General features: G+C 41.6%; 14 protein-coding genes across 29 annotated transcripts; 11 read left to right on the forward strand and 3 right to left on the reverse strand.

The window, feature by feature from the left end:
• Window positions 1-10,979: 10,979 nt before the first annotated feature.
• On the forward strand, window positions 10,980-22,714 carry LOC129179375 (gastrula zinc finger protein XlCGF57.1-like). 2 transcript variants are annotated; one of them, XM_054772569.1, is made up of 4 exons: window positions 10,980-11,224; window positions 12,142-12,363; window positions 16,282-16,824; window positions 22,353-22,714. In XM_054772569.1, the coding sequence occupies exons 1-4, from the start codon at window positions 11,125-11,127 to the stop codon at window positions 22,358-22,360; spliced, it is 873 nt and encodes a 290-aa protein (XP_054628544.1). In that variant the 5' UTR covers window positions 10,980-11,124; the 3' UTR covers window positions 22,361-22,714. The 2 variants fall into 2 exon arrangements, with proteins under 2 accessions (XP_054628544.1, XP_054628543.1); XM_054772568.1 differs by lacking the exon at window positions 22,353-22,714 and having other exon boundaries at window positions 16,282-19,687.
• On the forward strand, window positions 22,429-32,273 carry LOC129179450 (zinc finger protein 37-like). Its single transcript, XM_054772685.1, has 5 exons — window positions 22,429-22,434; window positions 22,499-22,644; window positions 24,447-24,670; window positions 28,725-28,982; window positions 30,257-32,273. The coding sequence occupies exons 1-5, from the start codon at window positions 22,429-22,431 to the stop codon at window positions 31,498-31,500; spliced, it is 1,878 nt and encodes a 625-aa protein (XP_054628660.1). The 3' UTR covers window positions 31,501-32,273.
• A 1,916-nt stretch (window positions 32,274-34,189) lies between these two features.
• On the forward strand, window positions 34,190-50,911 carry LOC129179451 (zinc finger and BTB domain-containing protein 17-like). The gene is made up of 5 exons (XM_054772686.1): window positions 34,190-34,437; window positions 35,601-36,101; window positions 47,112-47,369; window positions 49,954-50,590; window positions 50,899-50,911. The coding sequence occupies exons 1-5, from the start codon at window positions 34,338-34,340 to the stop codon at window positions 50,909-50,911; spliced, it is 1,509 nt and encodes a 502-aa protein (XP_054628661.1). The 5' UTR covers window positions 34,190-34,337.
• A 2,428-nt stretch (window positions 50,912-53,339) lies between these two features.
• LOC129179377 (gastrula zinc finger protein XlCGF57.1-like) lies at window positions 53,340-60,554 on the forward strand. Its single transcript, XM_054772571.1, has 2 exons — window positions 53,340-53,582; window positions 56,533-60,554. Exons 1-2 carry the CDS (start codon window positions 53,405-53,407, stop codon window positions 57,876-57,878), a joined length of 1,524 nt encoding a protein of 507 aa, XP_054628546.1. The 5' UTR covers window positions 53,340-53,404; the 3' UTR covers window positions 57,879-60,554.
• Window positions 60,555-69,376: 8,822 nt separating this feature from the next.
• LOC129179378 (zinc finger protein 771-like) lies at window positions 69,377-74,571 on the forward strand. Its single transcript, XM_054772572.1, has 2 exons — window positions 69,377-69,706; window positions 71,352-74,571. The coding sequence occupies exons 1-2, from the start codon at window positions 69,529-69,531 to the stop codon at window positions 72,668-72,670; spliced, it is 1,497 nt and encodes a 498-aa protein (XP_054628547.1). The 5' UTR covers window positions 69,377-69,528; the 3' UTR covers window positions 72,671-74,571.
• Window positions 74,572-82,632: 8,061 nt separating this feature from the next.
• Window positions 82,633-88,542, forward strand: LOC129179376 (gastrula zinc finger protein XlCGF57.1-like). The gene is made up of 2 exons (XM_054772570.1): window positions 82,633-83,038; window positions 85,710-88,542. Exons 1-2 carry the CDS (start codon window positions 82,921-82,923, stop codon window positions 87,224-87,226), a joined length of 1,635 nt encoding a protein of 544 aa, XP_054628545.1. The 5' UTR covers window positions 82,633-82,920; the 3' UTR covers window positions 87,227-88,542.
• Window positions 88,543-92,806: 4,264 nt separating this feature from the next.
• On the forward strand, window positions 92,807-131,765 carry LOC129179374 (zinc finger protein 135-like). 7 transcript variants are annotated; one of them, XR_008569954.1, is made up of 5 exons: window positions 92,807-93,291; window positions 95,855-96,022; window positions 98,310-99,008; window positions 118,350-125,880; window positions 126,726-126,870. XR_008569954.1 is itself a non-coding variant. In XM_054772561.1 (5 exons), exons 1-5 carry the CDS (start codon window positions 93,165-93,167, stop codon window positions 128,420-128,422), a joined length of 3,291 nt encoding a protein of 1,096 aa, XP_054628536.1. In that variant the 5' UTR covers window positions 92,815-93,164; the 3' UTR covers window positions 128,423-131,765. The 7 variants fall into 7 exon arrangements, 6 of the variants coding, with proteins under 6 accessions (XP_054628536.1, XP_054628537.1, XP_054628539.1 ...); XM_054772561.1 differs by having other exon boundaries at window positions 92,815-93,291; window positions 118,350-118,949; window positions 126,726-131,765; XM_054772562.1 differs by having other exon boundaries at window positions 92,815-93,291; window positions 118,350-118,907; window positions 126,726-131,765.
• A 3,209-nt stretch (window positions 131,766-134,974) lies between these two features.
• On the forward strand, window positions 134,975-147,020 carry LOC129180450 (zinc finger protein 260-like). Of its 3 annotated transcripts, none has more exons than XM_054774942.1 (3): window positions 134,975-135,279; window positions 136,129-136,848; window positions 146,593-147,020. In XM_054774942.1, the coding sequence occupies exons 1-3, from the start codon at window positions 135,192-135,194 to the stop codon at window positions 146,811-146,813; spliced, it is 1,029 nt and encodes a 342-aa protein (XP_054630917.1). In that variant the 5' UTR covers window positions 134,975-135,191; the 3' UTR covers window positions 146,814-147,020. The 3 variants fall into 3 exon arrangements, with proteins under 3 accessions (XP_054630917.1, XP_054630918.1, XP_054630916.1); XM_054774943.1 differs by lacking the exon at window positions 146,593-147,020 and adding an exon at window positions 146,342-146,562; XM_054774941.1 differs by lacking the exon at window positions 146,593-147,020 and having other exon boundaries at window positions 136,129-141,182.
• A 4,175-nt stretch (window positions 147,021-151,195) lies between these two features.
• On the forward strand, window positions 151,196-156,907 carry LOC129179894 (zinc finger protein 135-like). 2 transcript variants are annotated; one of them, XM_054773717.1, is made up of 3 exons: window positions 151,196-151,395; window positions 151,468-151,663; window positions 154,966-156,907. In XM_054773717.1, the coding sequence occupies exons 2-3, from the start codon at window positions 151,552-151,554 to the stop codon at window positions 156,420-156,422; spliced, it is 1,569 nt and encodes a 522-aa protein (XP_054629692.1). In that variant the 5' UTR covers window positions 151,196-151,395; window positions 151,468-151,551; the 3' UTR covers window positions 156,423-156,907. The 2 variants fall into 2 exon arrangements, with proteins under 2 accessions (XP_054629692.1, XP_054629693.1); XM_054773718.1 differs by having other exon boundaries at window positions 151,196-151,663.
• A 519-nt stretch (window positions 156,908-157,426) lies between these two features.
• LOC129180057 (zinc finger and SCAN domain-containing protein 12-like) lies at window positions 157,427-191,471 on the forward strand. 2 transcript variants are annotated; one of them, XM_054774087.1, is made up of 4 exons: window positions 157,427-157,740; window positions 162,116-162,808; window positions 165,435-165,549; window positions 191,455-191,471. In XM_054774087.1, the coding sequence occupies exons 1-3, from the start codon at window positions 157,623-157,625 to the stop codon at window positions 165,536-165,538; spliced, it is 915 nt and encodes a 304-aa protein (XP_054630062.1). In that variant the 5' UTR covers window positions 157,427-157,622; the 3' UTR covers window positions 165,539-165,549; window positions 191,455-191,471. The 2 variants fall into 2 exon arrangements, with proteins under 2 accessions (XP_054630062.1, XP_054630061.1); XM_054774086.1 differs by lacking the exons at window positions 165,435-165,549; window positions 191,455-191,471 and having other exon boundaries at window positions 162,116-165,359.
• Window positions 169,280-179,344, forward strand: LOC129180056 (zinc finger protein OZF-like). Of its 3 annotated transcripts, none has more exons than XM_054774083.1 (2): window positions 169,280-169,653; window positions 176,627-179,344. In XM_054774083.1, the coding sequence occupies exons 1-2, from the start codon at window positions 169,527-169,529 to the stop codon at window positions 178,033-178,035; spliced, it is 1,536 nt and encodes a 511-aa protein (XP_054630058.1). In that variant the 5' UTR covers window positions 169,280-169,526; the 3' UTR covers window positions 178,036-179,344. The 3 variants fall into 3 exon arrangements, with proteins under 3 accessions (XP_054630058.1, XP_054630060.1, XP_054630059.1); XM_054774085.1 differs by having other exon boundaries at window positions 169,285-169,644; XM_054774084.1 differs by lacking the exon at window positions 169,280-169,653 and adding an exon at window positions 169,663-169,889.
• Window positions 188,975-207,026, reverse strand: LOC129180055 (oocyte zinc finger protein XlCOF22-like). Its single transcript, XM_054774082.1, has 3 exons — window positions 206,719-207,026; window positions 200,746-201,558; window positions 188,975-193,348 (listed from the first exon to the last, which is right to left on the reverse strand). Exons 1-3 carry the CDS (start codon window positions 206,834-206,836, stop codon window positions 191,871-191,873), a joined length of 2,409 nt encoding a protein of 802 aa, XP_054630057.1. The 5' UTR covers window positions 206,837-207,026; the 3' UTR covers window positions 188,975-191,870.
• Window positions 207,027-211,599: 4,573 nt separating this feature from the next.
• LOC129179796 (gastrula zinc finger protein XlCGF57.1-like) lies at window positions 211,600-220,186 on the reverse strand. Of its 2 annotated transcripts, XM_054773507.1 has the most exons (3): window positions 219,882-220,186; window positions 213,528-214,308; window positions 211,600-213,443 (listed from the first exon to the last, which is right to left on the reverse strand). In XM_054773507.1, the coding sequence occupies exons 1-3, from the start codon at window positions 219,997-219,999 to the stop codon at window positions 212,435-212,437; spliced, it is 1,908 nt and encodes a 635-aa protein (XP_054629482.1). In that variant the 5' UTR covers window positions 220,000-220,186; the 3' UTR covers window positions 211,600-212,434. The 2 variants fall into 2 exon arrangements, with proteins under 2 accessions (XP_054629482.1, XP_054629481.1); XM_054773506.1 differs by having other exon boundaries at window positions 211,600-214,308.
• Window positions 220,187-220,708: 522 nt separating this feature from the next.
• LOC129180444 (gastrula zinc finger protein XlCGF57.1-like) lies at window positions 220,709-230,284 on the reverse strand. 2 transcript variants are annotated; one of them, XM_054774932.1, is made up of 2 exons: window positions 229,930-230,284; window positions 220,709-225,586 (listed from the first exon to the last, which is right to left on the reverse strand). In XM_054774932.1, the coding sequence occupies exons 1-2, from the start codon at window positions 230,051-230,053 to the stop codon at window positions 223,467-223,469; spliced, it is 2,244 nt and encodes a 747-aa protein (XP_054630907.1). In that variant the 5' UTR covers window positions 230,054-230,284; the 3' UTR covers window positions 220,709-223,466. The 2 variants fall into 2 exon arrangements, with proteins under 2 accessions (XP_054630907.1, XP_054630908.1); XM_054774933.1 differs by lacking the exon at window positions 229,930-230,284 and adding an exon at window positions 229,756-229,855.
• Window positions 230,285-243,775: the final 13,491 nt, after the last annotated feature.

A 243,775-nucleotide genomic window follows, 5' to 3' on the forward strand; every position in this document is an offset into this window, starting at 1 on the left:
TTATGGCGTAAATGAATCTACAGTGCGGTACATCAAGAAAGAAGAACCAAAATGCTTCAATAACCTTCAATACGGAAGCGAAACGTTGGGTAACTCTGCGTAATAAGAGAATTGTGAAAATGGAAGCTGCATTGGCATTGTAGATTGCTGATTGGAGGAAAAAGTCAGTGAGTTTGGACACTAATATGAGCACAAAGGCAAAGGCTCGCTACGACCAAATCTTGCCCGATGATGACAATGGAGAGGCTGAAGAAGGTGCTGACGGACCTGACGAACCTCAAGCCAGTACTAGTGCTGCCAGGAGTGATTCGTCTCCTCGAGTATCCGAGTGAACCTAAAGCCTCTAAGAGTGAAGTGAGAGCCTCTCTACTACGCCACCAACACAAGCCTGTTCGCCTCTCCAGAAGGCAATGTTGATGAATATTAATTACTGTATAAGGTTTTATAGTTAAAGATTTAAGTAAATACATGTACTGTTGTAATCTTTGTCTCAAATATGTAAAGTATAAATACTGTTTACATAATTTAAACATTCTGGTACCCATATACACATATATGAAAATTCCTGGGGTGGGGGCAAATCTTACTTCGCGGTTTTTCATCTTTGCGGGAGGTTCTGGTCCCGAACTAACCGCGAAAAATGAGGGATTACTGTAATACACAAAACAGACTGGAAATATATGACTTATTTCATTTCATTATGACAACATTCAGTCTTCATAATGCAATAAAACTTAAGACTGTATTTCACAAACCTGAAAGTCCTCTGGAATTTGTGTTGGATAGCGGGCTTCCCGACCAAACATTAAACAGTAGGGGGAGAACTTTGTTGTTGTCTGTTTTTTGGTCCGCAAACCAAACATGACAGCATCCAAATATTCATCCCACTCTTGTGGTTTGGACCCAACCAGTTTACAAAGAGCCCTAAAAGGGAAAAAAATGATATTGCAAATGTCTTCTACGATATCATTTGTGAAGGACAACTTGGCTGACAAAGTGGTTTTCCTTACTTCTGTATGGTTGCGTTCATGCGCTCCCCCAGACCATTGGTTTGAGGGTGGTATGGAGCACATAAGCTTCTTTTTATCCCCAGTCTTTTACAGACGTTCTTGTTTATCTGTTAACACATACACAGACTGGTTATTTTAAAAACATATATTATAATAGTAATAGATTACAATAAGGACATAAGTTCAGTGCTTACCGCATTTACAAACTCACTCCCCTGGTCTGTGAGAATGCGCTTTGGTGCCTCAAACTGATGAACAAATTTTATAATTTGTTCAGTAACCTCCTCTGCCCTTTTTGTTTTTAGAGGATAGGCTTGTGGCCATTTGGTGAAGTAGTCCACCATCACACACACATATGTATGACCGCTGTTTGTGGTGGTCAGTTTCCCAATAAGGTCCATACCCAGAAGCTCAAATGGTTGAGTAACCTAAAGAAATAAAACAGTGAAAGAATTATGTAAGGGTCTCAAAATATTTCTTGACTTATCACTTTAACTAACATGAATCTACTTTGACCGAGTTTTTGTTTTGTTTTCCTTTCTTAAACAGTTGTATGCCAAAACAACTATCTAGTGAGTATCAAAGTATCCTGCATGATGATGTCAGGGAAGAAAAAGGTGAGGACGTAAATTCAAACTTTTACAAAGTGGGTCAGACAACCCAGGAGCAGACAGGGGAGGAAAAACTGTTAGACAAAATGGAATTTATTGAAACAAAACCTTGTAATACAACTTAGGGAAAACCCGAGTAAACCAGACAAAACCAAAGCTACAGTAACTCGTACAACCCCATGGACTAATGTAACCTTCACTAAAAGGCAGAATATTGGAGCAATAACACATGGAGGAGACAGAATGGCAAACTCACAAAATAAATAATACCTTTATGGGAGTGTGTTGGACCTTCTGCTTTATTGTCTGCTGGGCCGACTGGCAGACAGTACATTCTGACACCTGTGGAAAGAATACAAGACAGATATAAATGACACAAGTTGGATTAAGAAGAAATTTATTAGAAATATTTTTTTTCTAACAGTCAATTACAACGCTGAAGTTAGCTTTCGATTCGGCAGCTTCTGATTCAGCACTTAAATGTAAACTTAATGTGGAATTTAAGGTGACGTAATGAGCAATGTGAGTGTTTGTCCTGATGTTTTTTTTTCTGACACTTCCTCATGTGAAAATATTGTAGACATTTTAGTTAAGACATTGCCTTTTCCTGACACTCACTATTGGATTTGTGAAAGTTTTGATGTGTGAAAATGCATGTGGACATTTTTAGGACCTAGTCCATATTAGACCAGGTCCACTTTGAAAACCATTAGACCTAGACTTCTCAAAAATCACAAATCAAAACTTTCACAAATCCAATAGTGAGTGTCAGGAAAAGGCAATGTCTTAACTAAAATGTCTTCAATATTTTCACATTAAGAAGAGTAACAAAAAAAAGACCATCAGTAAAAAAAAACTTGCATTGCTCATAACGTCACCTTAAATTCCACAAGCCGAATCAGAATCTGGTGAATCGGAAGCCAACTTCAGCATCGTCAGTATGTTCTACAAGAGCCAAACTGGTTGTGAGGCCAAACACAAAATACAATTATAAATTAGTGTGTTCTTACCCATGTATCTATGTCCTTGGTCATTCCAGGCCAGAAAAAACGTATGCAAATAGCATCCCGTGTTTTTTTCTGGCCAGTGTGAGCTCCTGTGGGGCTAGCATGAAACTCAACAAAAATTGTGTTTGCTTCTTCTGTACCACAAACCACTTTTGTTTTTATTTCTCTGCCAGATCCCTTGGTGTAATACAGTGCTCCACCTACAGGATAAATGACGACATGAATTTATTTATAGCATACCAGACCTTGAATTTATTTAAAACACTAACACTATGAAAAAGTCTGCTGACTGATACGATATCAATCAATGACATTAAGTAGCCTGTTAATGTTTAAAGCTATACATATATGAGGATATAGTGGTTGGTGTCATGCACGACTAAACCTTACATCACCGTTTAACCTACTTAGTAAAGTTGAGAAAAACTTAAACTATGTCAATTTCTTGTGACATCCTGTATTTCTTAAAGCAGAGCATTTTATTTTCACGATAGTTTGACAAACTAAGGGATTCACAAATGATCTCATAAGTCCTGACACAAGTTGACGTTTGCCAGTGAACCTTAATTAGCCTACTTACCTTCAACATAATACTTCGACGCTTTTCTGCGAAGTTCGGACTTCTGTGGTCTTGTCAGCCCATCTGTGTACTTTCCTTGTGTTTTGTACAACAACAAAGTTTCGTACAATGCAGGGTCCATGTTAACTAATCGATAATTACAAAAACTACCGCAGCTACTGTAAAGCACTTGCTAGTAAGTGATGTAGGAATCGATACGGAAATATCGCAACTTCCGATACCAAATGTTTATGTTGTAAAATCGATTCTAAACCAAAATATCAATAATTTTGATCCTTAAGTCAGATTTACTGGTAATGTATATCATTATCATGAACACAATGGAAGGTAAGGTAATGATTGAGATGTTGCTGAAATGATCGGTAATTGGTGGGAGCTAATTGTTCTTTTTCTTCCAGGGTAAGTGTGGAATGCGTAAAAACAACACTGCTCAGTCAGTCTCTCTCAGCCTGTTGAAACTATGCCTGATCATTAATGGAATTGTGATGATTGTGAATTACCGACGTCAAAATCATTCTGATGTCTTGTATTATTTATGCAGTGGGATTATCATGCAGTGTGATTTGAAATACTGTACTTTGTTAAAATTATCAGAAACACTAAGTGTATTTGCACAAAATATTGGTATGGTATTGGTATAGCCAATACCAGCTTGAATTTTACTTAGTATCGAATCGGAGATGAAATCAGTAGTATCGCACATCACTAATTCAACCTCTCCAGACCAACACCAAAATGCAACATGCCACAACATGCCACACCAACCAATAAAACAGGGTTTAGACACCTTTAAAATTACAACAAAATGCAAAAATAACACAGGAATTACAAATAATCATGTTATTTAAATATATGTATATGTATACAGACTGTATTTTTATATGAGTAACATGTCATTATGCATGCTTTTACTTGTCTGCACTTTAAATAAATTATGTCGGAATTGGTGGTGGGTGTCTTTGAAACACATCGTGTGAATTACACACATTTAGGAGTCGTATTTGACCAACGAGGGGTGCATGCAATTTTCGGCAGGTTCAAAATCCGTCCTGCCGAGAATTGCATATACCCCCTATTTCTTGTTTGGGACATTTTTAGAAGAAATGACGCCAACTACGTGAGAGGTGGGTGTCTTTGAAGCACATTGTGTGAATTACACACATTTAGGAGTCGTATTTGACCAACCAGGGGTGGATGCAATTTTCGGCAGCTCCAAAATCCGTCCTGCCGAGAATTGCATGCACCCCCTACTTCTTGTTTGGGACATTTTTAGAAGAAATGACGCCAACTACGTGAGAGATGTGTGTCTTTGAAGCACATTGTGTGAATTACACACATTTAGGAGTCGTATTTGACCAACCAGGGGTGGATGCAATTTTCGGCAGCTCCAAAATCCGTCCTGCCGAGAATTGCATGCACCCCCTATTTCTTGTTTGGGACATTTTTAGATGAAATGATGCAGTCCATGTGAGAGATGGGTGTCTTTGAAGCACATCGTGTGAATTACACACATTTAGGAGTCGTATTTGACCAACCAGGGGTGCATGCAATTTTCGGCAGCTCCAAAATCCGTCCTGCCGAGAATTGCATGCACCCCCTATTTCTTGTTTGGGACATTTTTAGATGAAATGACGCCAACTACGTGAGAGATGTGTGTCTTTGAAGCACATTGTGTGAATTACACACATTTAGGAGTCGTATTTGACCAACGAGGGGTGCATGCAATTTTCGGCAGCTCCAAAATCCGTTCTGCCGAGAATTGCATGCACCCCCTACTTCTTGTTTGGGACATTTTTAGAAGAAATGACGCCAACTACGTGAGAGGTGGGTGTCTTTGAAGCACATTGTGTGAATTACACACATTTAGGAGTCGTATTTGACCAACGAGGGGTGCATGCAATTTTCGGCAGCTCCAAAATCCGTCCTGCCGAGAATTGCATGCACCCTCTACTTCTTGTTTGGGACATTTTTAGATGAAATGATGCAGTCCATGTGAGAGATGGGTGTCTTTGAAGCACATTGTGTGAATTACACACATTTAGGAGTCGTATTTGACCAACGAGGGGTGGATGCAATTTTCGGCAGCTCCAAAATCCGTCCTGCCAAGAATTGCATGCACCCCCTATTTCTTGTTTGGGACATTTTTAGATGAAATGACGCCAACTACGTGAGAGATGTGTGTCTTTGAAGCACATTGTGTGAATTACACACATTTAGGAGTCGTATTTGACCAACGAGGGGTGGATGCAATTTTCGGCAGCTCCAAAATCCGTCCTGCCGAGAATTGCATGCACCCCCTATTTCTTGTTTGGGACATTTTTAGATGAAATGACGCCAACTACGTGAGAGATGTGTGTCTTTGAAGCACATTGTGTGAATTACACACATTTAGGAGTCGTATTTGACCAACGAGGGGTGCATGCAATTTTCGGCAGCTCCAAAATCCGTCCTGCCGAGAATTGCATGCACCCCCTATTTCTTGTTTGGGACATTTTTAGATGAAATGATGCAGTCCATGTGAGAGATGGGTGTCTTTGAAGCACATCGTGTGAATTACACACATTTAGGAGTCGTATTTGACCAACGAGGGGTGCATGCAATTTTCGGCAGCTCCAAAATCCGTTCTGCCGAGAATTGCATGCACCCCCTACTTCTTGTTTGGGACATTTTTAGAAGAAATGACGCCAACTACGTGAGAGGTGGGTGTCTTTGAAGCACATTGTGTGAATTACACACATTTAGGAGTCGTATTTGACCAACGAGGGGTGCATGCAATTTTCGGCAGCTCCAAAATCCGTCCTGCCGAGAATTGCATGCACCCTCTACTTCTTGTTTGGGACATTTTTAGATGAAATGATGCAGTCCATGTGAGAGATGGGTGTCTTTGAAGCACATCGTGTGAATTACACACATTTAGGAGTCGTATTTGACCAACCAGGGGTGCATGCAATTTTCGGCAGCTCCAAAATCCGTCCTGCCGAGAATTGCATGCACCCCCTATTTCTTGTTTGGGACATTTTTAGATGAAATGACGCCAACTACGTGAGAGATGTGTGTCTTTGAAGCACATTGTGTGAATTACACACATTTAGGAGTCGTATTTGACCAACGAGGGGTGCATGCAATTTTCGGCAGCTCCAAAATCCGTTCTGCCGAGAATTGCATGCACCCCCTACTTCTTGTTTGGGACATTTTTAGAAGAAATGACGCCAACTACGTGAGAGGTGGGTGTCTTTGAAGCACATTGTGTGAATTACACACATTTAGGAGTCGTATTTGACCAACGAGGGGTGCATGCAATTTTCGGCAGCTCCAAAATCCGTCCTGCCGAGAATTGCATGCACCCTCTACTTCTTGTTTGGGACATTTTTAGATGAAATGATGCAGTCCATGTGAGAGATGGGTGTCTTTGAAGCACATTGTGTGAATTACACACATTTAGGAGTCGTATTTGACCAACGAGGGGTGGATGCAATTTTCGGCAGCTCCAAAATCCGTCCTGCCAAGAATTGCATGCACCCCCTATTTCTTGTTTGGGACATTTTTAGATGAAATGACGCCAACTACGTGAGAGATGTGTGTCTTTGAAGCACATTGTGTGAATTACACACATTTAGGAGTCGTATTTGACCAACGAGGGGTGGATGCAATTTTCGGCAGCTCCAAAATCCGTCCTGCCGAGAATTGCATGCACCCCCTATTTCTTGTTTGGGACATTTTTAGATGAAATGACGCCAACTACGTGAGAGATGTGTGTCTTTGAAGCACATTGTGTGAATTACACACATTTAGGAGTCGTATTTGACCAACGAGGGGTGCATGCAATTTTCGGCAGCTCCAAAATCCGTCCTGCCGAGAATTGCATGCACCCCCTATTTCTTGTTTGGGACATTTTTAGATGAAATGATGCAGTCCATGTGAGAGATGGGTGTCTTTGAAGCACATCGTGTGAATTACACACATTTAGGAGTCGTATTTGACCAACGAGGGGTGCATGCAATTTTCGGCAGCTCCAAAATCCGTTCTGCCGAGAATTGCATGCACCCCCTACTTCTTGTTTGGGACATTTTTAGAAGAAATGACGCCAACTACGTGAGAGGTGGGTGTCTTTGAAGCACATTGTGTGAATTACACACATTTAGGAGTCGTATTTGACCAACGAGGGGTGCATGCAATTTTCGGCAGCTCCAAAATCCGTCCTGCCGAGAATTGCATGCACCCTCTACTTCTTGTTTGGGACATTTTTAGATGAAATGATGCAGTCCATGTGAGAGATGGGTGTCTTTGAAGCACATTGTGTGAATTACACACATTTAGGAGTCGTATTTGACCAACGAGGGGTGGATGCAATTTTCGGCAGCTCCAAAATCCGTCCTGCCAAGAATTGCATGCACCCCCTATTTCTTGTTTGGGACATTTTTAGATGAAATGACGCCAACTACGTGAGAGATGTGTGTCTTTGAAGCACATTGTGTGAATTACACACATTTAGGAGTCGTATTTGACCAACGAGGGGTGGATGCAATTTTCGGCAGCTCCAAAATCCGTCCTGCCGAGAATTGCATGCACCCCCTATTTCTTGTTTGGGACATTTTTAGATGAAATGACGCCAACTACGTGAGAGATGTGTGTCTTTGAAGCACATTGTGTGAATTACACACATTTAGGAGTCGTATTTGACCAACGAGGGGTGCATGCAATTTTCGGCAGCTCCAAAATCCGTTCTGCCGAGAATTGCATGCACCCCCTACTTCTTGTTTGGGACATTTTTAGAAGAAATGACGCCAACTACGTGAGAGGTGGGTGTCTTTGAAGCACATTGTGTGAATTACACACATTTAGGAGTCGTATTTGACCAACGAGGGGTGCATGCAATTTTCGGCAGCTCCAAAATCCGTCCTGCCGAGAATTGCATGCACCCTCTACTTCTTGTTTGGGACATTTTTAGATGAAATGATGCAGTCCATGTGAGAGATGGGTGTCTTTGAAGCACATTGTGTGAATTACACACATTTAGGAGTCGTATTTGACCAACGAGGGGTGGATGCAATTTTCGGCAGCTCCAAAATCCGTCCTGCCAAGAATTGCATGCACCCCCTATTTCTTGTTTGGGACATTTTTAGATGAAATGACGCCAACTACGTGAGAGATGTGTGTCTTTGAAGCACATTGTGTGAATTACACACATTTAGGAGTCGTATTTGACCAACGAGGGGTGGATGCAATTTTCGGCAGCTCCAAAATCCGTCCTGCCGAGAATTGCATGCACCCCCTATTTCTTGTTTGGGACATTTTTAGATGAAATGACGCCAACTACGTGAGAGATGTGTGTCTTTGAAGCACATTGTGTGAATTACACACATTTAGGAGTCGTATTTGACCAACGAGGGGTGCATGCAATTTTCGGCAGCTCCAAAATCCGTTCTGCCGAGAATTGCATGCACCCCCTATTTCTTGTTTGGGACATTTTTAGAAGAAATGACGCCAACTACGTGAGAGGTGGGTGTCTTTGAAGCACATTGTGTGAATTACACACATTTAGGAGTCGTATTTGACCAACCAGGGGTGCATGCAATTTTCGGCAGCTCCAAAATCCGTCCTGCCGAGAATTGCATGCACCCTCTACTTCTTGTTTGGGACATTTTTAGATGAAATGATGCAGTCCATGTGAGAGATGGGTGTCTTTGAAGCACATCGTGTGAATTACGCACATTTAGGAGTCGTATTTGACCAACCAGGGGTGCATGCAATTTTCGGCAGCTCCAAAATCCGTCCTGCCGAGAATTGCATGCACCCCCTACTTCTTGTTTGAGACATTTTTAGAAGAAATGACGCCAACTACGTGAGAGATGGATGTCTTTGAAGCACATCGTGTGAATTACACACATTTAGGAGTCGTATATGACCAACCAGGGGTGGATGCAATTTTCGGCAGGTTCAAAATCCGTCCTGCCGAGAATTGCATGCACCCCCTATTTCTTGTTTGGGACATTTTTAGATGAAATGACGCCAACTACGTGAGAGGTGGGTGTCTTTGAAGCACATTGTGTGAATTACACACATTTAGGAGTCGTATTTGACCAACCAGGGGTGGATGCAATTTTCGGCAGCTCCAAAATCCGTTCTGCCGAGAATTGCATGCACCCCCTACTTCTTGTTTGGGACATTTTTAGAAGAAATGACGCCAACTACGTGAGAGGTGGGTGTCTTTGAAGCACATCGTGTGAATTACACACATTTAGGAGTCGTATTTGACCAACCAGGGGTGCATGCAATTTTCGGCAGCTCCAAAATCCGTCCTGCCGAGAATTGCATGCACCCTCTACTTCTTGTTTGGGACATTTTTAGATGAAATGATGCAGTCCATGTGAGAGATGGGTGTCTTTGAAGCACATCGTGTGAATTACGCACATTTAGGAGTCGTATTTGACCAACCAGGGGTGCATGCAATTTTCGGCAGCTCCAAAATCCGTCCTGCCGAGAATTGCATGCACCCCCTACTTCTTGTTTGAGACATTTTTAGAAGAAATGACGCCAACTACGTGAGAGATGGATGTCTTTGAAGCACATCGTGTGAATTACACACATTTAGGAGTCGTATATGACCAACCAGGGGTGGATGCAATTTTCGGCAGGTTCAAAATCCGTCCTGCCGAGAATTGCATGCACCCCCTATTTCTTGTTTGGGACATTTTTAGATGAAATGACGCCAACTACGTGAGAGATGTGTGTCTTTGAAGCACATTGTGTGAATTACACACATTTAGGAGTCGTATTTGACCAACGAGGGGTGCATGCAATTTTCGGCAGCTCCAAAATCCGTCCTGCCGAGAATTGCATGCACCCTCTACTTCTTGTTTGGGACATTTTTAGATGAAATGATGCAGTCCATGTGAGAGATGGGTGTCTTTGAAGCACATCGTGTGAATTACACACATTTAGGAGTCGTATTTGACCAACCAGGGGTGCATGCAATTTTCGGCAGCTCCAAAATCCTCCCTACCGAATACTGCATGCATGCCCCTCTTTTCTATAAATGAATGAGCTTGGTAATTTGTCATTTGTTATGCAGAAACAAATAAATCGAGGGACAACTGTGTAACAAAGTGCCACAGTTACATTGTGAATGTCTAACCTGCTCCTCCCACCGCGTTTCTAGATATGCTTGAATCAAATGCTTCCACATATCTAACAAATATAAAGCCAAGAAATTCGTGCTTTGGGTGCTGTATAGTTACCCATAAAGCTGACAAAACGTACCATCGCTTCGTTATCATGAAGTACTGTGCCTTTAAGAATAGCACGGTGTGGTTTTCAGCTGAGCGTGCGCGCTCCCGCGACCTGCATGCAGATCTCGGCATGGATGCCAAACTCGGCACAACACCTGTGACACAGTGACGTCACTTAGCCCAACACGGGCATGCTTGCCTCAGCTGAGGATACAACCACAAAGCTTGTAACCTTTACTTGAAAGGTTTTTAAATTCATGAAGCATTTATCTGCACCGAATAAGCCCATTTTAGTACCAAAACATGTTGTAATTGTTTGCAGTAATTGTTTGTTCAACTCTGCTTCTAGCTCTTACATGCTAGCAATGGTAGAAATTGTGCGAATGTAGTCTGCTACGTACGAGATGAGTGGTAAGATGGCCTCTCTGGCTTTAGCGGCTTGCACGGGCGCTTGCGACGTCTGGCGCATCCAGATTCTTTAAGTACAGATCAGTGGGGTCGACGAGCAGCCGACCGGATGTAGACGCGTTGTGCACATGCGCAGTACGGATCGTATTTTCTGTGCGAGTCGGTTTGGGTCACGAGGCGAATGGCGAAGGAATGGGGAAAACGTGAAACGCATGAGATAATTCATAAAAGAGACAAATTGCGACTGTTGGCAACATTTCTGGGCTGTTTGAAAGAAGGATGGCGTCGGGCGAGGAGGAAGTTTCTCGAGCAAGAGAGAAGAACGAGCGACAGCAACAACCGGAGCTTTGCACGACTTACATTGTGCTACACGCTCAAGGTATGTTTACATGTTGTATTTCATCATTCAAACACGTCCTGTGTTTAATATAAGCAGTCGATGAGACCGCATGCACGAGTTTTGATTTTTTTTTTACTTGCGCCCGAGCAGCGCCGTAGTTTGGGTTCAACTGGCTCCCGAGTCAGCTCCTCTTTTTGTTGTCTTCCTCATCCCACGTCATCTAAATGCTCCAACTGTACAAGTGCCCAATTGTTTAAGTCACATAATTATTGCCAAAGTAGATGTGTCCCATGACGTGCATTGTGCGTCCTCGTGTTTACTGTTTTTCTCTCTGTAGAACGCACAGAAAAGGGGAAGACCAAAGGAAAATGCACTTTTTTGCAATGGTGCCCATCATCCACAATCCGTACGTGAGACATGAACACATTTCTTTCCCTTTTCTGTGCGTTCTGACCAGAGAAAAAGAGTTAGCATGAACCAGCTAGCGCTACTTCCGTTAACAGAAACAGCCACGGCACTTCCAATGTGCGCTCTCATTGGGAAGACTTGTGCTCCGTTTCCTCGGGGAAAAAAATGCTGGCAGCAAACAAGCATCTTGTTCGGTCTTCGTAGCCAAATTGAGAGTCGTATTTGTCCAAACGTAGCATTTAGTCGCAGCAGGCTAAGAAACAGGAGTGGTCTAATCATTTGCAAATAGAGATGCAATAAACCAAACAAAAATGTTGTGATATTTGAATGCAAACTGACTACAGGATGGATTTGTCGGCGTACCAGCAGCTACAGTTTTATGCTAATCACAGAAATGCCTTCCATCCCAACACGTCTTGCTAGCAGTCTGTTTTCCCTTAAAATGGTTTCTGCTCTACGCGTGTACGTCGGTCGACGTCTGCTTCCAAGATGATGTAGCTTGCAGATGATGTAGCTCAACATTGCCGTGAATATTTTGTGTCCTGCAGACGTCCGGCAACCGATTGGTCGTCGAGAAGAAAGTCCCCCTCAGCCGCTGGGTGGGGCGCCCACTTGGAGGCGGGAGGATCCCCAGCCCCCCCATATTAAAGGGGAAGATGAGGAACTCTGCATCACTCATGAGGGTCTTCAAAGGCGGGAGGAGGCTGATCTCAGCAAGTTGCCGCTGACCGGTGTCTCCGTGAAGACAGAAGAGCACGACGACAAACCAGGTGAGTCCTCACAGAGCCGGATAACCCGTACCTCTACTCTGGTTTTATATCGCTGGGTTGCACGTGACGTCACGTCCGGTTGCCGTTGTCACGGGCTCAAACGGATGGGGGGGGCTAGCAAGCGTTATTTGTGGCTAAAAGACGTGTCAAGTCGGAGCGAAAATGTGGCAGGCGTGTGCTGTTCAGGCACGCACATCAAAATAGGGATTTTTGAAAAGGTTGTTGCTAAGGGCCCTGTCACACCTTGACGATTTAGCCAGCGCATGCCTGACGTGATCATTTTGATGGCATACGTTGAACTGCCGACTTTTTTTTTTGGTTAAATTTTGGGCGTATACATAGCGTATTCATAACAACGTCGACGTAAACATGACGTATTAGTAACTTATATAGAACGTTTCTATAACTTATAGGCAACTTATATCAACGAATGCGTAGCGTGTTGCCGGTGTTCACAATTTATGCCCAACGCCTGTCACACCTTGACGATTTAGCCAGCTTACGCCAACGTATGAAAAAATTGGCCAATAGGCTGGCGTATGTCCAATAAGTTATGGGTAAGTTTTGTATAAGTTAAGAGCACGCCGGCATACGTCATAGTACGTCCAAGTCGTCCAAAAATTTTGTGCATGCACAAAACATTTAGACATATGTCAACGTATGATTAATACGCCCGCATCCGCGGGCAATAAGTTATGCGATCTTTGACGCCCGTTCACACACGTTATTTGTAAGTTACGTACAAGTCAAAATACGTCAACATACGGTGAGACAGAACTGTCTTCTTGGCGAATGAAGATGGAGGCTGTTATTGTATTTGCAGGTAAGTTTGCAGCTCTACCAGTAGAGGGCACTGTGACACTGGGAATGGAACCAACTTTTTTTGATTTTCTATCAACTTTATTAATGCATTAGCAAGTCACAAATCCATGAGTGGTAGCGTATGCAGCCTACGCCAGGGGTCTCAGACTCGCGGCCCCCGGGACGATAGTTTGCGGCCCCCGTCTTAATATGAAAAATTAATATTCGTGTGGCACGCAACTTTGATATGAATGACACTTGTCGTGTGCGGAGATGAACGAACCAATCACGGTGAGGTATATGGTCTCAAGGGCGGGACCGTATTATTAACATATGCTAGCATGCATACACGCTAAAACATACTGTGTCGCTCAGGAGTCCGTTAGGAAGCGAGAGTGCTTTATTTCTTTGGACAGATTACGACCAGAACTCTCATTCGGTTTATCAAACCCGCTTCAAATCAGGACGGTCATCACTCAACACAACAGTCTCAGTCGTGGTGCACAACTAAAAACATCACAGCAATGCAAAATCAGACAAGACACTACCGCTATTTTTGCAGAACAATAACTAACAACTATGTAGCTCAAACATGTGACTTTAAGAGCGTTTGCACCAAAACAGTACCGCAAAGCACGCTGGGGAACAGGAAGTGCTCCCAGCGATGCTACAATATGCTAGCATGCATGCTATCGTATGTTTTTATGAAGGCAGCGGGAGCAAAACTGAGTTTGGTTGTACTTTATTGAAGTATTTAACAATGTACTCATGTTATTTTTGACCAATCCTCATCCACAAATCCATCAAAGTCCTCATCTTCTGTATCCCAAATGAACAGCGGGGCAAGTTCTCCATCAAACACACCAGGTTCCCTCTCGTCATTGTCAAGAGTCATTCTTGTTGCCATGCGGCTCCTCAGAAATGATGCCGGCTTTTGCGAAAACACGAAAAACAGTGCAAGCACACACATTAGCCCAAGCATCCACAATCCATTCACAAATTGTGGCATAACTCGCACGGCGCTGCCTCCCAGTCTTAGTGAAGCTGTGTTCGCCATCTGTCATCCATCACTCCCACGCCGCTCGCAACTTGACTTTAAACGCCCTGTTTACACCGATGTCCAGCGGTTGGCGTTCCTTCGTCAAGCCTCCGGGAATGATGGCAAGCTCTGAGTTCATTTGCTGCACTTGGTTTTTCACAGCGGCTGTGAGATGGGCGCGCATGGAGTCACAGATCAACAGGGACGGTGACGCATGGAAAAAAACATCCGGTCTCTTTCCGTACACGTCTCTCAGCCATTTTCTCCTCGTCCTTCCAGCCCTTTTAATTGGTCTTAACGATGATTCCGGCTGGAAACTTTTCTTTAGCAAGCGTCTTCCTCTTAAAAATCACCCTAGGTGGCAGTTTCTGTCCATTACCATGGCAACCAAGCACAACAGTAAAGCCGACTTCTCGTGCCCCGTTGTGTGTATCGCTACCGTGCTGGTCCCCTTCTTCTCTACAGTGTGGTTCACCGTGATGTCGAAAGTGAGCGGCACATCGTCCATGTTGGCGATGTAGTTGGGCTGGATGTGTTTGTCGGCAATGTTTTTACTGCAGTAGGAGCGGAAGATGGCCAGCTTTTCCTTGTAATCCGCTGGATGTTGCTGCGCCAGATGGATAGATGGCGCCGTTTCATAAAATATACTTATATACCTACCATGGCCGTGCCTTTGGTGTCCTCTTTCACATCCGCATGCTGTCCTCAGTCATGTCCACATTTCCTCTACATAAGCAGCGTGTCGGCAGGAGACACTCCCAGTCAGACGAGCGGAGCGCTCATCAAAGTCACACAGCAACACTTACAGATTTTGGAACTCGGTGCACACATAAGGCATGCCGCATGATAAGACACCCCGTCCATTTTGGACAAAATTTAAGACTTTTAAGTGCGCCTTATGGTCGTGAAAATACGGTAATACAAAAAAATGCTACATGCACTGTTTTTTGCAGCTCCCAGTGTTTTCACTTCTTTGATCAAAACGTCCCTTCGGTTGGTAAAGGTTGCCGACCCCTGTCTTAGCCCTTACCCCGAGGTTTTGCGCATTCACAAGAATCAAGTGGTGTCCCGGCTCCCCTCAAATGGAGGGCTGAGGGGCAGGTGCTAAGAAGCGTGCAGCCCCGGAACCGAGTGCGGTCGGGGACCAGACTTGAAATGAAAGAGTTGGCGGAGTTTACTCGGATACGCCAGTCCAGCGGCAGAGCGGAGATGGAATGAAGCATATCAATGGAAGTAACCAAGATAATTATTGATTTTTGCAGTCACATCACTCATGTTTGATTGGACATTCAACCCTTTGCTGCTCCACATCAATATTGGCCATATTGTGAATTTTTTTTTTTTTTTTTTTTTTTTTACTTCTGCTGTGTTTTCCTAAATGATGAGATAGCGACCACATCAGCCTGTTGATGGTAAGTTGTATTTTTAAAACCAGTCTCCAGCCTGCTGAACTGTACAGTGAACTTTTTTGTCCGCTACCTCGTCACTCGTGTAACGCAACACATCGCTGTGAACGACAGTCACGCTGGTCCGCCGAAAGTCCTCACGGTGAGATTTATTGGATTGTATGGATGATCAGGAGGTGAGCTAAATAAAAGATGTCAACATCATGGCCACATGTGGACAGCACGGAATGTTTTAAAAAAAGGTTTTGAAATAATGTATGCGCCTTACTTGATGGTAGGAAAGATTTATTATGAAACATTTCATGATCTCATCTGCCAATGTCACAGCCAGAAAGCGGTGAAGGGTGATGACGTCATGAGAATCAAGAGGCATCCCATTTCTTAGTGGCTTCTTCCCCTTTGCCCTGTTGGTTTCATCCATACTGCAACAGCCAATCAGCAGGGGTGCTTAAAGCCTGCTGACTGATGTCACGTGGCATCTACGTGGCTAACGCCAGCGATCAAGCCACACTACCTTCAGTCGCCATCGACGTAATGGGCAGGCCTAACCAAGAGGCTGCACTTGTGTTTCCATCTCGCGTGTGTGCTAATTGACTTGAGCTTAGCTAACTTGAATACAGACGATCCTATTACAGTGATCCTATTCCACAATCATTCCTCCTTGTCCTGCAGACGCCTGGCAGCTGATTGATCCTCAGGAGGAGCATCCCCATCAGTCGCAGAGTGGGAGCTCCACTTTGAAGCAGGAGGATCCACAGCCCCCCCACATTAAAAAGGAAGAGGAGGAGCCACAGTCCCACAACATGAAAGAGGAGGAGGAGGAACTCTGGGTCACTCGGGAGGGAGAGCGTTTTCTAGGACGGGAGGAGGCTGATCTCGCCAATCTGCCACTGACCGTTATCACCGTGAAGACCGAAGATCGTGAAGACCAACCACCCGAGTCCTCACAGCTTCATCACAGTCCAAGTGAGGAGAACACAGGGGCGGAGCCTCCAAGCAGCAGCTCACCACAGCGCATGACAACAGAAGCTGATGGAGACCACTGTGGAGGATCACCAGCACGCAGCCTCTTAGCTCCGCTATCAGATAGTGACGACATTACGTCACACTCTCCTGAGGATGAAGATGGGGACGACACCCGAGAAGCTTTGAGCAGCGATCCAGACTGTGAAGGTGATATGGGGACTGACGACAAACACTCGAAAAAGAAGGCAGGTAGAAACCATTTTACCTGCTCAGTTTGTGCTAAAAGTTTTTTTTATAAGAGCTATTTGACACAACACATGAGAACACACACGGGAGAAAAACCTTTTAGTTGCACTGTTTGCGCTCAAGGATTCTCTCAGAAGTCAAATATGGTAACGCACATGAGAACGCACACAGGAGAAAAACCTTTCAGTTGCTCATTCTGTGGTAAACGCTTCACTAGGACAGTAACTATGGTCATTCATATGAGAAAACACGCAGGAGACAGACCTTTCAGTTGTGCAGTTTGTGGTGATGCGTTTTCACATGCATCGTCTTTCAAAAAACACATGAGAACACACGAGGCAGAAAAACCTTTTAGTTGTCCAGACTGTGATAAAAGCTTCTCGAAAAAAGTAAACATGGTATCACACAGGAGGACACACACGGGAGAAAAACCTTTTACTTGCTCAGTTTGTGGTCAAGGATTTGCTCAGAAGTCAAATATGCGCTCGCACATGAAAACGCACAGAGGGGAAAAACCATTCAGTTGCTCCGTTTGTGGTCAAGGATTCTCTCAGAAGTCCAACAGGCTTTCTCACATGAGAACACATACTGGAGAAAAACCCTTTAGTTGCCCACACTGTGATAAAAGCTTCACTAAAAAAGTAGACATGGTGAATCATGTGAGAACACACACAGGAGAAAGACCTTTCAGTTGTGCCATTTGTGGCGATGCGTTTTCTCGGGTCTCATATTTAAACACACATATGAGAAGCCACACAGGAGAAAAACCATTCAGCTGCTCACATTGCGATAAAAGCTTCGCTCAAAAGGCACACCTGCGGTCCCACATGAGAACACACTCGGGAGAAACCCATTTTAGTTGTTCAGACTGCGGCCAAATCTTCACCAAAAAAGTACATTTAATATCCCACATGAGGACACACGCAGAAGACAAACCCATTAGCTGCTCAGTGTGTGGCCATACGTTTGCTCTGACTTCCTCTTTGTACAGACACATGAGAACACACAGGATGTCCTCTGTGAATCGTGGCGAGCGGTCCGGGGTGTTGTCTTCTATCGACTGATATTATATGTCGTCCAGGGAGGGCGGAGAGCAGCCAGTGATTTTCTGAGCAGTGTTGATAACTCTCTGCACCTCCTCCTGCTCTGGGCAGTTCAGCCTTGAGGTTTTTGAAATGTACTCTCACTGAATTTATGAAAGTGTGTACAATTAATTAGATTTTTTTGAATGACATATTTAACAGCTGTCGGTGTCTCTTCCTTTGTGTATGTGTTGATCAACTGTCAAAGTTCTTGAGCAGTGAAATCTTGCAGTACGTCATTCCAGGTAACTGTGACACAGTGACGTCATTCAAGCCAAAATGTAATTTCATCTTACATCAGTTGAGGATACTGTAGCATGTCAGAGACTTTCCTTTTCGCTTTTTGGCACCTAATGAGCCAGGGGTGTCAAACTCGTGCCGTGGACGGCCGAGACACTGCAGGTCACTGAAGCGGGTGATTTTAACCATCAACACTTGCTTGAATGTAAGGGAAGGAGCTCATGAGTAGTCATTGTTTGTTGAAGTCTAACATTGGATATCTTTTAACTTGTACATCCTAGCAATGGTAAGAAATTTGAATCCGTTGCCGTTGTTGTGGGAAAAAAAATGGTTTCTTGGGAAAAGAGTGCCTGAAATAAAGAATTAATTTCTTTTGCAAAAGAGGCCAGACATCAAAGAGAAACAGAGCGTGCACAGCATACATGTTGTATTTCATCCTTTCATTTACAGGGATGGCAGAAACGGAACATTGAAACGGTAGACTCATTCGGAACAATTGATTCAGAAAAGGAGTCGATTTTTTGGAACGTGGCAACATCTCCCCACAGCGACACCTGGTGGCCAATTGTAAAATACCACATCAAGCAAGCATGCATGGTTATTGGTGACAGCGTTGGCCATTTACACTTGCTCTTTGGTCTCAGTGTGTCTGGATTTCAACATTGTTTTCAATGTATGCCTGGATGGAAGGATGTATTTGGGGTCACGTTTCTTGACAAAAATTGACAAAGACAGCATTAAGCAAACGGCTAATTGACCATAGCCGCAACCACGGTCGGCGTGACCCATTGAATGGCCCTATTTTTCGAAACGGCCCTGTCAAGAAAGTTGATATCACGGCCGAACAGGTGGCCTAAAGACGTAGTATTAAGATAACCTTTTGTTTGTTAGTTTCTCCTATTTCCTGGTGCTTTATGTTATGTTACTTTTTCCCCTTTTTTTCACCTCATATTTGGTGTCAAATGCTGATACTGCATGGGAATCCATAAAGGTAAGTTTGGATGACTTAATGAGTGCTAATGTGCACATTTGTCTCCAGTTAATTCATGCTAGTGCTCTGCCTTTTAGCACACATGTCAAACAGCCATGTAATAATCTCTCTGGAAAAGAAACCCCAGGCTTGTACTGGTGGACAGTGGGCCTGCATTCCTTTTGTGCCTTTAATTTGATGTTGTTCGTGTCTTAGTTTTACACATCATAAATAAGATTCATGAGATGGCTATCAGGTACGAACTCCCCCCTGGTCCGCGGGAGATTTGTGGGAACACATGCCGGTCCGTGGGTCGAAAAAGGTTGGGGACCACTGATTTAGACAACAACAACAAAATCGAAGGAGCCGGGTCTTTTAGTGAGCTGAGTCAAAAGAAGCACCTCTCTATAAAGAGCCGAAAATTCCATCGATGCTTGATGTCGACAAGTTCCATCACAAAATGCTTTCAAGGAATTGATTTCAAGGAATGTCTGTAAAATGACTTTGTGAAGTGCAGTCATTGAACCCCTGTTCTGTTTTTGAAATTATATATTTTTTAGGACATATTTAACAGTCAGTGTCTCTTCCTTTGTTTGTGTGTGTGTGTGTGTGTGTGTGTGTGTGTGTGTGTGTGTGTTGAAAGGTTCTTCAGTGGTGAAATACTTTGAAATCCATCCATTTTCTACACCGCTTCTCCTCATTAGGGTGGAGCCTGTCCCAGCTGAACTCAGGCGACTGGCGGGGTACACCCTGGACTGGTCGCCAGCCAATGGCAGGGCACATATAGACCCTTTCCAAGGGCCCACAATTTAAACGATTTCAAGTGTTTATTTGTTTATTTTTATGTAATTTGGGCTTCCAGCTCATTAAACCCACGAAAACAGGAATTCAAATAATTTGAATACTGTGAAGAAATCACCATTTACTTCTCAGTTTTTGCAGGAAAAAAAAAGAAAGAAATTAGGATCACATCAAATCAGTAAAAATATGGTACTTTCAAAACGATATGTCAGTCTTCAATACTTGGTTGGGAATCCCTTTGCCTTAATCACTGCCTCGATGCCACGTGGCATTGACGCAATCAGCCTGTGGCATTGCCTGGGAGTTATGGAAGCCCAGATTTCCTTGATGCTTGCTGTCAGCTCTTCTTTGTTGTTGGGTCTGGTGCCCCTCATTTTCCTCTGGAGAATACCCCATAGATTCTCAATGCGGTTTAGATCCAGTGAGTTGGCTGGCCAGTCAAGCACTGTGATGGCATGGGCATCAAACCAGGTTTTGGTGCTTCTGGCGGTATGGGCAGGGGCCAGGTCCTGCTGGAAGATGAAATCTGCATCTCCATACAGATCCTCAGCAGAAGGAGTCATGAAGTCCTCTAAAACACTCTGGTAGACTGTTGCGGTGACCTTGGATTTAAGAAAGCAGAGTTTACCAACACCTGCACCGGACATTGCACCCCAAATCATGACGGACTGTGGATATTTCACACTGGACCTCAGGCAGCTTGGGTTCTGTTCCTCCCCCGTCTTCCTCCAAACCCTTGGACCTTGATTCCCAAATAAAAGGCACACTTTACTTTCATCGGAAAAGAGGACCTTGGACCACTGGCCAACAGTCCAGTCCTTCTTCTCCTTGGTCCAGTGGAGACGCTTCCTACGTTGGCTCAGGTTCAGAAGTGGCTTGACCCGAGGAACCCGACAGTGGTAGCCCATCTCCCGGATGCGTCTGAATGTAGTGGTTTTTGAAGCTGTGACTCCCGCCTCATTCCACTCTTTCTGGATCTCTGCCAGATTCTTGAATCTTCCCTGTTTGATAATCCGCTGAAGCCCACGGTCATCTCTTTTGCTGTGCATCTTCTCCTGCCACATTTTGCCCTTCCTCTAGACTTTCCATTGATATGCTTGGACACAGCACTCTGTGAACAACCAGCCTCCTTAGCTATGAACTTTTGTGGCTTACCCAACCTATGGAGGGTATCAATGATGGTCTTCTGACCAGTTGGCATGTCTGCAGTCTTCCCCATATTGAACCAAACTGAAGCAATTTAATGACACCTGGGGAAGCCTGTGCAGGTGATTTGAGGTTAGTAGATGATTAGTGTGTGACACTCAGTTTAAAACATTCATGCCCTGCACAATTTGGGCTGATTTCTTCACAGTATTCTAATTTTTTGAATTACTGTTTTTGTGGGTTTACGTCATGAGTTGGAAGCCCAAATTATGTAAAAATAAACAAATAAATACTTGAAATCGTTTAAATTGTGGGCCCTGAATCTATAATCTATGAAAGTTTAACTTTTTGAATGGAATTATGGAAATTAAACAACTTTTCCATGATATTCTAATTTTTTGGAAAGGGTCTGTATAGACAATCATTCACACTCACATTCATACCTATGGACAATTTAGAGTCACCAATGAACCTAACATCCATGTTTTTGGAATGTGGGAGGAAACCGGAGTACCCGGAGAAAATCCCCACACACAAGGGGAGAACATGCAAACTCCACTCAGAAATGCCCAACGGAGAATCGAATCCTGGTTACTTTGAAATCATTCCTGGATAACATTCCGGGTAACAGAGTGATTTGAGTCCATCCATCCATCCATCCATTTTCTATACCGCTTCTTCCTCATTAGGGTCGCGGGGGCATGCTGGAGCCTATCCCAGCTGACTTTGGGCGAGTGATTTGAGTCCTTTCAGCCAAAATGTAATCTATTACACAATCGTGTTTTCTTCAGTTGAGGATCCAGCAACAAAGGTTTTTACCTTTCAAGTGTTTTAAAACATAATCCATTTTTGCCCTCTCTTTGGCATGAACGTCTGATCAAGGGGAACCCGATAAGCCAAATCAGCAAATATATCTGAAACATTTTGCTGTTTGTTGAACTCTAACATTGGATATTTATTGACTTTTACATTCTAGTGTAACGGAGGCTATGCAAGTGTACGTTAATAAAAATAATAATAATAATAATAAAATAACTTAAAAAGAGCTGGCTGAACGCGCGGTCGACAGTACGGGCTTTTGGCCGTGCGGTCAGCGCTCTCGTGTCTCACTACGAACTCGAGTACGGGAGCGGGCAGTGTGAACGTGCGGGTTCCACCAGCAATGGGAAGGGTGACCATATTTTAACCTCTTGTAGTTGAGTTGTACTGTATACAGAACATTCTGGTGAACCTTAAATTGGCATTTTTAGACACTTTGTAATACATTTGCATTTTTCCGTTCCATGCTCCAGTCCAATAGGCGGCGGTAATGCACCGAGTAGCTGCTGAAAAACCAAAGAAGAAGAGCGGACAGACGACCCGAAGCAGATGGCGGTGACGACAAAGTAGTCTTATTGAAAAACAGTCAAACGCTTGAAATTGTCGATTTAAAAAACAGACAATTTGCGACCGCGGACGAAATTTCTGGGCTGTTAGAAAGAAGGATGGCGTCGGGCGAGGAGGAAGTTTCTCGAACAAGAGAGAAGAACGAGCGACAGCAACAACCGGAGCTTTGCACGACTTCCACTGTGCTACACGCTCAAGGTATGTTTACATGTTGTATTTTACAATTCAACACACTTTCTGTGTTTAATATAAACAATGAGATCACATGAACGAGTTTTGACCTTTTTTTAACTCGCGCCCAAGACAGCCGCTGTGTGTGCTTTCCTGATTCCAGGTGTGGCAGCTCCGCCAACTTCTCCAGATAGTACCGCTTGGCTTCCCCAATTACGCACTCACGCGCATTTAGGCGGAAGGAAAAGTACTTCTCAAGCCTTTATCTCAATCATTTAGTTCCTTTCGCTTGGAGATAATAAAGTATTGTAGCACTTCCTGTTTCCCAGCGTGCTTTGCGGCACTGTTTTGGTGCAAACGCTCTTTACATGTTTGAGCTACATAGTTGTTGGTTATTGTCCTGCACAAATAGCGGTAGTGTCTTGTCTGTTCTAGTCTATCTGCTGCGTTGCTGCGTGATGGTTTTAGTAGTGCACCATGACTGAGACTGTTGTGGTGACTGATGACCTACCGCGATTTCCGTCGTCTGTGCTCTTATACATGCTGGAATAAAAGTACGATATGTGACTCATGAGAGCCACTCTGTGTGTGTATGTCTTCCTGCTCGTGGCGTCCTGTCTGTCTCTCCAACCTTTAAAGCAGGCAGACAAGCAGGTCGAGTGTGTGCGCGATGCAAATATGGTGCCGAAGCTTCAGCTCTCTCACACAGGCAACCATATTGGGAACCCCATCAGTGACCACACATGTCACCTTATTAGTGACAGCTTGGATCCAATTTGGACACGAATGTCCTGAATCCAACATCATCTTCAATACTGGAGGGCAGACGAGGGCTTCATCCAGCTCTTGTTTTCTGCTGGCTGGTTAAAAGAGAATGAATGAAGTTCATGTTAGGCATCTTTATTTACACGATAAACAACAGTCAATATGGAAAAATGCTGATAGCCTGGAATGATTTACCTTGGCTGGGTGAAGCTCCAGTTCTTCTCATGCAAGGCACAGTAGTGCCTCAGCATGGATGAGGTGTTGTGATTGGACCCCAACTGCTTTGAACGCAAACATTTCACCTTTGAAAAAATATAAAACAGATAGAAAATACTGCTGTCCGTAAACAAACCTCGTGTGTCAGGAATAATGTTACATTTAGCTTCCCTTTTTAGGAGTTATCAAATCCAGGTGTTCCCACACAGGGGAACTCCTCCTCTTCCTCACTGGCTCCATCCTCTGACCTAGTCTCTCCTGACTCTCCTAAATCTTCAAACTATCTCTCTCCAAACTATCTCCAAAGTAGATAAATGCTATCCAAACTCTATGACCTCTAAATGACTGCAACTCCTCATCGAAAAGCCACATTTTGAACGGAGCCTGAGGGGTTTGTGTTGCCTTCAAACCTCGCACCGAAATCTGAACCGCTGCCCGAAGCAGTCACGTGGTACAGCCGGGCAGCGAAGCTTCAGACGTCATCATTTTCAGCTCCTCCCCTAAATGAAGCGGGCCGAGATACGCGCTTTGCGGAAACGCCCCCTCCATTACTCGACACCCGCTTCGAAGCCTCGGCACATCTCGTAACATCGCTAATCGGTATTTTGACCTGGGAATTGGTTTTCGAGCATATTTCAGTATTGATCTGCACATCGCGATCGGTAGCCGCTAGCCTACAGCTAGTTGGTTTACCTTTTTGCTACTTTCAGGTGTTCATGTGGACAGCACTCCGATTTGTAGTACACACATTTCGGATCGTAAACGTCAGACAACACGATGTGCGATATACAGTCACCCTCCCCCCACCCCCACTATTAATCTCTCAATTTTTTTCTATCTCTTGACAGCTCGACTAAAAGTACTTTGTCCCGCAGACGTCCAGCAGCTAATCGGTCATCAAGAAGAACGTCCTCTACGGGGGGGAGCGCCGCTTTGAAGCTGGAAGACCCCCAGGAAGAGGAGGAGCTCTGGATCATTCATGAGGGTCTTCAAAGGCGGGAGGAGGCTGATCGCAGCAAGTTGCCGCTGACCGGTGTCTCTGTGAAGACCGAAGAGCGTGAAGAGAAAGCACGTGAGTCCTCACAGCTTCATCACAGTCCACGTGAGCGGACGAGCGATAACCTGTACCTCTACTACAATGTTTTTATACCGCTGGCTTGCTTCTATGTGACGCCCGGTTGCAGATGGGGGGCGCTGTTCTCCCATGTGCAAATTGTTCAAGTAGGGATTTCAGAAAAGGTTGCTACTAAGAGAGTCCACAATAAAGGAAGAAGGGTTCAGGAAACAACAAAAACACGCAGAGGAAGGTGGAGCTGGGACTAAACACTCTCCAGTCTGGAGTGAGCAACAAAAAGGACAACTGACACAAAACCAAAGTTAAAATATTCTTGGAACTCAGAAATGCTCATGTGGGCGCGAGGATCCGCCTGTAGAGGGCGCCCGTCTGCCACCCGCCAATAAACAACAGGGTGTCCTGGCAGAAACGGTGGGATTCCGGAAGGAAAGGGAGACACTTATACAACATCAGCTAAGGTGGAGGACTATCAAGGGAAATGTCAGAGAGAGGAGGAGGTGTATTCACGGCCTGGGGCACACTGTATTTAGTAGGTAACACGTGAGGTAGCAGAGAATGTGATGAGAAACAATATCGGTAGGGGCTGGAATTTAAAGGGACTCTTAGGAAAAACAGACAACACGAAAGAATGGAAGCAGGTTCTAATGCGATAGTGTGTTAATACTTGAGGTTTTTCTTTTCTCCCCTCAGTAAGTCAGAGACCAACCGGAAGTACTAAGCTCTAAGGATACGCACTCCGGTGCACTAGGTGGCGGTATGCACCTAAACGTTGGTTGCGACCCGCCATAAACAAAAGAAGAAAGAATTAACAGAAGAAGGAGGAGGAGGCCGTCTGTGGCTTTCCGATAGAAGTTTAAACTGCACGATACAACAGTTACATAGATTAACAGCAAATACAGCAACGAATACCTCAACGATTCGTCTTTTGTAAAAGACCGCCAAGCGGGGGTTGAGTGAGGAGCATCGGAGTGCTATCTGACGTGAAGACTGAGGACGTGATAGAAGATGGACCACTGCTAAGCTAACATGGCGACGTCCAGTCCAAGAGAAGGTGGAAGACCAGCGCCACCGACTCCCAGCAATTCATCAACGAAAAAAAACCCAACTGCAGATGGCGGTGAGCGAGCTGACGTTTGCAACGACGTCTTTTTTCTTAAACCCTGAAAAGGGAGTTGATGAGAAGTTAGCCGACCATGCCGAGCAAGTCCAACAAAGACCCGCCAGGATCGTTAGCTTGGCGAAGGCAGCTGAGTTCAAGTCGAAAGAGTCCATTTTGTAATTTGTAGTTATTTTTGCATCGTTTTCTGCATGTAAAACCATGATTATTGTCGATAAAATGAGATCCAAACATGCAAAAACGGGAAGAGCAAAACAACGTATTGCGTAAAGAGAATAATGATTCGGGGGCTCTGCGGTGTGTAAAGAGAACGTTCGGCTTGCTGACATCTTTCCACTGAAGGATTTGGAGGCCAGTATCAGACTGCTGCTCGTTGCCAAGACGCAATACGTACCCGGAACGAAATCAGTGCCGCGCACGCGCGCGGACGACTTTCCTCCTTTTGCAAATTGTTACGACACAGCTTATGCGACGTCACGTGCTGTGGCTTTTATGTTTTTTAATATATGAACATAAATGGTCAAGAACCACACTTAATATATGTAATATGTTGGGAGGCTATTTTATGAGTGACTCTTATTAAAAGACTTGGTTAGCAAGCGGATGTTTCTGTCGTCGCATGACGTCCACCAAGACTGAGCTGCGTAATAACTTACGCAACACACGCAGCGCAGACGTCAACGTCATATCCGGTTATCTGTAACGCTTAAATAAATAGAATAAAACGCGTAAGGTGCAGTGATATTTCAGTGGAAACAACATTAACCCGAATTTAAATTTTTGAATTGAATTTGAATTTAAAAAATTTATATATTTAAGTTTTTTTGTTAGTAATATTAATTTTGTTTTTACTTTAATATATAATTTTATTATTTATAGTAAACATAACGGTAAAAATATGTTTTAAATATTGATTTTTTTATATTATTGTAAAAATATTTTTATATATTCAAATTTGTACTTGGGCCGCACGGTGGTCTAGTGGTTAGCACGTTGGCCAATACAGGAACAGCCTGGAGATCGGGAAGACCTGGGTCGATTCTCCCCTGGGCATTTCTGTGTGGAGTTTGCATGTTCTCCTCGTGTGCGCGTGGGTTTTCTCCGGGTACTCCGGCTTCCTCCCACATTCCAAAAACATGCATGTTAGGTTAAGTGGTGACTCTAAATTGTCCATAGGTGTGAATGTGAGTGTGAATGGTTGTTTGTCTACATGTGCCCTGCGATTGGCTGGCGACCATTCCAGGGTGTACCCCGCCTGTCGCCCAAAGTCAGCTGGGATAGGCTCCAGCATGCCCCCGCGACCCTAATGAGGATGAAGCGGTATAGAAAATGGATGGATGGATGGAAATTTGTACTTATTTAAATATATTTATATAAAGTTCATAAAAAATTATATTTTTTTATATTTTTTCATAAAAAATATAGCATACATATAAAAATACAATAATGTAAATATAATTTTACAATAGTATAAAAGTATAGTCATGAAAAATAAAGCTTAACAAAGTAAAGACAAAAGTAATATTAATAACAAAATAATAATATATATTCAAATATTTTTTAAATATTATTAAAAGAAGTGTCCTTTTCACATGCATTATTTCAAGGCTTTCGTGAGCCACATAAAATGATATGGCGGGCCAAATCCGGCCCCCGGGCCTTGAGTTTGACACCTGGAGCTGGAGTTTTTTTTCCTAAATGTAGAACCACCATCCATCCAAACATATCTTCCCGGCTGATGCTGATGTGTGTGTTTTGTGTGTTTCAGTGGCAAACAAAAATGTAACATCATTTATGGAACAAAGAAAAGAGGCCTTATAAATTGTCCACTTGGATATGATTTAATAAAAAACATTTATATCTATTTGAATCACGTTTTTGGGAGTGGAGGTGGGAGGCGTACGTTGTTTGCTGCGGTGAAATAGATGGACGGATGGCGTAGATTACGCATGCCGAAAAATGGGCCGACCGGATGCGGACGCGTTCTGCACTTGCGTTGAACCGATTGCATCTACAAAGTGACGTTTACCCGATCGAACCAAGCTACGCTGGCGGTCTACCGGTAGCTCGCGATCGACGTAATGTTCGCCCCTGTTAGAAGGCATCCTTGCCAGCACACTTGGTGCAACGAAAATGCCGCCAGCATCGTTTTTTTTTTCCATTTTCTATATGAAACGGTAAGGTACACGTTTATTGGTCGATGTTTAGTTTGATATATTTTTTGTTTTAGCAAATTGTGGTTGCAGCAGGATGGGTTTATACTGTGTTACTTTGTTAATTGATGGTTTTTGTGGGTTTTTTCCACACACAACTGGATAAAAGTATTGTTCAATGTTCACTTGTCCATTTTTCATTTGTAGTTATTTTTGCATCGTTTTCTGCATGTAAAACCATGATTATTGTCGATAAAATGTCTTTTGTGTTTACATTTTTGGGTGCCTGGAATGGATTAATTGTATTTACTTTAGTTTCTACGAGAAAATTAGCTTTGGTTAGAGTCTGTTTTGGTTTGAGTTGGACCTTCTGGAACAGATGAATGACGTTAACCAAGGCACCGCTGTATTTGGAGACAAAAGAACACAGCAATATTTCCCCCCCCCCCCCCCCCCCCCAATCCGGGGTTCGAAACTAAAGATTGCAGGCAGCACTTGGGACTTGTGTGAAATACAGCAGAGTGTAAATGTCTCGGACTTCCTCTGTTGAAGTTTTATTCAAAACAATAAATGACGTTATAAAGCCACTTTTACGATCAATCTGTTGAGCTGCCTCCGGAATAGAAATGAAAATACCTCAAGGTGAAGGCTTTTTTAGCAATTTTTAGGTGAGATTAAAACCCCCCCACTAATTAGATCAATTAATTACAGATCACACAATTAATCTCTGTTTTTTTCCAATCTCTTGGCAGCACGACTAAAAGTACTTTGTGTCCCGCAGATGTCCAGCAGCTAATCGGTCATCAAGAAGAACGTCCCCCCCAGCCACAGGGGGGGAGCTCCACGTTGAAGCTGGAAGATCCACAGCCCCCCCACATTAAAGAGGAAGAGGAGGAACTATGGACCACTCAAGAGGGTCGGTGTCTTCTCGCGCCGGAGGAGGCTGATCTCGCCAAGTTGCCACTGACTGGTGTCTCTGTGAAGACCGAAGACCATGAAGACAAACCACCTGAGTCCTCGGAGCTTCATCACAGTCCAAGTGAGACTAGCCAGATCACTGCTAATACAATGTTTGATAAATAGGTAAATAAATAATAGAAATAAAATAGATATAAAGCTCTAAAGCGGCAGTCACCCACCTTTTGGAGCCCAAGGTCTGGACGGTGCACCTGTGGTTATGGTAACGGTTTCTTTGTTCTCCATCACGGATGATCCCAACTGGTCTTTTTTTGTAGCACATTTAGCGAGTGAAGTGTACTTTTCTTGTTATTTCCCCGTATCTCCACACAATAAGTTAGATGTGGCGACACCACAGAACAACAGAGTGATGTTTGGACCAGCACCAATGTAGCTTTATTCAGTGCTGAGGTATTCCTTAACACTTCACGTTGTACATTATAAATGTGAGGTTTCCTGCCCGTATTATCATCTACTATGAATCCCCGGAAATGAGCTTTCGTTCACCCCGTCAACGTCCACGCCGTCAATTTGTATTTGCGCAGAAATGTCCTTTCTGCTGTCGCCAAATAAGATTATTTAATTTTACTAGGCGACCTTGCAAGCTCTACCTCCAACCTGGCCTGCAAGGAGCCTGGCGTTAAAACAAATATGAAGTCCGCCCTGAACAGTGCCTTGACTGAACGTAAATGTTTAAGTAGGGAATTTACACCAGCGATTGACTGTTGAAGTCCCAGAGATGAACTGGTCGATCACGATGGATGGGTTGGCGACCTCTGCTAAAATGATTACAAGGAATGAAGAATAAATAGTAACTACAGGAGTAAATGTGACATAAGCATGATAGTATGTTGAATATAATAAGTTGCGTGTTAAACAGATGAACATGAAATAGGTGATAGGTACTGTAGGTAAATGCCTTATTTATTGAAGTAACCAGCTTCCGTTTGTGTTGTGTGTATTTTCCTAGTTGTGGAGATGATATGCTCTTTAATAGTTATCCAGATCCTTGATGTCTTTGACAACAGTTACTCTTGCTGCTGGTCCTCCATTTAACTTGAAGGTGCTTCAGGTGCCCTCAATTTTCCCCTGCTTCCTCAAGTCGTGTGCTTTCTTGGCAGTGTCAGAGTTGTTTTGTCAGATGCTCATTCAGGATGAAGCTGGTGTCTTTTGTTTCTAATGGTCTTCTTTGAGACAACATGAGTGATCCATACAAAGTTAGACATTCTGCAAGAGGTTACACTTCTGCTCCCGTGTCTGTTGCTAGTTGACTTGAGCTAGTTAGCTTAGCTAACTTGAATACAAACGTGTTAAACCAATGATCATTTTCCACAATCATTCGTCCTTGTCCCGCAGATGTCTATCAGCTGATTGGTTGTCAAGAAGAACGTCCCCATCAGCCACAGGGAGTGATCTCCACTTTGAAGCAGGAGGATCCACAGCCCCCCCATGTTAAAGAGGAAGAGGAGCCACAATCCCCCAACGTGAAAGAAGAAGAGGAGGAACTCTGGATCGCTCAGGAGGGAGAGCGTCTTCTAAGGAAGGAGGAGGCTGATCTCACCAAGTTGCCACTGACTGGTGTCTCTGGGAAGTGTGAAGACTCACAGCTTCATCACAGTCCAAGTGAGGAGAACAGAGGGGCGGAGCCTCCGAGCGGCAGCTCACAACAACACATGCTAACAGAAGCTGATGGAGACCACCGTGGAGGATCACGAGCAGTCCAGCTCTTAGCTCCGCTATCAGATAGTGACGACACTACGTCACACTCTCCTGAGGATGAAGACAGGGACGACACCCAACAAGGTTGGAGCAGCAAAACGGGCTGTGAAGGTGACACGAGGGCTAACAGACACTCTGCATGCTCTGAAAAGAAGACGGGTAGAAAACGTTTCACCTGCTCAGTTTGTGCTAAAAGCTTTTTAAAGTGTTACATGACGCAACACATGAGAACACACACAGGAGAAAGACCTTTCAGTTGCTCAGTTTGTGGCGATGCATTTTCGCAGCCATCGTCTTTAAAGACACACATGAGAACGCACACGGGAGAAAAACCTTTTAGTTGCTCATTCTGCGATAAAAGCTTCACTATAAAAGACAATATGGTACGTCATATGAGAACACACACAGGAGAAAGACCATACAGTTGCACACTTTGTGGCAATGCATTTTCTTGTGTCTATATTTTAAAATTGCATATGAGAACCCACACGGGAGAAAGACCTTTTAGTTGCTCATGTTGCGATAAAAGCTTCTCTCATAAGGCAACCTTGCGGGTACACATGAGAACACACTCAGTAGACGGACCTTTTAGTTGCTCATGTTGTGATAAAACTTTCTCTAAGCAGACATCAATGGCGAGACACATGAGGACACACTCACGAGGAACCTATTTCAGTTGCTCAGACTGCGGCCAAATGTTCACCAAAAAAGAAAAGCTGGTATCCCATATGAGGACACACGCAGAAGACAAACCCATGAGCTGCTCAGTGTGTGGCCACACGTTTGCTCTGACTTCCTCTTTGCACAGACACATGAGAACACACAGGATGTCCTCTGTGAATCATGGTGAGCAGTCCAGGGTGTTGTCGTCTATGGACTGATATGCACCATACTTTTGTAGGCACCGACCCGATTCCGCCGGTACTGCCGAGCACCTGCTCACGTAAAATGAAAAGGAACCGTGTTTTGCTCCCAACGTGCCAGTCTGGAAGTGGGGTAGAGTGTTGGCGTTGCTCCTCACAACATTCAGTTCGCAAGCAAAGAAGACGAAACCAGAGGGAGGGGGCGATGTTTACACCAACACTGAAGGCACTCAATACGTGACATGCCGCCTGGACGCATCCCGGTGTGTAGAAATCTTTCAAACAGCCATATTTTACCAGAAAAATGTCATTTTTGTCTTCACAAATGAATTAAAATGGACTGAAAAGCATAGGTGTGTATTTGGTTAGCATATCCAACAATAACACATCGGTAGAGTGCATACAAATATGGGAGAAACAACATCTTTAGGAATACTTTATGTCGTAGTGTAAGACTGGGACGTCCATGTAGGGCAATTTACACGTGATCAACATGTGATCCAGCCATTCAAAGTGAGTCACCACGTAGCAGAAGGTTTGTATCGTGTGAGTCATCTACTACAATACAGATTGTTTTCCCTGTGCCTCCGATGAGAACCAAAGCAGGTGTCATTCAAACACACACTGAAACATTACAGGCGACACGCAAGCTACATTATCCGTTAGACCAGGGGTCAGCAACCCGCAGCCCCGGAGCTGCACGTGGCTCTTTAGTGTCCTTGTTGCGGCCCTTCACCGACCGCTGCGGAAGTAGACTAAATGTGCATTTTTGAAAAGAATGTGAAATATCTGACTCACTGCAAGTCCGTGAATGCATCGAGACGTACCGACTGCTGATTGGATGAGCAAGTTAGGCTAGCGTACGCAGTGCGTCTCACCCGGGAGCATAAAGGTGAGTTGAGTCTGAAAGGACTGTGCAGTGAAATAAAACATGTGGAAAGAGTCGTTCATAAAAATATCAGAGCATCTATTTTCCAAGTCAAACATAAAGAAGAAATGATTCAAAGAGTTGATGCGAGAACACGCCTGTTGCAGATCTCCCTCTTTTTACCTCAGTTAATGAAATAATAAGTGAGTGCCAGCCTGGTGGCAAATGATAAAAATCACTCATTCATCAATAACTGTGTGAATACACACCCATGTGGCACCAAAAGGGAATCACTCACCTTCTCCACTTGTCTGAAAAGAACACATTGATATCGTTTCACACATCGATCCAGGAGCACCGGGTTGGGAGAGATGAATTCCTCCACCATCAACAAATCAAACACATCATTCGGTATAAAATCACATCTACACGACAATCCTCATTTTGAAGAGCAACATCCAAACTTGATCAGATCCAACCAACTTCAGATGACACTACCGTCCGCCAAATGGGGAAACGATGAACAAGCAGGAAGCCAATTATACGGATGGAGCTTTTTTATTTAAAAAGAGTGTGACTGTTTCTAAGATTGACTTCATTTAGGAAAGCCTACTGTCACACTACACTACACTACACTATCGGAATTCTTTTTTGGCATGATTTGCATGTAAGCTCACTAGTTTTTACATTTATGAACTACATAAAAAGAGTCGTATTTTCTTCAATCAAGTTGAATAATTTTACACGTTTACACAAATTTCATGACTGGATTTAATGGAATAAATCTTGGTACGCTCTCTGAACTTTGCTGCACATCCTTCACATTGCTCCGAAATCAGCAAATGTTTACATTTATTTCCGTTGTGTGAGTTCGTTCTTAAATTTAGAAGGTTTAGAAACCAGTTTTATTCTTAATTTGCTGTCGAATAATAATCAAAATAAGGTTTAACCTAATAAGGTAAACCTAATTTCTGGCAAAAAAAAAAGAAATGGCTAGCTATGCTTTCTTAATATAAGATGATTTTTCTCAAGTGAAAATTGCTATTCTTTTTCGGAAAAAATAAGAATTGTTTGCTTAAAAAGGGACCTTTGGACTTTCTTGAAATGTAGTTTTTGCAGTGTGACAATAAACACAAAGCTCCAACTAACAAAACATAAAACTCTTCGCAGATTTCATCTCCCACAAAGCCGGAACCAGACACCTGTTTGGGTTGCACAGATAAATATTTGCGTGCCACGTGGGTGTGCACACCGCTGCACTCCTTCCGGTGACCAGTAACTGACAACCTATCAACCGTCTCGGGCCGTGGGGTCCCATCCAATCCATGGCTGTGTCTTCTAGGAGACGCCACACACGGAGACCTCCCTGATAGATATCGTAGCCCCCTCCCCATCTCTCTATCGCCAAGAAAAGAATTGTTCAAAGCTGCCTTCTCTGCGTCTCAGTAAACATACAGTACATACTGTAATAGTACTGTAGTAATAGTACAGTACATACTGTAATAGTACTGTAGTAATAGTACAGTACATACTGTAATAGTACTGTAGTAATAGTACAGTACATACTGTAATAGTCCTTGTATTTATTATGACTTAGAGTGAATTTTTATATTTTTATTTTTGTTGAATTTAATCCTGTTTTTATTCTCCTTATTTTATTTTAATTTACCCGTTTTTATTATTCTACATACATACGTGTAATTTCAAAACTTTTTTTTTTTTTTTACCGGAGGAGGAAGCAAAATGGCTCTTTTTTATAATCTCCAGTCCAACGGGGGGCGGTACTGCACCCAATTGAAGTTTAGCAACCGTCAATAAAAAATACGGAAGAAGAGCAAAAGGCGGAAGTTAACACAGCAGACAGACCACAGACAGGAGGCAAATGACGAAGGCGACAAAGTAACAACATGAAAACGCTTGAAATAGTCCATAAAGAAGACGACATATTGCGACTGTTGACGACATTTCTGGGCTGTTAGAAAGAAGGATGGCGTCGGGCGAGGAGGAAGTTTGTCGAACAAGAGAGGAGAAGGAGCGACAGCAACAACCGGAGCTTTGCACGGCTTGCATTGTGCTCCACGCTCAAGGTATGTTTACATGTTGTATTTCATCCTTCAACACACCTTCTATGTTTCATATAAACAGTCAATGAGACTAAATGAACGAGTTTTGACTTTTTCTTGGTGACTCCCGTCCCAGACGGTCCTACTGTTGTTTCGGTCTGTCTGTGGCAGCTACAGTAGGTCAACTTCTCCTTTTGTTCACGTCTGCAGATTCGTCATTTCCTCACACCAGCGTCTGAGTGCACCAAGAGTATAAGTGCCCAAGCAGTCAACGTAAACACGATGAACAAACCTCGTCTGTTTGCAAAAGAATAAAATGGATGCGTTTCTGAAAATAAGTGGGTCGCAACCACGTGACCCGTGGGGAAGGCGCTTCACTTCCGGTTATTTTAGTGACGGAAATTTCTGGTCTTTTGGAGGGGCTCGCTAAAAAGAGCCCACTCTTGTTGTGTTAATTTCCTTTATTACCAAAGTTTGTGACGTTTGTGTCTTTTAGCTTCTTTCCGTGTTTCAGCAGTGCGGTTTTGCACTTAACAGTGATATCGTGGCTGTGGTGGTGTTTCCTCCATACAGTATCGCTACTGTTGATACCGACCTCCACGCCATTTCATCATAGAATGTTGGCAACATGTTGCTCCGTTGAGGAACCATCAAGTTCTTCTCTTCTGTTCTCAACCGCCGTGGCATAAGACCTGAGTGTAATGCGGAGCCCCGTCACAATCACATTGTTCATTAGTGTGACATTTGTTCGGCAAATGCTTTGAATTTCAGCAGTTAGCAAACGTCAGCTCAGCTTTTGTAGCGGTGACGGCACTTGTAAGTGGTTTATTTCAACGACTCTGTTCCTCACCACAGTGTCAGCCAGCTATCCTGTTCTTGGGATTATGGTGTGCGGTCAGGAAAGCCTCCAAATAGTTCAAAACTCCGGTAGGGAGAGCAGAGCTGTTTTCTGGAACATCCTTTCCGGTTACCAAGACGTGACTCGACATTCTTTGTAGACAAATGATCAATACATTGCTTTTGAGACAACATGAGTGATCCATATAAAGTTAGACATTCTCCAAGAGGTTGTACTTCTGCTCCCGTGTCTGTTGCTAGTTGACTTGAGCTAGTTAGCTTAGCTAACTTGAATACAAACGTGTTAAACCAATGATCATATTTCACAATCATTCATCCTTGTCCTGCAGACGTCCATCAGCTGATTGGTCATCAAGAAGAACGTCCCCGTCAGCCACAGGGGGGGATCTCCACTTTGAAGCAGGAGGATCCACAGCCCCCCCACGTTAAAGTGGAAGAGGAGGAGCCACAATCCCCCAACGTGAAAGAAGAAGAGGAGGAACTCTGGATCGCTCAGGAGGGAGAGCGTCTTCTAAGGAAGGAGGAGGCTGATCTCACCAAGTTGCCACTGACTGGTGTCTCTATGAAGACTGGAGACCATGAAGACAAACCACCCGAGTGCTCACAGCTTCATCACAGTCCGAGTGAGGAGAACAGAGGGGCGGAGCCTCCAAACGGCAGCTCACCACAACACATGACAACAGAAGCTGATGGAGACCACTGTGGAGGATCACAAGCAGACAACCTCTTAGCTCCACTATCAGATAGTGATGACACAACGTCATACTTTCCTGAGGATGAAGATAGGGGCGACACCCAAGAACCTTTGAGCAGCGATACAGACTGGGAAGGTGATATGAGGACTCACACTGACAACAAACACTCTGAATGCTCTCAAAAAGATTCCACCTGTTCAGTTTGTGGTAAAAGCTTTTCTTATAAGAGCCATTTAACGCAACACATGAGAACACACACAGGAGAAAGACCCTTTAGTTGCTCAGTGTGTGGTCAAGGATTTTCTCAGAAGGCAAATATGCTTTCACACATGAGAACGCACACAGGAGAACAACCTTTTAGCTGCTCATACTGTGGCAAGCGTTTCACCAGAGCAGTAGCATTGGTACATCACGTGAGGAACCACCCAGGAAAAAAAAGTTTTGCTTGTGCTGTTTGTGGTGATGCGTTTGCTGGTCCATCGTCGTTAAATAGACACATGAGAGTGCACAGAGGAGAAAAACATTTTAATTGCCCAGACTGTGATAAAAGCTTCACTAAAAAAGATAATATGGTAACGCACAGGAGAACGCACACAGGAGAAAAACCTTTTAGTTGCCCCGACTGTGCTAAAAGCTTCACTTTAAAAGATAATATGGTAACGCACAGAAGAACGCACACAGGAGAAAGACCATTCAGTTGCACAGTTTGTGGCAAAGCATTTTCTCAGGTCTCAGCTTTGAAGTTGCACATGAGAACCCACACAGGAGAAAAACCGTTTAGTTGCTCATGTTGCAATAAACGCTTTACTCAGAAGGCAAGCTTGCAGTCACACATGAGAACGCACTCGGGAGAGAAACCTTTTAGTTGCTCACGTTGCGATAGAAAATTCTCTCACCAGGCATCAATGCGGTGACACATGAGGACACACTCGGGAGGAACCTACTTTAGTTACTCAGACTGCGGTCACATGTTCACCAAAAGAGTCAATCTGATATCACATATGAGGACACACACTGGAGGAAGACCTTTTAGTTGCACAGTTTGTGGCAAGGCATTGTCGCAGGTCTCAACTTTAATGTTGCATAAGAGAACCCACACAGGAGAAAAACCTTTTAGTTGCTCAAGTTGCAATAAGCGCTTCACTCAGAAGGCAAGCTTGCGGTCACACATGAGAACGCACACAGGAGAGAAACCTTTTCGTTGCTCATGTTGCGATAGAAAATTCTCTAGTCAGTCATCAGTGGCGAGGCACATGAGGACACACTCAGGAGGAACCTACTTTAGTTGCTCAGACTGCGGTCACATGTTTGCCAAAAAAGAAAACCTGGTGTCTCATATGAGGACACACGCAGCAGACAAACCCGTTAGCTGCTCAGAGTGTGGCCATACGTTTGCTCTGAGTTCCTCTTTGTGTCGACACATGAGAACACACAGGATGTCCTCTGTGAATCGTGGTGAGCAGTCTTCTACGGACTGATATGCACCATCCCAGCATACATTTATAACGGGCGTAAAATACAAATACGGAACTTAATTTATTTGATGACAGTTGTAACTAATGTCAGACTAGTTGGAAATAAAAACATGAATACTACTTAGCTTGGAAATGTACGTTAAAGTCCCGCTGTGTTGGCAGTGGTCCAGTGAATGCAAACAGTTGGTCCTCACCGAGCCTGACTTCCATAAAGACACACTGACCGCAGCTGCGCACTTTCATCATTTTCGTCAGATGCACATATTTTCCACATATTGTTGATAGTAAAGAGGGTCAGCGTGTTTACATTAGCCACATCACGCTAGTTGAAGACTTCTCACTGTCAACATCTGACTGACACCTCAATGGACCCAAACTGTCTACCACGTCTGCTGTGGCCAATCCATTTCTGTTATAATTCTATATAAAAGTACCAGCCCCCCTTCTGACGTGCGTAGTTTGGGCCAATTACATCCTATGTTAATGATGGCTGATGCGTTGAATATCCAGTTAAGTTGTGAGCTCAGATCACATGTTATTTACAATGTCATACTGTATATGTGCTGTGAGTCTTGCATTTCCAAATGGTTTGTAGTACCATTAAAATGCACTCGAGTCCAAGCAGGGGATTGAGTGCCATGAATGTGACAAACAATTACCTGTTCAGGCTTTTTCCTCAGATCCTGTCCTGTAGCTGGGGGCCCTGGAGCCGAGCATTTGCATTTCATTGTCAAAGAGCGCATCTCCCTTTTGATGTAACTTTTTTCACAAGTTGGCTTCTTTTGCGGTGGTTCCTGATGTCCATCATTTGTATGTGAAGCCGTATAAGAGTTTGAATTGGAAGGCCACTCTTGGCGAGACATCTGCAGACCGCTTTGCACTCTGTATGTTATCTGACCCATATATATATAGTAGGGTTGGCCAAATGAGTGCATTAATTGTTATTCACTATTTTCTCATATTTAGTGCATTCTTTTTAAAAATCGCATTCAGCTAATTTATAACCTCTCAACAGTTTCTGCCTGCAAGTTGCCTTTTTATGAAAATCAGTTGTTATGCATTGGGCTCCTTGTACGGGTGCGGCTGGAAAACAACGCTCGGTCACACCCTGAAGTGGACATTGATTGGCCGTCGTTGTGTTTGGGCCTGTTTTTGCATTGCAGTTGGGCGGGCAAGGTGAGTAGCGCAGAGGAGACTTGAAAATGGAGGAGCATGTGAGAGCAGTCGGTCCAATCGCGCTTAATCGCATTTTGTCAATAGTTAAGTCATAATTAATCGCAGATAGAAGTTTTTATCTATAATCAGTAGTGATGTTCATCTCTTTGTGGTAAATGATTTGATACATGGGTTTCTGTTTCTCTTGTAGGATTTCTGCTGATGCGTTGAAAATCTTTCGGTTACAGCCATCCTCCTCTCCAGCCGTGGTGACCTACGGAGCGTGCGCGATATTTGTTTCGCCAGCATCCCCAGTTTAAGAGACACGCGGCCGATTGCTGGTCTCGCGATACCCGGTGCTTTTCTCTACATTTCATTCATCTAAAGCAGGGGTGTCCAAACTGCAGTCAGGGAGCCGTTTGCGGCCCGCGGCACATTCTATAAAATATTATTAAAAAGTAAAAAACAACAGCAAAAGTGGGAAAATCAGCAGTCATTTCACGAGAATGACATCAAAATATGAAGTGGAAAATAGTTTTAATCGAGCAAGGAAAAAGTTATTGAGGAAAAATAATGTAATCTTGTTAGCATAGAGTGGAAAGAAAGAAAACATGAAGTCGTAATATATTGAAAAAGAAAGGAAAGAAAAAGTTCCAGGTTGCAGATGTTAAAATAAAAATCAAATATGATGGCAATAAAGTCATTTTTAGGAAGAGAAAATGTTCAACAAAAAGGTTGAAGTCCTTCTCAAAAAATGTCATAAACAAAATAACAGCAGAAATTTGAATTTTATGAGTCGCAGTTTTACAAGAATAAACGTATAAAATAATGTCTTTTTTGCAGCATATAGTGTTTTTGAAAAAAAAAAACAACTTATTTTTTAAAAAGTTGTGATAATATGAGAAACAAAACCAAATATCCATCCGTTTTATGGAAATGTTGTCATTTTTGGAAAATTAGCTTGGCGACAAAGTTATCATGTTAAGGAAGTAAAGTCATTGTATTACCAAAAGAAGACGTACCAAGATTATCTAAGAAGAAAGTTGACATTTCTGGAAAATTAAAAAAAAATTTACAGCAAAAATTGAACAATTAGCAGCAATTTTACAAGCATAAGGTCAAAATATTAAAATCAAAAAGTTGTAATCTAGAATAACGTATAATTACGAGTAGAAATAACATTATTTTAAAGAATAAAGACTTTTTTAAAAAGTGATAATATTGTGAGAAACAAAATAAAGTTGTAATTTTCTGGAAAATTAAGTAAAATGGGCAAAAGTTAGTTGGGAATAAGCTCAAAATATGTGAGTGCAATTCTAATTACAAGAAGAAAGTTGAAATAGTTGGACAATAAAAATGACAAAACGTGTCATTTTATGAGAGTAAAGTAAAAATATGAATATAACAAGAATAAACTTATTGAGTAAAAATAATGTTATGAGAAACAGAGAAAACAAAGCTGTCATTTTTGGATCAGCTGGGATAGGCTCCAGCGTACCCTTGCAACCCTCGTGAGGATAAGCGGCATAGAAGACGCATGAATGGACGTACAGCATATCACAAAGCTGAGATGCATTTTTTGTTGACTTCTTAGCATATTTTACAGAATATCAAAGTGAGCCTTGCATCTTTTCAGAATGTGGACACCCCCCTGATCTAAGGCTCTTTGCAACCAGGAGGCTGCCACCGATGCAGTCGTCTAACCGGATATCCGGTTGCATCAGTTTGTCGTTCACAAACTAGTGGCTTCCTTTATTTCCAGCCTCAGACAAAAGAAGCCTTTAGCATTTAGCTCTCATAACGCCGCTGCACCAGCAGCTATATGCTAGCCTGCATGTGCTACGTCACGCACTGTTAAACATGTACCAACAGGATCTTATCATTGGCTGGACAGTTAGTCATTGCGTCGTTGTCGCCTGTCACTCACGGAGTCGCATTGCAAAATGGTGCAGAATCAATGGTGGGTTTTTTTGTTGACGGTTCAGGTCGGATTTGATTTTGTGCACTGCATAGATTAGCTGTGCTCTGAGAATGCCGGAGCAGTATCTCCGACTCACAAACACGTCAGAACAACACTTCTTCGTTGTCGAGGCGCATTCACAGACCCTCCAAATTCCAACATCTTCATGATGCGTGCGTGTGTGGCCTAAATGAACACAGAGCTCCAATGCATGTGTGGAAAATGATGGAATTTGATTTTATACATTTCCAGGTATGGAAAAGTATGGAAAATGGAAACAAGTATGAGCTACATTACCTTGCTATAATATCCTGGAAATGATATGGCCACATAAGAGCATACCTATTCAGTATAATGAAAACAAATGATTCATTCCATAAGTTATTTACATGACACACATTTATTTACTACGTCTGGAAATAGTAGCACATTTGCAAATAATGTGATTTCAACTTAAATTACTGTGGCGTCTTTGAACGCAACCCCTCGTTGCTCGTAATAATACTATTAAAGTGTGATTGAAATGCTCTGCTACTATTGGGGACTAGTGTTAGCGCACATTCCATTTGCCTGTTTTTCAACGCATACAGGTATATGTAATCCTGCCTGCCTTGCATCTACCTTTCTTTTCATCAAATCCAGTGAAAACAGGCATATTTTAGACAGTTGCAAATGATTAATCACGATTAAACAATTAACACACATATATACATTCACATACACGTGTGTGTATATATAGTATATATACTGTATATATGTACAGTGGTGTGAAAAAGGGTTTGCCTTCTCCCTGTTTTCTTTATCTTTTGCATGTTTGAATGTTTCAGATCATCAAACAAATGGAAATATTAATGACAACACAACTCAACACCTTTTTCAATGAAACATCCAATGCTGCATGGCCCTGTGTGAAAAAGCGGTCGCCCTCTAAAGTTAATAAGGACCTGAAGACCATCACACTACCACCACCATATTTTACTGTTCAACTTTTGAGTATTTTCCCAAAGGTCTTGGGGATCATCAGATGTTTTCTGGCAAAATTGAGATGAGCCATAATGTTGTTTTTGTTCAGCAGTGGTTTTGGTCTTGGAACTCTGCCATGCAGGCTGTTTTTGCCCAGTGTCTCTCTTATGGTGGAGTCATGAACACTGACCTTAACTGAGGCAAGTGAGGCCTGCAGTTCTTTGGATGTTGTTGTGGCCTCTATTGTGACCTCTGGGATGAGTGGTGGCTGCCCTCTTGGGGTCATTTTGGTTGGCCAGCCACTCCTGGGAAGGTTCACCACTGTTCCATGTTTTGGCCATTTGTGGATAATGGCTCTCACTGTGGTTTGCTGAAGTCCCAAAGCTTTTGAAATGGTTTTGTCACCTTTTCCACACTGACAGATCTCAATTCATCTCACTTCTTCTTCTTCTTTTCCTTTGGGCTTTTCCCTTCAGGGGTCGCCACAGCGAATCAATTGCCTCCATCTAACCCTGTCTTCTGCATCCTCTTCTCTCACACCAACTACCTTCATGTCCTCTTTCACTACATCCATAAACCTCCTCTTTGGTCTTCCTCTAGGCCTCCTACCTGGCAGTTCCAAACTCAGCATCCTTCTACCTATATATTCCCTATCTCTCCTCTGGACATGTCCAAACCATCTCAGTCTGGCCTCTCTGACTTTAATCTCCAAAACCTCTAACATGTGCTGTCCCTCTGATGTACTCATTCCTGATCCTATCCTTCCTGGTCACTCCCAGAGAGAACCTCAGCATCTTCATCTCTGCTACCTCCAGCTCTGTCTCCTGTCTTTTCCTCATTGACACTGTCTCTAGACCAAACAACACCACAGTTTTGTACACCTTTCCTTTCATTTTAGCTGAAACGCTTCTATCACACATCACACCTGACACTTTTCTCCACCCGTACCATCCTGCCTGTACACGCTTCTTCACCTCTTTTCCACACTCTCCATTGCTCTGGACTGTTGACCCTAAGTACTTCAAATCATCCACCTTCTTGATCTCTTCTCCCTGTAAGCTCACTCTTCCACTTGGGTCTCTCTCATTCACACACATGTACGCTGTCTTACTGCGGCTAACCTTCATTCCTCTCCTTTCCAGGGCAAACCTCCACCTCTCTAGCGTCTCCTCCACCTGTTCCCTGCTCTCACTGCAGATCACAATGTCTTCTGCAAACATCATAGTCCATGGAGATTCCTGTCTAACCTCGTCTGTCAGCCTGTCCATCACCATAGCGAACAAGAAGGGGCTCAGAGTTGATCCCTGATGCAGTCCCACCTCCACCTTGAACTCCTCTGTCACACCTACAGCACACCTCACCACTGTCTTCCAGTCCTCATACATGTCCTGCACCGCTCTAACATACTTCTCTGCCACTCCAGACTTCCTCATACAATACCACAGTTCCTCCCCGGACACCCTGTCATAAGCTTTCTCCAGATCTACAAAAACACAATGCAGCTCTGTCTGGCCTTCTCCGTACTTCTCTATCAACATCCTCAAAGCAAATACTGCCTCTGTAGTACTCTTTTTTTTGGCATAAAACCATACTGCTGCTCACAAATGCTCACTTCTGTCCTTAGTCTACCTTCAACTAGTCTTTCCCATAACTTCATTGTATGGCTCATCAGCTTTATTCATCTGTGGTTGCCACAGCTCTGCACATCTCCCTTGTTCTTCAAAATGGGCACCAGCACGCTTCTCCTCCATTCCTCAAAGCATCTTTTCATGATCTAAGATCCTGTTGAACAACCCAGTCAGAAACTCTACTTCCACCTGTCCTAGACACTTCCAAACCTCTACAGGTATATCATCAGCATAGTTGATAGAAGATGGCTGAGGCCACCACAGAGTCATAAAAGGTCCGTAAGAGCGTCCTGCACACACCAAAGGACCTCAGTCTCCTCAGCAGGTGGAGGCGACCCTGGCCCTTCTTGTAGAGGGCGTGGGTGTTGACGGACCAGTCCAGTTTGTTGTTAAGGTGAACACCCAGGAATTTGTAGCTGTCTACCAACTCTATGTCCGCACCCTGTGGGATGTTTTGTGAGATGTGAGATGTGAGATGTTACACTTCTGCTCCTGGTCTTATCCTGTGATGTTAGAAAAGTGATTTAAACACATGCATGATAACAACACACACACGCACACACACGCACACACATAGCCAAACAAAGACACAGAGTCCAGCTGTAGTAGGCCCCTTCTTTGAGAAGCTGAACTCTCCTGTAACTAGGGAACGCCCAATAGAAAATAAAGAGAGAGGTTTTCGGAGAGCGTATTCAGAGCGGTTTGGGAAGGCAACTCTGGTGCGTCCCTTCCGTTCTCCTCGCGAGTAAAAAGATACGCTTGTTGTCTTGTCTCTTCTGTAATTTTGCTGTGTTTTAAAAGTGTCACAGGAGTTTGAACCTGACATTTACTTGGTCTTCGAGCCGGATCCCAAGACACCTGAGGAGTCCAGTTGGAGAGTGGACGAGGCAGAAAGACCGTAGCCACGGCAGACCAGACCTTTTCATGGGCTGCCTTCTCGTCTCAACAACTGGAAGCCAAAGGTTGACGGGATACCAACAGGAGAGAAGACAACAACAGTCGGTCATTTATGTTTCATGTGCGTGTGCTTAAAGTCAGATTAAGTATTGTCTATACAAATACTGTGTGAGATTTCCTGTAATCTATAAGTACGGGTACTGCAGTAAAGACAGTTGGAGTCTACAACCTAACGGGGAATACTGGTAAAAAAAAACCTTCAAGGATACTAGTCAATGTTGAAGTAAAAGGCAGATAGTGGCCCGGAAACGACTATCAAGGAGGACGGCGGAGTCCTATGTGCATTTAAAGTCCGTGTTGTATGCTTGTGAGTGTGAGTGGAGACTAAGTTTCACTAGAAACTTATCTCATCCCAAAGCGGTGAGACTGCAAAAGGTGACTTGTTGAAGAAGGAGAAGCAAGAATTCTCCGCCCCCACCGGGTAGAAGCTTGAGAATTACATCCACAAGTTGTTCATCACCTTCTCACTGGTAGAATCATCCTGTCATTAGATTCCCTAGGAATACCTTCATAACAGGATCCAACTTATTCAAAATGGGGAACAAAAATGAACAAAAAAAAAAATAAAACGAGATTGGCAATATGTTCAACAACAAGACCCGACAAAAGTAAAACAATTAGAGAGATGGATAAACAAATATGGGTTTGACGGACAACTGAACATGACTAAATTGACAACTACGGACTGACATTGAGACTAAGAATAAACAGAGACTGACTAAAATGTGGACTGACGGATATGACGACGGACCATTTTGGACTGTTTTAGCAGAAAGAAGGCAGAAGGGAGAGAATAAAAGTAGAGGCGATAAAAAAGAGACTAAAACAGGAAGTAGAAAAAGTTAAGAAAGAAGAACTACAAAACTTGATAAAAGGAGTGTTGTTCCAGCAAAACTAAGGATACAGTAGGTGATAAAAAGGAAAAGGAAAGTTGGATGTTAGAACCGAGGATGATGACATGCGCCCCCAGCCACGTTTGAGCCAGAGCACGGGGCTGCTGTATTAATTAGGCAGCGTCTAATCAAATGTAACCACAGAAAAAATAAATTGTCACACACAAACTATGTATTTTTGACTTTATTTTCCATCATGATTGTGTAAATATTTTGTAGAGTTTCCGAAATGGTTTGGAGTGTAGTGGCAATTGGAGAAAGTGAGTGTGCTATTTGTTGTTGATTGTCCAGTACAGCATCAGAGATGATTCTGGGGTGACGGGAGGAAGCAGACACTTGTGTCGGAGTCCTGGCTCGTGTCGGGGTTCGGGCCTGAATCGGGATTTGTTCTTCTGTTATCGCCTGCGTTTTCTGTCCTACTAGGTCCTCTGAAATCAAATGAAAGAGATACAGGGGTTAAGATAGAAATAAATAAAACCGAATTAAAAGTCTAAATTTGAAGTGTGGAATTATAAGAGAAACACAAAGGCCCCAAAGTTTGGTAACAAAGACAGGACAGCATCAATTTGAAAGGCATTTCCAATGTTAAAATAGCAAAATGTGACTCACCCGCTTCGGAATCAGATATGAAAAATGAAAAGTCCACATCCGTATGCAGGGCCTGGGTGTTTGGAACCCCACTGACGGATGTCTCCCCGATGATGGCGATGGTTCTCTCATCCACCTGTGAGGGGCCTGCACTGATTGATGGCCCCCCTCCCGTTTCCTCCAGATCCCTCCGGTGCAGTGCAATCTTTTTTTTTTACTCTGATTTTAAGTCAAACCACTTCTTTTTAACCTCTGCGGTGGCGCGTTTTTTTCCTGCAATGGTCCTCCATGCCCACTCTTTTTGGATGGCCTGATGACCGGTGGGTACACGTGAAAATAAGGTGGTCTTGTGTTTGGTCACTCCTTGTAAAAGCACCTCTATTTCTGTAGAATTGAAGTTTTTCTTTCGTTTGTTGTCCAGCTGCTTCTCAGTCTTGCCCTTGCGTGTTGCCATCTCCGCCTCCAGCTGCCTGTTGCGCACGGCACATTTTTGCCCTAATATAGGAAATAATAGGCAGTGACCTATGCAAATTAGGCCTCACATGCACGTGCATCGCAGTTGGCATTCATCAACCTAAGAACACCGGTGCCAACGATTATCCCTACTTAAGAACGTGTCGTGAATGTGGTGCAGTTTCCAACCCGCGCCTTCTTAAGTACACTTCTTAAGAAGACTTTTAAGAAGATGTGCTTCTGGCATGTCTGCCTGCGTTCTTACACCAAATCACTCTGCATGAATACATTCATGTACATTCAAGTAGTTCATCCATCAGCGGTGCTTTCACTCCATGGGACTCCTATGCTTCAGTGTTCATTTGCAGGTTACGTGTTAAGTTCACACGGGCCACCAATATTTGCTACTGCAGTCGTCCCTTGTCACCGCGCGGCTTCACTCTGTCAAGTTTTTTCACAAATATATATACTAGTTATTAAATCATGCTTTTTGGTGGTACAACACGGCCTGTTATTAGTAAAAAAAAAAAAAGGCACATTTAAGCAAATGGTATGTATTTTTTGCCCAGTTGAGAATTTTCAAGCACTAACTGAGCTAAAATACATACTGTACTGTATATAAGGCATTCAAAGACGCTGTGAATGATGTGTAGTATTCCACACTGGTCACTAGGTGTCAGCAATGTTACTGTCATGTTGGGTGAGACACACAAACCCCACAGGCTTTTACCAAAAGTGGCCTCTTTTGTGTGTTACTTTTCCATGATGTTTTCCGTCAGCAGAGCCGTAGTAGTCTTGGCAGTAAATGTGTGGTGGTTATTGAATAATTGGGCACTGTTACAGTTGGGGGATTAGATGGAGTGCTACGAGGAAATGACGCACCTGCGGAAAAGAATAAAAAGTAGAATAAAGAGTAGACCTCGTTGCCACAGTTGGCCCAGTTCAACCGAACCAGTGTCAATTTCGAATCCAAGATGGCAGGCAGTGTACACCATTGGCCTGTAGCAAACGTTTGACTGGTATTGTAAATGTAAACACAATTTTTAATACTAAAAATCCTCTCTGTCCTGCAGACGCCCAGCAGCTTATTGGTCATCAAGGAGAACGTCCCCGTCGCCCACAGGGGGGGATCTCCGCTTTGAAGCAGAAGGAGCCCCAGCCCCCGCACGTGAAAGAGGAAGAGGAGGAGCTCTGGATCACTCAGGAGGGAGAGTGTCTTCTCGGGTCGGAGGAGGCTGATCTCACCACGTTGCCAACGACCGGTGTCTCTGTGAAGACCGAAGACCACGAAGACAAACCGCCTGAGTCCTCACAGCTTCATCACAGTCCACGTGAGCAGAGCAGCCAGATAACCTCTAATACGATGTTTTTACATAGACGTTCATAAATATAGAAGGGAATTTCCGCGAAGTAGGATTCCTTATTTGTAAATGGGGTATTTTCGTAGTTAGAGTGTATAAAACCTCTTTACAACCGTCTAAATGCACTTTTTAAAGGCAAACTTTTGCCCATCATCCACAGTCCTTATGTGAGACATGAACACACGTGTTTTCCTTTTGAAAGCGTCTGAAAAAACCTTCGAAAAGCTGCCACCAACGCTCCATTTACAAGACGTGACCCGCATTTTAACCCGGCAACAGCGACATTGCTGCTGCGTGTGTGTCATTCATTTTTCAACCCATCGACGCCATTCAAGCGTCAAATCGTTCAGCTCGTTCGGGAATCCAGTGCGACCGTTTCAGTTTTTTCCAAAAGTTCCAAAATTTTTTGAAAATACAAAAATTCCACAAAATTTTTTCCTGTTGAAAATGAACGGGCCAACTTCCACCATTCGCACATTTCCCAGCCGATTACAAACCAGTCCACCGTGAAAACATTCCACACACCCGGGGCATCAAACTAACATTCCAATAATTCCAGCTTTTCCTGACATTCCGCACTTTTCCTTTGATCTTAATTACTGTAACGTCCTTTTGATTAAGATCAAAGGATATTCCTTTGATCTTAATTACTCGAGTCGTTGTCAAATCGTTGAGCGCAATGCAGACATTAAGGCTGCCTGTAACATTTAACATACATCATGCATGCTTTGTCTTCCATGATGTCATAGTCTTCAGTACTCGTATATGTCACATATAATTTGTATTCCTTTTATTCTTTTTATCGTTCCTTTTTTTCTCCTTGTTGTTTTTCTCCCACCTCATTAGGCTGGGGCGCCACTGCTGCTGTGTTTTGGTTTTTGAGTTTGGCCAAGTGAAGGCTAGGTGTAGCACTCCGTTCTGTGCTGTATGTGAGTTATCAATGCACCCAAGAAGGACGTTTGGGTAAAGCTTGAAAGTGACCAAAATATGGCAAAATACTACAAAGTATTACAAGTTATCATGAATGTAGCGATTACTGGTCACGGCTTGTTGGAGGTGTTTTAATAGTGGGCTTTCTAGGAGCAATAGGTGCATCTCATTATATGCATATATGCATCTTTTTAGCTGTTTTTGTATTTAGAACGCACAGAAAAGAGAGACGTGAGTTCATGTCTCACATAAGCATTGTGGAGGATTGGAAATTGTTTTTTTAAAAAGTGCAGTTTTTCTAACACAATTAGAGCCCTCTAGGCATGAAATAACATCCCTATAGTCACCTTTACACTCCTATTATCCAATACAGTAGACATAATAAGCCTAAATAAGGCATTTAAGACATAAATAAGACTCGTGTGTGTTGCTGGAAATGTCGGGGGTTCAGAGTTGAGTTTTAGCTTGGCGTGTGCTACGGCTGCAACAGTAGCCCGTGTTTTTCTTAGGGTTTATTGTGCCTGTTCTCAGATTGTTCAAACAGGCAATAAAAGCCTGTTGTTGATCAAGTCTAGCATTTCTGTGTCTCACAGTACATTTACTGACGCCAAGTGATATGATCATTACAACGTCTTCACATACGTCTTCCGAATGCCTTATTTGTATTTTACTTCACTTTGCCATTTTTATGCTTGAAAATGCTCAATTCAGGCTTCAATGTGCATGTTGTTGAACTTATGATGACCGGTGCGGTGCGGTGGTCTTCCATACAGTGCATGTATGGATGGTGTTGATATCGCCATTCAACCCATTTCATTGTATCAAGTTGGCAACTTGTTGCATCCAGTAAATCTGGTTCTTCTCTTCTGTTCTCGAATGCCCTGGCTTAATCCATCCATCAGTCCCTGTCATGGAACCTTAACACCAGTCTCATTATTTCAAAAGCTCACCAAAGATTAACTTTCTCCGACAGCTGAGGAAATTTGGGGTCAGTCAAACAAGCATGATCCATTTCTACCGCGCCACAATAGAAAGCGTACTCACCTTCTCCATCCTGATCTGGTATGGCAACACCACCAGCCAAGATAGGCAGCAGCTGGAGAGGGTGGTACGCAGGGCCTCTAAAATCATTGGCCACAATCTTCCCACATTAGCCTCACACTACAACACCAGAATTGCCAGGAAAGCCAAGAACATCACCTCCGACCCCACTCACCCAGCACACCATCTATTCACACTCCTACCATCAGGTAGAAGGTACCGGAGCATCACATGCAAAACCACACGTTGTAGGGACAGCACCTACCCACAAACCATCTGCCACTTGAATATGCGCTAACACTTACTGGACTCCACCACCGACCTGCTACCTCTTCTGCCTATTTTGCACGCTGTTACTCCAGCAGCCCTGTACAACCATGCACTTTTACCAATGCACTTTTTTAATGTTCGTACGCTGTTATTCCTGTCTTCTATGTGCTGTTTTTGACCCCTCCTTAGTTTTGTCTCTCGAGTTGTATTGTCATGATTGTATTGTCAACTGCGAGCACACAAAATACATTCCTAGCAACTGTATACCTACATCGTTGATATGGCTCCACTGTAATGCCTTCTTGTCCTGCAGACATCCAGCAGTTGATTGATCGTCAAGAAGAACATTCCCGTCAGCCGGAAGATGGGATCTCCACTTTGAAGCGGGAGCATCCACAGCCCCCCCACGTTAAAGAGGAAGAGGAGGAACTCTGGACCACTCCGGAGGGAAAGTGTCTTCATGGGCCGGAGGAGGCTGAGCTCACCAGGTTGCTGCTGACTGGTGTCTCTGTGAAGACTGAAGACCATGAAGAAAAACCACCCGAATCCTCACAGCTTCATCACAGTCCAAGTGAGGAAAACAGAAGGGTGGAGCCTCCAAGCAGCGGCAGCTCACCACAACACATGACAACAGAAGCTGATGGAGATCAGATATCAGATAGTGAGCACACGTCACGCTCCTCTGACGATGAAGACGGGGACGACACCCGAGAAGATTCGAGCAGCGATACAGACGGTGAAGGTGACATGAGGACTCACGCTGACAACAAACACTCTGGATGCTCTAAAAAGAAGACCGGTAAACTTTTCACCTGCTCGGTTTGTGCTAAAATATTTGTGAAAAAGGGTGATTTCACTCGACACACACACACAGGAGAAAAACCTTATTGTTGCTCAATTTGCGGTAAAGGACTGTCTGACAAGCGGACAATGCTGTCACACATGAGAAGGCACACAGGAGAAAGACCTTTTAGTTGTTCAATGTGTGACAAAAGTTTTAATGACAAGCGGATTTTTGGTGAAACACATGAGAACCCCCACCGGAGAAAAACCCTTTAGTTGCTCAGTTAGTGGCGATGCATTTTCTCAGCTGTCGTCTTTAAATTCGCACATGAGAACGCACACCGGAGAAAAACCTTTCAGTTGTTCAAACTGTGTGAAAACCTTTGCAAAAAAGGTAAACATGGTACCACATATGAGAACGCACACAGGAGAAAAACCTTTCAGTTGCTCAGTTTGTGGCGATGCGTTTTCTCAGGTATCGTCGTTAAACACACACAGGAGAACGCACACTGGAGAGAAACCTTTTAGTTGCTCATTTTGTGATACAAAATTCTCTCACAAGATAACAATGCTGACACACATGAGAATACACACCGGGGAAAAACCTTTTAGTTGCCCAGACTGCAAAAAAAAAAGCTTCACTCAAAAGGCACACGTGCTGTCGCACATGAGAACGCACACAGGGGAGAAACCTTTTAGTTGTGCACACTGTGGTAAAAGCTTTGCTAAAAAAGTAAATATGGTGTCACATATGAGAAAGCACACAGGAGAAAAACCTTTTAGTTGCTCAATTTGTGGCGAGGCATTTTCTTGTAAGTCCTCTTTGAATGGTCACCTGCAGACTCATTGATGATCTACAGTTTGTTTTTGCCTGACTTGTTCGCTGGCAGGCTGGGTGTCACATGAGATATTCAGCGTTGTAACAGCGGTGTGCAGTCATGGCCAGCAAAGCCTTCTCTGCTGGCCTCAACAGAAACACTGACCTACATTTACAACATTGTTTCAATACAACGGTTTATTTTACTATTAATTTTCTACTTTAAAAAACACTCAGTCTAATTTATTTGAAATATCGCCCAAATGTGTTGATTTTATTGACTTTAAAAAAAATTCTGTTTGCATTTTTTTCAAGTGAAAACATTTGAAGTCGTTTTTTTCTGCCTTTTTTTGTACCGAAAATTAACCGAACCGAGCACTTCAAGAAACTGAACCGCACCAAAATTTCATTTTAGTGTACCGTCACACCCCTTTGTGGAAAAGGGGTCGTGGTTCTTTGAGAGTTGGGACACCATGGAAAGATTGCGGTCAGAGAATCATTGAATCATCTTTATTATGGAGGTGGATGGGCTTGTTAGGAATGTGTGTTAGTGCAGATGAAATTGGGTTTGTCCAAAGGAGTATGAGTGGTCGAAACAATAGGAACACATGCAATGACAAACAATGCCAAGTAAAGCATTGAAAGAACGACATTCTCGTGGAATTAAAAATTGTTTTCATGTTAGGTTAACATTTTTATCTTAATATTTTGACTTCATTCTGGTAAAATTACTGCAGATTTTTCAATTTTTGCTAGGTTTTTTTTTAGTTATTAAATTACATTTTTAGAATGTGCGCTGGGCCGCAAATGGCCCCCGGGCCATACTTTGGACACCCCATTGAACAAAACAGAAGTTGTAGCTGTACTCTATCCTGCTACAATGTCCACATCATTCTTACGGTTGTAAACAAAGACGCTGTTGTGTTTTTATGCCGTTTCACTGCAAACCTTCTGACAGGAAGAAAAGAGAGCAGTCACCTGTGTTGCTGTCATGCTTTTTCATTGGCTTGGAATTTTACGATATGAACAAAAGCATCAAGCTAAGAGAAAAATTCACCATGTTTCACCCCCCACCCCCAAAAAACAACTGATTCAGACGAAAGCCAGCAAACTATAGTTGACATTTATTTACTGACTACAAAATAAAATTAAATACTGCATGTCAAGGTTTTTTTTCACAATATTACAAATAATTTAAATAACATTAATAATACAAGTAAAATGTATGTACAAACATGTTTTCAATTAAAATAATCAATTAAAACAAGTGTGTCTTTGTGACCTGTATTATTTCCAGGCTTTCGTGGACCACAGGCCCAATTCAGCCCCTGGTTCTTGAGTTTAGGAAACCATCACCGGGGACTGTTATGAGACAAATATTGATTCAGATTTCATTTGGCTTGTGCTGTTATTGTAAACATCCCTGAAGGTGGTGCCATATCCCCATGCTTTGACTGTGAGGCCGCTATTTGGAATTTTCTCTCACCCGGGAATCTTTGTGGCACAATAAAAAGTAGGCATGGCTACAGATAACTTCCAAACGCAACAACTTTACTGTCAAATTTTCACATTGTATCAAAATAATAAATAAGAATACAGCGTATGTCTGGACTAATAACACCTGAGCGAGTTCAACTATGCTTCGCTTGGTGGAGGGTTTTCAGTCGCTAATATCTCCTCCTCCTTCGTTGATGGTACGCGGCTAATTTTCACGAATAAACGTCTCGTCACTGAATCGGTTCTATTTTTTCACTGAGAGGAGCCGTTCAAAAGACTCAAGTCATTCGCGAACGTCACATCAGTGCAACCGGGCGGCATGAACCATTTTGCATTTTTGCCAGGGAGTCTTAATTTGATGAAATCAACCTTTTTGAGTGAAATTTTAGTTTTTATCTTAATATGTCATCGCTTTTTTATATCTGACATTTTATACTTTTTAACAAGTGTGCGGAGGATATTCTGCGTGTTTTTGTTTACTTTGCGACGCTCATCTTGTGCAGGCTTCAATACGGCCACCAGATGGCAGCATCTTAAAGTCACGGAGGTTTGACTCGGTGAAGCTGACTGCCGTAAAAGCTATCGAAGAAGAGAAAGGCGGAAGTCAGCCAGATGACAAAGCGTCTGGTTGCGGGGTTTAATTACAGTAAAAAAACAAACATTTAAAATGTTGAAAGAGTTGGTGAAGGAGCGGTTGATGTCTGCAGCTGATGAAATAATGGCGCTGTTTGAAAGAACGATAGCGTTGTACGAGGAGGAATTTTCTCGAACGAGAGAGGAGAAGGAGCGACAACGGCGACAACTGGAAGCTGTTTGCAAGACTCAAATTGTGTCACAGATTGAAGGTACGTGTATTGTTCTACGTAATCATTTAGCACGTTCTATGGCTAATTTAAGAAGAGTCCCGCGAGACAACATGTAGTTTTTAAATGACCTTAAATGTATCATCCAAGATGGCGGCCATTATTTGTACAACATTGACGTGCAGCAGATTGTGTCACACGTACGTTGTACTACTTTGTGTTGGTGGTTACCTTTCAGAGTTAAACGTTGCTCAGTTGGCAACAATTAAATCTGCTGTATTGTACATTTGGTTCCGTTCCAGAAGGTCCGACTCTATCAGAAACGTACCAAACCGAGACAGTTTCTTCCGCAGGAAATAATGCAAATCCAATTCACCCCTTCCAGGAAGAAAAACATGTTCACGCAAAACACAAAATGCATGTAAATGATGCATGAACGGGATACGTCAACATTTAAGAGCTTTTTCTTGAATTTCCCAACGTCTTGATTAAAATGCTGTCACGTGCGACTTTCTTCGGCGGCATCGTGGGTCGTTTTGCAGCCGCGATCAAGACAAAAGCAGAGACTTGTGGCCTAACTGTGCTTTTTTTTCTTCTTTTTTTTGTTAACTGTGCTAGTTAGCCAAGAATGACGGTGATGACTTCCGGTTCCTGTTTGCATGCATGAGCAAGCGAACGTATTAGCGTTTTAGAATCAAAATCGCCATTTCCGGCAATTGATTTGGCACAACACGACCCTGCCAACATTCTCACCCCTTCTCTTTGTCAACTAGTACAATATTCATATATGATGGACCATACACGTGGCCCTTAGGTTGGAGGAGCTGTAATCCTGCAATGTGTTGTAAATAAATGTACAAATCCACTTTATGTGGAGTCTTGAAGAGTTCTGTGATTTCCGTCGGCCGTGAACGCTCGAACATCCTGACATACATACATACATACACATATATATTCATATATATTCAGTACATATATATACATATCAATGGCCTTTTATTGTGGGCAGTCTAAGGCACACCTGTGCACTAATCATGGTGTCTAATCAGCATCTTGATATGGCACACCTGTGAGGTGGGATGGATCGTCTCAGCAAAGGAGAAGTGCTCACTATCACAGATTTAGACAGATTTGTCAACAATATTCGAGAGCAATGGTGATATTGTGTATGTGGAAAAAGTTTTAGATCTTTGAGTTCATCTCGTAAAAAATGGGAGAAAAAACACAAAAGTTTTGCTTTTATATTTTTGCTGAGTGTATATATACACTCCTGATGAAAATCTTAAGACCAGTTGAAAAATTGCTAGAATTAGTTAGCATTTTCCACATTTGGATCTTCATGAGGTTTTAAGTAGAGCTACAATATTTAAAAACAAGAAGGGGGAGTGAGACAAAAAACATTTTTTAATTTATTGAAAACAACTATTAAACTGAAATAGGCTGTTTATCAGCTGATCAAAAGTTTAAGACCACAGGCTGTAAAAGCCAAAATCTGCTCAAAATTTAAATTTTCTGTCAGGCATTCACACTGTCATGCCCTCATGATGGCTAAAGCTAAGAAGCTTCCTTTTTTTGAACGTGGTCGGATTGCGGAGCTGCATAAGCAAGGCCTCTCACAGCGTGCCATTGCTGCTGAGGTTGGGTGCAGTAAATCAGTCTTTCTACATTTTGTGAAAGATCCTGAGCATTATGGAACAAAAAAGTCAAGTGATAGACCCCAAAAAAATCACGCCTGCGCTGAGCTGGAGGATCCGATTGGCTGTCCATCAAGACACAGGGCGGTCTTCGACCCACATTAAGGCCTTACTGGTGCCGACTACAGTGCAATAACCAGACGGCATCTGTGGGAAAAGGGTTTAAAAAAACAAAAAAGTAATTCAAAGACCTTGTCTCCTTCAACGCCACAAAAGTGCCCGTTTAGACTTTGCCAGGGAGCATCAAACATGGGACATTGAAAGGAGGAAAAAAGTTTTATTCTCTGATGGGAAAAAATGTAACCTTGATGGTCCAGATGGCTTCCAACGTTGCTGGCATGACAAGGAGATCCCACCTGAGATGTTTTCTACCCGGTACAGTGGAGGGGGGTCCATCATGGTCTGGGGTGCTTTTTCATTCAGTGGAACACTGGAGCTTCAGGTGGTGCAGGGTCGTCAAACGACGGCCGCTTACGTGCAGATGTTGCAGCGGGCATCCCTCATGACTGAGGGCCCTCGTCTGTGTGGTAACAGCTGGGTTCTTCAACAGGACAACGCTGCAGTTCACAATGCTGGCTTGACCAAGGACTTCTTCAGGGAGAATAACATCACTCTTTTGGACCATCCTGCATGTTCCCTTATTTAAATCCCATAGAGAACATTTGGGAATGGATAGCAAGGGAAGTTTATAAAAATGGCCATCAGTTCCAGACAGTTGATGCCCTTGGTGAAGCCATCTTCACCACTTGGAGCAATGTTCCCACTAGCCTCTTGGAAACACTCACATCAAGCATGCCCAAAGCCATCTTGGAAGTGATGAACAAGAACGGTGGAGCTACTCATTACTGAGTCCTACTGAGAACATTTTTTGTTCTGGTTGGGTGAGTTTTTTGTTATTTTTTGAGTGATGGTGTTAAACCTTTAATCAGCTGATAATCAGCCTATTTCAGTTCAATTGTTTAAACATGATGGAGCACCTTGCCATGAGGCAAACGTGACACCGTGCCTGGCTGGGGGAACCAAAACATCAACATTTTGGGTCCTTGGCCAGGAAACTTGTCAGAGTTTATCTCTTCGAGGGCTTGAGGCCAATCCTCAAGTGGCGAGTGGACAAACAAAACAAACCCAATACTTTTGGCCGTGACTGTCGTGTCCACGCTGACAGGTTCTCGAGCGAGCCTCTTGTTTCCGGAGCAAAATTCCATTCTTTATAAATGTTTTAATTATTTTAACAATGGAACACGCAATGCCGTAAGCCGAGCACTAACTGAAATGTTTGACGTGTGCTTGTGTTGCAGACAGCCAACAGCTCATTGGTCATCAAGAAGAACGCCGCCCTCAGCCGCCCCCCCATGTTAAAGAGGAACAAGAAGAACTCTGCATGGCTCAGGAGGGAGAGTGTCTTTCCGGGCTGGAGGAGGTTGATCTCACCAAGTTGCCCCTGACCGTTGTCTCTGTGAAGGTCGAAGACCATGAAGCAGACAAACTCTTAGCTCCGCTCTCCAACACAAAATCAGACGCTCCTAAAGCCGAAGACACGGACACCCAAAAACCTCTGAACAGCGATGCAGACTGCGAAGGTGATGTGAGGACTCAGGCTGACACCAAACACCCCGAATGCTTTGAAAAGCAGACAAGGAAACAATATTTGACCTGCTCAGTTTGTGCGAAAAGGTTTACTCAAAAGGGCGACCTGACTCGACATAGGAGAACGCACACTGGAGAAAAACCCTTTCAGTGTGCAGTTTGTGGCGAAAGATTCTCTCAAAAGGCACACATGTTATCACACACGAGAACGCACACCGGAGAAAAACCCTTTAGGTGCTCAGTTTGCGGGGCAAGATTCACACAAAAGGTAAACATGGTGTCTCACATGAGAACGCACACAGGAGAAAAACCATACACTTGCTCAGTTTGTGGAGACACCTTTGCTCAGAGGTGCAATTTGAACAGACACATGAGAACGCATGTCGAGGAAAAACCTTTCAGTTGCCCAATTTGTGGTAAAAAATTTGCTGACAAGCAAGTTCTGGTATCGCACGTAAGAACGCACACAGGAGAAAAACCTTTCAGTTGCTCAGTTTGTGGCAAAAGATTCTCTCGAAAGATACTCATGGCATCACACATGCAGACGCACACAGGAGAAAAACCTTTTATCTGTTCAGTTTGTGGCGCAAGGTTCACTCAAAAGGTAAATATGGTCTCGCACTTGAGAACGCACACCGGGGAAAAACCGTTCAGTTGCTCAGTTTGCGGCGCTGCCTTCTCACAGGCATCCACTTTAAACAGTCACATGAGAACGCACACGGGAGAAAAACCTTTTAGTTGCTCAGTGTGTGGCTATACATCCACTTCCAAGTGTAACTTGAACGCGCACATGAGAACGCACACGGGAGAAAAGCCTTTCGCTTGCTCGGTTTGTGGTGGAAAGTTTGCGCACAAGGTCTCGTTGAACGTCCACATGCAGACGCACACGGGAGAAAAACCCTTCAGTTGCTCAGCCTGCGATAAGGGATTTTCCGACAAAACAAATATGTTATCGCACATGAGGACGCACACGGGAGAAAAACCTTTTAGTTGCTCAGTGTGCGGCGAGGCCTTTTCTTTTAAATCGTCTCTGAACAGGCACATGCAGAGTCACTGATGGTCTGCTGTTGGACTCGGCTGATTTCCTCGCAGGCAGTGTGGGCGTCACACCAGACATTGACGGATAATTCTGCAGTAAGTAGTAAGAAACTAGAAATATTGGTTTGGTTTGGTTTAGTTTATTTGAACATGAAGGTTCCAATGGAATACATCTCATGAATCATTCTTTCACAGTTCCACATGTCCAAAAGGAGTAGGAAGAAGCAAAGCTTATTTAATCCTACCCCCCCCCCACCATCCATTCCACATCTTGTATAACACCTGTTGTTCACTTCCTGCATTCCATCTCATATTTTCTATGATAATCAGAATAATAATACATAATAAATAACAGTAAGAAGACAAAAAAGTGTATATATATATATATATATATATAATATAAATTTAAAAAATAACTAACCTGACAGAACAATCATTGTAATGATCAAGACTCTTCTGCCTTGTATTTAGCAAACACCAACTGCTTGTATTGTTTTTTGAATTTGCTCATCTCTGTACTTTGTTTGAGTTCTTTACTCAATCCGTTCCATAATTTAATTCCACACACGGAAATGCTGTGGGTTTTCAGCGTAGTTCTCCCATATAAATGTTTTAAGTTAAATTTTCCTCTAAGATCATATTTCTCCTCTCTGGTAGAAAAATACTGTATGAGGTTTTTAGGTAACAAATTATGATTAACTTTATGCATTATTCTAGCGGTTTGAAAGTGTACTAAATTTGCTAATTTTAATATCTGTGATTTTAAAAATAAAGGGTTTGTATGTTCTCACCACCTTTTGTTATATATATTTAATATGAGATTTTTGTTGTCTATTATGATCCCCAGGAATTTATATTCTTCCACTTTTTCAATATCCACTCTGTTTATTTGTATTTGATCGTACGTATCCCTTCTGCTATTACCAAATAGCATTATTTTAGTTTTACTCAAGTTCAATGATAATCTGTTCCTGTCAAACCATGACTTTAATATTACCTTTTAATCCTTGACCTTTTTTATGAGTTCTTGTGTGCTTTCACCACAACAAAAGGCGGTGGTATCATCGGCAAATAATACCAACTTTAAATCCTTTGTTACTTTACAAATGTCGTTGATATACAAATTAAACAGTTTTGGTCCCAGTATGGACCCCTGGGGTACTCCACACGTGGTGTGTAAACTCCCAGATGTATATTCTCCTAGCTTTACAAATTGTTTCCTCTTTGCTAGGTAGCTTTTAACCCAATTCAAAACTAATCCTCTAATTCCGTACCTTTCTAATTTTGATGTTAAAATATTGTGATTAATTGTATCAAAGGCTTTTGTCAGATCCATGAATACTGCAGCTGCACATCTTCTATTGTCTATAGCAGTAGTGATTTCCTCCGTGATTTCCATCAGTGCCATAGAAGTTGAAATGTTAGCTCTGTAACCATATTGACTGCCTGCTAGTAATTAATTGTTGTTAATAAATTTGTCCAACCTGTTATTAAATAGGTTCTCCATAATTTTAGAGAATTGAGCTAACAAGGAAACTGGTCGATAATTTGTAAATTGATGTTTGTCTCCTTTTTTAAAAATTGGAACCACCTTGGCTGTTTTCATTTTTCTTGGAAATATTCCAGTCTGAAATGATAAGTTACTAATATATGTTAACCAGTCTATGATCTCATTGATGACCCTTTTTCATTGTTTCCATTTCAATTCCATAACAATCAGTTGATGTTTTAGCCTTAAAATGTTTAACAATATCAGTGATCTCCTTTTTGGTTACAGCAGTGAGAAACATAGAATTGAGATTCCTATCAATAATATCAATCCCTTCATCAATTGTGTCTTGTTTTGGAATTTCTTCTTCCAGTTTTGGTCCAATATTTACAAAATAATTGTTGAACATTTCAGCTACCACATTCATGTCATTCCTGTAAGTGTTTCCAACCATGAAATAGGGAGGATAGACTGCTTTCTTAAAGTTGTTCTTTATAATACTATTTAAGATGCCCCAAGTTGCTCTCATGTTATTTTTGTTCTTATTTAGTACGTGACTATAATATTCCCTCTTACATGCTCTCCAGATAGTTGTCAACTTATTTTTGTAAGTCTTATACTTTGTTCTGCTTCTTTAGTTTGTTGAATGATGAATGTCCTGTATAATGTCTTCTTCTTCTTACAGGCGTTTTTTAGTCCTTTTGTCATCCATGGCTGGTTGTTTTTCTTTTGCTTCTTGGACTTTTCTTGCCAGGGACAGTTCTTATCGTAGAGCTCCATATAAGTACATAGAAAGTGACTTAAAGTTATCAATACCGATAGTATTGTTGTCAAAGTCATTGGTGAATATATTATCGATGAGGGTGGCACAGTGGTCTGGTATTCTGCTTGGTCTAATGATTTTAGGATATAAACTCAAACTATACATTGTGTCTGTGAAGTCATCTATTTCCTTGTACTTATGTGAGTTCAAAAGGTCAATATTGAAGTCTCCACATATAAAAATAGTTTTTTGACCTATGTCTGTCAACGTTGTCTTAATCCAATCCTCAAGCATTCCAATCTTTGACTTTGGAGTTCTGTACACACAACTTATTAACACATTTTTGCTTTTGTAATTATATTGAAACAGCGTACAGAAAAAGTGAAAGGAAGGGTTGCCAATTTGATGTGTACATTAATGATATTAAAAGCATTTCACTGTCAGATCAGTGTCATTTATTGTAAGCTACATAGGCTTTGTGTTATAGGTGACAAAGCAAATGAGCCTAATATAGATATACAGTATATAGATATACTGTATATCTCTTTAAGAACATGTTTGCGTTTTAGAATAAGCCAATAAAGAACCAGCTGCATGCAGACTTTGGGCCCTGCACCACACCTTGGACACCACTAGTTTACAGCATGTCTTTTTAGGGAGGTGCAAGTCCAACAGCGCTGATGACGTTGACATGTTGAAGGGTGAAGTGTTCCAAAGCAGCCGCACAAGCGCTCCTGTATTTGAGCGTGTGCTGCAGCATCCCTATAACTGCAGAGTGAGATCGGCCGATACCGATTGCGTGGATTAACTGTGCAGTTTTCAATTTATTTGTGATGAGTGCATTTGGCCAGGGCTGTATTTTTTTCTGTCAGGTTGCAGGGGTGTCCAACGTTCGTCGCCGTCAACTATTCGTGTTTTATTTACGACTGGCAACATTTCAACTGAACGACGAAAGCTCTCTGCTCAGACATTGTGGCTTTATGCTATTTTGTGGTGATTTGTCATTATGTGAAGTCTGAATTGAATTGTTATAATAAAAAACTACTTTCTTTGATCCTTTGGTGAGCTCCTCAAAAGGAGACCCCTGTGACGGTATCGCCATCGCTGCACACTGTGTGTTTGTGTTCATGAACCGCACACAGAGTGTTTTGAGGACATAATTAAATAAATAAAAAGACATAATTAGTATGATAACAAGAGAGTAAAGTACCCCATGAACGTGATATCCACTTGTGGTGTTGTTCCCGTGGGACAAAAACAAGCTCCCAACTAACTGCGTTTTCTGAAATGCACAGGAGAAAAAAATTTTTAGAAAGTGCCTTCGGCCAATTTAAAAAAATTGGCCGAAGGCACTTTCTAAAAATATAATTTAACCAGAATCAAATAAAAACACTGATAGGAAAAATTGAAAAATCAGCAGTAATTTGACCAGAATCAAGTCAAAATATCAAGACAAAAAAATGTAATCTAACAAGAAAAAAAGAGGTAATTTTACAAGAATAACGTTAATGTTGCGAGTAGCATAAAGGTGAACTATTATAGAAAAAAAGATGTTTGTTTTTAAAGCTGTAACATGAGAGAAACAAAGAAACAAAGTTACAATGTTACAAAAGTAAAATATTAAGAGAAAAAAATGAATGGGGGGAAAACAAATGAGCAGAAGAGGCGAAGAACCGCGTGTTAATACGTACAAAAATGTCAAAAGAGTGGTACTATGCCAGTATTATCATGCTAGCACTAACATGCTAACACCTGACAGGATAGCGTGTCTGTATAGGTTTTTGCTCACAAAAACAGCTACTACGCTAATGCTAACATTAGCATGCTAAACCTAGTACAAATGGTGAAGGTTCTCACCTTTAACAGTAAAAAAGAAGAGGAAAAACGGATCAAACTAACGAGCTGGCTCTTGTCGTTCATTTCAAAGAGCCGGCTCACAGAGTAGATTAGCAGAATTCTGAAAAATTCCCCCATTCATTTTCAATTGGAAACATTTTCAGAAAATGAGGAATTGTGCACCCTGAAGGACCCTGCTGAGAGTGTAGAGCTGGTCCACAGTTCCACGACCAGGACGAAAACCACACTGCTCCTCATGAATCCGAGATTCAACTATTCAGCGGATCCTCCTCTCCAGAACCCCTGAATAGACCTTACCAGGGAGGCTGAGGAGTGTGATTCCACGATAGTTTGAACACACCCTCAGGTCCCCCTTCTTGAAAAGGGGGACCACCACCCCGGTCTGCCAATCCAGAGGTACTTCCCCCGATGTCCGCGCGATGCTGCAGAGTCGTGTCAACCAAGACATGCCTACAGCATCCATGGTCTTAAGGAACTCTGGGCGGATATCATCCACCCACGGGGCCCTGCCACCGAGGAGGTTTTTGACAACGTCAGCAACCTCAGCCCCAGAGATAGGAGAGCCCCCCGTGGAGTCCCCAGGCTCTGCTTCCTCATAGGAAGATGTGTCAGTGGGATTGAGGAGGTCTTCGAAGTATTCTTTCCACCGATCCACAACATCCCGAGTCGAGGTCAGCAGCACACCATCCCGACCATACACGGTGTTGGCTGTGCACTGCTTCCCCCTCCTGAGATGCCAAATGGTGGTCCAGAATCTCTTCGAAGCCGTCTGGAAGTCGTTCTCCATGGCTTCTCCGAACTCCTTCCATGTCTGAGTTTTTGCCTCAGCGACTGCCAGAGCCGCAGTCCGCTTGGCCTGCCGATACCTGTCAGCTGCTTCCGGAGTCCCATGAGCCAAAAAGGCATCCCTCACCACTGGTGTCCACCAACGGGTTCTGGGATTACCGCCACAACAGGCACCAACCACCTTACGCCACAGCTCCGATCAGCTGTGTCAACGAGAGAGGCACAAACTTAGCACAAATGGTGGAGGTTCTCGCCTTTAACAGTAAAAAAAGACGAGGAAAACGGATGATGCGCCACAGTTTGGATGCAACTTTTTATACAAGTGTTTTTATACAAGAGTTTATACAAGTGTCTACTTATGAAAATGGCTAAAAATGTTAATACGCTAATGTTAGCATGTTCGCAATGCTAAAATACAAACTGCTAGCATGATAGCATCCTATACGAGAACCCTAACTCTAAACCAAATAAACAAACGGTGTAAGTCACATTAACAACAGCGATGTAAACATTTACAAAAGTTAACATTTGCCAATAAAATAAAATGTACATGATGTCCACTAAGAACCGATTCATTCATGAACTACCCATCACTACGTGCAGGTTAGCAGCGAGAGACAGCTCGGGAGGGGCACCTGAGGGAATCCTCAAAAAAAAGGCCCACACCGTATGGCGTACACCAGAAAAATAAATTCTCCAATGATTTGAACATTCTGTCTTGGGGGTGCTCCGAATTGGTTGAGAAATGTGGAACTTTGAAAAACTCCATTCATTTTCAATGGGAAAAATGGGGAATTGTGGGAAATCTGCAACTTTTTTGAAAAAACAGAAATGGTACCATACTATTCCCGAATGAACCGAACAATTTGATGCTTGAATGGTGTGAATCGGATGAAAAATGAAGGAGGAGTTGGGCATCAAAAATCAGCGGATTAAGAATGATATTAAAGAAAAAGGTGGTGAATTTTAATGGTGTGACTGCGATACGCTTTCACACCAAATAACATCATTTTAGTAGCAAAAAGTTGAAATATTAAAGAAAACATGTTTTTTCTCATCTTGAGCGGTCTTCAATGCCGCCGTCAGGTGGCAGCAGTGTGACGTCACTGATACTTGTCTCGTGTAAAACCTCCGTCGAAGAAGAAAAAAGCGGAAGGAAACGGGGAAGTGACTGTCGAATGCTCGAGGCGCCAAAATTGAAGCGTGAAAAGTGCGAGATAAGGAATACAATAAGTATTGAATATACAGTTGAGAGATTTGATATCTGGACTGGAGGTGGGTTGTGGGAAGTGGACTGCATAGGTCTCGGCCGACGGCCTATATGGGCCCGGTACGACGAGACCGGTGCGCCACGACCTGCAACAAACCAAAAGAGATACGAAGAGCTGGTGGCGGTGGAGCGGAGGGAGCTGAAGTGCGAGTGCAACCAAACTGTACCGTGAGTGTAACAATGGGCTGTAGCTCAGATGATGTTAGCGACGAAGGGGCAGAGGAGATGGAGTACACACAGGTTAAAATAGCAAGGAAACAGTCATGGTCAGAAGCAAGCAGCGGGAAAGATCATGATGGAAGACAAACAAAGAAAAAAATACGAGCTAAAACAAATGGCAAAGAAGAATCAGATGAAGAATACAAAGTTATTATTACAATGAGCAAAGATAAAGGACATTTTCACCCAGTTCATCTGACTAAAGCAATTGAAAAAGAAATAGGGAAAGTTAAATACGCCAAAATGCTCAATAACAGAAGAATACTAATTTCGACAGCAAATAAAAGACAGCAAGAAAACATTATGAGATTGAAGTACCTTGATGGAGGAGAAATAAAAGTACACATACCAGGAGAGGCAGCAGTAATAAGAGGAGTTATATCAAACGTACCGTTGGAAATGTCCATGGATGAGGTGAAGAGAGAAATAAGAGGTGGCAAAATAACAGAAGCTAGACGACTCCAAACCAGCAGAGGAGGAGTAAAAAGTGACAGTTTGTCTGTATTACTTGTATTTGAAAAGACAATACCGACAGACATACGTATAGGATGTATGAATTTTAGGGTGAGGGAGTACATTCCTCAACCACTAAGATGTTACAAATGTCAGAGAATGGGACACACGGCACAGCAATGTCAGTGGAGGCAAAGGTGTGCAAAGTGTGGTGGAGAACATGACTATGGGAAGTGTGCTAGCGATGCTAAACTAAGATGTTGCAATTGTGGAGGAGAACATAGTGCCGCATATGGCGGCTGTGAAGTGCAAAGACATGCCAAAGAAGTGCAAAAATACAAAAGAGAAAATAAGGTATCATATGCTGAAGCAGTAAAGAATATAGGCATGTGTGTAATTAAGCAAAATAAACCAGTAGAGAATCAGGAAACTCATATAGACCAGACAGGACAAGTAGTAGGACTTCCTCAGGGAACAGACCATAGAAGATCTCAATCAGAATGGAATGCTCCCCAACAGAAATGTAATCATAAGTGTGCAATTGAAGAAGACACATTAGTAGTAAATAAAAAGAACTTTGTAGCTTTTATATGTAAAGTCATCAATGTGGCCATGAGGCAGGAAAGGAAAAGTGACAGGATCAAAACGGTTGTGGAAGCGGCAGAACAATATTTAAACATCAAAGACGTGAAAGCAGAAGAAATACATAGCATGTTGACTATACATAATGATGCAGGACCTCAGAACGGTAATTAAAATCACAATGGTACTCCACATCCTACAATGGAATGCAAGAAGTTTAATAGCAAATGGACAAGAACTTAAGAAATATATAACAGAAAGTAGGAAAAGACCTGATATTATATGTGTGCAAGAAACGTGGCTTAGACCACAGCTGGATTATGTGTTGAATGGCTATGAATCAGTGCGATTCGATCGAAAAGAAAACCAAGGGGGAGGGTGTGCAACATTTGTGAGGGATGGAATAATATATAATAGAATAACAACAGCAAATGAAATAGAATGTGTGATTGTTGAAATACATCAAGCAAATAGAAATATAATCATTATTAATATATATAACCCCTGTAAACTACTAGATGTTGAAACAATGGAGAAGATAATAAGGAGGCATGGTGGTAGAGAGATCTGGTGTGGGGACTTTAATGCACATAATAGTTTATGGGGAAGTAAGCAAACAGATCACAATGGAATAGTAGTAGAAGAACTCATGGATATCAGACAGTTAGTATGCTTAAACAAGGGAAATGGAACAAGAATAGATATACGCTCAAATACAATGTCATGCATTGATTTAACTCTGGTCTCACATAGCTTGGCAAGTTCCTGTGAATGGTATGTACATGAAACCACAAGTATAGGAAGTGACCATTTTCCGATAAGTTGTACAATAAACGCAGAAGTAGATATCAAAGAAAGACACAGACATAAAAAGTGGTGCTTTTCAAAAGCGGATTGGGGAAAATTCAGGGAGGAATGTAGCAAAGCAGCAAATTCAATATCAATGGAAGGTGGCATAGAGGAATGCACAGTTAAGATCACAAATAAGATAATAGAGGCAGCAATGAAAAGTATACCGTGTAAGTCAATTGGAGGGGAAAGGAAAATGGTTCCATGGTGGAATGAAAAGTGCACAACAGCTGTAAAAGAAAGAAATTGCGCATTAAGAAGGTTAAGGAAGAACCTCAGCCAAGAAAATGTAATAAATTATCAGAGGAAAAAAGCTATAGCCCGAAGAGTAATTAAAAACAGTAAACAAAACGCATGGAGGGATTATTGCTCTGCCATAGGAAGGGAAATTAAGATAGGAGATGTATGGTCAATGTTGAAGAAGATGAGTGGGAAAAACGTGTTTACTAAAATACCTATATTAGAAGACAAGGGAACAATGTATGTGACTGATAAAGAAAAAGCAAATGTGCTGGGGAAAAAGTTTGCAGGGGTGCATAGTGGAGACCATCTGGATGCTAATCATAGACGAGGGAAGGAGAGGATAATTAAAAAGAATAGGGATGTGTTACTAAAACAGGATAGTGAGGAGAGTGTGATGGATGTTGAAATTAATATCAATGAATTGCTAATAGTATTAAATAAAAGTAAAGATACTGCAACAGGAGAAGACCAATTGAGTTATATTATGTTCCAGAATCTACCAGAAAATATGTTGGGAAAAATATTATATTTATTTAACAAAATATGGGAAGAAGGGAAAATACCAAAGCAATGGAAAAGTGCATTAATTTGACCATTTAATAAACCCGGTAAGGATCCAAAACACCCTGTGAATTATCGACCTATTGCTCTTACATCACATCTATGCAAATGGATGGAGAAAGTTCTAGTCAGAAGACTTAACTATTTCCTTGAAAGTCGAGAGTTACTTACAACTTATCAGTGTGGGTTTAGAAAAGGACGATCAACAATGGATGCTGTAGTTAGAGTAAGTAATGAAATAGAGAAAACCTTTAAAATGAAAGAGTTGATGAATATTGTATTCTTTGATATTGAAAAGGCTTATGATTCCATGTGGTGGGAGGGTTTATTGATTAAGATGAATAGGATGGGAATTAGAGGTAGGTTCTATAACTGGGTCCTTGATTTCATATCGGACAGAAAGTTCAAAGTTAAAGTAGGATCAGAGATGTCAGAAGAATACAGTATAGCAAATGGTATACCACAGGGGAGTGTAATTAGCCCAGTTTTGTTTAACATAATGATAAATGATATATTCATGAATCTGGATAGAAGGATTGGGTCGGCCCTATATGCAGATGATGGAGTGATTTGGGCAAGGGGACGAGATTCTATAAATGTGACAAGTAAAATGAAGGAAGCAATAAAGAAGATAGAACAATGGTCATATGACTGGGGATTTAAGCTATCACCCAATAAAACATGTTACATGACGATTACCAGGAAAAAAGGCATAAAAAATCAGAACCTGATGCTATATGGACAAAACATGATAAAAGTAGATCATTTTAAATATCTTGGTATGTGGCTAGATCAGAAAGGCACATGGAAGACCCATGTGGAAAAGGTAGAAGAGAAATGTAAGAGGATAATAAACTTAATGAGAGCTGTTACAGGTAAGGAGTGGGGAGCAGATAAACAGTCACTAATATATATATATAGAGCTTTGATGAGAGCAAATATAGATTATGGAAGTTTTGTATATGGAGCTGCAGCTAAAACACATTTAATGAAAATAGAAAGAAATATTCACAAAGCATTTAGGACATGTACAGGTGCAATCACATCAACACCAATTAAAGCAATGCAGGTGGAGTTAGGAGAAGTAGCGTATGACCTGAGAAGAGATCAACTTATGTTGACATACTGGAGTAGACTTAAAGGATGTAGGCATGGACATCTGGCCAAGAATGTGATAGAGGAATGTTGGGAGTATAATACAACTAAAAGTAATAGCTTTGGGTGGGTAATTAAAGATAAAATAGATAAATATAACATCAAAAATATACATATTAATAATTCTACACCCATAAGCAATATTCCTATCTGGCTATTTCCGAAACCTGAAGTTGATATACATATAACAGAGTTAAAAAATAAATGGAAAGATAATAAAAAAGGACATAAGGCAAGTCAATATATTAAAAACAAATATTATGGTTACTTAGATATGTATACAGATGGATCAAAAAGCGAAGAAGGGAAGGTGGGGATTGGAATCTATGTACCATCAATGAATTATAGCATCATTAAAAGATTACCTGACCAGCTCTCGGTTTATACAGCAGAAATGATGGCAATTATTATAGGCTTGCAATGGATAGAGGAAATAAAACCAGATAGAGTGGTATGCTGTGTGGACTCTCTGGCAGCATTATATAGTATTAAAAATATGGAATCAAGTCGAGAGGATTTATTATTAGAAATACATCAAAACTTATTCCAACTACACATGTTAAAAATAGACATAAGATTTTGCTGGGTGCCTGCACATGTAGGGGTGGAGGGGAATGAGCTGGCAGATAAAATGGGAATTAGAAGGAATGAAATGATAGATATACCTGCTGGTAAAGGTGAAGTAAAGGCAATAATCAAAAAACAAATGATGGAGAAATGGCAAAATAGGTGGGATGAGGGTAGTAGCGGGAGAAAGTATTATAAAGTACAAAAATCTATCAGCGCACAAGGGGTGAAGAGGAAAAACAGAAAAGAGGAAATAGTGTTAACTAGGATGGGATTCAATCACACCGGGTTAAATGACAAGATGTTTTTGATAGGGAAATGTAAATCAAAAGTATGTATGGAATGCAAAAGTATAGAGAACGTAGAACACATATTACTACACTGCAAGAGATATAGGGAAGAACGTGTAACGTTAAGGAAAAGAATTAAGAAGATAGGAAGGGAATGGAGCATTGAGGGTATTTTAGGAACAGGTGGGGAGGGGGTAAGAGATATACAGAGGGCAGTGATAGAATATTTGAAGGACACAGGATTATATAATAGAATATAGATAAGTATTAGAATATTTTAGTATTATATTATATAGTATTATATAGTAATATATAGTATTATATAAGTATTATTATTAGGATTATTAGTAGTAGTAGTAGTATAAGTAGTCTCCTCACTATCTAAGATAGCATAAAGTAAGATACTGTATATGGCCCATGTTACATACTCCGGTACAGTAGGTGGCGGTATGCACCTTTTCAAGCCATGGTTGCAACCCGCCATTAAACTAAAAGAAGAAGAAGAAGAAAAAAAAGCGGAAGTTAGCAACGCTTCGAGACAAAGGGCGAAGACGACGAAGCGTAATCCAGTGAAAAACGTTCAAAATGCTGAAAGAGTTGGTGAAGGAGCGACTCATGGCGGCGGCTGATGAAATATTGGCGCTGTTTGAAGGAACTATAGCGTCCTACGAGGAGGAACTTTTCCGAACGAGAGAGGAGAACGAGCGACATCGGCGACATCTGGAAGCTGCTAGCAAGAATCAAATTGTGCTACAACCCAAAGGTATGTTCACTATCATTTTACGTTTACCACATATTCGTTTACTAAAAGGTTTTCCCAAAATGTCAGTTTTTAGCTAGCGTGAGACCAAAAGACATGTGATCACATGAGCAAACATCTACACAGTCAGAAGGTTTCATGTTTTCATTTGGAAATGTTTCATTAAAGCGTAGGACGAGACTAACTTCTAAATATCAAAGAAACACTTTTCTCGTCGCATTTGCGACCTGCCAGCAACACGGATGTCAGCCGTGTCGATTTTCCAATCAACCAATGGGAAGACGACTCGGAGATCTTCGTTTCCGCTCTGGAGTTCTCGCGTGTGTTGCGCATTATGCACAAGCTTTCACTTTATTTGTCCAAAATGCGGCCCAGGGGCCATTCACATTCTAAATATGTAATTGAACAAGAAAACAACAAGAATGGATACTCGGCGGTAATTTTACAAGCGTGAAGTCAAAATATGAAGAGAAGAAAGTTCAAATCTAATGAGAAAATGTCGTAATTTCAGGAAAAATAACGTCATTTTAGAAGCATGAAGTTGAAATATTAAAGAAGTTGTTTTTTCCCTAAAGTTCTAATATTATGAAAAACAACAAACTTTTGGGGAAAATAGGTTGTGAAAAATGATAATTTTACAAGAACAAAGTCATAATAATGAGATGAAAATTGACAAAAGGAAAGTTAGTTGGAAAATTGAAAAAAAAACAGCAAAATGGAAAAAAAGAGGTGTAATTTTATGAGAATAAAATCAAAAAGTATTAAGAGAAAAAAAGCTGTATTCTAACAAGATAAAGTGGCAGTTTAACAAGTGTAACATTATGAGGGAAAACCATGTCCTTGTAGTAGCATAGAGCTGAAATATTACAGAAAAAACATTTTTAAGTCGGAATATCATGAGAAACAAACAAAATTAAATCAAGTTGTCATTTTGGGAAAAGGTTGGGAACAATTTGTAATGGGAATAAAGTCATAATATTACAAGATGAAAATGAGCAAATATCATTTGAGAAGAAAGCTGACATTTTTGTAAAACAACATTACGATGAACAGACGGAAATGAGAGGCAGTTAGCGCCACACGCCCTGTAAGAAATGCCTCTGCAGGTGACGGCCAACGCCCATAGGAGGACATCAACCCAGCAGCGGGACCGATGTCTGCTCCTTTGTGCAAGGAGGACCAGGAACAGCGCTGCCAGCGCCCTTCAAAAAGACCCCCAGCAGACGGCTAATGTGCAAGAACACCGGGATCGCTACATTCGCCCTCGGCCGCCTGTCCTTCATACTGAACATGTCTGGAGACACCACGGAGAACGTTTTGTTGGTTTTGTTGGCTATCTGGTCCGGGGAGGCCTATCCTCGCAGGGCCGCAGTGTGCTCGCCAGATGCACCCTGACCGCCATTTAGTTCCACATGGTCAGACCACATGCTGGTGCATGACAATGCTTCAGCAGTTCCTGCATGATGAAGGCATCGGTGCTATGGACTAGCCTGTGTAGATGTGTCACATCTTGGCGCCACATCGCACCCCAGACTGTCCAGGAGTTGGCTGAGCTTGTGATCTGATTTTTCACGATGATTCTGAATTCAGATCTCGATGGGTTGATGATGTATTTCTGACATGTGTTTGTGTTGTTTGTGTCCTGCAGACGTCCAGCAGCTGATCAGTGGTCAAAACGAAGGTCAGCCTCAAGGGGGAAGCTCCACGTCAAAGCAGGAGGAGCCGCAGCGCCCCCACGTTAAAGAGGAAGAAGAGCAACTCTGGACCACTCGGGAGGGAGAGTGTCTCCGACGGACGCAAGAGGCTGATCTCACCACGTTTCCTCTGACTGTTGTGTCTGTGATGATTCAAGACCATGAAGACAAACCGCCCGAGTCCTCACATTGGTTTTGCCCTTCAGACGTCCAGCAACCGATCGGTCGTCAAGAAAAAGGTCTCCCTCAGCCGCAGGCTCCACAGTCCCCGTGCGTTAAAGAGGAAGAGGAGGAACTCTGGATCACTCAGGAGGGGGAGTGTCTTCTTGTGTCGGATGAGGCTGATCTCACCAAGTCGCCACTGACTGTTGTCACTCTGAAGATCGAAGACCGTGAAGACAAACCACCCGAGTCCTCACAGCTTCATCACAAGCCAAGTGAGGAGGACAGAGGGGCGGAGCTTCCAAACTACATGACCGCAGAAATCGATGGAGACCACCGTGGAGGACCACGAGCAGACAAGCTCTTCGCTCCGCTGTCAGATGGTGACGACGTAACGTCACACTCCCCCGAGGATGAAGACGGGGACGGCACCCGAGAAGCTTTGAGCAGCGATACAGACTGTGAAGGTGACATGAGGACTCGCGCTGACGACAAACACTCTGAATGCTCTAAAAGGAAGACAGGCGACAAACGTTTCATCTGCCCGGTTTGTGCTAAAAGCTTTTCTGTTAAGAGTGATTTTTCTCGGCACATGAGAACGCACACGGGTGAAAAACCTTTCAGTTGCTCCGTTTGTGGCGATAAATTTGCTCTGAGGTCCACTTTGAAGAGGCACATGACGACACACACAGGAGAAAAATCCTTCAGTTGCTCCGTTTGTGGCGATAAATTTGCTCTCGGGTCCACGTTGAAGAGACACATGACGACGCACACGGGAGAAAAACCTTTTAGTTGCTCAGTTTGCGGGGATAAATTTGCTCAGAGCTCCACTTTGAAGACGCACATGACGACGCACACGGGAGAAAAACCCTTTCGTTGTTCAGTCTGCGGCGAGAGATTTTCTCGAAAGCCGTATTTTATGAGACACATGAGAACACACACTGGAGATAAACCCTTCAGCTGCTCAGTTTGTGAGAAAAGATTCTCCGAGAAAAGTAATATGGTATCGCACATGAGAACGCACACAGGAGAAAAACCTTTTAGCTGCTCAATATGTGGTGATACCTTTTCTTGGAAGTCCTCTTTGAATAGTCACCTGCAGAGTCACTGATGGTTTACTGTGGACGTTAAAGCAGAGCTACAGAGGAGGACCAGCAGGGATCTTCAATCCAATCCAATCCACTTTATTTATATAGCACATTTTATAAACACTGTTTCCAAAGTGCTGCACAGACTAGCAAAACCATAAATAATAAGTAAATAAAGGAATGTAAATATAAATAATAAGTAAAAATTACGACAATAGAAATTAAAAGATCAAATAAAAACAAAGAAACGTACTACAATAAAATATTTAAAACAAGAAATCGAAACAATAAAAGCCAAAAGTCCAAGAAGTAGGTAAAAAATAAATAATTTAATTTAATTTAAAAAAACTCAAATAAATAGAACCAATAAAAACTTAAAAAAGAATAAAAGACACAGAGGACCACACGACTCACGCCAAGTTAAAAGCCACAGAATAAAAGTGGGTTTTAAGACGAGACTTAAAGCTTTCAATTGTGGGGGCCGTTTTTACATGAGGGGGGAGAGTGTTCCACAGCCTTCGGCCAACTACAGAAAAGGCCCGGTCTCCCCTGGTCTTAAGTCTGGTCTTAGGCACCACCAGTTGGAGCTGGCCTTCGGACCTCAATGTGCGCGCTGGATTGTAAATTTGGATGAGGTCCGAGATGTACTGCAGGGCCAGTACATCTAAAACGCACAGACAACCAGTGCAGGGAAGCTAAAATTGGGTTAATATGCTCCCTCTTTTTGGTTGCTGTTAAAAGCCGTGCTGCAGAGTTCTGGACAAACTGTAAGCGAGAGAGTCATTTATGGCTTATTCCAGAGTAAAGTGCATTACAGTAGTCCAGATGTGACGAGATAAAAGCGTGCATGGCTTGTTCAAAATGTCGCAATGATAAAAATGGTTTGACTTTGGATAAAAGCCGAAGATGATAAAAACAAGATTTTACAACGGCGTTGATTTGTTTATTAAGTTTAAAATCACTATCAATGATGACGCCAAGGCTGGTGGCTGTGGGACTGACTTGGTTCTTCATGGGGCCCAAGTCCAAGAGGGGGTCATTATTATTAAGGACGATGACTTCTGTCTTCCCCTCATTGAGCTTTAAAAAATTTTGAGCCAACCAGACCTTGACGTCACTAAAGCACTCAAGAAGGGGTGTCAGGGGGGCATGGTCATTTCTTGTAATTGGTAAGTAGATCTGGCAGTCATCTGCATAAAAGTGATAGGAGATGCCATGCTTTCTAAAAATTGTGATAAGTGGGATTAGGTACAGAACAAATAGGATGGGCCCCAGGATTGATCCCTGGGGGACTCCACATTCAAGGGGGGCAGTAGATGAGGTGGAGTCACCAAGTCCCACAGTAAGGCATCTCCCTGACAAGTAAGACCTAAACCAATCAAGGGCAGTCCCCCTGACACCCACACAGTTTTCCAAGCGAGATAAAAGAATAGTGTGGTCCACTGTGTCAAAGGCAGCAGTCAGGTCTAAAAGCACTAAAATGGATGAACCACCAGTGTCAGTCATTAAAAACAGGTCATTAAAAACCTTTAAAAGTGCAGACTCACTGCTATGAAAAGCCCTCTAACTTGACTGGAAGGTGTCTAAAATCCCATTTTCATCTAAAAAAGGCTGCATCTGTGCAAGAACACTTCTTTCTAAAATCTTTGAGATAAAAGGTAGTTTAGAAATGGGCCGATAATTTGATAAAAATCGAAGGATCAAGACCTGTTTTTTTAAGCAAAGGTTCAACAGCAGCCTTTTTACAAAAGGAAGGAACAATACCAGAGGACAGGCTGCTGTTGATGATATTGCACACATAGGGGCCAATAGTTGCCCACACCTTCCTTCAGTTTTATGTACGTTTTGTAATTGTTAGTCGGTGAAGTGAAAATTCCATGGTTGTAATTGTTACATTATTGAGGAGTAGTGTTATAAAATGACTCTTGGGTAACATTTGGTCTTTTCTTGATTGATGATTTCATCCTGGATAATGTGTGTGTTGGGGGGGGGGGGGGGGGGTGTCACAAAAATCTGACATGAATATGATGGATCCTTTAAAAAGACTAGCAGTGTGTGTGTAAAATACACACAATTTCTGTCACGCAGATAATATTAATGAAGTACGGGAGTAAGAAAACTGATCTTCCCTGGCCGCCGCCATCGCGCATGCTATTCAGCATGCTAATCTGTTAAACAGAATTTATTTGACTTTGATTTGGAGCGGCTGGACCGGAGCAGGAGGGGATGGAGAAGAAGAGAAAATAAAACACGGAGGGTGCGGGGATAAGGGGGGGACAAAAAGACAGAGACGAGGACAACAGCAGCAACAACAATAACAGAACAACAGAAACAAACAGGACTACATCAGCAAATATCTGTGACGACTATAAAGACCCTGACGGAAAGGACAAAACAATATCAACAACCACAATGACAATACCGCCCCACATAGCCAGGCCGAGTCCCCACCCATCTTTGTGCAGGCAGCCAACGGCAGGATGCTACCAGCAAGGCAGACAGAGGAGCAAGCGATTAGGAAAATAAGCAAGTGGGTGGGCAAACGGGCGAGCAGCCGGGCGAACCACCACAGCGCCGACACCCATGGGGCAGCAAATCCCTGGAGAGGGAGTGGGAGTGCTGCACCCCCAAGCCGCAAGGAGGCCGAGCACCAGAGCCGAGAAGGCGAGACCAGCAGCAGACCAGCCGCCAGACCCCACCAGCCACCGGAAACCAGACCACCCACACGCTACCAGAACCGACGGCACACCACCCGCGCACCGGAGCACGACCCCCGACAAGCCTGCAGACAGACCGGAGGAGGCAAGGACGCAGACAGCGGCCCAGCAGAGCACAAAGACCAGCGGTGACAGACGCCCAAGCGCTCGGCAGAGCACCACCCCCCGGCAGGCCCGGCCCCAGGGCACACTCCCTCCGCCCCCGCCCGACACTCAGGCCCACAGTCCCCACGAGCAAGACCAAGCCCCACCCCACCAGACAGCCCAACGCCCGAGCAGCCACCACGGCGGTGCCCCCCAGAGACTGCCGAATCCGCCCCAAGCGCGCAGAGGTCCCCACGGCCCAGGTCAGTCCAAGGGAAGCACCACAAGCCGCCCCCATGATATTGTTCATGTAATTTTTTGATGTGTTTTTTTTTAATGACGTGCCGGTGATTGAACACTTGGATGTGGGAGGAGTTGGAGGAAGCTGTGGAGAACGACTCCTGGGCCGCCATTCTCTGTCTCGGGAGGGGCAGAAGTGCACTGTCACTACTAGGAAGTGGACTGCATAGGTCTATAGGCCTATACGGGACCACCTACAGTACAACTAACCAAACAGCAAAAGGATCAAAACGGTTGTGGAAGCTGCGGAACAATATTTAAACATCAAGGACCTGAAAGTGGGCCGCACGGTGGTTTAGTGGTTAGCATGTTGGCCAACACAATAACAGTCTGGAGATCAGGAAGTTCGATTCTCCCTTGGGCATTTCTGTGTGGAGTTTGCATGTTCTCCCCGTGTGTGTGTGGGTTTTCTCCAGGCACTCCGGTTTCCTCCCACATTCCAAAAACATGCATGTTAGGTTAATTGGTGACTCTAAATTGTCCATAGGTATGAATGTGAGTGTGAATGGTTGTTTGTCTATATGTGCCCTGCGATTGGCTGGCGACCAGTCCAGGGTGTACCCCGCCTGTCGCCTGAAGTCAGCTGGAAACCCGGGGGGGCCCCCCCAAAACTATTGGATTCTGCCCACAGTGCCTCATTAGACTTTGTTTTGCCTCATTTGGAGTTGAATTTTTCAGTCATGCATGTTCTTGTGCAAAATAACGAAATTAGCAAAATAGTGTCTCTTAACAATGTTGCTGTCTTGTTATCATTCATAATAACTTATGCCTTGTCTTAAAAGTAGGGCTGTCAAAGTTAATGCGTGAAAGGATGTTTCCTTTAATGGCACTTTGTTTTTGACGAGCGATGAGCATGCGCACGTCCTGTTTAACCCTCGGCTGACGCCGTACTTGTCATGGCGTAGCTTGGGGGCAAATAATGAACATAAATGGAGAAGGAAAGGGGTATTTTGGTTGATAAATTTAGCCTCAGAGTCCTGACAGATGGCTCTCGTAAAAAGACCAAAGTTATTTGTATCTACTTTTTTTTTCAATCAACTTTATTAATGCCTTACAAATTACAATAACAAAGCATCAAACCATGGGCATTAACAAATAACAATTGGATAACAAAAACACAAAATAAATCATACAGAAATCGAGATTGAAGAAATAAAAACGTAACAAAAAAGTGATAAATACATTTAAAAATAATAATAAGTTATTTGTATCTACTGTCATCGTCACATCGTCTACAATCGTAGTCACTTTGCCAGAGAGGAGCGGGAAAGTGATGAAGCACCGCCGGTATTTTAAAACTGACATTTATACAGTGGTACCTAGACATACGAGGGTCCCAACTAACGAATGTGGTTTGAAGAAACTAGCTGTCTATGGACTGATTTTTTTGCTTGGAACTGCGAGCTAAAATTTGGGTACGAGCTGCAGTTAATGGCAGGCGTAGCCGAGGACAGCTATGTTGGGGCTTCTGTCGAGTCCTAGCTAGAATGAACCACTGATCTCTATAATATAACAGGATAGCTCATACGTCGCACCCGCCCGTGCAAGCCGCTGAAGCCAAAGAGACGCCATCTTACCACTCAAATGTCGACTACATTGGCACAGCGTACATAGTGTACAAAGCAGATGAAGAGGCTCGCAGAACATCTATATTTTACATTAAAAAGCGGGGAGATTCTCCCATTCCTTCAAGTAACGCAACCTTCGTCCCTTAAAAACCATTTGATACGTTATTCTCTATCTTTTGGCTATATTAAATGTACTTTTCCCCTTCCAGTTCTCATTGCCTTTGGGACAAAATTCTACTGTGCACCCTGGCTCAGCACTCCCCTATAGCAATGATAGTTTTACTCCTCTAGAAAGAAATTTTCATTTGAACTGCATATCCCATCCCTTTTTTCCACTAAAATCCATGGTCATGGCCATGGTCCTTTACTTTTTATTCTTACTTTCATACAATTCACTATGCTCTCGTCTGTACAAAATATGAATCATAAAAGAGAGTGACTTTGGACAAGTTTTAAAATCATTTAACATTTTGATGATTTTTTTTGTTTGTGTTATGAAATAGAAATAAGCTCTTTTCTGATATAGAAATATATTTTAACAAAAACCACAGGAATAATATGTGATAACCATAATGTGTAATAACCATAAACACACACACACACACAGAAAAAAACAACACTGAAACAAAACCATATGCTTTGGGTAAGACAATATGTTGTTTGTAATCTCAAACATACGGTATGCATGTTCAGTAATATTATTTTCCAGAACATATCATATGAATGAATCCTTTTACGTCAGTCATTCAGCAGCAAAACAAAAAAATGTTGTTTATCCAAATGAAGGGTCATCCTGGGTCAATTGTATGCAAACTGGCTTGCTAACTGCACTGTATACAATGCCTGGTAAGAATGCGTCTGTGTAGGCTCTCAGTCGTACAGGAGTTGTCCATCGAGGGAAAGGCTTCTTGAGACGTCATCTGTACTTCTGTGAAGAAGGTGTCGGATGTTTCGCTCCTCATCCGAAGAGCTTCGTCAGCGAACTAACAAGTGCTGGTAGCCTAGGCCTTAAATACAGTAAGAGTGGGCGGAATTGGTGTGCCGACGCCCTCCTCCTATTGGTTCCTTACACTAAGACTGGGCGGAGTTGTGGTCTAATCCTCTCCTGCCATTAGCACCTCCGATCAAAGGGAAGTGTAGCTCCCTGTAGTTGGGTATGAACGACTCTGATACTGGCTCGTTAGCATCTATTGTTTTGGCTCGGCCCTGGCTTCACCTCATTTGCAAAACTAAGAGCTGTGGGTTTTGGTCTCAGTAACCTGCTGAACACAGGGTCCAAATTAAACCTCAAACCACCATTCCGATTCAATGATGGGTTCTGTTGTTTGACAAAAATAGCTTCCTTTACTCCTCTTTCAAAACATCTGTTTTCTTTGGCCAAAATCTTTACCTCGCTGTCCTCAAAAGAGTGATTGGTTGAATTAAGGTGTAGATGTACTGCTGATTGAGGACCACTAGAATTGTCCCTGCGATGTTGATAAAGCCTTTTTTGGAGCATTTGCTTAGTTTCCCCAATGTAGTGCTCTTTGCATTCCTCATCTTTACAGTGGATGGAATAGACCACATTGCTCTGTTTTTGGTTTGGAGCCTTGTCTTTAGGATGCACTCATTTTTGTCTCAGAGTGTTTACTGGTTTGAAATAGGTAGGAATTTTGTGTTGCCATAAGATCCTCTGCAGTTTTTCGGAGACCCCAGCTACATAAGTAGGGGACGAAGCTCTTCGGATGAGGAGCGAAAGTCCGACACTTTCTTCACAGAAGTACAGATGACATCTCAAGAAGCCTTTCCCTCGATGGACAACTCCTGTACGACTGAGAGCCTACACAGACATACTGTACGTGATCAAATATACATTTCAAGCTAAGCACAGATCTAAGAAAACAGCTGTCATTGAGAAAAGTGCAGCTCGATATTTGGCCATTAAGGGCATCACCTGGGAGCAAGTGCAGGCAGAGCTTAAAAACCGAGAAAGGGAAGAGAAGGAGGCAGGATCTCGTCACAAACCTAAAAAATGCATTTTCTGCAGTGGAACACTAAAAGCCTGATAGCCAGTGGTCAAGATTTGAAACAATACATATTTCAGAGCGAAACACTAAACCTGATGTCCTATGCGTGGTAGAAACGTGGTTAAAACCACATTTGAATTTTGTCACTAATGGTTATATTTGTCAGAGAAGTGACACAAGTGGGGAAGGTGAGCTGTCTTTGTGAAGTTAATCAAGTTAATTGAAGGACAAGAAAATACTATGGCTTGGAGACTTTAACGCCCATAGCACGATGTGGGGGCAGATAAAACTGATCATGAAGGCACAGTTTTGGAGGGACTTATGGACAGGAAGAATTTAGTGTGTTTAAATGGTGGCTCAGCTACAAAAGCAATCATTACCCTGTTTCATTTTCAATTGGTAACAGAAATTGTAATACTTCAAAAAAAAAGGAACAGAGTGATGGGTAGATAGACAAAGCTGACGGGGAATGTTTGCTTTCTTGAGTGGTAGGAGTATGAGTACAATTGAGACCAATGAGGATTATTGAAACAACATATAAAATGTCAGTGTGGCTAGAATGAAAGCTGCAAAAACCAGAGAGGTCTGGAAGTAAAAGGAAGAGGTCAGTCTCTTGGTGGACGGAGGATTGTGCACATGCAGTAAAGAGTAGAAACAAAGCTTTGAAAGAGTTGAACAAATGTGTGAATTATGATGAGTTTATGGAGTATAAAAGAGAACAACAGGCAAGTGTAAAGAACATAATAAGGAAATGTAAAAATAATTATTGTAGAGGTATTTTGGGACTATAGGGGGAAGCACTTTCATAAATAGAATATGGGGAGAAACATGAGTGGTGTGCAACCGTCCTGCAATTATGCAGTTCTAAAGAATGGAGAGACAGTGGAAATAAAGGATGAGGACAAAGCAAAGATGATGGAAAGGATATTAGCCAAAGTGCATAGCTGTGAAAACTTAACACATGAGCACAGGGAAAAAGGAGAGGAAGCAAAGACGTAATAGAAGAAAACTATGATTCTTTGAATGTCCCATTTACATTAAGTGAAATGAAAAAGGCAATAAATAAAACAAAAGTAACTTCGCCAGGTAAGGATAGGATGGGTTATGCTACATAAAACATCTCAGTAAAGAAGCTCCTAAAACTGTTAGACATGTTCAATAAAATTTGTGAAGAAAGGAAAAAAAAATCCAAAGAGTTGGAAGTTGACAGTGATTGTTCCAATTAGGAAACCAGGAAAAGACTCTAGAGCAGCAACCAATTATATAACTTCTGATCTTGGAACAATTATGGAATAAAATGACAGTCAACAGTGAATCCAATAATCCAATTAGGGCTTGACATCAGGAATGCGCAAGCCAACAAAGAAACTGTAGCAGCCGTCTTTGATGTGGAAAAAGCCTATGGTATGCTATGGTGAGATGGTGTGCTAATAAAAATGTGGAGGTTGGAATAGTAGGAAATACTGTATGTATAAGTGGATTACGACTTCCTCAGCCACAGGGAAATTCGAGTGGGAATTAATGGATGTTTCTCAGATTGCCTGACTGGAGAAAATGGGCTGCCCCCCAGGATGTGTGATTTGTCCTTTTTGCTTTCCATTATGACAAATGATAAATACGACTCTGGTGACCACAGAATACAGTAGGTAAGTCATTGTATGCTGATGACGGTGCACTCTGGAAGAAAGGCAAGAATACTCAACACACAGGAGTTTACAGAGCTCTATTAATGCGGTAGAGGCAAGGGATGGGAAATGGGGATTTCCATTTTCTGTGGAAAAAAAACAATATTCTTTTCATACAAGAAAGAGGACGATGTGTTTAAGTTGACACTGTAAAGTGTGGTAAAGTGTTAGAAAAGGTCAATTGTGTCAGATTTGTGTCAGATTTTTAGGAATGTGGTTTGACTCCAAACTCACATGGCAAATACATGTGGAAAAACGTTATGAATATAATGAGATGTTTGAGCAGCAGGGAATGGGGAGCTGACATGGTATCTATGAAAAGACTGGATGTCAGGTTGATGAGATCGATAGTTGACTATGGGTGCTGGGGCCATAAGAACTGCCCCAGTGTGCACTCCAGGCTGAAGTTGGTGAGTTACCTCTTGAGTTGAAAACACTACAAATCACATGATCATATTACATGCATACAGGATCTGGGGAGGATCATCCAACAAAAAGTGTTCTCTTCCCAACTTTGGAACAGTTAAACAGTAAAAGAGACCATTTTGCTAGAACTGAGTAGGGAAAAGCGAAGAAATGTGGCTTTGCAAACCTTGCATGTTGTCCTTTTGTGCTCTATCCACCACACCTGCCATGCTTGCTATCACAGACAGATACCACCTTGTATGAAAAGCTGAAGAAGCAGGAGGGAGATAGTGGACAACTGGCTACGATGCATGGAGATATTATGGATGTATTCCGAATTTTACTGATTGATCAAACCACCACAAACAGGAAAAGTATCGGTGGCATTTGTGGTGCGAGAATTTAGTATCAAATTTGCAGCAAAAGTAACATATTTCCGTATTTTCTGCAGCGCTTGTGGCAGTTATGATGGCACTGCAGTGGGTGGAACAAATCAAACCAAGAAGAGTAGTAATATGTACAGACTCACTTTCAGCCTTAGGAAGCACGAAATCAGGTAACATGAGTGAAAGAAATGATCTTGTGCGTGAAATAAAAGTTATGACTTTCAGAATTCAAAGTGTGGGAACCCATGTTAGATTTGTGTGGGTTCCAGGCCACGTGAGAATGGTGGGAAGAACACAAACAATATTAGTTCAGTGTCAAGTTGGTAAATCAGAGGCTAAGTCTGTAATTAGGAAAGAAATCACGAGACTACGGCAAGAGAAGTGGAGTCATGAAAGGAGAGAACTGTTTTATATCAACCCTTAAGTTGGGTCCAGCTGCCGGGGTGGCAGGTGCAGAAAAGAGGAAACATTAATCACAAGGCTTCGATGAGGACACACTGGTTTAAAAAACACACTTTTTTTTGTAGGTAAAGATGAAACTGGTGAATGTAAAGTTCTCGAGACAGTAGATCTCTAGATGTTCTTATAAATTGCACTAAGTACGACAGAGAAAGAAATAACATAAAGAGGAACATCATGGACCTGGGAGAGACATTCAGCATAAAAGATATCCTAAGTCAACAATCAGAGCACAAGGTCACAATGTATTTGTGAGAATTTGTAAAAGCCACCAAATTTAGCAACAGAGTATAATAATAAGCACAATATATATGAAATAAATACAGTGTATATAAATGTATATATACTGTATATATTATAGATATACAGTATTGCCATAGCGACCATTCACATCCGGAAGGTGGCGGTATAGTCTGCATCCGCCATTAAACGACAAAGAACAAGAAGAAGAACAACAAGAAGGAGAAGGAGAAGGAGCAGGAGAAGAAGAGCTTGGCACATGCACGGACGCGTCGATGTTTCCGAACCCATCACTAATATAGATTCACAGAAAATATAGCAACGAGTACCTCAGGAATTTGTTTTTGTAAAGCCCACGAAACGGAAGTTGAGTTTGTAGCATTGTAGTGCTATCTGAAGAGAAGACTGAAGACGTGATAGCAGATGGATCACAGCTACGCTAAGATGGCGACGTCCTGTCAAAGAGAAGGCGGAAGAGAATCAGCGCCACCAACTCCCAGCAAATCATCAACGGAGAAAAAGCCCCAAACTGCAGATAACGGTGAGCGAGTTGAAGTTTATAACAACCCTGAAAATAGAGATTATTTAAGTTGGACGTTAGCCGACCATCCTGAGCTAGTTAAACAAAGAGCCGCCATGATTGTTAGCTTGACGGAGGCAGCGGAGTTCAAGTCAGAGTAGAACCAGAACATTCACAACATCTTCAGTCCATATACAACATTTTAGATGTCTTAGGCATGTAATTCAGCAATCAAAGTAATGGCGATTTTTTTTTTCTGTGCCTCTGATGAGCACTACAACCACAAGAACTAAAGCAGATGCCATTTAAACACACATTAAAACAGGGGAAACTCGAGTTGTAGAAAGGCATATTATCCGTTAGACCGACGGCTTCTGCAAGGACAGCTACACAGCTAATAGCATCTAGCTTCGTCTTCTTTTACACACAAAGCCATTCAATGACCACGAGCGCCCCCTAGTGTGTGTGTGTGTTCTTTTTACGGAACAGTAAACGTAATTCACAGCAAAGAAGTTTGCTTCACTCTCATTTGCACTTTGTCGGCCTGTCACGAAAACAAATTTTGCAGGACAATAATTGTCCTACAAATTACAAACGATATTGTCAACTTTATTTGGATACCCTGTTTTCATTAATGTAATTCAAGAGTTTTATTGTCATATGCGCAGTAAAACTGGTGGTTCTGCTATGCAATGAAATTCTTAATGTAATGATAATATGGGAATAATAATGCGAGCACACCGTATCAAAAGCAATCAACAATTTCTCTAGAGTATTTAACATTGTAATGGAATGTCAAGAGCTTTTAAATAGAATAAATCAAACAACATAATTAAACAAAAAAGTGAAACAACAAAAATAACATAGACTCTGTTTATTTTAGCACACAATTGCACCCTAAAGCCCAATCAATCACAGTATTTGTTATTTGAAATCACTTTTGTTAACACACGTCTTTCTCTTTTCTGTGCATTCTGAAGACATAAAAACAGCTGGGACACACCCATTCCGCCTACAAAGCCTGCTATTAAAACACCCTCCAAAAACCTCCAACAAGGTTTTATGGTTTTATGTACATGATGTAACCATGTAGTAACAGGTACAGTCATGATAACATGTAATACTTACAGTATTTTGACATATTTTGGTCCTTTTAATCATTAGGGGAACTTCCTTCCTGGGTGCATTGACTTCACATGGCAACATAGAAACGAATGCTACATGCATTACGTTTTCTAAACTCAAAAATAAAACAGCAGCAGCTCCGATATGTACCATTAGCTTTTCGTAGGGGCCTGATGCACTGTGAGTTTGGCGACGACGTGCTGTGAGCAAATGTGTCGTGAAGCTAGTTGCTAGACGGCTGGTAGTTAGCCGGTGTGGTGTGGCAAGGTGTCACTATGGCAATAATGTAGTTCTTTGGCGTAAAATTGTAATAACAATAATAATAACAATGTTGCTGTAGCTTGGTTAATATGCAGGTTACATTAAATGTAAATGGGGCGTTGTTGGCACTTTTTTGAGTTTTTTTTTCTTTTTCCGAAGGCTTTATTGGTGGAATAGGTGTGTCCAATAATGTGCATTCTTGGCTCACATAAGGATGATTGTGGATGATGAGTAAAATTTATTTTAAAAAAGTGCTGCTTCCTTTCAAGTTTATATATTGAGAGACAAATATCTTAAATTGTAAAAAAACAAATAAATTAAATTAAATTAGTAAATTAGCATTAATTCTCACATAAACACCCAAAATTACCAACAATTGGTATTAAGTACTGGTACCGATTCTCAGGTACAAGGTATCGGTTCAAATGGGAAAAAATAGAGTAAAAGGAAAAATGTAACGAGGAAAGGCTAAGGCTGACACTTAAAACACAAAGCTGTGTATCTAAATATAAATAAAATATATATTAAAATTAAAGTACATGAATCCCTCGCAACTTTGCGCTTTGAATTTTGCAGCTTCACTATCACATTTAAAAAAAAAACAATAAATCATGCTGTTTTGTAGTTGAATACAGCCTATTATTAGCAAAACATATGCAGGTTTAAAATAATGTTACATATGTGTCGCCTAAATTTAGCATTTTCAAGCATGAAAATACAAATACAGGATAAGAAGATGCAAAGAGGTGTCAGTAGTGTTACTGTCATGTTCCGTGAGACACACAACCACCAGATTTGATTGCCGGAACAACAGGCTTTTGTGGTTGGTTTGCATTATCTCGTAACAGGCACAATAATCCATAATAAAAATCCCCGATAAAAACACAGGTCAATGTTGCGTCCATAACTCAAACCCACCTGAAACCCCGATGTCACGTTCTGTCCACCCACTACTCAAATCCCAGAGGGAACACTTGTACAGCAACACACACGCTCATGAGTCTTATTTGTGTCTTAAATGGCATATTTACACTTCATATCTCCACTTAATTGGGTAATAAGAGTGTAAAGGTGACTATAGGGTTGTTATTTCATATCTAGAGGACTCTAATAATGTAAAAAAAACATATTGTAACCTGATTTTCTATGCTCCAACGAAGAAAATATACCATTTATAAATCAGGAATCCTACTTTGCGTTAATTCACTTGCGGGTCTGGAACCAATAAATTGTAAAAAACAAGGATTTGCTGTACTCAAAGTATTTCTAATAGTTTGGCAGGTTGAAAAGTGTTTGTGTCCTGCAGACATCCAGAAACTGATTGCTCGTCAAGAAGAATGTCCTACTTTGAAGCAAGAAGATGCCCAGGCCCCCCACGTTAAAGAGGAAGAGGAGGAACTCTGGACCACTCAGGTCGTGGGACAGCATCTTCAAGGGCCGGAAGAGGCTGATCTCACCAAGTTGCCACTGAATGGTGTCTCTGTGAAGACAGAAGACCATGAAGACAAACCACCTGAGTCCTCATGTTGGTCGTGTCCTTCAGATGTTCAGCAGCTGATAGGTCATCAAGAAGAACATCCCACTCAACTGCAGCGGGAGAGCTCCACTTTGAAGCGAGAAGATCCACAGCTCCCCCACATTAAAGAGGAAAAAGAGGAACTCTGGATCACTCAGGAGAGAGAGTGTCTTCTAAGACCAAAGGAGGCTGAGTTCACTAAGTTGCCACTGACTGTTGTCTCTGTGAAGACTGAAGATCATGAAGACAAACCACCTGAGTCCTCACAGCTTCATCACAGTCCAAGTGAGGAAAACAGAGGGGCAGAGCCTCCAAGCAGCAGCTCACCACAACACATGACAACAGAAGCTGGTGGAGACCACTGTGGAGGATCACAAGCAGACAATGTCTTAGCGCCACTTTCAGATAGTGATGACACAACGTCAGACTCTCCTGAGGATGAAGGCAGGGAAGACAGTAGTGACACAGACTGGGAAGTTGATATGAGGACTCACACTGACAACAAACACTCTAAATGCTCCAAAAGGAAGACGGGTAAAAGAAATGTCACCTGCTCAGTTTGTGATAAGAGTTTTGTATGTAAGAGTGAACTGACCAAACACATGAGAAGGCACACGGGAGAAAAACCTTTTGGTTGCTCAAGTTGTGCAAAAAGTTTTTTTTCTAAGAGCGATTTGACTCGACACATGGTAACGCACACAGGAGAAAAACCTTTTGGTTGCTCAGTTTGCGCAAAAACCTTTTCTCGGAAGAGCAGTCTGACTCAACACATGCTGACACACACAGGAGAAAAACCCTTTTGTTGCTCGGTTTGCGGGAAAAGCTTTCTTTTTCAGAGAGATGTGACTCAACACATGAGAACGCACACAGGAGAAAAACCTTATAGTTGCTCAGTCTGTGGTAAACTATTGTCTCAAAGGTCAAGTGTGGTATCACACATGAGAACCCACACAGGAGAAAAACCCTTCTGTTGCTCAGTTTGTGCGCACAGATTCTCTCAAAAGGCAAATTTGGTATCACACATGAGAATGCACACAGGACAAAAACCTTTTTTGTGCTCAGTTTGTGGTAAAAGTTATTATTCCCAATCCAGTTTTACTTACCACATGCTGAAACACACAGGGGAAAAAGTCTTTAGTTGTCCTGTATGTGGTAAAAGGTTCCTTCAGAAAGACGCGTTGCCAAGACACATGAGAACGCACACGGGAGAAAAACCATTTAGTTGCTCAGTTTGTGGCAAACAATTTGTCAACAAATCCAGTATTATGTCACACATGAAAACACACAACGGAGAAAAACCCATTTGAGGCTCAGTTTATAGTAAAAGTTATTCACATAAGAAAGGTTTGACAGTTCACATGCACACACATAAAGGAGCATAAACATTTTCCCATCCAATTTGTGCTAAAAGATTGTCAGGTTATAGAAGTGTAATGTCACACGTGAGAAGCCATGTCGGACGTGATGAGCTGCTGAGTGTATGATACCAGAGTCCCTCATGAGTTAGGGGGGTATACGGTGAAAGTGGCTCCAAAAACCCAGGCTATGTGCTCAAGATGCAACTCGACAAAACCTAACATCTGCAATCAGACTTAATTTATCCTGCGACGGTGATTATCAACTTACTTTGTCAAGTTCGGTTTTCGGCTTTGTGTAAGTGTGCGTTCACATGAAAGGCCTTTGACATTTTAACACTTACCCATTTAAAAAAAAAAATCTAAAGTACGTCTTTTTGTTGTGTCTAGATGTGACGATGGCGGTTGTTGGCCTAATTAATATTTCACATTACATTTTATTACCGGTGCTTGTGTGAGCATATACAGCGTATTCCCTCATCTGAAAATCTATCTCGCTTGTAGATCAATAATACAATCAGGGAATGCTCTTCTTTTTTTTCTTCTTCTCCATTTTGTCTCGGGAACCTCGTAGGTTCTCAATAAATGGTGACGCCATCTCCAAATAAGGTAGTTTAACAGTGGCACTTTCAAAGCCGATTTTAACATGAAAGCCTGGGCATAACCTGAGTTATAACCTGAGCTATGAGTTTATCCTAAGTTAACATGGTGCTTTAAACAGCTGCTTTAAAAGAGTGCTACCTTCGCTGACTGACTTTCAAGCAAATATAACATTATAGAGACAATGGCTGTTGTGTGCATTTTTGGGACCAAGAGGTTATTATTATTTGTATTATATATTTTTTGTAGATATTTGTACTGTGATTTCCTGCTGTAACCTTATAAAATATACTTTATAAAAACTTCAGGGAAAGTGTAGTAGATGTAGTTGGGGGTTCTGTTGTGTAAGGGAACAGATACAGTATGTAATCCATGTAGGCATGGACCTGTATGACATTCTCACGGAATGATAACCTTGGGCAAAAATATCACGGTTTCGGAAAAAAGTTAAGTCAAAACAGTCATTTTTAAACTATTATAATAGAACATGATGAAAGTGGAACATGCATTTAAAATAACAAACATTTTACTGTATTTTTTCTAAATAAATAAAACTGTTCTCAATGCAGTCTACTGTGGTTAATCCTGCAATTCAAGTGACAATTTCTACAATTTCCCTTGGAGATGAATAAAATATCTTATCTATCTACAACAGTGGTCACCAACCTTTTTTAGAAAAAAAAAATGCCTGGTCTCACTAAAAGCGCTATACAAGTGAAAGTCCATGTACCATAACATAATTAACTTGAGTCTATTAACTGACTCACAGCTCTTACTGTATGGCAGCTACAAGGAAGATTTAAATTAAATAATTACTGAATAATTACTCAACTTTGCATAAGTGATCAATGAATGTGCAAACATTTAAACTTTGAACTAGGAAGGAGAGGTTATCAGCACATCACTTCCATAGGTGTCTTTACCGCACCCAATACTAAATATTCAGTCTATCAGGAGGCTTCCCAACTCTACCTCTCCAGGTTGCGTAATGTCCAGAAGAACTGCACTGGCTGGTGACCTCTTGACCCTTGGGCCGTGGCAGTTCAGATGAAACCGGAACAGGGTTCTGCAGCTCCTTGTCTGCTGGCACATCAGCATACTCAGTCCGGTCTTCATCACAAATCCTGTGTCGGTGTAAGTTGGCGGCTGCCGTGCTGAAGCAAAGATGTTGGATGTTGCGACGATAGTTCTTCCCTCCACCGTTGACGATGTAGGACCGAGGGGTACAATGGGTTCTGACGACAACTGCTGGGGACCACTCACTGCATCCACGATGTGGCTGCATTCGCACTTCATCACCAGGTTGGAGAGTGACTCGGGGTTTGGCTGCTCTTTTGACGTCGTGGTAGAACTTCTGTCTGTCTTTGGTCCGGTCCAATATGCTTTTGACTGAGTGGGGTCATAAGGCCTTCGGTATGAGCAACAAACGTGCAGCCGGTAATTTGTTGCGTGGCCTTCTTCCCAGAAGCAGCTGGGCTGGTGAGGGGCCTACTGCTTCCAATGGAGTAGTCCTGTAGTCCAACAGGGCAAGGTATTTGTCCGATGCTTTACTCCACAGCCTCTTCACCGTCTGGACTGCTCGCTTCGCTTCACCATTAGAGTGAGGTGTGTGTGGTGACGATGTTTTATGTGCGATGCCGTAACACTGGCAGAACTCTTTGAATTCCGCTGAGGAGTATTGCGGGCCGTTGTCTGTTCGAAGAGTGGCGGGAATGCCGTGCCTGCTGAACTGCGCCTTCGGGGTGTCTGTAGTCGTGCGGCTTGGCTGATCTTTGAGCTCATCTACTTCAATGTATATCGAAAAGTAGTCCACCACTAGAATGTACTGCTTGCCCTGAAACTCAAACAGGTCTGACGCAACTTCCTCAAATGGGAGATCTGGTGTTTCTGTCGGCTTGCGTGGGTGTCTTGGTAGCTTATTTTGAAAATCAGCACACTTGCTGCAGTTCCTGATCATCTCTTCAATTTGTGTGCTCATACCTGGCCAGTATAACACTTCTCGGGCTCTCTGTTTGCTCTTCACCATCTCTAGATGAGACTTATGTACCAGCTTGAGCATGTGATCTTGCATGGTGGGGGGCACGACTATGCGGAGTCCCTTGGAGATGATTCCATCGCTCACCACTAGTTGGCTACGTGAGTCACAGTATGGCTGTCCTGGACTGGGCACTTCACGCCTGTGATCTGGCCAACCGCGCTCGATTACTTGGCGAAGACAGTCTAGCTCCTCCCTCGTGCACTTCTGCAGCTCTGCGCACTTCTGGTTGCTGACTGCAATGAATCTGTGCACGGACAGTCCCTCCATTTCTGGTGAGCTCTCTGGAAGCTGCGCTCTGGACAGTGTATCTGGGAGTTCCATATGTTTTCCTTTCCTGTACCTGTTAGATCATACCACTGTAGACGCAAACGCATCCTCTGGATACGCATGGGGGTCGCCAGAAGCGGTTTCTTGGAGATGTCTTCAAGTGGCTTCTGGTCGTTGTGAACTGTGACATGTGTACCAGATATGTAGGTGTGGAATTTGATACAAACATGAACAATACTGAGCATTTCCTTTTCAATTTGCGCATAGCGCATTTCAGCATCAGTCAGTGATCTTGAGGAGTACGCTACATGTTGGCCTTCCTGCGTTACAGAATATTTCCCCAGGTTTGCCAGGGTTTAAATATTGGTGGTGCGTGCAGAGTTCCTTTAAGGTGTTGAAGGCCTGCTGTTGTTCTGGATTCCATGCAAACTCCACATCACTTTTTAGAAGCTGCCGCAAAGGTGCATCCACTTGACTCATGTTTGGAATGAATTTTGACAGGTAGGTCACAAATCCAAGGAAGCAACTAACACCATCCTTGCCTGACGGGGGTGACATGTGGCGCACAGCTTCCACTTTTCCGGGGTCTGGCTTTAAGCCGTCTGCTGTTATTAGGTGCCCTACATACTGTATGGCACTGAAGCTTGTCTGACATGACACTTGTTGAAGTTGCGCTTCACATTGTAGCTCGTAGCTTTCTCAACCACTTTGTGCAGGATAGCATCATGTTCTTCTACAATTGGGGCCGCAATGAGTATGTCATGCATCACACTGATGTCATCCATGATGTGCCGGAATATTTCTGGTGCACACTTTAGGCCAAAAGGTAGCCTCAGCCATCTGTATCGCCCATTTGGAGTGTTGAATGTCGTGAGGTAAGATGATGCTTCATCCAGCATGATCTGTAGAAAACCTGACTTTGCATCCAGTACAGTGAAGCTTTTGGCACCAGGGATCATACAGATGACTTCTTCTATGGTGCGCATGGGTGGTGTTCTCTTTTATAGCTTTATTCAGGTCGCTTGGATCAATGCAGATTCTTATTTTGCCATTGCACACTGCAGCAACCATGGAACTCACCCATTGTGTCGGACACTCAACTTTCGTGATGGAACCGTTTGGTTTGGTTTAGTTTATTTGAACATGAAGGTTCCAATGGAATACATCTCATGAATCATTCTTTCACAGTTCCACATGTCCAAAAGGAGTAGGAAGAAGCAAAGCTTATTTAATCCTACCCCCCATCCATTCTACATCTAGTACAACACCTGTTGTTCACTTCCTGCATTCCATGTCATATTTTCTATGATAATCAGAATAATAATACATAAGAAATAACAGTAAGAAGACAAAAAAGTGTGTGTATATATATATATATATATAATAAATATAAATAAAATAGCAAAACTTAAAAAAAAAAAACGAACCTGACAGAACAATCATTGTTCAATCACCAAACAATCAACAATCACCGTCGTTCTCCATTTCCTTTAACTTGTCTATTATCTGCTCTCTTACTGCCTCTGGCTGTCGGCGGACAGGATGGACCACGCCCTCGGCATCTGGATCAATTTTTATTGTGTAGGTGCCTGGAAGGGTTCCGGTGGTGCGAGTTAGCTCTGGAAACTCACTCAGGCCAGCTGGAACAACATGAGAGGATGTGACACTGTTATTCTTGTTAGCCTTGGTTGGAGCAGCTTGTAGCTTGCCAGTTCGGACAATTAGCCCTAACTCTTCAGCCGTGGTACCACTTAGCACATTTCCTTGCACAATATCTACAATCTCATACTCCATTTACTTGACGTGATTTATGCTTTGTCGGCAGGTTAACTGCAGCAACAGGTTTAACCTTGTGGTTGGAGGAGTACTTTAGGAGTACTTTACTAGAGCGTTTTAACTCCCCTTGATGCTCAAGCCGCTCATACCCGTCCAAAGTCAGCGTGTTGCACCTGGCACCAGTGTATTCTGAACACGACTTCTTTTGACAATACATCCACTGCAGCTGTCCATTTATCACCTGGATCATCCTCAGTCTGCGTCACATTTATATTTAGTACTTCCTCCTCTTCATAGTGCTCTGGCTCAACACTCACTGCATTTATTACACGCTTCCGACATACGGTCATCCAGTGTTTTGGCTTGTGGCAGTAAGAACACATCGAGCCTTTCGCAGGACGTTTTCCTTGGTTGCACCTGTGCACGGGGTCCTTTCCACAACTTGTGCAGGTTTTAGCATGCTTGACTGGCACTTGTGTTTGCTGCGTGGTGTGGCCGTTTCTTTTGCTGTGCATTGTCTTGGTGGGAAAAAAAGTGCTTTGGCTTTGTTGACACAATTGACACATGTGTGTCCTCCTCCCTGACAATCGTCATCTTGTTTTGGGAGAGCTCACACTGTTGAGCAATTTCAATGGCTTTAAGCAGCGTTAAGTCTTCTCCTTTATGAAGCAGTCTCTCTTGCACACGCTTCTCTTTCACTCCCATGTCATCAGGGTCTAGGTATTCACAGTCCATTAGAATAAGTTTCACTTGTCGAACTGTGAAGACGCCATTACTTTCTCTGCTTCTTTTTTGTTGTTCGGTCGTTTCTTAGACTTCTGACACTATGTAAAATAATGTGACGGTACTGACAACACGACTTGCGCGAGTTCAGGTAGTAGCCATCTTTCTTTATTGCTTCATCGCGTGCGCTTGTTCAACATTACGCAACTGTACTGCGCACACTACGGCAGCTGAGAAGGGACATTACGGAATCACCACTTCCTGCACACAACACACAGTAAATTACAGTATCGACATCTCAGTATCCATCCGCATATCACCAGTGGCTTTCTGGAGATCCCGAGAGACGTTTCAACTTACGATAAAACTATTATATCGATTCACAGCAAATATAGCAACGAGTACCTCAGTCATCTGTTTTTCTAAGGCCCAAAAACGGAAGTTGAGTTTGCAGCATTGAAGTGCTATCTAAAGAGAACACTGAAAATGGTGAAGATGGACCACTGCTATGCTAAGATGGCGACGTCCAGTCAAAGAGAAGGTGGAAGAGAATCAGCGCCACAAACTCCCAGCACATCATCAACGGAGAAAAAGCCCCGAGCTGCAGATAACGGTGAGGCAGTTGAAGTTTATAACAACTCTGAAAATAGAGATTATTTGAGTTGGAAGTTAGCCGACCATACTGAGCAAGTTAAACAAAGAGCCGCCATGATTGTTAGCTTGACGGAGGCAGCGGCGTTCAAGTCAGAGTAGAACCAGAACATTCACAACAAACATCTTTAGTCCATATACAACATTTTAGATGTCTTAGGCATGGAATTCAGCAATCAAAAGGAATTTAATTTTTTTCCCCTTGTGCCTCTGATGAGCACTACAACCACAAGAACTAAAGCAGATGTCATTTAAACACACATTAAAACAGGGAAACTCGAAAGAGCTGTAGAAAGTCATATTATCCGTTAGACCGACGCCTTCTGCAAGGACAGCTACACAGCTAATAGCATCTAGCTTCGTCTTCTTTTACACACAAAGCCATTCAATGACCACGAGCGCCCTCTAGTGTTGCATTTTTTTTACAGAACAACCTAGATTAACAGTAAACGTAATTCACAGCAAAGAAGTTTGCTTCATTCTCATTTGCACTTTGTCGGCCTGTCACATAAACACGTTCTGCTGGACCATAATTCTCCTACAAATTATTGCCGATAAATGATCTTCTTCTTTCTTCTTTTCCTTTGGGCTTTTCCCTTCAGGGGTCGCCACAGCGAATCAATTGCCTCCATCTAACCCTGTCTTCTGCATCCTCCTCTCTCACACCAACTACCTTCATGTCCTCTTTCACTACATCCATAAACCTCCTCTTTGGTCTTCCTCTAGGCCTCCTGCCCGGCAGTTCCAAACTCAGCATCCTCCTACCTATATATTCCCTATCTCTTCTCTGGACATGTCCAAACCATCTCAGTCTGGCCTCTCTGACTTTATCTCCAAAACCTCTAACATGTGCTGTCCCTCTGATGTACTCATTCCTGATCCTCAAAAGCTCACTTCTGCCCTTAGTCTAGCTTCAACTACTCTTTCCCATAACTTCATTGTATGGCTCATCAGCTTTATTCCTCTGTAGCTGCCACAGCTCTGCACATCTCCCTTGTTCTTCAAAATGGGCACCAGCACGCTTCTCCTCCATTCCTCAGGCATGTTTTCATCATCTAAGATCCTGTTGAACAACCCAGTCAGAAACTCTACTGCCACCTCTCCTAGACACTTCCAAACCTCTACAGGTATATCATCAGGACCAACAGCCTTTCCACTCTTCATCCTCTTCAATGCCCTCCTCACTTCATCCTGAATAATCTTTGCTACTTCCTGGTCCACAAAAGTCACCTCTTCTAGTCTTTGTTCTCTCTCATTTTCCACGTTCATCAGCTCTTCAAAGTATTCTTTCCATCTTCCCATCACACTACTGTCACTTGTCAATAGACTTCCATCACTATCCTTAATCACCCTAACCTGCTGCACGTCCTTCCCTTCTCTGTCTCTCTGTCTTGCCAACCTGTATAGATCAGTCTCTCCCTCCTTACTATCCAACCTAGCATACAAGTCATCATAAGCGCCTTGTTTGGCCTTTGCTACCTCTACTTTCACCTTACGCTGCATCTCCCTGTACTCCTGTCTACTCTCCTCAGTCCTCTCAGTGTCCCACTTTTTCTTAGCTAACCTCTTTCTCTGTATACACTCCTGTACCTCCTCATTCCACCACCAAGTCTCCTTGTCTACTTTCCTTCCAGATGCCACACCAAGTACTCTCCTGCCTGTCTCCCTGATCACATTAGCTGTAGTTGTTCAGTCATCTGGAAGCACCTCCTGACCACTCAGAGCCTGTCTTAACTCCTTCCTAAAAGTCATGCAACACTCTTCCTTTTTCAGCTTCCACCATTTTGTCCTCTGCTCTGTCTTTGTCCTCTTCATCTTCCTCACCACCAGAGTCATCCTCCACACCACCATCCTATGCCGTTTGGCTACACTATCACCTACCACTACTTTACAGTCACTGATGTCCTTCAGATGACACCAGCTACACAAGATGTAGTCTACCTGTGTGGTCCTACCTCCACTCCTGTAGGTCACCCTATGTTCCTGCCTCTTCTGGAAGAAAGTATTCACTATAGCCATTTCCATCCTTTTTGCAAAGTCAACCACCATCTGTCCTTCTGCATTCCTCTCCTGGATACCAAACCTGCCCATGGCCTCCTCATCACCTCTGTTTCCTGCACCAACATGTCCATTGAAGTCTGCACCAATGACAACTCTCTCTCTTCTATTTATGCTCTGCATCACTTCATCCAGGTCCAACCAGAATTTCTCCTTCTCCTCCAGCTCACATCCTACCTGTGGAGCATACCCACTAACAACATTGACCATCACACCTTCGATTTCTAGCTTCAGACTCATCACTCTATCTAACAATCTTTTTACCTCCAGGACATTCCTAACAAACTCCTCCTTCAAGATAACTCCTACTCCGTTTCGCTTCCTATCTACACCATGATAGAACAACTTGAACCCTGCTCCTAAACTTCTAGCCTTGCTACCTTTCCACCTGGTCTCCTGGACACAAAGTATGTCTACTTTCCTTCTCTGCATCATGTCGACCAACTCTCTACCTTTTCCTGTCATAGCTCCAACATTCAACGTCCCGACTCTCAGTCCCATACTCTTGGTGTTCCTCTTCTCTCTCTTCCTACGGACACACTTTGCTCCTCTCCTTCTTCGACCAACAGTAGTCCAATTTAGTAGGTCGACAGCACCGATGGCGATGGTTGTTAACCCGGGCCTCGACCGATCCGGTATGGAAGTCATAGGTTTGATTCGCATGTTTTATTGCCGATAAATGATATTGTCAAGATTATTTTGAGGTCCGAGGTGTTATACTTTGGGAATTACTGAAAAACAAGTTCCACCGTTTTGTATTATCTATTTCATTGTCTTTGTCACAAACTTTTTCATGCCATAAAATGCGCAAACCAGCTGAAATTTACATCAGAAGAAAGTATTCACTCGTGTAGCACACGACACACATAGCTAGCAAGTAGTGCACCCGCTAACGTGTAGTGCGCCTCTACGCACAGTGACAAAGAGACTGAATGACTGACAGGAGGATTCAGTCACTCACTCAACTCTCTTGTCCTCCAGCCTTTTTGGTAGAGAGGAGGTAAACAAACACGCATGCACATGTCAATATATCGAGGCTGGCAAAATTATCGAGGAAGGGTTTTCATGTTGAACTGCGATGTTACAATACAAACAGTTGGTTGATGTTTTGAGATATTTGTTACAGTAAAACTGCACTTTTTTTGCAATTTTGCCCATCATCCACAGTCCTTATGTGAGACATGAATACACGTCCTCCTCTTATTAATGCACGTAATGGAACACACCTATTCTGCCAACAAACACTGCTGTTAAAAGGTACATTTGTGATAACATATAATACTTTGTGTTTTGCCGCACTTTGGTCCATTTAAGTTTTAACAGAACTTCCTTCCTGGGCGCATTGATTTGACATAGCAACATAAAAACAAACTACATCTAGCACTAAAAACGCAAAAAATACATAAATAAATAAAAACACAATATGTCACGTTAGCTTTTGGTAGTAGACTGATGGCTCGCTGTGAGCAATGTGTGGTGAAGCTAGTCGCTAGCCAGCTAGTAGCTAGCCGGTGTGGTGTGGCAAGGTGTCACTACGCCATTAATGTACTGTAGTTCTTTGGTGTTACAATGTCAATAACAATGATGACAATGATAAAAACAATGTCGCTGTAGCTTGGTAAATGGATTATTTTATTACATTACGTAAATGGAGCGTTGTTGGCAGTTTTTGGAGTTTTTTTCGGATGGCCTTATAGGCGGAATAGGTGCGTCCCATTACGTGCATTCGTAGCTCTTTTTGAAATCTGTTTTTATGTCATGTCTCATGTCTCACGTAAGGATTGTGGCTGATGGGCAAAATCTTTAAAAAAAAAAAGTGCTGTTTTCCTTTGAAGTTTATAAATTGAGAGACAAATATCTTAAATGGAAAAAAAAATTAATTAACATCAATTACCATCTAAACACACACACAAAAGTAAATAAAACAAAAATTGGTATTGTTAAGTACCGGTACCGATTCCCAGGTACCTGTTCAAATGTGAAAGGTACCCGTCCTTACTCCATTTGTGGCCCGTGCCACGTGGGAATGGAAAAAATTGAGTAAAAGGAAATATGTAATGAGAAAAGGCTAAGGTTGACACTAATAGCACAAAGCTTTGTATGTAAGAAAATATTAAAATTAAAGTGGCTCAAACCGGGGAGATGGGGGTTGGGTACATTAATCATTTGCCACGTTGCGCTTTGAAATTTGCAGCTTCACTATCGTGCTTTTAAAAAAATTTTATGAATCAATAAATCATGCTGTTTTATAGTTGAATACAACCTATTATTAGCAAAACATATGCATGTAAATTAAGCATTTTCAAGCATGAAAATACAAATATAAGAAGATGCAAAGATATGTAGTATTCTACACTGGCCACTAGGTGTCAGTAGTGTTACTGTAATGTTCGGTGAGACACACAAGCAGCAGACTAGATCGCCGGAACAACAGGCTTGGTTTGCATTATCTCATAACAGGCACAATAATCCATAATAAAAATCCCTAATGAAAACAAGTGTTACTGTTGCGGCCATAGCCCTGGCCCGCCTCAAACAGATGTTACGTTCTGTCCACCCGCCACTCAAATCCCAGAGGGGACACATTTACAGCAACACACACGACCATGAGTCTTATTTATGTCTTAAACGGCATATTTACACTTCATATCTCCACTTAATCGGGTAATAAGAATGTAAAGGTGACTATAGGGTTGTTATTTCATATCTAGAGTGCTCTAATGCTAAAAAAAAACATATTACAAGGTTGTAAACTGTTTTTCTATGTTCTAACTAAAAAAATTTACCATTTATAAATCAGGAATCCTACTTTGTGTGAATTCACTTGCGGGTCTGGAAGCAATAAATTGCGAAAAACAAGGGATTACTGTACTTATATTTCTTAAAGGTTGGCGGGTCTGAAAGTGCGTTTGTGTTCTGCAGACATCCAGAAACGCGCCACTCAGCTTCAGAGAGGGAGCTCCGCTTTGAAGCAGGGGTACTCCCAGCGTCCCCGCATTAAAGAGGAAGAGAAGGAACTCTGGAACACTCAGGATATGGGAGATCTTCTAAGGCCGGAAGAGACTGAAGACCATGAAGACAAACCACCCGAGTCATCATGTTGGTTGTGTCCTTCAGATGACCAGCAGCTGATTGGTCATCAAGAAGAACGTCCCACTCTGCTGCAGGGGGGGAGCTCCACTTTGAAGCGAGAAGATCCACAGCTCCCTCATGTTAAAGAGGAAGAGGAGGAACTCTGGATCACTCAGGAGGGAGAGTGTCTCCCAGGGCCAAAGTTGCCACTGATCGTTGTCTCTGTGAAGACTGAAGATCATGAAGACAAACCACTTGACTTCTCACAGCTTCATCACTGTCCAAGTGAGGAGAACAGAGAGGTGGAGCCTCCAAGCAGCAGATCACCACAACACATGACAACAGAAGCTGATGGAGACCACTGTGGAGGATCACAAGCAGACAAGCGCTTCGCTCCACTATCAGATAGTGATGACACAACATCACACTCTCCTGAAGATGAAGACGGGGACGACACCCAAGAATCTTTGAGCAGTGATACAGACTGTGAAGTTGATAGGAGGACTCACACTGACAACAAACACTCTGAATGCTCTCAAAAGAAGACAGGTAAAAAACATTTTACCTGCTCAGGTTGTGCTAAGAGCTTTTTATATAAGAGCGATTTGACTAGACACATGAGAAGGCACACGGGAGAAAAACCCTTTGGTTGCTCAGTTTGTGCTAAAAGCTTTATTTTTAAGAGCGATTTGACTCGACACATGATAACACACACAGGAGAAAAACCTTTTGTTTGCTCAGTTTGTACAAAAAGCTTTTCTCTTAAGGGCACTCTGACTCAACACATGCTGACACACACAGGAGAAAAACCCTTTACTTGCTCGGTTTGTGGGAAAAGCTTTATTTATCAGAGAGATGTGACTAAACACATGAGAACGCACACAGGAGAGAAACCTTTTAGTTGCTCAGTTTGTGGTAAGCTATTCTCTCAAAGGACAAGTGTGGTATCACACATGAGAACCCACACTGGAGAAAAACCTTTCTGTTGCTCAGTTTGTGGTCACAGATTCTCTCAGAGGACAAATTTGGTATCACACATGAGAATGCACACAGGACAAAAACCTTTTTCTTGTTCAATTTGTGGTGAAAGTTATTATTCCAGATCCAGTTTTACTTACCACATGCTGAAACACACAGGGGAAAAAGTCTTTAGTTGTCCTGTATGTGGTAAAAGGTTCCTTCAGAAAGAAGGGTTGCCAAGACACATGAGAACGCACACAGGAGAAAAACCCTTTAGTTGCTCAGTTTGTGGTAAACGATTCGCCAACAAATCAAGTATTAAGTCACACATGAAATCACACAAAGAAGAAAAACCTTTTAGAGGCTCAGTTTATAGTAAAAGTTATTCACATAAGAAAAGCTTGACAGTTCAAATGCACACACAGGATGGAGAATAAACACTTTCTTGTCCAGTTTGTGCTCAAAGATTGTCAGATCATAGAAGTGTGATGTCACACGTGAGAAGTCACAAAAAAGTGATGAGCTGCTTAGTGTATGATACCAGTCCCTCATGGGTTAGTGTGCCGCTTATAACAGCAGCAACACAACCTTCATAGGTTGTAGACAACATGGGGTTTTTCTTGTCATTCTTCTTTTGGACTACCTAAGTGTCCATCAATGATCATGAAATTGTGTTTGTGTCGAGTCGAGTAGATATAGTTGGGGGTTCTGTTGTGTAACAGAACAGTTTTGTAATGTGTGTAGGCATGAGTATGAGATTTTGACGGTATAATAACCTTGGGCAAAAATTTCACAGTATTATAATTCCAGGTCTAAACATGTCTTTATTGCAAAGAGGGAAAAAAATCAAGTCAAAACAGTCATTTTTAGGTCTGCAGCTATTGAATATTTTAGTAATTGAGTATTCTACTGATTTTTTTTTTTTATTAACCAGCATTTTCTCGCCCCTTCATTCTTCTCGTCTTCCCATCCGCTTCCTTTTTCGTCCTCTGCGTGGGTGACATAAGCGATTCGTCGAGGCAGAAAAAAATCCTTGATTATTTGCAGTCACAATTTCAACAATGTCTCTTGGAGACAAATAAAATATCTATCTACAGCAGTATAAATATTTTCTGAAAAAAAAAAAAAGCTAAATGCAATCAAGTGGCTCAAGAAGGTCTCCACAAAAAAACGCTTACTGTTACAATATTTCATAGTATGAATGTGCAGGTCGCACTTTTTCCACAAACTTTTGTTTCCGGGTGATGTGATTGCTGTTCTCAACTGAGATGTTACTAACTCGTTGTTGCTTGTTGTTCAGGGGAGAATAAATGGTTTATCCCACTTATCCTCGACTCCTGTGTCCTTCTGAATCGCATCTCCACATGATGAGCCTCGACGTGCGTAATATGTTGACTGACAACGGCGACAACTATGGATATCCTGGTCCACATTTTTTGGTTTCAGATCCATTTTTTTTTATAGTCTTGCCGATCCCATACCAATCTTTTAAAACATTTTTTTATTAATAATAATAAGCTTTTGTTACAAACATGAATTTGTGGGATTACACAGCATGATCAACAATGTTTTTCGGCTTTTGTAACAATCCTCTTTGAGTCAGGTCCCTCATCCAATAAAAGGTCAAATTGGACAAAATGGGCGTGCACAATACTTCTAGGGTAGGACTAACCATTTGACATGGTTATAGATCAATTTGCGTTGTGATTTAGAATAAGATTTTTTTTTTAACAAAATCTCTTCAGTTTTTTAGTTTTTTCAAGTTTTTTTTTCAGCTGTGATTCCAATCGCGTTACTAATGTAAGATATTTTAATTAGACAATTAGACAAATGTGACAACGAGCGCTTATTTGAAGGCCGGAATGTGTTGTGTGTGTGTTGAGAATGGCAATTGACGGTTGATACGCGCTGAGTGCAAGAATAAACGTGCCTCGTCTTTTTTTCACTCAAAACCTGCACGTCAGTGGGCATTGTAAAATGGTCCTTACATTAAAGCAAAAAAACACAACACTGTGAAAATATACTTATCCAGCTCAAGTCGCACACACAGCTGCACTAGCTAAATAAGCAAACCCCGCTAGCTTCCATTCACTGCTCCGTAACAGAGGAGTTTCTATGTTTTTTTGCCGCCGTTTCCACATGTTTAGTAGTGTTTGTGCTGTCCCTATTATCAACCAGCGGTTAGAGCAGCACTTCCAGTGAGAGGGAACTACCGCTGCAGCTACGGAGCCGAACATCCAACGTGAAATTAACTTTGCCACGGTACACCGCGGACATGTCTGCATGGTGGTGTTGTGTTTTCTTGTTGCGGGTGGCACGAGTCGAGTGGCAATAAGCTTTGAGGTGCATTACCGCACCTACCATGTTGGAGTGTGGCTCAGAGTTACAAACGTGATACGGCAACTGGATCAGCCCGATCTCGTGGCGAAAGCTGATATTTTCCAATCTTCACAAATACAACGGATCGGCAGCCGATCCCGATCCGATCTTCAGGATCGGCTCGGATCGGGATCGGCTAGCGACAGCAGCGCAGCTGTACCGGTGCTGCTCAATGCTAAAGAGGCAGCTAACCCACTTTTGGCAACAAACCCCAGGCTTGTGGTTTCAACACATCAAAGCCCAGTTCCTTCTATGAGGAGTAACACAGAGCGTGAAAAAGAATTTCCATGTAGTGGCCGCGTAGGATCTCTACTTTTTCTCATACCGCAGGGACGGTATGACGGGCAATCTTTCATACCGTGCTTTAACTTGAAACTGGCAACTGACCAGGGTTGTGAATGATGAACCGATATGACTGGATATCCGGTTTGGAAATCAAGAGATACGGCTGCATGGATAGCAGCCTCCTGGATCAATAAGAATCAACCATAAATCCTTAGATCAATCAATTGTAGAGACATGTACCGGGTATTGCAAGACTAGGACCGGTTGAGCCTGGCGCATGCTCCGTAGTTTACCATGACTGAAGACATGAATGGATGTAAATAATAGCAGTGCGCACATTATAGAGATCTAATTTATCTTAATTATTTTGTATTGTGTAAAACTAAGACTGGAACAAGCATCAAATTAAAATCACAAGATAAATACAGAGCCACCATCCACCAGTACGAGCCTGGAGTTTGTTTTGCAGAGAGAAGATTATACATCTCTGTTGGCTAGAATGAAATTAACTTGAGGCCGCGCACTAATCCAACAACGAATATGCACATTAACACGCAATAACGTAATTTTACTATGTGGGAATGCATAAAGGTATCAGCTTTTGTGACCAAATGTGAGCTGAAAGAAACGGGGGAAATACAGGTATAGTAGTCTGTGCAACATGGGAGTAAGCAATCTATAGTAAGGACCGTCTAACAAAGTGGAATATGTTGCTGCTCGCAACACACATAAACATGCAAAACTGTATATTATTTTTTAAATAAAATATTGGCCCATATTTCCAAAATTGATACAGTCAAACTTGTCTATAGCGGCCACTAGAGGGAGTCTGCAAAAGTGGCCGCTATAGACAGGTGGCCTCTATAGACAGGTTGGTGTCCAGTTTGAATGTTGACCAGTAGAGGAAAAAAAAGAAAAAAAGGGGGGAAAATAATGTTGACCAGTAGAGGGCACTGTGGGACTGTAGATAAAAGTTGTACAGCACTACTAGGCTTGTTATTATCCACCACCCACAGAACAAAGGTGTGCTAGTAATGTCTTACGCTTGTTTTTAATATTTTACTTTTTATACGGCAGAGTGTCATTACAGCTTTAGTTCATCAGGAAGTGACGGGAAGTGACGGTGGGCGTCCCGGTCAGGAGAGCTAAGCTCAGTGCAAGCTGTGAGTTTGGAGAGAGTTGGGAAGTGTGTTTATGTTGGCGTGGATGTAAAGTCCTGCAGTGTTCTCCACTGTTAATAAAGCGATTAAAGTGCATCGCCGACGTGAGTCTCTCCTTCCCCACAACAAGCGGCATTACAGTATTGACCAGTGCACATTGTCTCACACCAGGAAATAAATGGTGTCACTTGTTACAGGCATTGGCTGGACAGCTATGTAGTGGGGCTTGTTTAACCTTTGCCTTGTGGGCAAGCAGGAAGGAGAGACGATGCTGAGAGATGTGTGTGTGTTCTGAGCTGCTGTCTGGTGGTCGCGTTCAGTAAATAAAGTTGGCAGAAGCAACAGGAGAAATTTCCTTCTTTGCTTCGCAGCTGAATAACACTGACAAGTTAACAGACTAGTAGCGATGGAAAAGAAGACGGCTTTTTTTGTGTCGAATACAGAAGATGAGGACTTTGATGGATTTGTGGATGAGGATTGATGAAAAATAATGTGAGTACATTCTAAAATACTTCAATTAAGTACAACCGAACTCAGTTTTGCTCCCGCTGCCGCATGCATGATAGCGTTTTTTTTTTTTTAATGTAGCGTCGCTGGGAGCACGTCCTGTTCCCAGCCTACTTTGCGGTAATGTTTTGGTGCAAATGCTCTTAAAGTTACATGTTTGACCAGGAAATAGCAAGCTCAAAAGAAGACGGCTTTTTTATGTGGAACAACTGACAGTTTGTGTGGATCTTGTGAATGATTGTGACTGAGCTAGGACTCAGTAATTAAAGTCTACACACGACGGCTTCATTGGTTGAAAAACGAAACTTTTTCGTGCATGAAGCTTCTACTTGAGTCGGTAATTTGGCCGCTATATGCGGTCAGATATTAACCCAGGGAGACAAAATGGGCGGCCGCTGGCCGCGTTGGACAGGTGACTGCTATACACAGGGTCTATAACATGTAAATTTGCTGGGGGGGGATTTTTCAGTGGCCGCTATAGGCAGGTGGCCGTTCTATAAAGGTGGCCGCTAAGACAGGTTTGACTGTACCTATTTACTGTACATAAAATTGGATGTGGTTATTTATAAATTATTGTTTTGTTTTTTTTAAAGTTGCACCTGAAAGTTTGCCCGGGGGGTTGGCCTTACAGCATGCTTGAGGCATGATGTGCTTTTTTTGTACATTTACACAAAATACTGTAAGAATGCCACTTTTTTTAGAATTGGCTTCTTTATCATGTAATATTAATGTCTACATCAACAATTGCATTATTTGTACACTGTATCGAATCATTCTGTTTTTAAAATATATTGTTTTTGAATCCTATCGTAACCCACGTATCTGCTGTAGATGCGTATTGAATGGACTATCACAAAGACGTTTACAACCTATAGCCGACCCATGCCTAATTGCATGACAATGGGATAGCTGGGATAGGCTCCGGCATACCCCCGACCCTAATTAGGATAAATGGCATAGAAGATGGATGGATATATGGATGGGGATGGATATGTGTTGTAGAAGCAATGTGATACCAACGTGGTATCGGTGTAATTAGACCAATTTACAGTAAATCGCAAAAGAAGGTCACCTTCATTTGTGCGCATCCCATGCCATGTCCACTTCAAATGGTATAAAAATTCATGTTCAGCTCGAGATAGTCACTTCTACCCGGTGTAGTGGGATACATGATTCTTCTTGCCAACATTTACATTATGTCTTTTTTCCTTTTTATGAAAACAAATGACTGTTGTTTTCGCACCAAACACCAATTTATTTCTCACAGTATTGAGACAACAATCAGTGCAACAACTTCACCTGAGAAAATACGCAAGCTTCTTGCCGGGTCGAGACAAGCAAAGTTCCATTTCTCACACACAGGAAAAAAGGTGCCTTCCCAAAAGCACTTAAATATCCGGTGGCAGGATGATGTGGTCTTCAAAATAAATCAGTGAAAAAAACAAGGGCCCTTTGCACAAAACTAGGATAATGGATTAAACAAGGATATCATGGGCCCGGTTTTTCACAAGGTTCAATCCCGATAAAATGTATCCGGATTTAGTAATCCTTTTTTTTTTGCTATCCACGATCACGTAATCCATCTTGAGCCGGTTTTTAAAGCGACATCGGATTGGATCAATCTGATCCGGATAGAAACTTTTCAGGATCACCAAATGTGGACGAGCAGCGCTCAAATAGGATTGGAAATCACAATGTAGAACTACTGATATGTAAAGAACAACAAGTAGAATAGCGGTGTCGGGTCAATACAACTTATTTTTATTTGAAACGAAAACACACACAAAAAAAACACCCTCCTCCAGCAGTCCGCTCATCTGAGACCCACAACAAATAAATAAAATGCCATTCCCATTACTTTGTTATTCTCTTTTATCATTGCACGCATCTCTTACAAATACTCTAAAAACTAAACTAAACTACTTTTAATTGTGATGAATACATGAATTTGTGACAGAAATAAATATATTATTTGTGCTCAATATTGACAGCTGTTTGGGGGGTTATTTTATGAGGCCAAAGTCGTACTGGCTGAATAGGTTATAGCCTCCCTAATCACTGTAGCCTGACAGATGAACCTTATGAATACGTAGGATATCTTGTAGGCTTTACTGCATGATCCAATTATAGTATTATTTGATACAATTTTAAAGTTTCATTACATTTGAAATCCACGCTGAATCCACCCTTCTGATGGGATCTGTTTAATCCAGATTTTTTGGATCAAAGTGATCCCAATCCTACTAAAAAGTTATGAAAAACCCAAACTGGAGGATCGATCCGGATCAAAACCAAGATTGGATTACGTGATCTAATCTGATTACATAATCTGTTTTTGATTGGATCCAATCTGTTATCCAAAATCAGAGTGGATTAGTTATGAAAAATCGGGTCTTGGTTATCCTGGCTCAACTTATCCGTGATCCGGTTGCACAAAAGTGGAATAGTGGAAAGTGGGATATGTTCTGACATAAATTACCATGGAGATTTATTCTGTGGTGTTAGCCTGCTCCAGACCAGGCTAAGGTCAAGGATCCATTTCATCTCATCCCTTATGTCAATCAGTAGTCACCATAAATGGAAACCAATGATGAATCCACTGCCCACTACACATTGTTATCACATTCAAATACACCCACTGTCATTATTTCAACATGTGTCATCATTCATTTTACATAAAGGGTTTTAGATACTGTTGCAATCATTAGATCATTTATTACACGTGTCAGTGGAGGGCCGAGACACTGCAGGTTTTCTCTCCAACCAGTTTCTCCAGCAGGTGATTTCATTGATGAGTGTTAAAATCGCCTGCTTTAGTGACCGCCTGGAAAGAAATCCTGCAGTGTCTCGGCCCTCAATGGCACAAGTTTGACACCCCTGATCTGAATCCTACTTTTGTGCAACCGGCCCCAAGTGTCATTACGCGTCCACGCCGAGCATAAAAGAACGTAAACAGTTAAGCGTCCGTAGCTGCCTTGCTAAGGGCCTGGTGAAAAAGTAAGAAAAATAATATAAACGTATAAATAAGGAATTTACAGCACATATATTATTGCAAGCAAATAAAACATGTAGAACACATATTCATTTATTGTTGGGAATATAATAATGAAAACGAGCACATGAAGAAGTTCAGTTTAGTTTAGTTTATTAACAGTGTGCAGTTTCATTAAAAAGATGTCTGCACCAGATTTAGCTCAGAGCTCATTTCCATCTGCAGTCCTCACATCATAAAATACAATACAAAAATACAATAAAGTGCAATACAAATACAAGAGAGTACATATAAATACCAGGTACAAAAATGCAATAAAGTGAAATACAAGAAACCACATATAAATACAATCATTAAAAAGCTAGTGCAGGATAGAATCATAAAATATAAGCACTTCTGAAATAAACAATCTCAAAACAATTCTTTAAACCAACAGTTAAAGTGCGTGCATATTCATAAGTGTATACAGGTAGTAAACACCCCATATTTAGCAGCAAAGTCATGGAAACAAGTTGAACGCTGATGATAATAAACCTCTTTCATGACTTACTGTACATAAAGAGCAGCCACATACCTAACCGGTACTATTGTTTTAAGGTGAAGCTTTACAAATAGGGCTTTTGCCAACAGAAGGTACCCACGAGGGTAACGTCTGTTGGCCAACTACCGTCTGGTATTAGTGAGAGCAGGACTGACTGTCCAGGAGCCAGTTTTTAACGGCTCGAGAGAATGTTTGAAAGTCTGCCATGTCCTTTATATGACTCGGGAGTCTGTTCCACTCCTTCACCACTTTGTAGGAGAAGGCTGATTTGGAGAAGGCAGTTCTCCTTTTTGGGACGTCGCAGTCTCCCCTCGAAACAGACCTTAGCACTCGGCTGGTGAGCCGAGCGCGTGGCTGGACATAGGTCTGTAGAGGGGGCGGGGCAGCGTCATGCAAGATTTTATGAACCAGACGAATATTGGAGAAGCTGATCAAATTGTCAAAGCTAAGCAATTTGTATTTTTTAAGTATGTAACAATGATGGTACCTTTGGGGCTTTTTATCCAGAATTTTTAGGGCCCGATTATGCGAGGATCTGAGAGGTTTAAGAAGTGTCTGTTTGGCCTGAGACCATGAGGATATACAGTAAGAAATATGAGATATGATCATTGCGTTAAAATATGTTTTTGCAGCCTCCAAGGATAAAGAACTCCTAAATTGTTGAAAATTATACATAATCAATTGTAAAACATCAGACTTTTTTTATATGTTGTTTAAAATTAAGTGTAGAATCCAGGATGACCCCGAGGTATTTTACCTCCTCCACATTCCTGATCATATGGCCCGCCATAAAAATATTGGGGGGTATATTTTGAGTCTTTTTATTTGAAAAGTACATTGTTACCGTTTTATCAGTTTTTATTGTAAGACATGACTTAGCCAGCCAATCAGAGGCTTTTGTCATTACTGCTGGAAGTTTAGCTGCGACTGAAGATGCATCCTTACCATGCGCACACACCACCGTGTCATCAGCGTACATCACGACCCCCCCCTCATCTTTAAAGATGGAAGGCAGATCGTTGATGTATAAACTGAATAGCAACGGCCCCAGAATCGAACCTTGTGGCACTCCTGTAGTGCACGCTGTAAGCGGAGATGTTTTTTCATTAATTTTAACGCATTGGTTGCGATCCGATAATTATGAATGAATCCAACTCATAGTTTTGGGTGAAAGATGGAATTGATGTAGTTTCTCCAGTAGAACATCGTGATTAACAGTGCCAAATGCCCTTCGAAGATCTAAGAAAATGGCGCCTACCATCCCTCCCTTGTCTAAGCTGGATTTAATTTCCTCAATAAAATAACAGCATGCCGTGTGAGTGGAATGTTTTTTTCTAAAGCCAAATTGCGTGGCGTTCATCAGATTTAATCTGTTAAGACGTTCGATCAGTTGTTCAGCTACGGTTTTTTCTAAGACATCCTTAAATCTTTTTAAAAGATGCATATCCAGTCCCCATGAGTCTTTAGCCCTTGAATCTGAGAGTGATGACATTATATTACATTATAAGAAACATTATATAATGGTTTCTTCATTCACGGATTGAAGGTGCAACTCATTGTCTTGGGTTGAAACTGGTCTTGTCACAGGGAACCCAGCCGCTGCACATGTGGTTGGTGGTCCACATAGCTCTCTGATGGAGGTTACAAAGTAGTTGTTGAACATGTTTGCAATTGTTTGGCTGTCTTTGACAGTGGCTTCTGTCCCAGATGAGAGTCCATGGCTGCGGCTAGAATTGATGTCAAGTTCTATCGGTTAGTTTCCTGCTCGCTCCTTTCCAGATAAAGTGTCTATGCATTTCCAAATTAATTTACTGTTCCCTTTTGCTTGGGTAATTACTTCTAGGAAATAGTTTGCCTTTGCTTTTCTTAGTTGTCCTACCACCTTATTTCTGACACCGTTAAATAAAAGTCTGTCTGTTGTCAACTTTGTTTTTAGATACTTTTTTAAAGCAGCATCCCTTTGCTTTGTTAATTGCCGGAGTTGATCGCTAAACCAGGGAAGATTCATCCTTCTTGACCTTTGTTGCTGTGTTTTTGTAAATTTTGTTAAAATAATCTAGATAGTGTTTTTAAGAATTATACTTGCCTGCTCTGTGTCCTGGCCGCTAACTAATTCATTCTGAATAGCATTTTTAATTTCCCTGTCAACAAGCTCCATATCGCGCTTTGGAATGGAAGAAACAACAGTATTTCGTGCATTTTGATTTCTGTAACGGGCCTTAGAGAGTTTCCTTGTGACCAGTGATCTGTGATCTGATAGTCCCGTGATGAGATTATATGTTTTTGTGATGCGTTCCGATTTATTGGTGAAAAGCAGATCAATTAAGGTCTTTGAGGTTTTTGTTTTTGACTTCTAATATTAATATGACCTCCAAAGATCCCTTTTGGTTTTACCTTCGGCTCCCAGAGAACCTTTGCGTGGTTAACCGTCCGGAAAAGTTTAGGGTATCCAGGACTTGCTAATCCCGGGCCGGCTAATGATCGTAGAGGCTCCGTTGCTAACCCAGGGCCTGCTGATGCTAACCCAGGGGCTGCCGATGGTCGCGCAGGCTCCGGTGTCCGCTCCAGCACCAGAAATTGAAGAAGAAATTGGGTACAGAGTATATTAGTATGCTACTCAAGGATATCTTACACTTGTGGCGTAGAGCATATGACCTAACATAACATAATTTAAATAAAATAATTTTTAATGCTTTAACATCTCGAACCACACTACGCTTTACAAGGTGACTTATGCACCCGGGTATTGCTTGCCAACCGCCAATAAACAACAGAAGAAGTGGCTGAGTGGCTCAGGCTTTCCGGAGCTCCCGTTAGAAGTTTCAAATTTACAATAAAACTGTTATATGGATTCACAGCAAATAGAGCAACGAATTCCTCAAAGATTCGCTTTTTGTAAAACCTAGAGATGGGTGAAGCCTCATGAAGCCTCATGAAGTTTTGAGGCTTTCCTTCAAATTACGCGGAACAGATTTGGAGCTTTGGTGCTTCATTGAAAAGCAACATACAGCAACAAGAATGAAGTCAACGCAATCTATGTCAGTAAACGGAGTGAAACAGAGGTCGCACAAACAAACTCGCGAATGCTCTCATTACAAGCCAACATCGTTAATTAGCTTGGTGCTTATTGTATACACAAGTTAGCGCCAAAGTGACCTATCAAACCAATGACAACTACCAAGCCGTTTCGAAGCGTCAATGCGTGCTGTGACGTATGACGCTTCCAATGCAATCGGTCACGTGATATTTGCAGAAAGACACAAGCTCCGAGCACTATTTCGAAGCAGTGTGATTCAGGAAGTCTGACAAGCTTCGAGGGTTCGGGATCATTTTACCATCTCAAGTAAAACCCCCTAATCGGAGCATAAGCATTGGAGTGCTATCTGATGTGAAGATTGAAGACGTGATAGCAGATGTGACCACTGCTATGCTAAGATGGCGACGTCCAGTCAAAGAGAAGGCGGAAGAGAATCAGCGCCACCAACTCCCAGCACATCATCAACGGAGAAAAAGCCCCAAACTGCAAATAACGGTGAGCGATGTGAAGTTGCCAACAACGGCCTTTGGGGGCCATCTCAGAGAGAGTTGATATAGAGTTAATTTGAGTCTGTCCAAGTTAAACAAAGAGCCGCTATGATTGTTAGCTTGACGAAGGCAGCGGAGCTCAAATCAGAGCAGAAAAAGAATGTGAAAGACAAATGGAGAACCCTGAAGTTGTTGTTATGTTACAAAGCAAAAATATTGTTTGGATGGTTGAATGTTAGGAACTTGAAAGATATTGTTAAAAGAAAAGAACTCGTTGAACTCAAGAACTGTCATTGTATATTTGTACAAGAAACCTATGTGGACACCTCTTTCTGGATGACTCAGTGGGGACACAAAATCCTGTTCGGCCATGGATCTGATGGCTCTGGTGGGGGGTCTATTTGCTTTAACACAGTTCAGGGTCTACCCTGCCTCTCGCCCGAAGACAGCTGGGATAGGCTCCAGCATACCCATAACCCTAGTGAGGACAGGTGGTATAGAAAATGGATGGATGGGCATTCCACGAGAGATTGTAACTAACAGAACCGATAAACACGGTCACTGGTTGATTGTAGTTGTTAAAAGTGAAAGTCAGTTCCTCACAGCAAACATTTATCAGGACTTTTCTATCAAGCTTGTTTCTTACCTACTTCAACTAAGATAATTAACATGGTAAATGATAGCAATCTTAAATTTATTAGGAAAATAAATGCCATTATACAAATAAAGAGCATCTGGTTAAAGGTCAGTGGTGTGCAGCCAGTAGGCAGGGGTGTATTTAGTCATTTGGGGTCCCAAGGCAAACCCAGTAATTGGGGCCCTCCACATCCTGGTACTGCACTGAAAACGTTTTATTTTATGACTTAGTATTATTTTTTGTAACCTCAATACAAGCTCTTCAAGTGGGCAGCAGCTACTTACATAGCCGTGTTTATATGCCCTCCCAAAAAACATTTTAATTATGTTTATCATCTACTAAATTAGTAGATGATAAACATTAATATTTCAGTTTTTTCATATTCACACAACTAAAATGTGTGAATATGAAAAATATTCACACGTTAGTAGCACAAACAAATGTGATTATTATTATGTGAAAATATGATCCTATTTCCTGAGCAAGATAAAGTCCTTAACATCCTCCCGGGGATTATTATTACCAAATAAGTGAATCCTCCCACTGCTTTACTGTAATTGATAAAAACATTGAGCAACATTTCATGTAGTTTACCGCTTTAATACTCATGTCTTTGTGATGAGAAACATCCCTCGCAGGCTCAGCTTCAGCCCAAGAACTCCCTCTGCAGCTGACACTGACAGCAGTGCTGCTGTCAAGAGCGTCTGGCTCGTGTTACGTGTCAACGTTTGCATGTGGGACTATTAAAAACGTTGAAACCGTAGGTAGTTTTGATAAAAACGGTGTACTTTTTTCTTGCCTCCTCTGCTTCACTCGGGTAACTCCGCTTCATCTTCCTACACACCGCGCCAAGCTGCCGCCACGCGCAGTCACATGGAATTAGTCCATTGCCTGAGAAGGGGGGGGGGCAGCAGTCGAAATGATCATGACAGATTACGCATTTTGAGGTAGTTTGAAGCAGGTGAATTAGGGCTGGGCGATATGGACCAAAAGTCATATCCCGACATATTTCTGTTGAATATCAATACACTATTTGTATCCCGATATTTTTTAAGCAAAGTGAGTTTAGACAAAATCAAAGCCAAATATGCGTGTCAAGTTTATTAAAATAAATACTTAAAATGAGTTTTTTTGACATTTTTAAGCTTCATGCAAGATGCACATAAAAATTGTAGCTAAAAATAGCCTCTAAAATAAGGTAGGCTATTCTCTTTTTGAAATAAATATAGAAAAAGTCAAATATTACCTTTTTTTTTTTTTTAATAACAAACCTTTAGCTATGGTCAGATCCTCAGCTAATAACCAAAGAACAAAATATGCCTGGTTTAAGAGGAAATTTTAAAATATCAACAACTCAAAAATACTTTAAATTAAACAGTATTATTTTTGAGATAGACATTTTTAGAATACACAAGCATGTACAGTACAGACATTTTTAGAAGACACAAGCATGTACAGTAGACGCCCCTACAACGTAAATAATCTGTTCCGAGAACCTTTATGTTATAGGGATTTTATGTCATACGAAGTGTAAAATACATGTAAATAGCCTAATCTGTTCCAAGATCTTTCCAAACTCACCCCTTTGGCACTTCAAAATATTCAAAGTCCACCAAATATGGTGGGAAAATATAAGAAAATAGAAACATAAAATAGAAAATAGAAACATTGCCAACATCTAAGGTTAGCTAGCTAGCTAGTTTATGTTAGCAGCATGCCGTACATGTCTCTCTGCTGGAAGAAAACACTATGGCAGCCGTTACCTGACAAACGGTACACACAGTGAGCGAGCATGACTATGGCTTGAAAAATGTATTTTGAAAGAATGATACTTGAACGTTTTCAGATTCAGAATTGTAATGAATAAGAATTGTGATTCAGACGTGAATTGATTTCGGCACCCCTTTTATGCCCCGATAATCAGCCAATGAGAGCGTGAAGCTTCAGAAGGCGTTACCAAGCGCTAAACAAATCAAATTTCTGAACTTGCACCGACTTGACGCTTTACGTTATATGGAATTTCTTACGTAATACGATGCAAAAACTTTACATAAATTCTTTACGTTCAGTGGAATTTACGTAAAAGGAGGTTTACGTTATGCGAGGTACTTCTGTACTTAATTTGTGCCAGGAACACCAACCTGTCAAGTGCATCAGGCTTAGCAACTGTCTGTCTAACTTCCTGGTACATTTGTGGTAGAGCTTGTCGTGCTAAATATTAGTGACTGAGAATCTCGGACATCACGAGTCCATTGTTTTCAGCTGGTTTTTAAAGCTGTTTTTTTCCACTGTTGCAACAGGGACCATATCTTAGCAATGTGACAGGACACCTCTTTAGGATAGCACACCACTTTGCTTTTCCTTTCATGAGGAACGCAACAGGAGCGCCCGGCTTCACACATTCCTCATATTGGGGTTTGTGCCAAGCTTTAAGGTGGTGAAAAATATTTTTTTATGCGCTGTATTCAAAGTACTTCCACATCACTGAACTACCACCTAGTCCTTGCTGACTCGTTTTTCCACCTCCCTCCTCCTGCATGCAGGGATGAGGGAGATACAGTGCAAATCCAGTCTATATTGATATCAATGATATTTGATATCGTGCTTAAAGTAAATAGTTTTAAATAATACTTTTAAAATATTTATATATAGTCCAGACTCGGCCCATATATAAAATAAGAGCATTGATATACACAGGATATATACTGTACATGAGCATAGTACATTCTTATAATACTCAAAATACGATTCAACACAAAGAAGCAGAAGACTACTAAATGAAAATAAGGATGTTTAATTAGTAACACTGTCAACATTAGGACATGCCTCTTTGTGATTTTCTTTTGTGTTGCCACAGATTTGCAGTGTTGTTTGCGTTGCTGGTGCTGGAGCCCTGGCTGACTTGCACACTGCACATGTTGCATCTAACGTAACGCCTGTTGAGTCTTCTGTGAAGTGGCTCCAGAGCTTATTCTTCCCTTCTGCCATTAAAATGCAAATATATACAGTACCTTTTGTGCATTTTGGTCATTAACCGAGAATTTGATACTATAGTTGACAATTTTATATAACAAGAAGTGGCTGCATTGGGCTGAACGTGCGAATACAGAGGCTAACGTGAGGTGTTTTTATACTAATACATTATGTGTTTGTAAAAGGTTTAGTCACAAAAACATCTTACCAATATCATTGATCCATCCATCCATTTGCTACACCACTTCTCCTCATTAGGGTCGCGGGGGTATGCTATCTCAGCTGACTTCGGGCGACTGGCGGGGTACACCCTGGATTGGTCGCCAGCCAATGGCAGGACAACCATTCACACTCACATTCATACCTATGGACAATTTAGATTCACCAATTAACCTAACATGCATGTTTTTGGAATGTGGGAGGAAACCGGAGTACCCGGAGAAAACCCACACGCACACGGGGAGAACATGCAAACTCCACACAGAAATGCCCAAAGAGAATCGAACCCAGGTCTTCCCCATCTCCAGACTGTGGCTGTGTGGCCAATGTGCTAACCACTAGACCACCATGCGGCCCCTTACCAATATCAATTTGTCATATTTACTATCATTTCAAAATGCTATCAAGCAAAACGTTGACTACAAATAAAATAATCAAAACATGCATCACGTTACGAGACTTAATACAAGGGACCAAACTACATTTTATGTGACAACGTAGCTGCTTTGAAAACATGCAATATATCAAATCACAAAGTACATGACTATGAACATTTTCAAAATGATTTTAATGAAGACATTAACTTGTGAATGTATGAACCCATGGAAATCCGGCATGGAAGTGTGAAGTGAAGTGGGACACTGTGTAGTCTTATATTTAATGATGGACATGTGGATTAACACAAAGATAATTTACAGCCGTTTAAAACGCTGTATTATAGTATTTGATAATGGTGGACATACAGTATGGTTTAACCGTTGCATCTATCTTTGTTTATCTCAGAGATGCAACTTACATGACGTTAAAACGCTGTAGTACGCTCGCTAAAACATGCGTGAAAAAACTAGAATGTTCTCCTTGACGGGCCCTGACAGCGTGGCACTACAAAGTCACAGCTTAACATGGTGTAAAAAAAAAAAAAAGGTAAAATGGGTTTGTGTGTGAGGGGGAGGGGCCAGATATTCGGCAGGGACGTATTTACGGTAGTCATTTGGGGGGCCCAAGGCAAGCCTGGTCATTGGGGCCCTCCACTTGCTTTTTTCACTTTTTTACAAAATGTGTGTATGTAATTTAGGCCACTTTTTTTCCTGCTTTTGAAATCTGTTGCAGTTATTTGTCATCTTAAGTTGCTAGTTACACAGCCATGTTTATATACCCCCCCAAACACACTTTGAAATATTAATGTTTATCATCTTCTGACAAGCATGAATATGAGAAAATTCTCCTATTTCCTGAACTAGATAAAGTCCTTACTTTACTCCTGGAAGATTATTATTACCTAAGAAGTGAATAATCGCAACGTTTTTTCTGTAATCGATGAGAACATTAACATTTAATACAGTTTCCCACTTTAATACTCACATCTTTGTGATGAAAAGCGCCACTCTCAGCTTCATCTCAATGCATTCTTCTCGGTTGACACTGACAGGAGCGGTGCTGATGTCTTCCACTCGCCTTCGCCTCTTCTCCGCTACACTGGGGTAACTCCACGGCAACAAGTTTGTTTGCTTCGCTCCCGTCTTCCGGACGTGCGTTAACATGGAATAGTCCATTGCATGAGAAGGGAGGGGCAGCAGCCGAAACACTTATGAAATGGCCTAATTGCCTAATGGTAGGTCCGTCCCTGGTACTCGGGCAGGGAGCAGCACAGAGAGACACACGGGAGCGGAGTGACAGAATCTCTGCGCAGCAAAAAAAGTTGATATATATTGGTTACATATTCACCGATGTTGATTAATCGCTGGTTCGTCATTATCGGCCCAATGATAAATTGGTCAGACTCTATTAGGTATATTTAAAGGTATATGAGTATGTATAGCTGGGTTTTGATTTGTGCATTATTAAGAAAAAACATCACGGAGCTGTAGTTAACGGTTTGCACGTAGAAGAATTTTGTGAAATAACTGCAATGTTACGATACAAATCGTTGGAATTTTTAATATATTTGTGAAAGTTTATATATGTGTGGTAAATATCTTATATTGAAAAATAAATAAAATAGCACATTAACATTTGTTACCACATAAGCACACAATAGCGTTAGTAATTTCCTCCGTGATTTCGGTCATGGAGGTCATCGAAATCATGGAGGAAATTACTAATGCTATAAACCACAGAAGGTGTGCAGTTGCAGTATTTATGGATCTTACAAAAGCCTTCGATACAATTAATCACAATATTTTAACAACAAAATTAGAACGGTACGGAATCAGAGGATTAGTCTTGAAGTGGGTTAAAAGCTACCAGGAAGCCATTTGTAAAGCTAGGAGAATATACATCTGCGAGTTGAAATATTACATGTGGAGTACCCCAGTGGTCAATATTGGGACCAAAACTGTTCAATTTGTATATCAATGACATTTGTAAAGTGACAAAGGATTTAAATTGGTATTATTTGCGGATGATACCACTGCTTTTTGTTCTGGGGAAAGCACACAAGAACTCATTAAAAAGGTCAAGGATGAAATGGTCATATTAAAGACATGGTTTGATTAAAAACAGATATGCTTAAGTAAAACTAAAATAATGCTATTTGGAAATAGCAGAAAGCATGCGTACGACCAAATACTAAGATATAAAAGCAATCTTCTCTCACTGTACTGCAAAAAAGATTGGTGAGTATAATTCATAATGCCAAGTATAGAGAACATACAGACCCTTTATTTTTCAAATCACAGATATAAAATTTTGCTGATTTTGTACATTTTCAAACTGCTAAAATAATGCATCAAGTTAACAATAACTTGTTACCCAAAAACCTCATACAGTATTTCTCTACAAAAGAGGAGAAATATGATCTTAGAGGAAAGTTAAACTTAAAACACAATAATGTGACGTGCATATTAACAAAGCTACAGCGACATTGTTATTATTAATATTATTATTATTATTATTATTATAAACATTGTTACGTCGATCAAACTACATTTCCGGCGCATTGACACTTCGCCATACCACACTGAGTAGCTACTAGCCGGCTAGCTTCACCACAGACTCGCCCGCAGTGTGTCAGTGCCGCGCTCACAACGCTACCAAAAGGTAAGGATACATATTCGAGATGCCGCCAGTGCTGTTCTTTTTATTTTTGAGTTTAAGTTCATGCTGGCGTAGGTGTTCATATCTATGCTGCTATGTGAAATCAATGCACCGTGAAAGGAGGTTCCAGTAATGAACAAAATACGCAAAATACTCTTAAGCATTACGTGCTATCATGAATGTTACTACGTGGTCACAGCATGTATATAAATCCATAAAACGTTGTTGGAGGTTATTGAGGGTGTTTTTAATAGCGTTTTTTATAGGCGGCATAGGTGGAGACCATTATGTCCAGCAAAAGAGACAGCTCCAGCTGTCTCTTTTTGTCTGTTTTTATATCGTTAGAACGCACAGAAAAGAGAGACATATGTGTTCATGTCTCACATAAGGATTGTGGGTGATGGGCAAAATATTCTTTTTAAAAAAGTGCAGTTTTTTTGCAGTTATTTACACTTGTTACATTTGGCTGAGTGCCAGCGCCGTGATCCCCAAAGTCATTTTTCTTTTTTTCCCCCAAATCCATTAAAATTTTTTACAAGTCCGTTTTTTTTTTTTTTTTACCTTTTACACTTTTACACCACGACTCAATGAATATCCATGAAACTACACACACACACACACAGCACATAGAAGAAAGTGTTTAAGAAAGTGTGTTTGTGTTATTTGTGTCCTGCAGACATCCAGCAGCACCCCCATGTTAAAGAGGAAGAGGAGGAGTCACAGCCCCCCCATGTTAAAGAGGAAGAGGAGGAACTCTGGTCCCCTCAGGAGGAGTGTTTTCTAGGGCCGGAGGGGGCTGATCTCACCAAGTTGCCACTGACTGTTGTCTCTGTGAAAATTGAAGACCATAAAGTCCAACCACCTGAGTCCTTACCTTCTTTGTGTCCTTCAGACGTACAGCAGCTGATTGGTCATGAAGAAGAGAGTCTCCCTAAGCCGCAAGGGGGGAGCTCCACTTTGATGGAAGAGGATCCACAGCCTCACCGCTTTAAAGAGGAACAGGAAGAACTCTGGACCACTCAGGAGGGAAAGTGTTTTCTAGGCCTGGAGGAGGCTGACCTCACCCAGTTGCCCCTGACTGTTGTCTCTGTGAAGACTGAAGATGAAGAGCAGAGGCAAGCAGACAAGCTCTTAGCTCCACTATCAGATAGTGACCACACAACATCAGGCTCTCATGGGGACGAAGACAGGGACAACACCCAAGAGCCTTTGTGCAGAGATACAGATTGGGAAGGTGATATAAGGACTCACACTGACAACAAACACTCTGAAACAGGTAAAAATGTGTCGCTAAAAGATTTTAAATGTAGTGACTCGACAGACGTCCAGAAGCTGATTGGTCGTGAAGAAGAGTGTCCCCTTCAGCAGAAGGATGGGTGCTCCACTTTAATGCAGGAGGATCCACAGCTCCCCCATGTTAAAGTGGAACTGGAGGAGCTCTGGACCAGTCAGGAGGCAGTGTGTCATCTAGGTGTGACCTGCTCAGTTTGTGCCAAAAGGTTTTCTGATGATTATAATTTGACTGAACACATGCAGACACACACAGGAAAAAAATCTTTTGATTGTCCAGTTTGTGGTCAAAGATGCTCTCACAAGGCAACTTTGAAGGTACACACAAGAACGCACACAGGAGAAAAACCTTTCAGTTGTTCAGTTTGTGATAAAAAATTCCATCGAAGTACAAATCTGGCATCACACATGAGAATGCACACCGGAGAAAAACGTTTTAATTGCTCAGTTTGTGGGGAAAGCTTTACCAGCAAGAACAGTTTGACATATCACATGCCGAAACACACAGGAGAAAAACCCTTTGGTTGTTCAGTTTGTGCTAAAAGATTCTCTCTAAGTGCACACATGGTCTCACATATGAGGATACATACAGGAGAAAAACCTTTTAGTTGTTCTGTTTGTTGTAAAAAATTTGCTCGAAACACGGCTGTGGTATTACACATGAGAACGCACACAGGTGAAAAACCTTTCAGTTGTTCTGTTTGTGATAAAAGATTCTCTGAGAAAGGACATATGTTAAGACACATGAGAAGGCACACGGGTGAAAAACCATTTTGTTGTTCGGTGTGTAGTGAAAGCTTTTCCAACGGGTCTAGTTTAAAGTATCACACGGCGAAACACACAGGAGAGAAACCCTTTAGTTGTTCAATTTGTCGTAAAGCATTTGCTATTAAGGGGCATATGATTAAACACGAAAGGACACACAATCGTGAAAAACCTTTTAGATGTTCAGTGTGTGGTAAAAGCTATTCTCACAAGTCATCTTTGGTAAAACACAGGAGAACACACACAGGAGAAAAACCTTTCAGTTGCTCAGTTTGTGAGAAAAGATTCCTTGTCAGTACAGGTCTGGCATTACACATGCGAAGGCATACTGGAGAAAAACCTTTTACTTGCTCTGTTTGTAGCGAAAGCTTTTCCTACAAGTACAGTTTGACGTATCACATGCGGAAACACACGGGAGAAAAACCTTTTAGATGCTCAGTTTGTGAGGAAAGTTTTTCTCATAAGACAAGTTTGAAAGTTCACATGCGGACACACAATGGAGAATAATCTGGCCTGTATGTGATAAAGGATTGCCAAATCATACAGGTGCAATGACAAAGGTGAAAAAACACATAGAAAAGTATATCCCTCATGTGCTAGAGTGCTAAAATGGCAACAAAACAACCTTAACTGGTTCAAAACTACATTGTTTTTCTTATCTTCTTTAATTTAGTGCGCTGCTAAAAAGTGGAACTGCACAACTTTGGTTGAGGGCAATATGCATAGTGGCGTCCGTTTTCCTGACTTTCCTTCTTTTGGTTCACATAAGTGTACATGATCGGGCTGCCGTTGTTGTGGAGGGATTATCCACAACATAGCAATGTGCGTGTATGATTTTTTTTTTTTTCCCCATGGGGCCTACAATTCTGGCCACATCCCTGTCAATGATAATGAAATTGTGTTTGCGTCCTGACAATGGCCGACCATACAGTGTAAGTCACATGGTCTCCTCTAACATAACAATGCTTCCATCTACTTTAATACAGAGACATGAACTGCCTTGTGACGCAAATGAGATTATGGAGACAATGACTGCTCTTTTTTGGGACAATACTAATTTTAGTATATCCATCTATTTTTATTATATTTCTTTGTAAATACGTGTGCATGTGTGTGTGTATATATACTATACTATCACCTTCTGCTGTAACCTTTTTAAAGACATTTTTTCTGACTCCACTAGCAACTAACAACTGGATAACAGGAAATGGAATGAATTTTTATGTCCCTGGCATAAAGTACAGTATGTTTAGTATAAAGATGCCTCAGTCACTACTGGTGATAGTACAGTCGGAGTCTATATTGTATCACGAATCAGTTTTGTAATGCATGACGATATATGCACATGGATAGGCCTGTCACGATCATCGATAAATTGAACCATCAATAAAATTGATGATGTGGCAGCCAGAAATTCCACCAACTGGGAACCGGATTTGGATTTGAAAAACGTGACCTGATCAACTCTCAGTCTATACAACAGAAATGGCATCCATGCACAGTGGATGGGAGAAGTAACACCAGATACTGTATGTTGTGTACAGTGGCGGTTGTGGCTTTAATGGTGCGCTGTGCGAGACCCCCCCTTTTGGCATCCCTCAAATGTAACGTTTGTGGGATCTTGTCCCTTTGCCCAAATGGTTCCATCATCTGCATATAGAACCCAAATATAAAGGAAGAAGATGATGTGAATGGATGTGCATGGCATTACCTCTATCCATGTAGAGCATTAATATGGTTTATTTTTATGATGGCCTGAACAATATACTGGATGTGCTGAGCTTAAAAAACTGGTATATCTGTTGTTAGGAGTGCAATATTTTTCACTCTGTTTTAGATAAGCACTAACATGTTGCCGTACTTATCTACCACAGAGATATGAAACACGATCGCAAGCCCTTTCACTTGGAAAAAACACACTGGTATATCGCACACACACACACACACACACACACAGAGTTTCTAGATAAGCCACCTTTTTATCTCTGTCTGAGGAGAGCTTAGCTGTCCAAACCAAGACTGGCTGGAACCAGTTTAAAATAAAAAAAATTGAAGTTTTCACTCATTCCACCACCTCTCTGATAGTAGTCATAAAAGAAAGAGGAACACGGTTCCTCTTTGGACTGCGCTAAACCTTTGTTGGCAGTAGGGATGAAGATCTTGTGAGATTAAAATGTGACAAGATTTCTCGTTCACAAAAAAAATGTCTCATGGTCGCTAGGCCTGGGACAGTAATAAATGAATTAATTAATCACACAATAAATGAAAATGGACTTGATAATTTTGCCGGCCTTAATATATTGCTATGAACATGCGTGTCTCTTTTCCCTGGTCTCTCTTTTCCAAACAGGTAGGAGGGGGATTCACTCAGTGCATTGGTTTTAGCACCTTGGCGCGTTTGTTCCATAGAACAACGGCATGAATGGAGTGAGCCCTTTTATCAGTCATACAGTTTCTTTGCCTTGGTAGGTGGAGGCGGGGCTTCTAGCATACACATAGAGTGCAGAAAAGTGTAAAATAGTAGAAATTAAATTAATAGATTGCAATATATTGTCATATTTTTATATTTTATCATTGTGCATTTATGAAAATCTCGTCTTGTCCTTATACACCCAATCTTGTGTGTCGTCTCATCTCATGAACTGAGTGTCTCTTGACACCCCGAATTGGCAGGTAAACTCTCTGTCCATCTTTGCCATTGTAATTGTTTCTATCTACCCCTTTTTGAATTTAATTGTAAACTGTCCTGGAGACTCATAGATTTATTTCACAGCTGTTAGAATAAAAGAGCTTGAGTCCAGTAAAAAGGCTGTTCCAAACACTTAAAATCATTTGTTAATATAACAGCTTGACTATTAGGCCATACCTGTCCGTCTATTTGAACAAAGGGGCAACATTCTTACATACTGTACCAGGATATGTGGTAGCCTAAGTTTAAATTCGAGGGAAAGGTTTGTAGGGTTGTTGAAGGCATTTCCAACATGTGATGGTATGTAAAAACCACCATGGATGTGCATTTTTACCACTTCAGTTAACATTACTTGAAAATCACCTACAAAAGGCTTAAAATAAGCTCATATGCAAAAAGACAAATATTACAACACCCATTTATTACAACACCCATTCAGACAGTCACACACACAGGCACGATTGAAAAACTGTGTGGCTTGCCCTGGCCCAAAACCCTGCTACTGATCGATCAACTGTGTCTTGCTTATCAAACCTGTACCTGGCTGATTTCTACCTACAGTATGCCAGCGCATTTTTGGGTAACCCTAGCAAGTGCCTCACCAGAGATGTACACACACACACAGTGGTGGGAAAAAGTGTTTCACCCTTCCTGATTTCTAATTGTATTGCCTGTCACACTTAAATGTTTCAGATCATTAAAAATTTTAAATACTAATCAATGGCAACACAACTGAACACAAAATGCAGTTTTTAAATGAAACGTTTTATTAAGGGAGAAAAAATCCAAACCTGCATGGCCCTGTGTGAAAAAGTGATTGCCCCCTAAACCAAATAACTGGTTGGGCCCCCCTTAGCAGCAACAACTGCAATCAAGCATTTGGGATAACTTGCAATGAGTCTCTTACAGCGCTGTGGAGGAATTTTGGCCCACTCATCTTTGCAGAATTGTTGTCATTCAGCCACATTGGAGGGTTTTCCAGCATGAAGCGCCTTTTTAAGGTCATGCCACAGCATCTCAATAGGATTCAGGTCAGGATTTTGACTAGGCCTCTCCAAAGTCTTCATTTTCTTTTTCTTCAGCCACTCAGAGTTGGACTTGCTGGTGTGTTTTGGGTCATTGTCCTGCTGCAGAACCCAAATTGGTTTCAGCTTGAGGTCACCAACAGATGGACATTCTCCTTCAGGATTTTTTGGTTGACAGCAGAATTCATGGTTCTATTTATCAAGGCAAGTCTTTCAGGTCTTGAAGCAGCAAAACAGCCCCAGACCATCACACTACCGCCACCATATTTTACTGTTGGTATTATGTTCTTTTTCAGAAATGCACTGTTGTTTTTACACCAGATGTAATGGGACACACACCTTCCAAATAGTTTAACTTTTGTCTCGTCAGACCACAGAGTATTTTCCCAAAGGTCTTGGGGATCATCAAGATGTTTTCTGGCAAAATTGAGACGAGTGCTAATGTTCTTTTTGTTCAGCAGTGGTTTTCATCTTGGAACTCTGCCATGCAGGCTGTTTTTGCCCAGTGTCTTTCGCATTGTGGAGTGATGAACACGGACCATAACTGAGGCAAGTGAGGCCTGCAGTTCTTAGGCTGTTGTTGTGGGGTCTTTTTTTCAACTCACCTCTTGGATGAGTTGTTGCTGCACTCATGGGGGTAATTTTGGTTGGCCGGCCACTCCTGGGAAGGTTCACCATTGTTGCATGTTTTTGCCATTTGTGGATAATGGCTCTCACTGTGGTTTGCTGGAGTCCCAAAGCTTTAGAAATGGCTTTATAACCTTTTCCAGACCGATGGATCTCAATTAATCATCGACCAATACGTAAATTTGTTTGATGATCTGAAACACTTAAGTGTGACAAACATGCAAAAAAAAAAAAGAAAATCAGAAACGGGGCACACACTTTTTCACACCACTGTACATATAAAATACATATGTATTTTATATACACAGCATAAATCTAAATTAGCTACAATAGACTGCAAAAGCAACTTCTCCTCGACTACTTCTTGGAGTTGGATCTACACTTGCAGAAAGGAGAGGTGCAATTTTGTACTTGTAGTGGCTGTTGTTGTGACTGGCTGTCTTTCCAATCTATACAAACTGAATGGTCTTTCTTTGCACATGAATTTGCTCCAACATCTAGAAAAGCTGTGCGTATATGCGCCCTGCTAACAGTTATGTCATGTGTGTTAAAAAAAAAAAAAAAACGTCTCGAGGGACCGTCAGAGGCCATTTATGTCCACAAGAAGACAAATGAAAGATGCAGAAGATTAAATAAATGTCAGGTTCAAACTCCTGTGACACTTGTAAAACACAGCAAAATTACAGAAGAGACAAGACAACAAATATAGATTTTTATTCGCGAGGAGAACGGAGGAACGTACTAGAGTTACTTTCCCACACCGTTCTGAATACGCTCTCCGAAAACCTCTCTTTATTTTCTATTGGGCGTTCCCTAGTTACAGGAGAGTTCAGCTTCTCAAGGAAGGGGCCTACTACAGCTGGACTCTGTGTCTTTGTTTGGCTATGTGTGTGTGTGTGTGTGTGTGTGTGTGTGTGTGTGTTGTTATCATGCATGTGTTTAAATCACTTTTCTAACATCACAGGGCATGAACAGGAGTAGAAGAGTAGCATGGCCTTGTGCAACTAAAAACTCCCCCACTTCTCTGAAACACACAAGACTGGTCTTTTGTTCTTCTCACGGGGCCTGCTTGCGCCTTTCTGTGCACAAGGGTACAGTAATACAACAAGCAATAGTATTTCTATAAAATGGGTGATAACTTATATACACGAATATACATTTCTCTAACAATAAGACAATATGTTTAAGTATGTGGGTACAATAAAAACCCACCAGTTTAATTAGTGTCAGAATGTTCTTGAAGAAGACACTTTTAATATGTGACATGATCCCTGGACAAGGACACCTCCTGGTGGACAATAAAAAAACATAATTTTTGAATTCACAATTGGACACAGGTTTATCTAATACAACTTGGGTTGTTATTTATTTCATGTTATTTCGTTAATGGAAAGTAAGTTAGACAGTATGGCCCTATTTTTTTATGTACTCCGATACATTAGGTGGCGTTATGCACCTTTACAGTCATGGCTGCAACCATTATCCAAAAGAAGAAGAATTAAAAGCGGAAGAAGAAGGCGGGCTGAACGACTGTAGCTGCCGACAGAATTTTCAAAAATACGACAAAGCAGTGATATATACTCACAGCAAATATATCAATAATAACCTAAGAGGCTCGTCTTTTGTAAAGCCCACGAAACGGAAGTTGAATGTGGAGCATTGGAGTGCTATTTGAAGTGAAGATTTGAAGACGTGACAGCAGACGAACCACTGCTATGCTAAGATGGCGACGTCCAGTCAAAGAGAAGGCGGAAGACAATCAGCGCCACCAACTCCCATCAAATCATCAAAGGAAAAGCCTGCAGATCACGGTGAGTTTACAACAACGTCAGTTTGGAGGCTAACTTAAACCCCGAAAAGAGAGTTGTGAGAGGTTAGCCGACCGTGCTGAACAAGTTAAAGCCGCCATGATTGCTAGCCTAACGAAGGCATCGGAGTTAAAGTCAGAGTAGAACAAACAATGTGAACGACGAATGAAGAAACTGGAAGAGCAAAACAACCGCTTATGTAAAGACAAGGATCACAGCTCATACGGTAAAAGGAAGTTACCAAAGTAAATTTAAAAGGTTTGCGTTCGAATGTTAGGGGCTTAAAATATAGTGTTAAAATAAAAGCAATCTTTTTCTATTGCAAAGGGCAAACGTGTCATTGTAGATAACTCCAAGAAACGTATTATTCAGATGTGGACACTTCTTGACTCTATCAATGTGGAGACAAAATCCTGTTCAGAGCTGGCAAAAATGGTCACTGGTTGATTGTAGTTGTTAAAATTGAAAGTCAGTTCCTCCATAATGACAAACATTTATCCAGTGGTGTGCGGTCTGGGAACACCTTCTCTGCTGGCCTAACCACTATCAGAAGCACTGATTTCCATTTACAGCTTTTAGTATTTGTTGTGGGAAGTGCATGAATTAATTCCCAACAGATTATTGTCTTCATTTAGTACCGTGTTTCTTGGTTGCAGTGCTTCCAGTAGTGTTAGATTTATTTGTCCAAGCAGATTGCAGCATCAATGTGTTGCCATATTAATGTAATCTTCCCAGGGCCTTCAGAATCAGGAGTGCTGGCCCCTGTCACATACACAATGGGGAGCTATAACGAGAAACATCTCAAGGATCATTTTTGATCTAAAGTGTGGATTGTTTGTGTCCTGCAGACTTCCAACAGCTGATTGGTCATCATAAACAACGTCCCAAAGAGCCGCAGGGGGGAAGCACCAGATTGAAGCAGGAGGCTCCACAGCCCCCTCATGTTAAAGAGGAAGAGGGGGAACTCAAAGTCACACATGAGGGAGAGTGTCTTCTATGGCCGGAGACAGATTATCTCAGCAAGTTGCCACTCACTGTTGTCTCTGTGAAGACTGAAGACCATGAAGACAAACCACATGAGTCCTTACGTTGGTTGTGTCCTTCCGACGTCCAGCAGCTGATTGGTCATCAAAAAGAACATCCCGCTCAGCCACAAGTGGGGGGCTCCACTTTGAAGCAGGAAGATCCACAGCCGCCCCACGTTAAAAAGGAAGAGGAGGAACTTTGGATCACTCAGGAGGGAGAGTGTTTTCTAGGGCCAAAGGAGGCTAATCTCACCAAATTGCCACTGACTGGTGTCTCCGTGAAGACTGAAGACGATGAAGACAAACCACCTGAGTCCTCACAGCTTCATCACAGTCCAAGTGAGGAGCACAGAGGGGCGAAGCCTCCAAGCAGCAGATCACCACAACACATGACAACAGAAGCTGATGGAGACCACTGTGGAGGATCACAAGCAGACAAGCTCTTAGCTCCACTATCAGATAGTGATGACACAACATCACACTCTTCTGAGGATGAAGACAGGGATGGCACCCAAGAACCTTTGAGCAGCGATACAGACTGTGAAGGTGATATGAGGACTCACACTCAGAACAAACACTCTGAATGTTCTAAAAAGAAGAAAGGTAAAAAATGTGTTACCTGCTCAGTTTGTGCTAAAAGCCATTTGACTCGACACATGCCGAAACACACAAGTGAAAGACCTTTTGCTTGCTCACTTTGTGGCAAAAGCTATTCTTACAGACGCGGCTTGACTTACCACATGCTGACACACACAGGAGAAAAACCTTTTGGTTGTTCTGTTTGTGGTCACAGATTCTTTCAAAAGTCACGTATGGTAACACACATGAGAAAGCACACAGGTGAAAAACCTTATAGTTGCTCAGTTTGTGCTAAGAACTTTTCTTCCAAACCTAATTTAACTCATCACATGCTGAAAAAACACACAGGAGTAAAACACTTTGATTGTTCGGTTTGTGGCAAAAGATTCCAAAGTAAGTCAAGTATGGTATCACACATGACAACACATACAAGAGAAAAACGCTTTAGTTGCTCAATTTGTGGTAAGATCTATTCCTACAAACGTAGTTTGACTTATCACATGGCCACGCACAGAGAAAAACCTTTTGGTTGTTCTATTTGTGGTCAAAGATTCTTTTATAAGTCAGTTATGGTATCACACGTGAGAAAGCACACAGGAGAAAAACCCTTTGGATGTTCTGTTTGTGGTCAAAGATTCCCTAGAAAGTCAAGTATGGTATCTCACATGGCAAAACATACAGGACAAAAACCCTTTGGTTGCACAGTTTGTGGTAAGGGCTATTCTTACAAACACCTTTTGAATGTTCACATGGTGACACACAAAGGCGAAAAACTTTTTGATTGTTCCGTTTGTGGCGAAAGACACTCGCAAAAGTCACATATGGTATCACTCAGGAGAACACACTCAAGGGAAAAAGTTTGTCCAATAGGGTCTGGGTCAACCTCAGATAGTCAGCCAAAACATTATTGGAACCAAAAAGGCTTTGAATGGTCTTTCTGACATTCATCCATGCCCACTCCAAAAGTTATAAAAAGTGATGTTAATCCCAAGAAAGTCAGATCTTCCACAGAATAACTTTTTTCTTCGGAATGAAAACTTACTGGGATTCAGCCTGACCTGCCTGCAGTGCCTTATCTGACTTTTTTGTTGTTTTTGCCGCATTTGGACTTAGATTTTTTCTGACTTGCTCGACAGTTTCTAGAGAGAGCAAGGGCCAGCTCCACACTTAGCTCTCTCTCTCTCTGTGGAAACTGACATCAATTTAAATTCTTCTTAGGTGACTTTAATTTGGATTTAATTTCATATTGGAGACATATCAACACTTTTCAGTACGTTACCATGAGAAACTTGTTTGATGGTGTGCACCTCTTCGGGCAGCCTGATATTCCAGCAGCTGGACCCCGGATTTGGAGTAGCAAAAGGTGACCTGATCAATTGTCAGTCAGTTCAACAGAAATGACATCGTAGGTGTACAGTGGGTAAGGGAAGTAAAACCAGATACTGTATGTTGTGTACAGTCAGTGGCGTTTCTAGCTTCAATGGCGCCCTGTGCGAGACCTCCCTTTTGGCATCCAATACGTGTCAGGTTTGTGGGATCTTGTCCCCTTGATCAAATGGTTCCATCATCCACAAATAGAACCCAAATATAAAAGAGGAAGATGGTGTGAAGTTATGTGCGTGGCTTTGTACCTCTCTGTCCATAGAGAACATTAACACTAACATGTTAACACAGAAACATGAGACATTCGGGGTGTAACGATTACTTTTAATAACAATTCAATTCATATCACGATTCATGGTTGCCGATACCATTCAAGGACGATATTGGTTTATTCATAACGATACAATCCGAAACGATTTAATAACTTTTTACCCAAAAATTCAACCCGTGTGACTGTGAAACGAATACCTGGATACTGGACAGTGCAGGTAAAGTTTCCGAGATTCCTGTTGTACCTCATTCACTTCTCTACCCCAAGTATTAAAGAAGTTAGAGCAAATTTCATAGAGGGTAATAGTGCCTTTGGTGCCCATTGCTTTAACATTGAGTCAAGACAAGAGCTGTGATCGACCCGCGGACCTTGGCAAGTACAACCGTACTACAAAATATATAATAACTTAGGCTGTGACATTTGTTTGAAAAGTTAACAAAGTAGCCATTTACATTTTTTCGATCATCAAAAAGTTCAGGGAAGAAAATCAAGTGTCATTTCATGTAGGCCTCACTACACACGCCACACTACTAATTGCATGTACACAGTAATTCCAAGGCAAAAATTTAAATTATTATTATATTATTATTATTATTACATTATTATTATATAGCCTGTCGTGCTTTATTTCCTAGTTTCCGATTCAATCGATTGATTACCTTTTAAACGATGTTAGATTGATATGTCATCCTGAATGGAAACTTTGCTGGACACAGATCGATGTAGTTGTATCATAGAAATATAAATGGATGAATCCCCACACACCCCTATGAGACATGACCCCAAGATCTTTCATTCAAACAAACACACTGTCCTTGTAGATATCTCGCACACACACACACACACACACAGATTCTAGATAAGCCGCCTCTTTATTTCTGTCTTAGGAGCATTTCATCATAAAAGAGGACTTTGCACAACCTTTGTTGGCAGTTAATTGCTATCTCCAGCGCTGGCATTGGAATTGTTTGTATTTGCTCCAGTTTGAAATAAATTGTAAACTGTCCTTCAGACTCCTAGACTCATTTCAAAGCTGTTAGAATAAAAGAGCCCAGGTGGACTTGAGCCCTCTAAAAGGGCTGATCTGAACTCTATTCCATTCCATTTTCCTCCGCTTATCCGGGTCCGGGTCGCGGGGGCAGCAGTCTTAGTAGGGAAGCCCAGACTTCCCGGTCCCCGACCACCTCCTCCAGCTCCGCCGGGAGGACACCAAGGCGTTCCCAGGTCAGCTGTGAGACATAATCCCTCCAGCGTGTCCTAGGTCTTCCCCGGGGCCTTCTCCCGGCTGGGCATGCTCGAAACACCTCACCAGGGAGGCGTCCGGGAGGCATCCGGACTAGATGCCCGAGCCACCTCAGCTGGCTCCTCTCGATGTGAAGGAGCAGCGGCTCTACTCTGAGCTCCTCCCGGATAACCGAGCTCCTCACCCTGTCTCTTAGGGTGAGTCCCGCTAACCTACGAAGAAAACTCATTTCACCTGCTTGTATCCGCGATCTCGTTCTTTCGGTCATGACCCAAAGCTCATGACCATAGGTGAGGGTGGGAACATTGATCAAACGGTAAATTGAGAGCTTTGCCTTCCGGCTCAGCTCTCTTCACCACGACGGTCCGGTACAGCGACCGCATTACTGCAGACGCTGCGCCGATCCGCCTATCGACCTCACGCTCCAACCTTCCCTCACTCGTGAACAAGACCCTGAGATACTTAAACTCCTCCATCTGGGGCAGGACCTCATTCCCAACCCGGAGGGAGCAATCCACCCTTTTCCGACTGACAACCATGGTCTCAGATTTGGAGGCGCTGAGTCTCATCCCAGAAGCTTCACACTCAGATGCAAACCGTCCCAGTAAACGCTGCAGGTCACAGCCCGATGAGGCCATCAGGACCACGTCGTCTGCAAATAGCAGAGATGAGATCCTAGTGCCCCCGAACTGGACTCCCTTGACACCTTGGCTGCGCCTAGAAATTCTGTCCATGAAAATTATAAACAGAATCGGTGACAAAGGGCAGCCTTGGCGGAGGCCACCGTTCACCGGAAACAGGCTTGACTTACTACTGGCAATGCGAACCAGGCTCCTGCTCCGGTTGTACAAGGACTGAATGGCATGTAGTAGCGCGCCACCAATCCCATACTCCCGGAGCACCCCCCACAGGACACTGCGAGGGACACGGTCGAATGCCTTTTCCAGGTCTACAAAGCACATGTAGACCGGTTGGGCAAACTCCCAAGTACCCTCAGTACCTTTACAAGGGTGTAGGGCTGGTCCAGTGTTTCGCGACCAGGACGAAAACCACATTGCACCTCCTGTAGCCGAGGTTTGATTAACGGTCGTACCCTTCTCTCCAGCACCCTGGAATAGACCCAGGGAGGCTAAGGAGTGTGATCCCCCTATAGTTGGAACACACCCTCTGGTCACCCTTCTTGAAAAGGGGGACCACCACCCCAGTCTGCCAGTCCAGAGGTACTGTTCCCGACTTCCACGCAATGTTGAAGAGACGTGTCAGCCAAGACAGTCCCGCAACATCCAGAGCCTTGAGGAATTCAGGGCGAAACTCGTCCACCCCCGGAGCTTTGCCACTGGGGAGCATTTTGACTACCCCAGATACCTCAGCCACGGTGATGGAACTGTCCGCGTTTGTGTCCTCAGTCTCTGCTTCCTCTATGGAAGTTATGTCAGTGGGATTGAGAAGGGCCTGAAAGTATTCCTTCCACCGGCCACTATGTCCTCAGTCGAGGTCAGCAGGCCCCCGTCCCCACTGTAAACAGTGTGGACCGGGCACTGCTTCCCCTTTCTGAGGCACCAGATGGTTTGCCAGAACCTCTTCGAGGCCGACCGAAAGTTGTGTTCCAGGGCCTCACCGAACTCCTCCCACACCCAAGTTTTTGCCTCGACCACCGCCGAAGCCGCATGCCGCTTGGCCTGCCGGTACCTGTCAGCTGCTTCAGGAGTCCCACAAGCCATCCATGCTCGATAGGACTCCTTCTTCAGCTTGACGGCAGCCCTGACCTCTGGTGTCCACCATCGGGTTCAGGGCTTGCCGCCACGACTGGCACGGACCACCTTGCGGCTGCAGCTCCGATCGGCTGCCTCAGCAATGGAGGCACGGAATAGAGCCCATTCGGACTCGATATCCTCGTCCTCCCCCGGGATGCAGGAGAAGCTCTGCCGCAGGTGAGAGCTGAAGACTCGACGAACAGGAGACTCTGCCAAATGTTCCCAGCACACCCTCACTACCCATTTGGGTCTCCCGGGTCTGTCCGGCATCCTCCCCCGCCATCTAATCCAACTCATCACCAGGTGGTGATCAGTTGACAGCTCAGCCCCTCTCTATACCCTCGTGTCCAGAACATGCGGACGCAGGTCTGATGATACGACTACAAAGTCTATCATAGACCTGCGGCCTATGGTGTCCTGGTGCCATGTGCACTTATGGACATCCTTATGTTGGAACATGGTGTTTGTGATGGACAAACTGTGGTTCGCACAGAAGTCCAACAACATCACACCGCACGGGTTCAGATCGGGGAGGCCGTTCCTCCCAATCACGTCACACTGTCATTGCCCACATGGGCGTTGAAGTCTCCCAGCAAAACGACGAAGTCACCAGTTGGGGTGCTCTCCAGCACCCCGCTGATGGACTCCAGGAAGGCTGGGTTCTCTGAACTGCCGTTTGGCGCGTATGCACAAACGACAGTCAGGACCCTTTCCCCAACCCGAAGGCATAGGGAAATGACCCTCTCGTTCACCGGGGATGACTCCAACACAGAGGCACCGAGCCGGGGGGCTATTAATAAGCCCACACCAGCTCGCCGCCTCTCCCCTGCAGCAACTCCAGAGTAGAACAAGGTCCAGCCCCTCTCGAGGAGCTTGGATCCAGAACCCAAACTGTGGGTCAAGGTGAGTCCGACTATATCTAGTCGGAATGTCTCAACCTCCCCCACAAGTTTGGGCTCCTTCCCCGCCAGAGAAGTGACGTTCCATTTCCCAAGAACCAGATTTGTTCGCCGAAGACCAGGTCGCCTAGGTGCCCACCCTCGACCGCCACCCAAAACGCAATGCACCGGACCCTTATGCTTGCCCCCGCAGTTGGTGGGTCTACGGGGGGGAGATCCCATGTGGCTTGTTCGGGCTGAGCCCGGCCGGGTCCCATGGGTGAGAGCCCAACTACCAGATGCTCGCCTGCGAGCCCCTCCCCCAGGCCTGGCTCCAGGGTGAGGCCCCGGTATCCCACTTCCGGGCGAGGTGCGGTCTCTCCTCGTGTGTTTATTCATACGGGTCTTCTGAATCACTCTTGGTCTGGCCCGTCACCCAGGGCCTGTTTGCCTTGGGAGACCCTACCAGGGGCATATAGCCCCAGACAACATAGCTCCTAGGATCACTCGGGCACACAAACCCCTCCACCACGGTAAGGTGGTGATTCACGGAGGGGCCGAACACTATTCTAAAATAATTTGTAATATGGCATAATTTTATCTGTCCATTTGGGGAGGTGGAGGGGACAAAAAATGTAGTCTAGTTAGCGAGAGCAACAGACGTTGAAGGACTTCCTGGTTGTAGTTTGAAATGAGCATCTAAAATGCTGATTGGCCAGGTTTCGCTGACACCCGCGGTGTGTGACGAAGTATGGATGTTCCTTGTTGGATGGAAGAAATGGAGACAGGGACATAAGATGGAGAATGGCTACCAGAAAGTTTGACTGCAAAAGCAGGTTCTCCTCTACCACTTCTTGGACTTGAATCTACACTTGCAGAAAGGTGAGGTGCGATGTTGTACTTGTAGTGGCTGTTGTTGTGACAGGCTGCTTTTCCCAATCTGTACACGATGTATGGTCTTTCTTTGCAGATGAATCTCCTCTGACATCTAGAAAGCTGTCCAGGACTGGGATTGTATGCGTGGAAGCCCTGTGCGTAAGTTCACAATTAAGTCATGTAAGCGTTAAATAAAATCTCGAGTAGCTGTCAATTTCGGATTCATCAGATAAGATTTATTTTTACAGTCAGTACGTTTCCATGTACAAGAAAAAAAGACATACACTGCATGAATTGGCTTAAAACCAGCTTTTAAAAAGGTGTGTAAACCTGTTTGTTTTAACATAGATTATGGGACTGGAAGCTCGTTTCCTAACACGCATTGGATGGACCTATTGTAACGGTTGAATTTGACGAAAGTTGATTGGTCATGCCTGTTCCGTGGGGCGCCCAGATTATGTCATAAAAAAAGAGGTGACTGTGGTAGTTCGGTGTGGCTGGCACGTGTTGAATAAATGGAGCCGACACGTCCTCTCCAAAGAGCACAAGTGACTTTTTGTCCTGCAAAGAGTGACTATACGGCCTACATCTCGGACGCCATCTCACAACATCTACGCAAGCGCCAGCTTGGGTGGAGCGTGATGGCTCCGCTCTTAGCAACATTACATTCACAAGCAAAGAAGACGAAGCCCGAAGGAGGGAAGGAGGCTGTTTACGTCCACAAGAAGACAAATGAATGATACAGAAGATGAAACAAGCAATATGTTAAATATATGGATACGATAAAAACCTCCTAGTTTAATAAGTGTCAGAATGTTCTTGAAGAAAACACTTTTAATCTGTGACATGATGCCTGGACATGGACACCTCCTGGTGGACAGGATCACAAAACATAATTTTTGGATTCACAATTGGACACAGGTTTATCTAATACAACTTGGGTTGTTATTTATTTCATGTTATTTCGTTAATGGAAAGTAAGTTAGACAGTATGGCCTATTTTTTTATGTACTCCGATACATTAGGTGGCGGTTTGCGCCTTTACAGTTATGGCTGCAACCATTATCCAAAAGAAGAAGAATCAAAAGCGGAAAAAGAAGGCGGCCTGAGCGACTGTAGCTGCCGACCGGAGTTTCAAAAATACGACAAAGCAGATACATACTGTGAGATACATACTCATAGCAAATATATCAATAATAACCTAAGAGGTTCGTCTTTTGTAAAGCCCACGAAACGGAAGTTGAATGTAGAGCATTGGAGCGCTATTTGAAGTGACGATAGAAGACGAACCACTGCTATGCTAAGATGGCGACGTCCAGTCAAAGAGAAGGCGGAAGAGAATCAGCGCTACCAACTCCCAGCAAATCATCAAAGGAAAAGCCTGCAGATCACGGTGAGTTTACAACAACGTCAGTTTGGAGGCTAACTTAAACCCCGAAAAGAGAGTTGTGAGAGGTTAGCCGACCGTGCTGAACAAGTTAAACAAAGCCGCCATGATTGCGAGCCTAACGAAGGCATCGGAGTTAAAGTCAGAGTAGAACAAACAATGTGAAAGACGAATGAAGAAACTGGAAGAGCAAAACAACCGCTTATGTAAAGACAAGGATCACAGCTCATACGGTAAAAGGAAGTTACCAAGGCAAATTTAAAAGGTTTGCGTTTGAATGTTAGGGGCTTAAAATATAGTGTTAAAAGAAAAGCAATCCTTTTCTATTGCAAAGGGCAAACGTGTCATTGTAGATAACTCCAAGAAACGTATTATTCAGGTGTGGACACTTCTTGACTCTATCAATGTGGAGACAAAATCTTGTTCAGAGCTGGCAAAAATGGTCACTGGTTGATTGTAGTTGTTAAAACTGAAAGTCAGTTCCTCCATAATGACAAACATTTATCCAGTGGTGTGCGGTCTGGGAACACCTTCTCTGCTGGCCTAACCACTATCAGAAGCACTGATTTCCATTTACAGCTTTTAGTATTTGTTGTGGGAAGTGCATGAATTAATTCCCAACAGATTATTGTCTTCATTTAGTACCGTGTTTCTTGGTTGCAGTGCTTCCAGTAGTGTTAGATTTATTTGTCCAAGCAGATTGCAGCATCTATGTGTTGCCATATTAATGTAATCTTCCCAGGGCCTTCAGAATCAGGAGTGCTGGCCCCTGTCACATACACAATGGGGGGCTATAACGAGAAACATCTCAAGGATCATTTTTGAGCTAAAGTGTGGATTGTTTGTGTCCTGCAGACTTCCAACAGTTGATTGGTCATCATAAAGAACGTCCCAAAGAGCCGCAGGGGGGAAGCACCAGATTGAAGCAGGAGGCTCCACAGCCCCCTCATGTTAAAGAGGAAGAGGGGGAACTCAAAATCACACATGAGGGAGAGTGTCTTCTATGGCCGGAGACAGATTATCTCAGCAAGTTGCCACTCACTGTTGTCTCTGTGAAGACTGAAGACCACGAAGACAAACCACATGAGTCCTTACGTTGGTTGTGTCCTTCCGACGTCCAGCAGCTGATTGGTCATCAAAAAGAACATCCCGCTCAGCCACAAGTGGGGTGCTCCACTTTGAAGCAGGAAGATCCACAGCTGCCCCACGTTAAAAAGGAAGAGGAGGAACTTTGGATCACTCAGGAGGGAGAGTGTTTTCTAGGGCCAAAGGAGGCTGATCTCACCAAATTGCCACTGACTGGTGTCTCCGTGAAGACTGAAGACGAAGACAAACCACCTGAGTCATCAGAGATTCATCACAGTCCAAGTGAGGAGCACAGAGGGGCAAAGCCTCCAAGCAGCAGATCACCACAACACATGACAACAGAAGCTGATGGAGACCACTGTGGAGGATCACAAGCAGACAAGCTCTTGGCTCCACTATCAGATAGTGATGACACAACATCGCACTCTTCTGAGGATGAAGACAAAGATGGCACCCAAGAACCTTTGAGCAGCGATACAGACTGGGCAGGTGATATGAGGACTCACACTCACAACAAACACTCTGAATGTTCTAAAAAGAAGAAAGGTAAAAAATGTGTTACCTGCTCAGTTTGTGCTAAAAGCTTTTCTTCTAAGGGCCATTTGACTCGACACATGCCGAAACACACAGGTGAAAGACCTTTTACGTGCTCACTTTGTGGCAAAAGCTATTCTTACAGACGCGGCTTGACTTATCACATGCTGACACACACAGGAGAAAAACCTTTTGGTTGTTCTGTTTGTGGTCACAGATTCTTTCAAAAGTCACTTATGATAACACACATGAGAAAGCACACAGGTGAAAAACCTTTTAGTTGCTCAGTTTGCGGGAAGAACTTTTCTTACAAACCTAATTTAACTCATCACATGCTGAAACACGCAGGAGTAAAACACTTTGATTGTTCGGTTTGTGGCAAAAGATTCCAAAGTAAGTCAAGTATGGTATCACACATGACAACACATACAAGAGAAAAACGCTTTAGTTGCTCAATTTGTGGTAAGATCTATTCCTACAAACGTAGTTTGACTTATCACATGGCCACGCACAGAGGAGAAAAGCCTTTTGGTTGTTCTGTTTGTGGTCAAAGATTCTCTCATAAGTCAGTTACGGTATCACACATGAGAAGGCACACAGGAGAAAAACCCTTTGGATGTTCTGTTTGTGGTCAAAGATTCCCTAGAAAGTCACGTATGGTATCTCACATGGCAACACATACAGGACAAAAACCCTTTGGTTGCACAGTTTGTGGTAAGGGCTATTCTTACAAACACCTTTTGAATGCTCACATGGTGACACACACAGGCGAAAAGCCTTTTGTTTGTTCTGTTTGTGGCGAAAGACACTCGCAAAAGTCACATATGGTATCACACAGGAGAACACACTCAAGGGAACAAGTTTGTCCAATAGGGTCTGGGTCAACCTCAGATAGTCAGCCAAAACATTATTGGAACCAAAAAGGCTTTGAATGGTCTTTCTGACATTCATCCATGCCCACTCCAAAAGTTATAAAAAGTGATGTTAATCCCAAGAAAGTCAGATCTTCCACAGAATAACTTTTTTCTTTGGAATGAAAACTTACTGGGATTCAGCCTGACCTGCCTGCAGTGCCTTATCTGACTTTTTTGTTGTTTTTGCCGCATTTGGACTTAGATTTTTTCTGACTTGCTCGACAGTTTCTAGAGAGAGCAAGGGCCAGCTCCACACTTAGCTCTCTCTCTCTCTGTGGAAACTGACATCAATTTAAATTCTTCTTAGGTGACTTTAATTTGGATTTAATTTCATATTGGAGACATATCAACACTTGTCAGTACGTTACCATGAGAAACTTGTTTGATGGTGTGCACCTCTTCGGGCAGCCTGATATTCCAGCAGCTGGACCCCGGATTTGGAGTAGCAAAAGGTGACCTGATCAACAGAAATGACATCGTAGGTGTACAGTGGGTAAGGGAAGTAAAACCAGATACTGTATGTTGTGTACAGTCAGTGGCGTTTCTAGCTTCAATGGCGCCCTGTGCGAGACCTCCCTTTTGGCATCCAATACGTGTCAGGTTTGTGGGATCTTGTCCCCTTGATCAAATGGTTCCATCATCCACAAATTGAACCCAAATATAAAAGAGGAAGATGGTGTGAAGTTATGTGCGTGGCTTTGTACCTCTCTGCCCATAGAGAACATTAACGCTAACATCTTAACACAGAAACATGAGACATTCGGGGTGTAACGATTACTTTTAATAACAATTCAATTCATATCACGATTCATGGTTGCCGATACCATTCAAGGACGATATTGGTTTATTTATAACGATACAATCCGAAACGATTTCATAACTTTTTACCCAAAAATTCAACCCGTGTGACTGTGAAACGAATACCTGGATACTGGACAGTGCAGGTAAAGTTTCCGAGATTCCTGTTGTACCTCATTCACTTCTCTACCCCAAGTATTAAAGAAGTTAGAGCAAATTTCATAGAGGGTAATAGTGCCTTTGGTGCCCATTGCTTTAACATTGAGTCGAGACAAGAGCTGTGATCGACCCGCGGACCTTGGCAAGTACAACCGTACTACAAAATATATAATAACTTAGGCTGTGACATTTGTTTGAAAAGTTAACAAAGTAGCCATTTACATTTTATTGATCATCAAAAAATTAAGGGAAGAAAATCAAGTGTCATTTCATGTAGGCCTCACTACACACGCCACACTACTAATTGCATGTACACAGTAATTCCAAGGCAAAAATTAAAATTATTATTATATTATCATTATATAGCCTGTCGTGCTGTATTTCCTACTATCCGATTCAATCGATTGATTATCTTTTAAACGATGTTAGATCGATATGTCATCCTGAATGGAAACTTTGCTGGACACAGATCGATGTAGTTGTATCATAGAAATATAAATGGATGAATCGTTACACCCCTATGAGACATGACCCCAAGATCTTTCATTCAAACAAACACACTGTCCTTGCAGATATCTCGCACACACACAAACACACACACACACACACAGATTCTAGACAAGCCGCCTCTTTATCTCCGTCTTAGGAGCATTTCATCATAAAAGAGGACTTTGCACAACCTTTGTTGGCAGTTAATTGCTATCTCCAGCGCTGGCATTGGAACTGTTTGTATTTGCTTCAGTTTGAAATAAATTGTAAACTCTCCTTGAGACTCCTAGACTCATTTCACAGCTGTTAGAATAAAAGAGCCCAGATGGACTTGAGCCCTCTAAAAGGGCTGATCTGAACTCTATTCCATTCCATTCCATTCCATTCCATTTTCCTCCGCTTATCCGGGTCCGGGTCGCGGGGGCAGCAGTCTTAGTAGGGAAGCCCAGACTTCCCGGTCCCCGACCAGCTCCACTGGGAGGACACCAAGGCGTTCCCAGGTCAGCAGTGAGACATAATCCCTCCAGCGTGTCCTAGGTCTTCCCCGGGGTCTTCCCCCGGCTGGGCATACCCGAAACACCTCACCAGGGAGGCGTCCGGGAGGCATCCGGACTAGATGCCCGAGCCACCTCAGCTGGCTTCTCTCGATGTGAAGGAGCAGCGGCTTTACTCTGAGCTCCTCTTGGATAACCGAGCTCCTCACCCTATCTCATAGGGTGAGTCCCGCTAATCTACGAAGAAAACTCATTTCAGCCGCTTGTATCCGCGATCTCGTTCTTTCGGTCATGACCCAAAGCTCATGACCATAGGTGAGGGTGGGAACATAGATCAAATGGTAAATTGAGAGCTTTGCCTTCCGGCTCAGCTCTCTTCACCACGACGGTCCGGTACAGCGACCGCATTACTGCAGACGCTGCGCCGATCCGCCTATCGACCTCACGCTCCAACCTTCCCTCACTCGTGAACAAGACCCCGAGATACTTAAACTCCTCCACCTGGGGTAGGACCTCATTCCCAACCCGGAAGGAGCAATCCACCCTTTTATGACTGAGAACCATGGCTTCAGATTTGGAGGCGCTGAGTCTCATCCCAGAAGCTTCACACTCAGATGCAAACCGTCCCAGTAAACGCTGCAGGTCACAGCCCGATGAGGCCATCAGGACCACGTCGTCTGCAAATAGCAGAGATGAGATCCTAATTGCCCCTGAACTGGACTCCCTTGACACCTTGGCTGCGCCTAGAAATTCTGTCCATGAAAATTATAAACAGAATTGGTGACAAAGGGCAGCCTTTGCGGAGGCCAACGTTCACAGGAAACAGGCTTGACTTACTACTGGCAATGCGAACCAGGCTCCTGCTCCGGTTGTACAAGGACTGAATGGCACGTAGTAGCGCGCCACCAATCCCATACTCCCGGAGCACCCCCCACAGGACACTGCGAGGGACACGGTCGAATGCCTTTTCCAGGTCTACAAAGCCCATGTAGACTGGTTGGGCAAACTCCCAAGTACCCTCAGTACCCTTGCAAGGGTGTAGAGCTGGTCCAGTGTTCCGCGACCAGGACGAAAACCACATTGCACCTCCTGTAGCCGAGGTTCGATTAACGGTCATACCCTTCTCTCCAGCACCCTGGAATAGACTTTCCCAGGGAGGCTGAGGAGTGTGATCCCCCTATAGTTGGAACACACCCTCTGGTCACCCTTCTTGAAAAGGGGGACCACCACCCCAGTCTGCCAGTCCAGAGGTACTGTTCCCGACTTCCACGCAATGTTGAAGAGACGTGTCAGCCAAGACAGTCCTGCAACATCCAGAGCCTTGAGGAATTCAGGGCGAAACTCGTCCACCCCCGGAGCTTTGCCACTGGGGAGCATTTTGACTACCCCAGATACCTCAGCCCCGGTGATGGAACTGTCCGCGTTCGTGTCCTCAGCCTCTGCTTCCTCTATGGAAGGTATGTCAGTGGGATTGAGAAGGGCCTGAAAGTATTCCTTCCACCGGCCAACTATGTCCTCAGTCGAGGTCAGCAGGCCCCCGTCCCCACTGTAAACAGTGTGGACCGGGCACTGCTTCCCCTTTCTGAGGCGCCAGACGGTTTGCCAGAACCTCTTTGAGGCCGACCGAAAGTCGTGTTGCAGGGCCTCATCGAACTCCTTCCACACCCAAGTTTTTGCCTAGACCACCGCCGAAGCCGCATGCCGCTTGGCCTGCCGGTACCTGTCAGCTGCTTCAGGAGTCCCACAAGCCATCCATGCTCGATAGGACTCCTTCTTCAGCTTGACGGCAGCCCTGACCTCTGGTGTCCACCATCGGGTTCAGGGCTTGCCGCCACGACTGGCACGGACCACCTTGCGGCTGCAGCTCCGATCGGCTGCCTCAGCAATGGAGGCACGGAATAGAGCCCATTCGGACTCGATATCCTCGTCCTCCCCCGGGATGCAGGAGAAGCTCTGCCGCAGGTGAGAGCTGAAGACTCGACGAACAGGAGACTCTGCCAAATGTTCCCAGCACACCCTCACTACCCATTTGGGTCTCCCGGGTCTGTCCGGCATCCTCCCCCGCCATCTAATCCAACTCATCACCAGGTGGTGATCAGTTGACAGCTCAGCCCCTCTCTATACCCTCGTGTCCAGAACATGCGGACGCAGGTCTGATGATACGACTACAAAGTCTATCATAGACCTGCGGCCTATGGTGTCCTGGTGCCATGTGCACTTATGGACATCCTTATGTTGGAACATGGTGTTTGTGATGGACAAACTGTGGTTCGCACAGAAGTCCAACAACATCACACCGCACGGGTTCAGATCGGGGAGGCCGTTCCTCCCAATCACGCCCCTCCAGGTCACACTGTCATTGCCCACATGGGAGTTGAAGTCTCCCAGCAAAACGACAGAGTCACCAGTTGGGGTGTTTTCCAGCACCCCTCTGATGGACTCCAGGAAGGCTGGGTACTCTGAACTGCCGTTTGGCGCGTACGCACAAACGACAGTCAGGACCCTTTGTATTTGTATTGTATTTGTATTTGTACTTTATTTATCCCACAGCGGGGAAATGTACTTGTTACAGCAGCAAGCAAGATACGCAAGTAAAGAGTACAGTGTAAAGAAATGCACATTGACTACAACACGGTTCAGGTGGTGCAGGTGTTGTAGAGCCTGACAGCGGTCGGTATGTAGGACCTGCGGAACCTCTCCTTCTTACACCGTGGGTGTAACAGTCTGCTACTGAAGGAGCTGCCCAGGGAAACAACAGTATCATGTAGCGGGTGAGAGGTGTTGTCCATGATGGATGTCAGCTTAGCCAACATCCTTCTCTCCCCCACTTCCTCCACGGAGTCCAGAGGACCGTCCAGGACAGAGCTCGCTCTCCTGATCAGCCTATTGATCCTGCTCCTGTCCCTGTCCGTGCTGCCCCCTCTCCAGCAGCCCACAGCATAGAAGATGGCTGAGGCCACCACAGAGTCATAAAAGGTCCGTAAAAGAGTCCTGCACACACCAAAGGACCTCAGTCTCCTCACCTCAGCAGGTGGAGGCGACTCTGGCCCTTCTTGTAGAGGGCGTGGGTGTTGACAGACCAGTCCAGTTTGTTGTTAAGGTGAACACCCAGGAATTTGTAGCTGTCTACCAACTCTATGTCCGCTCCCTGGATGTTCACCGGTGTGAAATGGGATGTTTTCCTCTGGAAGTTAATGATCATCTCCTTTGTCTTGCTGGTGTTGAGTTGCAGCTGGTTAAGCTCACTCCAGCTTACAAAGTCCCTGATGACCGTCCTGTATTCCAGATCATTCCCCTCTGAAACACAACCCACAATGGCTGTGTCATCAGAGAACTTCTGGATGTGACACTGAGTAGAGTTGTGTGTGAAGTCCGAGGTGTAGAGGGTGAAGAGGAAAGGGGAGAGCACCGTACCCTGAGGGGCACCTGTGCTGCAGAGTACCATGTCAAATACACAGTGACGGAGCCTCACATACTGTGGTCTATTGGTGAGGTAGTCTATAACCCATGCAGTCAGTTGTTGGTCCACTCCCACACTCTCCATCTTCACTCTGAGTAGTGACGGCTGGATGGTGTTAAAGGCACTGGAGAAGTCAAAAAACATGACCCTCACAGCGCTCCCGCTGTCCTCCAGGTGTAGCAGTGATCTGTGCAGCAAGTAGATCACTGCGTCGTCCACTCCGATCCGAGGCCGGTAAGCAAACTGCAGGGGGTCCAGCTGAGTGCCCACCAGGGGTCGCAGGTGCTGCAGGATAATCCTCTCCATGGTCTTCATCAGGTGAGAGGTCAAGGCAACAGGCCTGAAGTGGTTAGGCTCCTTGGGACGCGGTGTCTTTGGTATCGGGACCACACAGGAGGTCTTCCACAGGGCCGGGACTTTCTCCAGGCTCAGGCTGAGATTGAACAAGTGCCTGAGAACTCCACAGAGCTGGTCAGCACAGTCCTTGAGGATTCTAGGGCTGATGCCGTCCGGTCCCGGGGCCTTCCTTGCCTTGATCTTCTTCAGCTGACTTCTCACCTGATCATCAGTTATGGAGAGGGGGGTAGAGGATGGCTGGGATGGGGATGTGAAGAGTGGTGAGTTGGTAGGGGAGGGAGGGGGGGGCAGACTCAAATCTGTTGAAAAACAGATTGAGTTCATCTGCCCAGGTCTTGTCCCCACTGGCTTGGTCTCTCCCCACTCCTTTACCATGGCCTGTGATGGTCTGCAGGCCTCTCCAGACTTCCCTGGCATTATTCTCCTCCAGCCGCTTCTCCAGTTTCCTCCTGTAGCAGTCCTTCCCCTTCCTGATCTTATGCCGGAGTTCCCTCTGGACTCTGCACAGCTCCTCCTTGTCCCCAGAGTTGAAGACCCTCTTCTTCTTGTTTAGCAGGGCCTTAATCTCAGAGGTCACCCAGGGTTTGTTGTTGGGAAAACACCGCACCAACTTGGAGGGCACAGTGTTCTCCACACAGAAGTTGATATAGTCTGTGATGCAGTGAGTCATGCTGTCAATGTCACTGCCATGGGAACTACAGAGCGCTTCCCAGTCTGTTGTCTGGAAGCAGTCTCTGAGCCTAGCACTGCTCTCCTCAGACCACTGCTTCACAGGCCTCTTCACAGGGGGTTGTCTATTAACTACTGGAGTGTAGTCTGTGACGAGATGGACGAGGTTGTGATCAGAACGACCCAGCGGGGGGAGGGGGAATGAGGTGTATGCATCCTTGATGTTTGCATACAGGAGGTCCAAAGTTTTATTGTCTCTAGTGTGGCATTTGACATACTGGGTGAAGGTGGGAAGAGCAGAGGACAGGGAAGCATGATTGAAGTCACCGGAGATGAGGAGGAGGGATTGGGGGTGCTGTTTCTGAAGTTTAGAGACGATGGTGTGGATCTGCTCTATAGCTGCAGCAGCGACCGCTGAGGGAGGGATGTACACAGTCATAGCAATAACATGTGAAAACTCCCTCGGAAGGTAGTATGGCTGCATGCTAACCGCTAACAGTTCCACGTCTCTGGTGCACAGTTGCTCCTTCACACAGATGTGTCCCGGGTGGCACCATCTATCATTCACAAACACAGCGATTCCCCCTCCCTTCTTCTTACCGCTCTCCGTTTCATTCCTGTCCACTCGTACCAGCTGGAATCCATCCATTGTGACGTGTGAATCCGGAGAAAGTTCACTCAGCCACGTCTCCGTGAAGCACATGAGGCTGCATTCCCGGTACTCCCTCTGCAGTCAGGTCAGCGCCGTTAGCTCTTCCATCTTGTTGGGGAGAGATCTTACGTTCCCCATGATGACAGACGGTAGACATGGCTTGTACCGTCTTTTCCGCTTCTTGCACTTCACTCTCGACCTGCATCCTCTTCTGCTCCTCCGCAGCTCCTTGGGGATCTCCGGCCTCTCCGCGCAGAGAGGGAGTGTGTGGCACAGGGCTAAGAGCTGATCCCGGGTGTAAACAACAACCAAGGCTCAATGCCTTGGTTGAATGGGGAGCCGTGGTTGAAGAGGTTTCCCACAGTTGAACTGAAAAGTTCAAAGAGCATCAAGGCGCAGACTAGAAAAGTAACAATATCAACCTCCATAACTGCACACTCGACCAAATGCGACCAAAAGAAAAAGTAAGAAGAAGACTAAAATACTATAAAAACACTAAAAGGTGGAAGAAAAGTACAGAGCTACTGTAACCGGCAGCCACTCACACGGCACCATTTTCCCCAACCCGAAGGCGTAGGGAAATGACCCTCTCGTTCAGCGGGGATGACTCCAACACAGAGGCACCGAGCCGGGGGGCTATTAATAAGCCCACACCAGCTCGCCGCCTCTCCCCTGCAGCAACTCCAGAGTAGAACAAGGTCCAGCACCTCTCGAGGAGTTTGGATCCAGAACCCAAACTCTGGGTCGAGGTGAGTTCGACTATATCTAGTCGGAATGTCTCAACCTCCCCCACAAGTTCGGCCTCCTTCCTCGCCAGAGAAGTGACGTTCCATGTCCCAAAAAACAGATTTGGCCGCCGAAGACCAGGTCGCCTAGGTGCCCGCCCTCGACCGCCACCCAAAACGCAATGCACCGGACCCTTATGCTTGCCCCCGCAGTTTGTGGGTCTACGGGGGGGGAGATCCCGTGTGGCTTGTTTGGGCTCAGCCCGGCCGGATCCCACGGGTGAGAGCCCGACCACCAGACACTCGCCTGCGAGCCCCTCCCCCAGGCCTGGCTCCAGGGTGAGGCCCCGGTATCCCACTTCCGGGCGAGGTGCGGTCTCTCCTCATGTGTTTATTCATACGGGTCTTCTGAATCACTCTTGGTCTGGCCCGTCACCCAGGACCTGTTTGCCTTGGGAGACCCTACCAGGGGTATATAGCCCTAGACAACATAGCTTCTAGGATCACTCGGGCACACAAACCCCTCCACCACGGTAAGGTGGTGATTCACGGAGGGGCCGAACACTATTATAAAATAATTTGTAATATGGCATCATTTTATCTGTCCATTTGGGGAGGTGGGGGGGGACAAAAAAATGTAGTCTTTTTAGTGCAAGTTAGCGAGAGCAACAGACGTTGAAGGACTTTCTGGATGTAGTTTGAAATGAGCATCTAAAATGCTGATTGGCCAGGTTTGGCTGACACCCGCGGTGTGTGATGAAGTACGGATGTTCCTCGTTGGATGGAAGAAATGGAGACAGGGACATAAGATGGAGAATGGCTACCAGAAAGTTTGACTCCAAAAGCAGGTTCTCCTCTACCACTTCTTGGACTTGAATCTACACTTACAGAAAAGTGAGGTACGATGTTGTACTTGTAGTGGCTGTTGTTGTGACAGGCTGCTTTTCCCAATCTGTACACGATGTATGGTCTTTCTTTGCAGATGAATCTCCTCTGACATCTAGAAAGCTGTCCAGGACTGGGATTGTATGCGTGGAAGCCCTGTGCGTAAGTTCACAATTAAGTCATGTAAGCGTTAATAAAATCTCGAGTAGCTGTCAATTTTGGATTCATCAGATAAGATTTATTTTTACAGTCAGTACGTTTCCATGTACAAGAAAAAAAGACATACACTGCATGAATTGGCTTAAAACCAGCTTTTAAAAAAGTGTGTAAACCTGTTTGTTTTAACATAGATTATGGGACTGGAAGCTCGTTTCCTAACACGCATTGGATGGACCTATTGTAACAGTTGGATTTGACGAAAGTTGATTGGTCATGCCTGTTCCGTGGGGCGCTCAGATTATGTCATAAAAAAAGAGGTGACTGTGGTAGTTTGGTGTGGCTGGCACGTGTTGAATAAATGGAGTCGACACGTCCTCTCCAAAGAGCACAAGTGACTTTTTGTCGTGCAAAAATGACTATACGGCCTACGTCTCAGACGCCATCTCACAACATCTACGCAAGCGCCAGCCTGGGTGGAGCGTGATGGCTCCGCTCTTAGCAACATTACATTCACAAGCAAAGAAGACGAAGCCCGAGGGAGGGAAGGAGGCTGTTTACGTCCACAAGAAGACAAATGAATGATACAGAAGATGAAACAAGCAATATGTTAAATATATGGATACGATAAAAACCTCCTAGTTTAGTAAGTGTCAGAATGTTCTTGAAGAAGACACTTTTAATCTGTGACATGATGCCTGTTTGAAACCAAGGGGGTATTCTGCGAAGCAAGTTTAGTGGGTTTGCAAGCTGTGTTGAGTTGAAAGCCGGACTTACGTGTTCAGCAAAGGTAGCTCTCTTTTAAAGCAGCTGTATTGCCATGGTAACTTAGGCTAAACTCATAGCCGAGTAGGGACCAGGTTATGTCCAGGCTTTCAGCTTAAAATCAGACATGAAACTGCTACTGTTTCACTGTTTAAGCAGTTTGGAGATGGTGTCATCATTTATTGAGAACCTATGAGGTTCCGGACGGGATATGGGATTTTTTTTGTTTTTAAAAGAGCATTCCCTGATGATATTATCCATCTATAAGTGAGATAGATTTTCAGTCGAGGGAATACGCTTGGTATGCTCACACTAGCACCACTAAAATGCAGTATGAAATATTAATAATTCATATTAGCAGATGTAAATGTCAAAGGAGTCCTTGTGTGAGTACTGAGCCTGTTAGTCTTCTTATATTACAATATTTGCTGGAGGAATAAACACTCTGAGGCATTAATCAACTGCATGAAAACACCTGTTTTATTATAAAAATGAAAAACAAATAAAAAGTCGCCACAAAACACGTCTCACACACAAAAAACACTGCCAACTGGTGGTTACGACGAGATACAGCAGATTGAAATATTTCATGAACTTATGACACCAAAAATGGGCTACCCTGTGGTCTGGTGGTTAGCATGTTGGCCACACAGTAACAGTCTGGAGATCCAAAGACATGGGTTCGATTCTCCCTTGGGCATTTCTTTGTGGAGTTTGCATGTTCTCCCCATGCGTGCGTGGGTTTTTTCCGGGTACTCCGGTTTCCTCCCACATTTTAGGTTAATTGGCTACTCTAAATTGTCTATAGGTATGAATGCAAGTGTGGATGGTTGTTTGTCTGCAATTGGCTGGCGACCAGTCCAGGGTGTATCTTGCCTTTCACCCGAAGTCAGCTGGGATAGGCTCCAGCATACCCTCGTGACCCTAATGAGGAGAAGCGGCATAGAAAATGGATGGATGGATGACATCAAAAACGAAGGTTGTTGCTCCAGTGTATTTGTTTTTTAAATGGATAAGTGTCAATATGTCAAAGTTCTGCAATGTTGAGCTTTGATAAAAGAAAAAGACGAGTAGGGTGTAGTATTCACACTCTGCATGCTGGCATGCCAGCAGTTGTAAAGCCTACTGTGAGTGGCCAGCGGACTCAATTTGTTATTTTTATTCATTGATGCACACCATAATGTTAAAGAAGACAAGAAGGTGGGAGGCGTAGATAGTGGCGTCACATGCCAGTTTTACCACAGTACAACACACCACAGTAGTGATGTGCGATACCACTGGTTTCATTTACAATCCGATGCTGAGTGCAAATTCACCTAATGTGTCTGGTAAATTTATAAATAAAAAGGTTGTGCATTAGCATAAAGAATAGAAGACAGTTAATTTATTGATAAAAAATATTAATTGAAATACATTATTTATTAAAATAACTAATTAATTGAATTTATTTATTTGTTTTAAACCCTAAACTATACACTCGAGATAAAACTCTTAAGACCAGTTGAAAAATTGCTCGAATTTGCATTTTGCATATTTGGATCTTAATGAGGTTTTAAGTAGAGCTACAATATGCAAAACAAGGAGGAGTGAGACAAAAAACATTTTGAAAAAATTATTTATTGAAGACAACAATGAAACTGAAATAGGTTGTTTATCAGCTGATCAAAAGTTTAAGACCATCGCTCAAAAAACAACAAAAAACTCTCCAAACCAGAACAAAAAATGTTCTCAGTAGGACTCAGTAATGAGCAGCTCCACCGTTCTTGTTCATCACTTCAAAAATGGGTTTGGGCATGCTTGATGGGAGTGTTTCCAGGAGGCTAGTGGGAACATTGCTCCAAGTGGTGAAGATTGATGGCCATTTTTATAAACTTCCCTTGCCATCCATCCCCGAATGTTCTCTATGGGATTTAAATGAGGGGAACATGCAGGATGGTCCAAAAGAGTGATGTTATTCTCCCTGAAGAAGTCCTTGGTCAAGCCAGCATTGTGAACTGCAGCGTTGTCCTGTTGAAAAACCCAGCTGTTACCACACAGACGAGGGCCCTCAGTCATGAGGGATGCCCGCTGCAACATCAGCACATATGCAGCCGCCGTTTTGTTGACCCCGCAACACCTGAAGCTCCAGTGTTCCACTGAATTACAAAGGGTTATTTTTTATCAGGACATGGTTTATTCATTTTCTGTCTAAAAAGTGTAAATATCAGATATGAGCGGTGGTTGGTCACGCCCAAGATACACCCAATGTACACTGCTCAAAAAAATTAGAGGAACACTTCGAAAACACATCAGACCTAAACTGGGGGGAAAAATGATCTTGAATATCTTTCCTGATAATAAGTGGGTGATGTATTAGTAACAAAATGATGCCACATAATTTGATAGAAATGAAAATGATCACCTTATAGAGGGGGGAAATCAAAGAATCATTTGTGTGGCCCCCACGTGCTTGTACGCATGCCTGACAACGTGGGGGCATGCTCCTAATGAGACTACGGATGATGTCCTGGGGGATCGCCTCCCAGATCTCCCAGATCAGGTAGTTACTCCAGGAGAGCTGGACAGGGCCGTAGAAGGTCCTTCAACCCTCAGCAGGATTGGTATCGGCTCCTTTGTGCAAGGAGGAACAGGATGAGTACTGCCAGAGCCCTACAAAATGACCTCCAGCAGGCCACTGGTGTGAATGTTTCTGACCAAACAATCAGAAACAGGCTCCATGAGGGTGGCCTGAGGGCCCGACGTCCTGTTGTGGGCCCTGTGCTCACTGCCCAACACCGTAGAGCTCGATTGGCATTTGCCATAGACCACCAGAATTGGCAACTACACCACTGGTGCCCTGTGCTCTTCCCTGATGAGAGCAAGTTCAACCTGAGCACATGCGACAGACGTGAAAGGGTCTGGAGATGCCGTGGAGAACGTTATGCTGCCTGCAACATCATTCAGCATGACCGGTTTGGTGGTGGGTCAGTGATGGTCTGGGGAGGCATATCCCTGGAAGGACGCACAGACCTCTACAGGTTAGATAACGGCACCCTGACTGCTATTAGGTATCGGGATGAAATCCTTGGACCCATTGTCAGAACCTACGCTGGTGCAGTGGGACCTGGGTTCCTCCTGGTCCACGACAATGCCCGACCTCATGTGGCTAGTGTATGCAGGTAGTTCCTGGAGGATGAAGGAATTGATACCATTGACTGGCCCCCACGTTCACCTGACCTAAACCCAAAAGAACACCTCTGGGACATTATGTTTAGGTCCATCCGGCGCCTCCAGGTTGCTCCTCAGACTGTCCAGGTGCTCATTGATGTCCTGGTCCAGATCTGGGAGGAGATCCCCCAGGACACCATCCGTAGTCTCATTAGGAGCATGCCCCGACGTTGTCAGGCATGCGTACAAGCACGTGGGGGCCACACAAACTACTGAGAATCATTTTGAGTTGCTACAATGACATTTTAGCCAAATGGACCAGTCTGCTGCATCATTTTTTCACTTTCATTTTTGGGGTGTCTTTGATTTCCCCCCTCTATAGGGTGATCATTTTCATTTCTATCAAATGATGTGACATCATTTTGTTACTAATCCATCACCCACTTATTATCAGGAAAGATATTCAAGATCATTTTTCCCCCAGTTTAGGTCCGATGTGTTTTCGAAGTGTTCCTCGAATTTTTTGAGCAGTATATTTATCCATAAACAGTCATAAAGTAGCAACATGTTTGCACTCTGAAGAAATAAAGAATCCCACTGAAGTTCCTCACTGATTGAGGTCACATGCTGTTCCACACTCCTATTCAGAAGGTGGCGGTAATGCACACCAAAAAGCTGCTTGCCAATAAACAAAAGAAGAAGAAGAAGAAAGAAGAAGAAAGCAGGCTGTAGCTACGATAATCAAAATCATAGTTTGTTTCACAATGAGCCCAACATTTACTTCATGTGCTTTGTTTGACGACGCTGAATTTAGCTTCCGATTCGATTTAAGGTGATATTTACCTCATATCCGCTGCGACTGTTTGTCCACTGATTGTCTGTTTGTTTTTGTTACGTGTTTTAGTTTCACAGTAGCTACCCAGGGAGGAACAAAACTGAGTGTGTAGCTTTGGAGTGTTATCTGAAATGAACATTGACGTGATAGAAGATGAACCACTGCTGTGCTAAGATGGCGACGTCCAGTCAAAGAGAAGGCGGAAGCGAGTCAGCGCCACAAACTCCCAGCACATCATCAACGGAGAAAAAGCCCCCAACTGCAGGTAACAGTGAGCCAGTTGAAGCTTAACAACAACAACGTCTTTTTGGAGGCTATCTTAAACCGTGTGAAGAGAGTTGATGAGAAGTTAGCCGACCGTGGTCAGCAAGTGAAACAAAGAGCCGCCATGATTGTTAGCTTGACGAAGGCAGCGGAGTTCAAGTCAGGGTAGAATGTGAACGAGGAAACTGGAAGAGCTAAGGGCTACCAAAGCAAATTTAAACCATTTGCGTTGCGTTGTGTTATTTATGTTACAATGCAAAATATGCTTTAAATGGTTGAATGTGTTGATTGAGCAGAGCTAAACGGAACCAGGAATAAAATGCAGTCGGATTTATTAATAATGTCAGCAGATGTAAATGTCACATGTGTCTTTACGTGAATACTAAGCCAGTTAGTCTTCTTATACTACAATATTTGCTGGAGGAATAAACACTCTGAGGCATCAATCGACTTCATTAAAACACTTTTTATTATAAAAAGGAACAATTTTAAAAAGTTTCCGGAAAACACGTCACGCGCAAAACACTGCCATCTAGTTGCACAGACGAGATGCAGCAGATTAAAATATTTAATGAATTTATAAAATCAAAAGCGAAAGTTGCAGCTCCAATGTATTTTTTAATTTAATTTTTTAATGATTAAGTGTTAACATGTCAAAGTTGTCCAATCTTGAACATTGATAAATGAAAAGACTAGTAGGGTATATTTTTTATACTAATCAGTATTAACTTGCCATTCACATGCTGCATGCTGGCTTGCCAGCAGTCCTCCCTGCTGTATTGGCGGCGACAGTGTTGCTTATAACAGTCGACTCTTTTGGAAACGCCTCATATTCCTAATTAATGCTAATTACATAACAATTACGTACTCGTTTTTTGGAAAATACACCTGCTGGGATCGGTTTTCTTTTCAGTGGAAGTGGAATAATATGACGTCAAACGCCGTCTTTCTTGTGAACGCGCACTCGGCACAAAGCCGAAAGCCGAAAACCGGACTTGACAAAGTAAGTTAAGTGTGATTGCGGATGTTAGGTTTTGTCGAGTTGCATCTTGAGCACATAGCCTGGGTTTGTGGAGGCACTTTCGCCGTATTCCCCCTGAAAGGGCTAATTCGGATTTTTTAACATGAAGTTGTAGGTGTGGGTGATAAACCAAAAATTTACCATTCCCGAAATTTACTGCGATAACCGACGTCATTTTGCCTCTGTCGATAAAGTCGGTGTGAAAAAGAAAAAGTATTTTTTTTTGTCTGTTTTGACTGTGTGTGCTGGTATGCTATGTTCATTCCCCTTTAAGACGAGGTACAGCGTGTGTAGTCACGTGACTCCACCCATCCACCTTGAACAAGAAGGGAAACAGACGATGAGGGAGTGGCTAATGGTTCAAATGAAGAAGCGGCTGTACAGTGCCAGCATTTCACTCGCATGCGCATAGAAATAGACTGTGCGAGTAGAAAAAAAAGGGAGCACATGCGCCTACCTTTTTCAACCCTTTCATTCACATTTTGCTCCTGAAATAAGTTCATACAAAGCGAATCAAACTAGAGTAACATTTTTGGCGCATCTGTACATAAATCCACAAGCCTCCTACAACTTTTCTTGGTTCACATCGGCAACTCGCGTTGACGCGCGATGACATCTCAGCCGTACGAGCTGCACTCGCTGACGTAGCTAACTAGCTATGTTATCAGTTGGATACTGGAGCACTGCGAGAAAGATGACTGCTCTCTGTGACTACTGTCGTGCTTTCCCACTCAAGCGCTAAAAATACTTTTTTTTTGTTTGTATTCATCTTAACGCCGCTCCGAATGCTACACAAATAAATCACCTGAAATATATGGATTTTTAAAACCTTAAAAAACAAACAAACATGTACAGTACATCATGGCCTATTATGCAAAATTGACAATTCACAAATAAAGAACACGAAAATAAAAACATTATAAAAGCGTCTCTATAGGAAACCATGATTAGTTTCATGTCCAGTTTGTAAAGCCAACATGGCACCAACACATAACAAATAACATGACCTTGGAATGTCTGCAATTGAATATAAAAATGGGAAAGTCACTATATTTATAAATGGTATTATTATTATTATTATTATTATTATTATTGGAAAATATGACTTGACATGGTTGTGGTAGGTTGGGTTGATATCATCGGCATTCTTCTTGTGCAGTGTGATAAGTGGCCATCAGTAATGTAATTGCATGAGACGTGGTGCCAGTCATGTTGTATGACTGTTGTGTAGCTTAGTACATGTGTGTACAGGATGTAGCATGCCAGGGTGTGTACCATACATTCATATTTGTGGAACGCAGTCCCAAGGAGATTTAATTTGGGTTCCACAAAGATGATGTTGAGCAAAAGAACACGAAATGCAAAGTGAGTATGAAAACTGTCATAAACACCCAAAGCACCTTATGTAAATGGAGCGGTGTTGGCGCTTTTTGGAGGTTTCTTCAGAAGGCTTTATAGGCGGAATAGGTGCGTCCCATTACGTGCATTATATTTAATTGAAAGTATTGTGTGTCAGTTGGTAGTTGGAAAAGCAGTTCATTTGCATTTCCTGCAATTATTTTCAGATAGCAAAGATATATATCTATCTATCATGATATCGCTTTGAGGTCATATCGCCCTGCCCTATGAAGTTGTATGTCATCCCCATCAGCAGTGTAGTGCGTCAACACTACCCCCCCACCCCCACCCCCCACCCAAAATGGTCCTGTGAGACCAGTTCTGGTCGGAGATCCGTTACAAGGAACGTAGTTCTGCTTAGTTGCTAGGGTCATTTAAGTGAAGAGTTTGGCTTCTCCAAACAATACGCATTTAAAATAAGTAATACATTTGTGTCACCAAAATGCCTCCTCCAAAAAAAATCTGACCTCACAAATGTTATATTTGTCTCCCGCCGTATCCCTGCGCACTGTCGCCTGTGCATTCTTGTGTATGTGATGAAGACACACACATCTTGTCAGGTTTTCATTAACATCTGCATGTAGGTCATATTTCTGTAGTATAAATGGATTTTTACACACACACACATATGCATATTATACTCAACTCAGAGTGATAGTTCCCCAAAGTGTATTGATGAAAATAAAATAGATAAACATGATGTGTATCATGGACACTCCACCATATTTCTCATTTTGAATCAGTCACTTTTGTTATTGTCTGAATATTGACAGAAAAACTGAGAAATACTGTGAAGTATTTCATCACATTGCATGTCAATAACAATTGGAGAAACATATCAAGGATCATGCCTGAGCTTGTTTGTTTGTGTTCGTGTCCTGCAGATGTCCAGCAGCTGATTGGTCATCATAAAGAATATCCCAATGAGCCACAAGAGGGGACCTCCACGTTGAAGCAGGAGGATTCACCGTTCTCCCATGTTAAAGAGGAAGAGGAGGAACTCTGGATCACTCAGGAGAGAGAGCATCGTCTTGGCCCGGAGGAGGATGATCTCACAAAGTTGCCACTGACTGGTTTCTCTGTGAAGACTGAAGATCATGAAGACAAACCACTTCAGTCCTTAGGTATGTTGTGTCCTTCAGATGTCCTTCAGCTGATTGGTCATCAAAAAGAGCATCCCTCTCAGCCACAGTGGGGGAGCTCCACTTTGAAGCAGGAAGATCCACAGCCTGCCCATGTTAAAGAGGAAGAGGAGGAACTCTGGACTATGCAGGAGGGAGAGTGTCTTCTTGGGCTGGAGGAGGCTGATCTCACCAAGTTGCCACTGACTGATGTCTGTGTGAAGACTGAAGACCATGAAGACAAACCACCTGAGTCCTCACAGCTTCATCACAGTCCAAGTGAGGAGAACAGAGGGGCGGAGCCTCCAAGCAGCAGCAGGTCATCACAACACATGACAACAGAAGCTGATGGAGACCACTGTGGAGGATCACAAGCAAACAACCTCTTAGCTCCACTATCAGATAGTGACGACACAGCGTCACACTCTTCTGAGGATGAAGACAGGGACGACACCCAAGAGCCTTTGAGCAGTGATGCAGACTTTGAAGGTGATACGAGGACTCTCTCTGGCAACAAACACCCTGGATGCTCTAAAAAGAAGACAGGTAAAACATGTTTTACCTGTTCATTTTGTGGTAAAAGCTGTTCTCGTAAGGGCCATTTGACTTGTCACCTGCTGAAACACACAGGAGAAAAACCCTTTAGTTGCTCAGTTTGCCCGAAAAGCTTTGCTTATAAAACTAGTTTGACTCATCACATGCTGAAACACAGGGGAGAAAAACCCTATAGTTGCTCAGTTTGCGCAAAAAACTTTTCTTACAAAACAAGTTTGACTCATCACATGCTGAAACACACAGGGGAAAAACCCTTCAGTTGCTCGGTTTGCGCTAAAAACTTTGCTTACAAAACTAATTTGACTTATCACATGATGAAACACACAGGAGAAAAACCCTTTAGTTGCTCAGTTTGCGCTGAAAAGTTTTCTTACAAAGGTAGTTTGACTCACCACATGCTGAAGCACACAGGAGAAAAACCGTATGTTTATTCTGTTGTTGGTGAAAGATTCCCTCCAAAGACACATACGGTATCTCACGTGACAACACATACAGAACAAAAACTCTTTAGTTGCTCAATTTGTGGTAAGAACTATTCGTACAAGTACCTGCTGAACGTTCACATGATAATGCACTCAAAGGAAAAAGGTCGTCAAGAAGGGTCAGTCTTAGATAGTCAGCCGAAGCATTATTGGAACCAAAAAGGCTTTGAATGGTCTTTCTGACAATTCTAGATAAACACTGCAATCAATATCAAATGTGTATTGTGATCTGATCATGTGGGATGTGAGCTGAAATGTGGTAATTAAGAGTGTCAGAGTATAACAGGCATGGGCTATGTGTACATTTGCATCTGGTTGTCGTCATCACGGGCTCAAAGTGATGAGTCAAATAAGCGCATGAAGTGCTTGGAAGTCATGAAGCCAGAGCGAAAATGTTTCCATGTGTGAAAATTATACTGTAACTGTATAGAAAGTGCCCAAGTATTCAATAAACACTCTAAATATACTACCGAGATTGCAAAGCCTGCTCTAAAAGTAACATATAAAGGGGAATGCATGACAGAAAATGAACATTTTGAGCAGGTTTTGGCTTTTATAGCCTGTGGTCTTAAACTTTTGATCCGCTGATAAACAGCCCATTTCAGTTTAATTGTTGTTTTCAATAAATTACTTTTTCAAAGTGCTTTTTGTCTCACTCCCCCTTCTTGTTTTTGCATATTGTAGCTCTACTTAAAATCTCATTAAGATCCAAATGTGCAAAATGCAAATTCTAGCAATTTTTCAACTGGTTTTAAGATTTTCATCAGGAGTGTATTGCGCCAAAGTACATCTCTGACATGTTCAAGCCACTTAAACCATCTAGAGCTCTGAGAAGGTCAGAGAGTGGTCTCCTACGGGTGCCCAGAGTCAGGACTATACACAGTGAGGCTGCGTTTCAGTTTTGTGCTGCCAAAATCTGATTGGAGTATATGTCCAGATTACAATTTTTTTTCTGTTTTTTCCATTTTTGTTGTTGATTTGTTTTTTTGTTTGTTGTTGAATTATCATTTTAGAATGCGCTGCGGGCCAATAGAAAAATAAAAGAAAATAGAAAAATAAAAAGTAGAAATAAAGAAGATAGATAGAAATAAATCATACAGCCCCTGTTATATACTCCGATACAGTAGTTGGCGGTATGCACCTTTACAGTCATGACTGCAACCCGCCATTCATCCAAAAGAGGAAGAAGAGCAAGAAGATGGCTGTGGCTTTCCGGAGCTCCCGACAGAAGTATTACAATTTCGATAAAACAGTTATATAGATTCACAGCAAATATAGGAACAATAACCTCAGAGATTCGTCTTTTCTAAAGCCCACAAAACCGAAGTTGAGTGTGTAGCATTGGAGTGCTATCTGAAGTGAAGATTGAAGACGTGATAGAAGATGAACCACTGCTATGCTAAGATGGCGACGTCCAGTCAAAGAGAAGGCGGAAGAGAATCAGCGCCACCAACTCTCAGCAAATCATCAAAAGAGAAAAAGGCCCAAGCTGCAGATAACGGTGAGCTATTTGAAGTTTCCAACAACGTCTTTTTTTAGGCCATCTTAAACCCTGAAAAGAGAGTTATGAAAATGAGAAGTTTGGCGACCATACTAAGCAAGGGAAAGAAAGAGCCGCCATGATTGTTAGCTTGACGAAGGCAACAGAAGCTGGAAAAACAAAAAAAGCTCTTGTGGAAAGACAAGGGTCATCACAGCTCATATGGTAAAAGAAAGTTACCAAAGAAAATTCAAACCATTTGCGTTTTATGTTGTTTGTTACTATGTTACAAAGCAAAATATGTTTTGGATAGTTGAATGTCGGGCGCGTAAAGGGCAAACGTGTCATTGTATATTTCCACAAGAAATGTATTCTTTAGACGTGGACACTTCTTTCTGGATGACTCAATGTAGAGGCAAAATCCTAGTCACAGCTGATGAAAATGGTCACTGTTAGATTGTAGTTGTTAAAATTGAAAGCCATATCCTCATAATGACAAACATTTATCCGTGATGTGCGATCGGGGACAGGAAAACCTCTGCTGGCCTCACCACTATCAGAAGCACTGACCAACATTAACAGCTTAGAGTATTTGTTCTGGAACCTGCATTCATCCATTGCCAACACTTTATTATCTTCGTTTAATTGTGTGTTTCTTGGCTGCACTACTTCCAGAGGTGTATGTGTACATTTAGATTTGTTTGTTCAGATTTCAGCGTCTGTGTTGCCATAGTAATGTAATCTTCCCAGGGCCTTCAGAATCAGGGGTGCTGGCCCATGTCACATACACACACTATAGCAGGGGTGTCCAAATTTTTTCCACCAAGGGGCCACTTTGATGTTTTGTAAAATGTAGATATGCCATGAAGTTATATACAAGAATATTATAAATTATCTAAATTATATTTCAAGAAAAAACTCCATCTCAGCTTTGTCATATACTGTCGGTGAAAAATCCTATTATTACTATCAACTTTGCTCTCTGCTCTTTTTTCCCCCCGATTTAGCTGTTTTTGTGTATACTTTTCCAAATATTCCAACTGTTTTCTTAAAAAAAATCTTCGTATTTTTAAATAATCTGCTCATAATATCATGACATTATTTTCATCATATTTTGACTTTATTCCAATTATACTAGAAATTAAATTTTGTTTTATTTTCGTAATATTGTGAATTAAAAAAAACATGTTTTCTTTAATATTTCAACTCTATGCTACTAAAATGACATTATTCTCTTCATAATAGTACAAGTTTATTCTTGTAAAATTGTGACTTTTCTGTCTTGAGATCAGACTTTTGTCTCTTCATATTTTCACTTTATGCTTATAAAATTACTGCTGATTTTTCCATTTTGGCAGTTTTTTTTTATTTTTAAATTATATTTTTAGAATGTGATGTGGGCCGGAAATGGCCCTCGGGCTGCACTTTGGACACCCCTCCCCTAAACAAAACAAATCAATATGAAATCAAGATGATATTTTTTTCTTAATATTTTGACGTAATTCTCGTCACGCAGCTTTTTCCGCAACCTAATTTGCGGAAAAATGACTATATTTGTTGTTTGGTTTTTGATAATATTACGACTTTTAAAAAAAGAAGTGTTTTTTTCTTTACTATTTCCCTTTTATGCTACTAAAATGACGTTATTTTTCCTCAGAATAGTACGATGTTATTCTCTTAAAATTAAAACTTTTCCTCGTTTGATTTTCTCTTAAGATTTTCTCTTTATTGTAAAATTACTGCCGATTTTTTTCATTTTTGTTCAATTCTATTTTTAGAATATACTGCGGGACAAAAAAAACATCTGCGGGCCGCAAATGCCGCACTTTGGACACCCTTGCACGATAGCAATGGAGCTGTTTTATGTTGTTTTTTTTGTTTGTTTTAGCTAATCAAACTTCAGATTCACCTCTCTGCGCTTTTCCTCTGTGTTTTAGACTTTTTACTAATAAATATTGATTGTGAACTGCGCCATGTAATCTTGTAGTGTTTAGGGCTGCAACTAACTGTTATTTTAATAATTAATTAATCGTTCAATTAATCCGATTTAAAAAAAAAAAAAGCACATTTTTAATTTCTGCCTCTTAGCAGCAATTCCTTTTAAAAATGCACAAAAGGACATTTTCCCTCCCCAAAATCATAGCAAAGATGGCGAGGACGAAGATTTTCTCTGACGCCGAAATTGAAGTAGAGAAGGATAAAGAATCAACTGACAAACATCACCAACACGCTACTGCAAATAAACGAGTCGCAGGCACACAATGCTACATGTGCATCACCAATAAATGAATAAGAAATAAATAAATCAACTTCAGGGTCAGGCTTTGCTTTTGGCATGGGCTCGTCTGCTCTGGAGGGAGGGGCGGTGCCTCATGTGATGGTGAAGTTGTGATGATATGGCCTGCACTGGACAGGCACAGCCATAGCTATTTGCAGTTTCACACTTCTACCACTAGGTCTTGTGTGTACGCACGGTAAGAATTGCGCATGAATGTACGCATTTTCCTACGCACAAGTGGATGAATCCCACACTTTGCGTGGGAGTGTTCTTATGCACGCTCTACACACACATCTTTGCAGTGGTTTGCGTCGCAAGATAGCAGAAAGAGGCAAAAATGTTGATATTGTGTGACTATCTTGTTTTGCCTGAAACTCAAAGATAATAGTCTGCTTTCATGGATGAATAAGGAAATTAAAAAACAGTCACTTTTGAGAGGCTGAAATCAGGATATTTACAGTACATTTTTAAACCAAATAAAATAATACCACAATTGTTTTCTATTAATTGGATAATCAATGACTAATCGATGCAGCTCTAGTTTGTATATTCAGTTGTTCAATTAAAAAAATGTTGCGCTTTCATAAATACGATAAAGTTTCTTGATTGTTTTATGATATGAATTTTAGAGTTACATTCCAATTTTATTTTATTTGACCTTTGACTGTATTTGATGATGATTTGTTGTGATGTTTTGTTAGTCATTGCTGCTGCTGCATACAGGAATATTCAGCAGCATCACATATCTAACGAACCTAACATGTGACGTCACGTGTAGGTCTGTCGCGATATATCGATTTATTGAGCGATTAAAAAGAAAAAAAAAAACTGGTCGATGATTATGAAAGCTGGATAAATTGACATGTACTGTATGTGTTTGTGTGCTCCGTCTGCTGGTCTTTCTGTGCTACACAAGCTGGATGACAAGAGGGTTCACTCTGCATCTGTCTGTGTGCATTGATTCTATCGTGGAATGAATGCTGAGTGTTTGCTCAATGATGTGTCAGTGAGAGGTCCTCTCATTCAGCATCTTTGTGGAGGCGGGGCTACTAGTGAGCCGATGCAGGCGGCGACACTGGAGTACCAAATTAGCCTTGAGACAGCATATGCTAACATGAATCAAGACACAGAAGCTGTAGTTTCTAAGGCAAACGCAACATCTGCAGTGTGGGAATATTTTGGTTTCAAACAGAGTGAACAAGGTGAGCGCATAAGCGCAGACGAACCGATACGTCGCATTTGTTTGAAAGGAGTCACGAGGAAGCAGGGGAACATGACCAATTTATATGCTCGCCTGAAACACCACCAACCTTTTCAGTTTTACCGACTGGGAAGAAAAAAATCCCCTTCGTCCCAACAGTCAACGCTTACAGAGGCGTTTGGCCGGCAAAGTAAATACAAGCAAAATAGTGCAAAATGGTGCGCACTCAGACAGTGTGGCTCGCTACATTGCAAAAGAAATGCAACCATTCAATACAGTGGAAAAGCCAACATTTTGGAAAATGTTAAATGTTTGACAGACAGTACAAATTGCCTTTTTTGGGGGTCTTTTTTGTTTTTTTATGTTTGTTTGTTTTATATTGAAAACCTCTTGACATTCCGATTATAATATAAAATACTCTTGAGTAATTAAAGTGTTTTGCATTTGACACGATGTATTCGCATTATGCTATAAAAATAATGAAAAAATGGTCTCAGAACTTCTGTGTCAAGCAAGTGACTGACTGAGGCTCACAGGGTACACTATGCTTGAGTACCATCTAGTGGTTCAAATGTGCATTACACCTCATGATCTATGGCATCAAAAAATATGACGACAGTATCGCATATCGTCGATATTTTGGAGCACAATTACCGACCAGCAAAATTTGTTATCGTGACAGACCTACACATATGGCTGTTTGATGTTCACAAGGTTTAAGGCACATCATACCTGACAATGTAGGGTTACATCTGTAGTATCCAAATGTACATTGAAACAAATATTATAAACAGTGAGGCCATCATTCTGGCAAGGCACTAAATGAGTGTCCGTGAAACACGACACACACATACAGGAGAAACATCTCAAGGATTGTGTCTGATCTAAAGTGTCTTTGTATTGTTTGTGTCCTGCAGACTTCCAGCAGCTGGTCACCATTGCTCATCATAGAAAACGTCCCAATGAGCCACAGTGGGGGAGCTCCACATTGAAGCAGAATTTACAGCCCCCCCAGTTTAAAGAGGAAGGGGGGGAACTGAAAATCAGACAGGAGGGAGAGTGTCATCTATGGTCAGAGGAGGAGGATTTCTCCAAGTTGCCACTGACTGGTGTCTCTGTGAAGACTGAAGACCACGAAGACAAACCACATGAGCCCTTACGTTGGTTGTGTCCTTCAGACATCCAGCAGCTGATTGGTCATCAGAAAGAACATCCCACTCAGCCACAGAGGGGGAGCTCCACTTTGAAGCAGGAAGATCCACAGACCCCCCGGGTCAAAGAGGAAGAGGAGGAACTTTGGGTCACTCAAGAGGGAGAGTGTTTTCTAGGGCTGAAGGAGGCTGATCTCACCAAGTTGCCATTGACTGTTGTCTCTGTGAAGACTGAAGACCACGAAGACAAACCACCTGAGTTCTCACAGCTTTATCACAGTCCAAGTGAGGAGAACGGGGGCAAGACAACAGAAGCTGATGGAGACCACTGTGGAGGATCACAAGCAGACAACCTCTTAGCTCCACTGTCAGATAGTGATGACACAACGTCACACTCTCCTGAGGATGAAGACTGGGACGACACCCAAGAAGCTTTGAGCAGCGATACAGACTTTGAAGGTGATATGAGGACTCACACTGACAACAAACACTCTGAATGCAAGTCAGAAACAAGTCAAAAACATTTTACCTGCTCAATTTGTGCTAAAAGATATTCTAGGAAGAGTGATTTGACTCGACACATGGTGACGCACACAGGAGAAAAACCATTTAGTTGCTCAGTTTGTGGTAAAAACTATTGTTACAGAAAGAGCTTGACTTACCACATGCTTACACACACAGCAGAACAACCTTTGAGTTGTTCTCTTTGTGGTCACAGATTCATGCACAAGTCAAGTATGGTATCACACATGAGAATGCACACAATAGAAAAACCTTTTGGTTGTTCTGTTTGTGGTAAAATATTCCCTACAAAGACACGTTTGGTATCTCACAAGATAATACACAGGAGACAAAAACTCTACAGTTGCTCAATTTGTGGTAAGAACTATACTTACAAATACCTTTCGAAGTTTCACATGATAATGCACTCCAGGGAAAAAGCTTGTGAAGAAGGGTCAGTCTCAGATAGTCAGCCGAAACATTATTGGAACCAAAAAGGCTTTGAATGGTCTTTCTGACATTCATATACCATAGATAACCAATGCAATCAATATCAAATGTGTATTGTGATCTGATCATGTGGGATGTGTGTTGAAATGTTGTAATTAAGAGTGTCAAAGTATAACTAATTTTGCTGGTCGATAATTGAACTACAAATTATCATCAATCTATTTTATGGACATTTTTTAGACCATTTTTTCATTATTTGCCATGAGAGGTGTACTTCACATTTGACCCACTAGATGGTACTCAAGTATAGTGTACCTGTGTGAGACATTAGCTTGACAGAAGTTGCCAGTATGTATGTTTCTGCAATGTAGCTAGCGACCCTGTTTGTGAGCGCGCAATAAACACCATAAAATTACCACCAAGATTACAAAGCTTGCTCTTTTGCAAGAAAACAAAATGGAAAAGGAACATATAAAAAAGGGAGAAAAGTCTGCACCGCTTATTGGAACTTTTAACGCGTGTTCGTGGCACAATCTAAAAATAACAATAAAAAAGCAGTAATTTTACAGGAATTTTGTCAAAATATTATGAGGAAAGGCATAATTTTTTGAGAATAATATGAAGGAAAATAATGTCGGTTTAGAAGCATGAAGTTTAAATATTAAAGAAAAATATATTTCTTTAAAGATGTAATATGAGAAATAAAACAATGACGCAAGTAGTAATTTTTGGAAAATTAGGTTGCGGAGAAAGGTATGTTACGAGAATAACGGCAAAGTATAAGGTCATAATTCATAAATCGTACAATATGTCATAAAATTATAATTACGAGAAGAAAATTTACAAGAAAAAAGTTCCAGTAGTTGGGAAAATAAAATAAACAGCAGAAATTATTTTTAAAAAGCTGTAATTTTAGAAGAATGGAGTTGTTATTTTAAGTCACATTCTGACAAGGAAAAACAAAATTTTATGAAAAAGTCATGAGTAAAAATGAAAAGAAAATGTTGAAATCGTTGGAATTTTTTTTTTTAAACAGCTGTAATTTTAGGAGAATAAGGTAAAAAAAATTAAGAGAGTCACATTCTAACAAAGAAAACATCACAATTTTATGAGAAATGTAATTTTAGTAGCATAGACTTGATATATTAAAGAAAATATGTAATTTCTTTAGAAGTCCTTATATGAGAAACAAAAAGTAAAGTTGTACTTTTTTGGAAAGTCTGGTTGGGGAAAAAAGTTAGAATATCATGAGAATGAAGTCAAAATATTATAAGAATAAACTCATAATATTACAAAAGGAAAATGTACAAACTTTCAAGAAGAAAGTTGAAATATTTGGAAAATGTTAAGAAATATACAGCAAAAATGGGGAACAAAAGCATCAAAGACTTAAGGTGATACTACTCAGGGAGACTGCAAAAGTGGCCGCTATAGACAGGTGGCCTCTTTAGACAGGTTGGCGGCCATTTTGAATGTTGACCAGTAGAGGGCACTGTGGAACTGCGGATAAAAGTTGTACAGCACTACTAGGCTTGTTATTCTCCACCACCCACAGAACAATGCTGTGCTAGTATTGTCTTTTGTTATGTTTGTTTTTAATATTTTGTTTTTGAATTTGGATTTGGTTGGCTGATCTTAAACTTTTTTGAAGAAAATTTTAGTTTCAATAATAAAAAGTTTTGATATAATCTTTACATTTAAAACATTATTACAGTACATGTTTCTTGTTTCAAATGTGTTTATTATTATTTTTGAAGAAATTTCAATTGCAAACTACTGTACACGTTTGTGTGTATGTAACAGGTTTACTTGTTGTGATTCCACTTGTTCTAACAGTGGATGGAATAATGGCTCAATTAGCGCCCTCTCTCACTCGTGGGCTACATATAGCAGTACGGCAAAGTGTCATTACAGCTTTAGTTCATCGGGAAGTGACGGTGCAATGTCACGAGCAGGAGAGCTAGGCTGAGTGCTAACTGTGAGTGTCGAGAGAGTTGGGAAGTGTGTGGATGTAAAGTCCTGCAGTGTTCTCCGCTGTTAATAAAGCCATTAAAGTGCATCGGCGACGTGAGTCTCTCCTTCCCCACAAAAAGCGGCATTACAGTATTGACCAGTGCACATTGTCTCACACCAGGAAATAAACGGTGTCACTGCAGTAGCAGGCTCCAAAGAAGATGGCTTTTTTATGTGTCAAATACAGAAGATGAGGACTTTGATGGATTTGTGGATGAGGATTGATGAAAAATAACGTGAGTACATTCTAAAATACTTCAATTAAGTACAACCCAACTCAGTTCTGCTCCCGCTGACTTTTTAAAAACATACGATAGCTTGCATGCTAGCGTGTTTAGCGTGCATGCAGTATTGTATTGTATTGTAGCGTCGCTGGGAGCTCGTCCTGTTCCCAGCCTAATTTGCGGTAATGTTTTGGTGCAAATGCTCTTAAAGTTACATGTTTGACCAGGAAATAGCAAGCTCAAAAGAAGACGGCTTTTTTATGTGGAACAACTGACAGTTTGTGTGGATCTTGTGAATGATTGTGACTGAGCTAGGACTCAGTAATTAAAGTCTACACACGACGGCTTCATTGGTTGAAAAACAACATTTTTTTTGTGCATGAAGCTTCTGCTTGAGTTGGCATTTTGGCCGCTATATGCGGTCAGATATTGACCAAGGGATACAAAATGGGTGGCCACTGGCCGCGTTAGCGAGGTGGCCGCTATACACAAGATCTATAACACGTAAATTTTCTGCGGGGGATTTTTTCAGTGGCCGCTATAGGCAGGTGGCCGCTAAGACAGGTTTGACTGTATTTACACAAAATGTCAACGTGCATCCTTTCGTTTTTCACTATGTGGACTGGATAACTAAAAACACACGTAGATGCATTATTAATCACCAAGTTCACACGGGTCAACAACCTACAGTATACAACAACAAATATCACAGTAAGCTCAAGAACAAGAATTCAAATTCATCGCACATTGGATCTAACCCTGATGTAGATATTCAACGACTTGTATTCAGATCAATATAGCGATGAAAAGTGTTTAATTACATTAATATATACTGATGCAACCAAACCAAGAAGCCGCATCAGCACTTAATTCAATATTTTTTTCATAAAAAAGTTCTGAGTATTTTCAGGGGAGTTAATAGCTTGATTCAAAGAAAGTAAGCCAAATACAGCAAAGCAGTTGTTTGTTCAAAGTCTAGTAATGCATTAATGCGTGTAAACATCAGAAAAAAAGGCAGGATTTCATATTCCATACAGGCAGGACAAGTGGAATAAAGAAGCAAATGGTAGGCCAGGGGTGTCCAAACTTTATCTAGCAAGGACCACAGTGGAAAATGAAGGGAGATTTTTACATTTTCCAAATATAACTGTCTTCTTAATCTTTGTAAATTGTATTCTCTACACTTAAAAAAAAAAAAAAAGTTGCCCATCATCCACAATCCTTATGTGAGACATGAACACATGTTCTCTTTTCGGTGTGTTTTAAAGATATAAAAACAGATAAAAAGAGCCAGCTCATTACTGCACGTATGGGACTTACTTATTCCTCCCATAAAGTCGTTTGAAAAAGTCTCCAAAAAGTGCCAAGAACGCTCCATTTACATATAATGTGACGTGCATATTAACCAAGCTACAGCGACATTGTTATTATTATTACTAACATTGTTACCCCACACCAACGGCGTTACTGGCGCATTAACACTTTGCCATACTACACTGGCTAGCTACTAGCCGGATAGCGACTATCTTCACCACAAGCTCACCTGTAGCACGTCAGCGCCCTGGTCACAATGCGTCAGACCAGTACCAAAAGGTAAGGCCACATATTCAAGATTCCGCCACTGCTGCTGTGTTTTTTTTTTGGAAAAGTTAATGTTAGGTGTAGGTGGTCGTTTCTACAACATTGCCATGTGAAATCGATGCGCAAGGAATCTCCGGTCATGCTGAGAATGGCCGAAATACGCGAAATACTGTAAGTATTACATGTTATGAATGCTATGTTGAATGCAATCTTACTACATGGTCACAGCATGTATATATAACCATAATATTCATTAGATTAGTTTGTTCTTGTAAAATTATGACTTTTTTTCTTGTTGGAATGTCTTTCTTTCCTTTTAATATTTTTACAAATATTTTGACTTTATGCTCATGAAATTACAGCTCTTTTTTTCAAACTATTTGAACTGTTTTCTTATAAATGTTGTTCTCGTAATATTTTGACTTTATTCTCATAATATTGTGACTATTATTTTATATACAGTATATGTATACACACACACAGTCATGGAAAAAATTATTAGACCAAACTTGTTTCTTCAGTTTATTGATCCATTTTAATGCTTGGTACAAGTTACATTTGTCAACAAATGAATGAATGTGAAGTTATATAGCCCATATTACGTAGTCCCATACAATAGGTGGGGGTATGCACCTTTACAGTCATGGCTGTAACCAAGTGAAACAACGAAGGTGGGCTGAGCGGCTGTGGCTGTGATGGGTAGACGAGACCTCATGAAGTATTGCGGCACATGCCACTGTGTTGCTCAATACTGACACCTGCTGGATGTTACCGGGTGCGTAAGTTCAAATACAGTGACTATACACAATAATATTTGAATTATTGTATTATTTTATGTTAATCCAAGTTCAAAATAGCTTTGATATCTTTCAATTGTATAGTGAATAAAAAAAAAATGAAAATCTGTTTTTCCAGTCTCTTGGCATTCAAACAAAGTAAAACCAAAACCAAATCAATACTGTAAATTGAATTATAATTTTAAAAGGATGAGAATAACTTAACTACTTCTGAGGAAGTACATTATTAAACTGTTTATATACTGTATCTTTGTGTATTGATGACGTGCTTTTCTCTAGTAGGCCAATTCTGCAAAACAAATGCGACATTTAACCTGTGGAAACTAAAACAAATATTTTAAACTAACTCACTGAAATGCAGATGAATTCTGTCCACTCAAGAGGAGATTAACTGTTTCAGAGGAACGGGATGAAATAAGGAAGTAAAATGGCTTATTTGCCGATATAAGATCACTAAATGGTCTCACACGGCGAAAATCTTTCTTTTCTTTCAGTCTCCATGTCACACTGGATTCAATGGAAGAATTGTGCTTCAAAAGATTTGTTGTTATTGCTGAGACGTTGCACCCCGATGGCAGAAGTCAGACTCGCTTACTTCCTTGTAAACACACTTTGGTCCACTGATCTGTACTTAAAGTATCTGGATAGACCATAAGTCGCACGCGCCCGTGCAAGCCGCTGAAGCCACAGAGAGGCCATCTTACCACTCACATGTCGTACGTAGCAGACTACATTGGCACAGCGTACATAGTGTACAAAGCAGATGAAGAGGCTAACAGAACATCTATATTTTACATTAAAAAGCGGGGAGATTCTCCCATTCCTTCAAGTAACGTAACCTTCGTCCCTTAAAAACGATTTGATACGTTATTCTCTATCTTTTGGCTATATTAAATGTACTTTTCCCCTTCCAATTCTCATTGCCTTTGGGACAAAATTCTACTGTGCACCCTGGCTCAGCACTCCCCTATAGCAATGATAGTTTTACTCCTCTAGAAAGAGATTTTCATTTGAACTGCATATCCCATCCCTTTTTTCCACTAAAATCCATGGTCATGATCCTTTACTTTTTATTCTTACTTTCATACAATTCACTATGCTCTCGTCTGTACAAAATATGAATCATAAAAGAGAGTGACTTTGGACAAGTTTTAAAATCATTTAACATTTTGATGATTTTTTCTGATTGTGTTATGAAATAGAAATAAGCTCTTTGCTGATATAGCGAATTAATAAAAGAAGTTCACCACGAATGCAAAAGCTTGTCGAGAAGTGTTTCCTGTGAGTGGCAATATGGCGGCCGTGTGGCTTCACAAGTCATCGCCAATGATCTATCCAGATATATAATACAGTGCTTTGGTCCCTCACAGACAGGCGAAACAGCGACTGGATCGGTCACGTGACTTTTTCTTAAAGCGATAAGCGCTCAGACAGGGCTCTTTGAGCTCGCACGTACGCGGACGCGTCGATGTTTCCGGACACATCACTAATTCGCAGCAACTATCGAAAACAGTGCATGAAAAAATAATCTTTCATAAAACACACGGAACGGGAGTTGAGCGTGTAGCATTGGAGTGCTATCTGAAGTAAAGATTGGAGACCGGAGAGAAGATGGACTGCTGCTATGCTAAGATGGCGACGTTCAGTCAAAGAGAAGATGGAAGAGAATCAGCGCCACCGACTCCCAGCAAATCATCAGCGGAGAAAAAGCCCCAAACTGCAGATAACGGTGGGCGAGGTGAAGTTTCCAACAACGTCTTTTTGGAGGCTATCTTAAACCCTGAAAAAAGAGTTCATTTTCATTGAAATTAGCCGACCATGCTGAGCAACTTAAACAAAGAGCCGCCATGATTGTTAGCTTGGCGCAGACAGCAGCGTTCAAGTCAGAGTTGAACAAGGAATGTGAAAGACAAATGAAGAAACTGGAAGAGCAAAATAACCGCTTGTGTAAAGGGAAGCGTCACAGCTCATATGGTAAAATGTTACCAAAGCAAATTTAAACCATTTGCACGTTTGTGTTATTTGTTGTTATGGTACAACGCAAAATATGTTTTGGGTGGTTGAATGTTACGGGCTGTATTGCGAAGCAAGTTCAGTGGGTTGGCGAAGCGTGTTGAGTATAGCCGTGTTCAGCGAAGGTAGCTCTCTTTTAAAGCAGCTGCATCACCATGGTAACTCATAACCTGGTCCTGATCCGGTTATGTCCAGGCTTTGAGCATAAAATCGGCTATGAAAGTGCCACTGGTTCACTGGCTGTGTCCCAATTCGGGGTCTGCATCCTTCAAAGGACCCATCCATCCATCCATTTCCTATACCGCTTCTCCTCTTTAGTGTCGCAGGGGCATGCTGGAGCCTATCCCAGCTGACTTCGGGCGACAGGTTGGGTACACCCTGGACTGGTGGCCAGCCAATGGCAGGGCACATATAGACAAACAACCATTCACACTCACATTCATACCTATGGACAATTTAGAGTCACCAATTAACCTAACCTATGCATTTGAATATTTTCAGGACTTTGTGTACTTGACCTAATGAGACTGTGGTGGTGAAGGGGGTCTGGTGGTGCAGGTGTGTGTGTGTCTTTGTGTTGTTATTTGTAGCCTCAAAGCCAGGGTAGAATGCATTGAGGTTGTCTGGAAGGCTGTCTGCAGAGCTGATAATGCCGGTGGTCTTGTAGTCTGTAATGTGCTGCAAGCCTCTTCACATCAGCCCAGAATCAGCAGTGGAATAGAAGCCATCCAGCCTCTCTCTGTACTGTCTCTCTGCCGCTGTAATGGCTTTCCTCAGTACGTACTTGACAGCTTTGTACTCGGCCTCATTGCCTGATTTGTATGCAACACAGCGAGCACAGCGTACCAGAATGTTTATCTGGGGCTTCTGGTTCGGGAACTTCCTGACTCGTATGGTGGGCACGATGTTGTCAACACAAGTGCTAATGTACCCAGTCGCATACTCAGCATAGTCCTGTACGCACCGCAATGACGTCATGCGGCGTGCAAATGCGCACTTCAAGGATGCAGACCTTGAAATGGGACACAGCTAGCCCCCGGGGGGACATGTAGAAAAAAAAGATCATTCCCTGATATTATCCATCTATAACCTCGTTAGATTTTCAGACGAGGGAATACGCTAGATATGCTCACTTTTTGAGCCGAGCACCAGGAATAAAATGCAATATGAAATATTATTAATTAGGCCAATGTTAGCAGATAGAAATGTCACAGCAGTCCTTGCGTGAGTCCTCAGCCCGTTAGTCTTCTTATATTACAGCATTTGCTGGAGGAATAAACACTCTGAGGCGTCAATCAACTGGAAGAAAACGTGTTTATGATAAGGAAAAGATTGTAAAAGAAACAAATTAAAAAGGTAGCCACAAAAAACGGCAACACTGCCATCTCGTGGTCACAATGAGCTGCAGCACTTGAAACATGAAGACATACCTCAAAGATGGAAAAAAGACAGGTGTTGCTCCAATGTATTCATTTTTTAAATGTGTTAGTGTTAATATGTCAAAGTTGTGCAATGTTGAGTGTTGAGAAATGAAAAGACTAGTAGGGTATAGCTAGGATAATAAATCGTTGTTAACGCATTACATGCTCAGCATTATTCTGTCAGCAGTCCTTCCTTCGCTTTATTGGCGGCGACAATGTTGCTTTTAGCAGTCATTATCTTTTGGGAACTCCCCATAACACTCCATAGTAACTACTTACAATTTTTTTGTCAAATACACCAGCTGGGATGGCACAATTTTTGAGCAGAAGTAGAATAATATAACGTCAAACGGCCATTTTATGTGAATGCGCACTGACAACAGAGCCGAGAACCGGACTTGACAAAGTTAGCTGATAGCCACCGTTGCAGTACCATTTAACTTTGTTTGGGGACGTTAGGTTTTGTTGAGTTGCATCTTGATCACAAAGCCTGGGTTGGTTGAGCCACATTTGCAGAATACCCCCTTAGGGGCTTGAAATATATTGTGACAAGAAAAGCACTCTTTTTACATTGCAAAGGGAAAACATGCCATTGTACATTTCTACATTAAACTTAGTCTTCAGATTTGGACACTTCTTTCTGGATGACTCAATGGGGAGACAAAATCCTGTTCAGCCATGGTTCTAATGGCTCTGGTGGGGAAAGCTATTTGCTTTAACACCTTTCCAGGAGAGATTGTAACTCACATAGCTGGTGAAAATGCTCACTGGTTGGTTGTAGTCGTTAAAATTGAAAGCCAATTCCTTATAAGAAGAAATATTTCTCAAAACGTATATCCACTTTGATATTTGCCTACTTCAACAAAGATAATGAAAACAATCAATGATATCAGTCTTAAATTTATTAGGAAAATAAATGCCATTATCTAAGGAAAGAAGGTACGGTTAAATGTATTGACGATAGTGAAAATATGATTGACTTTAGTGCAAAGAATGAAGAGGAGTTTTTAATGAAAGTGGTTAAAATGATATCTTTAGAATTTGAATGAATGACTGGTGAGTATAAATGGATGGGAGGTGGAAGCTCACCAGCAGGTACTGTGCACCAATGCAGTGCGCCTCAATACTGCCACCAGTGGCTGAACGAAGTGTAGCCTCACGGAACACTAAAACAGCAGTATACCAGTCGTTGGTATACTGAGGTGCCTCAACAAAGCCATGCTTTGTTTTCAAGATGCAGCTCAACAAAACCTAAGTTCCACAAAACAAAGTTAAACGGTACCGCAACGGTGGTTATCCGGTTCTCGGCTTTGTGTTCAGTGGGGGGGCGTTTGACGTCATATTATTCTACTTCTGCGCAAAAACCAACAATCCTAGCAGGTGTATTTCACCCAAGATGAGCAAGTAATTATTACGGAGCATTCAATAGAGCGAGGGAGGACCGTTGTCAAAATAATGCTGAAAATGTGAAAGTTAATCCAATTATTATACTAACTATCTCCTACTAGTCTCTTCATTTATCAACGCTCGACGTTGCTCAACTTTGCCGTATTAACTCTTAGCCATTTAATAAATAAACTAGAGCAACAACTGTCTTTTTTTCAACTAGGTCTATTGTTTTTTTCATATGCTCTAAATTATAGAATGCTGTCGTGACCACTAGGGGGCAGTGTTGACGTGCTTTGTGGTGGCTTTTTCCTTTGCGACAATTTTTTTCCTTTTTGTTAGAATAAAGAATTGTTTCGTTGCAGTTGATTGACGCCTCAGAGTACTGTTTCCTCCAGCAAATGTTGTAATATAAGATGACTAATGAGCTGTATACTCACGCAAGGGCCGCTGTGACGTATACGTCTGCTAACGTTGGCCGAGTTAATATTTTCTCCGCCTAGGAGGTTGTGTTTTTGCCAGTGTTTATCTGCTTGTTTGTGTTCAAAATGGCTTGAAAATTTGTGAATGGATTTGGGTGAAATTTTCAGGAATTGTCAAAATGGGATATAGAAGAACTGAGTTAAATTTTAGGGGTGATCCGTATCACCGTCTGTGTCCAGGAATTTTTTTTAAAGGATTCTACGAGATAAGACCATTTTCGGGATTTGTGCATATAACTCCACAAAAACTGGTAAGAGCACTTGGAAAAAAATATCAGTGACTGATCCAGGTAGTGGAATTATTCCAGATACTATGATCCACAATATGAAAAAATAGGGTATCTTTGGAACAACAAACAAATGACGCTATAAACATGCAACAAACAACATCATATATAGCCAACACACTGTGGAATCTGGAGTGTGCCAACTGATTTGTTGTATCATCAAAAACGTAGGAGCTAGATCAGGAAGAAAACCGCCATGACAGAAAATGAGATTTTTTTGTGAATAAATACTGAAGTCAAATTGATATCATTATGAATCCAATTGCTGATGGTATGTTTTCATGGTCAAGGAATCTAGGTATGTAGCTAAAACAAATGTAGGACTAATATTTATGGTGTAAATCACACTATGTGGGGAAGTATGGCGCTTGGCGGCGGTCTGCGCTCTCCAAGTGTGTTTTTGTAGTTTATACTGCATTTCATTACGCTCTGCTCAAAAAGAGCGCAAATGTAGCGTATTCCCTCAGCTGAAAATCAACTGTATATCTCTTATAGAGAAGGGAATGTCATCAGTGTGAGGTCAAAGTAGCCACGGAATGAGTCACACAGTGAAACAGCGGCCCTCAGGCAGTTTTCCAAAACATCTCAAATCATTTTGATAAATTAATTTGATTTTGTTATATTTATATTATTATTTTTAATTAATTTGATTACATTTATTTTGAAATATGTAGAAAATGCATTCAGTCTTACATGAAAGTTGATGTTTTTTTGAAAAAGCAAATTATTAGTATGAACTTTGGTCTTTGCTCTTTTTTCCCCCATTTTCGCTCAATTTTTCCCCAATATTTCAACTTTCTTCTCAAATAATCTTCATAAATTATCTTTTTGTAATATTATGACTTTATTCCATAACATTTTGACTTTCATAACTTTCCAACTTTTTTCCTCAAAATAATTTCCCAAAATTTACAATTTTTTGTTGTTTTGTTATTCTCATAAGACTACGAATTTAAAAAAATGTCACCTTTTATGCTGCTAAAATTATTTTTTTCTTGTAATATTTGGAATTTATTCTGGGGTAATTACAGCTCTTTTTTCATTTGTTGTTTGTTTTGTGTAATTTTCAAATAATTTCAACTTTCTTCTTATACATTTTCTTCTTGTAATTATGACTATTCTCGTAACAGCTTTTTCCAAAAATTACAACTTCATTTGTTGTTTAGTTTGTTTTTTTAAATTACGGCTTCAAACAAATAACGTCTTTCCGTAACATTTTAACTTTATTCTGCTAAAATGATCGTATTTTTCCTCACATTACAACATTAATCTTGCAAAATTAAGATTTGTTCTCATTACATTACAACTTTTCTCTGAATATTTTAACTTTATTTTTGTAAAATTACTCCTGATTTTTTTAAAAAGCTTTCTTGTTGAATTATATTTTTAGAATGTGCCGTGAGCCACTAAAATAAGCTGCAGGCCGCAAATGGCCCCCAGATTGCACTTTGGACACCCCTGCCATACACAAACAACCACACCCGCTAAGGGATGTAACAAACTAGATTTTTGCAAAGTTTAACTTTGAATTGTGAAAATAAAGCAATCCCTCCTTTATCACAGTTAATTGGCTCCAGACCCGACCGCAATAAGTGAAATTCCCCGAAGTAAGATAAAATATTAATAATCAATATTTTTGTAGTTAGAGCATAGAAAAACTGTTTACGACTTTCTAAATAGGATTCTTACCATTATTAGAGCCCTCTAGAAAATAAATAACATCCCTATAGTCACCTTTACACTCATATTACCCAATATGGACAAAAGCCATTAAGCCATTTAAGACATAAATAAGACTCATTCTTGTGCGTGTTTCAATAAATGTCTTCTGGACATGTGGACAGGAAGTGACGTCGGGGATTCAGAGTTTAGTTTTAACTGCAGTCCCTGTTATTGTGTTGAATTTGATGACTATTATTATTGTTATTATTATTATTATTATTATGTTATTATTGCTCTTATTGTGAGATAAATAATTATGAAATAATGAAAGCCGATTGAGTTGGTGATCGTCTGGTGTGTGTTACTAGTGACACCCAGTGGACAGTTCAACATCTTGTCCAGTGTTCCCATGTTTAACGTGGGGGATAGGTTCCCAAAATACCCCGCAATAAGTGAAATCCGCAAAATAGACAACTTCATTTGTTTGCAATTATAACCCCGCCTCTCGCCCGAAGTCAGCTGGGATAGGCTCCAGTATACCCCCGCGACCCTAAAGAGGAGAAGCGGTATAGAAAATGGATGGATGGATATACAGTATGTTTTAAGGCTGTAAAACCCCTCACCATACACTTTACACTTTAGAAGGCAAAAACATTTTCCCACATTTCTCTTTTGTTTAAACACTCTCAAAGTTGAAATTTTGTTTTAATTTTAATGATCAATCTTCTAGGTTGGAAACAAGAAATTCACTCCTCTGACCGTGCCTCGTCCTGGCGCCGTTCACCTGTAGCGTTTTTTTTTTAATCCCTGTTAAGCATTGCCTTCCGTCGTCCGCCTCCTCGTCCTACTCCTTGAACCAAAGATTCATTTAGCTGGTTAGCTTCTTCTTCTTCTTCTGTTGTTTAATGGTGGTTAGCAAGCAGCTCACACAGTTAGCTAGTTTGCTAGCAACTATTAACCACAACAGGAAACAGCACGAAGGAGATTGAGGCTCTGTATTTAGCCAGCTATTGTCTACTGTGTGTTCCTAATATGCTGGTAAAGGCACATAAACACATACTGAGGCAAGTGGAGCTGCACATGTCTTCAACATGAGTATACAACACCCTCTACTGGCAGCTGTAGTAAATACAATAACAGACACACACACCAGAGCACTAATAGATTGCTCTAATACACCACAAGGACGCAGAACACAATGCATGTTCATATGCGGATTAAAAAAATATGCTAAATTGCACTTAAAAAATCCACAAAACAACGAATCCACGAAAGGTGAACCGCAATGTAGCGAGGGAGCACTGTGTTGCCTTAAACTGTATTTGTTTTTCTGTTCATTTAGAACATTTTTACATTTGAAAATGCTTCATTTTGCCCAATAATACATAAGATTTGTTTAAATATGCATTGCAGTTTACCACAAAACAGCGAACATTTACTAATTAATGAATGTCCTGCAGACATCCAACAGATGATACAACATGAAGAAGAGCATCCCCCTCAGCTGCAAGGGATGAGCTCCAATTGGAAACAGGGGGATCCACAGCACCCGCATGTAAAAGAGGAAGAGGAGGAACTCTGGACCACTCAGGAGGGAGACTGTCCTGAAGGACTGGAGAAGGCTGATTTCACCAAGTTGCCCCTGACTGTTGTCACTGTGAAGACTGAAGAGAATGAAGACAGACCATCGGAGTCCTTTCATTGGTTTGGTCCTTCAGATGTCCAAGAGCTGAATAGTCATCCCCCTCAGTTGCAGGGGGGGAGCTCCACTTTGAAGCAGGCGGATCCACAGCCCCCCAATGTTAAAGAGGAAGAGGAGGAACTTGTCTCTGTGAAGACTGAAGACCATGACGACAGACCAGCTGAGTCCTTTCGTTGGTTGTGTCCTTCAGATGTTCAGCAGCTGATTGATCATCCCCTTCAGTTGCAGGGTGGGAGCTCCACTTTGCAGGAGGAGGATCCACAGCCCTCCCACTTCAAAGAGGAAGAGGAGGAACTCTGGACCACTCAGGAGGAAGAGTGTCATCTCGATGTGACCTGCTCCATTTGCGATAAAAGCTTTTCTAATAAGTATGATTTGACTCAACACATGCCGACGCACACAGAAGAAAAACCTTTTGGTTGTTCGATGTGTGGTAAACGATTCTTTCACAAGTCAAGCTTGGTATCACACACGAGAATGCACACAGGAGAAAAACCTTTTGGTTGCTCAGTTTGTGGCGAAAGCTTTTCTCACAGAAATAGTTTGACTTATCACAAGCTGAAACACGCAGGAGAAAAACCTTTTGGTTGTTCTGTTTGTGGTCAAAGATTCTTTGTCAAGTCAATGATGCTGGCACACATGAGAACGCACACGGGAGAGACACCTTTTAGTTGCTCAGTTTGTGGCGAAAGCTTTTCTCACAGATACAGTTTGAGTTGTCACGTGTTGAAACACACGGGAGAAAAACCTTTTGGTTGTTCTGTCTGTGGGCAAGGATTCTATAAAAAGTGTAGTTTTGTGACACACATGAGAACGCACACAGGAGAAAAACCTTTTAGTTGTTCTGTTTGTGGTAAAAGAGTCTCTCAAAAGTCAGCTATGGTACAACACATGAGAACGCACACAGGAGAAAAACCGTTTCGTTGTTCTGTTTGTGATAAAGGTTACTCGCAAAAGTGTAATGTGGTATCACACATGAGAACCCACACAGGAGAAAAACCTTTTAGTTGTTCTGTTTGTGGCATAAAAGTCTCTCAAAAGTCCGCTATGGTACGACACATGAGAACACACACAGGAGAAAAACCTTTCAGTTGTTCTGTTTGTGATAGAAGTTTCTCTCAAAAGTCAGCTATGGTACGACACATGAGAACGCACAAAACCTTATAGCTGTTCGGTTTGTGATAAAAGATTCGTCACACACGAGAACTTCCACAAGGGAAAAAACTGTTGCTCGGTGGTGATGGTGATAAGGCAGTTATCACACATATGCTAACCAAATTATGGAGTCAATGACTATATATTTTTGTGACCAGACCAGTTTTTATTATTCTTTTGTAAATATACAAATATCCAGTAGGTACAAACATTTAATAAGTGCCATGTGATTAGGAGGTATATGATTTAGATATCCATTTTTATGGTCTTGTATAATGATGCCACAAGCTAGTAGTGCTAGTTAGTACAGTAGGGGTTCTTTTGTATGTAGCGCATGACTATATATGGACAGGGATGGATATGTGGATTATCAATGTGACACCAGTAATTAGACCAGGGGTGTCCAAAATTTTTCCTCACAAGGCCACATACTGAAAATCAAAGGATGCGGGGGTCACTTTGATATTTTTACATAGTTTTACATTTTGTAAAAAGGCTAAAAACTATATGTATGGAATGACAAAGCGTTGTATTATTAATTATTGGTATTAACATTCACCCTGCCTCTCACCCAATGTCAGCTGGGATAGGCTCCCGCATATCCCCACGATCCTGGTGAGGATAGAAAATGAATGGGTAGTATTAACATTTTGCATCTTTGCTGTATTTTTCCCATTTTCTGTATTTTTTGGGGGGGGGTTAATTTTATATTTACAATGTGCCACGGCCAAAAAAAAACCCCCAAAAACAGCCGCACGCTGCATTTTGTACACCCTTGAATTGGACCAATCAAAATAGCAAAAGAAGAAGGTCACACCCTAATATGGGTGGCTCCATGCCCAATTCAAATGTTATTAAAGTGATGTTCAGCCCACAAAGTCATTTGTTCCGCAGAACAACTTCTTTTCTCTGGAATAAAAACTCTTGGATTCAAACTGACCAGCTCCTTATTGGACTGAGATTTCTTTGCCTCTTTTGAACTTAGATGGGGTTTTTTTCTGACCTGCTCAACTCTTGGGTGTTTTCCCTGAGATAAAGGCCAGCAGCTTTTGTGGAAAAATGATTTCTTAAGAAAAGAGAATGCGTGAAATAAAGACAGGGAGTTTGTGCAGTTTATTTATTTTGCAAAACGAGGTCTTTGGGCGTTCTGAGATTTCACCAGCTAAGCCCTGGATGTGGATTTGGCCTCACATCGTACTGCGTGTACCATCAAGGAATTGGAGTATTCGGAAAAGATGAACAACAGAAATGACATTTATAGATCTACTGTCTTAGAATAGTCGACCATTTGACGATTTTATTCGGAGGAGTCTAAGAAAGAGAGAGAGAGAAAGTCACGAGAGGCCGATTCTCAGCTCAACAAATGTGCAGTTCAGAAAGATTTAAGCATACAATTAGAACTTCATCTTCTGATTACAGTTGCTAAGTTTTATAACAGAAGGGACATTTCTTCTGTAGCCCACCACCCCCTGGAGTCTGCATTGTGGGCGGAATTCCCCCCCGGCCATGCAACGCGAGCTGCAGCGCTGAGACGCCGTTTCTTGCGCGCTCGTGTGTCTCCCGCTCACAGCACCCCATCATTTCGGGAGCCAGTGTGCGAGACCTGAGTGAAGTTGGCCCCCCGCCTCACTCAAACCTCTAGTCAAATAGTCTCATTTTTTTACTGCTACATTTGTGCTGTTTTGTGAAGTTAAAATGAACGTTTGTGCTGCTTTCGTTTTTTGAGTTATTACGGTTTATTTTATAGCTCAACCGAAGTTTACCCAGCCCCCGACATGCTTAGAATGAAACCAAAATAGTCTCATTTTTATTGCTATATTAGTGCTGTTTTGTGCAGTTAAAAGGAACGTTTGTGCTGCTTTCGTTTTTGAGTTATAACCGTTCATTTCATAGGTCGTCTCAAGTGCACCCAGCCCCCGACATGCTCAGAATAAAACCAAAATAGTCTAATTTTTTGTGCTAGATTAGTGCTGATTTGAACGTTTAAAATGAACGTTTGTGCTGCTTCAACTATTCCGCACCCGATGTCCTTCCGTTCCTGCTCTAGGTTGACAAGTAGTAAACATGGCACCTATCTTGTGGCACCGTAGCAAGCAAATAGCACATGCAAAGTCTTGAGCTGCATTGACGGGCATCGGGTTATTTTCGTTTTTTTCTGTCCATAAAAAGCACCAGTGAACCACTGAAATGACTCTGTGACCCAAAAGTGGACTACAACCCACCAGTTGAGAACCACTGATATAAAATACAATATATTCAGCAAGTTTTCTCTGTATGGAAATGCAGTCGTCCCTTGCAATATTGCAGTTGCTGCGTTTTTTCAAAAATGAATAAATGACCACTGTTTTGTGGTTGACTATGGCATATGAGTCAAAAAATATGTAAGTTATGTTTAATATTCTGCTTAACTCATTCAATACCAAAGACATATTTATACGTTTTTATAAACACGAACGCCTAATCCCAGCAATGTATTTATATGTTGTTTACGTTGTTTTGCAAAATGAGGTGATGACGCAACTCTCCACTAATGGATTTCACTTCAGAGCAATTTTAAGCCATAAAAACGTCCAGAAGGTGGCAGAAGTGCATTTGATAAGGCTTGGCAGGGATCAGGTGGATGGAAAAATCACACTGCAAGGAGGAGAAAGTGAGAGAGAGTGAAGTGAGAGCGTGCAGAAGTTTATGCTTTGTAGGGAAATTTTAAGGCATGAACGTGTACACGCATACATGCACGCTAACACATGCACGCACTTAGCTCAGTTCTAAATGTGAAAACTAAATAGTTCAGGGTGCTTTTTTGTTTATGTCGTGGTTTAGTTGTTTAGATATTTGGGCTGTCACAAAAGCAAATATTTGTCAAAGTGAAAGTCATGCTTCAAATATGTCTTTGCACAAAAAGCTGGTTTGCTCCTTTTTCTAGTCGGGAACCGATATGTTCAGAAACGTACATGTGTTCTACTGCTGATTACCAGAGAAAGGAAAAAGGTAGAAAAACATGTTATTTCTGATGAAACTGTTACAAAAGGTCCTTTTTGGTAGCTGGAGATTTGGGCGAAAGTGCCTCGACTGTCTTTACCAGGTGAAGCTCCACTCTGGCATTTCCAAAAAAAATAATAATACAATTGATGTCGGGGATGTCTGGCTTTTTTAAAAAGTAAAATTTTGCAATATTTTAGCCATCTTCCTCTTTGGTATATATACACAGTTCTAAGTGAAATACCTGCTTTTGTGGTCTTATTTCATTTGAATTTGTGCATTATTTGTGTGCAAGGAGTTACATTCTTCCTCATTTTTGTGACAAAATGTCTTAATAGATTTATCTAAAATGCACTTTGATACACGTAATTGCATGTCCAGTGTATCAAAATCAGGGATCTCTGATATCGGTTCGATATAGGCATAAAAATGTTGGTCAATATCGGTATCAGGATTTTTCCCTAAAATAAAAGCCGATGTAAAAATGCTTTTTACAGGCCTATGGGCTTCCGTATTTTCCAGCGTGGAAATGATGACCTAGACAACCGTGGGTGGTTAGTAGCAAGCTAGCTCGCTCCATCTATCAATTTTTTATGGCACTTATCCTCACAAGTAGGAATGTTACGATTCCCAGAAGTAAGCGACGGTTAAATCTGACACTGTGCGTGCGCGCTCCATTAGAGTCCGAGTCCGTGGGACGTCTGTGAAAAGGCTGTTTTTTCATATGTTATCAAGTGTATTTTCATTCCTATACATGTTTTTTAGGTAGATTACTTCTTCCTGTTCAATATTGTATCAAATTTACACTGAGTGTTGGACCACATTGACTCATACGACAGCAGGCATGAATGAACTTTAAGCCTTTCAAACTCATGGATCAGAGCTTCAGGACAAGATGAAAGGTATGTAGGATATAAATTCACTTAATATCTATCCGCAGATTCAATTTCATTTAAATCTGATTGTGTGAAATATGTTAATTTTGGCCCGGAATTACCAAAACGAATACAGCGTGCTCCTGCGCTAAGAGTGATTCAAGATTCAGGAATTTTAAGAGTTCAAGAGTTTGGGACTTCTTGTATGGATGTATGGATGGATGGATGGATGGATGGGTGGATGTATGTATGTACGGTATGTATGTATGTATGTATGTATGTATGTATAGTACTTTATTAATCCCACAGCAGGGAAATTCCTGTGAAATGTTTTTTCCACATTTACCGATAATTTGTTTACATCAAACCGCACTTTTATTTTTTTAAATTCTTGTTTAACCACATCCAACACCTTCCCAAGGTCTTGCCCACAATAAAATAGAGTAGTATCATCCGCAAACAAAATCCATTTGAGCAGTTTAGATGCACAAAGAAAATCATTCACATACAAAAACAACAATTTTGGTCCGAGGACCGATCTCTGAGGTACTCCACACCGAATATGATGCAATTTAGATTCTACCTCATCTATCTGCACAAACTGTTTTCTATTTTCTAAATAACTTGAAACCCATTCAAGTGCAACTCCTCTGATACCACATTTGCTCAGTTTTTTTAAGAAGCATGGTATGATCAATGGTATCAAAAGCCTTTTTAAGGTCAACAAAAACACTCACAAAAAACTGTTTCTTTTCTATTGCGGTAGATATTTCTTCCGTTAATTCCATAAGAGCCATAGATGTGGAGTGGTTGGTTCTAAATCCATACTGACTGTTACTGAAAATATTGCTTCTATCTATAAATTTGTCTAACCTAGTTACAAACAATTTCTCTAATATTCTGGAAAATTGTGGAAGCAAGGATACTGGTCTATAGTTGGAGAAAGCATGTTTATCTCCATTTTTATAAATTGGAATTACTTTGGCAATTTTCATTTTGTCAGGAAAAACTCCTGACAAAAAGGAAATATTACAAATATATGTAAATGGTTCAATAACCAATTCAATGATATTCTTTGCCAATATCATATCCATATCCATAAAGTCAGTGCATCCTTTACTTGCACAACTTTTTACAATATTCAGTATTTCTTCTTTTTCTACCTTACAAAGAAAAATGCTGTCCACATGATCCATTATTGTGTTTTTATTTACATTGCTTTTTATTGTAGGTATATTTGCTGCAAGACTCGGGCCCACATTAACAAAAAAGTCATTGAACTCATTTACTATTTAAATTTTTTCAAAAATGTCATCATTATTTTTCACAAAATAATTTGGAAGAGCCGATTTTCGTTTATCATTTTTTATTACACTATTTATTATTCCCCAAGTAGCCTTTGTACTATTTTCATTTTTTGTACTATATTTTCATATAGTAAATTACCATAGTATTCCTTTTTGTGTCTTCTAATTATCAGTACTAACTGATTTTTGTATTTCTTATACCTTTCTTCTGCTTCTTTCGACCTTGACTTTAAAAAACATCTAGATAAATAATTTTTTTTCTTGCAGGTATTTCGTAGTCCTTTAGTCATCCATGGCTTATCAATAGCAGTTTTCTTTACAATCCTCTTAAGTCCGCAATGTTTTTCATACAAATCAATCAATATCGTCATAAAAGAATCTATAAGCCATATTTACATCATGTACATACACTCCATCCCATTTCTGTTTTTTAAGCTTTGTTTCAGTGCCTCCAAAGCTTCTTTAGATCTGTTTCTGATATATTTTTTCTGTGGTAATGTCCTTTGTATTGTATTGATCATTTTTCTAAACTGTAAAAACAGGTAAATGATCAAAATTGATCCTTCCCCTTCCTGATCTTATGCCAGAGTTCCCTCTGGACTCTGCACAGCTCCTCCTTGTCCCCCGAGTTGAAGACCCTCTTCTTCTTATTCAGCAGGGCCTTAAATCTCAGAGGTCACCCAGGGTTTGTTGTTGGGAAAACACCGCACCAACTTGGAGGGCACAGTATTCTCCACACAGAAGTTGATATAGTCTGTGACGCAGTGTGTCATGCTGTCAACATCACTGCCATGGGGACTACAGAGCGCTTCCCAGTCTGTTGTCTGGAAGCAGCCAAGAAAAAATACTGTATATTTGTGCTCAGTGCTCATTTGCTCATTAAGTCAGGATGTGTGTGGCAGATGGGCGCCCTCTACAGGTGAGATACTGGCTCCTCCAAACTACACAGAGAGTCAATCAAACCAAACCGAGTAGTGAGGGTGGTCAGTTCATTGCTTGGCCTCAGCCCTCGGGTTAATTACAAAGTAATACAGTATATTACCACAGTAACTGCTCAAAATGTAATATACAGTGGAACCTCGTCTTTTTTTTAATTAAGATGACCACTGACATTGTGAAGGAAGGACGACAGCCATGAGCTCGGGTGGCACTTTATTAACACTCATCTTCGTCTGCCCATCACACGTTACAGTCGTCCAGAACTAAAAAACCAACACTTCACAGTCTTCACAATAAAAGCGCTGCGTGTCAAATGCTGTCTGACTGCACTGAACACAATAAGTGTCTCAGAACAGTAGAATAATAATAATTATAATGGCAGAAAATGACAAAAACATGCAGAAACTATGGGATTTCTAATAGTATATTATTTTTCCAATAATATAACAACCCTTTTATTTAACAGAACGTATTTCATCAACAGTGTAGCCAAAAAACACAGCTGGAAAAACAATGATAACCACTGAGTACAGAGAACAACACATCTCATCGATTTCTTTTATAATATATTTTTTGCATTGTAAAGTGACCTTGTGAACACCCTATATATTAAAAAAAAGTAACAACAGGGGGTCATATAGTAGAGATATTCACAAAAAATATATAATTAAGTAGTCTTTTTGTATAAAAACAAAGGATTCCAAACTTGCTAATTCGACTTGTGTCATCTTTCAATAAAATCATCACATGTCGCTTCCATTCAAAGACCTTCTAGCGCAATAGCAAGACTGCTACTTCACAACTACTTGCGTAGTTGGTTCCAAGGTTCAGGGAGTGAGGTTTACTAACACACACTCACACAGCCACAGGCTGGCATCCCCATTACATTTATTTTCTACTCCACTCAAGAGGGAGCAAACACAAAACCCAGCTCACTTGCTTACTAACATGGCGGGCTTTCTTCTCTGTTGCGTACTACGCTCAACTGCATGCACTTTCAGCAGACTACGCTGTCTTACACCAAGTGATACACACTTGGTGGTTCTTTGTTTGTTTGTAAATGTTTCAGATCATCAAGCAAATAAATGTAAATATTATAACACAACTATATTATAACACACAATAACATAACTGAACACAAAATGCAGTTTTTAAATTAAACTTATTATTAAGGGAGAAAAAAAATCCAGACCTCCATGGCCCCCAGTTAAAACATAACTGAGATGAATTAATCTTGAATCTTAATTGAGATCTATCAGTCTGGAAAAGGTTATAAAGCCATTTGTAAAACTTTGCGACTCCAGCTAACCACAGTGAGAGCCATTATCCACAAACGGTGAAAACATGGAACGAGGGATGTCTCAATCCACATTTTTTGTCTTCCAATTCAATACCGATCTTTTTTTTTGTTAAAAACATGAATTTGTGGAATTGAACATGGTCATGAAAATAGCTGTTCAAAGCATTAAAAATAATGCAACCAAAGTATTGCTGAATTTACTTTTTTATTACACAGTAGGGCTGGGCGATATGACCTCAAATCAATATCACGATAAATTAAATAAAGTTTAACTCAATAACAATAAATGCACGACCGCTCCTGATCAAAATTTGCATTTTGCACATTTGGATCTTAATGAGGTTTTAAGTAGAGCTACAATATGCAAAAGCAAGAAGGGGGAGTGAGACAAAAAACATTTGCAACTTGTAATTGAAACAAACAAAAAAAACCTGAATCAGGTTATCACCTGTTCAAAAGTTTAAGACCACAGGCTATAAAAGCCAAAATGTTCATTTTCTGTCAGGCATTCACTCTGTCATGCCCTCCTGATGGCTAAAGCTAAGAAAGCTAAGAGGTTTTTGAACGTGGTCGGATTGTGGAGCTGCATAAGCAAGGCCTGTCACAGCGTGCCATTGCTGCTGAGGTTGGGAGCAGTAAATCCAAGTTTTTTTGAAAGATCCTGAGCATTATGGAACAAAAAAGTCAAGTGGTAGACCCAAAAAAAATCACGCCTGCGCTGAGCCGGAGGATCCAATTGGCTGTCCATCAAGACACAGGGTGGTCTTCCACCCACATTAAGGCCTTACTGGTGCCGACTGCAGTGCAATTGTCACGTTAGGCTGTAAGCCAAGTGTTGGAACCCAAAATGCAGAAGGAACAAGCGCTGGGTGAAAAAATGTACGTTTATTACCGCAGGTAATAAATATACAAAAATACAACAAAAAATACAAAAACACACAACTAAGAAGCTCAGGGCTAAGGCCAAAAAGACTAACAAAAAACACTGCAAGGCAGGAAGAAAAGACACACACGGTAATTAAGGAAGCTGTAGCAAAAACGGCATACAGAGCAGGAAAAAACATGTAGTTAGGAATCTCAACGGTAGCAAGGCCAGGAGTAATAAGGACCAGTTGGGACCCAGGGAAGGAAGGTGCAGGAAGCAGGGTTGGCAAAGGAATAACTGGCAACTGGTTGTGGTCTGGCAGCTGCTGATAAAGGCCCAGGTAATTGGTCACAGGTGAATCCTATGAGTAATTTGGGGTATGGTATGCACTGCAACAGAAAACAGATAGGCGGCAGCAAAGCGACAACACTGAATCATGACAGCAATAAACATCAGACGGCATCTGCGGGAAAAGTGTTTAAAAAAACAAATTCAAAGACCTCGTCTCCTTCAATGCCACAAAAGTGCCCGTTTAGACTTTGCCAGGGAGCATCAAACATGGGACATTGAAAGGTGGGAAAAAGTTTTATTCTCTGATGAGAAAAAATTTAACCTTGACGGTCCAGATGGCTTCCAACGTTACTGGCATGACAAGGAGATCCCACCTGAGATGTTTTCTTGTGGGTCATCAGGTGGAGGGGCAGGGGGGTCCATCATGGTCTGGGGTGCTTTTTCATTCAGTGGAACACTGGAGCTTCAGGTGGTGCAGGGTCGTCAAACGGTGGCCGCTTACGTGCAGATGTTGCAGCGGGCATCCCCCATGACTGAGGGCCCTCGTCTGTGTGGTAACAGCTGGGTTTTTCAACAGGACAACGCTGCAGTTCACAATGCTCACTTGACCAAGGACTTCTTCAGGGAGAATAACATCACTCTTTTGGACCATCCTGCATGTTCCCCTCATTTAAATCCCATAGAGAACATTTTGGGATGGATGGCAAAGGAAGTTTATAAAAATGGCCATCAGTTCCAGACAGTTGATGCCTTTGGTGAAGCCATCTTCACCACTTGGAGCAATGTTCCCACTAGCCTCCTGGAAACACTCACATCAAGCATGCCCAAAGCCATCTTTGAAGTGATGAACAAGAACGGTGGAGCTACTCATTACTGAGTCCTACTGAGAACATTTTTTGTTCTGGTTTGGAGAGATTTTTGTTATTTTTTGAGCGATGGTCTTAAACTTTTGATCAGCTGATAAACAGCCTATTTCAGTTTAGTGGTTGTTTTCAAAAAAATACTTTTCCAAAATGCTTTTTGTCTCACTCCCCCTTCTTGCTTTTGCATATTGTAGCTCTACTTAAAACCTCATTAAGATACAAATGTGCAAAATGCAAATTCTAGCAATTTTTTAACTGGTCTTAAGATTTTGATCAGGAGTGTATCTTTGCCATCTGAAAATAATTGCAGGAAATGCAAATTAACTGCTTTTCGTTGATTTATTGACCAACTGACACACAATACTTTCAATTAAATATAATGCACGTAATGGGACGCACCTATTCCGCCTATAAAGCCTTCTAAAAAACTCCAAAAAGCGCCATCAACGCTCCATTTACATAAGGTGCTTTGGGTATTTATGACAGTTTTCATACTCACTTTGCATTTCGTGTTCTTTTGCTCAACATCGTCTTGTGGAACCCAAATTAAATCTCCTTGGGACTGCGTTCCACAAATATGAATGTATGGTACACACCCTGGCATGCTACATCCTGTACACACATGTACTAAGCTACACAACAGTCATACAACATGACTGGCAACACGTCTCATGCAATTACATTACTGATGGCCACTTATCACACTGCACAAGAAGAACACCGATGATATCAACCCAACCTACCACAACCATGTCAAGTCATATTTTCCAATAATAATAATAATAATAATAATAATAATACCATTTATAAATATCGTGACTTTCTCATGTTTACTGTATATTCAATTGCAGACATTCCATGGTCATGTTATTTGTTATGTGTTGGTGCCATGTTGGCTTTACAAACTGGACAGATCAGTCATCAAAATTATCATTTACACAATGAAAAGAGAAATTCACATGTTCTTGTAGCTATGTGACCATCTATTTGTGACATCAAATAAAGCATGGAATCCTTTAAAACTGCTACCAACAACAAACTAATCATGGTTTCCTATAGAGACGCTTTTATAATGTTTTTATTTTCGTGTTCTTTATTTGTGAATTGTCAATTTTGCATAATAGGCCATGATGTACATGTTTGTTTGTTTTTTTAAACGTTTTAAAAATCCATATATTTCAGGTGATTTATTTGTGTAGCATTCGGAGCGGCGTTACGATGAATACAAACAAAAAAAAGTATTTTTAGCGCTTGAGTGGGAAAGCACGACAGTACGTCACAGAGAGCAGTCATCTTTCTCGCAGTGCTCCAGTATCCAACTGATAACATAGCTAGTTAGCTACGTCAGCGAGTGCAGCTCGTACGGCTGAGATGTCATCGCGCGTCAACGCGAGTTGCCGATGTGAACCAAGAAAAGTTGTAGGAGGCTTGTGGATTTATGTACAGATGCGCCAAAATGTTACTCTAGTTTGATTCGCTTTGTATGAACTTATTTCAGGAGCAAAATGTGAATGAAAGGGTTGAAAAGGGTAGGCGCATCTGCTCCCTTTTTATTTTTTCTACTCGCGCTGTCTATTTCTATGCGCATATGCGAGTGAAATGCTAGTGCTAGCGCTAGTGCTAATGCTATTTCCCTTCTTGTTCAGGGTGGATGGGTGGAGTCACGTGACTACACACTGTACCTCGTCTAAAGGGGAATGAACACAGCATACCAGCACACAGTCAAAACAGACAAAAAAATACCTTTATTTTCCTTTTTATTAAAACACCAAATTCATTGACATGGGCAAAATGACGTTGGTTATCGTAGTAAATTTCGGTAAAGGTAAATTTTTGGTTTATCGCCCAGGCCTATTACACAGCATGACCAACAATATTGTTTGGCTTTGAAACAAAACCTCTGTAAATCAGGTCCGTAATCCAAAAAAAAGTCCATCCAATAAAAGATCAAATTGGAAAAAATGGTCATGCAAAATACTTTAAGGGTAGGACTAATCATTTGACATGGTTATAGATCAACTTGTGGTGTGATTTAGAATATATGACATTTTTTATACCAAACTCTCTTTAACACAATGGTAATTTATTGACGGTTCCTCGTATAAACAACCAGCAGTTAGAGCGGCACTTCCCACGCAAGCTCCTGGCACCATGACACAGCAGTCTGGGAACAGTGAGGGGGAACTACTGCTGCACCACGGTACACCGAAGACATGTCTGCATGGTGGTGTTACGATTTCTTCTTGGCGGGTGGCAAGAGTCGAGTGGCAACCAGCTTTGAGGCGCATTACTGCACCTACCATGTTGGAGTGTGGCCCTGAGTTACAAACGTTTTACGGCAAACGGATCGGCCCGATCTCTTGGCGGAAGCCAATTTGATTCCATCTTCAAAATACAGCGGATCGGCAGCCGATCCCAATGCTGAAGATCGGATCGGGACATCCCTACATTGAACAGTGGTAAACCATCCCAGGAGTGGCTGGCCAACCAAAATTACCCAAAGAGCGCAGCGACGATACTGGGCCAAAATGGCCTGCTTGCCAGAGTTCCAAGACAAAAACTACTGCTGAACATAAAGAATATTACTTCTCGTCTCAATTTTGCCAGAGAACATCTTTATGATCCCCAAGACCTTTGGGAAAATACTCTGTGGTCTGATGAGACAAAAGTTGAACTTTTTGGAAGGTGTGTGTCCCATTACATTTGGTGTAAAAGTAAGGCTGCATTTCAGAAAAAGATATTAAGAGTAAAATATGGTGGTGGTAGTGTGATGGTCTGGGGATGTTTTGCTGCTTCAGGACCTGGAAGTCTTGCTGTGATAAATGGAACCATGAATTCTGCTATCTACCAAAAAATCCTGAAGGAGAATGTCTGCCCATCTGTCCGTGACCTCAAGCTGAAACCAACTTGGGTTCTACAGCAGGACAATGACCCAAAACACACCAGCAAGTCCACCTCTGAATGGCTGAAGAAAAACAAAATGAAGACTTTGGAGTGGCCTAGTCCAAGTCCTGACCTGAATCCTATTGAGATGCTGTGGCATGACCTTAAAAAGGTGCTTCATGCTGGAAAACCCTCCACTGTGACTGAATTACAACAATTCTGCAAAGATGAGTCGGCCCAAATTCCTGTGCTGTAAGAGACTCATTACAAGTTATCACAAACACTTGATTGCTGTTGTTGCTGCTAAGGGGGGCCCAACCAGTTATTAGGTTTAGGGGGCAATCACTTTTTCACACAGGGCCAAGTAGGTTTGGATTTTTTTCTCCTTTAATAATAAAAAGTTTCATTTAAAAACTGCATTTTCTGTTCAGTTGTGTTGTCATTTGTGTTGTCATATTTACATTTGTTTGATGATCTGAAACATTTGAGTGTAACAAACATGCAACAACAAAAAATAAATAAATCAGTAAAAAGAAACACACATGCGCAGTATGTGTACATATTTTGGATTATCGAAGGATTCTGATAGGACAAAAATTGAAGACAATCAACATATTAAATGCAGGATTAAAAACAGTCTCTGCAAAAGGGGCTAACCCTTCCAATATAATGAGCCATCTCCATGACCACCATCCACAACTTTTAAGCGAGTGTAAGGTAAGTAAACTTGTCGTTGAATGCGTGGTTTGTCTGTGAAACGTTCCTATAGTTTGTCAATAAAAGTCACTTAAGCGTTTACGAACGTTACTAAAAAAAATAAGCCCACGTTATTGGTCGCTATACCGAGCGCAAAATGTGTTATTGTTTCTGTGAGTTTTCTGCTGTGACCGCTGCTACTTCATTATTGCCTACACTGCTACCAAATTCAGGCAGATGCATCGAGTGAGACGGAAAGGCTGACATAGAGCTCGTTAATTTTGAGAATAAAAACATTGCATGTTCAAAACAAATCACGGCGGAAACAAAATTTTTAGTTTTTACAGGAGTAACGTCAGTGTGTCTGTGACAATACTAATCATCATCATCATCATATAATAATAATAAAAATAGTTCTTCCCTTATTTTACAGAGTGGGCGTGCAGCAGGCTACACCTACCAGAGCTACATCATCATCACCTGCCAGGGAGAGTACATTGTGTTATTTTTGCGTTTTTTTGATGAAACTTTGTTAATAGACTTCAGTGTGTATCAGTGCTTTTTAAACATTTTGAACATGTTCGACAATACTGCGACCATTTCGGTCACAATAATCGTGATGTGAAATTTTCATATTGTTACGTCTCTAAGTGTACCCTGATGTGTGATTTCATGCTTGCAGGGGAATAGTGTGTCAGCATGTATAGTCAAATAATGCTTGCTAAAAAAGCTTTCAGCACAAACTAAGCGACTGAAGGGTTTTTCTCCTGTATGTTTTGTTGTGTGCGATAGATACCATGTGTGGCTTTTGAGACAATTATTTGTCAAACTGCAACAACTAAAAGGTTTTTATCCTGTGTGTGTCACCATGTGATGAATCAAACTGTTCTTGTTAGAGTAGTTACTACCGCAAACTGAGCAACCAAAGGGTTTCTCCCCTGTGTGCTTCCTCATGTGTGATACCATTTGTGACTTCTTAGAAAATCCTTTACCACAAACAGAACAACTAAAAGGTTTTACTTCATTGTGCGTCACCATGTGAAGTGCCAAATTATTCTTGTAAGCATAGTTCCGACCACAAACTGAGCAACGAAAGGGTTTTTCTCCTGTGTGCTTTCTCATGTGTAATAACATTTGTGACTTTTGAATGAATCCTTGACCACAAAAAGAACAACCAAAAGGTTTTTCCCCTGTGTGTTTCAGCATGTGTTGAGTCAAATAAGGCTTTCTCGAAAAGCTTTCAGTGCATACTGAGCAACTAAAAGGTTTTTCACCTGTGTGTGTCAATATGTGTCGACTCAAATTACGCTTACAAGAAAAGCTTTTGGCACAAACTGAGCAACTAAAGGGTTTTTCTCCTGTGTGCTTTGTCATGTGTAATACCATTTGTGACTTTTGATTGAATCCTTGACCACAAACAGAACAACCAAAAGGTTTTTCCACTGTGTGCGTCAGCATGTGTTGAGTCACATAACGCTTACAAGAAAAGCTTTTAGCACAAACTGAGCAACTAAAGGGTTTTTCTGCTGTGTGTTTTGTCATGTGTGATGCCATATATGATCTGAGAGAGAATCGTTTGTCACAAACTGCACAACTAAAAGGTTTTTCATCATTATGTGTACTTTGTGTGTGTCGAGTCAAAGTGGACTTTTGAGTAAAAGTCTTAGCACAAATTGAGCAAGTAAAACATTTTTTACTTGTCTTCTTTTTCGAGCATTCAGAGTGTTTGTTGTCAGTTTGAGTCCTCATATCACCTTCCCAGTCTGTATCACCGCTCAAAGGTTCTTGGGTGTCGTTCCTGTCTTCATCCTCAGGAGAGTGTGACGTTGTGTCGTCACTATCTGATAGCGGAGCTAAGAGGTTGTCTGCTTGTGATCCTCCACAGTGGTCTCCATCAGCTTCTGTTGTCATGTGTTGTGGTGAGCTGCTGCTTGGAAGCTCCACCTCTCTGTTCTCCTCACTTGGACTGTGATGAAGCAGTGAGGACTCAGGTGGTTTGTGTTCATGGTCTTCAGTCTTCACAGAAACAACAGTCAGTGGAAACTTGGTGAGATCAGCCTCCTCCGGCCCAAGAAGACACTCTTCATCCTGAGTGATCCAGACTTCCTCCTCTTCCTCTTTAACGTGGGGGGGCTGTGGCTCCCCCTCTTCTTCTTTCATGTGGGTTGGTTGCGGCTCCTCTTCTTCCTCCTTAATGTGGGTGCACTGTGATTCTACGTCTTCCTCTTTAACATGGGGAGGCTGTGGATCTTCCTGCTTCAAAGTGGAGCTCCACCCCTGCGCCTGAGGGAGACATTCTTCTTGATGACTAATTAGCTGCTGGATGTCTGCAGGACACAAACAACACAAACACACTTTAGCTCAGATACGATGGTTGAGATGTTTCTCCTGGAACTCGTTACACACTTTCTTATTTGACCTGTATGTGTGTGTGTTTTTTATGGACAATCATTTAGTGCATTGACATTTTAAAAAATCACTGTTTACATGACTTGGCTTGGACTGGGACAAGTGGAGCTGGAATAGCAAAATAAAATATTTGCTTCAATGGACATTCTTATACTATAAACCTAACAGGTAATTTCCAGGTAAGATGTGCCTTAAATATTGTGGACATCATACAGTCATGTGTGTGACGTCACATGTTAGGTTAGTTAGCTATGTGATGCTGCTGAATATTCCTGTATGCAGTAGCAGCAATAACAGTAACAACAAATTTCAATCAAACAAATATTAAATACAGTATTAAATACAGTCAAAGGTCAAATAAAATGAAATAGGAATGTAATTGATATAATAAATGAAATATGTATATAATGTGCAATACAGTTAAGAACTACTTCAGTATTTCCAAAAGTGCAACAGATTATAACGGAACAACTGAATATACAAAAAGAAATTAGGGCTGGGCGATATGGAAAAAAAAATCACAATATAGTATTCCCTCGTTTATCGCGGGGGATAGGTTCTCAAAATAGCCGGCAATAAGTGAAGCCAACTTCATTTTTTTTAACAATTATTGTATGTTTTAAGGCTGGAAACCCCCTCAAGTACACTTTACTCAGAGAGGCAATAACATTTTGTCACATTTCTCTCTTGATAAAAACTCTCAAAAACGTTCAAACCTTTCGTTTTAATTTTATTGATCAACCTACAGATTGAAAGCACGAAATGATTAAGTCCCTCACGTGCATTTCATTCCTGTGACCGTGCCTTTTTCGTCCTGGCGCTGTTCCACTGTACTATAGCGTTTTTATATCCTTGTTAAAACATATTGCTGCAGTCCTCCTCCTTCGAACCGAATATTAATTTACAAGCTAGCAAATAAGTTAGCTAGCGATGACACAGGAGACACGGCAGGACGGCACGAAGGAGATTGATTAACAATGGTCTACAGCCAATCAGGACGCAGGTCTTGGTCTAACAGTGGTGTAACAGTGTTGATATGCAAAAGGTGAACCGTAATAGAGTGAGGGAACATTGTACAGTATATGTTTTCCAGGGATGCACTCTTTTTTCTTCAAGGCCAATACTGATAACTTATTCATATCTTTTTTTTGTTAAAGCCAGCAACCTCACAGATGGGTCACTGACATGGTTTATCAACTTTGATTAAATACAGTCAAGCCTGTCTTAGCGGCCACCTGCCTATAGCGGCCACTGAAAAATCCCCCCCCCCAGCAAATTTACATGTTATAGACCCTGTGTATAGCAGTCACCTGTCTAACGCGGCCAGCGGACACCCATTTTGTTTCCCTTGGTCAATATCTGACCGCATATAGCGGCCAAAATGCCGACTCAAGCAGAAGCTTCATGCACGAAAAAATTTTGTTTTTTAAGCAATGGAGCTTGTTGCAGACAGTGACACCGTTTATTTCCTGGTGTGAGACAATGTGCACTGGTCAATACTGTAATGCCCCTTGTTGTGGGGAAGGAGAGATTCACGTCGCCGATCCACTTTAATCGCTTTAACAGCAGTTTGTTAACCTAGTAGTTCTTTACAACTTTTATCCGCAGTCCCACAGTGCCCTCTACTGGTCAACATGTAACAGTATAATTATATGTATCTGCAAACACAACAAGCTTCTAATCACAGACATGTTAATATGTGCGCGCACAAATTCAAAATGGCCGCCAACCTGTCTATAACGGCCACCTGCCTATAGCGACCACTTTTGCCGTTTCCCGCTATAGACAGGTTTGACTGTATGTTCTGTATTGTTTGTAATTATGTTCTACGTTGTTCATTTTTTGAAAGGGAATGGTAAATTCATAAAAAAAAAACAGACTATGAAACTGGCCAGTCAGATGCTGAGATGTCTGACGGTGATGACAAACGCCCCTTTTCAAAGACGGCAATTAGTCATGTTTCCCGCCATGTACTATCAATGAACTTTTTACGAATTTATCATCGGCTTTCAAAAACGGACAAGGTAGAACATAGGGGTGGGTGATATATCGATGTTTTTACAATATCAAAATTTCTTTCAAGCACAGTATCAAAAGAAACATATCGTTCATGTCGATATAGACTGGATTTGGCTGTTCTCTTGTATCTTAACACAGAGGTCTGTCTAACTCTGCTGTGTGTGTCAGCGCTCCTTAGCGCCCCCCTCCTTGCTTCATGCTAGATCTGGCGACATTCCAAACCCTCTTGCCGACATATTTTCACAAAAGCCACTAGCGACAAATCTAGCTACTTTTTCTGGCGTCAGTGGAGAGTTTTATATTTGGGACCATAACAGTGAAAGTGAAGACCCCGCTGCACACTGCATAGTGGAGATCCATGCATCCTCGGGGCGGGATGCTACCGAGGTGAATCTTGCGATGTTTTACAGAGTGGGATCTCAAACAAAAATGTTTCTTAATCTTCATTAAATGACTACTATTAGGGTTTGATGTGTTGAAGTTGACGTTTTTTGCAGAATCTTTGCACAACAATTTGGTGCAAATAGCACATGAAACATCTTCCTCCACATGATCGACTTCATGTTTGTTTACAGCAGTGCTTCTCAAATAGTGGGGCGGGCCCCCCACGGCCATTGTAATCTCATTTGTTAAGATTGTTGATATTGTTTTTAACCTGCCAGTTTTAAAGCATCTGAAATAAGAATTAGAAAACTAGAGATTAGTTAACATTTTTCTTAACATAAGAGGAAAATAACAAAGCAAATTCAATACGCTGAACGTCAAAATATATAAAAAACTATTTTCATTCAACAGTAAAACAATTGTTGAAAAATATCAAATAACCCAGTGAACGAGTTGACAGTTCTGAGTGCAGGGGCCCCTACTTTGACATTATACCACAAAGAGACTCCATAGATGGTCCACTAAGATGCCACCATCTATTAGACTTGGTGAGAAAAACGGGCTAAAGTTCCAATGAAACATCTTCAAGACGAGCCACTAGTATTATAAATGGAGAGTGTCTGAGACTGGGATTTACTCATTTACTCATTTTCGAGTAAAGGTATACATAAAACACGGCAGGTTTGTCTTCAGTTTGGTGGATTTATTCATAAAAGCCTGTGATCTTTATGCTTTTTTGTCTTTTGCTCTCCATCCACATGCCATATAAGAATAATCAGTTGTAACGTAATAGTGATATCAATACAGTGAACTGTCAGGGGGAGCGTGAAAGGGAGGAGTTACGATATTCATGCATACCTGCCAACATGTACTCAGCATGCAATTTGAGCTTTCAATACGCTTGTACAGGTAGGCTTCACTGTTATCCATTTTGTCGCATTTTGCTGGTTTCACTTTCGAGCTCAGTCTGTACAGTACTGATAACTAAATAAATATTATCAGTTTCTCAATAGTATTTCAAAATGGGGGGGCGCGAAAACATTTCGGTCCCCCAGTGTGGGGCATGACAGAAAATGATTGAGACTCACTGGCCCACAGCAAACAGAAACAGAAACAGAAACGCCCCTGAACATGACAGCAGATACAAAAGGCAAATGGTTAAAATTTGCTTTGGTAATTTTATTTTACTATATGAACTGTGACCCTTTTCTTTACACAAGCGCTTGTTTTGCTCTTCCAGCTTCGATTGCCTTCGTCAAGCTAACAATCATGGCGGTTCTTTGTTTAACTTGCTCAGCAAGGACGGCTAACTCCTCATCAACGCTCTTTTCATGGTTTAAGATAGCCTCCAAAAAGACGTTGTTGGAAACTCGCTCACCGTTATCTGCAGTTTGGGGCTTTTTCTCCGTTGATTTGCTGGGCGATGGTGGCGCTGATTCTCTTTGACTGGACGTCGCCATCTTAGCAGAGCAGTGGTTCGTCTTCTACCACGTCTTCACTTCAGATAGCAGTCCAATGCTACACACTCAACTTCCATTTCGTGGGCTTCACAAAGTATGAACTGTATAAACTGGTAACTTCGAAGCTTGTGTCAGACTTCTGAATCACACTGCTTCGAAATAGTGCTTACAAATATCACGTGACCGATTACGTTGGAAGCGTCCTACGTCACAATGCGTAGTGAGTGTTCGAAAAGATTGGTGGCTATCATTGGTTTGACAGATTATTTTGGCGCTAACTTGTGTATATAATAACCACCAAGCTAATTAACGACGTTGGCTTGTAATGAGAGCATTGGCGAATTTGTTTGTGGGTTTGTAATGGCGACCTGTGTTTGACTCCGTTTAGTAGTAGATTGCTTTGACTTCACTCTTCCTCCAGATGTCGCTAATGTTGCTTTTCACTGAAGCACCAAAGCTCCAAATCTGTTCCGGCGTAATTTGAAGGAAAGCCTCAAAGCTTCGTGAGACTTCACCCGCCCATCTCTATGAAATACGAATCTTTAAGGTTGTTGTTGCCCTCTTTTCTGTAAGTCTATATGACTTTTATCGTAAACCTTTTCTCGGAGCACCGGGAAGCCTCAGCCGCTCAGCCCGCCTTCTTCTTTTGGATTAATGGCGGGTTGCAGCCATGACTGTACACGTGCATACTGCCACCTACTGTATCGGAGTATTTAATAGTATGTATAAACTTTGTTAGTTACTTTACATCAACTAAAACAACCTAGATTCTATTATTACAGCTGTGTCCTTCAGATATTCTATAACTGCTATCTGTGTGTATCCTGTTGTTCCTAAATATCCTCAATACTTACCTTAATCGTAACCTTAATTTTCCATTATCTTGACTCACAGTTCCCTGGATTTCTTCATGTAACAACATACGATATATTCTCTGTAATTTTACATTCCATAAATTTACCCAACTGACATTTACCAGCCCCTCCCCAACTCCAGACAACTTTGCATCTTTATTATTTATCCAGATATTTTCAAAATGTGTATGTTCTTTTATATTGAAAGTATTAATAACTTTATTTAAAAAGAACTTGTTAAATTGGTTAATGAATGTAGAACATTCATATGCATCATCAGTGCGCACACAGATGGTTGTTTGAAGCTGTGACCATGACAAGACTTGCTCCAATTATCCTGGTACAATAAATAGTATGCAGTATGGTCAGACTTTTGAGAGAATGTCACATTAGTACTGACAAATAGATAAGTAAGCAGCATACATATCTTTTATCCCGGTTCCCTGCGCGTGCAGTGCTGAGATTGGAACATACCAAAATAATGCGCCAGGCAAAATGTGCATGACAGCCAGTGAATGTGTTTTTATGTGGACATACATTTCTGAAAATATCTGTGTTCATGTTTGCTCATTCCTGCTGGAAATGTCAACTTTCTGGGAAGCATTCTGACCAGAGGTCCGAGCCCATCCCTTTTATTTAACAGAACCTATTTCATCCCAAAAAACACAAATTATGAACATTGATCACCATTGAGCACATAGAACAAATCAGATTTCTTTAAATTGTAAAGTGACCTTGTGAACACCTCATATATATATATATATTAAAAGTAACAGGAAGTCATACAGTAGAGATATTGGCAAAGAAACATCATAAAATAGTCTCTTTGTCCCACCCAAAAACGAACCCCAAACTCGCTAACTCCACTGGTGTCATCTTTCAATAAAATCATCACGTCACTTCCAATTAAATATCTTATAGCGCAATGTGCAAGACTGCTCACTCAACGACTACTTCCGTAGTCCACCATGGTTCCAAGGTTCAGGGAGTGAGGTTTACTAACGCACACTCACACAGCCACATAGGTTGGCATCCGCTACATTTATTTTGCACTCCACTCAGAGGAAGCAAACACAATGCACGATGCCATGTGCTTAGCCCTGCCCAGGTAGCTTGCTTACTAACATGGCAGGCTTTCTGCTCCATTACATACTGCATGCACTTTCGGCTGAGTCAGCAGTCTTGCATTTACCCTCTAAAAATCCTTTCTAACCATTTGCAATCATCTACTAAGTGATACGTGTTTCATTTTGACATCACTATTTATCAACTATTTATCAACACTTCCAAACAGCTACTTTTGTTTTCCAAAAATATTACTCAATTATTACGTTTGTGTGTGTTTAATCATGTGCGATACCATATGTGACTTTCGAGAGAATCGTTTGTCACAAACTGTACAGCTAAAATGTTTTTCTCTTGTGTGTGTCAACATGTGTCGACTTAAAGAATAGCTAAGAGAAAAGCTTTCACCACAAACTGAGCAACCAAAGGGTTTTTCTCCTGTGTGCTTTCTCATGTGTAATAACATTAGTGACTTTTTAGGAAATCCTTGACCACAAACAGAACAACTAAAAGGTTTTTCTTCTTTGTGCATCACCATGTGATACCTCAAACTACCATTAGAAGAATAGCTCCTACCACAAATTGAGCAACTAAAGGGTTTTTCTCCTGTATGCTTTCTCATGTGCATGTCTATGTGTGCCTTTTGAGTGAATACTTGACCACACACAGAACAACCAAAAGGTTTCTTCCCCGAGTGTGTCAGCATGTGTCGAGTTAAACATCGGTTATAAGAAAAGCTTTTGGCACAAATTGAGCAACCAAAGGGTTTTTCTCCTGTATGCTTTCTCACATGTGATACCATTTGTGACTTTTTAGAAAATCCTTGACCACATACAGAACAAATGAAAGGTTTTTGTTCTTTGTGTGTCTCCATGTGATGAGTCAAACTATACTTGTAATAATAGTTCTTACCACAAATTGAGCAACTATAATGTTTTTCTCCTGTGTGCTTTCTCATGTGTAATACCATTTGTGACTTTCGAACCAATACTTGACCACAAACAGAGCAACTAAGAGTTTTTTCTTCTTTGTGCGTCTCCATGTGATGAGTCAAACTATTCTTGTAATAATAGCTCCTACCACAAATTGAGCAACTATAGTGTTTTTCTCCTGTGTGCTTTCTCATGTGTAATACCATTTGTGACTTTTCAACAAATACTTGACCACAAACAGAACAACTAAAAGGTTTTTCCCCTGTGTGTTTCAGCATGTGTCTCGTCAAACAAGGCTTTCTAGAAAAGCTTTTACAGCAAACAGAGCAACTAAAAGGTGTTTCCCCTGTGTGGTTCAGCATGTGTCGAGTCAAACAAGGCTTTCTAGAAAAGCTTTTAGCACAAACTGAGCAACTAAAGGGTTTTTCACCTGTGTGTCTTGTCATGTGTGATAACATATCTAACTTTCGAAAGAATCGCCGGTCACAAACTTCACAACTAAAAGGTTTTTCACCTTTGTGTATGTTTCGTGTGTGTCGAGTCAAAGTGGACTTTTGGGTAAATGTCTTAGCACAAATTGGGCAAGTAAAACATGTTTTACCTGTCTTCTTTTTAGAACACTGAGAGTGCTTGTTGTTAGTGTGAGTCTTCATATCACCTTCCCAGTCTGTATCGCTGCGTAAATGTTTTTGGGTGTTGTCCCTGTCTTCATCTTCAGGAGAGTGTGACGTTGTGTCGTCACTATCTGATAGTGGAGCTAAGAGGTTGTCTGCTTGTGATCCTCCACAGTGGTCTCCATCAGCTTCTGTTGTTGTGTGTCCTGGTGAGCTGCTGCTTGAAGGCCCCACCTCTCTGTTCGCTTCACCTTGGTGAAGACCACTGTGATGAAGCTGTGAGGACTCAAGTGGTTTGTCTTCAGTCTTCACAGAGACACTAGTCAGTGGCAACTTGGTGAGCTCAGTCTCCTTCAGCCCTAGATGACACTCTCTCTTCTGAGTGGTCCAGAGTTCCTCTTCTTCCTTTTTAACTTGGGGGGGCTGTGGATCTTCCTGCTTCAAAGTGGAGTTCCCGCCCTGTGGCTGAGGGGGACATTGTCCTTGACGACCAATCAGCTGCTGGACCTCTGAAGGACACAACCAACGTAAGGACTTAGGTGGTTTGTCTTCTTGGTCGTCAGTCTTCACAGAGACAACAGTCAGTGGCAACTTGATGAGATCATCCTCCTTCGGCCTTAGAAGACACTCTTCCTCTTGAGTGATCCAGAGTTCCTCCTCTTCCTCTTTAATGTGGGTGCACTGTGGCTCTTCCTCTTCCTCTTTAACATGGGGGGGCTGTGGATCCTCCTGGTTCAAAGTGGAGCTCCGCTCCTGTGGCTGAGTGGGATGTTCTTGATGACCACTCACCTGCTGGACATCTGAAGGACATAAACAACACAAACACATTTTAGCTCAGATACGATGCTTGAGATGTTTCTCCTGGAACTCGTTACACACTTTCTTCTTTGTACTGCATGTGTGTGCAGTGTTTAATGGACACTCAATTAGTGCCCTCACGTACAAATTAATCACTGTTTACATGACTTGGACTCGGACAAGTGGAGCTGGAATAATAAAATAAAACATTTGTTTCAATGTTCAGGTAAGTTGTGCCTTAAATCTTGTGGACATCAAACAGTCATATGTGTTTAACTAACCTAACATGTTAGGTTAGTTAAAAATGTGATGCTGCTGAATATTCTTGTATGCAGTAGCAGCAATAACAGTAACAAAACATCACATCAAACAAATCATTATTACATACATACAGTCAAAGGTCAAATAAAATAAAATAGGAATGTTAGTTTTGTTTTAGTTTAGTTTAGCTTACTGTGGTTTTATTTGAACATGCATGAAGGTTCCAATAGAATACATCTCATGAATCATCCTTTCACAGTTCCACATGTCCAAAAGGAGTAGGAAGAAGCAAAGCTTATTTAATCCTACCCCCCATCCATTCTACATGTAGTACAGCACCTGTTGTTCACTTCCTGCTTTCCATCTCATATTTTTGAAATAATAATCAGTGAAATAATAAATCATAAAAAATGAAAAACAAGCATGACAGAACAATCATTGTGATGATCAAGACTCTTCTGCCTTGTATTTAGCAAACATCAACTGCTTGTATTGTTTTTTGAATTTGCTCATCTCTGTACTTTGTTTGAGTTCCTTACTCAATCCATTCTGTAATTTAATTCCACATACAGAAATGCTGTGGGTTTTCAGCGTAGTTCTCGCATATAAATGTTTTAAGTTTAATATCCCCAAAGATCATATTTCTCCTCTCTGATAGAGAAATACTGTATGAGGTTTTTGGGTAACTTTCTTGTTAACTTTATTCCATCACTGTTTGGTACGGTAACTGTACAACACGTGATAGGAAGGCACTCCAGCGAGTGATCAAGACCTCATTGTTGGGGCAGCCCTCCCCTCACTGCAAGATATTTATAAAACCAGAGTCCTACGAAGAACACACAACCTCATCAAGGACAGCACACATCCACAACACTCATTATTCACACTCCTACCGTCAGGCAGACGCTACAGGAGTTTGAAGTCCAGGACCACAAGGCTGGCAAACAGCTTTTACCCACAGGCCATCAGGCTCCTCAACGAAGCACTCACACACACCGCACGTAACACACACACACTCATAACACTATTTATTTATTTGTATTAATGTCTCTTCTGTTCTTGTTTCTTAATTTATTGGTATTAATGTTTCTTATGTTCTTATTCATTTTCTTGTGTTTTCTTTCTTTTTTGGGGAGAATGAACAGAACAAGAATTTCATTGCATAGTATAACTGCCTGTTTTACTGTGCATATGACAGTAAAACTCTTGAATCTTATTTTAGCAGTTTGAAAATGTACTAAATCAGCCAATTTTAACATCTGTGATTTTAAAAATAAAGGGTTTGTATGTTCTCTATGCTTGGCATTATGAATGATCCTCACCCATCTTTTTTGCAGTACATTGAGTGAGTGAAGATTGCTTTTAGAATTATTGCCCCATATCTCCACACAATAATTTAGATTTGGTAATACCAAAGAACAGTAAAGAGTGTGCAATGATTTTTGATCAAGAACATATTTTGCTTTATTCAATATTGAAGTATTTCTCGCCACCTTTTGTTGTATATATTTAATATGAGATTTATATGATATATGATAAGTTACTGATATATGTTTAACGGTTCTACACTCTCATTGATAACTCTTTTAATTGTTACCATTTCAATTCCATTACAATCAGTTGATGTTTTTGCCTTAAAAGTTTTGACAATGTCAATGATTTCCTTTTTAATTACAACAGTGAGAAACATAGAATTGAGATTCCTATCATTCCATTCATCCATTGTCCAGAGTTTTGGAATTTCTTCTTCAATGTTATTGTAAAAGTGATATAATAAATGAGCGTGCAGTACAGTTCAGAAATTGTAGCGTATTTACAAAAGCACAACAGTTTTTAACAGAACAACTGAATATACAAACAAAATACACTTTCAATTAGGGCTGAGTAACATGGAAAAAAACAGATCATGATATGTTTTTTCTAGGGATGTACATTAATTTTCAAGGCCAGTATGGATAACTTATTCATATCGTTTTTTTTGTTGTTTTTTTAAAGCCAGTACCTTTGACGATATGAACGTGAAAGGGTCATCCAGCGCCATCATTTCCATGATGAAATCACAGATCGCTGGAGCCCTGGGTCCTGTATGGGAAACTTTATGCACTATTCAAACGCCGCGGTGATAGGAACAAGCACCTTCTTGGCTGGCTTTGGGGCAGCACAGCCGTCTTCGGAGGCTTTCAGAACACGTTCTTAGCAACGCTGAAACCGTGAAGAAGTCCCTCACGGTCGACACCATGTTTGATTACATGAGTGCTCAGTTGTTTACATGTGCACTCCGCACAGAGCAAACATGAAACCTCACCTTTGTGCATTCAGACACAGCATTTCAAGGACGAGATGAAAGGAAGCAAGGGGAGCATGGGCGTCTGTCTGTGAGAAAGTCACACCCAAAAGTTTCTGCCTCACAACACAACTATGGTGCATTCACTGATGCCGAACAAAGTGGGGCAGCACAATACCCCAACACGACATTATTAGTGAACAACGAAGAAAGACAGATAATCAAAGCTAACCCAGCAAGTTGACTCTTCATATGTATTAAAAGTGAAAATGAAGATGACTAAAGTCCTTGCCTGATCCCACAAGCATGTGTGGAGTTTGCACACCTGAACTAAGTTAGACATGGTGGTGCGCTGTGTTTCCCCAGCATGCATTCAGAAAGGAACAACAACACAGATCACAGTTGGAATGTATGCTGTCACTTTAAGAGGACGTGTGCGAAAGGTATTGTGTGGTGAGTAGAAATGATTACGGGAAGTCGTCTCTTATGTCACATATGGTCACGGACATTAAATGGGATCAAAAGAAGCTTGCATCTTCTTGCGCTGTGGAACACACACTTCGAGTGCATAAATGGCCCCAGCAACAAAGTGTGTGTGTGTGTGTGTGTGGGCGGGGGGGGGGGGGGGGGGGGGGGGGGGGGGGGGGGTAAGTCACCATTGATGCACTACACTGCTGATGGGGATGTCATCCAACTTCATGTAAAAAAAAATCCAAACTATCCCTTTAACACGCCTTGCTATTGGCGGGTGGCATCTCCCGACATCCATGGACGCACGGAGGCTGCTCACATAGCGTATCCGACATTAATGCGCCTTGCCCGGCTCTTCCCGCTGTACAATCTGGTTCTCCCAGTCACGATAGCCGTAGGAAGCCAGCACACCCATCTTGCAATCGAAGTGAGTGTGCTCGCACGATGTCCACACTCGGTACGTCCCCGGTGAGTGAAACGTACGACAGCCTTACATGAAGCACACCTAGCACGCACGAGTCGCACGCCGCACTTACGATCTAAAAGCTACAGTACCAATAGAGTGCGAGCCGCAAGCATGTGGGTGTCACGAATCACTTGCTCCATAAGTACAACACACTTGCAACCCCTCTGATACTCTGATACTGGCTTGTTAGCATCTATTGTTCTGGCTCGGCCCTGCCTTCACCTCATTTGCAAGACTAAGATGCTAACAAGCCAGTATCAGAGTCGTTCATACCCAATTCAGGGAGCGACACTTCCCTTTTATCGTAGGTGTGAATAACAGGATAGGATTATACCACTGCTCCGCCCAGGCTTAGTGTAACGAACCAATAGGAGGAGGGTGTTGGCACACCAATTCCGCCCACTCTTACTGTATTTAAGGCCTAAGCTACCAGCACTTATTAGTTTGCTGACGAAGCTCTTCGGATGAGGAGCGAAACGTCCGACACCTTCTACACAGAAGTACAGATGACGTCTCAAGAAGCCTTTTCCTCGATGGACAACTCCTGTACGACTGAGAGCCTACACAGATACATAGTGGAGACAACACAAGGTGACCGCTACAGGAGGAACAGGCCCCATCTGCTAGCCACGCCCAACCACCTCACACCAGACGGAAGGGATCCTGAGGGGACCACTCCAGCAGTAAACGTAGACACTGAGTCGACCAAAGAAACAAAGTTACCAGTTTCTACCACACATGAGACCCCACCACATGGCTGTAAGGTCACTCGTTCTGGCAGAGTGAGCAAGCCAGTAGTTAAACAAGTATGAAATGTTCAACATGTTAATGCGGTGCAGATGCTCATGTTTGCAAGATATGTTATATGCACATATGCTTTATTTGCAATGTCATGTATGTAATGTTATTTGAGTGTGGGTGGAATAGCGTTTATCTTGTTATTACGGCTCAATCCGGGGAAGAAGATGAAAGTTGCTGAGGTTAGTTCATTTTTTTTTTTTCTGAGGTTAGTTCAAGAGACCTTCAGTATTGCTGACTAACTTATTTGGATTGTGAAAAGTTGAAAAAAAATGTTAATATCGATGTCTTAAAAGTGATTGGAAAGTATATGCTGGTTATACGTATTGTATGTTGTCTTTAATGTATGCTGTCGCTTTAAGAGATGTGTGCGAAAGGTATTGTGGGAACTGTAGTGTGTGTTCAGTAAAAATGATTGCGTGCTACCACGTTAAGTAGTCTGCTCTGTTCTTTATGTCCCGTATGGTCACGGACATTACAACAGTATGACAAAGCATATAATGGATGTAATAAACACACGAGATAGCTACAGATAAAAATTTTAATATTTTCACTCTCCTGCCTTGGGGCCCCCTGTTGGGTTGGGAGCCCTAAGCAGTCGCCAACTTAACCTATAGCAAGGAACGGCCCTGAACATAACAGCAAATAGCAAAAGGCAAATGTAACTTTCTTTTACCATATGAGCTGTGACCTTCGTCTTTACACAAGGACTGTTTTGCTTTTCCAGTTTCTTCATTTGTCTTTCACATGAACGCCGCTGCCTTCGTCAAGCTAACAATTATGGCGGCTCTTTTTTAACTTTCTCAGCTAACTTATAAACTCTCCTTTCAGGGTTTCAGATAGCCTCCAAAAAGACGTCGTAGGAAACCTGAATTCGCTCACCGTTGTCTGCAGTTTGGGGCTTTTTCTCCGTCGATGATTTGCTGGGAGTTGGTGGCGCTGATTCTCTTCCACCTTCTCTTTGACTGGACGTCGCCATCTTAGCATAGCAGTGGTTCATCACGTCTTCAATCTTCACTTCAGATTGCACTCCAATGCGCCACACTTGACTTCCGTTTCGTGGAATTCACAAAAGACTAATCCTTGAGGTAGCTGTTGCCCTCTTTGCTGTTTATCTATATATATATATTTTTTAAATCGTAAACCTGGTCCGGAGCACCAGAAAGCCTCCGCCGCTCATTCAGCTTCTTCTTCTTCTTCTTCTTCTTCTTCTTTTGGTTTAATGGCGGGTTGCAAACATTACTTCAAAGGTGCATGCCGTCACCTACTGTACCAGAGTATGCAACATGGGCCATGTATCTTATTTTATATTAATTCGGATAATGAGAGGAAAATAATAATACTAACACTAATAATAATTTTAATAATAACACTGTAATAAAGTATTCTAAAAATTATCTATATTCTATTATACAGTCCTGTCCTTCAAATACACTACCACCGCCCTCTGTGCATCTCTAACCCCTTCCCCAACTGTTCCTAAAATACCCTCAATGCTCCATTCCTTTCCTATCTTCACTATCCTTTTCCTTAACTTTACACGTTCTTCCCTATATTTCTTACAGTCTAGTAATATGTGTTCTACGTTCTCTATATTTTTACACTCCATACATACTTCCCATTTGCATTTACCTACCAAAAACATTGTGTAATTTAACCCGGTGTGATTGAGCCTCATCCTAGGTAACACCGTTTCCTCTTTTCTGTTTTTCCTCTTCACCCCTTGTGCACTGATAGATTTTTGTACTTTATAATACTTTCTCCCCCCACTACCCTCATCCCACCTATTTTGCCATTTCTCCATCATTTGTTTTTTTTTGATAATTGCCTTTACTTCACCTTTACCAGCAGGTACATTTATAATATCAGTCCTTCTAATTCCTATACCCCAATTCTATCTGCTCCCTCATTCCCTTCCACCCCTACATGTGCAGGCACCCAGCAGAACCTCATTTCTATTTTTAACATACGTAATTGAAATAGGCTTTGATGTATTTCTAATAGTAAATCCTCTCGACTTGATTACTGTATAATGCTGCCAGACAGTCCACACAACATAGCACTCTATCTGCTTTTATTTCCTCTATCCACTGTGTGCCGATGATAATTGCCATCATTTGTGCTGTATAAACTGAAAGTTGATCTGGTAGTCTTTTTGCAATGCCACAGTTCATTGATGGTACATAGACTCAGATCCCAACCTTCCCTTCTTCACTTTTTGATCCATCTGTATAAATATCTAAGTAACTGTAATATTTGTTTCTTATATATTCACTTGTTTTAGGTCCGTTTTCACCATCTTCCCACTTACTTTTTAACTCTATCATAGCTATATCTACCTCAGGTTTTGGAAATAACCAGATAGGAACATTACTTATGGGTGTAGAAGTGTTAATACTGTATATACTGTATATTGTTTAGTTTGTATTTCTCTGATTCATCTTTAATTACCCACCCAAAACTATTACTTTTAGTTGTATTATACTCCCAACATTCCTGAATCCCATTCTTGGCCAAATTTCCATGACTGCATCCTTTAAGTGTACTCCAGAATGTCAACATAAGTTTGTCTCTTCTCAGTCATATTGTGTGTTTTTAAAGCAGCTACATAAAATGTAGTTTAGTCCCTTGTATTAAGTTTAATAACGTGATGCATGTTTTGATTATGTCTTTTTGTTCGAAGTCAACTTTTTTGTCACTTTTTAATATTTGCTTGAGCATTTGTTTTTCAGTTGTTACTCAATACTCAAGTGGCTGCAGACAGAACTATTCATCCATCCATTTTCTATACCGCTTCTCCTCATTAGGGTCGTGGGGGCATGCTGGAGCCTATCCCAGCTGACATCGGGCGACAGGCGGGGTACACCCTGGACTGGTCGCCAGCCAATCGCAGGGCACATATAGACAAACAACCATTCACGTTCACAGTCATACCTATGGACAATTTAGAGTCACCAATTAACCTCACCTGCATGTTTTTGGAATGTGGGAGGAAGCCGGAGTACCCGGAGAAAACCCACACACGCACAGGGAGAACATGCAAACTCCACACAGAAATGCCCAAGGGAGAATCAAACCCAGGTCTTCCCCATCAGGCTGTTACTGTGTTGGCCAACGTGCTAACCACTAGACCACCGTGCGGCCCTGAACTATTCAATAGCTAGTAAATATGACTAATTGATATTGGTAAGATGTTTTTGTGAATAAGCCTAGAATATGTTGACTGGCAACGATGACAACATTGCAACTGTACCGGCGCCGCTCAATGCTAACGAGGCAGTTAACGCTGGTGTTATCTATGCCCCACTTTTGGCAACACAGCCCACGCCCGTGGTTTCAACATATCAAAGCCCAGTGTCAACTGCGAGGAATAACACAGGACGTGACAGTATTTCCACGTAGTGGCCGTGTTGGACCTCTACTATCTCTCATACCGTAGGAACACTATGACGAATAATTTTAGTGGTTTTGAAACCGTGACCTTTTCATACCGTGGTATACCTTGAAACCGGCAAGCGGCCCACGCCAGTATCTTCAACAATGGTAAAGGACTGGTCATCCAGTGGCATCATTATTATGATTAAATCACAGATCGTTTGAGCCCTCAGGTAATTTCTGGCAAACTTTTGCACAATTCAAACGCAGCAGTGATAGGAACAAGCCCTGGGCCTTTCTTGGCTGGATTTGGAGAAGCTTTTTAAGCAGCGCAGTCGTCCTCATAGGCTTTCAAAACACCGTCGTAGCAATGCTGGCATTTCAGGTGGCTGATAAGGTTTGATGTGTTGAAGCTCAATGTTTTTTTCACATCCTTGTGGAATGTTTGGCAGAAGATTTGGTGGAAATAGCACACGAAATGTCTTCCTCTGAAACTGTGAAGAAGTGCTTCACGATTAACACCATGTTTGTTTCCAGTGAGACATTGTCCGATCTCAATTATTATCACAATTTTTTAATATTGTCCTAAATGAACGCTATGTAGCTGTTCTCACTGGCATATTACTCAGTTTATGTACACAACTATTGAGAAATTATGTGTAACAATCTTTATTCTCATATTGATTTCAGTTGTGAATTACTGAATGATATCAACTATTTTGATGACCTGTAAACTTTGAAACTGTGAATGTGAAATACTAATCATAAGTATTTAGTATAGTAGTTGCAAAGTTTACCGGATACATTTTAATATATGCTATATGTTTTATAGTAAGTGGTAGATCATTTTGATTGTGTGCACCCCTGATATACATGTACAATGTACATAAATATTCAAATAATATATTTTTTATATATGTATGTATATATCTATGTTTATAGCAGGAGGTAGATCTTTGGGACAAAGTAGCTCACTGGCTGAAAAAGCGTGAGCACCCCTGTGCTATATAGATACAAGTATAGCCTATTATTTACATATTGACCACAATTAATTTGAAATAAAATATCTATCAAACATCAGAAGAATGTTTCACGACATTTTATTTTGAAAAACACGCACCGGAATCTGTCTATCCTGTTGGCACTTGACAGATAAGGAGTGGAAAGTAAGTTAAAGTTAATGCATTTGATGTTCAAGCCTGTGAGAACGACCCTAATGTTGACATTAATACCGACAGTAAATTTAAATATTAAAAAAATAATTCCTGCCACAGCTACGCAGCAGCTTCACAACACATAGCCAGTGGGGTGGCCGGAGAGTGGCGCCACCACTTAGCACCACGTAGCTCCGCCACTGGTGGGGTATAATTCATTATCCTACATTTTCTACCATACTGTATATCCATTTATGCTATTAAAAAGTACATAAAGGTTAGCTGTTATAAACTGTGACCCTTGTCTCTACACAAGCGGTTGTTTTACTCTTCCAGTTTCTTCATTTGTCTTTCACATTCTTCTACTCTACTACTGAGCAGGGGGAGGGGCGGGGTAAAAAATAAGATGTGGTGCTCTGAGAGCCGATTTATTCATGAGAAATTTGCATGAAGAGATTTGACCTATTTTGACCTATTTAAAATACAAAAACCTTTGTTTTTGTATTTTATAATATAACATTACATAATATATTTTTGTAGCTGCTCATTGAGGTTTAAATAAATCAATTAAAATAGTAAACATTTGATATCATGCATTTTTTTTTACATTAATAATAAATTTTACATAACACACATAATTTGTGTTACCCTAGTAGACTTTTATGTTCGTTTTTTTTGCGTACTTGCATCACCACCGAACTTTCTTAACCACGTGACAAAGACCTGTAAGCATCCTGCCCGTCATGTCTAACGATACACAGTTTGAACAGCAGAGGGCATCAACAAAGGCTGCATTGGAATGCAGCCGATGCCTTATTGTTGGGTTCACGTGACGTCATGTCCAGCTGCTGTCGTTAACGGTTCTAACAAGGGTAGTCGTTAAGCGTTATATTATTTTATTATTATAACTAGAGGTCTTGTCAAAACAATTGCTGGGTTTCAACCATGTGACCTAGTGGCAGTTGCCGTGACTTCCTCTCTTCATTTGGGAGGCAAGCTGTCATTCACCTTCATTCAGTTACCTTGGAGATGTAAAGTTGTCAGTATTATAAAGGTTTTGAGTGTGATGGAGTGGATGCATAGGCTCTTCAGAAGAAAAAAAAGACGACTTTTCGCAAGATGTCAACTATTTTCACATCACCAGTAGAATGTAACCGAGGGTCTTACTCAGATGACCACTGGCGTTATGAAGGACGACAGCCATGAACGCCATAGGCACTTTATTTATCTTCGTCTTCCCATTACACATTACAGCCATCAAGACCTCAAAGACCAACAACACACTTTGTGTGTTACATCCCGTCTGACTGCACAGAACACAATAAGGGTCTCAGAAAAGGAGCTTATTAATAAACATAATGAACGAAACGACAAAAACATGCAAAAACTACGCACTTTCTAACAGTATATTCTTTTTTCAACAACATAATAGCCCTTATTGCCAACCACTTTTTTAAAACATTGCTTCTGAAAGTTCCTCAAGACCCAGTTCGGCCCTACTCACGGACCGGTATTGGGCTGTGGCCCGGTGTTTGGGGACCCCTGTTGTAGAGTGTTTCGCTTATAACTTTACGCATTCTTCTTCGCCCTTCCTGGCTACTTCGTCCAGCTCCTTCCGGCAGATCCCGAGGTGTTCCCAGGCCAGTTGAGAGACATAGTCTCTGTGTCCTGGGTCTTCCCCCAGGCCTGACGTGCCTGAGCCACCTCACCTGGCTCAGTGATATCTGCTGAATGAGGTGGCCAGGGGATTGGCCCGTCCCTTTTATTTAACAGAACCTATTTCATTAACAGTGCACCTGGAAAAATACAAATGAAAAACTGATACCAATGAGTACATAAAACAAATCTGATTAACATATCTCATCAATTGCTTTTATAAAAAATTTAACTGATCTTGAACATCCCATATATTTAAAAATGATTAACAGGTCATATTGTGGAGATATTAGCAAAGAAATATAATAAAAGTGTTATTGTACACGTAACATAGGCCATTTCGACTCACATCTCACATGATCAGATTGCATATCCAATACCGATCATTAGTTATCTGTTGGAATAAGGACCATTCAAAGTATGTTTGGTTGCAAAAATGTTTCTGTGGCTGGCCCCAACCGTGATTGGCAAGCTTTTGTGTGGTTTATAAGTGCTTGTCTCCCAGACAAACTTTTACCACAAACTGAGCAACTAAAGGGCTTTTTAACTTTGTGTTTCTGCATGTGGTAAGTCAAACGCTTTCGCTGAGAAAAGCTTTCACCGCAAACTGAGCAGCAAAAGGGTTTTTCTCCTGTGTGTACTCTCATGTGTGAGACCATATTTTCACGTCTAGAGAATCTTGTACCACAAATAGCGCAACTAAAAGGTCTGTCCCCTGTGTGCTTTCGCATGTGCACTAACATACGTGACTTTTTAGGGAATCCTTTGCCACAAACGGAACAATTAATAGGCTTTTTGTCTTTGTGCTTCACCATGTGATAAGTCAAACTGCATTTGTTAGAATATGTTTCACCACAAACTGAGCAACTATAGGGGTTTTCTCCTGCGTGCACTTTCATATGTGACACCATTTGTGACTTTTCAAGGAAGGCTTCGCCACAAACAGAACAACCAAAAGGTTTTTCTTCTTTATGCGTTGTCATGTGATATGTAAAGCTATTCCTGAAAGAATAGCTCTTACCGCAAATTGAACAACAAAAGGGTTTTTCTTCTGTGTGCTGTCTCATATGTGACACCATTTGTGACTTTTTATTGAAGCCTTGACCACAAACGGAACAATTATAAGGTTTTTCTTCTTTGTGTTTTAGCATGTGATAAGTCAAACTGCTTCTTATAGAATAGCTTGCACTACAGACTGAGCAAGTAAAGGGTTTTTCGCCCGTGTGCTTTCTCATATGTGATACCATTTGTGACTTTTGAAGGAAGTTTTGACCACAAACGGAACAACCAAAACGTTTTTCTCCTGCGTGTTTCAGCATGTGTTGAGTCAAATGAGGCTTACAAAAAAAGCTTTCAGCACAAACTAAGCAACTAAAGGGTTTTTCTCCTGTGTGTGTGAGCATGTGTTGAGTCAAATAATACCTACTAGAAAAGCTTTCAGCACAAATTGAGCAACTAAAGGGCTTTTCTCCTGTGTGTATCAGCGTGTGTCGAGCCAAATAATACCTAGTAGAAAAGCTTTCAGCACAAACTGAGCAACTAAAGGGTTTTTCTCCTGTATGTTTTGTCATGTGTAATGCTACATATGACTTTTGAGAGAATCGTTTGTTGCAAACTGCACAACTGAAAGGTTTTTCACCTTTGTGTGTGCTTTCTGTGTGTTGAGTCAAAGTGGACTTTTGAGTAAATGTCTCAGCACAAATTGAGCAAGTATAGCATTTTTTACCCGTCTTCTTTTTAGAACATTTAGAGTGTTTGTTGTCAGTGCGAGACGTCATATCTTGGTTGCCGTCCCTTTCTTCATCTTTAGGAGAGTGTGACGTTGTGTTGTCACTATCTGATAGTGGATCTGAGAGCTTGTCTGTTTGTGGTCCTCCACAGTGGTCTCCATCAGCTTCTGTTGTCATGTGTTGTGGTGAGCTGCTGCTTGAAGGCTCCGCCCCTCTGTTCTCCTCACTTGGACTGTGATGAAGCTGTGTGGACTCGGGTGGTTTGTCGTCATAGTCTTCAGTCTTGACAGAAACAACAGTCAGTGGCAACTTGGTGAGATCAGCCTCCTCTGGCCAGACATGGAACTCTCCCTCCTGAGTGATCCAGAGTTCCTCCTCTTCCTCTTTAACGTAGGGGGGCTGTGGCTCCTCCTTTTCCTTTTTCATGTGAGGGGATGGCGGCTCCTCTTCTTCCTCTTTAACACGGGGGGGCGGTGGATCCTCCTGCTTCAAAGTGGAGCTCCACCCGTGCTGCTGAGTGGGATCTTCTTCTTGATGACCAATTGGCAGCTGGACGTCTGCAGGACACAAACAACACAAACACACATCAGCTCCAACATGAGTCTTGAGATGTTTCTTCTGGAACTCGTTACACACTTTCTTCTGTGTACTGTATGCGTGTGTAGTGTTTCATGAACATTCACAGAGTGCCTTACTACAAACCTAACCTTACATTTTCAGGGAAGATGTGCCTTAAATCTTGTGTCATATGTGTGATGTCAGATGATGGGTTAGTTAGATATTTGATGCTTGTGAATATTTCTGTATGCAGTAGCAACAATATCAGCAACAAAACATCACATTAATCAAACAAATCGGTATTAAATACATGGAAACGTCAAATAAAATCAAATAGGAATGTAATTGTAGAAGCGATATAACAAACGAATGACACTTTCAGTTGGAACTGGGAAATATGGCAAAAAAAGATCACAATATATTTATTTAAAGGATGCATAACTTTTATTTTCAAGGCCAATACATGATACATGATAACAAATTTTGTTGGTCAATAATTGGCCTAGAAAATTATTGTTGATAATTGATACTATTGACAATATTTTTGTTATTATTTGGCATAATAATGGCAGCACATCGTGGGGTGAAAAGAGAAGAGGAAAACAAACATACATGCATGCACATGTCAATTTTTTGAGGCCGGCAAAATTTGACTTTTTTTTTTTAACTGTTCGATTAATTGATTTGTCGATTATCGTTACAGGCCTATCGATAATCGATTTTATTGAAATTTTTTGAGACCATTTTTTCATTATTATATGGCATAATAATGCGAGTACATCGGCACTCCATTTTGTTTATTGTGTTTATTGTTGTGTGGTGTTTTTTTTTCCACAACAGACAAAGGGTCTATTTTTTTTTTAGCGTTTTTGGTTATGATCTCGATTTTTATTTAAGTGCAATTCTAAAAGAGACTGAGATTCCATTTTATTTTCATTGGGTTTTTTTGTCTTGTTTGATTTGTTTACATTTGATTTATTTAAAAGCTCTTGACATTCCAATTACAATGTTAAATACTCTTGAATGTTGAATGAAAGTTTATTGCTTATGATACGATGTACTCACATTATTATGCCATATAATTAATGAAAGCATGGTCTCAAAAAATGTCAAAAAAATCGATTATCGATAGGCCTGTCACAAAAAAATGAACTGACATGTGCACGCATGCATGCATGTTTGTTTTCCTCCTCTCTTTTCACCCCACAGGCTGGATGACAAGAGGGTTCACTCTACATGTGTCTGTGTGCATTGGTTCTATAGTGAACGGAGAAAGTGAGCTCTCCTGTCATCCATTCAGCCTCTTTGTCCGGCTTTGTAGCGGCTACTAGTATGTGGATACTCTACAGACCGAGTGCTAGCAGCAAGTTAGCAAGCAAACGCTAATATGAATGAAAGCACAAAAGCGAGGGTTTCTAAGCTGAATGCCACAGCCCCAGTGTGGAGATGCAGCAAGCCTTTGGCAAAGTAAATATTTAAAAAAAAAAAACGCAAAATAGTGCGCGCTCACAGACTGTGTCGCTCGCTACATTGCAAAAGAAATGTAACCTTTAAGTACGACTGAAAAGCCAACATTTGGGGAAATGTTTGACAGAGTACAAATTGCCTGGGAGAACGTACATGTACATGTCCCAAACAGCAATTCCTGAACTGTATAACCGAATGAAAGAAGATGTGTTGAAGGACATCATAAACCATTTTACTCCACCATCACAGATATGTGGTCCAGCTCAAATATGACCACCTACGTTAGTTTAACAATACACTACATAAGTGTGTGTGTGGTTTTTATTGGAGTGTTTTTTTTCTTAACTGAGAAAGGGTCTTTTTTTTTTTTTTTAAATATTGTTTTTGGTTATGACTGATTTTTATTTAAGAGCATTTTTTTGCTAAAAGAGACAGTTAATTTTATTTTCATTGACTTTTTTGTCATTTTTGGTTTGTTTAATTTATTTAGTTGTTACATTTATTTTTTTTAAAAGCTATTGTCGTTACAGTTACAATGTTAAATACGCTTCAGAAATTTAAGTTTATTGCTTTTGATACGATGTACTTGCATTATTATGCCATATAATTAATGAAAAAATTGTCTCAAAAATGTTATATCGATAAGCTCGATTATCAACAATAATTTGTAGGACTATTATCATCCAGCAAAATTTGTTATCGTAACAGGCCTAAAATGGAGCATTGTTGGCAGGGTTTTCAGATGGCTTTATAGGCAGGATAGTTGCAATCCATTATGCGCATTCATAGCTGCCTCTTTTATCTGTTTCTATATCTTTAGAAGGCACAGAAAAGAGAAAGACGTGTGCTCATGTCTCACATACGACTGAGGATGATGGGCAATTTTTTTTTTTTTAAATGCAGTTTTCCTTCAATGCGCGGTTCCAATCCTGCCTCGAGCACTGCAACTTCCATATTCCGTGTATTATCATAGCTCACAGCCTGATAGGCTTCTGGCTGCCCTTGTGCCCGTGAGACAGCATTCCTCTTAAATGAGAAGTGTCGTCACGCTTGTATCCCTCCCATAGATTAAATTCATATAGTTTAAATTTGTCATTATGAGCAATTGTCTTTCAGTTTTAATGACTACAATCAACCAGTGAGCATTTTTTAATCAGCTCTGTAAGTTACAATCTCTCCTGGAAATACACTCCTGATCAAAATCTTAAGAATTTGCATTTTGCACATTTGGATCTGAAGGCCCTGTCACACCTTAACGAATTAGCCAGCTTATGCCAAAGTATGAAAAATTTGGCCAATACGCTGGCGTACGTCGAATAAGTTATGGGTAAGTTTTGTATAAGGTAAGAACACGCTGAAGCATGCCGGCATACGTCGTAGTAAGTCCAAGTCGTCTAAAAATTTTGTGCGTGCACAAAAGTTTTCGACGTATGTCAATGTATGATTCATTGCATTTTGTCATTGCATTTAGTAATGACAAAGACAAAACAGGAAAAGCGACGCCAAAATGGAAAAAAAGAAAGACAATGCAGAAATCATTCTTTTGTCTTTGCCATTACTAAATGCAATGACAAAACGCAAGTGGAAAAGACAAATACAAAACAGGAAAAACAACGGCAAATTGGAAAAAACAAAGACAATACAGAAAAAACAATGACAAAATGGAAAAAGAATATGACTACATTGGTATATTTTCTTTTATTATTGCTTCTCTTTGTATTTCCACACGTATTCCCTTTTAATTTTGGCACTACTGTGATTCCATATTTGACTAGTACTAACACAGTACTAACAGTGCATCAAACCTAACGCTAACTTGGACAGTAACATGCTTTATCTCTCCATTCTTTTTGAATGTAAATACTCCTATGCACTTTATGTTGACGTGATCAAAAATGCTTGATTAAAACGTGCATTGTTTCTCTCAGACAAAGTGCAAAAAAATAAAAAATAAATGTTAGATCCATTCCTAGTGTCACAGTGCCCTCTACTGGTCAAGCTGCAAACTTACCTGCAAATGCAAACAACAGCCTTCATCTCCTATCAGCCAAACCACGCCAAGAAGACAGTTTTGTCTCAAGCTATGTTGACGTATTACGACTTGTGCATAACTTACAAATAACGTGTGTGAACGGGTGTCAACGATGGCATAACTTATTGCCCGCGGATACGGGACGTATGAATCATACGCTGACATATGTCGAAAAGTTTTATGCAGGCACAACATTTTTGGACGACTTCGACGTATGCCGGCGTGCTTCCGCGCGCTGTTAACATATACAAAACTTACCCATAACTTATTTGACGTACGCCAGCGTCTTGGCAAAATTTTTCATACAATGGCGTAAGCTGGCTAAATCGTCAAGGTTTGACAGGGCCTTTACGAACAAATCGACTTGCGAACGGTCGTCTGGAACCAATTGTGTTCGTAAGTAGAGAACCTAGTGTACTGTATGCTCTACAGCAAGGGTCACCAACATTTGTCCTTGTGAGAGCTACTTTGACAAAATGAAAATGGCCAAGAGCTACTCATTTTTGTAACATTCATTTCCAGAGCTTATTTTAAACCCAAACAAAGTGAATATGCTTATTTTACCAGAACATAAACAAAATGCTGGTGTCCACAACTCACATCTTGTAATTCAGATTGCGTTTCGTTCTACTGTTCTTTCATTATTAACTGAAAACCTGAATGAAAAGCAGGCTTGCGGGCACCTCATGTGGTCGTGGGGGGCTACCTGCTGCCCGCGGGCACCATGTTGGTGACCCCTGCTCTACAGGCACATAAACACATAATGAGACAAGTAGAGCTGCACACATCTTCAACATGAGTATGCAACACCCTCTACTGGTAGCAGTAGTAAAAACAACGACAGACACACACAACAGAGCAGATCGTGCGAATACACCTCAAGGATGTAGAACAGAATGCGTGTTCATACACTGTTAAAAAAAAATATAAGCAAAATCCAAAAAATCCGCGAAACATCGAATCCGCGAAAGGTGAACCGCAATGTAGTGAGGGAACACTGCATCTGAGAGAACAACGCAAAAAACCTTCGGCATTTCGGTATGTGGAATCAAACTATGGAATGGATTGAGCAAGGAACTCAAAACAATACACTAACATGAGTGAGTTCAAGAAACAATACAAGCAGTTGATGTTTGCATAGTACACGGAAGAACAGCAATTGATGTTAAACGGATGAGGGGTAGGATTACATAATATTTACTTCTTCCTACTCCTGTTGGACATGTGGAGCTGTGCATTGTAATATGTGATGTATGTAACTTGTTCAAATAAATTAAACCATAACCATGTTTGCCCCTTGCAATAAAAGAATGATTTTCTTTAACAACGCCTTTTAAGCCCCTAACATTCTACGATCCAAAACATATTTTACTTTGTCACTCTGACAAAGAAGAACTCTGAAGCTCTGGCGATATAGCATGGATGTGGATGGCACAGCTCCGGATCCATTTCCTATTCCTTCACGTTCTCGCCTTCCATTAATGAAGGACGTGGGACAGAATAGTGTCAAGTACTGGTGGTGGGTCAGCACCACCACCAAAACAAAGGCGTTCAATATCCGCCTTGCCCGTGTTGTTGTTTTTGGAAACAGGAAAAAGAAGCGGAAATGACGCGCGTTGCGTCATGCCGTTGTCCGTGCTAGTTTTTTTTCCACGTCGCGCATTAAACGGGTTATTCCGAATGTTTCAGAAATATTGACCGCATGCAAACGTAGTCATTTTATTCTCAGGGGATTCAATCGATCGCAACTGTACTGTTCAGGACATTTATGTTACTTTATAACATAACAACAAAGAATACAAAAAGGCAAATGGTTTAAATTTGGTTTGGTAACTTTGTTTTACCATATGAGCTGTGACCCGTCTTTACACAAGCTTGTTTTGCTCTTCCAGTTTCTTCCTCTCTTCCTCATTCTCGGACTTGAACTCGGCTGCTTTCGTCAAGCTAACAGTCATGGCGTCTCTTTGTTTAAACTTGCTCATTATAGTCGGCTAATTTCAATTATTATCAAGTCACTTTTCGGGGCTTAAGATAGCCTCCAAAAGACGTTGTTGGAAACCTCAACTCGCTCACCGTTATATGCACTTTTGGGCTGTTTCTCCGTTGATGATTTGCTGGGAGTTGGTGGCGCTGATTCTCTTCCGCCTTCTCTTTGACTGGACGTCGCCATCTTAGCATAGCAGTGGTTCATCTTCTATCACGTCTTCAATCTTCACTTCAGCTCTCCAAGCTCAACTTCCGTTTCACGGGCTTTAGAAAAGACGAATCTGTGAGGTTATTGTTATATTTGTCGTGAATCTATATAACTGTTTAATCGTAAATTTGAAACTTCTGCCCGGAGCTCCAGAAAGCCACTGTAGCCCAGCCCGACATTTTTGTAATTTTTCTTCTTTTGGCATAATGGCGGGTTGCAACCATGACTGTAAAGGTGCATATCGCCACCTACTGCAAAGGTGTATGTAATATGAGCTATATAACTTAGTCTACATTAACTAAAAAAAAAAAACCTAAACAGAAATACAACAACGTAGACTCTATTACATAGCTGTGTACTTCGGATAAGCTATGACTGCTTTCTGTGTGTTTTTAACCCTCTCCTGTTGTTCCTAAAATACCGTCAATATTCCATTCCTTTCTTATTTCAATTGTCTTTTCCATAATCTTTATTAGCACTTCCATGTATTTCTTACACCAGGGACTCTCAAACTTTTCCCAGTCACGTACCCCTTCAGACATCTGACTGGCAGTCATGTAGCCCTTACTCCTTTGAGATTTTCTTATTATAGATTCTGATATATTATATTGAAAAATCATGTGTCTTCTTTTTCAACTGCACACATGAGATACTAATTAAAAAAGGAGAGGTTTTAGAGGGTAAGATACCTCCTGGCAGGTGTCTCTTCTGTTTGGTGAATTTATTTATACCAAGTGGCAACAAGCTGTGGTAAGATGTGGTGAACTAACTGTTCACGCTTTTTTGCTGTGCCGTGGTCTGCATCAGCATGGAAATAATCAGTACAATGCAACTAATATTACATGTAAATGTAATAATTATAAATCATGATGAAAACAAAGGCACATAACATACAGAAATCAATAAGGAAATTAATGATGATGAGCACACAATAGAAATGATCTTGAAAAAACTTCATTAAACACTTTTATAACACATAATGTCATTATCAGACTTATTTGTTCATCTAATGCACACACAACAATGAACAACTTCATGCTATCACCTTTGTTCTGCACCATCCTAACTGCTGTGGGTCTTCACATGAGGCGTTGGAGCACATTATGGAAATCTCAGTGTTTGACACTAATATAGTCCAGCCATTTTTAATTGTAATTCACGTACCCCCCAACAATCTGCGTAACCCTTACAATACATTAATTGGAGGTTAACTAGTGCGGTAACTTGCTATGCTTGAAGCGGCTTTCGTCTTGTGTCCCTGCAGAGATCCCATAGCCTGCGTGTAAGTGTTGTGTAATATAGCGTCAACAAAGCTAGCAGTAGTGCAGCAGTGTCCATTATTTTATGAATGTACGTGTATATCAGTGAAGTGTAGAGGTTCAACGATTAATCGATTATTAATCGGTTATCCAATTAATCAACAACTATTCTGGTAATCGATTCATCGTTCCAATTAAAAATGTACTGTAAATATCATTTTAGCCTTTGAAATGACTATTTTTTTATTTCCTTATATGAAAGCAGACCTATTATCTTTGTGTTTCAGGCAAAACAAGATAGTCACACACATCAGCTTTGACTTTGAAAAGAGCAATCAACATTTTTTCTGATATCTTGCAAAGCAAACCACTGCAGAGATATATACGTGGAGTGTGCGCAAGAACATTCCACTTGTATTTATGTGTAGGAAAATGCATACATTTATGCACAACTCTTACCGTGTGTACACACAAAACCTAGTGGTAGAACAGTGAAACTACAAATAGCTATGGCTGTGCCTGTCCAGCAGAGGCCATAGCATCTTGCTACATCTGCCCTCCCCCAGAGCAGATGAGCCGATGCCAAATGCAAAGCCTGCCCCTAAAGTTTATTTGTTTTATTTTCCCTTCAACTGTGACTATATTCTTATGTAAAAGAAGAAACGCGTTTCCTTCGTATTGCTGCTCAGCTTTTTATTGACGTCTACATGTAGGTGACATTTGTGCGATACAATGGATTCTTACACATTACTCAAGGTCTTCATGGAGATGTAGGGCTGCATACATTACCCTACCCTACCTATTATACGGTGGTGTGATAAAGTGTTTGCCCCCTTCCTGATTTAGTTTTTTGCATGTTTGTCACACTTTCAGATTATCAAATTTTAAATGCAGTATTAGTCAATGACAACACAACTGAATACAAAATGGCGTTTTTAAATGAAACATTTCAAGTATTAATGGAGGAAAAAAAACAGTCCTGTGTGAAAAAGTGATAAACATCTTGATGATCCCCAAAACCTTTGAGGAAATACTCTGTGGTCTGACGAGACAAAAGTTGAACTTTTTGGAAGGTGTGTGTCCCGTTACATCTGGCGTAATAGTAACCCCACATTTCACAAAAAGAACATCATACCAACAGTAAAATATGGTGGTGTAGTGTGATGGTCTGAGGCTGTTTTTCTGCTTGGACCTGGAAGACCTGTTGTGATAAATGGAACCATGAATTCTGCTGTGTACCAAAAAATCTTGAAGGACAATGTCTGGCCATCTGTGCGTGACCTCAAGCTGAAGGGTTCTGCAGCAGGACAATGACCCAAATCACACCAGCAAGTCCACCTCTGAATGGCTGACGAAAAACAAAATGAAGACTTTTAAATCCTATTGAGATGCTGTGGCATGACCTTAAAAAGGTGCTTCCTGCTGGAAAACCCTCCAATGTGGCTGAATGACAACAATTCTGCAAAGATGAGTGGTGCCTAAATTCCTCCCCAGCGCTGTAAGAGACTCACTGCAAGTTATTGCAAACGCTTGATTGCAGTTGTTGCTGCTAAAGGTGGCCCAACAGTTATTAGGTTTAGGGGGCAATCACTTTTTCATAAGGGGCAATGTGGATGTGGATTTTGTTCTGCCTTAATATCAAAAAGTTTCATTTAAAAACTGCACTTTGTGTTCAGTTGTGTTGTCATTGACTAATATTTAAATTTGTTTGATGATGTGAAACATTTAAGTCGAAAAACATGCAAAAAATTAAGAAATGAGCAAACACTTTTTCACACCACTGTGTATGTGTATATATATTTATTCTGATCAACATGTATTTCATCAAAGTGTACGCACTGCACTAATTTTATTTTACACTCCACTCAGAGGAAGCGAATACATAGTACCCGCTGTGCACCCTGCCCCACCCTGCTCGCTTATTTACGAAAATTGGGTTGCGTACTACGCCCAGTTGTGTGCACTTTCAGCTGAATACGCAGTCTTGCATTTGCAATCATATACCAAGTGATATGTTTCATTCTGACATCAATATTTACCATTAGATTTCACTTTTATATAATTTTGCTAGGAAGGTTTCTCTTCTTGTGTCATGTATTATTGTACACACAACTCAGGTCTGTTTTTCTTTGACACTCTCAATTACCTCATTTCCCCTCACATCGCATATGATCACATGATAGGGACTGCATTAGTCATCTGTCATCAGAAAGACCATTCAAAGCCTTTTTGGTTCCAATAATGTTTCGGCTGACTATCTGAGGCTGCCTCCAACCGTTCTTGACAAGCTTTAGTGTGGTAGATACTTGCTTGCCTCCCAGAGAAACCTTTACCACAAACTGAGCAACTAAAGGGTTTGCCTTTGTGTTTCTGCATGTGATAAGACAAACGGTGTCGCTGAGAAAAGCTTTCACCACAAACTGAGCAACGAAAAGGCTCTCCTGTGTGTGTTCTCATGTGATCTACCATACTTGCAGTGGAATTGAATTTCTTATCACAAACTGAGCAACTAACAGATTTTTCTCTGTGTTTCAGCATGTGAACAGTTAAATACTGTTTGGTACAAAAGTTTTTACCACAAACTGAGCAAGCAAAGGGGGTTTCTCCTGTGTGCTTTCTCATGTGTGATACCAGTCGTGAATTTAAAGGGAACTTTTGACCACAAACGGAACAACCAAATGGTGTTTCTCCTGTGTGTTTCCGCATGTGGTAAGTCAAACTAGATTTGTAAGGAAAGTTCTGACCACAGACTGAGCAACTAAAGGGTTTTTCTCCTGTGTGCTTTCTCATGTGTGCTACCAGTCGTGACTTTTGGGGGAATCCTTGACCACACACGGAACAACCATAAGGTATTTCTCCTGTGTGTTTCATCATGTGGAAATCTAAATACTGTTTGGAACAGAAGTTCTTACCACAAACTGAGCAACCAAAGGGGTGTTCTCCTGTGTGCTTCATCATATGTGATACCATTTGTGACTTGAGATGGAACCTTTGACCACAAATAGAACAACCAAAAGGATTTTCTGAGTGTTTCAGCATGTGATAAGCTAAACTATTTTTGTGAGAATAGTTTTTACCACAAACTGAGCAACTGAAGGGTTTTTCTCCTGTGTGCATCCTCATGTGTGATAGCATATATGACTTTTGAGTGAATCTTTGACCACAAACATAACAACCAAAAGGTTTTTCTCCTGTGTGTGTCCGCATGTGCCGAGTCAAATCAGACTTATCAGTAAAGCTTTTCACACAAACTGAGCAAGAAAAAGGTTTTTCTCCTGTGTGTGTCCGCATGTGTTGGTTCAAATAGCACTTAAAAGTAAATCTTTTATCACAAACTGAGCAGGTAAAACGTTTTTTACCCGTTTTCTTTTTAGAGCATTCAGAATGTTTTTTGTCAGTGTTACTCCTAGTATCATCTTCCCAATCTGTATCACTACTCAAAGGTTCTTGTGTGTCGTCCATGTCTTCAGCCTCAGGAGAGTCTAATGTTGTGTTGTCACTATCTGACAGTGGAGCTAAGAGGTTGTCTGCTTGTGATCCTCCACAGTGGTCTCCATCAGCTTCTGTTGTCATGTGTTGTGGTGAGCTGCTGTTTGGAGACGCCGCTCGTCTGTTCTGCTCACTTGGACTATGATGAAGCTGTGAGGACTCAGGCGGTTTGTCTTCATGTTCTTCAGTTTTCACGGAGACACCAGTCAGTGGCAACTTGGTGAGATCAGCTTCCTCCAGCCTTAGAAGATACTCTCCCTCCTGCAGGGTCCTGAGTTCCTCCTCTTCCTCTTTAATGTGAGGCGGCTGTGGCGCCTCCTGCTTCAAAGTGGAGCTCCCCCCGTGAAGCTGTGGGTGACACTCTTCTTGATGACCAATCATCTGCTGGACGTCTGAAGGACACGGCCAATGTAAGGACTTAGGTGGTTTGTCTTCATTTTTCACAGAGACACCTGTTAGTGGAAACTTGGTAAGATCACCCTCTTGAGTGATACAGAGTTCCTCCTCTTCCTCTTTAATGTGGGGGGGCTGTGGCTCCTCCTGCTTCAAAGTGGAGCTCCCCCCGTGCATTTGCGGGTGACACTCTTCTTGATGACCAATCATCTGCTGGACGTCTGAAGGACACGGCCAATGTAAGGACTCAGGTGGTTTGTCTTCATTTTTCACAAAGACACCTGTTAGTGGAAACTTGGTAAGATCACCCTCTTGAGTGATACAGAGTTCCTCCTCTTCCTCTTTAATGTGGGGGGGCTGTGGATTTTCCTGCTTCAAAGTGGGGCTCCACCCGTGCGACTGAGGGGGACGTTCTTCTTGATGATTAATCAGCTGCTGAATGTCTGTCGGACACAAACACAGTTTAGCTCAGACATGATCCTTGACATCTCCTGGAACTCACTACACACTTTCTTCTCTGTACTGCATGTGTGTGTTATAGATGTCCCAATCCGATATTGATATTGCGCTGATATCAGCAAAAAAAACCAAAACAACAATATCGCATTATATTGGCCCGCATCTGAAATCTCTGACAATGGCACTCCAATACAAGTAGTTGATTCCAGACTCCACCCCAGCACGTCTATCCAGCAGCGACCGGATAGAGCCCATGTAATCACAACAGTGTTTTGCTAACAAGGTAGCAGGAGTGATGTCAGGCGTGTGGCAGTAAAAATAAGTCGCAGCTGAGTGTGATACTTGTCGTGCACAAGTTTCCCAGGGTGCCACAGAACAGAACAAGTTTAATATGACCAAACTCATCGCAAATATGAAGCGGCATTACATAGGAAAATCCCACAAGTCGGCAAAGTCATTGGCTTTAACAGAAAGAGCCAGCCCCTGTATTGGCATCTACTGTTAAATGCGAAATATTGTGGAAATGAAATGAAATGCTGTAACCGTGAGGAGAAGGATCATTAGTGTGGAGACATATTTCCCCAGCAAACCACTCATTCATAGCGGCATGTCCTCACAAAGACTAACCAGCCCCCTCCTGAGCTAAACATGTTGAGGTGGCAACCGGAAACATCGGCGAAAAAACTTGTCACAGAGTGTTAGCGTGAGCTCACATACAGCAATAGCCAGTATAAGCTACCTGGGTTAGCTTACTGTAGTTTAGCGGAGCATGCTCATGCTGCTGTGTGTGTCCCACTCAGGCTGTATGAGTTGTGCTTTAGTGCTTGTTCATGGAACCGTAAATACTTGTATAATAAAAATGTAAGCGCTTTAGGATGGACGCTGACTTTGTTGTGTGTCAAATACAGATGACAGCCACGGCTGCAAGAGGTACTCAGATAGCTATCTCACTTAGCAACACCAAAAACACATTTTCAACACACATCCCAATTGCGGCCTTCAAAATAGTGGTGGACATCCTGTCTAATAGTGGTAATAAAATAAGGGTGTCATAAAAAATAGCTTACATACAGCTATTACAATTGCATCTGCAACTACGTCTTCTTTCACCACAAACACAGATATTATCATTTGTTGAAGATTATGCAGCAATGAAAAGTTCGTGAAGCTACAGCCATTTCTGAAATACTGGGCAAAATTGTCCAATGATGTACTGTATTGCAGGGGTGCTCACATTTTTATAGCCTGCGAGCTACTTTTAAAATGACCGAGTCCCAAAGATCTACCTACTACTATACATATAGAAAGTATATATTTATAAAAAAAAAATATGAGTATGTATTTATGTAGGTTATACATGTATATCAGGAGTGCATGCAGTTTCTCAGCATGCAAGTACAAGTCAAAATGATCTACCTCTTTCTATAAAACATAACATAAAGTAACCAGTAAACTCTGAAATTCTATTGTAAATATTCATGATTAGTATTTCACATTCACATTTCCAAAGTTTACAGGTAATCAAAGTAGTTGTTATCATAATTCACTTCAATATGGAAATAAAGATCATTCCAGATAATTCCTAAATAGTTGTTACATAACCTGAGTACTGCTAATAGGTCAGTCAAATTAGCTACAGTATGTAACGTTCATTAGAACACACAGTTCATGTATGACATCCAGTTAGCATTTGCTATCAAACATTAGCCATGTACAAGAATTTCAAATGATTATGCAAACGTCAATGCAGCCCAAGTCAAGGCAAGATATTGAAAAGGTTTCACCAACGGGCACATTTTTAATTTCATCATGAAATAATAGTTTAAGAAGCCAACGTGTAGAAAACACTGATTTCTGTAGTAGAGTTCCTGACGCCAAGCAAAGCCAGAAAACAATACACTTTTTCCTACGTAGCTAGCCGCTACAAGTGAACAGATAACTTTATTTATAGATATAGACATCTTACCTCTGAGTTAGTTCATCCATAATCACAATCATAAAGATGAAAGTTGCATCTTCGTGTGTAGCTTGAAACGCTGCGGGGGAGCAAGTAGGAGGGGAGCTCAGGAGGGGAGCTTAATGTCAGCTGACTATTGTCATATGACAACTACAAAGTGACGTTTACGCCATCGACCAAAACTACCTTGGCAATCTACCGGTAGCTCGCAATCGACGTAATGGCCACCCCTGATGTATTGAATCAATAAATGTAAGAATTTTATTCACTGACACAAAAAGCACACAATCAACAGTGATAAAGTAAGTGTAACAAGTAAAAAAAAAAAAAAAAAAAAAACTGAATTAAAAAAATGTAAACGGAATTTGAGAAAAGCAGACTTCAAAGAGCCCTGAATGGGTGAGTAATATCACTTAATCAAGCCTCTTCTTACGTTCCGCACTACAAAATAAGTCCTAAAAGTAAGGGTGCCCCAAATACAAATTTCTGGTCATCTTTGAAAGTCTCCCAACATGCCAATACCTTTTTTCTTTTAAACAACTGACAGCATACACTTTAGTTTAACCAGAATAGTGTGTGTGCTTTTTGGGTTCGTGAATAAAATGTCCATTAATGAAATGCAAAAATCCTTACATTTATTGATTACTGGCCAATTTTGCACAGTAATTGAGAAATGCATGTAGCCTGCCTTGTTTTGGTAATAGGATGTCAACCTCTACACATATTGCTACAAAATCTTCAACAGACTGTAATGCCCATGCTTGTAATTAAGGAAGATGTAGTCACTGACGTAGTAATTCCAATTGCATTATTAATGTAAAATATTTTTTATGACACCCTTACTTTGTTTATCCAAATAGACTAGATGTGACAGCACTCTTATTTTGAAGGCTGGTAATGTGTTGTGTGTGTGTGTTGAAAATGTCTGTGGACGGTTAAGACGAGCTGGGTGCAAAAATAAACATACATCCCATCCTTTTTCCACTCAGAACGTGCGCCATGTCAGCGGGCATTGTAAAATGCTTGCTAACATTAAAGTGATAAAACACAACACGGTGTTAACACTCATCCAGCCACAGTAGCACACAGAGACGCACTAGCATGCTGTGCTCCGCCCGTGTTTCAGGTCGCCATTTCGACATGTTTAGTCCGTGAGGGGGCAGGTTAGAGTTTGTGATGAGATTCCGCCACGACGGAAATACTTCCCCACAGGAACATTCCTTCTCCTCAAGATGACAGCATTTCATTCAAAATATTGTCAAATTCCTCTACAGTCCACGTTTCAAAGTAAATTCCCTTTTCATTGGCCATTTCCGCAATTCCAACCCCGATTCCGTTAATGCAGAAATCAAAGGGCCCTAAATATTATTTTGTTGAAAAACATTGAGCAATACCCGTGATCCAATACAAACTTGTTTTAAGTGCACATGCGGTAGTTCTGTCAAATAGAAATGAAACGTTTAGAAAATTGCTGTCCAAACTACTAAATGATATCAGTTTCTTTGGTCTTTTATTTTTTACATTTTAAAAACAAACAGCAGGGGTCCGTTGCACAAAAGTAGAATTCTGACATCCAGGATGGCTGAGCTGAGCTCAACCAACCCTAAATGAGAGCATATAAGATTAATTGGTTGCACAAAATGACACGAATGAATGGACACTGATTCAAGTGAAACCAATACTGGATCTCACTGCTACGCCGTCATAATTAAAATCCAAATAGTCAATTTGATGTGTCTTGCTTGTTTAACAAATCAGGAACAGTGGTGTCCACGAAAATCTATGAACTTTCTGCTTTATTAGCATATCACAATTACACGCTGCTAGCTTCAGCAGTGTGTAAAACTTCTGGTTTCCCCTCGAGCGCGAAGGCTTCTGGATAATGTAGTACGCATCCACATTAACCAACACAATTAACATCTCCGAAAACGTAGTCGCACTGTGATTATGAATCCATTTAACTAGTATGTTAAATTGACAGCAGACGTGAGTGCAACTGTAAGTGTAACTCCATCAGACTGTATAACTGTTATCTTGTACGTGTGTGTGTGACTAGAAGTTTTTCCAAGATTTAGAACGCACAGAAAATACAAAGAGGTGCGTCTTCATGTCTCACATAAGAATGGTGGATGATGGGCAAAAAACAAAAAAGTGCAGTTTTTCTTTAAGGTGTAGGGAAATGCAAATGGTTCATACTTGCATTTGTCTCTCACATTGTGTCTCACACTCTGGCTTGAACTCCACGAGCTTCGTCAAGCTAACAATCATGGCGGCTCTTTGTTTAACTTGCTCAGCAAAAATGAATGATCTTTTCGGGGTCGAAAAGACGGCCTCCAAAACAGACGTTGTTAGAAACTTCAACTCGCTCACCGTTATCTGCAGTTTGGGGCTTTTTCTCCATTGATGATTTGCTGGGAGTTGGTAGCGCTGATTCTCTTCCACCTTCTCTTTGACTGGACGTCGCCATCTTAGCATAAGCGTAGCAGTGGTTCATCTTCTATCACGTCCTCAATCTTCACTTGAGATAGCACTCCATTGCTCCAAACTCATATTCCGTTTCGTTGACTGTAGAAAAGACTAATCTCTGAGGTTATTATTGCTGTATTTGCCGTAAAACTATATCACCGTTTAATCGTAAATTTTAAAACGTCCGTCTGGAGCTCCGGAAAGCCACAGCCTCTTAGGCCGCCTTTCACTACGCTGTCCGTACCAAGGACTGTAAATGGGACGTACCGCAAATGCGTGTACCATAGTGTACTATGGCGCAGAAAGTCCGCCATGATGGGAAGCAAGCAAGAGAGGCGGGCGGGGCTGACTTCTCCTACACTATATACACTTTGTGAGTCTTGTCCATTGTCCTCTTTATTTACAACAACAAGTATTATAAATCTACAACGTATTTATCACACATACTTGTCTTTGGGAAACCTGAAACATGACAAATCTGGTCCTTTGGACCCTCTATTACCGTGATTAAAGGCGTAACTGTGTGGAAGTACGTGTTTAAGATGCAATAGATTCTGCTCACTGTCATGGCGGCCAAACTCGCACAAGGAATACTACGGAAGTGGATTTCTCTTTGGTAATCTTTTCAACTTAAAGTCGTTAGTCCGTACCGGCAACATGATACAGTCTGCGCATGTGCATTGCGCGTCTACATCCAGTAGGCTTGTACTTCGCATCGGTCTTTTCCTGGGCCTCTAAAAATGTTTTTAGACTCAAGAAAATACAAATACATACGGAAATACACTACAATACAAAATAATCAATCTTTTTTCTAATATCATGTCCATTATGGAGAAATTATACGCCCTCCTTCCCTGGTTCTGCAAATTATTTTAGAAATAATTTAATAATAATAACAAATGACACAGGCAAATTGTTATTGTTGTTTATGTTGCGCACAGACGTCTTGAAGTACGGAGCCCCGGAGGGGAGATGGAGAAAAAAAATATGATGGGTAAAAAAAAAAGAAAAAAGAATGAACTTTTGCGTTCCCTCGCAAAACTTTTGCGAGATAACGCAAAACTATTTTGCGAGGGAACGCAATACTGTTTAAGAGCATTGCACTTCCGTGTACGTATACTTCCGCGCTCAGAACGGAAACAAAACATACACGACAATGGAGTGGGACAAGTTTATTGAGTTTTATTTTGAGTTGGGCCTAAAATACAAAGATATTAAAACAGTGCTTAGCAGTAAGCATGGGTTCGAGGTAAGTCAAAGCCACCTAAAAAGAATCTGCAGCGAAAGAGGGCTCTCTCGTCGCAAAGCGTATTCAGATGTAGCGGTCCTGGTTGATTTCATCAAGTACCAACTGCAATACTCCGGACAACTTCACGGGTATAGATGGATGTACGCGAAATTCAGAGAAAGTGGACTACGGGTGAGGAAAGAGGATGTGCGAATGGAATTGAAGGAACTGGATCCGAGAGGAGTCGCCTTCAGGCAAGCAAGGCGCTGACGACGACGGAGGTACTTCTCCAAAGGGCCGAACTTCATCTGGCACCTGGACTCATATGATAAAGTGAAGCCATACGGCTTCATAAGCCATATGTAAGAGACTTTCAGCGGTTACTCGTCCCTATTCCTCCAAACGGTACCGTTGACAGTTACTTGGAGGGAGTCAGTTCCGCCAACCAAAGAATTGAATCTTGTTGGGGTTTTCTACGCAGACAGTGTGTGGAGTTTTGGTTGTCTTTGTTTGCAGACCTCAGAGATAATGGATTGTATAACGGCGGGTTTCTGGACAAGGCAATCCTTCAGTTTTGTTGCATGGGACTCAGTATTATAGTGTTATTATAGTGTTTTTGTATGTGTGTGTGTGCGCGTGGGTATGTTGGTTACGGAGACCTTTATGGGGTAAATCACTACACTGAAGTCTGCTTAATTGTTTTTAAGTATATGAGTTATATATATATATATATTCATATATATGTTCATTTTGATTCGTTTTAATAGGATGAGTTGGATGACACTGCACAGGTTTGGAATACACACACCATCAGACCGTCAAAAAACATCAACGTCCCCAGTGGTCGGCCCAATGTGATGCATACATTACCTCAACTCTATGGGACCAGAGACTTCCTTTCCCCCGTTGATGATGCAGTCCAACTGTGCAAAGATGAATGCGTCTTTCGCCTGTCAATACCATGTGATCCAGATGTGTATAAACTGTGCCTTATCTTTATGGCAGAGTCCCATCTGACTCCACCAGCTGATCCATATCAGGCGGTGAGTTTGTACATGCATCTTAGACAGGTCATCACTGAGTCTATATAAGGCAAAATGCCAATCCAGACCATAACTCCTCCGATTGACCTCATGACCTCTAAATGCTCCCCTTCTGAGTGTGCACCTGCATCTGCAGTATGTGTGTGGCCTTTAATTTGAAAACTGCTTGACAAAACTAATGTATCTTCTATCTGTGATAAACAGCAGATAAATGTTGTCTTATTTTGTAAGAATTACAAATTCATTTCATGTTTTCATCACACAAAATAAGATTACTGCCACGAACAAGTTGAAAAACATTTATTGTAAGTTGACAAGAAGCAACACAAATGCCTTATATTCTTGTAGAACTATTTTGGTAACTGTTGTGGTGCTGCATTCTTTATTCTGTATGAATCCTGGCCTGCAACACTGAATAAATGTAAATTATTCCTAATCTGTATGGTTTGTTCATAAAGATCAATTGGGAACATCACTGTCGCTTCATGGTAAATGCACACACATTCTATAAAAGTAGCTGTGATGTGACAAGGTAATAAAACAGTGACGCTGTCACAGTGACAGTTAAGTAATATAATGGAAATATTACATAATCATTCTGACGGCCAATGGGCTTTATACACAGCCCCACTACTTCCTGATCCTAAAACAGCTCCTTTATTTCCTGTCATTCATTACTGGATCATTTCATTAATCCAGGTGTGCCTGCTACTTATTGTTGTGACCAATATGGTCAGGCAGTAGTGGGGCTGTGCCTATTGCAGATACTTGGTGTCATAGTTAGAAATTCGTGTTTTAGGCTACACTTCACAGACAAAATCAGCTTGCACATTGCACATGCCAAATATTAACTGGTATCTCAACATCTTAATATTAATATTAATCTTAAATATTAATAAACAATTCTACCAGTGATAAATAATTCTATACCCCGAAAATGATGGAAATTAAAGCTGCAGTCATCTTCCAAGTATTTAAATAATGAAAAATGTGAAAACTTGTATAGTATGGCACCAACATATAATAGAATTATAGACTGCTCCCCACACATTTAAATGGTGTTTCAAACAAAACAACTGGAAAAGATAAAAATATGCTTACATAAATAAAATATAATCAACCATATAATAAGGAGGCCTCTTACGCTTATGCCTGATCAAGACTGCATAAGTTCAAATGATGTCCATGTCTAAGTAGTTACTGGAGAGGATGTTGTCAAACTCTGTGCGAAATTCAGGGAAAGAACTGTATGTTGTTGGTACTTCAAGTGTTGCTCCACATGTATGAGCAACAGGCCTTCTGTTGAGCCCAGTTTCAGCATTAAAGTGAATCATAATTTTGTCAACACATATGACAGAGGACCCAGTACAGAAGCGAAGGAACTTCTCTGCTTTGGTTTGCTCAGCATTTTTTACATAACGCTGGAGATGGTGAAAGGTTGCCTCACATTTGTTGTTTCCAGGAGTTGTGAGACTCTTTTGCCTGTGGCCTTCTTGGAGTCATACAGAGACAATACACTTTGCTTGTCGAAAGGTTTGGGCCATACATGTGACATGGGTATGGAGAAACAATCAATTATGTATTTTGGCTCTTGCAGAATGGCTTTGTGAGCCATTGTTTCTATGGCAGCCTTCATGCCTTCCATTGAAGGTAGGAAATGAGAGCCCATCCTTGGAAAAAGGTCGAGCAGGTCCTCATCATCACCTTCCTCCCTTGTGCCCTGGAGAGCCTTCTCAACAGCTGACCTCTCAATAGGAGATAAGTCATTGAAAAATGATGCCATCAACACTGTCAATTCCATGAATGCAGGCAAAAATGAAAGCCACTGATAGCCTCACTGGCATGACACCATGGTCTGTGAAGCCCTTCACCCAGATACGCCCAACTGCTTGCCATTCGGCCTCGCCAAAATCTGGCCTCAGCCGTGGAACTCGCTCCATTTCCCCTTCACACTGTTCAAGAAATTGCTCCCAGAATGCAGTGTAAACTTCCCTTCACAGTCCAGCATCATCAACAGCTTTTTCATTTACAAAGTCCATTTTTAAAGTCAAATTCAGGATGCTGCTGTCCATGAATACAGCCAAAAGATCCTTAACAACCTTTATCCTGCAAATTGAAGCACGTTGTGAAGTCTGTGGATTTCCTAGGTTGCTGGATGAAGATGATGAAAAAAGATGGCTGCTGGAATTTGAGGGCAAATCAAACGTAATTTCTCTGTCCTGCTAGAAGAACAAAACATACACAACAAAAACATAAGGATCAGTGAAGAAGAGGCCAAAGTATTCAAAATTCTGTACGCTTGTGTCAAGGTTAAAATAACAATGGACCCTATGTTTCTCCACAATGTGCCTCAAAAGCATCTTTTCATGGGACCCTCTCATAAACTGCACACCTCCAGTTTATAACAAAGGCTTTCTACTTCAGTGTTTCTATTCCAAGACAAGTTAGCCCTGACAATATCAGTATGACATTTCCACTCATGTAAAGTTCTGTTGAAAGTAGTACTGTCAAAAGATTACAATTATTAATCAGATTAATTAGGGCAGCTGTGGCATAATTTTGATTAATCTCAAATATCATTTATTTTTTATGTATAGTAATCACATTTGGTTTTGGAGGGGTAAACAGACTCAGAAAGACGGAAATATATCTGCAATTAATATTTATTAAACATTTTCAACTAAATAATTTGAACAAACTGTTTTGTCATGGTGTTTTTCGTCTGAATATTTCCATGTAGAGCCAACAAGCTCTTTAGCATCTTCTGTCTTTATGGCTTGGTGTTGTGACTAATTTATATGGGTTTACAGAAAACCAGGCACCTCGTGTTAGTTTATTTCAAAAAGATGCATTATTTATTTATTTAGTGATATTTCAGATGATCGTTAACAATTTAACTGCCTTCCCACCATATGGTTTAGCACATTTGGAGTGTTTATATTTCAATGAGAGCAGTGCCTAACTGTACAAACTAGAGGTATAAAAAGGTAAAGAAATCCACCACTTGGCACTGTGGTTGTAAATGGTTGGTCAGGTCAGTCTCCATTAACTAGGATGTCACAAGGTGAAAATCATCCAAGACATTTTAACCTTTTTTGATGAAATGTAGGTTTATTTTTTTTTACATTTTGAATGTGTTGACAAAAGAAAACAATTTTACATTGCCATGGTAACTACTAGCACATACCCCAAATGACGCAAATGCATTGAACAGACACGTTCACAGTATTTCCATGCTCCAAATGGGTTAATTGCATTAAGATTTTTAATCAGATTAATCATGATGGCTTAATCTGCATGAATTTTGCCAGCCCTTGTTGAAAGCATGTATGTTGCTTCCAATGATGTATCTTACCCGTGTAGTTATCACTGCTTCCTCATGTATGGACTGTTCATCTAGTGTGGTCAGGCCATCAGCAGAAGGCAAACATAACTCCTGAATAAGTACTGCATTCACTTCTGGACTCTGAAGGTGTGACAAATGGAAAAAGTCAAGCATACAACAATAAAATGAATTCACAAATCAGTGCCACAAATGTGCTAAAGTTAGATCAAAGGACTGACTTCTCCCACTACCACACTTTCACAACGACTCTTCATCTTTTTAAACAAAACTGAAAAATGTTGATAAAGTAAAAAAAAAAAAAAAAAGACATTTTTTAGTGATGCAAGCAAATATATCTTACAGTGCATCTATCAGCAGTGTTCAGCATTTCTTAGCTGATTTTATGCAATCTAAAATACTTTACAGAAGCATGAGCAAAAAATTATTAATCGAAACATATTCAACATGTGAGTAAGTACAGTACGAGTTCTACAGCTCTGCAACTCATTGCATTCCTTGGCCCATTTGATACATAATGGCGCAAGAGAGTGCATATGCCTCAAAAATATTGTTCATTTGTGGATGGACTATACAATTTAACTCATAAAATCACATTTACTAAATGTTAATACAGCAGTGCATTCTCTATTTTGTCAGTTTTTATAAGTTTTAATACCTGTTTTACCATTTCTACCTCCTTAACCTAAAATATTCCTGATCTTCTCACATTACCTGTGTGACATCCTCACTGTCGACAAGATGATATGTTATCACAATGTTCTCCTCGTTACCAAGGTTATCTTCTGGATCTTCTGGACTTTATTTAAAAATCGAGGGAAAGTCTTCTTGAGATGTCATCTGTACTTCTGTGAAGAAGGTGTCGGACGTTTCGCTCCTCATCCGAAGAGCTTCGTCAGCGAACTAATAAGTGCTGGTAGCCTAGGCCTTAAATACAGTAAGAGTGGGCGGAATTGGTGTGCCAACACCCTCCTCCTATTGGTTCCTTACACTAAGCCTGGGCAGAGTAGTGGTATAATCCTATCCTGCTATTAACACCTCAGATAAAAGGGAAGTGTCGCTCCCTGAGTTGGGTATGAATGACTCTGATACTGGCTCGTTAGCATCTATTGTTCTGGCTCGGCCCTGGCTCCACCTCATTTGCAAGCTGTGGGTTTTGGTCTCAGTAACCTGCTGAACACAGGGTCCAAATTAAACCTCAAACCACCATTCCGATTCAATGATGGGTTCTGTTGTTTGACAAAAATAGCTTCCTTTACTCCTCTTTCAAACCATCTGTTTTCTTTACCTCGCTGTCCTCAAAAGAGTAATTGGTAGCTTTAAGGTGTAGATGTACTGCTGATTGAGGCCCACTAGAATTGTCCCTGCGATGTTGATAAAGTCTTTTTTGGAGCATTTGCTTAGTTTCCCCAATGTAGTGCTCTTTGCATTCCTCATCTTTACAGTGGATGGAATAGACCACATTGCTTTGTTTTTGGTTTGGAGCCTTGTCTTTAGAATGCACTCATTTTTGTCTCAGGGTATTTATTTAAAAATAATAATACATTAAGGAGGGCAAGTATATGATGACTTCCTTTCTCCCACATAAATACAAGGGCATTATCTTTTTATTTAGTAGATGAAGTGTAGACCTCAAGCTAATTATTTACATCTGTCCCAGTTATTATCATCATTTCAAATACTGTATATTTGCTACTGCCACAGACCTGATTTATTTTGTAACTGTCAGATGGATGTCTATGTTCAAGCAGCTCTGGGACTGAGCCTTCTCTATCAATGTGAGATCCGCCTTCATTCAGCTTAGAATTTGCTCCTTCAGTGATGCTAAAAGATAAATCCTCAGGCAATGAATCTTCTTATCAGTTCAGATAAGGAGTGACCTGTTGAAAGGCCGCCTGCTTTTGTGCGAATGTAAAATCTAAGCAGCTTCAGTTTTGTTTTTTCATACAGTCTGCCAACAGTGTCATCTAACTGAATCATCTTTCCTTTAAAATCACAAATGTCAAACGTAAAGTCACATGCTGGACCCTTTGGTGAGCACCCATCTGGGAAAAATAGGTCCTTTCCCTTTTCTAAAATATCAGCAACAGTTGCTGTCTTTTCCACAGTGACATGTCTTGTTCCTCCACCATTCCTGGTCCTGACTTGCTGGTATTCATGCTTGCCATAATGAAGCCACCCAGTTTCAATCTTCCTGGAGGTCTTTTCTGCTGCAGTATTGCTCTGTCTTGCCATTGAGTCACCTGGCCTTTGGAACACACCAGATGCACTAGAGAGTGCTCCTTTGGTTTTTGATTTCATTTTTCTAGTCCCAATTCTATCTCTTAGTCTCCGTAAAAGAGTCTCCTTATCGGTGCTGCATTGTTCAGTGTCTGTTTGTTGACAGAATGACAGGACAGCTATCCGGTCGCCATAAGACCTGATGTAATTGGCCATTTGCTCATCCGCCATGATGCGCAATACTGCCTTGTCAACCTGAAAACATAACATACTACAATAAATATTTGAGATGCTTACTATGAACATGAATGATAAACACATAGATCAAAGGTCATGACCCTGCCCCTTTTAAAATAGTGTCACTGCAGTGCATGCAGTTTCAGTGCATGTACAGGTATATCTTTTGTTACTGTAACAACAAATGTATAGTTGCCAAATAGAAAGCTGCAATAGAAAACTGAATCCTATTCACCACCAAAGAAACTAGAATTGAATAGGACTGTGGACTCAACCGCAAATGAATGGAACAAAGTGCAGTACGCCATGGAGCACAAAGTCCATCATGATGGTGAGCAGGAGAGGTGGACGGGGCCAGGCGGACAAAAGTGTACAATGTATTCACTAGCTCTGAGCTGAGTATAGAATAGTTATACGCTGTGTGTACACTTTGATGAAATGGATGAGTGTTATTTACTGAACACAATGAATTTATATGTATGTTTATATATACACAGTATATATGCATGTGTGTAGAAATCCATTATACTGCAGAAATATGACCTACATGTAATGTCAATAAAAACCTGAGCAGCAGTATGAAACATTTTCCTTCTTTGACTTTTTTCCTAAATTTACACTTTACATTTATTTAAGTAACGGCCTTGTTAATACATTTGATAACTGTGTATAACCTAAATCATCATCACTGACTTAATTTAATTAATTCATTAATTGATCTAATCACCCGGAGAAACAAATATAGCTTTAAGCTATATTGTGTGGGAGTCCCACATAATATACACTTGAGGTGTGAGCCTTGTCTAATGTCCTGTTTATTTACAACAACCGGTGTTATAAATCTACAACGTTTTTAATAATATATGCCTGTCTTTATTATTAGGAAAATTTAAAAATGACAAATCTGGTCTTTTGGACCGTCTGTTAAGAGCAATTAACGGTTGAGTTGTGTGCTGAGGACATGTTTACAATGCAATGTTTCTGGATTCTGCTCACCATCATTGTTACAATAGCATTGTGATGGAAATGTTTAGACTTGGCAGTGGCAGGGGGAACGTTTGGTGTGTGACACTTTACCGGAAGAGAGTCGCAGTTAGTTTTTACATGTGAGAGTAGTACCTGCTGTAAAGTTCTAAATACATTAATGTGAACAAATGCACAATTCTAACCGTCCACTCTTTATGGTTCAGGACATAACGGAACAGAGTGAAACAATCATGGCGGCCAAACCCAGGGTACACTAGTACGGGAATGGATGTCGAGTTGACAGTCCTATACACACGAAGCTCTGCAACAAAGAAAAATGTAACACGTTTGCATCATATGATGCACAAGCGTATCCGCCCCATCATAACTTCTCTATGGTTGGCGCATAGAAGTAATGAGCGCGAGCATCACCTTAATCTGTGTTGCTACACAACTATTGAAATAATTTTACACCCACCTTGTCTCTCTTCATCAGCATAATGTCCTCATTAGGGACCTCTCTAGAATGCAGGAAATGCTCCAAGCCTTCCTCCATGGCCGTCTTGTTACGAGGCTCTGCACCGTAGTACACCGAAGTGCAATATGCTCTTAAACGGTTTCCGTACAAAAGAGTTTTGCGAGGGAACGCAAAACAGTTTTGCGTTATCTCGCAAAAGTTTTGCAAGGGAACGCAAAACAGTATTGCGTTATCTCGCAAAAGTTTTAGTAACAGAGCTGACTGCCACCGATACACACTTGATCAAAAGTTTAAGACCAATTGAAAAATTGCAAGAATTTACATTTTGATCTTTTTGATCTTAAGGAGGTTCTAAGTCGAGTTTCAAAATGAAAAAAAAAGAAGAGGAAGTGAAAAAAAAAGGTTTTTAAACTATTTTGTGGAAACAATTTATTGCAAACAAGCATTACATTGAAATGGGCTATTAAACAGCTGAATTGCTGGCGAAGGTGATGACTTTCGCCAATCGCAGTAATTTTTCGCCTCCCGTGTGTGTCGCCCATAAATTCCCACCCGCACCTGCTGGATTTAAAGCGAGCGTCTGGACGCACTTTGGCTTTCAGGTAGTTGAAGGTAAAAATGAGCTGGACAAGAGCCAGACAATATGCCAGCTTTTTCATACAAGCTTATTTTGGGAACACGACAAATGTGAGAAACCACATAGCATGTTTCAATGCAAACAAGGAGGAAAAACAGCCAGCTGAAGTTGCTGCCAACCAGAGAACCATCGAGCAGTTGATACTGTAAGTAATTTTCCACCCAACTCGGAAAAGGCGAAGCGAATCACAAAGTCAATCGTAACTTTTATTGCGAAGGATTTGCGGTCGTATTCGGTTGTCGAGAAGCAGGGCTTTCGTGCTTAGTTGCCCACATTGGAACCCAGATACAACGTCCCATCACAACATTATTTCACTGCAATTGTGAATGTTAAGTGTAGCCTAGCTTTTTTGGTTATTCATAATATACTGACGTCTGCAAGCATTATTGTGTTGTATGAAAAGCCGCTGGTACAGAAATCTATATTTTGTATGAAAGCTGTTTCTGACTTTGCAATTACTAAAAATATTATTTTGTCAGAGATTCTATGCTCAGGATTTTAGTTTGAATTCAGAAGTCTTTAATATTTACTTGTGAATAATGGCAGATATTTTTTATGTTGATCAGATTATAGTGAAGTTTGTTAATTTTATAAATGCTGCTACTGGTGCACTTTACTTTTCCTGCTGGTTCTGTGCAATGGGAAATATGTTGGTTGATGTAACCTTCCAATTATTAAAAAATAATGGAATAAGTAAATTAATCTGTTTCATGTTTATTTTAATTGTGGATCATTACAAAATATGCTTTGTTTTAGTAGTACACAGTGAGTAAAAAAATTATATAGAGAAAAAATTATGCATAAAAAAATGGACAGACTATTGATCACAATAAGAGATGCATCGATAATCGATTTATCATCGCATCACAGACGTCTGAATCATAATCGCATTGAATCGTGAGGTGGCAAGAGATTCCCACCCCTAGTCCTGATGGCTTCCGACGTTACTGGCATAACAAGGAGATCCCACCTAGGATGTTTTCCACACAGCACAGTGGAGGGGGCGCCATCATAATCTGGGCTGCTTTTTCCTTCAGTGAAACAATGGAGCTTGAGGTTGTGCAGGGGCGTCAAAAGGCAGATGGCTATGTGTAGATGTTGCAGGGGGTGTCCCACATGACTGAAGGCCCTTGTCTGTGTAGTAATGACTGGCTTTTTTAACAGAACAATACTGCAGTTCACAATGCCCGTCTGACAAAGGATTTCTTCTAGAAGAATAACCTCTTAATTTTGGACCATCCTGTGTGTTCCCGTGATCTAAATCCAGTTCAGAACATTTGGGGATGTATAACAAGAGAAGTTTACAAAAATGGACATCAGTTCCAGACAGTGGATGCCCTCCACCTGGAGCAACATTCCCACTGGCCTCCTGGAAACACTGGCATCAAGCATGCCAAACCCATTTTTGAGGTGATTAACAAGAATGGCGCAGCTACTCATGACTGAGTCCTTGTGTCTAAAAAAAACACTCGTTAGTTGGGACACTCGTATGCCAAGGTCCCACGGTATAAATGACAATAAAAAATACCTGCAGTGCTCCAGCAGTTTCTCCAGCCGAGACCAGCAAGTGGCATTTGAGACTCCACATACTCCAGGGACAATTCAACTCACAGCGACGGTAGAGAGAGTCGAGAGAGCCATCTGCTAGGGATTTGAAGCTAAACTTATCATTCAAAATACCTTCAAAATTGCCCTGCTCTGTTCCTGCTTGTGGCTCAACATCAATGCTGCTGCATTTTCTCAAACTATGACGTGGCCGAGGGTCAAACATGTCGTGCGCATGTTAAGCGCGCGTCAATGTCATTATTAACGCGTTTACTTTGACAGACCTTATACACTCCTGATCAAAATCTTAAGACCAGTTGAAAATTTGCTAGAATTTGCATTTTCCACATTTGGATCTTAATGAGGTTTTAAGTACAGTTACAATATGCAAAAACAAGAAGGGGGAGTGAGACAAAAAACATTTTTAAAAAGTAATTTATTGAAAACAACCACTAAACTGAAATAGGCTGTTTATCAGCTGATCAAAGGTTTAGGACCATCGCTCAAAAAATAAAAAAAACCCTCTCCAAACCAGAACAAAAAATGTTCTCAGTAGGACTCAGTAATGAGTAGCTCCACCGTTCTTGTTCATCACTTCAAAAATGGCTAGTGGGAACATTGCTCCAAGTGGTGAAGATGGCTTCATCAAGGGCATCAACTGTCTGGAACTGATGGCCATTTTTATAAACTTCCCTTGCCATCCATCCCCAAATATTCTCTATGGGATTTAAATGAGGGGAACATGCAGGATGGTCCAAAAGAGTGATGTTATTCTCCCTGAAGAAGTCCTTGGTCAAGCGCGCATTGTGAACTGCAGCGTTGTCCTGTTGAAAAACCCAGCAGTTACCACACAGACGAGGGCCCTCAGTCATGGGGGATGCCCGCTGCAACATCTGCAAGTAATCAGTCGCCGTTTGACGACCCTGCACCACCTGAAGCTCCAGTGTTCCACTGAACCATGGGCTCAAGAAAGAGCTGGAGAGAGCCTGGAAGGTGAACGCAACAGTGGTGCCCATGGTCATAGGAGCACTGGGGGCTGTGTCCCCCACAGTGGAGAAGTGGCTCCAGCAGATACCTGGAGAAACATCAGACATCTCCCTCCAGAAGAGCGCAGTCCTAGGAACAGCTAAGATACTGCGCAGGACCCTCAAACTACCAAGCCTCTGGTAGAGGACCCGAGCTTGAGATGAACAGCCACCCACCCTACCAGGGGAGATGGGGGGTGGGTGAGGGAAGAGTTAAAAAAAAAAAAAAATTTATACCAAGTGCAGTTTTTCATTAATCTTTGTAAGGGATGCCAGCCAGACTGGCTGCACAAGTGTACTTTAGTAAACCTCACTCCCTCAGCCTGAAAGGAAAACTGCACTTTTTTTTGGTAGAATTTTCATCCACAATCCTGATGTGAAACATAAACACGTCTTTATCTTTTCTGCGCATTATAAAGAGAAAAAAACAGCTAGCATGAGGGAGCTAACAATGCACCATAATTCATAATCATGGAACACAACTATTTCAACTATAACGCCTTCTAAAAAACCTCTAACAACGTCTTGTGGTTTTATATACATGCTGTGACCATGTAGTAACAGGTACATTCATGATAATATGTGATACAGTATTTTGAAAATTTTAAACATAACCGGAATTCTTTCCTGTGCACAAAGATTTCACCAAGCCCATAGGTAGGAACTAACGCTACTTCCGTCAACAATAGATGCAAGAAAGCATGTGGTTGTTTGCTACTAATAATCATGGCAGACTTCATTAGACCCGACCAGTCCAGGGTGTACCCTGCCTCTCGCCCAGAGTCAGCTGGGATAGGCTTCAGCCTACCTTCACGACCCTAAGGACAAGCGGCATAGAAAATGGATGGATGGATAGATGGGCTTCGTGAGTGCCGCCGCCATAGACTACTTTTGGAAAAATGAGGATCCAGAACCTTATCTTTTTGAGCCTGAATATACAGATGAGCTACAGGTTTTAGAAGTTAAGCCCGAAAAAAAAGAAAAGAGGGGGAAACTTCGAAGGTAGCATATGGGGGGGGCAAGTCATT

Source organism: Dunckerocampus dactyliophorus, chromosome 4 (assembly GCF_027744805.1).
Source record: "Dunckerocampus dactyliophorus isolate RoL2022-P2 chromosome 4, RoL_Ddac_1.1, whole genome shotgun sequence".
Lineage (NCBI taxonomy): Eukaryota > Metazoa > Chordata > Actinopteri > Syngnathiformes > Syngnathidae > Dunckerocampus > Dunckerocampus dactyliophorus.

What these genes read in the sequence shown, in the direction of transcription:
- LOC129180444 (XM_054774932.1), bottom strand. Translation starts at nt 230,053, where the DNA reads ATGAACCACTGCTACGCTTATGCTAAGATGGCGACGTCCAGTCAAAGA. An exon ending in GCCCCAAACTGCAGATAACG is followed by an intron (nt 225,587 to 229,929) that starts GTGAGCGAGTTG and finishes TGTGTCCGACAG; the next exon opens with ACATTCAGCAGCTGATTAAT.
- LOC129180057 (XM_054774086.1), top strand. Translation starts at nt 157,623, where the DNA reads ATGAACCACTGCTATGCTAAGATGGCGACGTCCAGTCAAAGAGAAGGC. An exon ending in GGCCCAAGCTGCAGATAACG is followed by an intron (nt 157,741 to 162,115) that starts GTGAGCTATTTG and finishes TGTGTCCTGCAG; the next exon opens with ACTTCCAGCAGCTGGTCACC.
- LOC129179375 (XM_054772568.1), top strand. Translation starts at nt 11,125, where the DNA reads ATGGCGTCGGGCGAGGAGGAAGTTTCTCGAGCAAGAGAGAAGAACGAG. An exon ending in CATTGTGCTACACGCTCAAG is followed by an intron (nt 11,225 to 12,141) that starts GTATGTTTACAT and finishes TGTGTCCTGCAG; the next exon opens with ACGTCCGGCAACCGATTGGT. An exon ending in AGAGCACGACGACAAACCAG is followed by an intron (nt 12,364 to 16,281) that starts GTGAGTCCTCAC and finishes CTTGTCCTGCAG; the next exon opens with ACGCCTGGCAGCTGATTGAT.
- LOC129180450 (XM_054774941.1), top strand. Translation starts at nt 135,192, where the DNA reads ATGGCGACGTCCAGTCAAAGAGAAGGCGGAAGAGAATCAGCGCTACCA. An exon ending in GGAAAAGCCTGCAGATCACG is followed by an intron (nt 135,280 to 136,128) that starts GTGAGTTTACAA and finishes TGTGTCCTGCAG; the next exon opens with ACTTCCAACAGTTGATTGGT.
- LOC129179796 (XM_054773506.1), bottom strand. Translation starts at nt 219,999, where the DNA reads ATGAACCACTGCTATGCTAAGATGGCGACGTCCAGTCAAAGAGAAGGC. An exon ending in GCCCAAAAGTGCATATAACG is followed by an intron (nt 214,309 to 219,881) that starts GTGAGCGAGTTG and finishes TGTGTCCTGCAG; the next exon opens with ACGTCCAGCTGCCAATTGGT.
- LOC129179377 (XM_054772571.1), top strand. Translation starts at nt 53,405, where the DNA reads ATGTTGAAAGAGTTGGTGAAGGAGCGGTTGATGTCTGCAGCTGATGAA. An exon ending in AATTGTGTCACAGATTGAAG is followed by an intron (nt 53,583 to 56,532) that starts GTACGTGTATTG and finishes CTTGTGTTGCAG; the next exon opens with ACAGCCAACAGCTCATTGGT.
- LOC129179374 (XM_054772561.1), top strand. Translation starts at nt 93,165, where the DNA reads ATGGTGAAGATGGACCACTGCTATGCTAAGATGGCGACGTCCAGTCAA. An exon ending in GCCCCGAGCTGCAGATAACG is followed by an intron (nt 93,292 to 95,854) that starts GTGAGGCAGTTG and finishes TTCCTGTCATAG; the next exon opens with CTCCAACATTCAACGTCCCG. An exon ending in CCCGGGCCTCGACCGATCCG is followed by an intron (nt 96,023 to 98,309) that starts GTATGGAAGTCA and finishes TGTGTTCTGCAG; the next exon opens with ACATCCAGAAACGCGCCACT.
- LOC129179378 (XM_054772572.1), top strand. Translation starts at nt 69,529, where the DNA reads ATGCTGAAAGAGTTGGTGAAGGAGCGACTCATGGCGGCGGCTGATGAA. An exon ending in AATTGTGCTACAACCCAAAG is followed by an intron (nt 69,707 to 71,351) that starts GTATGTTCACTA and finishes TGTGTCCTGCAG; the next exon opens with ACGTCCAGCAGCTGATCAGT.
- LOC129180056 (XM_054774083.1), top strand. Translation starts at nt 169,527, where the DNA reads ATGGACTGCTGCTATGCTAAGATGGCGACGTTCAGTCAAAGAGAAGAT. An exon ending in TGCAGATAACGGTGGGCGAG is followed by an intron (nt 169,654 to 176,626) that starts GTGAAGTTTCCA and finishes AATGTCCTGCAG; the next exon opens with ACATCCAACAGATGATACAA.
- LOC129179451 (XM_054772686.1), top strand. Translation starts at nt 34,338, where the DNA reads ATGGCGTCGGGCGAGGAGGAAGTTTGTCGAACAAGAGAGGAGAAGGAG. An exon ending in CAGCGATACAGACTGGGAAG is followed by an intron (nt 36,102 to 47,111) that starts GTGATATGAGGA and finishes TCTGTCCTGCAG; the next exon opens with ACGCCCAGCAGCTTATTGGT. An exon ending in ACAGCTTCATCACAGTCCAC is followed by an intron (nt 47,370 to 49,953) that starts GTGAGCAGAGCA and finishes CTTGTCCTGCAG; the next exon opens with ACATCCAGCAGTTGATTGAT.
- LOC129179450 (XM_054772685.1), top strand. An exon ending in AGAGCGTGAAGAGAAAGCAC is followed by an intron (nt 24,671 to 28,724) that starts GTGAGTCCTCAC and finishes TGTGTCCCGCAG; the next exon opens with ATGTCCAGCAGCTAATCGGT. An exon ending in GGAGCTTCATCACAGTCCAA is followed by an intron (nt 28,983 to 30,256) that starts GTGAGACTAGCC and finishes CTTGTCCCGCAG; the next exon opens with ATGTCTATCAGCTGATTGGT.
- LOC129179894 (XM_054773718.1), top strand. Translation starts at nt 151,552, where the DNA reads ATGAACCACTGCTGTGCTAAGATGGCGACGTCCAGTCAAAGAGAAGGC. An exon ending in GAAAAAGCCCCCAACTGCAG is followed by an intron (nt 151,664 to 154,965) that starts GTAACAGTGAGC and finishes CGTGTCCTGCAG; the next exon opens with ATGTCCAGCAGCTGATTGGT.
- LOC129179376 (XM_054772570.1), top strand. Translation starts at nt 82,921, where the DNA reads ATGGATCACAGCTACGCTAAGATGGCGACGTCCTGTCAAAGAGAAGGC. An exon ending in GCCCCAAACTGCAGATAACG is followed by an intron (nt 83,039 to 85,709) that starts GTGAGCGAGTTG and finishes TGTGTCCTGCAG; the next exon opens with ACATCCAGAAACTGATTGCT.
- LOC129180055 (XM_054774082.1), bottom strand. Translation starts at nt 206,836, where the DNA reads ATGAACCACTGCTATGCTAAGATGGCGACGTCCAGTCAAAGAGAAGGT. An exon ending in GCCCCAAACTGCAGACAACG is followed by an intron (nt 201,559 to 206,718) that starts GTGAGCGAATTC and finishes TATGTCCTTCAG; the next exon opens with ATGTCCAGCAGGTGAGTGGT. An exon ending in GTGTTCTAAAAAGAAGACAG is followed by an intron (nt 193,349 to 200,745) that starts GTAAAACATGTT and finishes TGTGTCCTGCAG; the next exon opens with ACATCCAGCAGCTAATTAGT.